Source organism: Eumetopias jubatus, unplaced genomic scaffold, assembly GCF_037043125.1.
Source record: "Eumetopias jubatus isolate StellerSeaLion01/CBP00866 unplaced genomic scaffold, mEumJub1_p1.0 scaffold_12, whole genome shotgun sequence".
Classification (NCBI taxonomy): Eukaryota; Metazoa; Chordata; class Mammalia; order Carnivora; family Otariidae; genus Eumetopias; species Eumetopias jubatus.
In genome coordinates, this window is record NW_028274818.1 from 84,747,920 (window position 1) to 85,036,277 (window position 288,358).

The 288,358-nt window shown below is 43.2% G+C and overlaps 3 protein-coding genes, 1 non-coding gene and 2 pseudogenes across 4 annotated transcripts; 5 read left to right on the forward strand and 1 right to left on the reverse strand.

The window, feature by feature from the left end:
- Positions 1 to 6,900: 6,900 nt before the first annotated feature.
- Positions 6,901 to 60,515, forward strand: ACSM5 (acyl-CoA synthetase medium chain family member 5). Its single transcript, XM_088017017.1, has 13 exons — positions 6,901 to 7,104; positions 15,728 to 15,938; positions 18,540 to 18,747; positions 23,868 to 24,011; positions 26,370 to 26,523; positions 34,249 to 34,328; positions 47,577 to 47,700; positions 48,289 to 48,369; positions 48,513 to 48,614; positions 57,743 to 57,870; positions 57,966 to 58,065; positions 59,865 to 59,984; positions 60,405 to 60,515. Exons 1-13 carry the CDS (start codon positions 6,901 to 6,903, stop codon positions 60,513 to 60,515), a joined length of 1,767 nt encoding a protein of 588 aa, XP_087873143.1.
- On the forward strand, positions 11,357 to 11,463 carry LOC114199704 (U6 spliceosomal RNA). Its single transcript, XR_003607340.1, has one exon. It is a non-coding gene; the product is annotated as a U6 spliceosomal RNA (small nuclear RNA).
- A 13,729-nt stretch (positions 60,516 to 74,244) lies between the features above and the next one.
- On the forward strand, positions 74,245 to 99,612 carry LOC114199696 (acyl-coenzyme A synthetase ACSM2A, mitochondrial-like). Its single transcript, XM_088017064.1, is given in 10 exon segments — positions 74,245 to 74,421; positions 78,779 to 78,989; positions 81,646 to 81,853; positions 83,106 to 83,249; positions 92,843 to 92,971; positions 92,973 to 92,995; positions 94,868 to 95,081; positions 95,203 to 95,302; positions 96,416 to 96,535; positions 99,508 to 99,612. Coding segments are annotated over 10 exon segments (1,431 nt in total).
- On the reverse strand, positions 86,956 to 87,968 carry LOC114199700 (ADP/ATP translocase 2 pseudogene; annotated as a pseudogene).
- LOC114199699 (small ribosomal subunit protein uS2 pseudogene) lies at positions 88,076 to 89,067 on the forward strand (annotated as a pseudogene).
- Positions 99,613 to 112,531: 12,919 nt separating the features above from the next.
- Positions 112,532 to 159,245, forward strand: ACSM1 (acyl-CoA synthetase medium chain family member 1). The gene is made up of 13 exons (XM_028091697.1): positions 112,532 to 112,714; positions 131,320 to 131,530; positions 133,706 to 133,913; positions 135,452 to 135,592; positions 138,174 to 138,333; positions 142,006 to 142,085; positions 145,112 to 145,235; positions 147,843 to 147,923; positions 148,465 to 148,566; positions 155,357 to 155,484; positions 156,563 to 156,662; positions 157,550 to 157,669; positions 159,159 to 159,245. Exons 1-13 carry the CDS (start codon positions 112,532 to 112,534, stop codon positions 159,243 to 159,245), a joined length of 1,725 nt encoding a protein of 574 aa, XP_027947498.1.
- The last annotated feature ends 129,113 nt before the right edge of the window (positions 159,246 to 288,358 follow it).

A 288,358-nucleotide genomic window follows, 5' to 3' on the forward strand; every position in this document is an offset into this window, starting at 1 on the left:
CAGACCCCTGCCCCTGCCCAGGAACCCAGCCTCTCCCTGCACCCACCCCTCTGGCCTGACAACCCAGTGGCTCCTTCGTGTCCCTCTGAGGAACGCTCAGCCCCAGCCACACACATTCCAAGCCTAGTTCCAGCACCTCTACCCCCCACCCCCACAGACGGAGGAGGGCCATGATAGGAAACTTTTGTGAGTAAGAATAAATAAGAATAAGAGTAGCTAAGGCAGAAGGGCTTGCTACCACCTGCCACTGCTCTGAGCACTAAATGTCCCTGGTCTCCACCACCAACAGCCCTCTGTCCCAGCCACCGTTGTGTCTGGTCCAGTCAGAACAGTGGCCTCCTCTCTGCTTATTCTTTTTGCCTTCCCCCAACCCATTCCTCACACAGAATTTAGAGGTTTCCTTCTGAAACACAGCTTAGATCACATCCCTCTCTTATGGAAGCGTCCAGGGGCCTGCCATCATATACAGTCTGCTGCAGCTCTGCACCCCATCACCCTCACCCTTGACCTTAGCTCTCTGCTCTCCCTCCCACTCACAGCATGTCAGCCATGCTGGTTCTTTCCCTTTCCTCAGGCACACCCTGCCTGGGACCTTTGCTTCTGCCTGGAACACCCTTACCCTGATCTGTAGCCTTTTTTGGTCATTTAGGTCCCAGCAAAAACACCAGCTCCTCCGAGGAAGGGTCTTCCCAGGCCGCTCTGTCCCCCCACTGCCACCTCTGCCTCCAGCACTCTCGGCCACATCACCCCTGTTTGCTTCAAATCCCGTATTATTCTTTCTGAGTATCCAGTGTGTATGTTTCTAAACTTCTTCACGTGAGTGTCTTTGTTCACAGCTGTTTCCCCACCTCCTAGAACAGTGCCTGGTCCAGATCTGGAGTTTAGTGAATGTTTTTGAATTTATGAATGAACAAAATGACCTAATTTAATTCTCACACAAACCCCACATTCCATTTCAGTGATTCTCAACCATGACTGCACATTAGGATCTCTTGGGGAACCTCAAAAAAAAATACTGATGCTCAAGCCCAAACATTCTAGGTTCTGATTTCATTGGTCTATATGGGGTGAGTCTGGGCACCTTTCTTTTTTAAAGCCCCTTAGGTAATACTAATGTATAGCCATCTACACAGTAAACTACACTTAAATTTGTAACCACCTTGGCAGAAGGAAGGCGGCCTGGGCAGGGCCCGGCGGTCAGAATTGCCATTTTCACTCAAGCGCATACCTGTAGGAAGCCTAGTTACACTCAGGCCTGCCGGGGCCCAGCTGGGCAGCAAACTCCAGGGCACTTGAGGAGGGAAGTCAGGTCGTGACCTGAAGAGCAGCCTCCTGGCTTCCCTTTGCGACAGAGAAGGAGCCACAGGCCGCTGGGTGTTCTAAAGAAATCCAGAGGCAGAAATGAAGTCCCTCCTTCCTGGACACACTGGGGCTGCAACAGCCTGAGCAGCGGTGTTCCAAGTTCTGGGGTTCTGGAGGACCAGGGTGGCCCTGGGGAAGAATGGCCATTGTTGGGTAAGAAGGCCCTGCCCAGCCTTTGCTGAGAGGAGCATGCCCAAGGACAGGGGTGGGGCTGGGGGTCACAGGGGGCATCAGGAACAAAACATACCCTGGGGTGCCGGGAGTGGCACAGGAGGAGGGGCTGAGAACTTGGTGCCTAAACATTAGAATTGGAATCCCAGCTCTGTCCCTAATCAGCTATGTGGCCTTGGACATGTCACTGACCCTTTCTGAGTCATTTTCTCACGTGTAAAATGGTTGAACTCACAGGGCTGTCGGAAGGGTTAGCTGAGCTGACATGAGCCAAGTGAGCCGCAGGGTCCCCGAAGGGCAGAAAGCCGGCCCTCGTCCCACCTCCTAGCCTCTGTCCCACTCCCTGCTCCAGCCACACTGGCCTTCTTGTCGTTCTTCCAGTATGACAGTCACACCCACCTCAGGGGCACTTGTGGTTTCCTCTGCGGACAGCTGTTCACCCAGGTGTATTCAGGTTTACTCTCTCAATCTCCTGCAAGTCTTTGCTCAAATATCATTTTCTCAGGCTGGGTCTTTCCGATCACTTTGCTTAAAACCATTAACTTCCCCAACCCACTCTCGGGTACTTTCTGTCTCTTTCTCGGCTTTATTTTTCTTCACAGGACTAATCACCTTCTAAATTCCTTATAATTTACTTTGCCTAGCAGGTAACAGATGCTCCAAAATCTTTGTTGAATGACTAAACGGAAGGCAGTTATGTTATTGTTAGCGTCATCATCATTTTTGTCAATCTGCAGCCCCCAGTTCTGTGCTGCCTGATTCTTACCAAATACTGATGGGTAGCAGTGATGTTGAGACCAGGCTGCCTGAAGAGCAGGTCATCTGTCCATCCACCTCCCTGAGAGTAGAGATTGTATCTTTAGATCTGGCTGCAGATTTGCAGATGAGAATGGTTGCCTGGGACCCAGTAGAGAGGTCTGGGCACTGAGGGGAAATGGAATTTGAAGGCCAAAGAGATGATTCTCTGTGGCCACGCTTGATGGGGAGGGAGAGGAGCTGCTGCCTCCATGGAAATGGGCCACCCTGGCCTGGCCAGGAAATGAGCCAGAGCCACAGGGGAACAAAATACAGTGGAGGACCAACACCCAGTGTGATGCTAACTACTGCAGAGCGAGGCGGTTGATACGTAAGCATCCTCTCCATGAGGTACCCATAGCCTCTCTTCCATCGGAAGGACTCTGAGCCACTTCTAAGGATAGGTAAGGAAGGTGCTCTGAAGAGTAAGTGGGCCTGGAGTTCCCACAGATCCTGGAGACTGAGAGCTTACACCAGCCTGGATGTGATTCTGGGGGAAAAAAGAAACAAACAAACTTTGTACCTAGAATGCTGGAGGTCAGTTTTTACCTCCTACACATAGCAATGTCTGGCAGATAAAAACTGTTCACTAACTTTTAGTTCTCATTTACTCTTCACTGGCTCAGTAAATATTTACTGAACTCTCACTATGTGACAGGGCACTGTCCTGAGGATATAGCTGTACTGAGAATCTAAGATCTCCATCCTTGTGGAGTTTATATTCTAGCCTACGTGTGTGGCAGGGGACAGATGGCACAGTGAGTTAATAGAAAATATTGAACAACAAGTATAAGAGATGATGATTGTATTAATTAGCTTAACTGCATGATGTACATGTCGTATACCTTAAATATATGGAATTTTATCTGTCAATCATACCACAATAAAACTGGAAACAATAATTTTTTTTTTATTTTTATAAAATACATTGAATGTTAGAAAGTGATAAACACTAAGGAGGAAAATCAAGGAGAGAAGGGAGGGTGGGAAGTGTCAGATGGGAGAAGGTTCTAGTTGGGGTTGGGGTGGTGGCCCAAGGCACACTGAATAGGGCCTGTGTGTGAGTGGTGAGGCAGTGAACCATGTAGAAGGAACATCTTGGCAGAGAAGCCAACAAGGATAAAGGCTTGAAGCAGCACCAGCTGGAGCCAGCTCACAGGGGCGTACCAGAGACCATCAGTAATGAGGAATTTTGCAAGTCACTTGTTAAAACTTTGGTTGTTTGAAATTGGCTGGGCCACCATGGGACTATTTAACCGCAGATATAGGCAAACACTGTGAGACAGGATCATTTTTGCTGTTCTCAGAGATTCACTTTACCAGCAGCAGGGAGAACAAAGGGCAGGCAGACCAGTGCAGTGTGGCTGGAGCAGAGCTAGGAGGTGGGAAGGAGTGGAGAGCCAGGAAATCATGTGGGGCCTTGCAGACTGCTCTTGGAACATTGGCTTGGACTGTGAGCCAGATAGTGGGCCATAGAAGGCTTACAAAAAAAAAAAAAAAAATTAGGTTTAATTTTACATACCATAAATTCATTCAGATATGCCATCATCATCATCGTTATTATTATTATTAGTAGTAGTAATACATTTACAGATTTGTGCAGCCATGACCACAGTCCAAATTTAAAACATTTCTATCACCTCAAAGAGAGCCTTTGTGTCCATTTGCAGTCATTCCCTGTTCACATATCCAGCCCCAGGCAACTACTCATCTACTTTCTGTCTCTCTGCATTGGAGGATTTGGAGGAGAGAAGGAACATGGTTAGCTTCTGTTATTGTTACTATTGTATCCTTTCCGATAAAACATAATGAAATTCCTGTTCTCTCTTCAGATGAGGTGGTGACCTGAATTTTCAGGTAAGACGTGCACCAGAGCCACTGTGAGAGCTGTGACAGTAGCTTGGCAGGGCCGCCCTCGCTGGCTCCAAGCGTGCTGGCCAGTTGAAGCCACCGTGTCCTCTGCTGGCTTCGGGCTCTGCTCTCTCTTGGCTGCATTTGGGGCCAAAGTTCCAGGTGGGAGGCCAAGTCAGCAAATTGCCTTTTCCAGTGTCCTGGAGGAACTTGAATATTTAAGGCCTGCATTCAGCTGAAACAGAACATTGAAGCCCTTTTGCATTTTCTGGGTTCAAAAGCAAGGTAATGTACAGAGAAATCTTTTCAAGGACAGGTATCAGCTGCCTCTGAGGCCTTTGCTGCTTCAACCAAGAAGGGGCGTGCCTGAAATGGCCTTGGGTTAGCAGGGAAGCCAGGGGATTCTAATTATCAGCTATCAAGGGGCAGAGGAATCGTGGGGAGGGAGGCAGAGGAAAAGGCTTGGGGCAGAGTTGAGGGGAGGGGGGGAGTGGTGGAGGGTCAGAGAAGGGGAGTCAGAGGCCCCAGAGCTGGTAGCTACAACAGAGGCCGGGGCCTAGGCATTTCTGGGAAGTGAGACCTGCAAGTCGCCTTGTCCTCTTAAAACCTGACTTTCTTTATCTGTAAAACAGAGAAAATAGCATTTAAATCATAGAATTGTTGTAAGGATTTAAGGAAATAACATCTACAAAGCTTGGTACACGTTAAGCCTTCTGTAGATGGCGATTATTTTTGTTTTTCTCGTTATTGCAACACATTATTATTGTTTTTTACTGTCTTAGTCTGTTTGGGCAGCTGCGGTTTAAACATTTATTTCTCACAGTTCTAGGGACCGGGAATTCCAAGATCAAATTGCGGCAGGCAGATTCGTGTCTGCTGAGAGCCCGCTTCTGGTTCATAGACGCCATCTTTTTGCTCTGTCCTCGCCATGCAAAAGGAGCGAGCCAGCTCTCTGAGGTCTCAGAACCTAATCACCTCCCAAAGGCCCCCACCTCCTGCTGCGATCACACTGGGGGTTAGGATTTAATAAACAAATCTGGGGGAAGCTCAAACTTTTAATCTCTGGCAGTTACAGTACCATATCCTGTTATTATTATGACCAAGAGGAATTTGGTGGAAAGAACCTGCATCTGCTTCTCAGTGCTCTTTAAACAAAGCGCACACAACTCCCTCGGGCTCCTGTTCAGTGCAGAGTCTAATTCCACGTGTCTAGGGTGGGGTCTGGGGTTCTGCAGGTGTCACAAGCTCCCAGGTGATGCTGATGCTGCCGTCCCATAGACCAGACTTTGAATAGCAGGACACTGAGACTGCCCTGACCAATACGGTAGCCACTAGCCGCCTATGGCTGTTGAGCCCTTAGTATGTGGCTACTCCAAACTGAGGTGGGCGCGTAAGTGTGAAATAAATATTGGATTGTAAGACTTAGTACAAAAAAAAAAAAGTAAAATCTCTCTTTAGTAATTTCTTTTTACATTGATTACATGTTGAAATTATAGGATATAGCCGGTGCTGACCAAGAAAAGAGGTAAAGCTAAAATAAAAAGAAAACTTTTATTTGGGGTCTCAAAATTGCCATTCAGAGAACACAGATTTGGGCAGCAACCCAAATAGTGCCACCCACCCCCACCCCCTACTCCAGGGAACAAAAGGCAAGGTTTGTTTTTGTTTTTGTTTTTAAGAGAGAGGGGAAGTGGTCAGGAGAAGGAGAAAGAGAATCTTTTTTTTTTTAAATAATTTATTGTTACGTTAATCACCATACATCATTAGTTTTTGATGGAGAAAGAGAATCTTAAGCAGACTTTACACCCAGCATGGAGCCACTGTGGGGTAGGGGGGGTGGGCCACAAAGGCAGGGCTTGATCTCATGACCCTGAGATCATGACCCCAAGATCATGACCTGAGCTGGAATCAAGAGTCGGACGCTTAACTGATGGAGCCTCACAGTTGCCCCCAAAAGCATGGGTTTTTAAAGACAAAAAGGAATGTTTGTATATGTTGCTTACAAAGAATTTTGATTGATGTTGGTGGCAGAAAACTAGTCTTGACTGAATATAATTGATTGCTAAGGCTATCACTAAACAGTCTCCTACTGTAGCAAGTTGCAGGTATTCTGGTTGAGTCCTTGGAGTATCTGTGGTTTGGCACAGTTCAAAAGTTCGTGGTTCTACTGGTGAGGAGGCCCACCTCCTTCATGGCTCATTTTAAAACCCCTTGACATATATGACCCCATTTTATTTCATCTTTCATACTGGCTAAGTAAAATATTTTAATTCATTTCACCTGTTTCTTTTAAAAGTTTTTTTTTTAATGAAGCTACTAGAAAATTGTACATTACAGGTGTGGCTCACATTACATTTCCATTGGATAGTGTTGCCCTAGAGCTTTCTTTGGCTTTGTCAGGCCAGTTCAGGATTTACCTTGGGAAAGTGGGCTTGGGAAGCCTTGAGAAGAGGGCTCTGAGTTATTGACCTCAGGCCCACAGAGATCCATAGGCAGTGAGAAGTGGAAGGGATGGCTCTCAGGCTCAGAGAGAAGAAATGATCAAAATCACACGGTGGATTTAAGACTAAGGCCCAAGACTATGTTTACAAGTCAGTGTGTACTGTAGTCACCATTGGGGCTGACTACAGGTTTCTCCTCCAGCTCAATCTCTCCAACAGAGCCCAGAATTCAGGATTGTGTTCTCTCTCTTCTCTTTGGTGACAGGCTGCACACAATAACATGATGCCATGGCTAAGAAGTTGGGTCCTCAAGGCACTGAGAAATGCCCGGGGATTCTGTGGGCCTCACAGGCAGCAACCACCTCTCCCTGACCCTCAGAAAATTGTGGCCACCTGGGAAGCCATCAGCCTGGGGAGGCAGCCAGTGCCTGAGTACTTCAACTTTGCCCATGATGTGCTGGACATGTGGAGTCAGCTGGAAAAGGTGAAGCCCACTGTGTCCTAGTGTCCCTCTTGGGCCTTAGAGGCTGCCCTCAATTACTGCAGCATGACTAAAGGCTACAACACAGGTGGACATTTTCACCTGGGAATTTTGCAAGTCCTAAAACTTAAATGGTTAGCATTTAAGCCTTAGGGAGATTATGACCAGGTTTCGTGAGCCTTAGACACTTAGCCCCATCCCTGATGTGTCTCATATTCCTGAACACAAATCACATAGTTGAGACAGTTATGCCCCCTTTGATTCCCTTCCCATCGTTCTGATCAAGCAAAAGAGAAAATTCTGTTTTGATTCTACTCTTCATTAATATTTCTCCCACTGTTGTGTACTTACCTTTTTTTCTGAGAGAGAGAGCACAGAGGTGAGGGGCAGAGAGAGAGGGGGAGAGAGAGAATCTTTTTTTTTTTTTAAGGATTTTATTTATTTATTTGAGAGAGAGGATGAGATAGAGAGCATGAGAGGGGGCAGGGTGAGAGGGAGAAGCAGACTCCCCACTGAGCAGGGAGCCTGACGTGGGACTCGATCCCAGGGCTCCAGGATCATGACCTGAGCCGAAGGCAGTCGCCCAACCAACTGAGCCACCCAGGCGCCCGAGAGAGAGAATCTTAAGTAGGCTCCACACCCCATGCGGAGCCCACATGGGGCTCGATCTCACGACCCTGAGATCATGACCTGAGCCAAAATCAAGAGTCGGACACCTAACCAACTGAGCCACCCAGGTGTCCCTGGACTTCCCTTTTAAATAAGGAGAGAGCATGGCTGAGGCTCAAAGCTTTTTACAGATCACAGCAGATATGTAGAATTGAATTAAAATTATCTTGATTTCTTTGTGTGTCTCTGAGCATATACTTCCTTCTTTTTTTTTCTCTTCTTTAGGTGTCTGCTTGTGTCTCTCTGTGTATATTATAGTCACTTTTTATTTATGTTAAAGATGCTAACCTTTTATTTTATAGTAGGAGACTATAAACTTTATCTCAACACAATTTACTTATGTGAATTTTAAGAAGAGCTTGTGTAAAGAAAAACAATGAGGAAAATAATATTGTTAGTAGATTCAGTAAAAGTATACTGTTAGTGGATATAGTAAAGTGTGAAAGTGGCTTTGTAGTCAGATAGACATGGTTCCTTGTACAAATGCCCTAAGCTCTTTGGATCTCAGTTTTCTCATCTATAAAATGGAAGTCATACTATCTGCCACCTGGAGTTGTTGTGAGAATAAAATGAGAAGCGTATGTAAGAGATGGAGCTGGGGTGCCCCATTCCTGTCTACAAAATCTGAGCTCTTTTTCCACACTGGGATCGTCCTTGGAGGACTTCTACTAAAGATAAATACAAATAGGGTTATATCAGCAAAAATGGTGGAATAAGGACTTTCTAAAATTTCATCTTCTCTAAAAACAACAACAATAAAAAACCTTGGGAAAATTGCCAGAATCTACTTCTTAGAACTCTGGAAACTAACCAAAGGCTGGAATAGCTCAGGGACTATTTATTAAAGAAGCACTCATTAAAGATTTGGGTGAATCTCAGAATGCTCCTGAGATATTACCTTGTTATGCAAAAGTAACGTATCCCTTAGTGACAATTTTGGGAAAAGTCTAAAACACATCTGAGGAAGTTCGACTCTCAGGAAACAGGAACCACCAGAAAATATTAGCTTCTCCATTATGTATGCATTTAGCAGCTTACTGAAGTCTACCCTTGACAAAGTTGAAATGTACATTTTTTAGACTTGATTGCCATTGAAGCAGAAATTATAAAGTTGCAAAAAAATGATTACATATCCCAAATTGATCTAGATACTCAAAGTAATCTTTATTAAAATCCCAGTAGACTTCTTTGCAGAAATAGATAATCTTGTCCAAAGTTTCACATGGAAAGGCAAAGGACCCATAATAACCACAGCAGTCTTGATAAAGAAACACAACAGGACTCACACTTCCCTATTTCAAAACCTACTACTAAGTGACAGTAATAAAGACTGTATGAGAAAAAAAAGGCACTGTGACACTGGTAAAAACACAGATATGGATGAATGGGATAGAATTGAGAGTCCAGAAATAAACCCATAAATCTATGGTCAGTTGGTTTTCAACAAAGGTGTCAGTAAATTCAAGGGGGAAAGAATCATCTTTCCAGGGCACCTGGGTGGCTCAGTTGGTTAAGCAACTGCCTTTGGCTCAGGTCATGATCCCGGAGTCCTGGGATCGAGTCCCACATCGGGCTCCCGGCTCAGTGGGGAGCCTGCTTCTCCCTCTGACCCTCTTCCCTCTCAAGCTGTTTCTCTCTCGCTCACTCTCTAATAAATAAATAAACAAATAAATAAAATCTTTAAAAAAACCTCATCTTTCCAGCTAGTGGTGCTGGCACATATTATATGATTCCATTCATATGAAATATCCAGAATAGGTAAATCCATAGAGACAAAAAGTAGATTAGTGGTTGCCAAGGGCTAGGGAGAGGGGGGAATAGGGAGTGCCTGCTAATCTGTATGGTATTTCTTTTTAGGATAATGAAAATGTTCTGGAATTAGGTTGTGGCAATGATTATACCACTTTGTGAATATACTAAAAACCATTGAATTGACCTTAAGGGTTCCCCATTGAGAATGATATTCACTGTGGGCTTTTCATAGATGGCTTTTATGATATTGAGGTGTGTTCCTTCTATCCCTACACTCTGAAGAGTTTTAATCAAGAAAGGATGCTGTATTTTGTCAAATGCTTTTTCTGCATCGATTGAGAGGACCATATGGTTCTTGTCTTGTCTTTTATTAATGTGATCTATCACATTGATTGATTTGTGAATATTGAACCATCCTTGCATCCCATGAATAAATCCCACCTGGTCGTGATGGATAATCCTTTTAATGGACTGTTGGATCCTATTGGCTAGGATCTTGTTGAGTATTTTGGCATCCATGTTCATCAGGGATATTGGTCTGTAATTTTCCTTTTTGATGGGGTCTTTGCCTGGTTTTGGGATCATGGTAATGCTGGCTTCATAGAACAAGTTTGGAAGTTTTCCTTCATTTCTATTTTTTGAAATAGCTTCAGTAGAGTAGGTATTACTTCTTCTTTAAATGTTTGGTAGAATTCCCCAGGGAATCCATCAGGCCCCGGACTCTTGTTTTTTGGGAGGTTTTTGATTACTGCTTCAATTTCGTTACTGGTTATTTGTCTATTCAGATTGTCTATTTCTTCCTGTTTCAGTCTTGGTAGTTTATAAGTTTCCAGGAAGGCATCCATTTCTTCCAGGTTGCTTAATTTGTTCGCATATAGTTGCTGGTAATAATTTCTAATAACTGTTTCTATTTCCTTGGTGTTAGTCGTGATCTCTCCCCTTTCATTCATGATTTTATTGATCTGGGTCCTTTCCCTTTTCTTTTGAATAAGTCTGGCTAGAGATTTATCGATCTTATTGATTCTTTCAAAGAACCAACTTCTAGTTTTGTTGATTTGTTCTGTTTTTCTGGTTTTTATTTCATTGATATCCGCTCTAATCTTTATTATTTCTCTTCTCCTGCTCAGTTTAGGCTTTATTTGCTGTTCTTTCTCCAGCTATTTTAGGTGTAAGGTTAGCTTGTGCATTTGGGATTTTTCTACGTTTTTGAGAGAGGCTTGGATGGCTATGTATTTCCCCCCTAGGACAGCCTTTGCAGTATCCCATAGATTTTGGACCGATGTGTTTTCATTCTCATTAGTTTCCATGAATTGTTTAAGTTCTTTAATTTCCTGGTTGTCCCAGTCATTCTTTAGCAGGATGCTCTTTAACTTCCAAGTGTTTGAATTCCTTCCAAATTTTTCTTGTGATTGAGTTCCAGTTTCAAAGCATTGTGGTCTGATAACATGGAGGGAATAATCTCAATCTTTTGATATCTGCTGAGACCTGATTTGTAATTCAGTATGTGGTCTATTCTGGAGAAAGTTCCATGTGCACTCAAGAAGAATGAGTATTCTCTTCTTTTAGGATGGAATGTTCTCTATATATCTACAAAGTCCATCTGGTCCAATGTGTCATTCAAAGCTCTTTTCTTTGTTGATCTTTTGCTTAGATGATCTGTCCATTGCTGAGAGTGGAGTGTTGAGGTCTCCTACTATTAATGTATTATTATCAATGTTTCTTTATTTTGGTTATTAATTGGTTTATATAATTGGCTGCTCCCATGTTGGGGGCATAGATATTTATAATTGTTAGATCTTGTATCATTGAACACTACATCAAAAACTAATGATGTGTGCTCGCTTCGGCAGCACATATACTAAAATTGGAACGATACAGAGAAGATTAGCATGGCCCCTGTGCAAGGATGACACGCAAATTCGTGAAGCGTTCCATATTTTTACCAAAAGATTGGGATCATTCCCTGCATATTTTCAGACCACAATGCTTTGAAACTAGAACTCAACCACAAGAGAAAGTCGGAAAGAACTCAAATACATGGAGGCTAAAGAGCATCCTACTAAAGAATGAATGGGTCAACCAAGAAATTAAAGAAGAATTAAAAAAATTCATGGAAACCAATGAAAATGAAAACACAACTGTTCAAAATCTTTGGGATACAGCAAAGGCAGTCCTGAGAGGAAAGTATATAGCAATACAAGCCTTTCTCAAGAAACAAGAAAGGTCTCAAATACACAACCTAACCCTACACCTAAAGGAGCTGGAGAAAGAACAGCAAATAAAGCCTAAACCCAGCAGGAGAAGAGAAATCATAAAGATCAGAGCAGAAATCAATGAACTAGAAACCAAAAGAACAGTAGAACAGATCAACAAAACTAGGAGCTGGTTCTTTGAAAGAATTAACAAGATTGATAATCCCCTGGCCAGACTGATCAAAAAGAAAAGAGAAATGACCCAAATCAACAAAATCATGAATGAAAGAGGAGAGATCACAAGCAACACCAAAGAAATACAAACAATTATAAGAACATATTATGAGCAACTCTATGCCAGCAAATTAGATAACCTGGAAGAAATGGGTGCATTCCTGGAGATGTATCAACTACCAAAATTGAACCAGGAAGAAATAGAAAACCTGAACAGACCTATAACCACTAAGGAAATTGAAACAGTCATCAAAAATCTCCCAAGAAACAAAGCCCAGGGCCAGATGGCTTCCCAGGGGAATTCTATCAGACATTTCAAGAAGAATTAATACCTATTCTCCTGAAACTGTTCCAAAAAATAGAAATGGAAGGGAAACTTCCAAACTCATTTTATGTGGCCAGCATTACCTTGATCCCAAAACCAGACAAAGACCCCATCAAAAAAGAGAATTACAGACCAATATCCTTGATGAACATGGATGCAAAAATTCTCACCAAAATACTAGCCAAAGGATCCAACAGTACATTAAAAGGATTATTCACCATGACCAAGTGGGATTTATCCCTGGGCTGCAAGGCTGGTTCAACATCCGCAAATCAATCAACGTGATACAATACATTAACAAAAGAAAGAACAAGAATCATATGATCCTCTCAATAGATGCAGAAAAAGCACTTGACAAAGTACAATATCCTTTCTTGATCAAAACTCTTCAGAGTATAGGGATAGAGGGTACATACCTCAATATCATAAAAGCCATCTATGAAAAACCTACAGCGAATATCATTCTCAATGGGGAAAGGCTGAGAGCTTTTCCCCTAAGGTCAGGAACGCGGCAGGGATGTGCACTCTCACCACTGCTATTCAACATAGTATTAGAAGTCCTAGCCACAGCAATCAGACAACAAAAAGAAATCAAAGGCATCCAAATTGGCAAAGAGGAAGTCAAACTCTCACTCTTTGCAGATGATATGATACTGTATGTGGAAAACCCAAAAGACTCCACCCCAAAACTGCTAGAACTCATACAGGAATTCAGTCAAGTAGCAGGCTATAAAATCAATGCACAGAAATCAGTGGCATTCCTATACACCAACAACAAGACAGAAGAGAGACAAATCAAGGAGTCTATCCCATTTACAATTGCACCCAAAACCATTAGATACCTAGGAATAAATCTAACCAAAGAGGCAAAGGATCTGTACTCAGAAAACTATAAAATACTCAGGAAAGAAATTGAAGAAGACACAAAGAAATGGAAAAACATTCCATGCTCATGGATTGGGAGAATCAACATTGTGAAGATGTCAATGCTACCTAGAGCAATCTACACATTCAATGCAATCCCCATCAAAATACCATCCACTTTTTTCAAAGAAATGGAACAAAGAATCCTAAAATTTGTATGGAACCAGAAGAGACCCAGAATAGCCAGAGGAATACTGAAAAAGAAAAGCAAAGCTGGCGGCATCACAATTCCAGACTTCCAGCTCTATTACAAAGCTGTCATCATCAAGACAGTATGGTACTGGCACAAAAACAGACACATAGATCAATGGAACAGAATCGAGAGCCCAGAAATGGACCCTCAACTCTATGGTCAACTTATTTTTGACAAAGCAGGAAAGAATGTCCAATGGCAAAAAGACAGTCTCTTCAACAAATGGTGTTGGGAAAATTGGACCGCCACATGCAGAAGAATGAAACTGGACCATTTCCTTACACCACACACAAAAATAGACTCCAAATGGTTGAAAGACCTAAACGTGAGACAGGAGTCCATCCAAATCCTAAAGGAGAACACAGGTAGCAACCTTTTCGACCTCAGCCACAGCAACTTCTTCCTAGAAACATCGCCAAAGGCACGGGAAGCCAGGGCAAAAATGAACTATTGGGATTTCATCAAGATAAAAAGCTTCTGCACAGCAAAAGAAACAGTCCACAAAACCAAAAGACAACCGACAGAATGGGAGAAAATATTTGCAAATGACATATCAGATAAAGGGCTAGTATCCAAAATCTATAAAGAACTTATCAAACTCAACACCCAAAGAACAAATAATCCAATCAAGAAATGGGCAGAAGACATGAACAGACATTTCTCCAAAGAAGACATCCAAATGGCCAACAGGCACATGAAAAAGTGCTCAACATCGCTTGGCATCAGGGAAATCCAAATCAAAACCTCAATGAGATACCACCTCACACCCGTCAGAATGGCTAAAATTAACGAGTCAGGGAACGACAGATGTTGGCGGGGATGTGGAGAAAGGGGAACCCTCCTACACTGTTGGTGGGAATGCAAGCTGGTGCAACCCCTCTGGAAAACAGTATGGAGGTTCCTCAAACAGTTGAAATTAGAGCTACCGTTCGATCCAGCAATTGCACTACTGGGTATTTACCACAAAGATACAAATGTAGGGACCCGAAGGGGTACGTGTACCCCAATGTTTATAGCAGCAATGTCCACCATAGCCAAACTGTGGAAAAAGCCAAGATGCCCATCGACAGATGAATGGATAAAGAAGAGGTGGTATATATACACAATGGAATATTATGCAGCCATCAAAAGGAATGAGATCTTGCCATTTGCAACGACGTGGATGGAACTGGAGGGTGTTATGCTGAGTGAAATAAGTCAATCAGAGAAAGACATGTATCACATGACCTCGCTGATATGAGGAATTCTTAATCTCAGGAAAGAAACTGAGTGTTACTGGAGTGGTTGGGGGTGGGAGGGATGAGGTGGCTGGGTGATAGACATTGGGGAGGGTATGTGCTACGGTGAGCGCTGTGAATTGTGCAAGACTGTTGAATCACAGATCTGTACTTCTGAAACAAATAACGCAACATATTTTAAGAAAAAAGAAAAAGAAGAAGATAACAGGAGAGGAAGAAAAGGGGAGTATGTCAGAGGGGGAGACGAACCATGAGAGATGATGGACTCTGAAAAACAAACTGAGGGTTCTGGAGGGGAGGGGGGTGGGGGGATGGGTTAGCCTGGTGATGGGTATTGAGGAGGGCACGTTCTGCATGGAGCACTGGGTGTTATGAACAAACAATGAATCATGGAACACTGCACCAAAAACTAATGATGTAATATATGGTGATTAACATAACAATAAAAAAATAAAAAAAAAACTAATGATGTACTATATGTTGGCTAACAGAACATAATAAAAAATTAAAAAAATAAAGCAAAAAAACCCATTGTAAGTTGAAAATATCGTAATTGGAAAATGCATTTAATACACCTAACCTACTGAGCATCATAGCATAGCCTCTCCTACCTTCAGCATGCTCAGAACACTTACGTTAGTTAGATGGCAAAACTATCTAACACAAAGGCTACTTTATAATAAAGTGTTAAATATCTCAAAAAAAAAACCCCATTAAATTGTGCACTTAAGAATAGTGAATTTTATGGCATGAGAATTATATCTCAAGAAGAGAGGATACAGAACAGTATGAATCATATGCTACCTTTTGCATTAAAAAGATGGTACAGAAAACAGAATATACTTACTGTTTGCCTAAAGAAACACTGAATGGATATGCAAGAAACTGGTTATACATTGAGGCAGGTGAAGTGGAGAACAGGATAGATGGGTGCAAGGATGGGAGTAAGCCTTCTCAATGCATCTTTTTGTTGTTTTGAGTTGGAACCCCGTGACTGTAATAACTACAGAAAAATAAAATTAAATTAAAAAAAACAACAAGCAAACAAAAATCCTCAACAAATGTTTTCTATTTCTTTTCTGCCTACACTGCTATCTAGGCTGGGCACCGGCCCCAGATCCCCGCATTCTGGTGGGTCAATGGCAAGGGAACAGAGGTCAAGTGGAACTTTGAGGAGCTGGGGGAGCAGTCCAGGAAGGTGGCTAATGTGCTCCAGGACATGTGTGGCCTTCAGCCTGGGGACAGGATGATGCTGGTGCTCCCGCGGCTCCCAGAGTGGTGGCTGGTCAGCGTGGCATGCATACGGACAGGTCAGTGAGCGGGGCTGAGACTACCAGTTGGGGTGGACACACCTGCCAGAGTTTTGCATAGTCCACATGGTTTGGGAGATGGAACAAAGAGAACCGTGTGGAGTTTGTTTACCTCCCCTTTGCCCCACAATCACAAATTTGAGCACAAGGGTCAGATGGTAATGTAACTGATGAAAGTAGGTCAGTGTGAGGCAGTAGGGAACAGTGGGAACTGCAGTAAACTGGAGCTCACATGCCTCATCACACAGGGACAAGTGCTTCCCGACCCAGCCAGATGTTTCCGGGTGTGAAGGAGGGACAGTATTGCCAGCACTTCTGACTTTGTGATAGAAACCTGGATTTTTATGAAAAAAACAAACAAACAAACAAAAAAAGCAACTTCTAATCTTATAGTGTTGAGAACTAAATAAACTTTTAAAAAATTCTGAGTAGACAAACCAAACATATTTTTTTTTGCTGGTTTTGGTTTAGGAGCCACTAGTGTGTGGAGGAGAGTAATGCAATTATGGATAAGATCTTCATAATCAATCTACATTAGTTTCACTCTTAGACTTTATGGCTCTCACCACCAAAGCATCTACCAGCTCCCAAGGGAAAGAAGAGAAGGACAAAATAATCAAAGCAATAAGATTAGCCCTTGAGGGTTCCTCCTCCTGATGTTATGAATGGCCAAGGCAGTGGGCCATTGATCTTCCTGGGATGATTCTTCTAGCAGAGGAGGCAAAAGGACACAGTCCATAGAACTCAGAGAGCCTCTGCTGACCCTGTCTGATGCTCTTATTGGAAGGGCTTGGCGTTTTTTTGCTGATTTTACAAAAGCAAGACAACTACTTTTGGTGGAGAGCTGGTTTCTCCATCCACTGGGAACTTTCCACCACTTGAAATGTCCACCCCCTCCCAATCATGTCCCTAGAACAATCTACCTGAAATACAGATGTTTTCACAAATAATGTTTGCAAAACAGAGGGATACAAACTCACAGCAGAGAATTAGCTTTTTTATATGAACAAGTTTAGCCAACTATTTTGTGACTGGATTGTCAAAAAAAAAGCAGGAACTTTCATTTCATTTTTATATATTTTTGCACAATATATAAAAGTGAACACCATTCTAGTATATCCAGCTAGAGGAAAAGAAAGAGGCACACAGGTTTGGGGAGTTCTCCATATTCTTCCATGACATATAAGGTTTATTTAAATGAGGGCCAAGGTAAGGGAGCCCTCATACTTTTCTTGAGGCCTACTATACGCTAGGCACTGTGTTGGGCACTTTGCATGATCAAAACTTCCTTTTGGGGTATTATTTTCATTCTTTTCCCTATTACCTAAATGTCTCCAGTTCCCCCAGTTAGGCAGCTTCACCCATTTCTTTGATGTCCAAATAAAATAACTCAAGACAACAACACATATGACTATGTCAAGCCCAACATCCTCTCCAACATCTTAGAGGATACCCAAGCTGGATGTCCTCACATTCTCACATTCTCACATTCTCACCTTCTCCTGATGTGCACTGATCACCTCTCTTCCAGTCTAAGGTATTGGACTCATTTCTCTTGCTGACAGCCCCAGCTGTCCACCCTCTGACTGGGCTCCCAAAGCACCACACACAACTCTGGTGGGACAGACTTGTTCTGGAAATAGCTAAAGCACAGAGAGATGAACTGAAGAAACACCGTTTAGCTCCAAAAGTGTTCATGCTGGGGTTTAAATCCTGTAAAAGTTTAGGAAATAAAGGGAAGGGTAATGAGAACTCTGGCTTGGCTCCTACACCATTTGGGATTGGCCTCTTCCTTTGTTTACTGGCCTCTCTCACTGGCTGTGGCAGGATGACTGATTCCTTTAGGATCTCTTTCTTATCTGTGAAATGAGAGTGCTGGGTTCCATGGGGGTGTTTACATCCTCCGTTCTGAGATACTCAGGTGGTTTTTCAGGTATCTGATTAAAATTTGTTCCTGCTTTCCACTTCCTTATCCTTTCCCCTTGGGAAAAGATGGATTCAGCTACCTTCAGCATGGGTTTGGTTGAAGTTATATGAGTCCTGGAGCGCCCACCTATGTTTTCTGCCCTCCTGCCTCCCCCCCTAAGAGATCCACTCTCAACACTAGGATTTGTTGTAGGCTTTTGTGTGCAGGCAGGGAAAACCATTGAGCTAGGTCATCTCTAAGGCAATATAATATAACATTTGAGATCATGGACCGCTAGGCTTACTACCTCCTGGATTCACTATCCCAGCTCTACAACATGTTATCTATGTGAACTTGGGCAAGTTATCCCATTTAATTAAGGCATAAGGGTCTGTCTTAATTATTGCTGTTGTTGTTGTTTTAATCTGCAAAATGGGTGTAATAATAGCATCTACTCTCCAGGGTTGCAAGAATTAAATAAAATAATGCATGCATAGTTCTTAGCACGTGTAAGTGCTCCATAAACATATTCTGGATTTCATTATTATCATTATTGTTACCTTTGCCTGTTCAGGCATTCCATCTCTTTCTAGTCCCTTCCTGTTCCTATCTCTGATGGGGAAATCTGGTCTGGACCTCTTCACAGGGGTCTTCCCCTGCCGTCCAGTCAACATCCCTTCTCTCTGTGATGCCAGGGGCTGTCGTGATTCCAGGTGTCTCTCAGCTGACGGAGAAGGACCTCAAATATCGGCTGCAGGCGTCCAGGGCCAAGTCCATTATCACCAGTGACTCCCTGGCTCCGCGGGTGGACGCCATTAGCGCCGACTGTCCCTCCCTCCAGTCCAAGCTACTGGTGTCAGATGGCAGTCGGCCAGGCTGGATGAGCTTCAGGGAACTCCTCCGGTAAGTTGGGGCTCTCCAGAGAACACATAAAGAACAGGCCAAGGCTTTTCCCCTTTAAGTAATGGGAGATGGAATGCAGCACTGATTGTTCAGGAAGAGAGTAAACCAGAAAGGAGCGCTCACTGTGGGGCCAGATGGACCTGAGACCTAATCCTGGTGACCACTTTAAGATCCTTCAAAATCACCTGCTGAGGCAGTACTAGAATCATCATTAGCTTTTCCGGGCGTCATTTACTTCAATAATGGTGCTGGTGATTGCAGAGCTATTAGCCAGAGTAAACAAGATAACCCATAGGATGCATTTAGGACAGAGTAGGTGATCAATTAGTAATATAAAATAGCTACCATGCATTGTGTGCTTAGTGTATGCCAGGCATAAGTGCTAGGTAAGCATTTACTTACATTCATTCATGAACCAAGGTGTAATGAACATCTATTTTGTTACAAGCATTGTGTTTTTTTTAAATTTTTTATTGTTATGTTAATCACCATACATTACATCATTAGTTTTGGATGTAGTGTTCCATGATTCATTGTTTGTGCATAACACCCAGTGCTCCGCGCAGAACATGCCCTCTTTAATACCCATCACCAGGCTAACCTATCCCCCCACCCCCCTTCCCTCTAGAACCCTCAGTTTGTTTTTCAGAGTCCAAGGTTTCTCATGGTCTCCCCCTCCGATTTCCCCCCTTCATTCTTCCCCTCCTGCTATCTTCTTCTTCTTTTTTTCTTTTTTAACATATATTGCATTATTTGTTTCAGAGGTACAGATCTGTGTTTCAACAGTGTTTCACAATTCACAGCACTCGCCATAGCACATACCCTCCCCAATGTCTATCACCCAGCCACCCCATCCCTCCCACCCCCCCACTACTCCAGCAGCCCTCAGTTTGTTTCCTGAGATTAAGAATTCCTCATATCAGTGAGGTCATATGATACATGTCTTTCTCTGATTGACTTATTTCACTCAGCATAACACCCTCCAGTTCCATCCACGTCGTTGCAAATGGCAAGATCGCATTCCTTTTGATGGCTGCATAATATTCCATTGTGTATATATACCACCTCTTCTTTATCCATTCATCTGTCGATGGACATCTTGGCTCTTTCCACAGTTTGGCTATTATGGACATTGCTGCTATAAACATTGGGATGCACGAACCCCTTCGGGTCCCTACATTTGTATCTTTGTGGTAAATACCCAGTAGTGCAATTGCTGGATCGAATGGTAGCGCTAATTTCAACTGTTTGAGGAACCTCCATACTGTTTTCCAGAGGGGTTGCACCAGCTTGCATTCCCACCAACAGTGTAGGAGGGTTCCCCTTTCTCCGCATCCCCGCCAACATCTGTCGTTTCCTGACTCGTTAATTTTAGCCATTCTGACGGGTGTGAGGTGGTATCTCATGGAGGTTTTGATTTGTATTTCCCTGATGCCGAGCGATGGTGAACACTTTTTCATGTGTCTGTTGGCCATTTGGATGTCTTCTTTGGAAAAATGTCTGTTCATGTCTTCTGCCCATTTCTTGATTGGATTATTTGTTCTTTGGGTGTTGAGTTTGATAAGTTCTTTATAGATTTTGGATACTAGCCCTTTATCTGATATGTCATTTGCAAGTATTTTCTCCCATTGTGTCGGTTGTCTTTTGGTTTTGTGGACTGTTTCTTTTGCTGTGCAAAAGCTTTTTATCTTGATGAAATCCCAATAGTTTATTTTTGCCCTTGCTTCCCTTGCCTTTGGCGATGTTTCTAGGAAGAAGTTGATGTGGCCGAGGTCGAAGAGGTTGCTTCTGATGGACTCCTGTCTCACGTTTAGGTCTTTCAACCATTTGGAGTCTATTTTTGTGTGTGGTGTAAGGAAATGGTCCAGTTTCATTCTTCTGCATGTGGCTGTCCAATTTTCCCAACACCATTTGTTGAAGAGACTGTCTTTTTTCCAGTGGACCTTCTTTCCTGCTTTGTCAAAGATGAGTTGACCATAGAGTTGAGGGTCCATTTCTGGGCTCTCTATTCTGTTCCATCGATCTATGTGTCTGTTTTTGTGCCAGTACCATACTGTCTTGATGATGACAGCTTTGTAATAGAGCTGGAAGTCTGGAATTGTGATGCCGCCAGCTTTGCTTTTCTTGTTCAACATTCCTCTGGCTATTCGGGGTCTCTTTTGGTTGCATACAAATTTTAGGATTATTTGTTCCATTTCTTTGAAGAAAATGGATGGTATTTTGATGGGGATTGCATTGAATGTGTAGATTGCTCTAGGTAGCATTGGTATCTTCACAATGTTTGTTCTTCCAATCCATGAGCATGGAACGTTTTTCCATTTCTTTGTGTCTTTCTCAATTTCTTTCATGAGTATTTTATAGTTTTCTGAGTACAGATCCTTTGCCTCTTTGGTTAGATTTATTCCTAGTTATCTTATGGTTTTGGGTGCAATTGTAAATGGAATTGACTCCTTAATTTGTCTCTCTTCTGTCTTGTTGTTGGTGTATAGGAATGCCACTGATTTCTGTGTGTTGATTTTATATCCTGCCACTTTACTGAATTCGTGTATGAGTTCTAGCAATTTTTTGGTGGAGTCTTTTGGGTTTTCCACATACAGTATCATATCATCTGCAAAGAGTGAGAGTTTGACTTCCTCTTTGCCGATTTGGATGCCTTTGATTTCTTTTTGTTGTCTGATTGCTGTGGCTAGGACTTCTAATACTATGTTGAATAGCAGTGGTGAGAGTGGACGTCCCTGCCACATTCCTGACCTTAGGGGGAAAGCTCTCAGTTTTTCCCCATTGAGAATGATATTGGCTGTGGGTTTTTCATAGATGGCTTTTATGATATTGAGGTATGTACCCTCTATCCCTATACTCTGAAGAGTTTTGATCAAGAAAGGATGCTGTACTTTGTCAAATGCTTTCTCTGCATCTATTAAGAGAATCATATGATTCTTGTTCTTTCTTTTGTTAATATATTGTATCACGTTGATTGATTTGTGGCTGTTGAACCATCCTTGCAGCCCAGGGATAAATCCCACTTGGTCATGGTGAATAATCCTTTTAATGTACTGTTGGATCCTATTGGCTAGTATTTTGGTGAGAATTTTTGCATCCATGTTCATCAAGGATATTGGTCTGTAATTCTCCTTTTTGATGGGGTCTTTGTCTGGTTTTGGGATCAAGGTAATGGTGGCCTCATAAAACGAGTTTGGAAGTTTTCCTTCCATTTCTACACTTTGGAACAGTTTCAGGAGAATCGGTATTAATTCTACTTTAAATGTTTGGTAGAATTCCCCTGGGAAGCCATCTTGCCCTGGGCTTTTGTTTTTTGCGAGATTTTTGATGACTGCTTCAATTTCCTTAGTACAAGCATTGTGTTTGGTACTGAGAGCCCAATAATGAATCAGACATCGTCTATCTAATTCTTGGAAAAAAACCTATGAAATGCACTTTAACCCAATTTTACAGGTGAAGAACTGATAAGTAAAGTGACTTGTGCAATATGCTAACAAGTAGTTACATCAGATTGGGACAGAACCAAAAGCCCTTTGCCTTTGAGCAATGCCTTGGTGGAAGCTTACCTGGGAATTTGAGATTTTGTCTTGAACAGAAGCAGAAGCAAAAAGGGGCCCTGTCAGGGGCCTGCACCATTAAGTCACAAATGCCCATCCCACAGACCAGCTGCCTCACATTCACCTGAGTGTCGTTCTACTTTGTTTTATTTATTTATTTTTTAGTAATATCAACATTTGTTTCTTATCAGTAGCTTCATTTGGAAAAGAACTATGTGCCACATTCTCTTAAATGTGTCACAATTTTTAGGATAAGGCCCACAAGCATGCATTATAAATAATGTATCCTGTATTTTCCAAAATATTGTATTTCCAACATATGGCTTTTTAAAAATCATATATTATTATATTTCAGTGTAATGATTAGCAGCAGAAACTGAAACAGAAGATACTTAACATGTGTAGGTAATAAAGTTAAGTACAAAAAGATATATTTCTGAGTTTGCGGACATGGTAAATACTCTTCAGATTGTTCTTGCCTACCCTAGAATGCAAACTTTCTACAATAAGATTATGGAAAATTCTCTTTTTAAAATTTTATTTAGCTATTTATCTTCGGGTGCTGTTTTAAATTCAGGTTCTAAGGCCCCCCATCTGACTTATGTAACCAGACGTATCTGAGCTAAGGCCCTGGGACTCTGTGTTGTAAGAGATCTGCCCAGATGATTTCTATGAGCTGTCAGGTTGGCCTAGACAAGTGATTTTCAATTTCGACTGTCATCAGAGTTACCCGAGGAGCTTTAAAAAAAAAAAAAACACACAGTAAAACCAAAGGGGCACCTGGGTGGCTCAGTCAGTTAAGCATCCGACTCTTGATTTCAGCTCAGGTCATAATCTCAGGGGTCATGGGACAGAGCCCTGTGTTGTGTTCTGCGCTGGGCATGGAGCCTGCTTAAGGTTCTCTCTCTCCCTCTCCCCCTACCACCTCCCCCTGCCACCACCCTTCAAGTGCGCACGTGCACTCTCTCAAAAACAAAAAGAAAAAAACAAAACCACAAAAAAAACCCCAATGCCTAGGCCCACCATTGAAGATTCTGGTTTTTCTCCAGGGTGGGGCCTAAGCAATGGTATTTCTTTTAAAAACTCACCTGGTGCTCCTATGGTGTAGCCAGGATTGAGAACCAGTCGGTGAGAAGATTCTCCAGATCACAGAACTTTAGGAATTACACAGATCTCAAATCTCTGAATTTAGGGAACCCTTCAGCCCTAAACTATTGGGAATTGAGGTGGGCGTGAGGCTGTGCCCCAGTGTGCAGAAGCGTAGGCACGGAAACATGCATGTTCTACCAGAAAGTCTTCCTGCCCTGGTGGAGGAGCACAGGCTATTTTGAGTGAGTCACTGCACCATTTTTGAGCCTCCATTTCCTTATTTACAAAGGGTTCTAATGATAGTAGTACCTATGCCAGGAGGTCATCGTAGGGCCCAGAGATGCAAGCTGGAGCTTCTAGCACAGTGCCTCACATGTAGTATATATTAAAATGGTGGCCAATATTGTTATAAATATTATTATTATGACTATTTTTACTACTTGTAATGCTACCGAGGATTTTTATATTTTACAGCGAGGCATCCACAGAGCACAACTGTGTGAGGACCAAGAGTCAAGACCCTCTGGCCATCTACTTCACAAGTGGCACCACTGGGGCCCCCAAGATGGTTGAGCACTCCCAGGCCAGCTACGGACTGGGTTTTGTGGCCATTGGAAGGTACCAGGGGACAGTTCATCTGCTAGGTCCAAGGAACAGAAAGTAGGGAGTGAGCTGAAGGAATGTGAGTAAGGTGCATAGTGGCAAGAGTGAGGTCAGAGAGCTAACAAAGTGGCAAATCCAGTAGAATCTGAAGGCTTTGGGCTTTACTTTGAGAGAGGTGAGAAGCCACTGGAGGTGTTTTTGTTTCTAGTTTTGTTTTTAATTGTGGTAGAAGATACTTCACATAAAATTAACCATTTTTAAGTGTAGACTTCAGTGTCATTAAGGACATTCACATTGTTGTGCAGTCATCCCCACCGTCCATCTCGGGAACATTTCCATTTTGCAAATCTGAATCCACATTACACAATCCACATTACACAATAATTCCCCATTCCCTCCCTGTTCCCCCCTGACAACCGCCATTCTACTTTCTGTCTCTATGAACTTGACTACTCTGGGAACTGCCTGTAGGTGGAATTATACAGTATTTTTCTTTTGATGTCTGACTCATTTCACTTAGCATAATGTCCTCAAGTTTCATCCATGTTGTAGCAGGTGAATTTCCTTCCTTGTTAAGGCTCAACAATATTACCATGTGTGTGACGTACCAGTGTTGTTTACCCAGTCACCCATGGATGGACACTTGGGGTGCTCCCCAACTTTTCAGCTGTGGTGACTAGTCCTGCTCTTTTTTTTTTTTTTAAGATTTTATTTATTTATTTATTTACTTATTTATTTGAAAGAGAGAGACACAGCAAGAGAGGGAACATGAGCAGGGGGAGTGGGAGAGGGAGAAGTAGGCTTCCCGCCGAGCAGGGAGCCCAGTGCGGGGCTCGATCCCACCGTGACCTGAGCTGAAGGTAGACGCTTAACGACTGAGCCACCCAGGTGCCCCGTGACTAGTCCTGCTCTTAACATGGGTATATAAGCATCTCTTTCCAAAACTCTGCCTTTAATTCTTTCGGGCATATACCCAGAAGTGGCATTGCTGGATTGTACGGTGATTCTATGTTTAATTTTCTGAGGAACACTGGAGTATTTTGAGCAAAGGAGTGACGTGATCTGATTTTTTTTTAAGGATCTCGCAGGAGTTTGGGTTGAGAATAAACTGTAGGGGGCAAGAGATGAAGCAGAGGCCCGCTTCAGAGGCCAGTCGCATTAAGAGGCAAAGGTGGAGGCTTCCCCAGGGGTAGTGAGAGGAGATAAGATTCTGAATGTATTGTGAACGTAGGCCTGATAAGGTCTCCTGACACATTTGATGTGAAGCAAGAGAGAAAGTGAAGAGTCAGGGATGACACCAGGTTTTATGGCCTGAACATCCAGAAGCATTAACTGATAGCAGGAAGACTGGGATGAGCTGTCTGGTGGGAGGAATGTGAGGAGTCTGTATTCGGCGTTCTGAGTTTGAGATGCTTAGTAGACATCTCCATACCCTGAGTTAAGAATGGAGATACTGGGGAGGCAGTTGGAGAGATTCATGTGTAGAGTTAGTGGGAAAGATTCATGCTGGAATTATCAGCAAGGTGGTACTTAATGCCATGAGATTGGATGAGATCGGTGAAAAAGTAACGGACACCTAGAAGAGAAGAGGCCTCAGCACTGAATGCCTGAGGCCTTTCCACAATGAAGGGAGAAGCAAGGAAAACTCAGAGGAGAAGACCAAGAAGGAACAGCCATTTAGTAGGTTGAGGACCAGGAGACCATGTATCCCAGAATCCAAGTGCAGAACATGATCACTTTTCTATGCTCACAAGCACTGCTTCCCCTTCCTGGGATGTCCTTCCTTCTCTAACTCCCCTGGGTAGCTCTTATGCATCATTACATCTCACTCAGACCTCACCTCCTCTGGGGAAGCATTTCTCAGACCCCATCTCCATCCTTTCTCTGGGTTAGGTGCCCGTTCTCTGTAATTGCATAAAGCTCTGTGTTTAACTCTATGAAAGCTTGCTCTCCACGGGCCTCCTGGATGTTGATACTTACTAACCTATAAGCCCCCCAAAGCAACACTAATCATTCTTTCCTACACTCTGATGCCAAGTCCAGAATAAGTGTTGAATAAAGAAAGTGCCCTCATCACATTGTATGGAGATGATGTGTTCCCTTATAGATCACTCCCACTAGACTATGAATTCTTAAAAGCATGGGAGCTGTCTTTTTAATTCTATATCCTTCACCTAGGGCATAAATACCTAGAATATGTTCAATAAATGCTTGTCGAGACAAAGATTGACTTTATGGTTCTTGTACAGATTTGATAACTATAAGTGAGTACCCACTGTGGGCAAGGTTCCAAATACAGTAACATGGATAATGTAATCCTTTTTAAAGGTAGAAGCATTCGTGAGGGTTCTGACTTTCTTTAATTTTTGGCAGGCGGTGGATGGACTTGACCAAATCGGACATCTTCTGGAACACGTCTGACACTGGCTGGGTAAAGTCAGCTTGGACCCTCTTCTCTGCCTGGTCTAATGGATCTTGCATTTTTGTGCATGAGCTGCCCCGAGCCGATGCCAAGATTATTCTGAATGTAAGAAACAAAAACATGGCTTATGTGTTGGATGTAAATGAGATGAGTAGAATATAGGTTTTGAATTTGCAGGAGAAAAGGCGTGGATAAGTGACCATAAGGCTTCTTTAGTGTGGATATTAAAAAAATGGCTCTCAGGACATTCAGTAATCGGATTCCTGCCCACCTACCTTCAATTATTGCCTATCCTCTAACTAGATCCCTAGACATAAGACCATTTCATATCTCTAAACATCTGCATATTCTATTTTTTCTTCATTGGGTGCCTCTCCTTCCACCACTTTCTTCCCTATGCTCCTGTTAAAACCCTAGTTATTTTTCAAAACTTTGGGGAAAATCATAATCAGGTGGGTTCTTAACACATATTGATTATTATTGCCACTATCAAGCTCACCATCATCATTATTCAACTGAGGGCTTGATCAGCCAGTGTGTGCCTTGTCCCTCTACTGGCCCCCCACCCTTACATGGTGTATTAGTTATCTATGGTAGTCAATTACCCCAAAACCTAACAGCTTAAAACAAACATTTATTATCTTAGTGTCTGGTGATCAGGAGTCTGGGAGCAGCCTAATAGCTGGTTCTGAATCAGGGCCTCTCATGAGGTTGTAGTCAAGATGTCAGCTAGGTATATGCATGTTCAGAGCAGCATTATTCCTAATAGCCCAAGGTGGAAGCAACCCAAGTCCCATCAGCAGATAAATGAATAAACAAGATGTGGTACATACATACAGTAGAATATTATTCAGCCTTTATTTTTTAAATTTTATTTTATTATGTTAATCACCATACATCATTAGTTTTTTTTTTAAAGATTTTATTTAATTATTTGAGAGAGAGAGAATGAGAGATAGAGAGCATGAGAGGGAGGAGGGTCAGAGGGAGAAGCAGACTCCCTGCCAAGCAGGGAGCCCGATGTGGGACTCGATCCTCGGACTCCAGGATCATGACCTGAGCTGAAGGCAGTCGCCTAACCAACTGAGCCACCCAGGTGCCCACATCATTAGTTTTTGATGTAGTGTTCCACGCTTCATTGTTTTCATATAACACCCAGTGCTCCATGCAGTACGTGCCCTCCTTAATACCCATCACTGGGCTAACCCATCCCCCCCTCCCAACACCCTCAGTTTGTTTCTCAGAGTCCATAGTCTCTCATGGTTCATCTCTCCCTCTGATTTCCCCCCCTTCCTTTTTCCCTTCCTTCTCCTAATGTCCTCCCGGCTATTCCTTATGTTCCACAAATAAGTGAAACCATATGATAATTGACTTTCTCTGCTTGACTTATTTCACTTAGCATAATCTCCTCTAGTCTCATCCATGTTGATGTAAAAGTTGGGTATTCATCCTTTCTGGTGGCTGAGTGATATTCCATTGCATATATGGACCACATCTTCTTTATCCATTCATCTGTTGAAGGGCATCTCGGCTCTTTCCACAGTTTGGCTGTTGCAGACATTGCTGCTATGAACATTGGGGTGCATATGGCCCTTCTTTTCACTACATCTATGTCTTTGGGGTAAATACCCAGTAGTGCAATTGCTGGGTCATAGGGTAGCTCTATTTTTAATATTTTGAGGAACCTCCACACTGTTTTCCAAAGTGGCTATACCAACTTGCATTCCCACCAACAGTGTAAGAGGGTTCCCCTTTCTCCACAACCTCTCCAACATTTGTTGTTTCTTGCCTTGTCAATTTTTGCCTTTCTAAGGTGGTATCTCAATGTGGTTTTGATTTGAATTTCCCTGATGGCTAATGATGATGAATATTTTTTCATGTGTCTGTTAGCCATTTGTATGTCTTCTTTGGAGAAGTGTCTGTTCATGTCTTCTGCCCATTTTTTGACTTGATTATTTGTTTTTTGGGTGTTGAGTTTGAGAAGTTCTTTATAGATCTTGGATACCAGCCCTTTATCTGTAATGTCATTTGCGAATATCTTCTCCCATTCTGTGGGTTGCCTCTTTGTTTTGTTGACTGTTTCCTTTGCTGTGCAGAAGCTTTTTTATCTTGATGAAGTCCCAGAAGTTCACTTTTGCTTTTGTTTCTCTAGCCTTTGGAGATGTATCTTGAAAGAAGTTGTTGTGGCCGATGTCAGAGAGGTTACTGCCTGTGTTCTACTCTAGGATTTTGATGGATTCCTGTCTCACATTGAGGTCTTTCATCCATTTTGAGTTTATCTTTGTGTATGGTGTTAGAGAATGGTCGAGTTTCATTCTTCTGTACTGTCCAATTTTCCCAGCACCATTTATCAAAGAGACTGTCTTTTTCCCATTGCGTATTTTTTCTGGCTTTGTCAAAAGTTATTTGACCATAGAGTTGAGGGTTCATATCTGGGTTCTCTGTTCTGTTCCATTGGTCTATATGTCTGTTTTTGTGCCAGTACCATGCTGTCTTTGTGATCACTGCTTTGTAATATAGCTTGAAATCGGGCAATGTGATGCCCCCAGCTTTGTTTTCCGTTTTCAACATTTCCTTGGCGATTCGGGGTCTTTTCTGATTCCATACAAATTTTAGGATTGTTTGTTCCAGCACTTTGAAAAATGTCATTGGAATTTTGATCGGGAGAGCTTTGAAGGTATAGATTGCTCTGGGTAGCATAGACATTTTAACAATGTTTATTCTTCTGATCCATGAGCATGGAATGTTTTTCCACCTTTTTGTGTCTTCTTCAATTTCTTTCATACGTGTTTTGTGGTTCCTAGAGTATAAATCCTTTACTTCTTTGGTTAGGTTTGTTCCAAGGTATCTTATGGTTTTTGGTGCTATTGTAAGTGGAATTGTTTCTCTAATTTCTCTTTCTACAGTTGCGTTGTTAGTGTATAAGAAAGCAACTGATTTCTGTGCATTGATTTTGTGTCCTGCCACATTACTGAATTGCTGTATGAGTTCTATTAATTTGGCGGTGGAGTGTTTTGGATTTTCCACATAAGGTATCATGTCGTCTGCGAAGAGAGAGAGTTTGACTCCTTCTTCGCCAAGTTGAATTCCTTTTATTTCTTTTTGTTGTCTCATTGCTGTTGCTAGGACTTCTAGTACTATATTCAACAATAGTGGCGAGAATGGGCATCCTTGTCATGTTTCTGATCTTAAGGGAAAGGCTCTTAGCTTTTCCCCATTGAGGATGATATTCGCTGTGGGTTTTTCATAGATGGATTTTATGAACTTGAGGAATGTTCTCTCTATCCCTATACTCTGAAGAGTTTTAATCAGGAAAGGATGTTGTATTTTGTCAAATGCTTTTTCTGCCTCAATTGGGAGGACCATATGGTTCTTCTCCCTCCTCTTATTAATGTGTTCTATCACATTGATTGATTTGTGAATGTTGAACCATCCTTGCATCCCGGGGATAAATCTCACTTGGTCGTGGTGGATGATCTTTTTAATGTATTGTTGGATCCTATTAGCTAGGGTTTTGTTGAGGATTTTGGAATCCATATTCATCAGGGATATCAGTCTGAAATTCTCCTTTTTGTTGGGGTCTTTGCCTGGTTTGGGGATCAAGGTAATGCTGGCCTCATAGAATGAGTCTGGAAGCCTTCCTTCTGTTTCTATTTTTTTTGAAACAGCTTCAGGGGAATAGGTATTATTTCTTTTTTGAATGTTTGGTAGAATTCCCCAGGGAATCCATCAGGCCCTGGACTCTTGTTTTTTGGGAGGTTTTTGATCACTGCTTCAATTTCGTTATTGGTTATTGGCCTATTCAGGTTGTCAGTTTCTTCCTGTTTCAGTCTTGGGAGTTTATAGGTTTCCAGGAAGGCGTCCATGTCATCCAGGTTGCTCAATTTATTGGCATATAGTTGTTGATAATAATTTCTAATAATTGTTTCTATTTCCTTGGTGTTAGTCATGATCTCTCCCCTTTCATTCATAATTTTATTAATTTGGGTCCTTTCTCTTTTCTTTTGGATAAGTCTGGCCAGTGGTTTATTGATCTTATTAATTCTTTCAAAGAACCAACTTCTAGTTTCATTGATCTGATCTACTGTGTTTCTGGTTTCTAATTCATTGATCTCTGCTCTAATCTTAATTATTTCTCTTCTAATGTGTGGCTTAGGCATCGTTTGTTGCTTTTTCGCTAGTTGTCTAAGGTGTAGAGTTAGTCGGTGAATTCGGGATTTTTCTGTTTTTTTGAGTGAGGCTTGGATGGCTATGTATTTCCCCCTTAGGACTGCCTTTGCAGTATCCCATAGGTTTTGGACCGATGTGTTTTTGTTCTCATTGGTGTCTATGAATTGTTTAAGTTCTTCCTTGATTTCCTGGTTGACCCAAACATTCTTGAGCAGAGTGGTCTTTAGCTTCCAAGTGTTTGAATTTCTTCCAGATTTTTTCTTGTGATTGAGTTCTGGTTTTAAAGCATTATGGTCTGAGAATATGCAGGGAATCATCTCAGTCTTTTGGTATTGGTTGAGACCTGATTTGTGACCCAGTATGTGGTCTATTCTGGAGAAAGTTCCATGTGTGCTCGAGAAGAATGAGTATTCTGTAGTTTTAGGGTGGAATGTTCTGTATATAACTATGAGGTCCATCTGGTCCAGTGTGTCATTCAAAGCTCTTTTTCTTTGTTGATTTTCTGCTTAGATGATCTGTCCGTTGCTGAGAGTGGAGTATTGAGGTCTCCTACAATTAATGTATTGTTATCAATATGACTCTTTATTTTGGTTAACTGTTGGCTTATGTAGATGGTTGCTCCCATGTTGGGGGTGTAGATATTTACAATTGTTAGATCTTCTTGTTGGATAGACCCTTTAAGAACGATATAGTGTCCTTCTGTGTCTCTAACTACAGTCTTTAGTTTAAAATCTAATTTGTCTGATACAAGAATTGCTATCCCAGCTTTCTTTTGAGGTCCATTGGCATGGAAGATGGATCTCCATCCCTTCACTTTCAGTTTGGATGTATCTTTAGGTTCAAAATGAGTCTCTTGTAGACAGCATATGGATGGGTCTTGTCTTTTATTCAATCTGTAACCTTGTGCCATTTTATGGGAGCATTTAGGCCATTCACGTTGAGAGTGATTATTGCAAGATACGAATTTATTGTCATCATGTTGCCTGTGAAGACCTTGTTTTTATAGATTGTCTCTGTAAATTTCTGTTCTATATCACTCTTGGGGTCTTTCTCCTTTTATAGAACCCCCCTTAATATTTCTTGCAGGACCGGCTTAGTGGTCCCATATTCTTTCAGTTTCTGCCGGTCTTAGAAGCTCTGCATCTCTCCATCCATTCTAAATGACAGCCTTGCTGGAGAAAGTATTCTTGGCTGCATGTTCTTCTCATTTAGTACCCTGAATATGTCTTGCCAGCCCTTTCTGGCTTGCCAGGTCTCTGTAGATAGGTCTGATGTTCCTCTCTCTGTACATAAGGAATCTCTTCCCCCTAACTGCCCTTAAGATGGTTTCCTTGGTTCTAAAGATTTGCAAGTTTTACTATTACATGCCAGGGTGTTGGCCTCTTTTCCTTGATCTTGGGAGGGGTCCTCTCTGCCTCTAGGACATGAATGTTTGTATCATTCCCCAGATTAGGGAAGTTCTCAGCTATGATTTGCTCAAATATATCTTCTAGTCTTCTCTCTCTCTCTCCACCCCCCTCAGGGATCCCAGTAATTCTGACATTGGAACATTTCATGGTGTCACTTATTTCTCTGATTCTATTTTCATGGATTCTGAGTTGTTTTCCCCTGGCCTCTTCTTTTCCTGTTTTGTCTATTAATTGGTCTTCTAAATCACTAATTCATTCTTCTGCCTTGCTTACCCTAGCTGTTAGATTATCTAGATTAGATTGGATCTCATTGATAGCATTTTTAAATTCTGCCAGTTCAGCTTTCATTTCTGCCCTTAGAGACTCTGTGTTGCCATTAATTGATTTCTCCATTCTAGCTATCATCTTCACAATTGCTACCCTGAATTCCAGCTCTGACATCTTGGTTATATCTGAATCCATTTGTAAATCTGTGGCATAAATCATAGTCTCTGAGTCTTTCCTATTTTGGGGGTTCCTCCTCCTTGTCATTCTGTTGAGTGGTGGTTGAGGGAATGTACAGAGTCCAAATTATTGACCACAACCCAAGCAAGATGCACCTGTTTTCTAGGGACCTTAGGGTTGCTGGCCTCTTGTTTTCCCAGCCTGTCTTCTGGGGGAGGGGCCTGCCGCGCTGTTACTCAGGCAGCCCTGTTTGGGCAGAGTTGCCCTGCCCCCTGAGGCGGGGGATGGGCTCAGTGGAAACTGTTTTTTGGGGGCTTTTGTTCCCTGGTGGCTTTCCCTGGCGGCTTTCCATATCTCTTCCGAGAGTCAGAGCAGAAGAGATCATTTCCTCTGCCTCAGAGCAGCGAGATCTTCACAGCCTGTTCTTAGCTCTCCAGGCCACACCTTCTCCGTTTCTGTCTGTGCTGCTATAAACTGCAGTCCTGGGTTGTGCGCCCCTCAGCAGCATTCCCAGTCCTCACCTCCAAGTCTGGGCACGTCTCTGCCCTTTGTGCTTCTAAAACTGCCAGCCACCCCAGTTCGTGTGCCCGGCCCTGCCGCTTTGGGTTTCCATCCGGGAGGCTGCCCTAAAGTCCTTTCCCCACCGCTTCCGGTCTGCAAGTCTGTGCCCAGTCCCCAGCTTGGGAGGCTATGGCTCACTGGTGGTGTAGGATCCCGATGGCTGGGCTCCCTCCCCCTTCCTTTTATCCTTTATGTGCCTGCGGAATCACAGTTCCCTCCTTCATAGCTTGAAAACAAATGCCTGCAATATTCTGTTTGTAGAGATCCAGATCTATCATTTTACATCTCAGGCTGATTTCATGGGTGTTCAGAGTGGTCTAGTAGATATCCAGGTCAATTCCGGGGACTTGTTGGAATAGGGTCCCCTACTCCTCTGTCATCTTTTCCCTCCTCCTTATTAAGCCTTTAAAAAGAAGGAATGACACATGCTATATCATGGATGAATCTTGATGACATTATGTTGAGTGAGCTAATAAGCCAGCCACAAAAGGATGGATACAGTATGGTTTACTTATATGATGTATCTAGAGTAGTTAAAATCATAGAGACAGAAAGTAGAATGGTCAGGAACTGGGGGAAAGAAGAAACGGGGAGGTATCATGTAATGGGTACAGAGTTTCCATTTGGGAAGATTTTTTAAAGTTCTGGAGATGGATAGTGGTGATGGTTGCACAACAATGTAAATGTATTTATTGCCATTAGAGTGTACATTTTATGTAATGGTTAAAATGGTAAATTTTATGTGGTGTGTATTTTACCATAATATAAAAGAAAGATGTCTGCCAGGACTGCAATTATCTTAAGGTTTGACTGGGAATAGAGAATCTATTTAAAAACCCACTCATATGGTTTTTAGAAGTCTTAAGTTTCTCACTGGCTGTTGGCCAAAGGTTTCAGTTTCTTACTGTATACACTCAAGTATACTCACAACATGGTGGCCTGTTTTCCCCAGAGCAAGTAACTCAAGATAGGTAGTCCTTGTATAATCTCAAAAGCGGCATCTGTCACTTCTGTGGTATGCTATTGGTCACACAGACCAACTTGGTTCAATGTGGGAAGGGACCCCACAAGAGTGCAAATATTAGGAAGTGACATCACTCAGGGCCATCTTGGATTGGATGCCACACAGTTTTCACCTTCTCTCCTCTGGTCGTGAGAGTATGAAGATCCAGTTCACCTGCTCCATCTCCACGAAGTCCCACCCCAGTACCTCTAAGAAGATCTTCTACCCTTTGTTTTTATTTAGACTCTCTCCAGATTCCCCATCACCACCCTCTGCTGTGTCCCCACCATCTTCCGGCTGCTGGTACAGGAGGATCTCACCAGGTACAGCCAGCACATCTGTTTGGTGCTTTGGGGACCTAAGTCTGTGGGTATACAGCAGTATATGTACACATGCACACCCATCCTCTTGACCAACTCTGTCTCATCTCTCCCTCTCCCTCTCTCTCTTTATATATATATACACACACACATCTGTGATTCTTTCTCTCTATACAGAATATATATGTAGAATATTATATATATCTGTGTTTCTCTATCTCACACACACACACTCTCAAGCATACACATCTATATCCTTTGCAGATGCCCCCCCAAAATGAACTTCTGCACCACCACCTCCTGCCCAGGAATTTGCATCCAGATGGAACTGGATAGATTTAAGATAGTCTGAAATTTTAGCACTTGAGGTGGGCTGTCTCTCCACAAGGGCATCTCTCAGCAGTATGTCTGCTAATTCTGGGAAGTTGGAGAAATTGTTGGATGATTGTTAGCCACCCGTGGAGTGGGATTTGTGGCCGGGGCCTTGGGTTTGGGGGACCAGCAACCCTGCCGTAGTAGATGTTCCATCCCTCAGCCCCAGACTAACTCCATTTAGCTACTCTCTGAGTGAATGCCATTGGATATCCCATAGAAGGCAACAAGACACTGTGTATATGTGGCTCCCATCCTGGGTGAATCCAAAGGAACATCTGCTAGCAGGACAAGTCTCGTTGCTGAGGTGTATGGACAGAGACCTATGACCCTTCAGTTACTTACTGACTCTGATCTATGTCTGCCTCTTCTATTCTCTCCCCTCATCCCATGTATCTGTCCATGAAGCACCTAAGGGGGAGTTCTTACATGATTTCCCTGGTGAATTCTTCTCTAATGTAAGAATTTCTCCCATTCATTGATCTGTCATGTATACCTCAAAATCAAGATTTTAACTGCAAGCAGACTCTGAATAACTTGTTGAAGAACAGTTTGGTTGAAAGGTACTAGGTAATACTAATTAATATTCAAACCAAGTTTATCCAAAGGAAAAAAAGTGGTTGAAATGTATTTGCAACCACTAATTTTTTACATTTTGGATAATTTGTTGAATGAAGGGGTAGTTTTACGACATATGTAGGAATTTTTGGCTCATTTGTCAGAATGGTCAGATTCCTAGGGGGCTACTTTCTACCTTTTAAATTTTTTTAAAAAATTTTTTATTGTTATGTTAATCACCATATATTACATCATTAGTTCTTGATGTAGTGTTCCATGATTCATTGTTTGTGCATAACACCCAGTGCTCCATGCAGAACGTGCCCTCCTTAATACCCATCACCAGGCTAGCCCATCCCCCCACCCCCCTCCCCTCTAGAACCCTCAGTTTGTTTTTCAGAGTCCATCGTCTCTCATGGTTCATCTTCCCCTCCGACTTACTCCCCTTCATTCTTCCCCTCCTGCTATCTTCTTTTCTTTTTTCTTAATATATATTGCATAATTTGTTTCAGAAGTACAGATCTGTGATTCAACAGTCTTGCACAATTCACAGCACTCACCATAGCACATACCCTCCCCAATGTCTATCACCCAGCCACCCCATCCCTCCCACCCCCCACCAATCAGCAACACTCAGTTTGTTTCCTGAGATTAAGAATTTCTCATATCAGTGAGGTCATATGATACATGTCTTTCTCTGATTGACTTATTTCACTCAGCATAACACCATCCAGTTCCATCCACGTCGTTGCAAATGGCAAGATCGCATTCCTTTTGATGGCTGCATAATATTCCATTGTGTATATATACCACCTCTTCTTTATCCATTCATCTGTCGATCGACGTCTTGGCTCTTTCCACAGTTTGGCTATTGTAGACATTGCTGCTATAAACATTGGGGTGCACGTACCCCTTCGGATCCCTACATTTGTATCTTTGGGGTAAATACCCAGTAGTGCAATTGCTGGATCGAATGGTAGCTCTATTTTCAACTGTTTGAGGAACCTCCATTCTGTTTTCCAGGGGGTTGCACCAGCTTGCATTCCCACCAACAGTGTAGGAGGGTTCCCCTTTCTCCACATCCCCGCCAGCATCTGTCATTTCCTGACTTGTTAATTTTAGCTATTCTGACTGGTGTGAGGTGGTATCTCATGGAGGTTTTGATTTGGATTTCCCTGATGCCGAGCGATGGTGAGCACTTTTTCATGTGTCTGTTGGCCACTTGGATGTCTTCTTTGGAAAAATGTCTGTTCATGTCTTCTGCCCATTTCTTGATTGGATTATTTGTTCTTTGGGTGTTGAGTTTGATAAGTTCTTTATAGATTTTGGATACTAGCCCTTTATCTGATATGTCATTTGCAAATATTTTCTCCCATTCTGTCGGTTGTCTTTTGGTTTTGTGGACTGTTTCTTTTGCTGTGCAGAAGCTTTTTATCTTGATGAAATCCCAATAGTTCATTTTTGCCCTGGCTTCCCGTGCCTTTGGCGATGTTTCTAGGAAGAAGTTGCTGCGGCTAAGGTCGAAAAGGTTGCTACCTGTGTTCTCCTTTAGGATTTGGATGGACTCCTGTCTCACGTTTAGGTCTTTCAACCATTTGGAGTCTATTTTTGTGTGTGGTGTAAGGAAATGGTCCAGTTTCATTCTTCTGCATGTGGCGGTCCAATTTTCCCAACACCATTTGTTGAAGAGACTGTCTTTTTGCCATTGGACATTCTTTCCTGCTTTGTCAAAAATAAGTTGACCATAGAGTTGAGGGTCCATTTCTGGGCTCTCGATTCTGTTCCATTGATCTATGTGTCTGTTTTTGTGCCAGTACCATACTGTCTTGATGATGACAGCTTTGTAATAGAGCTGGAAGTCCGGAATTGTGATGCCGCCAGCTTTGCTTTTCTTTTTCAGTATTCCTCTGGCTATTCTGGGTCTCTTCTGGTTCCATACAAATTTTAGGATTATTTGTTCCATTTCTTTGAAAAAGGTGGATGGTATTTTGATGGGGATTGCATTGAATGTGTAGATTGCTCTAGGTAGCATTGACATCTTCACAATGTTGATTCTCCCAATCCATGAGCATGGAACGTTTTTCCATTTCTTTGTGTCTTCTTCAATTTCTTTCCTGAGTATTTTATAGTTTTCTGAGTACAGATCCTTTGCCTCTTTGGTTAGATTTATTCCTAGGTATCTAATGGTTTTGAGTGCAATTGTAAATGGGATCGACTCCTTGATTTGTCTCTCTTCTGTCTTGTTGTTGATGTATAGGAATGCCACTGATTTCTGTGCATTGATTTTATATCCTGCTACTTTACTGAATTCCTGTATGAGTTCTAGCAGTTTTGGGGTGGAGTCTTTTGGGTTTTCCACATACAGTATCGTATCATCTGCAAAGAGTGAGAGTTTGACTTCCTCTTTGCCGATTTGGATGCCTTTGATTTCTTTTTGTTGTCTGATTGCTGTGGCTAGGACTTCTAATACTATGTTGAATAGCAGTGGTGAGAGTGCACATCCCTGCCACGTTCCTGACCTTAGGGGAAAAGCTCTCAGCCTTTCCCCATTGAGAATGATATTCGCTGTAGGTTTTTCATAGATGGCTTTTATGATATTGAGGTATGTACCCTCTATCCCTATACTCTGAAGAGTTTTGATCAAGAAAGGATGTTGTACTTTGTCAAGTGCTTTTTCTGCATCTATTGAGAGGATCATATGATTCTTGTTCTTTCTTTTGTTAATGTATTGTATCACGTTGATTGATTTGCGGATGTTGAACCAGCCTTGCAGCCCAGGGATAAATCCCACTTGGTCATGGTGAATAATCCTTTTAATGTACTGCTGGATCCTTTGGCTAGTATTTTGGTGAGAATTTTTGCATCCATGTTCATCAAGGATATTGGTCTGTAATTCTCTTTTTTGATGGGGTCTTTGTCTGGTTTTGGGATCAAGGTAATGCTGGCCACATAAAATGAGTTTGGAAGTTTCCCTTCCATTTCTATTTTTTGGAACAGTTTCAGGAGAATAGGTATTAATTCTTCTTGAAATGTCTGATAGAATTCCCCTGGGAAGCCATCTGGCCCTGGGCTTTTGTTTCTTGGGAGATTTTTGATGACTGTTTCAATTTCCTTAGTGGTTATAGGTCTGTTCAGGTTTTCTATTTCTTCCTGGTTCAATTTTGGTAGTTGATACATCTCTAGGAATGCACCCATTTCTTCCAGGTTATCTAATTTGCTGGCATAGAGTTGCTCATAATATGTTCTTATAATTGTTTGTATTTCTTTGGTGTTGCTTGTGATCTCTCCTCTTTCATTCATGATTTTGTTGATTTGGGTCATTTCTCTTTTCTTTTTGATCAGTCTGGCCAGGGGTTTATCAATCTTGTTAATTCTTTCAAAGAACCATCTCCTAGTTTTGTTGATCTGTTCTACTGTTCTTTTGGTTTCTAGTTCATTGATTTCTGCTCTGATCTTTATGATTTCTCTTCTCCTGCTGGGTTTAGGCTTTATTTGCTGTTCTTTCTCCAGCTCCTTTAGGTGTAGGGTTAGGTTGTGTATTTGAGACCTTTCTTGTTTCTTGAGAAAGGCTTGTATTGCTATATACTTTCCTCTCAGGACTGCCTTTGCTGTATCCCAAAGATTCTGGACAGTTGTGTTTTCATTTTCATTGGTTTCCATGAATTTTTTTAATTCTTCTTTAATTTCTTGGTTGACCCATTCATTCTTTAGTAGGATGCTCTTTAGCCTCCATGTATTTGAGTTCTTTCCGACTTTCCTCTTGTGATTGAGTTCTAGTTTCAAAGCATTGTGGTCTGAAACTATGCAGGGAATGATCCCAATCTTTTGGTACCGACTGAGACCTGATTTGTGACCTAGGATGTGATCAATTCTGGAGAATGTTCCATGGGCACTAGAGAAGAATGTGTATTCCTTTGCTTTGGGATGGAATGTTCTGAATATGTCTGTGAAGTCCATTTGGTCCAGTGTGTCATTTAAAGTCTTTATTTCCTTGTTGATCTTTTGCTGAGATGATCTGTCCATTTCAGTCAGAGGGGTGTTAAAGTCCCCCACTATTTTTGTATTTTGTCAATGTGTTTCTTTGCTTTTGTTATTAATTGCCTTATATAATTGGCTGCTCCCATTTTCGGGGCATAGATATTTACAATTGTAAGATCTTCTTGTTGGATAGACCCTTTAAGTAGGATATAGTGTCCTTCCTCATCTCTTATTACAGTCTTTGTTTTAAAATCTAGTTTGTCTGATATAAGGCTTGCCACCCCAGCTTTGTTTTGGTGTCCATTAGCATGGTAAATGGTTTTCCACCCCCTCACTTTCAATCTGGGGGTGTCTTTGGGTGTAAAATGAGTCTCTTGCAGACAGCATATTGATGGGTCTTGTTTTTTAATCCAATCTGATAGCCTGTGTCTTTTGATTGGGGCATTTAGCCCATTTACATTCAGGGTAACTATTGAAAGGTATGAATTTAGTGCCATTGTATTACCTGTGAGGTGACTGTTAACTGTCTGTTGTCTGTGTTCGTTTCTGCTCTTTGCTGCTTTTAGGTTCTCTCTTTGCTTAGAGGACCCCTCTCAATATTTCTTGGAGGGCTGGTTTCGTGTTTGCAAATTCCTTTAGTTTTTGTTTGTTCTGGAAGCTTTTTATCTCTCCTTCTATTTTCAATGATAGCCTAGCTGGATATAGTATTCTTGGCTGCATATTTTTCTCGTTTAGTGCTCTGAAGATATCTTGCCAGTCCTTTCTGGCCTGCCAGGTCTCTGTGGATAGGTCTGTTGCCAATCTAATGTTTCTACCATTGTAGGTTACATATCTCTTCTCCCGAGCTGCTTTCAGGATTTTCTCTTTGTCTCTGAGACTCGTAAGTTTTACTATTAGATGTCGGGGTGTTGACCTATTTTTATTGATTTTGAGAGGCGTTCTCTGTGCCTCCTGGATTTTAATGCCTGTTTCCTTCCTCACATTTGGGAAGTTCTCTGCTATAATTTGCTCCAATATACCTTCTGCCCCTCTCTCTCTCTCTTCTTCTTCTGGGATCCCAATTATTCTAATGTTGTTTCATCTTATCGTATCACTTATCTCTCGAATTCTGCCCTCGTGATCCTGTAGTTGTTTCTGTATCTTTTCCTCAGCCTTTTTATTTTCCATCATTTGGTCTTCTATATCGCTGATTCTGTCTTCTGCCTCATTTATCCTAGCATTTAGTGCCCCCATTTTTTATTGCACCTCATCAATAGCCTTTTTGATTTCGATTTGGTTAGATTTTAGTTCTTTTATTTCTCGAGAAAGGGTTTCTCTAATAACTTCCACGCTTTTTTCAAGCCCAGCTAGTATCTTTAAAGTCATGATTCTGAACTCTAGGTCCGACATCGTACTAATGTCCGTATTGAGTAGGTCCCTGGCTGACGGTACTACCCCTTGTTCTTTTTGCTGAGGTGATTTCTTTCGTCTTGTCATTTTGTCCAGAGGAGAATAGATGAATGAGAGAACAAAAGGCTAACAGGTTTACAACGTCCCCAGCAAATATACTGTATAGAAATCAGAAAAGACCTGAAACCAGGGGAAAAGAAAGGGAAAGAAAGAAAAAAGAAAGAGAAAAAGAAAAAAAGAAGAAAAAAAGATAAAAACAAAAACAAAACAATTCAAAAAAGGCAGAATATGATTAAATATGATCAGGCTAGTGCATAGATCAGTGCCACACACTAGATTTTGGGCGTATTTTGGTCTGTTAGAAAAAAGTGCCTCCTAAAATTTTAAAGGAAGAAAGACATGTATGTACAAAATAAGGGTTGATACAATGAAGGGATGGAAGATGACTGTAAAGATGAAAATTATAAAAGATTTTATAAAAGGACTTGGTAAGATCAGTTGTTTGAAAAAAGAAAGAAGATTTAAGGAAAAAAAAAAAGGAAAAAGGGAGAGAATGTGATCAGGCAGGAGACTAGGACAAAGCCATACACTACTGATTTAGGGTATATTTTGATCTGTTAGAAGAAACTGTACCTCAAAATTTTAAAGAGAGAACAACTTATATATGTATATGCCAAAAACAAGGGTAACTACTATGAAGGGATAAAATATGACTCTAAAAATGAAAAAAAAATAAAAAATGTTTTTTTTTTAAAAAGGGATTTATAAGATATTGGTTGAAAAAGGGAAAAAGAAAAATAAAAAAAGTCAACAAAAATTAACTTTGATGAAATAATGAATCATGGTAAAAAAAAAAAAAAAAGCCATGAATCTATGTGCAGTATTCCCCTAGCGCTGGAGTTCTCCTATTCTCCTTGATCGATCAACTTGGTCTTGGCTTGCTGGCTGTTTGTGCTGATCTTCTGGGGGAGGGGCCTGTTGCTGTGGTTTCCAAATGTCTTTGCCGGAGGCGGAATTGCCCCGCCCTTGTCGGTCCGGGCTAAGGAAGCTGCTCCGGTTTGCTCTCAGGAGCTTTTGTTCCCTGCAAGCTCTCGGTACAGCTTTGGAGGACCAGGGCAGAAATGGTGGCCTCCCAATCTCCACTCGGACGAGCTGAGAACTCAGGGCCCCGCTCCTCAGTGCGCCCCCAGAGAAAAGCAGTCACTTCCGTGTCCCCGGTCTCCGGCCACACTCCGTGCTCACCCGGCCTGTGACCGAGCGTTTCTATCTCTGGCACCCGACCCCGCTCGGAGTCTCCAAACCCAGCAGATCCCTGCACTGCGTTCCCGCACCGCTCCTCCCCGGGAAGGAAGGGGAGTCTCCCCAGATCTGCTGCTTGTTGGGTCCCTGCTGGGGGAGCCGTGCCCCGACTGGGCCGCAGATCACAGTTTATGGCAACCCAGAGCTGAGAGCCCGCGACTCTGCTCCGTCTCTGCAGCCGGCTTCCCTGCTCTGATACCTGGGAGCTCTGGCGCACTCAGGCACCCCCGGTCTCTCTGTGACCCCAAGGGTCCTGAGACCACACTGTCCCAGGAGGATTCCACCCCCCGCTTAGCCACTGCAGCGACGTCCCTCCGCCGAGCCAACTTCTAAAAGGTCCGATTTTGTGCTCCGCGGCTCTAGCACTTGCCAGAAGCGGCTGGCGGAGGCCCCTCCCCCGCCGTCTATCCTCCCGAATATCGCCTCGGATTCACTTCTCCGCACGCCCTACCTTCCAGTAAGTGGTCGCTTCTCTGTTCAGAGAGTTGTTGCTACTCTCCTGTTCGATCTCCTCTTGAGTTCGTAGGTGTTCAGAATGGTTTGATCCCTATTCAGCTGAATTCCTGAGACCAGACAAAATCTAGGTCTCCTACTCCTCCGCCATCTTGCTCCGCCCCGGTGAATAATCCTTTTAATGTACTGTTGGACCCTATTGGCTAGTATTTTGGTGAGAATTTTTGCATCCATGTTCATCAAGGATATTGGTCTGTAGTTCTCCTTTTTGATGGGGTCTTTGGTTTTGGGATTAAGGTAATGGTGGCCTCATAAAATGAGTTTGGAAGTTTTCCTTCTATTTTTATTTTTTGGAACAGTTTCAGGAGAATAGGTATTAATTCTTCTTTAAATGTCTGATTGAATTCCCCTGGGAAGCCATCTGGCCCTGGGCTTTTGTTTGTTGGGAGATTTTTGATGACTGCTTCAATTTCCTTAGTGGTTATAGGTCTGTTCAGGTTTTCTATTTCTTCCTGGTTCAGTTTTGGTACTTGATACATCTCTAGGAATGCACCCATTTCTTCCAGGTTATCTAATTTGCTGGCATAGAGTTGCTCATAATATGTCCTTATAATTGTTTGTATTTCTTTGGTGTTGGTTGCGATCTCCCCTCTTTCATTCATGATTTTGTTGATTTGGGTCATTTCTCTTCTTTTTGATACATCTGGCCAGGGGTTTATCAGTCTTGTTAATTCTTTCAAAGAACCAGCTCCTAGTTTCGTTGATCTGTTCTACTGTTCTTTTGGTTTCTAGTTCATTGATTTCTGCTCTGATCTTTATGATTTCTCTTCTCCTGCTGGGTTTAGGCTTTATTTGCTGTTCTTTCTCCAGCTCCTTTAGGTGTAGGGTTAGGTTGTGTATTTGAGACCTTTCTTGTTTCTTGAGAAAGGCTTGTATTGCTATATACTTTCCTCTCAGGACTGCCTTTGCTGTATCCCAAGGATTTTGAACAGTTGTGTTTTCATTTTCATTGGTTTCCATGAATTTTTTTAAATTCTTCTTTAATTTCCTGGTTGGCCCATTCATTCTTTAGTAGGATGCTCTTTAGCCTCCATGTATTTGAATTCTTTCCAACTTTCGTCTTGTGATTGAGTTCTAGTTTCAAAGCATTGTGGTCTGAAAATACGCAGGGAATAATCCCAATCTTTTGGTATCAGTTGAGACCTGATTTGTGACCTAGGATGGGATCAATTCTGGAGAATGTTCCATGGGCACTAGAGAAGAATGTGTATTCTGTTGCTTTGGGATGGAGTGTTCTGAATATGTCTGTGCAGTCCATTTGGTCCAGTGTGTCATTTAAAGTCTTTATTTCCTTGTTGATCTTTTGCTTAAATGATCTGTCCATTTCAGTCAAGGGGGTGTTAAAGTCCCCCACTATTATTGTATTGCTGTCAATGTGTTTCTTCGCTTGTGTTATTAATTGCCTTATATAATTGGCGGCTCCCATGCTCGGGGCATAGATATTTACAATTGTTAGATCTTCTTGTTGGATAGACCCTTTAAGTAGGATATAGTGTCCTTCTTCATCTCTTATTACAGTCTTTGGTTTAAAATATAATTTGTCTGATATAAGCCTTGCCACTCCAGCTTTCTTTTGGTGTCCATTAGCATGGTAAATGGTTTTCCACCCCCTCACTTTCAATCTGGGGGTGTCTTTGGGTCTAAAATGAGTCTCTTGCAGACAGCATATGGATGGGTCTTGTTTTTTAATCCAATCTGATAGCCTGTGTCTTTTGATTGGGGCATTTAGCCCATTTCCATTCAGGGTAACTATTGAAAGGTATGAATTTAGTGCCATTGTATTGCCTGTAAGGTGACTGTTACTGTATATTGTCTCTGTTCCTTTCTGATCTGTGCTGCTTTTAGGTTCTCTCTTTGCTTAGAAGACCCCTTTCAATATTTCTTTTAGGGCTGGTTCTGTGTTTGCAAATTCCTTTAGTTTTTTTTGTCCTGGAAGCTTTTTTTCTCTCCTTCTATTTTCAATGATAGCCTAGCTGGATATAGTATTCTTGGCTGCATATTTTTCTTGTTTAGTGCTCTGAAGATATCATGCCAGTCCTTTCTGGCCTGCCAGGTCTCTGTGGATAGGTCTGTTACCAATCTAATATTTCTACCATTGTAGGTTACATATCCCTTCTCCTGAGCTGCTTTCAGGATTTTCTCTTTGTCTCTGAGACTCGTAAGTTTTACTATTAGATGTCGGGGTGTTGACCTATTTTTATTGATTTTGAGAGGCGTTCTCTGTGCCTCCTGGATTTTGATGTCTGTTTCCTTCCTTACATTAGGGAAGTTCTCTGCTATTATTTGCTCCAATATACCTTCTGCCCCTCTCTCTCTGTCTTCTTCTTCTGGGATCCCAATTATTCTAATGTTGTTTCATCTTATTGTATCGCTTTTCTCTCAGATTCTGCCCTCGTGATCCTGTAGTTCTTTCTCTTTTTCTCAGCCTCATTATTTTCCATCATTTGGTCTTCTATATCACTGATTCTCTCTTCTGCCTCATTTATCCTAGCATTTAGTGCCCCCATTTTTGATTGCACCTCATCAATAGCCTTTTTGATTTCGACTTGGTGAGATTTTAGTTCTTTTATTTCTCCAGAAAGGGTTTCACTAATAACTTCCACGCTTTTTTCAAGCCAAGCTAGTATCTTTAAAGTCATGATTCTGAACTCTAGGTCCGACATCGTACTAATGTCTGTATTGAGTAGGTCCCTGGGTGACGGTACCATCTCTTGTTCTTTTTGCTGAGGTGATTTTTTTCATCTTGTCATTTTGTCCAGAGAATAGATGAATGAGAGAACAAAATGCTAACAGGTTAACAACGTCCCTAGCAAATATACTCTATACAAATCAGAAAAGACCTGAAACCTGGGGAAAAGAAAGGGAAAGAAAGAAAAAAGAAAGAGAAAAGAAAGAAAGAGAAAAAAAAAAAACCAAAAAGAGAAAGATTAAAAAAAAAAACAGAACAATACAAAAAAACCCGAATATGATCAAGTATGATCAGGCTAGTGCATAGATCAGTGCCACACACTAGATTTTGGGCGTATTTTGGTCTGTTAGAAAAAAGTGCCTCCTAAAATTTTAAAGGAGTAAAGACTTATCTATGTACAAAATAAGGGTTGATACAATGAAGGGATGGAAGATGACTGTAAAGATAAAAATTATAAAAGATTTTATAAAAGGAATTGATACGATAGGAAGTTGTTTGAAAAAAGAAAGAAGAAGATTTAAAAAAAAAAGGGAGAGAATGTGATCAGGCAGGAGACTAGAACAAAGCCATACACTAGCGATTTAGGGTATATTTTGATCTGTTAGAAGAAACTGTATCTCAAAATTTTAAAGAGAGAACAACTTATATATATATGCCAAAAATAAGGGTAACTACTATGAAGGGATAAAATATGACTCTAAAAATGAAAAATAAAAAATGTTTTTTTAAAAAAAGGGATTGATAAGATGGTTGAAAAAGGGGAAAAGGGAAAGTTAAAAAAAAGTTAAAAAAATTAACTTTGAAAAACTAATGAATCATGGTAAAAAAAAGCCATGAATTCTATGTGCAGTATTCCCCTAGCGCTGGAGGTCTCCCATTCTCCTTGATCGGTAAACTTGGTCTTGGCTTGCTGGCTGTTTGTGCTGATCTTCTGGGGGAGGGGCCTGTTTCCGTGGTTCCCAAGTGTCTTTGCCGGAGGCGGAATTGCCCCGCCCTTTTCGGTCTGGGCTAAGCAAGCTGCTCAGGTTTGCTCTCAGGAGCTTTTGTTCCCTGCAAGCTTTCCCTACAGCTTTGGAGGATGACAGTGAAAATGGCGGCCTCCCAATCTCTGCCCCAGAGGAGGCAAGAACTCGGGGCTCCGCTCCTCAGTGCGCCCACAGAGAAAAGCCAGTCAGTTACTCCCGTCTCCCTGGTCTCCGGCCGCACTCCATGCTCACCCGGCCTGTGACCGATCGTTTCTATCTCTGGCACCCGACCCCGTGTGGAGTCTCCAAACCCAGCAGATCCCTGCGGTGCGTTCCTGCACCGCTCCTCCCTGGGGAGGAAGGGGAGTCTCCCTGGATCTGCTGCTTGTTGGGTCCCTGCTGGAGGAGCAGTTCCCCGAGCGGGCCGCGGATCATGGTCTATGCCAACCCCGAGGTGAGAGCCCGCGTCTCGGCTCCGTCTCTCTAGCCGGCTTCCCCGCTCCGATACCTGGGAGCTCTGCTGCACTCAGGCACCCCCGGTCTTTCTGTGACCCCAAGGGTCCTGAGTCCACACTGTCCCGTGAGGGTTCCACCCCCCGCTTAGCCACTAGAGCGACGTCCCTCAGTGGAGCCAACTTCTAAAAGTTCCGATTTTGTGCTCCGCGGCTCTAGCACTTGCTAGAAGCGGCCAACGGAGGCCCCCTCCCCCGCAGTCTATCCTCCCGAATATCGCCTCAGATTCACTTCTCCGCACGTCCTACCTTCCAGAAAGTGGTCGCTTTTCTGTTCAGAGAGTTGTTTCTACTCTCCTCTTCGATCTCCTGTTGAGTTTCTAGGTGTTCAGAATGGTTTGATCCCTATTCAGCTGAATTCCTGAGACCAGACGAAATCCAGGTCTACTACTCCACCATCTTGCTCTGCCTCTACCTTTTAAATTTGTAATCAATTTATCTTTTCTTAAAAAGATTTTATTTATTTATTTGAGAGAGAGAGAACACAAGCCGGGAGGGGAGGGGCAGAGAGAGAGGGATAAGCACGTTCCCCCTGAGCGGGGAGCCAGGTGCAATGCAGGGCTCAATCCCATGACCTTGAGATCATGATCCGAGCCGAAGACAGACACTTAACTGAGTCACCCAGGTGCCTCATGTAATTGGTTTATCTTTTTTAACCAGGTGGTTGTCCTAACCAATTTATTATCAGTTTGTTTTCAACTAAGTTATTTTGGCCAGTTCACCTGGAGGTCACTATGTTCTGCCAAAACCTACTTATTATGAGGTTCCGATTTTATTCCAAAATCAGATAGGATTGATTTTTTAAAAAATTATCCCCCATGAGGAATATGCCTGCAAAGCCAGAGGATGGGGCACTTGGAACAGATGATAAAGCCTGGACTTTACCCTCTAGATGTCTAGACCTGAGCAGCATTTTTGGGTCCCATCGGGGTGGAGGGATCCTAACACAGGTGGTCTTGTTTTCCAACTGAGAAAGGTACCAGTTTCAGAGCCTGAGGCACTGTTTGACTGGAGGAGAGGCACTGAATCCTGACGTGAGAGAGAAGTGGAAGAGCCAGGTGGGCCTGGAGCTGCATGAAGGCTATGGCCAGTCTGAAACAGTGAGTGCTACTGGGGCCCGCGTCCCTGCCGCAGGTCACCTCCACCTGCACCCTCAGCCACTTGGTGGAGATGACCAGCCCACAGAGGCTCCTGCCTTCCTGGCTGTGACACCCATCAGGGACTGCCCTGCCCCCTGGGAGAAGCTGGTAACAAAATTCCATCAGCTTTTCTTCCCTTTTGGTTTAAACATAAAGTGATTGCACAATGACACCATAGCCAGCAAACCTACTCTCATGACTGCAGGTACCATTTGTCTCCACCAGGACAGCCTCCATCTGTCTCTGGTCAGAGCCCAGGATCTTACCCAGTATTCCCCACAGCCATCCGGGCAGCAGAGAGTTGGAGGTCAACTGAGTCTTTTGGCTTAGCGACACATTTGGTTCTTTATGTGTCAGTGTCCAGTAGGGCATTCAATAAATGTTTGTTGACTATGGAAAGAAGAGAAGGAAGGGAGAGAAATGAAGACCAGGTCAGAGAGGGGAGAGGGAAGGAGAGGTAGAAGGCAGAGTGAGAGAAAAGGCGGACACCAGGAAGGGAAGAAGCTACAGGGATACGTCTCCACCTTTCTGGACCTGCTTTCTCTCCAGGTTTTAATCTGTGCCAATTCAAAAGGCATGAAAATCAAGTCTGGATCCATGGGGAAAGCATCGCCACCTTATGATGTGCAGGTAGGCAGCCTCCCTCAACTGTTGTTGAGGCTTGGCTCAAAGGGGAGAGCAAAATGCATGTGCTGGTTAGCATCAGCAGGCTCAGCTGGTGGGGTGGTCTGGCTGTGCCGTATCCAGATACGGCCCTGTGGTCTCTCTGCCAGATCGTGGATAATGAGGGCAACATCCTGTCTCCAGGAGAAGAGGGGAATATTGCTGTTCGAGTTAGGCCCACCCGGCCCTTCTGTTTCTTCAGTTGCTATTTGGTAAGTGGCAGGGAATGGCCATTTGCACAGTGATTTCTGTGTGTCCAGTGTTGGTTCTAAGATTTATAAACACTTACTTGTTTAACCCTCGTAATAACTGTATGAGGTAGGTTGGCACTATTATTGATAAGGTGCTATTATTGATAAGGAAATGAGAAAGATTGACTTACCCAATGTCAGGCAACTAATATGTCCAGGATGTGGATTTAAGCATGGGTATGTCTGAGAGTGCAAATTTATAACACGGGACACCCCATCATTTTAATGATGAGAATTTTTTTGTAAAGATTTTATTTATTTATTTGAGAGAGGGAGAGCGAGCATGAGAGAGCACAAGCAGGGGGGAGTGGCAGGCAGAGGGAGAAGCAGACTCCCCACCGAGCAAGGAGCCCAATGTGGGGCTGGATCTCAGGATCCCGAGATCATGACTTGAGCTGAAGGCAGCCATTTAACCACCTCAGCCACCCAGGTGCCCCTAATGATGAGAAATTGCAGCTCAGAGAAGAGAAGGGACTTCACAAAAGTCAAACTGCAATTTGTGTCAGAGCCTAGTTTCAGGATTCTTTTTGTCTTAAGTCTTGTGTGGCTCAGAGGGGGTCTGCTGGCAGGGCTTGTGTCCTAGGATTCTAGTCTAAGTTTCTATGATAATCCAGGAATGACCTCTCCCTTGTGCCTGCTTTGGTGGGTGTTTATGATGCGCTTTCTTTTTGTTAGACCCTTCTCTATAAAGCTCTACCGACATGGTTTTCAACTTTGGTGGCACATTAGAAAACTGTGGAAACTTCAAAACATGACTGCTACTCAAGCCCCACTTGATGAGATTAAACTTTCTGATGATGTGGATCAGTTCCCCTGGTGATTCAAAAGTGCAGCCAAGGTTGAGAACCATGGTTTTGTAAGGAATACCATCTGGCATGTATATGATGCCATCCATCAGCTACAACACTAGAAGGAAGAAATAAAGATAAGTCCATTTGTTTTTAGAATGGTGGGTATGTATTTTAGTGGCTTTTTTGTGACTACAAGAGAGATATTCTTTCATGGTATTTCATTTAAAGTCACAGAAACTTACCTACCAGAATAAACAAACAAACAACCCCCCCAGAAAAACCCCAAACAACAACACAGTAATACAGCACGCAGAGATAATTTTAAAATTTTAGCGTATTTCCGTCTAATCATTTTTGTAAGCAATAGCAAATCCTTGACTTTTCTGAATAATTCATTATTTATTGAGTGGCTACTTCATGCCACTAAGTCTATAGCAATGACAGAAAGACAAGACCCTGGTCCTTACAGGGCTCACATACAGGACCTTCCTGGGTCTGTGATCATTCCATTGAGAGAGTCAAGTAATTTGTAGAGTTATTTGCTGGACAGGAATCTTTACTTTTTTCAACTGTTTCTTTTCAGCACCAGCTGTTTTCTTCTTGGGTCATTTTTAACTAAGGAAATAAAAAAACCATTAAATCTCAGTATTATGCTAAGCAAAGTAAGTCAGTCAGAGAAAAACAAATACCATATGATTTCACTCCTATGTGGAATTTAAGAAACAAAACAGATGAACATAGGGGGAAAAAAGAGGCAAACCATAAAACAGACTCTTAACTATAGAGAACAAATGGGGTTGATGGAGGGGAGGTGGATGGGGAATGGAGATGGGTATTAAGGAGGGCACTTGTGATAAGCACTGGGTGTTGTAGATAAGTGATGAATCACTAAATTCTATTCCTGAAACTAATATTATACTGTATGTTAACTTGAATTTAAATAAAAACTAAAAACTAATAAAAATAAAAAGATAAAAAAATCTCAGTGAGAAAAAAGTGATCTGTCTTGTCAACTTGGTCAGAAATAAAAGTTTGATATATTCATATATAGCTAGGTTTTGGCAGTTTCTTCTATTTAGTTCGTCATTTGTTTTATCCCTGTACTGATACCATAGAGCCTCATCCAGGGAAACATTCTCATAACTCTTAATATCTACTAGAGCAAGCCTCTCCTTCTTCCTCAACTTCTTTAGAAATATTTTACCTACTCTCGGCTCTCTACTGTCTCATGTACATTTTAGAATCAAATTGTCAAATTCCATGGAAAATGGTTGATGAGTGTCACTAAGTCTGTAGATCAATTTGGGAGAATTAACATATCTATGATATTAAGTCTTTGTATCCTTCCATTTATATCTTCTTTACTGTTTTGTAGAGTTTTTTTTTAAAGATTTTATTTATTTGACAGAGAAAGAGAGAGCACAAGTAGGCAGAGTGGCAGGCAGAGGGAGAGGGAGAAGCAGGCTCCCAGCAGAGCCGGGAGCCCTATGTGGGGCTCGATGCTAGGACCCTGGGATCATGACCTGAGCCAAAGGCAGATGCTTAACCGACTGAGCCACCCAGGCGCCCTGTTTTGTAGAGTTTTAAGTTTTCTTTTTATACTTCTTTCAGATTTTGTGTGAGATTTATTTTAAGGTATTGACAGCTTAGCTTTTTGCTTTTTTCTCTGAATGCAGTTTTAAAATTGAGGCATAATTTACATACAGTAAGTGTACCTATGTTACATGTATATAGGTCAATGACTTTTGACCCATGTATACACTTGTGTGACCACCACCACAATCAAGATATAGAACATTCTTATCACCCCAGAGAGTTCTGTTGTGCCCCCCAGCAGTCACTCCCCAAGCCATTGGCAACTGATAAATTATTTGGTCTTGCTAATAGAATACTTTTGCCTTTTTTGGTAAAAAAGAACTTTATGTAAATGGAATCATAAAGCATTCATATTTGTATATCTGGTTTCTTTTTTTTTTTAAAGATATTTATTTATTTATTTGACAGAGAGAGAAAGCATACAAGCAGGGGGAGAGGCAGAGGGAGAGGGAGAAGCAGGCTCCCTACTAAGTAGGGAGCCGGCATGGGGCTCGATTCCAGGACCCTGGGATCATGTCCTGAGCCAAAGGCAGACACTTAACCAACTAAGCCACCCAGGTGCCCCTGGTTTCTTTTTCTTTTTTTTCTTTTTTAAAGATTCATTTATTTATTTGAGAGAGAGAGAGAGAGAACACAAGCAGGGGGAGCGGCAGGCAGAGGGAGAGGGAGAGGGAGAAGCAGGCTCCCCGCTAAGCAGAAGACCTGACATGGGGCTCGATCCCATGATCCTGGAATCCTGACCTAAGCCAAAGTCAGAGGCTTAACTGACTGAGCCACCCAGGTGCCCCCTGGTTTCTTTTTTGTTTTAAATTCATTTATTTTATTTTTTAACTTAAATTTTACTTAGTTAACATACAGTGCAATACTGGTTTCTGGAGCAGAATTCAGTGATTCATCACTTACATACAACACCCAGTGCTCATCACACGTGCCCTCCTCAGTACCCATCGCCCATCTAGCCCATCCCCGATCCACCTCCCTCCATCAACCCTCAGTTTATTCCCTATCATTTAGAGTCACTTAATGGTTCATTTCCCTCTCTCCTTTTTTTCTTTTCCCCCTTCCCTTATGTTCATCTCTTTTCTGTCTTAAATTCCACATATGAGTGAGATCTATGGTATTTGTCTTTCTCTGACTTATTTCACTTAGCATAATATACTCTAGCTCCATCCATGTCATTCACATGGCAAGATTTCATTTTTTGATGGCTGAGTAATATACCATTATATATACATACCATATATACACACCAAATATACACGTATACATAGATATGATACACACACACACCACATCTTCTTTATCCATTCATCAGTCAGTGGACACTTGGGCTCTTTCCATAGTTTGGCTATTGTTGATAATGTTACTATAAACATTGGGATGCATGTAACCCTTTGAATTTGTATTTTTGTATCCTTTGGGTAAATCCTAGTAGCACAATTCCTGGATCATAGGGTAGTTCTGTTTTTAACTTTTTGAGGCACCTCTATACTATTCTCCAGAGTGGCCATACCAATTTGCATTCCCACCAACAGTGTAAGAGGGTTCCCCTTTCTCCACATCCTTGCCAACACCTGATGTGTCCTCTGTTGTTATTTTTAGCCATTCTGATAAATGTGTGATATCTCATTGTGGTTTTGATTTGTATTTCCCTGACGAGTGATGTTGAGCATCTTTACATGTGTCTGTTAGCCATCTGGATGTCTTCTTTGGAAAAGTGTCTATTCATGTCTTCTGCCCATTTCTTAACTGGATTGTTTGTTTTTTGGGTGTTGAGTTTGGTAAGTTCTTTATACATTTTGGATACTAACCCTTCATCACATATGTCATTTGCCAATATCTTCTCCCATTCCGTAAGCTGCCTTTTAGTTTTGTTGATAGTTTCCTTCATTGTGCAGAAGCTTTTTATCTTGATGAAGTCCCAATAGTTCATTTTTCCTTTTATTTTCCTTTCTGGCATTGTGTCTAGTAAGAAACTGCTACGGCCGAGTCAAAGAGGTTTCTGCCTGTGTTTTCCTCTAGGATTTAGATGGTTTCCTATCTCACATTGAGGTCTTTCATCCATTTTGAATTTATTTTTGTGTATGGTGTAAGAAAGTTTCACTCTTCTGCATATTGCTGTCCAGTTTTCCCAACACCATTTGTTGAAGAGACTGTCTTTTCTCCATTGGAAATTCTTTCCTGCTTTATCAAAGATTAGTTGACCATATAGTTTTGGGTCCATTTCTGGGTTCTCTATTCTGTTCCATTGATTTATTTGTCTGTTTTTGTGCCCGTACCATACTGTCTTGATGACTACAGCTTTTTAACATAGCTTGAAATCTGGAATCGTGATGCCTTCTTTTGTTTTTCTTTTTCAGGATTACTTTGGCTATTTAGGGTGTTTGTGGTTCCATACACATTTTAGTATTGTTTGTTCTAGGTCTGTGAAAAATGCTGGTGGTATTTTGATAGGGATACATTAACTGTGTAGTTTGTTTTGGGTAGTATAGACATTTTAACAATGTTCTTCTAATCCATGAGTATGGAATATTTTTCCATTTCTTTGTGTCCTCTTCAATTTCTTTCATAAGTGTTCTATAGTTTTCAGAGTACAGATCTTTTTCCTCTTTAGTTAGGTTTATTCCTAGGTATCTTATTATTTTTGGTACAATTGCTAATGGGATCGATTCTTTGATTTATTTTTCTGCTGCTTCGTTATTGATATATAGAAATGCAACAGGTTTCTGGACAATGATTTTATATCTTGCAACTTTGTGGAATTCATGTATGAGTTCTAGCAATTTTTTGGTGGAGTCTTTCAGGTTTTCTACATAGAGTATTATGTCATCTGCAAGAGAAAGTTTCACTTCTTCCTTGCCAGTTTTGATACCTTTCATTTCTATTTGTTGTCTGATTGCTGAGGCTAAGATGTCCAGTACTATGTTAAATAGTAATGGTGACAGTGGACATCCTTGTCTCATTCCTGACCATGTGGGAAAGGTTGTCAGTTTTTCCCCATTGAGGATATTTGCTGTGGATTTTCTGTATATGGCCTTTATGATGTTGAGGTATGTTCCACCTATCCCTACTTTTTAAGTGTTTTTATCAGGAAAGGATTCTGTATTTGATCAAATGCTTTTTGTGCATCTACTGAGGATCATATGGTTCTTATTCTTTCTTTTATTAATGTGGTGTGTCATGTTGATTGATTTGCAAATATTGAACCATCCCTGCAGCCCAGCAATAAATCCCACTTGATTGTGGTGAATAATTATTTTAATGTACTGTTGAATTTGATTTGCTAGTATTTTATTGAGACTTTTTGCATCCATGTTCATCAGGGATATTGGCCTGTAATTCTTCTTTTTCGTGGGGTCTTTGTCTTGGTTTTGGAGTTAAGGTAATGCTGGCTTTGTAGAATGAGTTCAGAAGTTTTCCTTCCATTTCTATTTTTTTTTAAAACAGTTTGAGGAGGATAGTTATTAACTCTTCTTCAAATGTCTGGTAGAATTCCCCTGGGAAACTATCTGGCCTTGGACTTTTGTTTGTTGGGAGATTTTTGATTACTGATTCAATTTATTTGCTGATTATGGGTCTGTTCAAATTTTCTGTTTCTTCCTGTTTCAGTTTTGGTAGTTTGTAGGTTTCTAAGAATTTGTCCATTTCTTCCAGATTGCCCAGTTTGTTGGCATATAATTTTTCATAGTATTCTCTTATAATGGTTTGTATTTCTGTGGTATTGGTTATGATCTCTTCTCTTTTATTTGTGATTTTTCTCTATTTGACTCCTTTCTCTTTTCTTTTTGATAAGTCTGGCTGGGGCTTATCAATTTTATTAATTCATTTGAAGAACCAGCTCTTAGTTTTGTTAATCCGTTCCACTGGGGTTTTTTGTTTGTTTCTATATCATTTATTTCTGCTCTAATCTTTATTATTTCCCTTCTTCTGATGGCATTAGACTTTATTTGCTATTCTTTTTCTAGCTTCTTTAGGTGTAAGATTAGGTTGTGTATTTGAGACTTTTTTTGCTTCTTGAGGTGAGCCTGTATTGCAGTATACTTCCCTCAAGGACTGCCTTTGCTGCATCCCAAAGGTTTTGGACTATTGTGTTTTCATTTTCATTCATTTCCATTTATTTTTTAATGTCTTCCTTAATTTCCTGGTTAACCCATTCATTCTTTAGTAGGATGTTCTTTAACCTCCATGTATTTGTGGTCTTTCCAAATTTTTTCTTGTGGTTGACTTCTTAGTTTCTTAGCATTGTGATCAGAAAATAGGTATGGTATGATCTCAATCTTTTTGTACTTGTTGAGAGCTGATTTGTGACTAGTATGTGATCTATTCTGGCGAATGTCCCATGTGCACTTGAAAAGAATGTGTATTCTGCTGCTTTAGGATGAAATGTTCTGAATATATCTGTTAAGTCCATCTGGTGCAGTGTGTCATTCAAAGCCATGTTTCCTTGAATATTACTATGTTTTCTAATAAGTTGCTGAGTTCCCTAAATCTACCTTCATGGTCCATCACCTTTCTTTCAACTTCTTTTCAACTTCATTATTTTCCATAATTTTATCTTCTGATTCACCGATTCACTGTTCTGTTTCATCCATCTTTGTTTTTATGCCCTCCATTTGGAATTGCATCTCAGTTATACCATTTTAAATTTTGGTCTAACTAGATTTTAGTTCTTTTATCTCTGCAGTAAGGGATTCTCTAGTGTCTTGTATGCTTTTTTTCAAGCCCAGCTAGTATCCTGTTAATTGTTGTTTTAAATTCTAGTTCAGACATCTTACTTATATCATATTGATTAAATCCCTGGCCATGAGTTCTACCTCCTCTTCTTTCTTTTGGGGTGAATTTCTCCATCTCCTCATTTTGTCCAGAAAAGAAAAGAAGAAAGAAAAAGAAAAAATAAAACAACAACAATAAAACAAAAAAAAACTAGATCCTGGGTTTGTCTTGGTCTGCTTGTTGAAAGAATCTAGATCCCAAAATAAGAAAGGAAAAAAATAAAATATATAATGAAAGTAAACAAAAAAATAGTATATATATGATATATATAAAACAAAAATTTTAAAAATTAATAAAAAAGTTTTTAAAGAATTGAAAAAATAAGAAAATAAATGAAAAAAAATAAAGAATAAAAGTACAAAGGAGGCTGGATACTATTTTCCCCTAGAGCTGAAGCTTTGCAGCCCTCTATAACCAGAAGACTTTGTGTGAGTGAGTTGTTTGTGCTGGTCTTTTGGGGGAGGGGCCTGTTGCACTGATTCTCAGGTGGACTTACTTAGTGGAAATGGGTCTCCAGTTTGCAGGGAGGCAGGGCTTCGTGTAGGCGGCTCCGGACTCCACTAGGTGGTGCTGTTTTGCTCCCTGAAGGCTTTCAGTGATGATGGGCAAGTTTAATATGGCAGCCCCCCCACCCCCTTCCAGTCCCACAGTTGAAAGTTCAAGCCCCCAACTCTTCAGTGAGCCCTCACAGAAGAGCAGTCAATCACTCTTGTGTCCCTGGTTTCCATCAGAACCCTGCATTCACCCTGCCTGTGTCTGAGCTTTTTGTCTCAGGCATGCAACTGAATTTCAAAACTCCAAATTTTAGGGACTCCTGCAGGTCGGACTGTACTGTTCCTCCCCCATGCTTCTGCTGTTTGCCAGGCCTGTCCCAGGAAAGAGGTCACGGGACCTCGGAGTGATTCGCAGTTTATGGCAAAACAGAGGAGAAAGCCTGCACCTAGACTGGCTGTTCTCAGCCGGCTTCTACACTACTATGTCTGGGAACAGTGCAGCATTTAGGTGCCATCTGTTCTTGTGACCCAGGGGATCCTGAGACCACAGTGTCACATGTGAATTCTGCCCTGCTTCGCCACCTGAGCACCTTTAAGCCAGGCACATACCCATAGTAGCAGACTTCTAACTAAAAGTTCTGGTTTTGTGCTCCACTGCTTATAATACTTTGTGGTGGGCTCCCTCCCTGCTGCCATATCCACAGCTATATCTCCCCAAATTCAAGCCTCTGCACCTCCTACCTACCAAAAGGTGGCCCCTTTTCTACTTGTGGACTTGCAGTTTTTGTTTTCTCAGACCTCTGATTGATTTCTTAGGTGTTCCAAATGATTTATAGCTATCTAGCTGTATTTGAGGGATGAGACAAGCTTAGGGTGCCCCTAATCCTCTGCCATCTTAACTCCCTGTCTGGTTTCATTTATTCAGCATAATTGTGTGTTTTGAGACATACCCGGATAGTTGCACACAGGAGTAATTTGTTTTTTTCTTGTTGAGTAGTAGCTTCTTGAAAGCTTTGAGAATCAGAGTTTGATTAGTTTTTCCTCTTTCCTCTCCTCTTATCTTTTGGACAACTGCTCACTTTCTACCTTCAGTGATTCCTGAGCACAAAGAGTATCAGTGTGCTCTTTTATCCTAAAAAAACAGATCCAATGGCCCTGTGTCCACCCTCCTGCATTCGGCTATGCTTCCTTGGACCCTTCCAAGGGATGGTAGCAAGTGGCTGTCCTTAATCATTTCCTGGCATCTCCTTCCATTTTTAAAAGAGAGAAAAATGCACAAATTCACAGCTCCTCGTCCAGTGGGAAATTCTGGCTGGCATGGTCTCTTGGAACTGCTTTTAGGGGTCCCCAGCCTCCTGCATGGGCCTTCGAGGGCTGTAGCTGGCTTGAGTGGCTGTGCCAAGATGGCCCTTCACAGACTTACTTTGTCTTCCAGAACAATCCTGAGAAGACAGAGGCATCAGAACGAGGGGACTTTTACATCACGGGGGACCGAGCCCACAAGGACAAGGATGGCTACTTTTGGTTCGTGGGAAGAAATGATGATGTGATCAATTCCTCAAGGTCAAGCTGTCTGCTCTGTCCTTCTCCCTTTGAAGCTTCGTGGGGGGGGGGAGGTGGGAAGTGGTCACTTGGAAGAGTTTGTTTTTCTCTTCCAGCTACCGGATTGGGCCCGTTGAAGTGGAAAATGCCCTTGCCGAGCACCCTGCTGTTCTGGAGGCTGCTGTGGTCAGCAGCCCAGACCCCATCAGAGGGGAGGTAACTAGTCCAGCCAAGAACATTGCCTCCTGGTTCTATACCTGTTTGTACCCAGAAGAGTAGGCTCCACCGAGGTACTACAAAGTATGAAATGCCACCATCAGGCACACATTCCTTTTGGTTAAGCATTACCCTCATGTCTGTAGAGACATACTTTTGAGAGGGACACGATGAGGAGATACCAACACTCTCATGTCAATTGGACCCAGAACTGGATCCAAAAGAGGTGGACTGTTGGAAAGAGATCTTGGCAGTGGGTGCAGGCTCTGTCATCCATCCTGGCCAATAAAGAGTCCTTTCCCATTTGCAGATGAGGATATAGCAAGCACACCAGACATGGCTGCTGATGGTTCTAACCTGGGAGGAATATCCACCTTAAGGGATGACAAAATAAATATCCAAGTGACCCTGATGTATCAGAAGGATGGGACAAATTTAATAAGCTGACCTTTCTCAGGAGAAATGCAAATTCCTTCCCATGGGTCCCAGAAGAATAGATAGAATGGGAGAAATGAAGCTCATAGGCAGGCCTGTGTGCTTTTCACTGGCTGTAAATCCAACATAATCCTACAGTATAGTGTAGTTACCTTATGAAAGTTAGTACAACATCAGGCTGTGTTCTCAGAAGCACCAGGGCCAGAGGAGTGGGTCTCTTAAGTCAGGGCGCTAGACTACTCATAGCTGCATCATCTGGGATTCTTATTTAAAATACAGATTTCTAGACCTCAAGTCAGTCTTGCTGAATTAGAGTGATTGAGGATGCAGCCCAAGGCTTCTTCATTTTGACCAGAAGCCCCTATCCAGGTGATTCTGTTGCCAGTTAAACTTTGAGGCCAATGATTTAGAAGAAGGAAGGTGGGAGCCCCATGTATATTCTGGAGAAATCACATCTGGAAAAGTATACCTAGCTTTGTATACCCCAAATTAGCTGGGGTTGTGACAAATGGCTGTGTGTGGTTAATTTACATATAGTACTCAGAACAGAGCCTGGCACATAGAAAATACTCAATAAATGTTTGGTAGTTTTAACAATCAGAGAGAGCCTTTCCTAATAACCAGATCTATCTGAAAGTGAAATGTAGTGAGATGCCCACCTTTGGGAAGTATGCAAAGACAGTGAGCCCCCACCTAACAGGATGTTGTTGACAGAGCTATATGCTGGGGTGGCTAGCAAGCTACTGGCCTTTGAATTCTTCCACTTCTGTCAGAAACCATGTTCTGTTGTACTCCTCATCCTTGGTGGGAAGCAGCCTGCAAAGAAAGGCTCAGGCAGAAACAACCAAGGTACAGAATGTCCCTCAGGACATAGGGCACTGAAGCTGTGCAGCAAAATGTTTGCTGATTGCAAACACTTGTACATGCAGGCTCAGAAATACACACCTCCCCTTGGAAGTGGTGTGCATTATTCCCAATCCTGCCTATCCAAGCCTCTGCCATCTAATTTTCCAGTCAGAAAGACTTGGAAGTAATGGACCCTGAGGAGTTTGTGAACCTCCTTTCTCCACAAAGTATTTGCATCAGAAAAGAAGCTCGTTGGCTACTCATGGTGTTATTTCAGGAGAGGGGAGCAGTTTGGGGAATAGGTAGGATCCTGGAATCATTCCACAAAAGCCAGTGTTTCCAATAGTTGGTCCTGGAATGGAGGCAACAGGGAAAGAAAAATGGTGTCCATTTTGCTGGCTGAGCCAGAGGAGCTGGTAGGACTTTCATGCTTAGCTGGCAAAAGGAGGAAAAAAGTTGTTATAAAGGGCCTGATTCTTTCTGGTTTTGGAGGGTTTGTTTTTGTTTCCTTCTGGCAGGTGGTGAAGGCATTTATTGTCCTTTCTCCAGCTTACTCCTCTCAAGATCCTAAGAAACTAACTCAGGAGCTCCAGGAGCATGTGAAAAGGGTGACTGCTCCATACAAGTACCCCAGGAAGGTAAACATCAGGGGTTCTAGGACTTGATGAGTTGAAAAATCCCCTGAGCACACACTACGTTGGCTCTCATTCAGGGCCAAGCACGGGGTTTGCGGGGGTGGTGATGAAGGTACAAATAACCGAGCTTCTCCTTCAGCCTTTTCACTCTGTTTCCTCACTGGGCCCTCCCCAAACCACATTTCGTTCCTACTCTAAGAAGTGACAGACACCGGATTTGGGGGGGGGTGGGAAGGTGGGGGGGGGATGGTGCTGAATCTCTGCGGGCAAGGTCATGTGCCCCAGACTAGCCATTTTGGTCATTGCCATTTAGAGAAAACTATGAATCATGGAGGCTTTCCAACAAAGTGGCAGAGGGTAATGAAGTCAGAAGTCTTTCTAGGAAATGATGATTTAAAACTGTTTTTGTTTTATGGTCACTAGGTGGCCTTTGTTTCAGAATTGCCCAAGACGGTTTCTGGAAAGATCCAAAGGAATACATTGAGAAGCCAAGAGTGGGGGGAGATGAGAGGCAACCCCCGAAAGGCCCCATAGGCCTCTGAAGCTTCTAAGAGGAACTGGTGGGATCACTGGTTAGTCCTTGTTTGGAGCATCATCCCTTAAACCCTGTGGACATCAAAAGCTTTCAGTTTCAAATGGGCATTTCCAAAATAGTTGGGAGGACCCTGGAAGAGAGTGGAAGAATGTCACTAACCCAGAGTGCACAGCCCCTGCCAGTCTAGCATATGTTTGATGCCTTGACTTCCCCCTCCTCTCTCCGAAGGCAACCTCAGCAGCTGATGCTCTGAAGGACAGGTCACCATAAAGTCAGGGCTCCTGTGATCTCATTCATTGCCGGTCATTCAGGGCCGGAACTGTTACCATCCCTCTCTTGACAATGTATTCCATTATCCTTTTGATAAAGCCATATATCCAGGGCCATGAAAAATTGGTCCTACTCTTTAGCTCAGAAATTCCATCTTTGGTAATTACTGCAAAAAAAAGGATTCAAGGATATTTACTCGAACATTGTTTAAAACTGTTAAAAAAAGATACCTGTATGTGGAAAACCCAAAAGACTCCACCCCAAAACTGCTAGAACTCATACAGGAATTCAGTAAAGTAGCAGACTATAAAATCAGTGCACAGAAATCAGTGGCATTCCTATACACCAACAACAAGACAGAAGAGAGACAAATTAAGGAGTTGATCCCATTTACGATTGCACCCAAAACCATAAGATACCTAGGAATAAATTTAACCAAGGAGGCAAAGGATCTGTACTCAGAAAACTATAAAATACTCATGAAAGAAATTGAAGAAGACACAAAGAAATGGAAAAACGTTCCATGCTCATGGATTGGAAGAACAAACATTGTGAAGATGTCAATACTACCTAGAGCAATCTACACATTCAATGCAATCCCCATCAAACTACCATCCACTTTTTTCAAAGAAATGGAACAAATAATCTTAAAATTTGTATGGAACCAGAAGAGACCCTGAATAGCCAGAGGAATATTGAAAAAGAAAAGCAAAGCCGGTGGCATCACAATTCCGGACTTCCAGCTCTATTACAAAGCTGTCATCATCAAGACAGTATAGTCTGGCACAAAAACAGACACAGAGATCAATGGAACAGAACAGAGAGCCCAGAAATGGACCCTCAACTCTATGGTCAACTCATCTTTGACAAAGCAGGAAAGAATGTCCAATGGCAAAAAGACAGTCTCTTCAACAAATGGTGTTGGGAAAATTGGACCGCCACATGCAGAAGAATGAAACTGGACCATTTCCTTACACCACACACAAAAATAGACTCCAAATGGTTGAAAGACCTAAACATGAGACAGGAGTCCATCCAAATCCTAAAGGAGAACACAGGTAGCAGCCTCTTCGACCTCGGCCGCAGCAACTTCTTCCTAGAAACATCGCCAAAGGCAAGGGAAGCAAGGGCAAAAATGAACTACTGGGATTTCATCAAGATAAAAAGCTTTTGCACAGCAAAAGAAACAGTCCACAAAACCAAAAGACAACTGACACAATGGGAGAAAATACTTGCAAGTGACATATCAGATAAGGGGCTAGTATCCAAAATCTATAAAGAACTTCTCAAACTCAACACCCAAAGAACAAATAATCCAATCAAGAAATGGGCAGAAGACATGAACAGACATTTTTCCAAAGAAGACATCCAAATGGCCAACAGACACATGAAAAAGTGCTCACCATCGCTCGGCATCAGGGAAATCCAAATCAAAACCTCCATGAGATACCACCTCACACCCGTCAGAATGGCTAAAATTAACAAGTCAGGAAATGACAGATGTTGGCGGGGATGCGGAGAAAGGGGAACCCTCCTACACTGTTGGTGGGAATGCAAGCTGGTGCAGCCACTCTGGAAAACAGTATGGAGGCTCCTGAAACAGTTGAAAATAGAGCTACCATACGATCCAGCAATTGCACTACTGGGTATTTACCACAAAGATACAAATAAATGTAGGGATCCGAAGGGGTACGTGCATCCCAATGTTTATAGCAGCAATGTCCACAATAGCCAAACTGTGGAAAGAGTCAAGATGTCCATCGACAGATGAATGGATAAAGAAGAGGTGGTATATATACACAATGGAATATTATGCAGCCATCAAAAGGAATGAGATCTTGCCATTTGCAACGATGTGGATGGAACTGGAGGGTGTTATGCTGAGTGAAATAAGTCAATCAGAGAAAGACATGTATCATATGACCTCACTGATATGAGGAATTCTTAATCTCAGGAAACAAACTGAGGGTTGCTGGAGTGGTGGGTGGCGGGAGGGAGGGGGTGGCTGGGTGATAGGCATTGGGGAGGGTATGTGCTATGGTGAGCGCTGTGAATTGTGCAAGACTGTTGAATCACAGATCTGTACCTCTGAAACAAATAATGCAATATATGTTAAGAAAAAAAAAGAAGAAGAAGATAGCAGGAGGGGAAGAATGAAGGGGAGTAAGTCGGAGGGGGAGATGAACCATGAGAGATGATGAACTCTGAAAAACAAACTGAGGGTTCTAGAGGGGAGGGGGGTGGGGGGATGGGTTAGCCTGGTGATGGGTATTAAAAAGGGCATATTCTGTGTGGAGCACCGGGTGTTATGCACAAACAATGAATCATGGAACACTACATCAAAAGCTAATGATGTATGGTGATTAACATAACAATAAAAAATAAAAAAAAGGAAAAAAATCAATGTCCAACCAATAGGGCAATGATTAAGTTATAGTAGATTAACTCAGTAGCATATTATGTGACCTTTAAAAATATGCCTTGGGGCAAACTTGAACTAAATTAATTTTAAGTCAGAATAAAAATAATATATGTGTAGTAGAGAACCGTAACTTTGAAAAGTAAAGGAAAAACTGGAAAAAAAGCCTGAAAGGAAATACTTAGGTTAAAAGTATTGAAAACAGTGGATGATCGTTTTCTCCTTTCCTCTGCGTTTCTCTATTTTCCAAGCTTTCTCAGTGAGCATGTATAACTATTGTAATGAAAAAAATTATCTTAAAGAAACAATTCCCCCAAACCACACTCTGCCTCCAACACATCATCCCTCAAAGACTAGTGTATTATGTTGTGACCACAAAATACACAAGGACCCAAAACCACATCTCAGTCCCAGAAACAGAAAGAGGCGGCTCTGGGCCTCTGAGACCAGCCATGCGGAGACGAAGCGGATGGAAACTCAACGTGGTCTTCAGTGCTGCTTAGCCAACCCCCAGGATCTCCATTCACCCACCAATCAATATTTACTGAGCACCTACTCAGTGCGGGGCTCTGGGAATGCAACAATAAGCAAAAGCCAACCCAGTCAGCACCTGTATTAATCTGTTTGGACTGACAAAGTACCACAGACTGGGAGGCTGGCTTTCTTTCTTTCTCTCTCTCTCCCTTCCTTCCTTCCTTCCTTCCTTCCTTCCTTCCTTCCTTCCTTCCTTCCTTCCTTCCTTCCTTTCCTTCCTTTCCTTCCTTTCCTTCCTTTCCTTCCTTTCCTTCCTTTCCTTCTTTCCTTGGTTCTGGACATTGGAAGTCCAAGATCAAGGAGTCAGCAGGGTTAGTTTAATTCTGAGGCTTCTCTCCTTCGTTTCTAGACGGCTGTCTTCTCCTGTGTTCTCACATGATCTTCCCTCTGTATTTGTCTGTCTCCTGATCTCCTCCTCTTATAAGAACACCAGTCAGATTGGATGAGGGCCTGATGACCTCATTGTAACTTAATCACCTCTTTGAAGGCCCCATCTCCAAATGGGGGATTAGGTACTGGAGATTAGAACTTCAGCATATGAATTTGGGGGGACACGATTCAGTGTCACAATCAGGGACACGATCCATGACACTACCCTTGTGAAGTTTACAGTTGAGTGGGGAGGCTGATGTTATTCATCAAAGAGTAAGGCAAATGCACCACTGTGATAAATGCCATGAAGGAAAGAATTTAGTTAAAGTTGGACTGACCAAGATTGGGGGGACTCAAAGTAACAGGACAGCCTTTCATAAGGAAGTCCCTAGTGAACTGGGATTGAAAGAAAAGTGGAAGTAAATTAAGTAAAGAGATTGGGGCTCAGCATTCTGAACAAAGGATACAGCGTGTGCAAAGGCCCTGAGTGGGGGGAGAGACAGGTTTGTGTTTCTAAGAACAGCACACTCAGCACCAGCTACAGTCAGGCACAGTTCTAAATATTTTAACTCTCAACTATCTTGTTGAACAGGTACTGATGACATTCTCATTTTACAGGTAGAACAAAGAGGTTAAACAATTTGTAGTTCAGAATGACTGGGTTTAGGAATTTTGTCTTCAGTGAGTGCTCGGGAGCCACTGAAGGTTTATGGCAGAGAAATGATCCTTAAAGTTTCAATAGCCCTTAAAAAGAAAAAGGAAAAAAAAAACTTCTCAAAATGATTTACTTGTTCTTTAAGTCTTTTGTCTTTGTGGCCTTCCTGGGCTGGGTAAATTTTCTTTATGTTAAAAGTGGAAATTCAGAGGGCTTTGGTATTTACCCCAGACCCAATAGGTCTGACTCTGAAACCTCTTTAGTGCTCTTGGACTGGGGTTTGGAGTTGTGCATCAGACGCTGCTGGAATTCCTAATGAGCCCCCCAAAATGTCAGTTCCTTGAAAGCCAGGGGCTTGGATGGAAATACCCCCCAGGAGACGTGGCCCCCTGCCATCACCATGTCATTGTGGTTACATTGCTCCCTTCTCTTAGACTCAGTCTTAGATGCAGGGCAGATGATCCCTTGCCTCTCCCCCTCTTAGCCCCTGGGCTGAACCTGTCTGTTCTTCTCCAGCTGTAATCAGAGCTCCCTACCTTGGCCTTTGTCCAGACTTCAGTCAGCATAAGCCAAGGGTGATGAAGGGTGGGAGTGGAGTTGGGGAGGCCCACCCACCCTCAGCCTTCCCTGTCCACCCTCCCTCAATTTTCCCTCAAGCCCTCTCCCCACTCCACTGATGCACTTGGCCAACCTCCCCACCCCAAGCCAGCTCTCCACAGTTGCCTCAGCCCAGCCCAGCTCAGCTCCAAAAGGAAAAAGGCCGAACTCCCGGCTGCAGCCGAACAGTTGGGAGCCAGGTACCACCAATCCACGCTTCCCCACCAGCAACCCCAGCCCTGGAAGTGCTGAAAAGAACTGTTACCATCCCTCTCTTGACAATGTATTCCATGCCTGGCATTGTGCTACATGCTCTGCTGAGGTCCTCTCACTCTGTGATTCCCCACCTTCACTCACTCCCATGCTGCCTTTGGGATTGTGACTCTCGCCACATACCATCTGTGCTATAAATCAACTCACTTTTAAAAGAAAGCATCTTTGGGCACCTGGGTGGCTCAGTTGGTGAAGGGACTGCCTTCGGCTCAGGTCATGATCCTGGAGTCCCGGGATCGAGTCCTGCATCGGGCTCCCTGCTCAGCAGGGAGTCTGCTTCTCCCTCTGACCCTCCCCCCTCTCATGTGCTCTCTCTCTCATTCTTTCTCTCAAATAAATAAATAAAATCTTTAAAAAAAATAAAAAAAGAAAGCATCTTTGCCCTATGAGTTTGGAGTTCTGTTCAATTTTTTTCCCCAATGCACACCAAAAGAACCGTGAACGTGAATGCTGCTCAACCAAAATCACCTTGCAAAACCCACATTGGGGAAAACAGATCCAACCAATTTCTCACTCAAATTCTGAGAGGAAAGTAGAATCTCCACTTAGCAGATGGAAAGACTGAAGCTGGGGATGTCTTGCATAGCAGCCCCTCCCTGGGTCTCCATCCTTCTCCAGTCTCTGCCAAGACCCCTGCCCACCTTCTCTAGGTTCCCATCTCTTTCTCCTTCTCAAACTCTTCACCCCATTCCTTTTCCTTTTTTGTAAGTTTTTATTTAATTCCAGGTAGTTAACGTGCAGTGTTGTATTCCTTTCAAGTGTACAATATAGTAATTCAACACCTGTATACAGTACCTGGTGCTCATCACTGCAAGTGTCCTTCTTAATCCCCATCACCTGTTTAACATCCCCCCACCAACCTTCCCTCTGGTAACCATCAGTGTGTTCTCTGTAGTTAAGAATGTGTTTCTTGGTTTATTTCTCTCTCTCTTTTTTCCTTTGCTTCTTTGTTTTGTTTCTTAAATTCCACATGTGAGTGTAGTCATGTGGTGTTTTCTCTGACTGACTTATTTCACTTAGCAGGATACTTTCTAGCTCTAGCTGTGTCCTTGCAAATGGCAAGATTTCATTCATTTTTATGGAATAACATTCTATTGTATATCTGTACCACATCTTCTTTATCCATTCATCTAGCCATGGACACTTGGGGTGGTTCCATATCTTGGCTATTGTAAACAATGCTGCTATCATACCCCTTTGAATTAGCATTGTTGTATTCTTTGGGTAAATACCCAGTAGTGTGATTGCTGGTTCCTAAGGTAATTCTATTTTTAATTTTTTGAGGAAACTCCATACTGTTTTCCACAGTGCCTGCACCAGTTTGAATTCCCACCAACAGTGTAGGTTCCTTTTCCTTTTTCTCCACATCCTCACCAATGCCTGTTGTTTCTTATGTTGCTGATTTTAGCTGTTCTGACTGGTGTGAGGTGGTATCTCATTGCAGTTTTGATTTGCATTTCCCTGATGATAAGTGATGATGAGCATCTTTGCATGTGTCTGTTGGCCATCTGTGTGTTTCCTTTGGAGAAATATCTGTTTATGTCTTATGCCCATTTTTCATTGGATTATTTGTTTTTTGGATTTGATTTAAGTTATTTACTTATTTTTTATAATAACTCTTTTTTTCATATGTCATTTGCAAATATCTTCTCCCATTCAGTAGGTTCTCTTTTAATTTTGTTGATTGTTTCCTTTGCTGTGCAGAAGCTTTTTATTTTGATGTAATCCCAATAGTTACTTTTGCTTTTGCTGGGAGACATACCTAGAAAAAAGTTGCAACAGCTGATGTCAAAGAGGTTACTACCTGTGTTCCCTTCTAGGATTTTTATGGTTTCAGGTTTCACATTTAGGTCTTTAATCCATTTTGAATTTATTTTTGTGTATGGTGTAAGGAAGTGGTCCCTTTGTTCACCCACTTTGCCTCTTCCGGGCCTGAGGGCTCAACGGTACTAAGGTTCAGCTTTTAAGTCATTTCTCTCACAAAGCTTTCATTGCTGCCCATCATAGGGATCTTTTTGAGGGATCCCAGGATACCCTGCCTAACCATATGGTGGCAGAAATAATGGAGATGCTGAGTAGGCTGGGCCTGATGGCCTCCAGTCAGACAATAGCTTTGTATTTTTTTTCTCCTGCCACTGATATTCAGACCCACTATGTCCACTCTCTCTTCCTCACCCAAAGGGCTGCATGCCCTTGGACATATTCCTTATCATTTTATTCCTTCTCATACCTCATTTTCAGGCATTAAAATGTTTAGTCCAATCTAAATCTAAACTGAAATTCAGCTTAGAGCTGGCTCCTCTTCCCCAGCCCGGCCTCACCCAGGGTGTGTGTGGTGTTTTTTCATACTCCTGCAATCTGTGTTTGTCTTTGTAGCCCTTATTCATTCACTGTAATGTTTACTGAGTACTTACTGTATGCTAGATACAGTTCTAAGTTCTCCAGCTAAATCATCTCCAAAACAGGCAGAGATCTCCTTCCTCATGCATTTTAGATTCTAATGGAAGAATATGGGGGCAAAAAAATAATGAATAAGTAAATTCTATAATATGTTAGAAAGTGATGAGTTTTCAAGAAAAAGTAATACTGCATAGGGGTCGGGGAGGGAAGGGAGAACCACTTCAGAGGTGGATTGCTCTTTGAAGTAGGTGGTGAAGGTAAGCTTCACTGAGAAGGTGAGAAAAATCTTTGGCAAAGATTTGAAGGAGGAGAGGGGGTTTATCCATAGACCTGGGGGAGAGTGGTCTGAGAAGAAACAGTAGGTGCAGTGATCCTGAGGCAGGGTGTGCCATTGGGCCTGGATGTGGGAGGGTGTGGTAAATGGACAGGACATCAAGCCAAAGGGGACAGGAACGTGTGTGAAGACCATGCAGGAACTTGGATAATGTGGTAAACACTTGGGCATTTCTTTTGCATGAACCGGGATTCACTGGTAGGTACTGAGCAGAGGTGTGACATGATTTGACCTCTGACCTAACTTTAACAGCATCTAAAATGAAATCATCATTTTCCATGTCATTAGCTATCTCACCTCCAAACTGGGAGAGATCTGTATCAGTCACTTTTGTGACCATCTGAGAACAGCAGTCAGTAAATATCTGTTGACTAATTGGCAAAACCAGATATTTCCAGGGAATATGGTATTCTGTGGCTTATCTAGGGGAATTTGGCTCCAGAACTTCCAAACCAAACAGGTCTATTGGTCCTTTTGCCCCTATTTCTGGGAGGATGAATTACTTTTTCTTGAGCTTCCTTCAATTTGTGGACCCTAATTACAATTGCAAAACCACAACCCTCATTTCCCAAATCTGGGGCAACCAGGTGATCAATAGGAGTGGTCAGTCACTCCCAGACCCTCTGTCCATGCAGGTGTGTGGAGTCCAAAGACTGTTCTCCAAGTCTCCCATTCTAGCCTTGCTATAATTTGCTCAGTGTTTTACTATATGAGAATGCATTTTTTAAGAAAAACTTTTACTTAATTTTTTGAAAAAAATCAATGTAGCTAGGGCAAAGGTGTGCAAGGGCACCTGGCTCTGGGGGTCCCAAACAGACCAGGTCAGCCACTCACTGCTGACAAAATCCAAAGGCAGAGAGACGAGTGGTGGTGAATGGGAAAGGAATTTATTTCAGTGAGGCCAACACCGGGAAGACAGCAGACTAGCATCTCAAAGTCTCCAAAGTGTTGAAAATATTTCCAGGCTTATATAAGGAAAATGTGGGACAAAGTTCAGTGAGTACAGGCAGGGGGCAGTAAAGGTCAGGTGGATCATTGCCTTGAAGTCAGTCATGCAGGGTCTTTGTACATCAGGGCAGTCATTATTGCTTGAGGGGATAGTTTCCGTTCAGTCAGGGATGCTTTGCCCACAGGGTCTTTTGCCTGAGTTAAAAGGTAAGCTGGAAAGAAGAATTTAATCAATTAGAAAGTACAGACTGAGGTCAAAGTGCAGGTGGTTGAAGTCCTCTTTCATAAGGAAAAACTTAATTTGAAGGAGTTAATAATAAAACCCACTTTGGTCTGTTTAGGTCAAACTGGCTCCTCTCTCCAGAAGCAACTGAGGTGACCGGTTTCTAGCGCTCCCTACCAGAGGTATCCTAAACAGCTTTATGTGCTGATTGTTTGATGTGCACTATCAAGTTCAATCCTCACACGTCTAAATGGTCTCCTAGGACTATCCCCGTTTTCAAGTAAGAAGATTGAAATTCAGGGCAGGAGTAACAGCTTCTTCAAGAGCACACAGCTCTGTAGCAGGGGAAGCCAAATTCAAATCCAGACAGACTTCAGGTTCTCAGTCGTTAACCATGAACTCCTATAGCTTCTATATAGCTGTACTGTATAGTCATGGATAAAGAGGTTGCTAACCACTGGAGTTGAAGAACCAGAGGGTAGTTTTACAGGGAAGACGGGGTCACTGGTGCAGGAGAAAGCACAAACAGACTTCAGAAGAGAGCTGTGTAAGTCAGGGAGAGTAGCAATGAGCAGGAATGGATGGGATGGGGTAAAGTTGGTACCCCTGCCCTAAACCAGGGAAGTAAATGAAGCAGAGGTGAACAGCTTTGATGTCTCTAATAGGCGCTCAAGAAAGGATGCAACAGGAAGAATAGCTGGTCATTTGGGACTCCTCATAGACCAGGAGAGAGCCTGAGATTCCTAGGAACCAACCAGGAGGTAAATCCTTACTTCTTGCCACCAGATCCCTTCAAAAAATGTCATCTCCCTTTCCCAAGCAGATAGAACTATTTCTTCTTCTTCTTCTTCTTCTTCTTCTTCTTCTTCTTCTTCTTCTTCTTCTTCTTCTCCTTCTCCTTCTCTTTCTTCTTCTTCCTTCTTCTTCTTCCTCTTCTTCTTTTTCTTTTCATTTTTGGCTGTTTTATTTTTAGCCCTTGGCAACTTGTTTCAAGAAAAAGACACTGTCATCAACATGAGACACTGGTTCACCGTTAGGAAATTATTAACATTGCAGTTTTCGAATGAGATCTCAGGTAGTCCCAGTAAGCAGGTAAGCCTCTGGTAAGTATTTCCTACTGTGATCTGCAGCACATTATCATACAAACTATTTAGTCCTTTAACAGAGCCTTAGAGAGGGCCAGCAACTCAGGTCCCTAGTTCTGCAGGATTTAGGTCTCTTTGTGCTGGGGTCCTGTTTTCCTCCCCTCTGTGGCAAAGTGATCAAGATAAAAGAAGTGACTGGACAGAAGGGAAAGGGTTGTCCAGCTGATTTCCTGTTCCTGGTGCTCTGAAGCCCCATTGTAGGTAGGTGGTGAGAGGGCACAGAACAGCAACAGCAAGAGGTGTTTAGGCAGACACTGGAGAGAACTTCCTGGAAGAAAATTAAGAGACTCATGACAGTGTGATTCTGAGATATTTAGGAATAGCTATTGCAGGGATATTTAAGAAGGGACAGATACTTTCAGGGCCAGAGGGGCTAGGTGGTAGAATCCTGTGAATTTTCCCGGGGTAGATGAGGAATTCTTCCCAGGACATGATGGCTGCTCAACATCAGCAGATTTTTTGAGCCATATCATTTCTAGGTTGCCCAGAGAAAAGCATAAAAAGGGACCAAATTGCTTCTAGTATCCTCTGTAGGTGTATCTCCCCAGACTCTCACCTTGGATCCTGGCTTCTAGTGTCTTTAAGCCCTCTGGCTTCCTCAAATGTCTCCTGATGTAGGTTTCTGTTACTTTGTGCCCTCAATGATTAGTCATTGCCAGGTAACTGGCACCCTAATCTTGTCCATTTCCAAGGCTCATGTCTCCAACAGAGACCTCTGCATTTAGGGAGCCCTAGTACCTGCTGGTCATGGGGACCCTTTTAGCGTATGAACCACTGAAGGCCAGCACCTCAAAGGACTAATTCTTTTAAGAGTGGATCCTTGGGGTGCATAATGGCCAGAGTGAGAGCAGACAGGCAAGCTCTGTGGCACTGGGGCTCTCTCTCCATCTGGGAGGATACAAGATCTGAGGTGACCTGTAATGTCAGAAGTCTCTTATCAGCTGCAATATTTTTTCTCTTAGGTGAGTGTTTCTGGAAAACAGCTTGTCTCAGAGGATAAGAGCCCTCTGCTTTCCAGCTCTTGTCTCAGGGTCTGAGGATCCACTGCCAGTCAGCAGCTTCGGCAGGTGAGAGCCATTCTTTGGGATTAGGGTTCTAGGCCTGGGTCTGGGATTGATTTGCTGTGTGACCTTAAGGAAGTATTGTTCCACTCTGGGCTTTCATCTTAACCCCTCGATGACCTGGGAAAGTCTTTGTTTTTCTGACCTTATGACCCAAACAGAACTGCAGAAGAGCTAATATTCATTGAGTTGGACAAGACAATATAGGTGGGATGGGATAATTTGCAGAGACAGAGAATATTTGGTGCTCAGCTTTGGGCAAAGTATGTTTGAAAAATATAATGGACCTCCAAGGGGAGAAGTCAAGCAGATTGGGATGCAGCAGAGAGATCCAGGCTGGAGACACATGTGAGGGTAATCTGCAAGGCAGTTGGGGTCCAAGCTACCATACTGGGTGAGATCTTGTATGGAGTGAGTGTGCATAAAGGAGATGAGGCAAATCATCAAAAGAGAAGGTGAAGAAAGGGTTAAAGAAGGTGAAAGAAAGTACATCAAGCCCATGGGAGCTCTGTTTCTCTCTCCCTAGTTGGAGCTAGAACTTGCTGTCAGTCCTGGACATAAATCTCCTCTTTGCCCCCTGGATTAAAAGAACTGTCCCTGATGCCTGACAAGGCTCTGGGGCTGTGCATTCCATAAACACAGCAGGGAGGACTGCCATCACCCCAGGTAAGGCCCTGGAGTCGTCCACAGTTAATGATTAGCTCTGCTCTCCATGAAGGCCACAGGGATTCTGGAGTTATCTTCTTGATTAGCTGCCTTCTTCCCAAAGGTGATAGGGATTCAGGACCTGTCTGCTTAGGGGGAGGGTGGACAAAGAGATCCTCACAGAAACTTCCCAAAGGACTTGGCAGGTGAGCACTATTGTCAGGAATGGTGGACTGAGGGGTCACTAACTGATCTCTAGAAGTCAGGGCTATGGAGGAGAGGGAAAATCTCCAGGGAAAAGCAATCTGCAATCCCTAGGAAACTTGAAAGGGCCGGTCTTAGTGAGGAGGCAGCACTGGGCAACGGAAAAGTGTCTTTAGCATAGCAAAGGGAGGGACTGAGGTGGCTGGGAGAAGGGCAGTCAAAGGGGGTGGGAGTTGGATGGCAGTCAGGAAAGGAGCCCTGTCTGAGGAGGTGAGGCCAGAAGGATGATCAAGAGCCAGCCAAGGAAAGAGAGAGGGACCAGAATGTACAAAAGCAATAACTATTCTTGCCTAGGAGCTGGTAATGGTATCTTCACTTGTTTGTGTAGAAAATAGGAGAGGAGACAAAAGTGTTGAGAGACCTTGAGTATTCTGGCTGCTGCCACCTAGAAAATGGGGGATGGGAATTCAGCCATTGGCAGGACTCCTACCCAGATTCCTTGAATCAAAGGTCCTAGAGGTAAATTCTGCAACCCCCATCAAGGTGAACATGCTGGAACTCAGACACCAGCCTACACAGCCTTGGAACTACTTTCCCTGGAGCCAAACCATAGATGAAAACAATAATTATAATAGTTATAATTTCTAAAGTGATTCTAGGTATAGGCCCCATGTGCTAGGTGCATAGTATTCAAGATACCTCAGTTAATTAAAAAGTTTGAATGTCGCTGGTTTAGATAGCCACCTGAGAGACTAATGGATAATAGAGACTTGCTTATTTATGATTGTTAGTAAGTAGGGTAAATAACAGATCCTTTATGTTATTAGTAAAGTGTTTTATTGCTTTGAGGTATACCTGTAATGAATATTTCACTCCCCAAATTAAATTTTTCTTTGCCTGGAAAAAGAGATATCTCAGTCAAGATTCAGTTGAAGGAAATAGATGCTGTTTGTATTAGTCAGCACATACTATGGTAACAAATATCCCAAATACCTCAGAAGATTATACCCATACATATTTTTTCTCATGGGTCTGTGTGTTGGCCATGGCTGTTAGGGCTTAGCTCAGCTCTACATGTGCTATCATCCAGGGATCCAGGCTGAAGGTACAGCACCTATCTGGGATATGTTACTCTCATAATAGAAAGCAGAAATGCAAGAGTTCCTGACCAACTACACAGTCTCATCCATTCACATCTCATCGACCAAAGCATATCCCACAAACCAAGCTAAAGTCAATGAGAAGTGGATACATCCTCTTCCCCAGAATGCACTGGGCAAGTCACGTGAAAATGAATGGGGTCACATAATCCCACTATAGGGAGGAGGCAGTTGTTGGAAAAAGCAATTTAATCTACCACACCACAGCATTTTAAACATAAAGGTATTTATTGCATGAAATTGGGTGTTTATAGGACTGTCAGAAGGGCTGGAGAGATAGGATTTAGACTGGGTGTTGTGCTTTTGGAGAATGGCACACCGGAGGGAAACAGAACTGAATGCTGAGTGCCAATTCACTCATAACCACCACAGATTCCTTTCTGGAAGAACCCTGGAAGGTTGCGATGAGTCTCCTTAAGCAGCTGACCTAGAGTAGTCTATACCAGAAAGACTCACCACTGTGACCTCTTTGCTTCACAGGTCTGACCATGCACTGGCTGTGGAAACTCCAGCAGGTTTGCATCCAATGGGGGACCCAGATGTCTGGTCGCACTGTCCACCTTCATACCAAGCAACTGGCATCCCTGCAGTGGGGTCACCAGGAGGTCCCTGCCAAATTTAACTTTGCTAGTGATGTGATAGATCACTGGGCTGGCATGGAGAAGGTAATGGGGTGGAAAAGGGGCACAAAGTTGAACAAAGTTCATTAATTCATCCATTCATTCCATAAATATTCATTGAGCACTTATGTGTCAAGTACTATGATGAGCTATGAAGATGTCCATCTTCCATGAAGGCAGCAGGGGTAGGAGCAAGAGAGCATGGGCTTGGCAGAAAGGAGCCCTTGGGGGCTGGTGCTGGGTGGGGTGATCTGGAACACTTCCCCACCCCAGCCCTGGCAGCTGACACACAGTTTGCCTATACATACATGCTCTCTTGTGACCTCCCAGGGTAAAATAAGGAAAAGGGAGCTGTGGTCATAGAGAAAGTAGATTGGAGTTTAGTAAGAGAAAGTCAGCACTGACCAAAGACTGAGTCAGTCTTCTCAGAAAATTATGTGTCCTTGTCATTAGGGGTGTATAAATAGGGTGGCCACTAGGCAGGGATTGTTCAAAAGGGCTCCATTATGAGATATTAGAGAAAGAAAGCAATGTGGAAATTTCCCTCCCTGGACTTCTGGAATTCCACCCCATTCATTGCCAATTCTGCCATTGCCTTCCCCTAAAGTTCTGCGCACCATTCTAGAGCATGGAAGATGAATGAAGAGGTGGAGCATGGTGCTCAAAAGGAGTCATACCATGATGTTGGCCTGAGGTCCCAACACCATGACACAACCTTGATGTGCAGATCACAAATGCTGGGCCTCTAGGTGAAGATGGCCCATGGTGCAGCCACTCTTAAAAAATAATAATAGTAAGGGTACCTGGGTGGCTCAGTTAGTTAAGTGTTTGCCTTTGGCTCAGGTCATGATCCCAGGGTCCTGGGATCGAGCCCTGTATCAGACTCCCTGCTCAGTGGGGAGCCTGCTTCTCCTCCTGCCCCTCCTACCGCTTGGGGGTGGGCACTTGCACAAGCTCTCTCTTTTGCTCTCTCTCTCAAATAAATAAAATATTGAAAAATAATAATAATAAGTCAACATTTTAAAATTGAAATTTTTCAGATAAAAATTTAGATTTCTGGCTTTTCTTTGAAAGTTATACCTCCTTAGAATAATGAAGAAGGTCTTTACTACCATGACTCAGAATCCTGAATCCATAAAAGAAATTATTTAATAAATTAGTTATATAAACATCAAAAAATCACCACATTGACAATGCCATAAACAAAATAAACTAGTGACAACTGAGGGAAGATATTCAATTCCTATGACAGCATAAGAGTTAATAGTGCCAACATGAAAAGAGCTCCTTGAAATCAAGAATAAAGAGACACAACCAAATATACAAGTGGGCAAGTTATATGAATGGACAGTTTACAGAAAACTGAACTCAGGGGCTCCTGACTGGTTCAGCCGGTAGAGCATGTGACTCTTGATCTTGGGGTTATGAGTTCAAGACCCATATTCAGCATAGAGATTACTTTAAAAATAAAATCTTAAAAAAAAAGTAAAGTGAACTCCAACGTTTCTTAAATGCTCAACCCCACTCATAGTAACAGTAATGTAAGTTAAAACTTCACTGAAATAATATTTTTACCTACCAGTTTAGTTAAATACAGGAGTTTGACAACATACTGTGTTGACAGGACTATGAGGAAAATGACACTTTTACACATTACTGGTCAAAGTACAAAAGGATACAACTCTGAGGAATTTTTAACTATCTAACACAATTACTATTAAATTTTCTCTGACTTTGTAGTACTGCTTTTAGACTATGATATGGAACCCTGAGGATACCTGAGACTCAGGGTAATCTGTGAAAACAAAACTATCTCAAAACAAAACTAAGACAAATTGGAATCCTTGTGCATCACCAGTGGGTATGTAAAATGGTACAGCTTCTGTGAAAAACAGTGTGGCAGCCCCTCAAAAAAATTTCAGGTAGAATTACTATATAATCTAATAATTCCACTCTTAGATATATATCCCAAAGAATCAAAAGCAGGGTCTTGCTTAGGGAATTCAGTGACTCCATCAAACATAATAACTTTTTTATTATAGGAGTCCCAGAAGAAGAGAGAGAAAAGGGGGCAGAAAATTTATTCGAGAAAATAATAGCTGAAAACTTCCCTAATCTGGGGAAGGAGGCAGATGGCCAAATCCAAGAGGCACAGAGAACTCCTATCAAAATCAACAATAGCAGGCCAACACTAAGACATATTATAATTGACAATACTAGTAGGGAAGTTTAACACCCCACTTACAGCAATGGACAGATCTTCTAAGCAGAAAATCAACAAGGAAACAATGGCTTTGAATGTCACACTGGACCAGATGGACTTAACAGATATATTCAGGACATTTCATTCTAACGCAGCAGAATAGACATTCTTTTCGAGTGCACATGGGACATTCTCCAGAATAGATCACATACTAGTCACAAATCAGCCCTCAACAAGTACAAAAAGATTGAGATCATACCATGCCTATTTTCTGACCACAATGCTATGAATGGGTCAATCAGGAAATCAAAGAAGAAGTTAAAAAATATGGGGTGCCTGGGTGGCTCTGTCAGTTAAGCATCTGCCTTTGGTTCAGGTCATGATCTTGGGGTCCTGGGATCAAGCCCTGCATCGAGCTCCCTGCTCAGCAGGGAGTCTGCTTCTCCCTCTCTCTGCTCATGCTCTTTCTCTCTGTCTCTCTCAAATAAATAAATAAAATCTTTAAAAAAATTAAAAAATACATGGAAATGAATGAAAATGAAGAGCATGGTCTTGAAGAGATACTTGTACACCCATGTTCATAGCAGGATTATTCACAATAGCCAAAAGGTAGATTCAGTGGATGAATGGATAAACAGAATGGGGCACATCCATAAAATGGAATATGGTTCAGCCTTTAAAAAAAATGAAATTTGTGTCGTATGCTACACCAAGGATGAACCTTGAAGATACTCTAAGTGAAATAAGCCAGTCACAGAAGGACAAATGTTGTGTGTTTCCATTTATATGAGGTTCCTAGAGCAGTCAAATTCATAGAGACAGAAAGTAGAATGCTGGTTGCTAGGTGCTGGGACGGTGGTGAACTGGGGAGATCTTGTATAATGAGGACAGAGTTTCCATCTAGAAAGATGAGAAAGTTGTGGCGATGGATGGTGGTGATGATTGCACAGTAAGGCAAATGCACTTAATACCACTGAACTGTATGCTTAAAAATGGTTAAAATGATGGACATCTAGGCTCTTTCCATAGTTTGGCTATTGTGGACATTGCTGCTATAAACATTGGGGTGCATGTGCCATTTCAGATCACTACATTTGTATCTTTGGGGTAAATACCCAGTAGTGCAATTGCTGGGTCGTAGGGTAGCTCTATTTTCAAATTTTTGAGGAACTGCCATGAATGGATAAAGAAGATGTGGTATATATATACAATGGAGTATTATTGCAGCTATCAAAAAAATGAAATCTTGCCATTTGCAATGATGTGGATGGAACTAGAGGGTATTCCCCAAGCAAAATAAGTCAATCAGAGAAAGACAAGTATCATATGATCTCACTGATATGAGGAATTTTAGAAACAAGACAGAGGATCATAGGGGAGGGGAGGGAAAAACGAAACAAGACAAAACCAGAGAGGGAGACAAACCATAAGAGACTCTTAATCTCAGGAAACAAACTGAGGGTTGCTGGAGTGGAGTGGGGTGGGAAGGATGGGATGGCTGGGTGATGGACATTGGGGAGGGTATGTGCTATGGTGAGCACTGTGAATTGTGTAAGACTGATGAATCACAGACCTGTACCCCTGAAACAAATAATACGTTATATGTTAATAAAAAATGGTTAAAATGGTAAATTTTATGGTATGTATATTTGACCATAATAAAAAAGAAAAACAAAAAATAAATACCTAGAGAGGGGAAAACAAATAAATAAATCTAAGATAAATTTGCCTTTTTTGCTGTCATGCTCTGACAAGTATATAGTGGTATTTTCCAGAGACTACATGGCAGGTAACACTGCAACATAATGGTAGAAACAAATAAAAGAATCCAACTGTCTTCTATTAAGGAAGATGTGAAAGAGATTTGCAAAAATGTAAAACAAAGCTACTCTTTTCCGTTTTTTGTTTTAGAAAGTATACTTACCTCTTTATTAAAACATATCATATTTGTGGTAATGTATAATGGTTTGCATCTGTTATTTGTAAAAGCACACATTTGTAAAATTTCTCTATTTTAATTTCTAACGTAGTAAATAGAGATAGATAGAACCCATATAAATAAAAGTTCTTTGGAGTGTAGAGGGGATCCTGAGATCAACAAGTCTACTAAGCATTGATGTGACAATTCCAAGACATGATTTATTCTACATGCATGTGTGTGCCAGCCCACCCTGATCAGCAGATCTTCTCTTTCTTCAGGCTGGCAGGCGACCTCCAGGCCCAGCCCTGTGGTGGGTGAGTGGTGATGGGGATGAAATAGTGTGGAACTTCAGCCAACTGAGGGAATTCAGCCATCAGGCAGCCAGTGTCCTTTCGGGGGCATGCAGCCTGCAGCCTGGGGACCGTGTGGTGGTGGTGCTGCCCCGAGTACCTGAGTGGTGGCTGGTGACCCTGGGCTGCATGCGAGCAGGTTGGTAATTGATTGCTTGGCCTGGTCACTATCTCCCTTGTGAAGCTGTTGGCAGAGAAATTCCACCATCCTTCCCAAAAGATGTCCCCTCTACATAGCATGCTGTCTCTCCTCATATGGAAATACCACCCTTCATTCAATTATTTAAGTAAACTATGCACCAAGCACTGTGCTAGAGTCTACAGAGTAGACAAAACATGGTCTATACATTCATGGGGCTTAAAGATCTTTCGAGAGAGATAGTCTTTAAACTATTAATTGCACACATAATTATTGAATCACAATTTTGATAAGTGGCATGAGAATTTTATAAGAACCTATTGAAAGAAAAAAGTTGGCAAACGATGACCTATAGACCAAATCTGGTCTGCTGCTTGTTTTTGTAAATAAAGTTTTATTAGAACACAGTCATACCCTGTTTACATATTGTCTGTAGCTGCTTTTGCACTATGATGGCAGACTTGAGTAGTTGGGACAGAGAGCATCTGGCCCACAAGGCCTAAAATATCTACTGTTTGGCCCTTTGCAGAAAAATTTTGCCAACCCCTGTGATAAAAGGAGACCTTAATTGACTAATCTGAGGGGTCACTGAAGTCTCAGTGGAGTGATATTTGGGCTGGGATCTGAAGGATAAGCGGGGTTCAGCCAGGAGAAGATGCAGAGAGGAATGCCCCAAGCAGAGGGAACAGCACAGAGAGGAAGGAAGCTTGCACATTATGAGAAAACCTGGAAGGATATCTATGTGTTTAGAGGGAGCAAGGAGAACGTAGTGGCAAGTGAGCCTGGAAAGATGGGCAGGACCCTGGGGTCCATGGTGAGGGTTCTTCATCCTTATCCAGTGAGGAATGGAAAAGCATAGATGGATTGAGTGACATCATCATACTTTGTTTGTAAAAGGTCACCCTGGATGGTGCATAGAGATGGGATGATGGAGGGCTAGAGTAGGTTGGGAAACCCAGAGAGGAAACAAGGAATGATGCTGGCATCAACCTTGGATGGGGTGGTGGAGATGGAGGTAAGTGGGTGGATTTAAGAGGCAATTAGGAAGAAACTGAGAATACCATTTTTTTGATGAATGACATATGATAGAGAAAAAAAGCCAGGGAGATGGAGAAGTCATAGAAACTCTGGCAACTGGATGGATGCTTTGGGCTTTCACTAAAGTGAGGACCACAGGGAGAAGAAGATATGGGGCTGTCAGGGTAAGATGGCAGGTTCAGTTTGGGAACTGTTGAGTTAGAGGTACCCATGTGATGTTCAAGAAGGGATGAGAAGTTCCAGTTACAATATACATATGTCCTGGGGATGTAATGTACAGCATGGGAACTATAGTTAACAATACTGTATTGTGTATTTGAAAGCCACTAAGAGAGTAGATCTTAAAAGTTGTTATCACCAGAAAAGAAAATTTGTAGTTATGTGTGGTGATGGATGTTAACTAAGCGTGGTAATCATTTGATAATATATCCATATATCAAATTATTATGTGGTACACCTAAACCTAGTACAGTGTTATAAGTCTATTATATATCAATTAAAGTACGTATGGGAAAAAGAAAAGAAGGGATGGAAAGTGAGATGTTGCATTGAAGGGCACAATGTCTGAGATGGAGACAGAAATTCAAGAATCATCAACCTTTAGATTCGAGAGATGAGAAGTGGAGAGGTGTAAGAGAGAGTCACAGAAACGCCTGCACAACCTACCCTCATTCCCACCCGACCCCTCCTGGCTTCTCTCACATGTAACAGGTATTCTCATCAAAAAGGAGGAAGATGTAAGTACGGTCAAGATGTAGGAGTAATCAGAGGAAGTAGAAAGTAGGAACTTGAGGCCCCATGGAGAGAGTGAACAGGCCACACAAGGAAGATGACACCCTGAGAGATTACCGTCTGAAGGGAAGGAGAACTTAGTGGGGGACATGTGTCTGTTTTTCTGAGGGCCTGACTCAACATGGCCATTGTGTTGGAGACACACTGGAGGTGGTTAACTGGTCTGCAGTGTGGATCCTGAAATGTTAAGAGTGGGAAGAAAGTGAGCCAGGGGTAAAGCTGTGCATGAGGAGGAACATGTGAAATAAACTTTGTAAGTGGTGAAACATAAGTCGTTATTCTCCAGAAGAATAAACAAAATCACATGGGTCTTATCAAGATAGAAGACAAAAACAAAGCTAAGAGCACTCTTGCCCAAGAAAATTCCGTGTTCCAGGTTTGGGAGAAGTAACCAGGCCCTAGAGCAGGACCTGTGTTGCAGGATGGAGAAATTCTAAGAGCCTTTCCATAGTTTAATTACTCTATGAAAGTCTTTGGATATGGGAAACTTCCGTAGGGCATTGTGTGTGTGTGTGTGTGTGTGTGTGTGTGTGTGTGTGTGTGTGTGTTGTGTGTGTGGGAGGCGGTTAGACTGTCCATGGCATGCCATCAGGCAACTCAGTTTCTCTCCTTAGTCCTGGTCGACCCTTTACAGTTCTAACACACCCAGGAAATTGGTGTTCAAATCACTCTCTGATCTTTGGTGCCTTGCTACTGATATTCCCCATTGGTCATCCCTTCCTCAACCCCTCTTCCCCCATTTGCTCCCCACTGGTTGATTACATCAAGCTTCTCTAGGGAAGAAGATAACCATCCCTCCCAGTTCTAAGACATTTGGTTTCTCTAGGCCTCGTCTTCATGCCCGGGACTATCCAAATGAAAGCCAAGGACATTCTCTATAGGCTGCAGGTGTCTAAAGCCAGGGCCATCGTGGCTGGGGATGAAGTGGCCCAGGTAGTGGACACTGTGGCCTCTGACTGCCCTTCTCTGAAAATAAAGCTACTGGTATCTGAGAAAAGCCGGGATGGGTGGCTGGACTTTAAGACACTACTATGGTGAGTTTCTACATGTCTCAGCCTGTGTTTTCACCAAAAGTGGAAACTGAACAAAGCACTTATGTGTACGTGCTTTATTTGGGAGCTCCAGCAAGCAGAGTGTGGGACTGGGGAGTGTGAAGCAGGGATGAAGGAAAAGCTAATTTAAGAGTTTATTATTGAGTCACTGCATGCTATAAGTGGGCTTGATCTGCAGGGACCTCACAGAATGCCTCTCAGGATTATCCACTGAAGGACTGACAATCTTGGAGCCATCAGCCTCTGAGCCCCATTGGTGGACGGTTGTATGGGGGGTGGGTATCATCTACCCCATACTTCCAGGCTGCATATACATGCATGCAGAGCAGGCTCAGAGTCCCATGCCATCATGGCAACAGATAAATCCTGGGGCACAAAGTGAATCAGCCATAGTCCACACCAGAAGCACCACCAAGTGAATTGAAATGCCCGGAGCTGTTTACAGCAAACCTGGCAGGAATCAGAGGTGAGGCCAAGAGCATCTGAGGTAAAACGCAGAGGATGATATACTGAATATCCTCCTCTCACCCTCTGTATCTCTAAGCTAGGCTTCTAAAGCAGAGGACTCTATGAGTCCTTCCAGCAGTGTATGGCAGGCTTGGTTGTAAGAACGCATTTCCCTGTCACATGTCTGGACTCCCTCCATTAGAGACACAGACCTAGGGAGAACAAAAGCTTTTTCTAATGTCATCGTCTTTAAGATAACTGTTAGAGAAGTTGACAACATGCAACCAGCTTTGAAAGACTTGAAATTGGGACACTAGAGGAGATATTCAAGAGAGGGAAGTCAAGGGATTAGAGGAGGTTGTATTGTGAAAACTGATACTAAATGAGCACCTACTATTAACTGGTATCCTGTGAGGGCTCCCAACAACAATCAGGTTAACATTTATGGAGTTTTTGCCGAGCAAGTTGCTCATTTTCTTTGGGTTATGGTTAATTTTCTCAGTAACTCTATGAGATGGATATTATTGATGATGTTTCACAGATACAGAAAGTGAAACTCAAAGAAGTTAAATAAATAGTCTGAAGTCACATAAAGTGCCAAATCTGAGTGGGTTTTGAGCCCAAGTGTGACTGACTCAGAATCCCTTGATCTTAATCCTTCATAAGCACCCCTTCTGAAGTGGGTTGGCTGACTTGCCAGCATGGGGGAAGGTGGGAAGAGATGAGTCGCTGGGACATCTAATGTCCCAGGGAGATCTGAGAATGTGACAGTCTGTGTCTTTGTCAGAGAAGCATCTACCACTCATTGCTGTGTAGAAACTGGAAGCCAAGAAGCAGCTGCCATCTACTTCACCAGTGGGACTAGTGGCCTTCCCAAGATGGTGGAACACTCCCACTCAAGCCTGGGCATCAAGGCCAAGATGGATGCTGGGTAAGAGAAACCCTTTCGCTCTACAGAAAACTACATGACCAAGGCTTGAGACTTTTCTGAGCTCAAATCCAGTTCTCTTTGCATGGGCTACCCTCTGCTGCTTCTGAGAAAGACAGTTGGGAAGCTGGGCAAGAGGGAGCATGGCTTAGCAAGCTGGGTATCTAGTGACCTTTGGTGGGACATTTTTGTTCCAGATAACTTGGGATCTCTAAACCTCTTCAGTGCTTTGAGCCATGTGTGTAATAGGATTAGCACAAGGTCTATGGGCATTTCCCCTTCCAGTCCATCTATATCTTGTCCTTTGGAATGCTGGTAATTTGCTTTGATGCTGCCCACATTGCAAGAGGGCATTTTGGCTGTCAGCATCAAATTACTTCTCGCTTTTTCGCAATGGGTTTGCCGCCAGAACACAGGTGTCGTGAAAACCACCGCTCAACCTAAACCAAAATGGGAAAGGAAAAGTCTCACATCAACATCGTCGTCATTGGACATGTAGATTCGGGCAAGTCTACCACTATTGGTCATCTGATCTACAAATGTGGTGGGATCGACAAAAGAACTATTGAAAAATTTGAGAAGGAGGCTGCTGAGATGGGAAAGGGCTCCTTCAAGTATGCCTGGGTCTTGGATAAACTGAAAGCTGAACGTGAACGTGGTATCACCATTGATATCTCCCTGTGGAAATTCGAGACCAGCAAGTATTACGTGACCATCATTGATGCCCCAGGACACAGAGACTTTATCAAAAACATGATTACAGGCACATCTCAGGCTGACTGTGCTGTCCTGATTGTTGCTGCTGGTGTTGGTGAATTTGAAGCCAGTATCTCCAAGAATGGGCAGACCTGTGAGCATGCCCTTCTGGCTTACACACTGGGTGTAAAACAACTAATTGTTGGTGTTAACAAGATGGATTCCACTGAGCCACCCTACAGCCAGAAGAGATACGAGGAAATCGTTAAGGAAGTCAGCACCTACATTAAGAAAATTGGCTACAACCCCGACACAGTAGCATTTGTGCCAATTTCTGGTTGGAACGGTGACAACATGCTGGAGCCAAGTGCTAACATGCCTTGGTTCAAGGGATGGAAAGTAACCTGTAAAGATGGGAATGCCAGTGGAACCACACTGCTTGAAGCTCTGGATTGCATCCTGCCACCAACTCGTCCAACTGACAAGCCCTTGCATCTGCCTCTTCAGGACGTCTACAAAATTGGTGGTATTGGTACTGTCCCTGTGGGCCGAGTCCAGACTGGTGTTCTTAAACCTGGGATGGTGGTCACCTTTGCTCCAGTCAATGTTACAACTGAAGTAAAGTCTGTTGAAATGCACCATGAAGCTTTGAGTGAGGCTCTTCCTGGGGACAATGTGGGCTTCAGTGTCAAGAATGTATCTGTCAAAGATGTTCGTCGTGGCAATGTGGCTGGTGACAGCAAAAATGACCCACCAATGGAAGCAGCTGGCTTCACGGCTCAGGTGATTATCCTGAACCATCCAGGCCAAATCAGTGCTGGATATGCACCTGTGCTGGATTGTCACACGGCTCACATTGCTTGCAAGTTTGCTGAGCTGAAGGAGAAAATAGATCGTCGATCTGGAAAAAAGCTGGAAGATGGTCCCAAGTTCTTGAAATCTGGTGATGCTGCCATTGTTGATATGGTTCCTGGCAAGCCTATGTGTGTTGAGAGCTTCTCTGACTATCCTCCTCTGGGCCGTTTTGCTGTTCGTGACATGAGACAGACGGTTGCTGTGGGTGTCATCAAAGCAGTGGACAAGAAGGCAGCTGGAGCTGGCAAGGTCACCAAGTCTGCCCAGAAAGCTCAGAAGGCTAAATGAATATTATCCCCAATACCTGCCACCCCAGTCTTAATCCGTGGTGGAAGAACGGTCTCAGAACTGTTTGTGTCAATTGGCCATTTAAGTTTAATAGTAAAAGACTGGTTAATGATAACAATGCATCGTAAAACCTTCAGAAGGAAAGGAGAATGTTTTGTGGACCATGTTTTTTTTGTGTGTGTGTGGCAGTTTTAAGTTATTAGTTTTTAAAATCAGTACTTTTTAATGGAAACAACTTGACCAAAAATCTGTCACAGAATTTTGAGACCCATTAAAACAAAAGTTTAATGAGAAAAAAAAAATTACTTCTCAAATCTGTTGAGGTGGAAGCTATAATTGGATTATAGTTTACCCTTGAACAATACAAGGGTTAGGGGCACTGGCCCCTGTGCTGCTGAAATCCAGGTATAACTTTTGACTACCCCAAAACTTAACTACTAATAACCTACTGTTGACCAGAAGCCTTACTGATAACCTAAACAATCAATTAACACCTATGTTGTATGTTATATGCATTATATACTGTATTCTACAATAAAGTATGCACGAGAAAAGAGCATTTTATTAAGAAAATCATAAGGTAGAGAAAATACATTTACAGTACTATACTGTATTGAAAAAAATCTGCATGTAAATGGACCCATGCAGTTCAAACCCATGTTGTTCAAGGGTCAACGGTAATGAAATGAACTGAGATCTCAGAATTTCTGAATCTCAGATCCCATAATTCAGAATTTTCTTTTACAATATATCAACCTCATCAATGGAATCAAAATACTGTGCCAAGGTTGTCATGCAATAATAATAAGAGATACTCAGGGTCTTTTCTTTTTTCAGGATATCCTGCTTATCATGTTAAGTCTATTATTAGAACTGGAAAAATATTTTAATGCAAAAAATGTAAAAAACTTAAATGCCCCATCTATGAGTCTGTAGTACCAGAAAATTTAATTATTTCATAGAAATTATTTAATAGAAGAGCTATAGTAAAATGCAGTTTCTAAAAGATGGGATGATAAGTCACTTAAATGTAAGTAAGATATTAAATTTCCACCCCTCACCCCAAAATTTGGTCCCAATATGCCAAAAAGACCCAATTTCCCTACAGAGCTGAAATTATTAATTGTCCTCGGTAAGAGACACATACTATGATGATTCCCAGCCACAGAGAAGTTCTTTGTGTCTAGCCTAAATCATTTTTGCTTTAAGACAGGGCTAATAACTTTTATTCTGGCCTGAAGAGAGGAAGGATACACATTTCACCCTGTATAGGACCTTCAACTGTGTGTAGGCAGTTGAGCTCTATCCAACCAAACTTGAACTTAACAAGGCCACTTTTTAGAATATTCACTTAGATGTCTTTTGTTAGTAAACATTTTCTGGGTGGTTACCTCATGCCAAAAACTGTATTAAGTTCTGGGGATAAAATGAGAATAAGACCCGAGCTGGTCTGCCCGAGACCCCCTGAGCGCCAACCCTATTCCCCCGCGCAGTCCCATTTCCACTCCAACAAGATGAAAGAAACTATCACGAACCAGGAGAAACTCGCCAAACTGCAAGCACAAGTGTGCATTGGTGGGAAAGGAACTGCCCGTCGAAAGAAGAAGGTGGTTCATAGAACGGCTACAGCAGATGATAAAAAACTTCAGTTCTCCTTGAAGAAGTTAGGGGTAAACAATATCTCTGGTATTGAAGAAGTGAATATGTTCACTTTTTTTTTTTTATATTTCAGGTATTTTTTATTTCTTCAAATTTATCAGGAGTGACTGAAATAAAAAATATAATTGAGTCCTGTCATGATGGAAATGGCTTTAAGAGAAAACTGGTCAGATGAGTGAGTATTATTGCTTCCCATTTTCAACCAGTGGAATAGTTGCCATTGATAAATAGGCAGCCAACAGTCTGTCAAGAATGCTCAAGATATGTTATATAATACAACATGCCTGTTCACAGTGGGGGAAAGACTAGGAAGTAACTCATGTGAACTTCTTGATTTCATCATACAAGACCAGCACAAATCACCACCCATGCCTCTGAGAACATTGGACCACACCCCCTTGAAAAACGTTTTGGCTCCTTCATCACGAGCGATCTTCCTCCAGCAGTCTACTGTACCTGTGTACATGATGTCAGTTCCTTTGCGCCCTGACTGCATCATCATTCGGTGGCGAACAGTGTCAAATGGGTAGGAAGTCAACCCGGCAACCGCTGTGACGGATTGTGCGATCATCCAGCTGATGAAGATGTGAGTGTTCTTGGGATCTGGAAGCATTCCCTTTGCGGTGTCATAGATACCGAAGTAGGCAGCTCGGTAGATGATGATGCCCTGCACAGACACATTAAAGCCTTGGTATAGGCCCTTCATGCCATCAGATTTGTAGATCTTCACCAGGCAGTCACCGAGGCCTCGGAATTCCCTTTCAGCTCCAGCTTTGCCCACATCGGCTGCGAGCCGGGTACGGGCAAAATTAAGAGGGTACACAAAACACAAGGATGTGGCCCCAGCGGCACCGCCTCATGCCAGATTCCCGGCAAAGTAGCGCCAAAACTGGGTACTCTTGTCCACACCACCCAGGAAGATCTGCTTGTATTTATCTTTGAAGGCGAAGTTGAGAGCCTGGGTGGGGAAGTATCTGATGACATTGGCCAGGTTACCGCGCCAGAAGGACAGGACTCCCTGCTCCTGGGGGATGCGAACCACACAGTCCATAATGCTCTTGTATTGCTTATCTGCTGTGATTTGCTTGCTGGCATGCTGCACCTGCAGCCGCAGCTTGACCCGCTCGATGGGCGCTACCGCCGTCTTGGAGATGGCCGCGGCCACTCCACCCGCCAGGAAGTCCTTGGTGAAGGACACAGCGGCATCTGTCATGTTGAAAGGACTGAGACGGGCGACTGCGGGACTACGGGAGGAACCGGCTGGAACCGCCCGCCTGTCCTTTCCGAGCTACCCGGGGAAGGGTCTATACGGCGTTGTTTTGCATGTAACTTAAAGGGAAACTTTCACAATGTCCGGAGCCCTTGATGTCCTGCAAATGAAGGAGGAGGATGTCCTCAAATTCCTTGCGGCAGGAACCCATTTAGGTGGCACCAACCTTGACTTTCAAATGGAACAGTGCATCTACAAAAGGAAAAGTGATGGTATCTACATCATAAATCTGAAGAGAACCTGGGAAAAGCTTCATTGGCATTGGCAATGAATCATGGAACACATCAGCTCGTGCCATTGTTGCCATTGAAAACCCAGCTGATGTCAGTGTCATATCGTCCAGGAATACTGGCCAGCGAGCTGTGCTGAAATTTGCTGCTGCTACCGGAGCCACTCCTATTGCCGGTGGCTTCACTCCTGGAACCTTCACTAACCAGATCCAGGCAGCCTTCCGGGAGCCGAGACTTCTGGTGGTTACTGATCCCAGGGCTGACCACCAGCCTTTTATAGAGGCGTCCTATGTTAACCTGCCTACCATTGCTCTGTGTAACACAGACTCTCCTCTGCGCTATGTGGACATTGCCATCCCTTGCAACAACAAGGGAGCTCACTCAGTGGGTCTGATGTGGTGGATGCTGGCCAGGGAAGTTCCGCGCATGCGTGGCACCATTTCCCGAGAACACCCATGGGAGGTCATGCCTGATCTCTACTTCTGCAGAGGTCCTGAAGAGATTGAAAAGGAAGAGCAGGCCGCTGCTGAAAAGGCTGTGACCAAGGAGGAATTTCAGGGTGAATGGACAGCTCCAGCTCCTGAGTGCACTGCTACTCAGCGTGAAGTCGCAGACTGGTCTGAAGGTATGTAGGTGCCCTTGGTGCCTATTCAGCAGTTCCCTACTGAAGACTGGAGCGCCCAGCCGGCCACTGAAGACTGGTCTGCAGCTCCCACTGCTCAGGCCATTGAATGGGTAGGAACAACCACTGAGTGGTCTTAAGCTGGTCTTCCACAAAGGCACACAAAATGGAAATAGAAATGGAAAAGGTTGACGGAAAATAAACAGTTAAAAAAAAATAGCTCACGCCTTGGGAGGGGGTCTGACAATCTGCATCTGCATCTGTGTATGCAATGGCTCCTGGGAGCATTGCCTCCAGTGATATCTCAACCTCCTCAACGTCCTCAACCTCCTTGCCCTCCACAGTGGGGTCGTCCAGGGTGTCTGAGTCTGAACAGCGAGGCCCGAGCCGCAGCACCACCCGAGGGCCGTGCTGCCACCCTCCCGTGCTGCGCATGGTCCTGGAGGGACCCGCTGCAGGCGGGGGAGCGTCGCCGGGGCACCTCAGTGGCGGCCATCAAGGTTTACATCCTGCAGAAGTACCCTACGGTGGATGTACTCCGGCTCAAGTACCTGCTGAAGCAGGCCCTGGCCACAGGCATGCACCGCAGCCTGCTTGTCCGGCTCACCAACTCCAAGGCCAGGGGGGCCACTGGCAGCTTCAAATTGGTTCCCAAGCATAAGAGGAAAGTCCAACCCAAGAAGACACCCATCATGACAGCCCCCAGGAAACCCAGTGAGGCCAAGGAGAAGGTCCCCAAGAAACCAAGGGAGGCAAAGAAGGACCTTCCCAACCCAGGCGAGGTGAAAAGGGGACCCAGGAAGCTGCGAGAGGTGAGGATGGCTCCTCCCAAACCAGGTGCAGCCAAGGAGAAGGCTCCCAAGAAAGGTGGCCCGACCAAAGACCAAGAAGCAAGAGCGAATGAGGCCAGAAAGGCCTCCCAACAGCCAGACAAGGCCACACGGGCCCCTCCCAGTGCCACCGGGCCCAGTGGGAAGTCAAAGGTCAAAGGCAGAAGGAAGAGCCAGGGTGGTGAGGCCCACAGGAAAACAAAAGCCAGTAGGAAGGCGGAGGCTGAAAGCTAGAGCTGGGGTGGAGACACGGAGATCCTGCCCGAGTTTTTTTTTTTTTTTTAAATAATTTTTTGTTGTTATGTTAATCACCATACATTACATCATTAGTTTTTGATGTGTTCCATGATTCATTGTTTGTGCATAACACCCAGTGCTCCACGCAGAATGTGCCCTCTTTAATACCCATCACCAGGCTAACCCATCCCCCAACCCCCCTCCCCTCTAGAACCCTGTTTGTTTTTCAGAGTCCATCATCTCTAATGGTTCGTCTCCCCCTCCGACTTACTCCCCTTCATTCTTTCCCTATCTTCTTCTTCTTTTTTTTTTCTTAACATATATTGCATTATTTGTTTCAGAAGTACAGATCCGTGATTCATCAGTCTTGTACAATTCACAGCCCTCACCATAGCACATACCCTCCCCAATGTCTATCACCCAGCCACCCAATCCCTCCCACCCCCCACCACTCCAGCAACCCTCAGTTTGTTTCCTGAGATTAAGAATTCCTCATATCAGTGAGGTCATAGGATACATGTCTTTCTCTGATTGACTTATTTCACTCAGCATAACACCCTCCAGTTCCATCCACGTTGTTGCAAATGGCAAGATCTCATTCCTTTTGATGGCTGTATAATATTCCATTGTGTATATATACCACCTCTTCTTTATCCATTCATCTGTCGATGGACATCTTGGCTCTTTCCACAGTTTGGCTATTGTGGGCATTGCTGCTATAAACATTGGGGTGCACGTACCCCTTCGGATCTCTACATTTGTATCTTTGTGGTAAATACCCAGTAGTGCAATTGCTGGATCGTATGGTAGCTCTATTCTCAACTGTTTGAGGAACCTCCATACTGTTTTCCAGAGGAGTTGCACCAGCTTGCATTCCCACCAACAGTGTAGGAGGGTTCCCCTTTCTCCACATCCCCGCCAACATCTGTCGTTTCCTGACTCGTTAATTTTAGCCATTCTGATGGGTGTGAGGTGGTATCTCGTTGAGGTTTTGATTTGGATTTCCCTGATGCCGAGCGATGTTGAGCACTTTTTCATGTGTCTGTTCCTGCCTGAGTTTTTATTCCCCAACATACCGTCACTCTATTTATTTCATTGTAATCTATTTATCAATAAAGGCTTTTTTCCCCTCAAAAAAAAAAAGTGAACAGCTTTTTTTTCAGCTCAAGATTTTTTCTGAATATTGGAGCTGTGGGGGATCACCTTTTCATTGAACAATGCCTGTTAATTCTCCTAAATCTTTAATGGGTTGTCCCAAATGGGATGCCTCTTCTTTTTTCCAGGGAAAGTTAGGAAACCACGGCTTCACAGCTCTGTTGTGATCTCAGTTAATTTGCTTCTTAGCCTGTCTCTGAATTACTGAAGGAGTTCAACACAGGGCCAATCGGAAAATAGTCTTGTCATGGACATGGAGCGTACCACTTAACGTTTTTCAGCAAAGCCACCAAAGGAGGCAGCATGCCTCAAGCTATTAGCCGCTGGATGTGCTGGTGAGGCCCTGCAGCCACGTTGCTCAAGGCCCAAGCTGGCTCCTTCTGGATGGAGGACTTGGGGTGCATCAGGAGCTGGGGCAGCACATTCAGCATGCCTGCGTCGATGGCCACCTGGGTCTGGTGATCCGTTCCCGTGACGTTGTTCCCCATGGTGCGGAGGGAGGGGGTCAAGACATTGAGCTCTGAGCTGCTCATGAGCTGGACCAGCCTGGGCAGGACCCCCATGTTGAACACTTGGCTGATGCGCTCGTTGGAGCCATCAGTGAGGTAGGACAGGGCCCAGCAGGTGTCTGGGAGAACCTCGCTGTCTTGGTGCTGCAGGAGGTGGGACAGGACGGGCAATATCTGCTTCACGGCTTTCACAGAAGGGTAAGGGTTCTTGTTTCGGCACAAGTTGGACAAGGTCTACGTGATGTTCCGCATAAATGTGATTGGTATGGTTGATGAAACGAGGGCCAGCAGATGTGGAATGGCATTGCTCGAGATAATGAGGTCTCTGAATTCTGGGCCATCACCTGCTATATTACCAAGAGCCCACACTGCCTGTTCACACACACTTCCCTCTAGCCACCCCAAAGTTCAGACATCGCTGGCTACCTGAGAGGATGATGATGAAGTTCCAGATCTTGTGGAGAATTTTGATGAAGTTTCCAAGAATGAAGCAAACTGAATTGAGTCAACTTCTTTTTTTTTTTAAAGATTTTGTTAATTTATTTGAGAGAGAGAATGAGATAGAGAGAGAGAGCATGAGAGCGGGGAGGGTCAGAGGGAGAAGCAGGCTCCCCGCTGAGCAGGGAGCCCAATGCGGGACTCGATCCCAGGACTCCAGGATCATGACCTGAGCCAAAGGCAGTGGCTTAACCAACTGAGCCACCCAGGCACCCCTTGAGTCAACTTCTGAAGAAGATAAAACCTGAAGAACTTACTGGGAGCTGCTATTTTATATTATGACTGCTTTTTAAAATTTTGTTCATGGATCTAATAAAATCTAGATCTCTAATATTTTTAAGCCCAAGCCCCTTGGACATTGCAGCTCTTTTCAGTTTTTGCTTATACACAATTCATTCTTTGCAGCTAATTAAGCTGAAGAAGCCTGGGAATAAAGTTTGAAACAAGGTTAATAAAGTTCTTTGCCTAGGGAAAAAAAAAATGAGAATGAGACCCAATTATCTGTTAGGTCATGTCAGCTGGGGTCACACCTTCTGAATACTTGCTCCTTCTTGAAATAGGACATGTGGTTAGAACAACTCTCCTCCCCTCCGCCTGCTTATACTTATGTATAAGTGCTACAAACACACACACACACACACACACTTATGCACACCCACCCCTACCCCCCCATACATACTCATGCTCCGCCCACCCCTTCATGCACTCATGTATTTGTGTGTACATGTATTTCTTCTATATTCTCAGCATATGGACAGACCTGCAAGCCTCTGACATAATATGGACCATATCAGACACAGCTTGGATAGTGAACATCTTGACTTCATTTCTGGAACCTTGGACAGCAGGAGCATGCACATTTATCCATCTCTTGCCAGTTTGACCCAGTAGTCATTCTAAAGGTAAGACAGGATCCAGTTTGCACCAGAAGGTCAGAGGTAGCCCAAGGTTTGCACACTCCAGTTTATTTCAGTTTCTTTTCAATTCAGCAAATATTTACTAACTCTTGCCACATGGATGGACAGTATTAAGTAAGATGGAAATGGTCCCTGCCCTCCTTGAGCTCCTGGTCCAGGGAAGGAGAGAGACCCATATACAGATAAAAGTAATATATTTAGGAGGCAGTTATCATTGGCCATTCATTCACTCAAAACATTTAATGGGCTCTTGCTTTGGTGTTGAGTATCAGACTTTTTCCTGTGGAACTTAATGGGACAGCCATTAAATAAAATCTACATGTTACATGATCCTGGAGGAACAAAGCAATGGAAATGGGTTTATTTTGCTTGCAAATGCACACCCTGTGTTGGATTCTACAACATGGATGGGGAGTTGGGCCATTGATGTCCTGGGGCCTCCAGGTCTCTGAAGCAGTTGATGGCCCACTCAGACTTCTGTTTGGCTGGCAACAGAGACCCTGGGAGCAGACTGAGGCATGGATGGCATACTTAAAAGTCAAAAGGTCAGTCATGGTCTGGATTCTCTCAAGAGATTCTCTTCAGATGGTTCCGTCATTCTCTGTTTTAAACAAATTTAAACAGAGTAAGTGCCTTCTTCTGAAAAGGATTTGAAGTGGCTTTTATTGTCACAAGTGGAAAACAACAACATGAAAACAGATGTAAAATTGTAAAGCATATTAGGAAAATATAGGATGGAGATGTCAGTGGGTTGAGGGGGTGGGATGAAGGGGAGTAAGGAGAAGTATAGCAAATAAGTAGCCGATTGTTTGTTGAGCTTCCTGTAAGGCAAAGCGATAAGGGAAATGAGAAAATTTTCATCACTTATACCAGTTCATCATGAACACTCAGAGGAGGGACACCTGGGTGGCTCAGTCCATTAAGTGTCTGCCTTTGGCTCAGGTCATGATCCCCAGGGTCCTGGGATAGAGTCCCGCATCGGGCTCCTTGCTCAGTGGGGAGCCTGCTTCTCCCTCTGCCCCTCCCCCCGCTTGTCCTCATGCTTGCGCGCTCTCTCTCTCTCTCTGACAAATAAATTTTTTTTTAAAAGGACACTCAGAGGAAATAATTGCGTGATGTGCTAATGTTAATCCTTTTTTTCTAGACATTTTTGCCTGAATCACTCTTTGTAATAAATTATGCACAAAGCAAAACATGGGATGGAGGTGGTGTTGCATCACAGTTAAAAGTATGGGCCAGGGTGCCTGGGTGGCTCAGTTGGTTAAGCGACTGCCTTCGGCTCAGGTCATGATCCTGGAGTCCCGGGATCGAGTCCCGCATTGGGCTCCCTGCTGAGCAGGGAGTCTGCTTCTCCCTCTGACCCTACCCCCTCTCATGTACTCTCTCTATCTCATTCTGTCTCTCAAATAAATAAATAAATAAAATATTTAAAAAAAAAAGTATGGGCCAAAAATGCTGATTCCACTCCCTCCTGGTTGTATGACCTTGGGCAAATTATTTTTTTTTTCTGAGCAGCTCAGTTTTTTATTGTTATGTTAATCACCATACATTACATCATTAGTTTTTGATGTAGTGTTCCATGATTCATTGTTTGTGCATAACACCCAGTGCTCTACACAGAATGTGCCCTCTTTAATACCCATCACCAGGCTAACCCAACCCCCCACCCCCTTCCCCTCTAGAACCCTCAGTTTGTTTTTCAGAGTCCATCATCTCTCATGGTTCGTCTCCCCCTTCGACTTACTCCCCTTCATTCTTCCCCTCCTGCTATCTTCTTCTTTTTTTCTTAACATATATTGCATTATTTGTTTCAGAAGTACAGATCTGTGATTCAACAGTCTTGCACAATTCACAGCACTCACCATAGCACATACCCTCGACCTTGGGGCAGAGGAGTTCAGCTTTGCAGTTACAGTGACTATGACTTACTGTGGTCACTAGGACAATCTTGAGAAGACAGCAGCCAACATTCGAGGAGATTTTTGGATCCTTGGAGATCGGGCAATCAAGGATCAAGATGGCTATTTCCAGTACCTAGGGCGGGCAGATGACATCATTAACTCCAGCGGGTGAGCTTGGTTTCTGGGCTGGGAAGGGTAACCCGGATCTTTATTCTTGCTGGCTCTGAACTTCTGGGCTGGCCTAGAGGTTGCGTGTCCAGTGTTCTCTGAAAGACAGGCTCTTCTGCAGGTACCGGATTGGGCCTTCAGAGGTGGAGAATGCACTGATGGAACATCCTGCTGTGGTTGAGACAGCTGTAATCAGCAGCCCGGACCCTGTCCGAGGAGAGGTGACATGGGAGCAGCAGCCTGGAGTTGCAAGGGTGGGAGGTGGGATGTGCAGATTTTGGACACAAGGGCACATTGCATGGTGGTTAAGATCATGGAATCTGGGGGTTGGAAAGCCCTGCCACTGACCAGCGATGTGACCTTGGACAAGTTACTCAACCTCTTTGAGCCTCAGTTTCCCATCTGTAAGATGAAGTGTTATTGTGAGAATTGAATGTGTTAATATTCATAAAGTTCTTGCAACAAGGACTGGCACATAGCAAGCACCATATGTGGTCTATTATTATGAGGCCACAGGGATTCCTTCCATTCTGCTGGTTGGCATTTGAATCAGAATTTGATTCCTGACCAGAATAGAGGAGGGATTTGAGGCAAGAGATAGAGCTCCTTAGCCATGGGCTTTACAATGAGAATATAAGGAAGAAGAAAGACCTCTTTAATGCTAGGGTTATGGAAACAGGCCCAGATGGAGTCCAACAGAACTTGGTATATGTGTAGAGAAAGGTAAGGTACAGAGGTGTGGGTTAATGTCCAAGTACATTTTGACAGGGTACAAGTTGAATAACATCCTATCTCTGGCAGGTATGGGCCATATCAGCATGGAAATCACAGGAGCCACTAGGCAAGGGAGGCCCAAAGGGATCCCCTATTGAAAATCCCTCTGTGCCAAGCGCTGAGCTAAGGCTTGCTATATATGATTTCATTTTATTTCCCATGAATTAAGTATGACAATTGGATCACCCTTCTATAGATGTACAAACTGTAGTTTGGATTGGTTAAACAAATCATTTAGATTTATGACCCCAGTCTTTATTTTTTGCTCTTCTCTTATAAGGAGTTTCTCCCTATCACTCTCTATTATCCCTGGATATGAGGTGGGAATGCTTTCAATTTACAGTCCTACCTGCCCATCCAATAAGCCACTTGAGAGAGAGCTGGGACCTTAGCCATTGTTATCGCTACTGTCTCCCTTTCTCTTACCTAGGTATATGGAGGCAAAGTTAAGGAGATATAAAGGGGGTAGCTGTGTTGGAAGCCTTAACCCTGCTTCTGCATTATTCCAGGAGATGACAACACACAGCTCCCTTCTCTCTTGGCCCTCATCTTTGCTGCAGGTGGTGAAGGCATTTGTGGTCCTGGCCCCCCAGTTTCTGTCCAATGACCCAGACCAGCTTACCAAGGAGCTGCAGCAGCATGTGAAGTCAGTAACAGCCCCATACAAGTACCCAAGGAAGGTGAGGCCTCTGAGCTCCCTTGTTTCCCCAACTTGAGGAAGGAGAGATATTTCTCTTCTTCAGGCTCTGGATAAGGCCTATAATTCCAAAGTTCTGCCTGATTATGACCATCCAGGAGCTGTCTGGAGGCTTCAAATTTTGCCTCCGCCTTTAGTTTGCTTTGAATTGAAAGTTGGGTTCTCCCATGGGAATAAGTTCTGGTCAATACCTCGCCAAATTCCTACTCTCTGCACTGGGGTCTCACTATTTTTATTCAGGATTCTTTCAGTTGTCAGCAACAGAAATCCAACACGAACTTTATTGCTTGCACAGTTGTCCAGGGGTGAGGGCAGCTTTAGTTGTGGCTGGTACCAGGCATTCAAATGATGTAGTCAGGGATGCTTCTTTCACCCCTTGAACTTCTTTCTGTATTGTCTTCATTTCTTAAAATGTTCCCCCTTTGTAATGGCCACCAGCAGTTCCAAACACAGGTTTTTAGCAATTTAGTAAATCACAGTAATAAAAGAGCATCTTTTCCCCCAAAGTCACCAGCAGAAGATTGATTCTCATTGGACCAGTTTAGGTCATGGGCCCATCATTAAATAATCCCTAGAACCAGGGTGATGGAACATTCTGATTGGCCAGTTCTGGGTCATGTGCAGGAAAGACAGAGAGAAGACTGCCCTATACCTATGATATGGACTGAAGGGGAGAAGGGTGGCTTCCCACAGGAAAATGGAAGTGCTCTTACCAGAAAAGGCAAAAAGCATAGAATCTGCTCTACCTGTTTTTGCTCTGGGGCAGGGAACTAAGGCATGGAAGTTGACACTGAAGGGGGACCCAGTTTTTGGAAGTGGGTACAAGATAGGAGCTTGCCCCAGGGGAAAGGGAAAAAATATATATTTCTGAGTCTCAGGTAGAGATGAGAGCAACTATGTTAAGCCTAAAGCTACTGAGATGTGTACAGAACCCAGAAGTTCATTGATGCTTTGTTAGCACAGGTTAATTGTCATAGATGGATTTTCTGAGAAACAGACTCTAGGAGGGAGATTAACATACAAGAGGTTTATTAGGGAGTGCTTTGGGATCAACAACTGGGGAAAGAAAGAGAAGGGAAGGGAAGAGAAGGGGGCAGGATTGGGCAGAAGGTGAAGGTGCACTGTGATATAGTCTCACTAGGGGACTTCGGCCAACCCCATGGGGAGTTCTGCAGTTCGGACAAACTTTCAGAGTTTCCTGAGCTACAGGCAAGGTTGGGAGGGTGCTTTGTAGCCCCATGTCGATCAGGCTTGGATGCAGGCCGTGCTGGGATGGGGATGCGGCCCCGGGAAGGGCAGCTCTCCTTGGCTGCAGCAATCTGGCAGTGGGGGGGGGGCAGGTGGTAGGGTGGGGGGGGAGGGTTAAATCATTCTTGCAGGGGGCTCTGCGCAGCACATCAGAGAGTCCACCACACGGACTTTCAGCCTCAAACTCATAGTAAGGCAGTCAGTATAGCACAGTCTCTGGAATTAGACAGTTGCATTCCAAATTCATCCTCATCACTTACTTAACAATCTCTCTGTGCCTCAGTTTCCTTATCTGTGAAATAGGGAAAATGGTGTTACCCCTTTCCAGGTTGTTACTAAGAAGAGTTAATAATATTTTTAAGACATAAGGCACTCAGAAGACTAGCATATAATAAGCATTTAATAAGTACTTTAAAGGGAAACTAGAACTCTAATCACCCAAAATATTATGAATTTTGAGTTGTAACTGAATATTTTGGAGGACCCAGTGGATCCACAGTATAACATTATATTACTCAATAGATGTGTCTCTTTTTAAAAGTCTCTCCCCTAGAATGCTTTGGGCAGCATTTTTTCTATCTCTTCCCTCCTTCCTGAGACCAAACACTTCCTAGATCTCCTCTGTGGCTTCTCTTTACCCTCTATCTACACCCTTTACCCTCTATCTACTCAGTTCGACCTTGTGGTGCTGAAGCATCCGGAGACCATTGGGAATGAATGAATGTAGCTGTGTTGAAATAAAACTTCCTTTACAAACATAGGAGGAGGGCTGGATTTTGCCCCCAGGTTACAGTTTGCCAATCCCTGCTCCATTCCACTGTGATTTTTAACAAACCTGTTCCTCATCAAAGTCCAGTCTTGCCTGTGGAAGACCCCCACATCAGCTTTTAAGAAGATAACTTTTTCTATATTGGTATCCCTATTATTATCATTTTTATCAAACCCATGACCTTCTGACTCCTAGACCAATGCCCTGGCAAGCCGAGCCTTCTAACAGGAAGTCTCAGTGAACTGTCTTCATCGTCCATATCTTAGGATTCAGGAATATTAGAGATGGAGGGGTCCTCAACGTCAAACATTTTTTCCCCACAGATATGAAAAATGAAATTGGAGAGATTTTATAGTTCTGCCAACAGGAAATGACTGAGCTGGAATTCAAAGTCAGGTTTTCTAACTCTTAAACATTTACTGTCTGTAGTCCAGGTTAATAACCACAGCGAATATTTTTGAGTGTTTACCCATCAAGAATTTAGCCTGCATAATTTCATTTTATCCTCAAATAACCCAACAAAGTTGTTGCTGCCCTCCAGTTAACTCAGTGGGGAAACTGTCTCAGAAAACCCAAGTGACCTGTTCAAAGCCAGGCAGGTGGTAGAGGAGAGACTGCAGCCCAAGGAGTCTGATGTCAAAGCTCAGGTGTCTGAGGACTGCGTCAAGTCATGTTTACTGTGCTGCTTCTCCCCTGTCCTAGGGTATGTCAAACACCATTGATTAGACCTTTAGCCATTCTCTTCTTGCCTTGGTCCCAGAGCACTTTCCAAAGCTTCTTACTGCCTAGGGGTTGCCCTGGGAGTATTCCAGGCTCAGTGCTCACTTACCCAGAGCCTCTGCCTCAAGAGCTTTTTCTCACCCTATAGCAGTGCTTCTGAAAAATCCAACCCCACTGAGGTTAGAGATGGCCCACCCTGGACTAACTTTTCCCAACAGGTGCAGTTTGTCTCAGAACTGCCCAAGACTGTCACGGGGAAAATCCAGCGGAAGAAGCTTCGAGACAAGGAGTGGAAGACATCTAGGCAAGGTGTGGCCCAGTGACACCTGCATGGGCATCCCTTTGGGTGCTGTACTTCTACTTACTTCCATTTCCCTTTGGGCCTTCTGCCTTCCTCTGGGGATATGAGGTTCCTTATGACAAGACAACTGATTTCTGTCTTTCCCTGGTTATTAGCACAAAATCTTGCCATATTAGATGTTGAAAGAAGAAAGGGAGGGAATGAAAGAGAGGAAAGGAGAGGGGAAGAGAGAAAAAAGAAAGAAAAATTAGAGAAAGAATGAAACAGCAAAAGAAAGCCATTAGGAAAGAAAAGGAGGGAGGGCAGGAAGGCGGGATGGAGGGATGGAAGAAAGAAAATTGGAGGAAGGGAGAGAAAGAGAAGAAGGAAGGGAGGGAGGGAGGAAATAAAAATCAGTAAAAATAGTAAGAGAGACTGATAAAGAAAAATGATGGAAAACAGGAGAAGGGGGAGCAACTAATGATTAATTCTACAGATAGATAAACAGACAGTGGCAGAGTCCAGCAGAATCCTGGATCTTAGGAAGGAAATGAAAGGTCAAGACACTCCATCTCACCCCTGGACAGGCCTCCATACAGACAGACTTGCACACGCGGTTAGGACATTGGAGGCCTCCCCAAGTCACCCCAAATCTCGGGATAGTCATGACCAGAGGAGGGGAAATAAATACTATCATGTTTCACCTCTGTGTGGCATCTATAAACCTCAGAATATAGGTGTGAGAACAGTATAGGGACCTCAAATAAAGTGTCCCTTCCCCATGGATCATGTTTATGGTAGTATCTACTCTTCCTATAATCAAGTAATAAAATCATTTTTAAATCAAGACCATGGGGATTATCTTTGGAGAAAGTAAAGAAGGGGAGGGTGGCATTGAATGATGAGCCACAAACTTTGTTCCTGGGGCCTCTGGGGGCTTCATTTCCAACCCAGGGATGGAGGATGAATCTTCCTAGCAGGTTCAAGTGAGCTGGAGAAAGCAAAGGATCTCTGAGGGTCTAGGCCCTTCTCCATCAGAATACTTAGTAATAATAGCAACAACAGTAATAAGAATATCAATCATTTATCAAGCTCTTGCCAAGTATCAGGCACTATGCCAAACAAATATATATATTGATTAATGTTCACAGTCACCCCTTGATTCAGTTACTCTTATTTTTCCCATTTTCCAGAGGAGAAAACAAAGACTTGGAGAGATTAAGTGATATTCCCCAAAGCCACGTAGCTAGTAAATGACAGCTACAGGTTCAAACCTAGACCCATTTGCCTACAACACCTATGCATCCTTTCCTTTCACTTGCCTTCTCTTCCAGCCCCTGACAAATACCCACTAGGCACGTGATCTGATGAGCACTGGGTGTTAGACTCAACTAATGAATCATTGAACAGTACATCAAAACCTAATGATGTGCTATATGTTGGCTAATTGAACTTAATTTTAAAAAAATGAAAAAAAAATACCCACTAGAATGTGTACATCCTGTGATATACTCCTCCTGGAATCCATTGGACGACACCAGAGTTTTATGTTCGGCCTAGTAGAGAAACACAGTCTGCTAATCAAATAGCAAAACTTTGTCTTTCTCAGTCTGGATTTATCTCTGTTTAAGGGAGCATCATTTAACTGACAGCTTCCAAAAATTTAAAATCGTGCGGATAGTTCATTTTGACACTTTATCATTTTTTATCATGTCCCCTTCCTCCATGCCCAGCTCATAGGCTCAGAAATGATTCATGATGGGAACCTGTATCTTTAGGGGAAATGTATGACCTACCCAAAGTATACCATCTGACTCTCCTCCCTCCACTCCATCCCCTTCTCCAGACAGCTTGTATAAAGTAATCATAATATTTAGACAGTCCTTTTCACAAAGATTGGCTTCCTGTGACTATAAGGAAATCATCGAATATTGTCTTTTTCAGGACGAGATAAAGATAGACCACCTTATCCTTCCTATGTTATCTAGCAAAAGCCTGTAAGATACCCCAGTAACCCTGAGAACCAAGAAGTAAGGGTTACCAAGTTCCAGTGGTCCAGTATGGGATGTGTACAACTTCCCTGGGCAATCATTAGCTCTAGGGAGATCCCTAGACTAACCAATTTGTGTGTGTGTTGATGGCATAAGGTGCCCTAGGCTTGCTGCCATTATTTGTATATGGAAGGAGGAACTTAGCCTGGGAAGGGACACTCACTATTATTTCAACATCAGGTTCAAATTCTGAAGTGATAAAAGGAGGATTATTATAACACATGCATAAATGGTTTGGACTTCATCTGAAGAGTAACAGTGCATTTCTAAATGATTACTTTAGTAGCTGAAAGGTGAATACATTAGAAGAGAATTTGAGAAATTCTTTTTCCTTTTAATATTTATTTATTTATGTAATCTTTATACCCAACGTGGGACTTGAACTCATTCCGCTGAGATCAAGAGTCACATGCTCTTCTGACTGAGCCAGGCAAGTGCCCCAAATTTGAGAAATTCCTAGAAGAGGAAATTCTACTTCTTAGAACTTTGTGACTTAGTGACTAAATAAGGCAGGTGGGGTTAAGGGAGAAGAGGCACTTAAGGATGATGTCTAGGTTTTTGATCAATTACACTGGGTAGGTGATTATAACACTTTCCAAGAGAAACAGGTTTGAGGTGGGAATATTGAATTCAGTTGTGGTCATGTTAATATAGGTCATAACAAGGCTGGCATATATTGAGAGAGAAGACTCAGAAAAGACAAGGTATGGGGCACCTGGGTGGCTCAGTCGTTAAGCATCTGCCTTCAGCTCAGGTCATGATCCTGGAGTCCCAAGATCGAGTCCCGCATCGGGCTCCCTGCTCGACGGGGAGTCTGCTTCTCCCTCTGACCACCCCCCTCATGCTCCCTCTCTCTATGTCATTCTCTCTCTCAAGTAAATAAATAAAATCTTAAAAAAATTAAAAAAAAAGAAAAGACAAGGTGTGATAACAGAAAGAAGAGAGCAATTAAAGAGTTCATTAACATTGCCCAGAATGGCCAAGGGTCAGAACTGGAAGCAAGAACATTAGAAAACTTACTTCCAGAAAGAAACCCCAAACAAAACAACAGTTTCAATGAGTAAATAAGGGGAGAAAAAGTAGCTATGGGTTATGACATATAGAAAAGATGGTAACAGGGCGCCTGGGTGACTCAGTCGTCAAGCATCTGCCTTTGGCTCAGGTCATGATCCGAGGGTCCTGGGATTGAGTCCCATATCAGGCTCCCTGCTCAGCAGGAGACCAGCTTCTCCCTCTCCCACTCTCCCTGCTTGTGTTCCTGCTCTCGCTGTGTCTCTCTCTGTCAAATAAATAAATAAAATCTTAAAAAAAAAGAAGGCAACAGCTAATGTAGTCTACTCTGTCCAATAACCATTAACTGGGAGAGGAAGGGACAGAAGAAAATACATAATCAAGGAGGCAACTTTTGGAGGAGGGAGGCACTTGAACAAGTGTGGTGAACATTGCTTTTCTCCTGTTGTTATGGCCTGAATTGTATCCCCCCAATTTCATATGTTGAAAGCCTAACCCCCGGTACCTCAGAATGCGACTGTATTTGGAGGTAAGGTGTTCAAAGAGGCAATTAAGTTAAAATGAGGTTATTAGAGTGGGCCTCATCCAAACTGACCGGCATGCTTAAAAGAAGAGCAGATGAGGACCCACAGAAAGACACCAGGGGTGCATTGCACAGATGGATGATGTGAAGAAGTAGCAAGAGGATGGTTATCTGCAAGCCAAGAGGAAACCAACCCTGCCAGCATCATGATCTTGGACTTCCAGCCTCCAGAATTGTGAGAAAATAAATGTCTGTTGTGTAAACCACCCAGTGTGTGGTGTTTTGTTACAGTGGCCCTAGCGGACTAATACACCCACTCAGTGGCCTTCTCCACAGTCACCTCTACACCACCCTTGTTCCTTGCTAAAGGAATTCTGATTTTGTCCAGAACCAGAGTGAGCTCACCCTTCCCATTTCCCTTCCATTGAGTCAATTAGAAATTCTCAGTTTGTGACTTCTAGGTCCTCTGCTCCTCTGTGGTAGAGTAGATTTGTTTTCTAGCAAATATTTGCTCTCTACTTGCCCCCTCCCCCATACACACCCTCCTACAGGGAGAAATATGGTTCTCTGCTCCTTGCTGTTGAGCTTCGTCTGTGGCTTGTTTTGGCCAATAGAATGTTTTTTGTGTGCTTTTTTTTTTTTAAGACTTTATTTATTTATTTGACAGATAGCACAAGTAGGCAGAGTGGCAGGCAGAGGGAGAGGGAGAAGCAGGCTCTCCGCTGCGCAGGGAGCCTGATGCAGGGCTTGATCCCAGGACCCTGGGATCATGACCTGAGCTGAAGGCAGATGCTTAACCGACTGAGCCACCCAGGTGCCCCTGGCCAATAGAATCTTAACAGAGATGATGCAAACAGAAGTTTTAAATGTACTTACAGGGTTTGGCTTGATTTTGGGTGCCTCTGCTGACCACTATGGAAAGAGCCACTAGTCTGAGATTCGTGACAGAGAAATGTGTGTTAAATAAATGTGTGCCACTGTTTGTTATGCAATACTATCATAGCAATGAACAACTGATCAAACCTTAATTTCCCTTTTTTAACAAAAAGAGAACAAGACTGGTCTCAAGTATTTGGCAGGGAACTCTATTGTAAATGGGGTTTAATAACAGCAACAATTTTTGCTTTCTCTGTATTCATTTTTAGTTTCTTCCTCGTGGCAAGTAAAATAATTGCTTAATTAGGGACGCCTGGGTGGCTCAATCGGTTAAGCCACTACCTTTGGCTCAGGTCACTATCCCAGGGTCCTGGGATCAAGCCCCACATCGGGCTCCCTGTTCAGCAGGAGGCCTGCTTCTCCCCCTGCTTTCCGTTCCCCCTGCTTGCTCAGCCTCTCTTTCTCTCACTGTGACAAATAAATGAAAATCTTTAAAAAAATAATGATTGCTTAATTACAGTAGTTGTACAGAGCTTCATTTGGACTGCCATGGGTTTTTGTTGTTTTATTTAGCATTTTAAGGAAATTGATGTAAAGGAGAATATTGAATAAATAAGAGTAGAGGTAATTGTGCATGGTTATAGCAAAAAAGAAGGAAGGAAGGGAGGGAGGGAGGGAGGAAAAGAAGAAGGAAAGAAACAAGTAAAGAAGGAAAGAAAGAAGAAATGAAGGTGAGATATGGCTAAGCCTGAGAAACAATAAGAATGGGGCAAGATTACAAGAGAAGAAGGAAGGAATGGGACCAGAATGAAAACCTGAAAAAAAAGTCAAATAGTGTCATCTTCACCTAAAAGGAAGTAGCTAGCCAAGGATCCATGGCGAAAGGAGCCAAATTTTATTTTTTTATTTTTTATTTATATTTAAGGAATATACTTTTTTAAAAATTTTTTATTGTTATGTTAATCACCATATATTACATAATTTGTTTTGGTGTACTGTTCCATGATTCATTGTTTGTTCATAACACCCAGTGCTCCATGCAGAATGTGCCCTCCTCAATACCCATCACCAGGCTAACCCATCCCCCCACCCACCTCCCCTCTAGAACCCTCAGTTTGTTTTTCAGAGTCCATCATCTCTCCTGGTTCGCCTCCCCCTCTGACTTACTCCCCTTCATTCTTCCTCTCCTGCTATCTTCTTCTTTTTCTTTTTTCTTAAAATATGCTGCGTTATTTGTTTCAGAAGTACAGATCTGTGATTCAACAGTCTTACACAATTCACAGCGCTCACCGTAGCACATATCTAAGGAATATACTTTTTAAAGTTTTAATTTAAATTCCAGTTAGTTAATGGGGCGCCTGGCTGGCTTTAAGCGGCCCACGCGATTTCAGCTCAGGTCATGATCTCAGGGTTGTGGAAATCGAGCCCTGCAAAAGGCTCCGGGCTCAGCGGGGAGTCGGCTTGGGAATCTCTCTTTCTCCTTCTGAACCTACACCCCGCTCTAAAAAATAAAATAAAATAAAATAAAATAAATTCCAGTTGGTTAACATACACTGTGATAGTAGCTGCAGATGTATAATTCAGTGATTCAGCATTTACACACAACACCTGGTGCTCATCACAAGTGCGCTCCTTATTCCCCATCACCTATTTCACCCATCCCCCCACCCTCCGCCCCAGCCCCCAAGAAACAGACTCTTAACTATAGTGCACAAACTGATGGTTAGCAGAAAGGGGCCAACTTTGAGAGTGGAAGGCACCCGAGTGAGTCCTAGTTCCGTTGTTGCCGGGACCCGCCCACCGGGAACCGGTCATGCTCCAACATCACCACACGGGTGCAGTAGAGATCCCCGGGCGATGAGGCCCACGGAGGCACCTCGCTGGGTTCACACCAAGCTCTAGGAAGAGATTCATGCTTGAGAGGTGCAGTGTGAGGGGCGGAGTGGGGGCCAAGAGAATCAGCTGTAGTCAAAGGTGCAGTCAGCCTGGGCACAGCAAATCAGCTGTGAGAACTCCGCTATTAACTTTACTTTTTTAATTTAATTTAATTTAATTATTTTATGTTAGTTACCTTTAACCAAACCTTCAGTAGGCCAATAGAGCCGGTCTGTCACCGAAGGAGGGATAAAGGGGAGGAGTGAGCAGGAAGGGGGCATGTGCTCAGAAGAGCAGGGCTATTTACAAAACTAAGATCAAGCTTTTTGATGCAGGCTTTTTTTTTTTTTTTTTTGGTCATTCTTTTCTATCTGCTGGTGGTTATCATTCCATCTCCCATCTCCTTCCATGGTCTGGGTACTCTGAAAAGAAGTGGATCGTGGGGTGCCTGGGTGGCTCAGTTGGTTAAGTGTCTGCCTTTGGTTCAGGTCATGATCTCAGGTCCTGGAATCAAGTCCTGCATTGGGCTCCTTGCTCAGGGGAGAGCCTGCTTCTCTCTCTCCCTCTGCCCCTCCCCGCCTTGTGCTCGAGTGTGCTCTTTCTCTCTCAAATAAATAAATAAAATCTTAAAAAAAAAAGAATAAGACAAACTTACATCAAATTGGGTACTTAAAATATCCAACCTCATTAGCTGGGGAAGCCCGGTGGAGACAGGCTGGAGTCCCGATTGAGAGGCCTGGGTGGAGCGTCCTCCCCTCAGCTGAGACTTCCAGCTGACCATCTCCATAAGGGCCATATTTATAGGGCAAATGGCGGGTTCTGAAGTGAAACGTTTGTCTGCCTATGTGCAGTTTGGAGTGAGCTGAATTCCTATGTTATCATGTCTTTACATATTCAAGGAGCCTGGGCTAGGTGTGTTTACCTCCCCTCCCCTCTAGATTCCATTCTGGGGAGGGGGCAGCCCAGCCTGGAGCCAGAAGAGATGCAAGGCAAAATATAGCTCTTACAGTCCAGAACAGAAGGGCCAATTCTGACCTGGAAGCCCTCTAATAACTAACTAGGCTCCCAAGGTCACTTATGCAGCACGGGAGTCTCACAAAACAATATTCTTTAGCCCTCATGGGTACATGAAGTTGCAGGTGGTCAGTCAGGACAAATCACAGAAACCTCCATCCATACAATACAACAGAGAATGAGGCTGATAGTGTCTTTGCCATATTTTGATGTTACTATCTCCATACAGAGTTTCCAGGACTACTGAGTCAGGGGAAGAGAGTATAGAGAACTCATAACTGCTCTTAAATGCCCTAGACCAGATGTGACTCGTGTCTGCCTAGTGTTCATTATCCAGACCTGGAATTCAGTGGTCTCATTCTGACTACAAGAGAGGCTTTGAAATGAAAAGAGAAGTGTGAATGGATTCTTCAGAGAATTCCACTATCTCTACCATAGACCCATTGTTACAGATGAGCAAACCAAGGCACAAGGGGCTAAGAAACCTGCTCAATGTCACAGAGCTGGTAACTGGTGAAAGCTAGACTGAACCAGCCTGCCTGGCCCAGAGCCGGTCTTCTATGCCCACAACACCAGAGTTACAGTTCCACATGGGAGATCCACTGAGATCTAGAGTGTCTCATAGACTTTCCTTTCTGTCCCCATTTTCTTCCTAAAAGTGACTGCCTCTTCTGCTTGAGTATCGGGGTCTTTGATACTTTGTCTGTTTAATCTTTACTTACTGTGGCCAGTCAACTTACCACTGCTTTCTCACCCCTCTCCTTAAAAAGTCTGTCTTGAGCTGAAAATTGATTATGGATGAATTGGCCTGGAGAAGGACAACCCACCTCTCAGAAGACAGGCTTGCTCTCAAATCCAGCAGGGATGTTCTAGGTGTCTCCAGCAATCTTTTTTTTTTTATTATGTTATGTTAGTCACCATTATGTTATGTTAGTCATAATTAGTTTCTGATGTAGTGTTCCAGGGTTCATTGTTTGCATATAACACCCAGTGCTCCATGCAATATGTGCCCTCCTTAATACATTGTGGTACTTTTGTCCCTGCTTCATTAGAGGGTGGGAGGGAAAAGTTCCTGTGATAGTTGGGCCAGGGTCCTGGAGATCCCCATCCCCCAGCAACACCCCCAAAATGGCTCTAGTAGACTACAATATAAGCCACTTCATGCAGCAATCCAGGCTTATCAATGCAACATCAACATCAACCCAAGCGTCTACATGTCTGAGCCAAACGCTGTGCAGACTTGACCTGGTGCTGTTCTTTCAAGGATCCAAAGGAACAAATCTTATTAACAACCACACTCCTCTGTTTTGTTAGAAGAGGCCAACGGCTTGTCCATCGGCCATCTTGTAAATGGTTGAGCCAGGATTTAAGCCCAAGACCTTGGGATTCCAAAGACCTTGCATTTTGTTAGTACACTGAACTGTTTCTCTCCAAATCCCCAGTTAATAAAAACAGTCAATATTGATTAGGCCAAGCACTGTGCTATGTGCTCGTCATGAATTATTCCATCTAATCCTAGCAATGCAATAACAACAAGACAACCATAAGAGACAACCAGAAGTTGTCACTATTATCTTTCCCATTTTACATATAAGGAAACGAGGGTAGAGAAAGGAGGTCAATGAAAGTCAAAGAGATGGTAGGTGGCAGACTGGAGACTTAAACTCAGACCTTTCTGCTTCCAGAGCACAGACGTTAACTACTAGACAACATTGCCACTTGGCTGTCATTTAAATGTGAGCCCTGGAGGTATGGGGCTGGGAAAGAAAGCAGGTTAGCTCCAGAGTTAGTGAGAATTCGCCATTTGACTTTGTTCCTTCACACCACAAGCCGTCCCACAAGAACTGTAATGACTTCATATAGTTTATTTTTCCAACCCATTATCTCTCCAGTGGAGGGCTGGGATTGTTTTCCGTACTGTTCTGAGCATCTCCTCCCACTTCAGAATCTTCAGATTCCTGCCAAGTTCTCCGCCCCAGAGATGGGCAGTCCTTTTTGTGTGTGTACTCCTGGGAACTTTACTGATCAGAGAGAAGTGTATATGTAAAGTCCCCATTTCTATACCAGTCCAAGACAAAGCCCAGCTGTTTTCTAGACACTGCCAGGTAAGGCAGGTAAATGAAAGCTTCTTTGTGAGGTGTGTGTGTGTGTGTGTGTGTGTGTGTGTCTATCACAGGGCAGTAAAATATTTACAGAGCCCTGAATTTAAAATTCAAAGGCCTAATTTCAGGTTCTGACAATGTCGCTTATCGGTTGGTTGACTTTGGGCAAGGCTCTTAACTTCTTTGACACTTTGTTTCCTTAATGCAAAATGAGGATGGTGATACTGAATGAGAAGGATAAATGAGAATATATGTGTGATATGCCTAGCACAGTGGCTGGCATATAGAGGGTGATCTGTTTAATGTTAGGCGGCTCTGAGTATGGTGGACTATGCAAGAGGGTACAGAGGAGAGTAGGAAGACCCAGAAAATGAACACTTGAAAGAAAATTCCACTCTGCAGAAGTTGGTTCATATTATATAAGTGAATGCCTTTCATTTAAAAAAAAATTTTTTTTTTTTTAAGTAACTAACTTGGGGGGTTTGGCTTCAGAATTTGCCGGGAGTTAGGGAGCATTTCAATATTTATTGAGTCCTTATTGTATATTAGACACAATAGCTGGCAGTGTAATTTATACAGATTATCTCACTAATCCTGTGGGAAGTCAGGTGGTAGATATTACTAGTGTGTCTTCAGGTTCAGAGACATAAACAGTGGCCAAGATCACTCAGACTGTAGGCAGCAGAACCAAACTTGGCTATGTAACTCCAGGATCCCCTATACCACACTAAGTATGTTGCCTCATAAAATACTTAGCTTTTTCAGTCCAAAGACTTGTGAAATTAGAGCTCTGTTGCAGGAACTCTTCAAGGCACTGTGTACCTGGGCAAAAAATGCTGAGCCTAGCCAACTCTCAAAGCCACAATGCCAAACTGACCTCAGAATGCACTTTAAAGCACTCTAGGGGTGCCTGGGTGGCTCACTCAGGGTTGGGTGTCCGACTCTTGATTTCAGCTCAGATCATAATCTCAGGGTCCTGGGATGAAGCATGCTTATCGGGGAGTCTGCTTGAGGATTTCTCTCCTTCTCCCCCTGCCCCTCCCCCCACTCACATTCTCTCTCTCTCTCTCTCTCAAATAAATAAATAATCTTTTAAAAAATAAAGCAATTCAAAAGATTGTTCTTTAATTTATTCCTGTTTCTTCTCTTTACACTTGAATTCCAAAGATTAAGCAAGCGAGAGTTTCCCCAGAGGGAGCGGTAACTAATAATAGCTCCCATTTCTGGAGCACTCATCTGTACTGCATCTGCGCCTAAATGCTTTATGAGGGATGTCATTCATTCATCACCACAACTTTAGGAAATAGGGGCTGCCAGTATTTCCATATTTTAGACAGAGGTTAAGAAAATTGTCCATTTACATATGTGGTGGGGGAAGGGGCTGGAATTTGAAGCTATGATGTTTGACTCTTAAGGGCACACTCTCGGCTACCACAGTCCTCAGCTGGGCACTGTATTTGGTCCTATTATGTGATGAAGATGAAGTTAGAATTGCAAACACATTTATAAGATGATACCAAAGTTGTTTTTATTTGGTTAAAAGAGGTGTTATTAGTTTGCTAGGGCTGCCATAACAAAGTAGCACAGACTGGGGTGGGGGCTCAAACAACAGAAATTTATTTTCTCATAGTCCTGAAGGTGAGAAGCCTGAGATCAAGCTATCTGCAGGGTTGGTTTCTCCTGAGACTTCACTCCTTGGCTTGTGGATAGCTATTTTCATGTTCACATGTCATTTCCCCCCTACGTGTGTCTGTGCCCTAATCTCTTCTTCTCATAAGGACACGGGTCATATTGGATTAGGGTCCATCTAATGACCTCATTTTAACTTAATCACCTCTGCAAAGATTCTATCTCCAAATACAGTCACATTCTGAAGTACTGGGGGTTAGGACTTCAAGAGATGAATTTTGAGGGGATGCAAATTAACCCATAATAAAGGACTAATTAATTTCTTCAGTATTTCTCTCCCTTTGGTTTTTGTCTTTAGCCACTTATTCAGGGGTTGTTTGCACTGACCTTGGGTCTTTTAAAGAAGATCCCGAGGTCATTTATTTACCTGTGCCTTAAAATAGCAAGTGAGTCTTGTATTCCTGCTCTGAATCAGTTCATGCTTGTGGAGGGAGGCATGTGTTAGACAAAAGAACAGGGAAGGCAGACTTTTAGAACCAGCTCTATGACTAAACTTGCCTTGAAATCTTGGAGAAATCCCTTTCGGGATGTTGGTCTAAATCAAATATTTTAAGCTCAAATATCCAGAGGCTTGACAGGTACAGTAAGTGGAGAAACTAGTAGGCGTGACAAAATAAGGAGTGGTGGGTAACCATGTGAAATTGGAGAACATTCCTTTTCAATGAAGCATACAATTCTCAGCTCCAGCCATTTTGTCCAGTTTGAAATAAAGGCCAAGTATTGCCAGACTTTCTATGTTTGCAGGAGAGACCATCAAGACTTTTAAATGAAATTTCCCAAGGTTTAAATGTTGACAATTTCAATTTTTCCTCCAAAGACCGAGAGCCAACAGGAATATGTCTGAGGGCCAGATCTGGGCCAGCTGAGATCTTAGTGTCTCTTTCTTGCTCAAAAATGCCCTGATGAAATACAAGATGGTACAGTTGATTGATAGGCACTAAAAAGGAGACCTTACTTTAAGTCATGTGGTCCAAGATTCCGTGCTGACAAGCAAACTCTAAGGGATGAACTTTTCATATATCCATCCTCTTTTCTGCAAACATTAACTCAATTGCATATTTAGCAATCCCTCCCCCTGCTAGGAATGTGAAGTAGGGTTCTGGGGGCAGCATCAAAATTGGGGTTAGGTTATTATTGGTCTAAACTGGCTGAAAGTAAACTGAGTCAGGTTTTATTGATCTATTCTGTGGTCTGTTGTCAAACAGTATTATGTGATTGCTGAAACCAAGAGGGAGGAGGCTTTATTGGTTTTGGTGGTAAAGTGATTGGATCTCAAAGCCATTTGTGGAGTGGTTTTCTTCAGTCAATATTCTCATGGAAAGATCGTTCTAGCTTAAGCCAATTTTCACAATCAGACTTCAATAATAATAAGTGAAGTTTCTTCTCCCATGTAAAAGGGGTCTTTGTTGGGATCTGGAGTGGCAAACAAGTTTCATTTCATGGGTCAGCTCTTATGGGTGGGAAATAGCTGCCTGGAATGTTGTCCTGGGAAAGACCCCCTAGAGAAGGTGTTGTGATATTAGTCTGGTCTGTCCTGAGTATGGTGATATATTTGTCAGTATCCTGATAGTCTCAAGTGACAGAAACCCAATTTCAGGCGGGAAAAATTGTTAGCTCACAGAACCCAGGACAGGATATTAACAAGAGAGAGGGTAGAGATGCAGATGGGCCTTGTGCCTTTCAAATTCCGGTGAGCTGAAACAAAGCTATTACTCTAACAAAGCTATTGGCTTCCTTTTATGGAGGAAATTATCGTTCCATGACCAGTCATCTCTTCCCAAGACAGAAAATTCTGTGCCGGCTTCCTGAGGACTGCCCACCATGCAGTGGCTGATGAGTTTCCGGGTCCTCTGGGGCATCCGCAAGCCCTTTCACCTTGCCCCTGGGTACTTTCGCTGCCAGCCTTTATCAGGGGTTGGAGCCCCGAGATGGAATGACTACAGTGTACCTGAGGAATTTAACTTTGCAAGTGATGTCCTAGACTACTGGACTCAAATGGAGAAGGTAAGGAGCCACCCATGATGGGAGGTGAGGACAGGAATGGCCTTACTGGCCTCATCATGCTCCTAGTAGGCTGAGGGGCACAGAACCAGGAAAGTCTTCTGTATCAGCTTACCATTGTGGTGGGAAAAGCTCGTTTTTGGGGGTTGAATTCTCAGCCTGGCTACTTTCTCACTTCTCTGAGCCTCAGTGGTTTTATCTGTGAAATGGGGATCATCTCATTTAAGAAACAAACAAGATGGTGGGTGAAAATATCACATAATTGTGACCAAGTGCAAAGTTTGTGTTCACAAGGTCAGCAAGTTGATGTTAGTCTGAATTCTTACCTTCATCTAATGAGACTATGAGCCTAACTGGCATTTGTCTCATCAAACTTTGGCTTAACTTGAGGCTACACTCATAGGGAAAGGACAGATCACCTGATTGTATGAGCATCTGACATCTATAGCAAGTCAGGTCATCTGTCGTTCTGTGAGGATGTCAAGTGCAACTGGATTCCTCCCTATCAACTGCCTACTTGAGCATGGCTTTAGGGTCTGTCCAGAGAAGAAAGTCTAGAGGTTACACATCTCTGCAGAAAAACCCAAGTGCTCGGTTTGTCTTTCCCCAAGAGACAGATCAGAGAGTTAATATAAGATGGAGTCAGAAAGTTAATATGTTAATTAATTGAATTGAAATAAAATAAAATAAATTTTTTTAAAAAAGAGAAGGGTAGAGAAATGTTTAACCTACACTTGTAACATATGGCTGGAGGTCATAAATAGTAAAATGATATATTTTTACCAAAAAAGAGGAAGTTCATATAATTTTAAATTTCCCATGAACCTGCATTTATATGTTAGTATTCAACTACCATGGGGGCTTCCTCCCCACCTCCTTCTTTTTCTTTTCTCTGAATTTCCATAGTAACATCAAGTAAAATAGAGGGCTCAATAGGGAAAGCATTTTTTATATGCTATGTCAGGCACTTTGCATTTAATACTATGATTAGATGGGCACTCTCATCATCCCCATTTTCCAGACAGGAAAACCAAGTTTCCAAGGGTTTAAATAACACTCAGAAACCACCACATACCCAATAAATGAACAGAATTTGGGTCCAGGCTAAGTCTATAATACTTTATTTAACCTGGTCTTACAATCTGATGATGCCAGACATCTCTGTCTTCAGACTCTAAAATGACTTTTGTCACTGCACTGACCAGTAATCTCGTTAAGAACTTTTGAACCATGAGACATGCTGGAGAGGGAGGAGGTAGAGAGGAAGAAGTGATACCATCACTTTTCCCCTGATTTATCTTTATATAGTCCTTATAGTTAGTTAGTGCATCAACCCATGGAGATAACCACGAAGTAAATAGACCCCAGGGATGTTTCATCTTTGTTGGGTTTTATATCTTCATTGTCAATCCTTGCCAATTTCTCCATGTCTCTAAATTCTCCACCCCCGCCCCAGGATCCTCATCCCAATATTTATTCTCACAACACTTCTCATCTCTCTGTTTCCACTTTTCCAATTGCCTTGATCATGATCAGTGTCTCTCTAGTGATGCATGGCGCCTGTCACCTAGCTCTAGCTGTCCTTCAATAAACTGGTGGAATAAAAATTTTGAAACCTGCCTAACAAGCCCCATAGGTCTTGATGTTGTTTCTATGAAGGACCCTTCAGAGGGCCCACTGCAGTCCACTCTGGCTTCCTGGACCTCCCTTACAACTTAACAGGTATCACCCAAGAACTGATCCATGGCCCAAACAACAACACAACCAAAACCATAATAGAGTGATAGAATTTATTTTAACTCACATTTCAACGTATTTTACTTATAAAATATATTAGAAATCCAACGTTTTTTTGTGAAATCTTCTGAGTGTGTGCATGTGTGTGTTGGCAAAGAATTTATTATAAGACAAAAGAGAGTACCTGGTAAGCCAGACAACATATGTCCAAGCATGGAATACGGACCACCAATTTATAACCCCTGACTATTCTTGGAAATTAAATCCTTTATTACTCTAGGCTCCAAAGATAGTACACACAACTTTAATTGATTCCTGGAGCAGCCTCCCACATCTGTTCACAAGAGGTCACATTCTGTCCAAATTCATTCATTCATTCATTTATTCAGCTAAGACTTAGTGAGCCCCTACCATGTGCCAATTACTATTCTAGATAATGGGGATAGGAAAGTTAACAAAATGTACAACTCTTCATTTTATCTCTTTAGACAGTGATTCCCCACTTCATGTCTTAGGAGAGGTGAATACAGTGTTAGTGGAGTTACATTTTGTTTGTTTTGACAAAAATCATAACAGAAGCAAATTCTTCCTACCACCCTTGATGCACCTTAATATTAAACATTGCTCAATAAATAAAGTCAAATAGATATTAACCACAAAGCTGAAAAAACATCCACAAACAGGGGGCGGAGTAAGATGGCGGAGGAGTAGGAGACCTGGATTTCATCTGGTCTCAGGAATTCAGCTGGATAGGGATCAAACCATTCTGAACACCTACGAACTCAACAGGAGATCGAAGAAAAGAATAACAACAACTCTCTGAACAGAAAAGCGACCACTTTCTGGAAGGTAGGACGTGCAGAGAAGTGAATCCGAGGCGATATTCGGGAGGATAGATGGCGGGAGAGGGGGCCTCCATCGGCCACTTCTGGCAAGTGATAGAGCCGCGGAGCACAAAATCGGAAATTTTAGAAGTCGGGTCCACTGAGGGACGTCGCTCCAGTGGCTAAGCTGGGGGTGGAACCCTCGTGGGACAGTGTGGTCTCAGGACCCTCGGGGTCACAGAAAGACCAGGGGTGCCTGAGTGCGGCAGAGCTCCCGGGGATCGGAGCGGGGAGGCTGGCTGCAGAGATGGAGCCGAGGCATGGGCTCTCACCTTGGGGTTGCCATAAACTGTGGTCGGCGACACAGTTGGGCCACTGCTCCTCCAGCAGGGACCCAACAAGCGGCAGATCAGGGAGACTCGTCTTCCTCCCCTGGGAGGAGCGGCGCGGGAGTGCACCGCAGGGATCTGCTGGGTTTGGAGACTCCACACGGGGTCGGGTGCCAGAGACAGAAATGCTCCGTCACAGGCTGGGTGAGCACGGAGTGCGGCCAGAGACCAGGGAGACGGGAGTGACTAACTGCTTTTCTCTGGGGAGCACTGAGGAGTGGGGCCCCAAGTTCTTGGCTCCTCCGGGGCGGAGAATCGGAGGCCGCCATTTTCACTGTCGTCCTCCCTCACTGTATGGAAAGCTTGCAGGGAACAAAAGCTCCCCAGAGCAAACCCGAGGAGATTGCTTAGCCCAGACCAGGAAAGGGTGGGGCAATTCCGCCTCCGGCAAAGACACTTGGGAACCACGGCAACAGGCCCCTCCCCCAGAAGATCAGCATGAACAGCCAGCCAAGACCAAGTTTACCGATCAATGAGAACAGGAGAACTCCAGCGCTAGGGGACTACTGCAAATAGAATTCATGGCTTTTTTACCATGATTCATTAGTCTTTCAAAGTTAATTTTTTTAACTTTTTTTTTGAATTTTTCTTTTTCCCTTTTTCAACCAAAATCTTATCAATCCTTTTTTTTTAAAAAAATTATTTTTCATTTTTGGAGTCATATTCTATCCCTTCATAGTAGTTACCCTTACTTTTGGCATATATATATAAGTTGTTCTCTCTTTAAAATTTTGAGATACAGTTTCTTCTAATGTATCAAAATATAACCTAAATCTCTACTGTAGGGCTTTGTTCTAGTCTCCTGCCTGATCACATTCTCTGCCCCCCTTTTTTTCTTTCTTTCTTTCCTTTTTTAAATCCTCTTCTTTCTTTTTTCAAACATCTTCTTATCAATTCCTTTTTTATAATTTTTTATAATTTTAATCTTTACAGTCATATTCCATCCCTTCATCGTAACAACCCTTATTTTGTACATATTTAACTCTTTCTTTCTTGAAAATTTTAGGAGGCACTTTCTTCTAACAGACCAAAATACACCCAAAATCTAGTGTGTGGCACTGATCTATGCACCAGCCTGATCCTATTTGATCATATTCTGGTTTTTTTTGTTTTGTTTTGTTCTGTTTTTGTTTGTTTTTATCTTTCTCTTTTTTTTCTCTTTCTTTTTTCTTTCTTTCCCTTTCTTTTGCCCTGGTTTCAGGTCCTTTCTGATTTGATTACAATTTATTTTCTGGGGACGTTGTTAATCTGTTAGCATTTTGTTCTCTCATTCATCTATTCTCCTCTGGACAAAAATGACAAGATGAAAAAAATCACCTCAACAAAAAGAACAAGAGGTAGTACTGTCTGCCAGGGACTTACTCAATATGGACATTAGTGCGATGTTGGACCTAGAGTTCAGAATCATGACTTTAAAGATATTAGCTGGGCTTGAAAAAAGCATGGAAGTTATTAGAGAAACCCTCTCTGGAGAAATAAAAGAACTAAAATCTAACCGAGTCGAAATCAAAAAGGCTATTAATGAGGTGCAATCAAAAATGGGGGCTCTAACTGCTAGGATAAATGAAGCAGAAGAGAGAATCAGCAATATAGAAGATGAAATGATGGAAAATAAAGCTGAGAAAAAGAGAGAGAAACAACTACAGGATCACGAGGGCAGAATTCGAGAGATAAGCGATACGATAAGGCAAAACAACATTAGAATAATTGGGATCCCAGAAGAAGAAGAGAGAGAGAGAGGGGCAGAAGGTATATTGGAGCAAATTATAGCAGAGAACTTCCCTAATGTGGGGAAGGAAACAGGCATCAAAATCCAAGAGGCACAGAGAACCCCTCTCAAAATCAATAATAATAGGTCAATGCCCTGATATCTAATAGTAAAACTTACGAGTCTCAGAGAAAAAGAAAAAATCCTGAAAGCAGCTTGGGAGAAGAGATATGTAACCTATAATGGTAGAAACATTAGACTGGCAACAGACCTATCCACAGAGACCTGGCAGGCCAGAAAGGACTGGCATGATATAGTCAGAGCACTAAATGAGAAAAATATGTAGCCAAGAATACTATATCCAGCTAGGCTGTCATTGAAAATAGAAAGAGAGATAAAAAGCTTCCAGAACAAACAAAAACTAAAGGAATTTGCAAACACGAAACCAGCCCTCCAAGAAATATTGAAAGGGGTCTTCTAAGCAAAGAGAGAGCCTAAAAGCAGCATAGACCAGAAAGGAATACAGACAATATACAGTAACAGTCACCTTACAGGCAATACGATGGCACTAAATTCCTATCTTTCAATAGTTAACCTGAATGTAAATGGGCTAAATGCCCCAATCAAAAGACACAGGCTATCAGATTGGATTAAAAAACAAGACCCATCCATATACTGTCTGCAAGAGACTCATTTTAGACCCAAAACATCCCCAGATTGAAAGTGAGGGGGTGGAAAACCATTTACCATGCTAATGGACACCAAAAGAAAGCTGGGGTGGCAATCCTTATATCAGACAAACTAGATTTTAAAACAAAGACTGTAATAAGAGATGAGGAAGGACACTATATCCTACTTAAAGGGTCTATCCAACAAGAAGATCTAACAAGTAGAAATATCTATGCCCCTAACATGGGAGCAGCCAATTATATAAGGCAATTAATAAGAAAAGCAAGGAAACACATTGACAACAATACAATAATAGTGGGGGACTTTAACACCCCCCTGACTGAAATGGACAGATCATCTAAGCAAAAGATCAACAAGGAAATAAAGACTTTAAATGACACACCGTACCTAATGGACTTCACAGACATATTCAGAACATTGCATCCCAAAGCAACGGAATACACATTCTTCTCTAGTGCCCAGGGAACATTCTCCAGAATAGATCCCATCCTAGGTCACAAATCAGGTCTCAACGGGTACCAAAAGACTGGGATTATTCCCTGCATATTTTCAGACCACAATGCTTTGAAACTAGAACTCAATCACAAGAGGAAAACCGGAAAGAACTCAAATACATGGAGGCTAAAGAGCATCCTACTAAAGAATGAATGGGTCAACCAGGAAATTAAAGAAGAATTAAACAAATTCATGGAAACCAATGAAAATGAAAATACAACTGTTCAAAATCTTTGGGATGCAGCAAAGGCAGTCCTGAGGAAAGTATATAACCATACAAGCCTTTCTCAAGAAACAAGATATGTCTCAAATACACAACCTAACCCTACACCTAAAGGAGCTGGTGAAAGAACAGCAAATAAAGCCTAAACCCAGCAGGAGAAGAGAAATAATAAAGATCAGAGCAGAAATCAATGAAATAGAAACCAAAAGAACAGTAGAACAGATCAACGAAACTAGGAGCTGGTTCTTTGAAAGAACTAACAAGATTGATAAACCCCTGGCTAGACTTATCAAAAAGAAAAGGGAAATGACCCAAATCAACAAAATCATGAATGAAAGAGGGGAGATCACAACCAACACCAAAGAAATACAAACAATGATAAGAACATATTATGAGCAACTCTATGTCAGCAAGTTAGATAACCTGGAAGAAATGGATGCATTCCTAGAGATGTATCCACTACCAAAATTGAACCAGGAAGAAATAGAAAACCTGAACAGACCTATAACAGCTAAGGATATTGAAGCAGTCATCAAAAATCTCCCAAAAACAAAAGCCCAGGGCCAGATCGCTTCCGAGGGGAATTCTACCAAACATTTAAAGAAGAATTAATACCTATTCTCCTGAAACTGTTCCAAAAAGTAGAAATGGAAGGAAAACTTCCAAACTCGTTTTATGAGGCCACCATTACCTTGATCCCAAAACCAGACAAAGACCCCATCAAAAAGGAGAATTACAGACCAATGTCCTTGATGAACATGGATGCAAAAGTTCTCACCAAAATACTAGCCAATAGGATCCAACCGTACATTAAAAGGATTATTCACCATGACCAAGTGGGATTTCTTCCTGGGCTGCAAAGTTGGTTCAACATCCTCAAATCAGTCAACATGATACAATATATTAACAAAAGAAAGAACAAGAATCATATGATCCTCTCAATAGATGCAGAAAAAGCATTTCACAAAGTACAGCATCCTTTCTTGATCAAAACTCTTCAGAGTATAGGGATAGAGGGTACCTACCTCAATATAAAAAAGTCATCTATGAAAAACCTACAGCGAATATCATTCTCAATGGGGAATAGCTGAGAGCTTTCCCCCTAAGGTCAGGAATGCGGCAGGGATGTCCACTCTCACCACTGCTATTCAACATAGTATTAGAAGTCCTAGCCACAGCAATCAGACAACAAAAAGAATTCAAAGGCATCCAAATCGGCAAAGAAGAAGTCAAACTCTCACTCTTTGCAGATGATATGATACTGTATGTGGAAAACCCAAAAGACTCCACCCCAAAACTGCTAGAACTCATACAGGAGTTCAGTAAAGTGGCAGACTATAAAATCAATGCACAGAAATCAGTGGCATTCCTATACACCAACAACAAGACAGAAGAGAGACAAATGAAGGAATCAATCCCATTTAAAATTGCACCCGAAACCATAAGATACCTAGGAAGAAATATAACCAAAGAGGCAAAGGATCTGTACTCAAAAACTATAAAATGCTAATGAAAGAAATTGAGAAAGACATAAAGAAATGGAAAAACGTTCCATGCTCATGGATTGGAAGAAAAAACTTTGTGAAAATGTCAATGCTACCTAGAGCAATCTACACATTCAATGCAATCCCCATCAAACTACCATCCACTTTTTTCAAAGAAATGGAACAAAGAATCCTAAAATTTGAATGGGACCAGAAAAGACCCCGAATAGCCAGAGGAATGTTGAAAAAGAAAAGCAAAGCTGGCGGTATCACAATTCCAGACTTCCAGCTCTATTACAAAGCTGTCATCATCAAGACAGTATGGCACAAAAACAGACACATAGATCAATGGAACAGAATTGAGAGCCCAGAAATGGACCCTCAACTCTATGGTCAACTCATCTTTGAAAAAGCAGGAAAGAATGTCCAATGGCAAAAAGACAGTCTCTTCAACAAATGGTGTTGGGAAAATTGGACAACCACATGCAGAAGTTCGAGACTGGACCATTTTCTTACACTACACACAAAAACAGACTCCAAATGGTTGAAAGACCTAGATGTGAGACAGGAGTCCATCAGAAGCCTAAAGGAGAACACAGGCATCAACCTCTTCGACCTCGGCCGCAGCAACTTCTTCCTAGAAACATCACCAAAGGCAAGGGAAACAGGGGCAAAAATGAACTATTGGGATTTCATCAAGATAAAAATCTTTTGCACAGCAAAAGAAACCGTCCACAAAACCAAAAGACAACCGACAGAATGGGAAAAAATATTTACAAATGACATATCAGATAAAGGGATAGTATCCAAAATCTATAACTTATCAAACTCAATACCCAAAGAACAAATAATCCAATCAAGAAATGGGCAGAAGACATAAACAGACATTTTTCCAAAGAAGACATCCAAATGGCCAACAGACACATGAAAAAGTGCTCACCATCACTCGGCATCAGGGAAATCCAAATCAAAACCTCAATGAGATGCCACCTCACACCAGTCAGAATGGCTAAAATTAACAAGTCAGGAAATGACAGATGTTGGCGGGGATGTGGAGAAAGGGGAACCCTCCTACACTGTTGGTGGGAATGCAAGCTGGTGCAACCCCTCTGGAAAACAGTATGGAAGGTCCTCAAACAGTTGAAAATAGAGCTACCATACGATCCAGCAATTGCACTACTGGGTATTTACCCCAAAGATACAAATGTAGGGATCCGAAGGGGTACGTGCACCCCAATGTTTATAGCAGCAATGTCCACAATAGCCAAACTGTGGAAAGAGTCAAGATGTCCATCAACAGATGAATGGGTAAAGAAGAGGTGTTATATATATACACAATGGATTATTATGCAGCCATCAAAAGGAATGAGATCTTGCTATTTGTAACTAAGTGGATGGAACTGGAGGGTGTTATGCTGAGCGAAATAAGTCAATCAGAGAAAGACATGTATCATATGTCCTCACTGATATGAGGAATTTTTTTTTAAATTTTTTATTGTTATGTTAATCACCATATATTATATCATTTGTTTTGGTGTAGTGTTCCATGATTCATTGTTTGTTCATAACACCCAGTGCTCCATGCAGAATGTGCCCTCTTTAATACCCATCACCAGGCTAACCCATCCCCCTACCCTCCTCCCCTCTAGAAACCTCAGTGTTTTTCAGAGTCCAACATCTCTCATGGTTCGTCTCCCCCTCTGACTTACTCCCCTTCATTCTTCCTCTCCTGCTATCTTCTTCTTTTTCTTTTTTCTTAAAATATGTTGCGTTATTTGTTTCAGAAGTACAGATCTGTGATTCAACAGTCTTACACAATTCACAGCCCTCACCATAGCACATACCCTCCCCAATGTCTATCACCCAGCCACCCCATCCCTCCCACCCCCGACCACTCCAGCAACGATATGAGGAATTCTTAATCTCAGGAAACAAACTGAGGTTTGCTGGAGTGGTGGGGGTGGGAGGGATGGGGTGGCTGGGTGATAGACATTGGGGAAGGTATGTGCTCTGGTGAGCGCTGTGAATTCTGCAAGACTGTTGAATCACAGATCTGTACTTCTGAAACAAATAATGCAACATATGTTAAGAAAGAAGAAAAGGAAGATAGCAGGAGGGGAAGAATGAAGGGGAGTAAGTCGGAGGAGGAGATGAACCATGAGAGACGATGGACTCTGAAAAACAAACTGAGGGTTCTAGAGGGGAGTGGGGTGGGGGGATGGGTTAGCCTGGTGATGGGTATTAAAGAGGGGACGTTCTGCGTGGAGCACTGGGTGTTATGCACAAACAATGAATCATGGAACACTACATCAAAAACTAATGATGTAATGTATGGTGATTAACATAACAATAAAAAATTAAAATAAAAAAAGAAGATGTGGTATATATACAGAATGGAATATTATAAAATTACCTGTGTTCGAGTTCACTGATTCTTTTTTCTGTCTGACTGAGTCTGTTGTTGAATCCATCTGGTAAAATTTTCAATTCAGTTACTGTATTTTTCAAATCCCGAATTTCTGTTTGGTTCTTATTTTGTTCATATATTGTTTTTCTGATTTGCTTTAGTTCTTTGTCATTTTCCTTTAGCTCTTTCAGCATGTTTAAGACAATCATTTTAAAGTCTCTGTCTAATAACTGAAACTTGTGTCTCTTTAGGGTTAGTTTCTGGAGATTTGTTTTATTCCTTCAAATGGGCAACATGGCCTTGTGATCTGTTGTTGAAAATTGGATATTTGAAAAAAGCAGCCAGTCTCTGTCTTTGCAGCTGGCTCTTTGCAGAGAAAGGCCTTCAGTAATCTAACCATATGAAAACTTAAGGTCTCGGGCATGTGTCTTTCCTAGGCCTATGTATGTGCTTTTTTCTCAATTTTACCAAATACATTGTTACTTTTTCATGTTTTAATTTCCTTAAAAGTCTCATACGTGCTTCTTCTTGGGGCCCTAGATGTTATATTGCCTTCCTCTGTCTGTAGTCTGCCCTGTCCCCCCCCTTCTCCGAGGTGGCCACGGTCTACAATTTCCACTCATTGTGGCATCTGCCACTGCTTTCAGACACCTCCAACTGATATTCAAACAAGGTCACCATTCCTATCTGAGCTCCTAAGTCAGATGAGGCAGAAACCATTCCTGACAAGCCAGAACGTTGAAACAAATTCCAGTCTTTTCTTCTGTCCCACGGGAGGGGCTGGGAATCAGGATGCTTCTCCTGATCATACTTCACAACACCAGAGAGGGGATGGGGCAAAGCTAAACAAAAACAACATAAAATTTCTTACCAGTTTGAATATGAATTTTTATCATTTGGACATTTGTTGGTTGCCATAGATCCTTGACTATTTCTAGAGTTCCTACAAAGCTATTTTAGTCTGTTGATTACTTGATGTTTCTGTGAGGGAACAAGGGTTACCTGGGAGCTTCCAGGTCTGTCTCTTGCTTACTTCACCTCTAGAGGTAACTTAATTTTAAAAATAAACTCCCCCAAATATTCAGGAATTAGATTAGTCTCTTGTTCTGTTGTCATAATAATGATAGTAATTTTATTGAGCACCTACTATGTGCCAGGCACTGTCATATACACTTTACCTCTTTAAATAACTATTTTAAACTTTACTACCTTCTAGGTAGTGTTGTACCCATTTCATAGATGAGAAAACTGAGGCACAAAGGAGAACCTACTGTCCATATGGACTTAAGACAGAGACATGGGGGAATGAAATTTTAAGGCTTTAATAGGTGACATGAAAGCTATTCATGGTTTTTTTTTTAATTTTTTTATTGTTATGTTAATCACCATATATTACATCATTAGTTTTTCGTGCAGTGTTCCATGATTCATTGTTTGTTCATAACACCCAGTGCTCCATGCAGAACGTGCCCTCCTCAATACCCCTCACCAGGCTAACCCATCCCCCTCCCCCCCTCCCCTCTAGAACCCTCAGTTTGTTTTTCAGAGTCCATCATCTCTCATGGTTCGTCTCCCCCTCTGACATACTCCTCTTTTCTTCCTCTCCTGTTATCTTCTTCTTTTTCTTTTTTCTTAAAATATGTTGCGTTATTTGTTTCAGAAGTACAGAACTGTGATTCAACAGTCTTGCACAATTCACAGCGCTCACCATAGCACATACCCTCCCCAATGTCTATCACCCAGCCACCCCATCCTCCCACCCCCAACCACTCCAGTAACACTCAGTTTCTTTCCTGAGATTAAGAATTCCTCATATTAGTGAGGTCATGTGATACATGTCTTTCTCTGATTGACTTATTTCACTCAGCATAACACCCTCCAGTTCCATCCACGTCGTTGCAAATGGCAAGATCTCATTCCTTTTGATGGCTGCATAATATTCCATTGTGTATATATACCACCTCTTCTTTATCCATTCATCTGTCGATGGGCATCTTGGCTCTTTCCACAGTTTGGCTATGGTGGACATTGCTGCTATAAACATTGGGGTACACGTACCCCTTCGGGTCCCTACATTTGTATCTTTGTGGTAAATACCCAGTAGTGCAATTGCTGGATCAAACGGTAGCTCTACTTTCAACTGTTTGAGGAACGTCCATACTGTTTTCCAGAGGGGTTGCACCAGCTTGCATTCCCACCAACAGTGTAGGAGGGTTCCCCTTTCTCCACATCCCCGCCAACATCTGTCGTTCCCTGACTTGTTAATTTTAGCCATTCTGACGGGTGTGAGGTGGTATCTCATTGAGGTTTTGATTTGGATTTCCCTGATGCCGAGCGATGCTGAGCACTTTTTCATGTGCCTGTTGGCCATTTGGATGTCTTCTTTGGAGAAATGTCTGTTCATGTCTTCTGCCCATTTCTTGATTGGATTATTTGTTCTTTGGGTGTTGAGTTTGATAAGTTCTTTATAGATTTTGGATACTAGCCCTTTATCTGATATGTCATTTGCAAATATTTTCTCCCATTCTGTTGGTTGTCTTTTGGTTTTGTGGACTGTTTCTTTTGCTGTGCAAAAGCTTTTTATCTTGATGAAATCCCAATAGTTCATTTTTGCCCTGGCTTCCCGTGCCTTTGGCGATGTTTCTAGGAAGAAGTTGCTGCGGCTAAGGTCGAAAAGGTTGCTACCTGTGTTCTCCTTTAGGATTTGGATGGACTCCTGTCTCACGTTTAGGTCTTTCAACCATTTGGAGTCTATTTTTGTGTGTGGTGTAAGGAAATGGTCCAGTTTCATTCTTCTGCATGTGGCTGTCCAATTTTCCCAACACCATTTGTTGAAGAGACTGTCTCTTTTCCATTGGACATTCTTTCCTGCTTTGTCAAAGATAAGTTGACCATAGAGTTGAGGGTCCATTTCTGGGCTCTCGATTCTGTTCCATTGATCTATGTGTCTGTTTTTGTGCCAGTACCATACTGTCTTGATGATGACAGCTTTGTAATAGAGCTGGAAGTCCGGAATTGTGATGCCGCCAGCTTTGCTTTTCTTTTTCAGTATTCCTCTGGCTATTCTGGGTCTCTTCTGGTTCCATACAAATTTTAGGATTCTTTGTTCCATTTCTTTGAAAAAAGTGGATGGTATTTTGATGGGGATTGCATTGAATGTGTAGATTGCTCTAGGTAGCATTGACATCTTCACAATGTTGATTCTCCCAATCCATGAGCATGGAACGTTTTTCCATTTCTTTGTGTCTTCTTCAATTTCTTTCCTGAGTATTTTATAGTTTTCTGAGTACAGATCCTTTGCCTCTTTGGTTAGATTTATTCCTAGGTATCTAATGGTTTTGGGTGCAATTGTAAATGGGATCGACTCCTTGATTTGTCTCTCTTCTGCCTTGTTGTTGGTGTGTAGGAATGCCACTGATTTCTGTGCATTGATTTTATATCCTGCTACTTTACTGAATTCCTGTATGAGTTCTAGCAGTTTTGGGGTGGAGTCTTTTGGGTTTTCCACATACAGTATCATATCATCTGCAAAGAGTGAGAGTTTGACTTCCTCTTTGCCGATTTGGATGCCTTTGATTTCTTTTTGTTGTCTAATTGCTGTGGCTAGGAATTCTAATACTATGTTGAATAGCAGTGGTGAGAGTGGACATCCCTGCCGCGTTCCTGACCTTAGGGGAAAAGCTCTCAGCCTTTCCCCATTGAGAATGATATTCGCTGTAGGTTTTTCATAGATGGCTTTTATGATATTGAGGTATGTACCCTCTATCCCTATACTCTGAAGAGTTTTGATCAAGAAAGGATGCTGTACTTTGTCAAATGCTTTTTCTGCATCTATTGAGAGGATCATATGATTCTTGTTCTTTCTTTTGTTAATGTATTGTATCACGTTGATTGATTTGCGGATGTTGAACCAGCCTTGCAGCCCAGGGATAAATCCCACTTGGTCATGGTGAATAATCCTTTTAATATACTGTTGGATCCTATTGGTTAGTATTTTGGTGAGAATTTTTGCATCCATGTTCATCAAGGATATTGGTCTGTAATTCTCTTTTTTGATGGGGTCTTTGTCTGGTTTTGGGATCAAGGTAATGCTGGCCTCATAAAATGAGTTTGGAAGTTTCCCTTCCATTTCTATTTTTTGGAACAGTTTCAGGACAATAGGTATTAATTCTTCTTGAAATGTCTGATAGAATTCCCCTGGGAAGCCATCTGGCCCTGGGCTTTTGTTTGTTGGGAGATTTTTGATGACTGCTTCAATTTCCTTTGTGGTTATAAGTCTGTTCAGGTTTTCTATTTCTTCCTGGTTCAATTTTGGTAGTGGATACATCTCTAGGAATGCACCCATTTCTTCCAGGTTATCTAATTTGCTGGCATAGAGTTGCTCATAATATGTTCTTATCATTGTTTGTATTTCTTTGGTGTTGGTTGTGATCTCTCCTCTTTCATTCATGATTTTGTTGATTTGGGTCATTTCTCTTTTCTTTTTGATCAGTCTGGCCAGGGGTTTATCAATCTTGTTAATTCTTTCAAAGAACCAGCTCCTAGTTTCGTTGATCTGTTTTACTGTTCTTTTGGTTTCTAGTTCATTGATTTCTGCTCTGATCTTTATAATTTCTCTTCTCCTGCTGGGTTTAGGCTTTATTTGCTGTTCTTTCTCCAGCTCCTTTAGGTGTAGGGTTAGGTTGTGTATTTGAGACCTTTCTTGTTTCTTGAGAAAGGCTTGTATTGCTATATACTTTCCTCTCAGGACTGCCTTTGCTGTATCCCAAAGATTTTGAACAGTTGTGTTTTCATTTTCATTGGTTTCCATGAATTTTTTTAATTCTTCTTTAATTTCTTGGTTGACGCATTCATTCTTTAGTAGGATGTTCTTTAGCCTCCATGTATTTGAGTTCTTTCCGACTTTCCTCTTGTGGTTGAGTTCTAGTTTCAAAGCATTGTGGTCTGAAAATATGCAGGGAATGATCCCAATCTTTTGGTACCGATTGAGACCTGATTTGTGACCTAGGATGTGATCAATTCTGGAGAATGTTCCATGGGCACTAGAGAAGAATGTGTATTCCTTTGCTTTGGGAGGGAATGTTCTGAATATGTCTGTGAAGTCCATTTGGTCCAGTGTGTCATTTAAAGTCTTTATTTCCTTGTTGATCTTTTGCTTAGATGATCTGTCCATTTCAGTCAGAGGGGTGTTAAAGTCCCCCACTATTATTGTATTGTTGTCAATGTGTTTCTTTGCTTTTGTTATTAATTGCCTTATATAATTGGCTGCTCCCATGTTCGGGGCATAGATATTTACAATTGTTAGATCTTCTTGTTGGATAGACCCTTTAAGTAGGATATAGTGTCCTTCCTCATCTCTTATTACAGTCTTTGTTTTAAAATCTAGTTTGTCTGATATAAGGCTTGCCACCCCAGCTTTCTTTTGGTGTCCATTAGCATGGTAAATGGTTTTCCACCCCCTCACTTTCAATCTGGGGGTGTCTTTGGGTGTAAAATGAGTCTCTTGCAGACAGCATATGGATGGGTCTTCTTTTTTAATCCAATCTGATAGCCTGTGTCTTTTGTTTGGGGCATTTAGCCCATTTACATTCAGGGTAACTATTGAAAGGTATGAATTTAGTGCCATTGTATTACCTGTAAGGTGACTGTTAACTGTCTGTTGTCTGTGTTCGTTTCTGCTCTTTGCTGCTTTTAGGTTCTCTCTTTGCTTAGAGGACCCCTCTCAATATTTCTTGGAGGGCTGGTTTCGTGTTTGCAAATTCCTTTAGTTTTTGTTTGTTCTGGAAGCTTTTTATCTCTCCTTCTATTTTCAATGATAGCCTCGCTGGATATAGTATTCTTGGCTGCATATTTTTCTCGTTTAGTGCTCTGAAGATATCTTGCCAGTCCTTTCTGGCCTGCCAGGTCTCTGTGGATAGGTCTGTTGCCAATCTAATGTTTCTACCATTGTAGGTTACATATCTCTTCTCCCGAGCTGCTTTCAGGATTTTCTCTTTGTCTCTGAGACTCGTAAGTTTTACTCTTAGATGTCGGGGTGTTGACCTATTATTATTGATTTTGAGAGGGGTTCTCTGTGCCTCCTGGATTTTAATGCCTGTTTCCTTCCTCACATTAGGGAAGTTCTCTGCTATAATTTGCTCCAATATACCTTCTACCCCTCTCTCTCTCTCTTCTTCTTCTGGGATCCCAATTATTCTAATGTTTCATCTTATCATATCACTTATCTCTCGAATTCTGCCCTCGTGATCCTGTAGTTGTTTCTCTCTCTTTTTCTCAGCCTCTTTATTTTCCATCATCTGGTCTTCTATTTCGCTGATTCTCTCTTCTGCCTCATTTATCCTAGCATTTAGTGCCCCCATTTTTGATTGCACCTCATCAATAGCCTTTTTGATTTCGATTTGGTTAGATTTTAGTTCTTTTATTTCTCCAGAAAGTGTTTCTCTAATAACTTCCACACTTTTTTCAAGCCCAGCTAGTATCTTTAAAGTCATGATTCTGAACTCTAGGTCCGACATCGTACTAATGTCCGTATTGAGTAGGTCCCTGGCTGACGGTACTACCTCTTGTTCTTTTTGCTGAGGTGATTTCTTTCGTCTTGTCATTTTGTCCAGAGGAGAATAGATGAATGAGAGAACAAAATGCTAACACGTTTACAACGTCCCCAGCAAATATACTGTATACAAATCAGAAAAGACCTGAAACAAGGGAAAAAGAAAGGGAAAGAAAGAAAAAAGAAAGAGAAAAAGAAAAAAAAAGATAAAAACAAAAACAAAACAATACAAAAAAGGCAGAATATGATCAAATATGATCAGGCTAGTGCATAGATCAGTGCCACACACTAGATTTTGGGCGTATTTTGGTCTGTTAGAAAAAAGTGCCTCCCAAAATTTTAAAGGAAGAAAGACATATATGTACAAAATAAGGGTTGATACAATGAAGGGATAGAAGATGATTGTAAAGATGAAAATTATAAAAGATTTTATAAAAGGACTTGGTAAGATAAGTTGTTTGAAAAAAGAAAGAAGATTTAAGAAAAAAAAAAAAGGAAAAAGGGAGAGAATGTGATCAGGTAGGAGACTAGAACCAAGCCATACACTAGTGATTTAGGGTATATTTTGATCTGTTAGAAGAAACTGTACCTCAAAATTTTAAAGAGAGAACAACTTATATATATATGCCAAAAATAAGGGTAACTACTATGAAGGGATAAAATATGACTCTAAAAATGAAAAATAAAAAATGTTTTTTTTTTTTTAAAAAGGGATTTATAAGATGTTGGTTGAAAAAGGGAAAAAGAAAAATAAAAAAAAAGTCAAGAAAAATTAACTTTGATGAAATAATGAATCATGGTAAAAAAAAAAAAAAAAAAGCCATGAATCTAGTTGCAGTATTTCCCTAGCGCTGGAGTTCTCCTATTCTCCTTGATCGATCAACTTGGTCTTGGCTTGCTGGCTGTTTGTGCTGATCTTCTGGGGGAGGGGCCTGTTGCTGTGGTTTCCAAATGTCTTTGCCGGGGGCGGAATTGCCCTGCCCTTGTCAGCCCAGGCTAAGGAAGCTGCTCCGGTTTGCTCTCAGGAGCTTTTGTTCCCTGCAAGCTCTCGGTACAGCTTTGGAGGACCAGGGCAGAAATGGTGGCCTCCCAATCTCCACTCGGAGGAGCTGAGAACTCGGGGCCCCGCTCCTCAGTGTGCCCCCAGAGAAAAGCAGTCACTTCCGTGTCCCCGGTCTCCGGCCGCACTCCGTGCTCACCTGGCCTGTGATCGAGCGTTGCTATCTATGGCACCCGACCCCGCGCGGAGTCTCCAAACCCAGCAGATCCCTGCAGTGCGTTCCCGCACCGCTCCTCCCCGGGAAGTAAGGGGAGTCTCCCCGGATCTGCTGCTGGTTGGGTCCCTGCTGGGGGAGCCGTGCCCCGACTGGGCCTTAGATCACAGTTTATGACAACCCCGAGCTGAGAGCCCGCGACTCTGTTCCGTCTCTGCAGCCGGCTTCCCTGCTCTGATACCTGGGAGCTCTGGCGCACTCAGGCACCCCCGGTCTCTCTGTGACCCCAAGGGTCCTGAGACCACACTGTCCCAGGAGGATTCCACCCCCCGCTTAGCCACTGCAGCGACGTCCCTCCGCCGAGCCAACTTCTAAAGGGTCCGATTTTGTGCTCTGCGGCTCTATCACTTGCCAGAAGCGGCCGGCGGAGGCCCCTCCCCCGCCGTCTATCCTCCCGAATATCGCCTCGGATTCACTTCTCCGCACGCCCTACCTTCCAGTAAGTGGTCGCTTCTCTGTTCAGAGAGTTGTTGCTACTCTCCTGTTCGATCTCCTGTTGAGTTCGTAGGTGTTCAGAATGGTTTGATCCCTATTCAGCTGAATCCCTGAGACCAGACGAAATCTAGGTCTCCTACTCCTCCGCCATCTTGCTCCGCCTCCGCTATTCATGGTTTTATGTGACTCAAGAGGAGGTGGTGACAGTAGACCAGAAGTTGGCTGGATCACAACCTATCCCCAACTTTTCTTGGTTCTATAAATGCTTTAAAATGGGATCTCAGTCCTTGAGCTACATTTTCACTGGAATGTGTCTTTGGTAGTAGATTGGCCAAATAAGTGACCTTTTCCTTTAAAGTAGGAAGTAACACATGGTGTATGATCTTGAACAGGAGGGCAAGAGAGGTCCAAACCCAGCCCTGTGGTGGGTGAATGACCAAGGGGATGAACTGAAGTGGAGTTTCAGAGAGTTGACAGACCTATCCCGCCGTGCAGCCAATGTCTTCACCCAGATCTGTGGCCTGCAGCAGGGAGACCGTCTAGCCTTGATTCTGCCTCGAGTGCCTGAGTGGTGGCTGGTGACCATAGGCTGCATCCGAGCAGGTCAGTGACTGAAAGAGACCCCAACAGACTTTAGGTCTGGCCCAGAGCCAATTGGTCCTGAAATATTAATATTCCCCTATCTTTTTTCATATTCTGCACAGTCTTTGTCTTTCTTAGACTCCCTCAAATATTCTTTTACTCCTTCTCACTCACTCTCTCTTTCATACTTACACACCCTCAAACACAGTGTCATAACTAAATCATCCACACACACACTTTCTCCTGCATAGTCTTATTCTTTTTTTCAAAGATCCATCAGGTAATGAGCACTGGGTGTTATATAAGACTGATGAATCACTGAACTCTTCCTCTGAAACTAATAATACACTATATGTTAATTAATTGAATTTAAATTTAAAAAAATAAAGAAAAAAAAAGATCCATCCATTGTTAACATTTTGCACTCCTCCCACACTGAGTCATTTAAGTATCAGTTGCAGACATTGTGACATCCATAAACACCAGATAAACACCCATAAACACTGGAGTATGCATCTGCTATGATCCAAGATATTCTCCTCATCTAACCACAACAGAGTTGTCACACAAGACATCTAACACTGATACATCCATTGACAAAATTCTTTAATTTTTTTTGTTTGAATCCAAAATCCAATAGAGGATCATGCATTGCATTAAATTTCACATCTCCTCAATCTCCTTCAATCTGGACTTTTCTGTATGACCACATTTTGGAAATGTCTAAGCCAGTTGTTTTGCAGAAGATCCCACAAAATTTGTGTTTCTGACTCTTTCCTCGGGATTACATTCAGTTAAACATTTTTAGTAGGAGTACTAAAAGGACAGTTTGCCTATCTCAGTGCTTTACATCGGGGGATACATCAGGTTGGTTTGTCCTATCATCAGTGATATTTACAAACACCTTTGCAAGGTACCTTTCCCTTTAGAGTTAGTAAGTAATACTTATGCGACTGTGTGAGTATCCTGTTCTCTGATTGTCTTTCACCCTATGACTTGAGAATCCATTAATGATTCTTGATTGAATTGAATGATATTATGGTCGTTTTATATGATAATTTTCTACATATTATTCTTTCTACATTTATTAGTTAGCATTCTGTGGCTATTTCCCTTTCCTGTTTAATTGCCTATCTTTTTATATAATATAGAATTGGTGTGGGACTCATGGATTCTCTTTTGATTCGCTTTATAATGCATGTTCATATAATCTCTCACCAATTAAATACTAGATTAATCCATCAAGTTCATGTGGAATGAAGAATTAACAGCAATGGCAGAGAGAGTATAGAGAAGCCATGTCATCTGTAGAGCTAAGAGATGGCCCATGGGAAATACAGACATGAGCTTAGCCCTCTGGTATAGGCAGATTTAAAGAGGGATAGAAGCAAAGGAAGAGAATTTAAAGAATGGGCAGAAGGCAGGAGTCAGGAGAAGCCTGTGTGAAGAACAGCCATATTGAAATAGTGAATAGATTTGCAGGAGAGAAAGGTGGAGGGTGGGGAGTGCCTTCAGTGTTGGGGAGAGTATGGTGTTTTCCTGGAGAGAGGGTACAGGTGCTGGTGAAGAGAAGAAAAGCAGAGTAGGAAAAGTCGGTGTTCTATGGAACCTGAACAGGTAATAATATGGAAGTTGGGTAGTAGGAAGACTCAGGACAAGGCACCTGGTGGAGAGATTAGAACCCAACAGGGGCACATGAAGACTTGAACTAATTGTTGGTGATAGAAGATGGAAGGGAAAGCAGGGACGTTCAAAGGATAATGTAGTTAAATTTAGATATGCAGAGTGAGGGAGAGGAGATTCAAGATGACACAAGGGACTGACAGAGGAGGAAATGAGACAAGAAAAATGGAGGTAGGGATGCAGCTAATCCTGATGTCAGGGACACTGTCCTACTTACATGCTTAGTCCCAGATCCTGTGTAAAGTAAGATCCACCAGTCTACTGGCCAGGTCCATCTAGAGTAGTAGAGGTCAGGCAGGATTTTCAAATTTCAATGTGTGTAGGAATCTCTTGGAGACCTTGTTAAAGTGCAGATTCTGATTTGGTAGGTTTGTGATGGGGCATGAGATTTTGTGTCTTAGGTGGTGCTGATGGTGCTGGTCCATGGACCATACTTTACACAGCAAGAGGCTAAGTGGATTTCTATGCAAATAAGCCAAGCCTGAAATCCAAAATTTCCTTTTTCATTCCCAGGAATAATCTTCATGCCAGGAACCATCCAGTTGAAGGCCAAGGACATTCTCTACCGATTACAAGTGTCCAAAGCCAAGGGCATCGTGACCACAGATACCCTTGCCTCAGAGGTGGATTCTTTAGCTTCTGAGTGTCCTACTCTGAAAACAAAGCTCCTGGTGTCTGACCAGAGCCATCAAGGGTGGCTGGACTTACGATCATTGATTAAGTGAGTTTCTGTTCTGATGAATGTGCTTTCTAAGGAAGGGCAGGAGAAGGCCATTCACTCCTAAGTGCTGGTAGACAAACAACCAGTGGGAGGAGACTCACCAGGTCTGATGGCAGAAACCTTCTCTTCCCAGTTATGCCACTGATTTGCTGTGTGACCCTGGGCTGGTCCCTCCCCCTTTCTTGGATGCAATTGTTTTATCTGTAAAATAAGGGTATTGAACTTCCATGCCTCTGTCACTAAAGTATTATCAACCCTGTGCAAAGGAGATGTATAAAGTCAGAGGGTTGTTGTGTTGTGTCTTCCTTGTAGGTAGGGATTCTGAAATATTATGTTTATATAAAAAATAAATATATGAAGAGGTTGAATGAAAGATTAAGGGGTGAATTTTTAAGGGAAAGCTTGAGACTGTAAGAAAAAATTGGGGCTATGGCTGTCAGGCAGCTTGAGGAGCAAACACTTTCCATCTCTTAGAGGTTGCATAACTTTAGGGACACCTTGCAGGAAAGGTTAGGGAAGTGTTGGAGGTAAGTAAGACCACTTCTACCTCCAAAACTCTGATTCTGTAGATCTTCAGGCATTTTTCATATCACCCACAAACCATGCTGGGTTTGTTTTCTTGAAGTAACCCCTCAGTTTTTAAAGTCCTTTAGTTCAGCCTCAAAAGGCAAATATCACACTGAAGTCACACCTTACACTGGATTTTAAAGTCAGACAATTAAAAGAAAATGGTGTAAATAAAGAATATTCTCTAAAACTCCCTTAAATTGCCACAATTATATCACAGCAAGAGTCAGTGTATCCTGCAGCCTTGGGATTATTTGCAATATTTCTCCAATCAAACACCATAGGGAACTTGCATTTATAAGCCCAAGAGACTCCCAGTCTAGGAGAAGTCCCCAAGAATCAAGGTACACTGGGGTACCCTACAGATTCTACCTTCCATCTGAAGCTTACACCAGGGCAAATGTGCATCCTCATTTTCTCTTCCCCACCCCTCATTGCCAAGATTATGGGTTGAAATTCCTATTAAGTTGGTTCATGTAAAAAACAAGCTTAGCAGTGTGATTAAGAGCATAGTCTTTGGATCAAACTGAGTGAATTTGAATCCTGGCTGGACCACTTGCTGGCTACATGTCTTCAGGTAAGTTATGAAAACCTTTCTGAGCCTCAGTTTTCTCATCCACAGAGTGGGAACAGTAAGAGCAGTACTTGCCTTTTAGGGTTGGTCTGAAGATTGAATGAGTTCTTATTTGTAAGTCACTTAGAGCACTGCCTGGAAGTGCTATTTCAGTGTTTGTTATGTGCAAAACAATCCACTGTATTTACCCCCTTTTTAAATGAAGAAATGTCAGCCTACTTATCTAACTCATTCTCAAACTCCATTTGATTCCTAACACTGGGAGAACTGGTTTCCCCTCCAGTGCTAGAAACCTCCATCTTTCTGACGCCAAGCCTCATATTGTTCCTTTTGCTTCTGTGGGGATGGAAAAGCAGGAAATATGACTTCTCCCCTTTTGTACTGAATCCCTTTGCAGATCAGCCTCCCCAGATCATACCTGTATTAAGTCAAAGACTCTGGACCCAATGGCCATCTTCTTTACAAGTGGGACCACAGGCTTCCCCAAGATGGCAAAACACAGTCATGGATTTGCCTTGCGATCCTCTTTCCCTTCAAGGTAGGAAGGAAGGCATTGAGTTATGGGCTGGGCCACACATCTGGGGTGGTGTGTGCATGTGTGTGAGTGAATGTGTCGGTTGGGAAAAGAGCTCTAAGCAAAATTGACTCCATCCTGCTTCTCCCTTCTGTGCTCTTTGGTTCAGACTGATGAAAATCTGAGAGGTAAATGCTGGGAATCCTAACCATTTGCTGACAGAGGCCTCTGATGACAAAGGAGGTATATTTAGGTCTTGCCTGAGCACCTTGACAGGAGGTGTCCCTGTCAGTTGTCTCAGGGTTTGGTGGGGAAGGACAGAATGTGCTAACAATGTAACTTGAAACAACAGGTCCTTTCCTCTCCCCAGTTATGGACAAATGAAATTTGGAGTTACCCAATTATGAGCTGTTAGGGAAAATAATACCTGGAACCAAGGCACACCATGCCACTGTCCCTAATCTAGAACAAACAATCATGGAGGCTGAAGCTGTAGCCTTGGGTTAATCATTTAATCAATTTTAAACTAAGCCTCTTCTCCCCTCTGCCCCTCCCCCAGAATAATATTCAGGCCAAAACAAGTTCTATGTATTTCTTAACTTATTAACCAGACCAGAGGGCGCCAGGAGGTTTCTGGTGGATCTCAGCTATCTGTGCTGATGCAAAGTTATACAGTGATAACAACTGAATAGCAAAACCCTGGCAGAATGGTTGTGGGAAGAAGGGGAGGGCTTTCTGTGCAGTCTGAATAACAAGAGCAAAGGCACAAAGATATAAAAAGTAGCATTTATAGAACTACTGAGATTTGAGGGTAGCTGGTGCTCAGAGTGTGGGGTAAGGGATAGATGGGAGGAGTTGGGAAAGTAAGCAGGGCCCCAGATCATGTAGGATCTTGTGGGCTTTAGTGTAGCATTTAGAGGGTTGTTTGTTTTGAGAGAAGGGGGGGAGGTATTAGAGCAATGTGACATATTTTAGCAAGGGAAAGACCTGATCAGATTTGTGTTTTGAAAAGATCACTGTGGCAGTGCCTGGGTGGCTCAGTCAGTGAAGCATCTGGCTCTTGATTTCCGCTCAGGTCATGATCCAGGGTCCTGAGATCGAGCCCCACATTGGGCTCTGTGCTGAACGTAGAGCCTGCCTGAGATTCTCTCTCTCTCCCCTCCCCACATGCTTCCCAGTTGTGCACATGCACGCTCTCTCTCTCAAGAGAAAAGAAAGAAAGAAGGAAAGAAAGAAAGAAAGAAAGAAAGAAAGAAAGAAAGAAAGAAAGAAAGAAAGAAAGAAAGAAAGAAAGTATGAAAAAGGAAAAAAAGATAAAGATAAAGATAAAAGATAAAGATAAAAAAGATATTGTAGCTGCAATATGGAGAATGGGTTGGGAAAAATCAGAATGGAGTTAGACCAGTTGGAAGGTCTTAGAATAATCCAAGGTGGTGGTGGCTTGGCGAAGGTGTCAGAGACATGAAGGAAGTTAACATATTTGAGATTTTAGGAGGTAAAATGGACGAGATCTACTGGCTGGATGTGGGAGATAAGAGAGGGTCCAGTCAAGGTTGACTCTCAGATTTTGGGCTTGGGCAGTTTCATGGGCAGTAATGACATTCACTAAAATACAGAGAACATTGGAGGAGAAAGAATTAATCCAATTGAGTCAGGAGAGATTAAGATCTGGTGAGTTTGAGGTCCCTGAGAGACACCCCAGAAGAGATGTTCAGTGGGTAGTGGGTCTAAAGCTGAGAAGACAGATCCTCCTAGCTGGTAACGTCTTACGGGTGAGCCACAATCCTAAGAGAGCTGGGATAAGGGAGGGTGGATTGCCCTTTCCTATTAATAGTGAAGTTCCTCAAAGCCATCACCTGCTAATGGGAAGATTGTGTTTTCTCAAGGAGTTACGCACACAGAGGTCACTCAGAAGCAGTAAGGTAGGGTAGAGAAATGAGAAACCTTCTCCACTCCACCTTCCAATTATTGCCTATTGTCTAATTGTTTCCAGTCCTTTGCCAAGATGGGATATTAAAAATTAAGTCTCTCTCTCACTCTCTCTCCCTCTTCCTGTCTCCCTCTCTCTCTCCCTTTCTCTTTCTTCATCACAAATGACAGAAAGCCCAATCTAAACCTCTTTAAGCCAAAAAATGAGTACAGGAATTTATTGGATCATGAGGCAGGGCACTCCAGGGTTTGTCTTCAGACATAGCTAGGGAGTCTCTGGGTTAGGTTTTCATCTCTCCATCTGTCAGCACTGTTTCTGCTGTGTTTTGATGCTCTTCTTGGAAAGGCTTATTATCTCTTGCTATCCCCAAATGGCGAACATTATCTAGGACTATATCAGTAACAGAGTCAAATCCAAGAAAAGAGCTACAGATTTTGTCCCCATATTCCCAGCCTTAAGGATGATTATAACTAAACCAGTTGAAGGCACACATGCCAGAAAATAGGACTTGGCATACTCTAGGGACCTGGTTTGGGAGTGTGTCTGGAGCCGCACTCAAACCACATGCACTGAGAATGAGGGGTGGGTCAACACCTGAAAACCAAAGTCCCCAGCCCTTGATCACATTCTCTCATGATCAATCACATAGCTGAGGCCACTGTATTTTGGAGTTAGCAGGAAATTGCTGCAACTGAAGACATCTGATATCTTCTGGTGCCTTTCGGACACAGGCTGGATTCTGGCTGTCCTTGGGTGCCTGTTGGAACCATGGACAGCAGGGGCTACACTCTTTATCCATCATCTGCCCCAGTTTGACCCCAAGGTTGTAGAGCAGGTAAGAAGATTAACCTTCTGGTATCGACAAACTCTTAGAAGAAACTCATGTTTCAAACTCAAAAGCTGGATCCTGCTGAAAAATATTTTATTTAGCAGAGGGTCCCATAAGCACAATATAACCCTGGTTCTGGGTTTCTCAAAGTGTGGATCACTGAGTCCCTCACTGTATCTAAATCACATTGGATGAAACCTTGAAGAAAATGCAGATTCCAAGCCCTTCCCCCAGGCCTATGGATCAGATTTTGTGGACTTGGGACCCTGAAAACACATTTTAAGAAATTAAAGCAACCAGAGTAAGCTCAGGTATCCTGGATCCTGGATCTGCTAGAGCCAGGTAGCTGGTGTGTGTGTGTGTGTGTTTGTGTGTGTGTCTGTGTGAATGTGTGTGTTTGTTGTTGTTGCTCAGTTTATTGAAGTGTTTAAAAACAGTGTCCTTGGAAAATGACAAATCTAGTTTCTTATCCCACGTTCAACATTTATTTGTGGTTTACTTGCTACCCCAAGCCTCAGTTTTTTATCGGTAAAATGGGAGTTTTAATAATTACTACATCACAAAATTGTTGGAATATAAATTAGATGGTACAGGTGAAGTGTGTGAAGTGCTTAGTCCTGAGCTGGCACACAGGCCCCTCCACCTCTCAAAGTCCAGTCCCCTCCCCACAACCTCTGTGGAGCCTGCTCTTTTCTCTGTCCTTCTCTTAGGAGCCCTTCTCATTAATCTCCCATCCATTAAATCTTTTCTCCTGTATTTTTAATCTCTCACTTTGCCCCTCTTCATTAATCTTTCATTTATTAAATCTTTTCTCCCACAGTTTCAACCTCTTGCTCTTCATTAACTCTGTACCCTTAGTCCATAAACATATTCATGGTTCCCCATCCTAAAAAATACCTTCCCTTCACCCTGCTCCACACTGGACCAACCCTGTCTTTCCTCCCTTAGTACCAAACTACTCTATAGAACTTTCTCCACTTGCTGCAGCCACATCCTCTTCACCCAGCTTACTCCTGAATACCGCAGTCCTCCAAGGGTCTGCTCTCACCCTTCCTCTTCCTTCTAAACAATCTCCTCTACTTCCATTTCACCAGCATGCACATCCATTCAGGGGGTTCTTGAAACCATGCCTTAGGTCTAGTCTTCTCCCTCCATGCAAATTCCCCCTTGTTTATCTTCCCCAAGTCCACCTGATGATCCCTCCAGCACATCAGACTGCATTTTCCATTTCTCATTCCCTGCCACATGTCAATATTTGCCTCTCTATCATTGTTTACTGCACACCTCCTGCCAGTCCTTGAGGCTTAAAGCCGCACACACACACACACACACACACACACACACACACAAAACCCACCGAATCCACCTTCCCCCCCGCCACCTCCACCACATGAGTGTCCCAAAGTCTCAGTGTGCTTTAAGCTTGAATTATTTCAGAGTATTCTACAAATTTATATACACGCACACACACCAGCATTTGAAAATTTAATTATTTTGATTTATTTTTCATTTGTTACTTTTGTGATTTTAATGATAACATTTTTAGCTTCAGTTCTTCTTATTGAAGATGAGAGATACTGATTGAAAGAAGGAATGTTAGGTTAAAAATGTACTATCCATTTTTTAAAATTTTTAAAGATTTTATTTATTTATTTGACAGAGAGAGAGACAGCAAGAGAGGGAACACAAGCAGGGGGAGTGTGAGAGGGAGAAGCAGGCCTCCTGCTGAGTAGGGAGCCGGATATGGGACTTGATCCCAGGATTCCAGGATCATGACCTGAGCCGAAGGCAGACACTTAATGACTGAGCAAACCAGGTGCCCCCTGAAAATGTACTATCCATTTAACTCAACACAAAAACCCCCCAAATAATCCAATTGAAAATGAGCAGAAGACATGAGCAGACATTTCTCTAAAGAAGATGCTTAGATGGCCCAGAGACACATGAAAAGATGCTCTACATCATTTGTCATCAGGGAAATGCACATCAAAACCACAATAAGATATCATCTCACACCTGTCAGAATGGCTAAACTCAACAACACAAGAAACAACAGGTGTTGGCAAGGATGTAGATAAAAAGGAACCTTCATGCACTGTCTGGTGGGAATCCAAGCTGGTGCAGGCGCTATGGAAAACAGTATGGAGGTTCCTCAAAAACTTAAAAATAGATTTACCATATGTTTCAGTAATTGCACTACTGGGTATTTACCCAAATAATATGAAAACACTATTTCAAAAGGATACAAGCACTCCTATATTTATTGCAGCATTATTTACAATAGCCAATTATTAAAGCAGTCCAGGTATCCATTCATAGATGAATGGATAAAGAAGATGTGAGATAGATAGATAGATATGATGGAATATTACTCAGCCATAAAAAAGAATGAACTCTTGCCATTTGCAACAACTTGGATGGATCTAGAAGGTATAATGCTAAGCGAAATAAATCAGAGAAAGACAAATACCATATGATTTCACTCATGTGGAATCTAAGAAACAAAACAAACAAATACAGAAAAAAAAGAGACAAATAAAAAAATAGACTCATAACTCTACAGAACAAACTGATGGTTACCAGAGGGGAGGTGAGTGGGAGGATGGGTGAAATTGGTGAAGAAGATTAAGAGTCCACTTACCTTGATGAGCACTGAGTCATATATAGAATTGTTGAATCACTATATTATACAACTGAAACTATATAACACGGTATGTTAATTATACTGGAAAAAGGATGGAAGGAAGGAGGGAAGGAAGGAAGGAAGGAATGAAGGAAGTAAGGAAGGAAGGAGGGAAGGGAGGGAGGGAGAGAGGGAGGGAGAGTTGATTGGACTCAGAGAAGGACCGAAAGTGGAGGCAGATTTCCCCCATGTACTCATTACACCTCCCTGTGGTTCTGCGTGGAAGATACAGATATTCTCATTTTACAGATGAGAAAACAGAGTTGCAGAGGAATTAATAACAGGATTGAAGTCGAGCAGGCTGACCCCAAACCCACATTCTCTCCTCTTTAGTGTTCCTTGTTCTCCCAGTGTATCTCCACCCTGATCTGAAACTGAAAGACTCCCACCTCTAGTAAAACAACAGTGAATACCAGATATTTTAGACTCTATATAATCTGGCTCCAACTAACCCCAATCTTCCTAAATTTACTTCTTGTTCCTCTCCTGTCTAAATAAACTGTATTATTTGACTTTGCTTAAAGTTTCTTCAACTCTGGAAACTTTACTCCTGTTACTTCTTCTATCTGCAAGAACCACTGCCCCCTTCCTCTGCCTGTAGACACTATTCCATTTGTTAAATACCCCAACTAAATGCCCCCTGTTCCTTGAGGTCCCTGGATCACCCATTCAAAAGGAATATTTCCCTCTGCTATGTTCTCCTTCTTCCAATCTCTCTTATGACATCTACCAATTTCCTTCTTACCATATGAGTCCTGTTTTATCTTCTCTATTACTACCTATTCTCAGTTGGGATGTTATCTTACTCTTGCTTTCTCCCAATAGTGCCTGATGCATGCCATGTACAAAATTCATGCTCAATATAGGTATATTGAAAGAACTAAATAAATAATGGGCTCTCCTTAGAGGGGAGATCAGAATTAAAATACTAATAATTAACTGATATTTTAAATCTTTATTATAAAAATAAAATTCCTTCTTTTCTCATTTTCTAGATGTTGTTCAAATACCCCATCACCCAGTGCCTTGCTGTGCCATTCGTATATCGAATGATTCTACAGCACAGTTCTACCAGGTATAGTAGAAGTGGTGGTAGCTGGTCATACAATCTTTGGGTAGGAATTTAAGGAATCCAATGTGCCATGGTCTATTTTTAACTGTGGTTCTTTGAGGGGTGTGTGCGTGGGGGATAAGTGTTGGTGGTGATAATTAGTTCATCCAAGATCCAAATGAAACACTCAGTAAGCCTTGCATCATTGTGGGTTTATTCTTTTTTAAACTTTTTCTTATGAAAGGACAAACATACAGAAAAATACATAAGACATAAATGTATAGATTAATGAATTGTTGAAAAACACCTGTGTCACCACTCACTGAGTCAGAAAAATAGAATATTGCCCACACCCCAGAGATCTCTTCATGGCTCTCTTTCTCCCCTAAAGGAATTTACTATCTTGACTTTTATGGTGTTCATTTCCTTGTTTTCCCTTATAGTTTACCTCCTAAGGAAATACCCCTAAACAAATTATCATATCTTACTTGCCTTTGATCTTTACGTGTGTAATCATGTATTACTCTGTAATATTTGGTTACTTTTTTCAGCATTATGTTTTTAAGATGTGTCTATGTTGCTGCAGGTTGCTGTAGTTAATTTTCATTGCTGTATAATATCCCATTGTATAAAAATATCATGTGTTTTTTATCTGTTCTACCATTAATGGATACTGGGTAGTTTTCATTTTGGGGCTATTAGTGATTAATGCTGCATTGAATTCTTGTACATGTACGCTGGTGCATATAAGCATGCATTTCTGTAGCATTTTTCTGGAAGATGAATTGCTAGTTCACACTGACACGACATTTTACCATGTGATTTTCTTTTTTTTAAATTTTTTAATTGTTATGTTAATCACCATACATTACATCATTAGTTTTTGATGTGGTGTTCCATGATTCATTGTTTGTGCATAACACCCAGTGCTCCATGCAGAACGTGCCCTCTTTAATACCCATCACCAGGCTAACCCATCCTCCCACCCCTCTTCCCTCTAGAAACCTCAGTTTGTTTTTCAGAGTCCATCGTCTCTCATGGTTCATCTCCCCCTCTGACTTACTCCCCTTCATTCTTCCCCTCCTGCTATCTTCTTCTTCTTCTTTTTTTTTTCTTAACATATATTGCATTATTTGTTTCAGAAGTACAGATCTGTGATTCAACAGTCTTGCACAATTCACAGCGCTTACCATAGCACATACCCTCCCCAATGTCTATCACCCAGCCACCCCATCCCTCCCACCCCCACCACTCCAGCAACCCTCAGTTTATTTCCTGAGGTTAAAAATTCCTCATATCAGCGAGGTCATATGATACATGTCTTTCTCTGATTGACTTATTTCACTCAGCATAACACCCTCCAGTTCCATCCATGTCGTTGCAAATGGCAAGATCTCATTCCTTTTGATGGCTGCATAATATTCCATTGTATATATATACCACCTCTTCTTTATCCATTCATCTGTCGATGGACATCTTGGCCCTTTCCACAGTTTGGCTGTTGTGGGCATTGCTGCCATAAACATTGGGGTGCACGTACCCCTTCAGATCCCTACATTTGTATCTTTGGGGTAAATACCCAGTGCAATTGCTGGATCGTATGGTAACCATGGGATTTTCCATATTGAAATGCTCCCATTAGCAGGAGAGGAGAATTCCCATTGTTCCATAACATTGGCAATATTTGTTTTTGTCAGAGTTTTTAATGTTTGTCAATCTGATGGATACATAGTGTTATCTTACTGTAGAGTTTTATTTTTGCATTTCCCCATGTTTGCAGATTAATTTCAGCTAAACTGAAATCTGCTCTTTGAAACTTATGGGCATTTATGTATCTTTTAAAGAGTCTGAGATTAAAATGGCTACTTCAAAAATCAGAGTAACATGTCTTAAATATAGAATTAAAATATTAAGGTGTTCTATGGCTACCCTTATGAAGCTAACTCTGAAACATAGTTTTGATTTTGTTCATGAAGCCTCAAGCTGTTTGGATCCTGTTTCCATCTGTATTTCAAAGCTCATATTAAGCTACTTTTTGAACATCCCTCAGTCGATGATCTTTGTCCAAACCCAGTAAATATACAACCAAACCATAGTAATGACTGCATCAGAGAATCTGCCCATTTTACCTACTTTGGATAAAGCTGCAGAAGAATGAAGAAAACACCCTCAGTGAACTCAGCCCTCCTGTCCCTGACTCTGACTCTGATGTACCAGGACAGGGTGGTGAGGATGAAAAGGTGAACCAGATGTCTGCTACTCCTCTCATCCCCAAGATCTGACCGGGCTCAGCCCCAGGCCACCTGGTACTCAGACCTCAATCACTTCTCCCCACGTCCTTCAGGGAATCCATCATTATTTTGTGGTTGTTTTTTTATTAGCAGAAAATTTTATGGGGAAAAATGAAGAAGAGGATTTACATCATGCAATGTACCTACTACAGATGTTCACAGTCAAATTTTCGGCTCTCTGAAATTCTTTCTCTCAGGGCTGCTACCATAACCCTTCTCTCTTTTCCTACATGCATCCCAGTCTTCCTTGATGTCCTGGGCAATTCATTTCTACCCTCTAACTTGCATTCTCTGCTCAGAAATACAAAAGCCCTTCAATTCACATGACCCTAGTCTTCAGAGAAGGCAAAGCAGTTCTGTTAGCATCCTAACATGGGATGCTATTGGATCTTGGGATCTTATCCCCCACCACATTATAGTTTATAAAATACCCCTCATAGCCACAGAGAATGTGAAGACAAGGTCTGATAAATACATCTTTGCCATCTTTTAATGTCAACTTCCAAAGTTGATCCAAATCCATTAGCCTCACCACCACCCACCCCTTGGCCAGAAGAGTTAACATGAACTGACAAGAAGTGAGTGACTTCCAGTTGGCTTTGACCACCAGCAAATTGCCCAAAAGGCAAGTAAGAACATGAGGAAGCAGAAGCATGAATGTTCCAGATGACGAGGCTCTGAGCTCTTAACACTCTGGGCCTGGGGCAGAACATCCAAGGCCTGACTGCAAGTTCTCTTGTCCCTTTGCCTTCCCCTAAGTCTCAGGTTCCCTACCCTGGAGCACTGCAGTGCCGGTGGGGAGGCTCTGCTGCCGGAGGATCAAGAGCAGTGGAGAAGACAGACAGGCCTTCTGCTCTACGAGATCTACGGACAGTCAGAAACAGTAGGTAGAAACAGTAGCTAGATGGTACTTTCTTGGTCAGTCAGGATGTGCTGAGCCACTGAGCCCAGCAGACGAGCTGAACCGTGTATGTGCAGAGGCCTCACTCTGCTCACAGCATTTCCTGAAGCCAATGGGAGGCTTCAGAGTTCTAGGCTAATTTGCCCCAAATCAATTTGCACAAAGGCAATTCACAGCTCATCAGTTTGTCAAGAGGCCAATGTACAGAAAACTATTGGACAAAACTTTGAAAAGGGGTGTAAGGACATGGTGCCACCATCCCTGTGATCATTAGCTCTAGGGAGCCGAGGAGGGGTGGTGGGATGGGAGGTTCTCTCCAGTAACATGGAGCCCACCATCTGCAAGTCCTGCCTACTTCATCCCTTCCTAGGGTGGCAACCACAGGCAGCCAGGAGCTGGCCCCAGAAATTCATTTCTGGGTGTTCATGTCGACAGCACACAGATTTGATTTTGGGAGGGAGCAGAGACTTTCTGTATATACCAACACACACACACACACACACACACACACACAAACACACAAACAGTGACTCCCAACGGCATCACTGAATAGCCAGGTGACAGGGCATTCAGAGTATCAGGCATGTCTTGAACCACAAAAACGTTATTGATGATAGTAGGGGCAGGGGCAGGTATCTTTCTTCCAACACAATTCTCAAGTCATTTCTGTTGCTGGGCAGAGCCACTTTCCTCAGCCTCCTTGTTCTCCCTGTAACTGACAGACAGATGACTACCATCTCAGGAGCTGGAGCAAAATAACTATTTTTAGCCTCAATTCACATACTTGTCTGACTTTTTTGCAAAAACATATGCTTTTAAATCATCAGTTAATTGGTCTTCTTCCAGGCCTAAGAAATATTAAGACTCTAGGTTTGTCTTCATAGTTTATATTTGGACAAGGAGGAAGGTGGGATGAGAACTACACTATACCCATGACCCAGGTTCCTTTGTATCAACTATTTGCAACAACAGAATACTGCCTTATGCTCAGGTGGTGCTGTATTTCACAAAGTATTTTCATAGCCACTGACTCATCTATGGAACATTTTCCACATGCTTGTACTGTGAGCAGCAACATAGCAAAGGCTAAAGAGCTTTCCCTCTCAGGAACTCAGACCCTGGTTCAAATCTCAGCTTGCCAGTTACAGGCTTCAAGACCATTGGCATAGCACTGAACCTTCCAGAGTCTCTGCTTCTCTGTTTCCAGAATGGAAATATAACCCAATCTCGGTGGGTTGTGATAAGGGAAACGAAAGGAAGTATATAAAGCTCTGGCTACAATGTCCAACCCCTTGTACATGCTCACCTTACCATTACTCTTGTTTTTAAGTAAGTGTTGCCCTAGATGCTAGGATAGTAGAGATGAATGGGGCAATCTCTATTCTCAGGATGCTTGTTATCCAGTGAAGGCAACAGACAAGCAAAAATAAGTATAATTGGGAGCTCCTGGTTGGCTCAGTGGGTTGAGCTTCCGACTCTTGGTTTCAGCTTAGGTGGTGATCTCATGGGGCGTGGGATTGAGCCCCCACATAGGGCTCCATGTTCAGCGGGGAGTCTGCTTAAGACTCTCTCTCCCTCTGCCCCCCAAACCCCATTCAAGCACTCTTGCGCTCTTTCTCTCTCTCTAAAATAAATGGATAAATATTTTTAAAAAAAGAAGTATAATGCTCTGTTGGCTACAATGGAAGTGTGGGAAAAAATACTACAGAAGGAGAATCTCCCAACTGACTTTTCTTGGGGCCAGAATAAAAGCTAGTTGTAACTGTTTATGGAACTAACTTGGTGTGTCAGGCACTGTGTGAAGAGTTTTCCACACGCTCACAGGTACTATGAGAGCTAAGTGTTATAATTACCTCCCTTTACAGAGAAGAAGATGAAAGGGGATTAATTGGCACATAGCTGGAGTCAAGATTCAAATCCTTGGGTGGCTCAGTCGGTTAAGCATTTGCCTTTGGCTTGGGTAGTGGTCCCGGGGTCCTGGGATCGAGCCCCGCATTGGGCTCCCTGCTCAGCTGGGGAGTCTGCTTCTCCTGCTCCCTCTGCCCCTCCCCCTCCACCCCTGCCCTGTCTCTCGTTTTTCTCTCTCTCAAATAAACACACAAAATCTTAAAAAGAAAAAAAAAAGATTCAAATCCTGGTCTGGCTTAGCTTTAGAAAGCTATTTTAGAGTACCATAAAGGAGGAATAAAGTTCATCAGGAAGATAAATGGGGGTGGGGGAGTTGCCTAGCAGAGGGGACAACACAATCTGAATATTCTCAGCACAGCTCTGAGTCATTGAGACAGGGTTCCTATCACTGTTTAACAGCCTGAGTCAATGTTAAATGATATCATGGCCTTCCTCTAGCAAACAGACACATGTCTGACGTACAGTGCGTACTCCACACCTCACATTACATTCCCACAGCCCCGGGCTCACCTTTTTGCTTCTTTTTTGGCCCCTCCCAATGGACCCGGTAGCCCCAGGAGCTAGAGTTCTTTGCATAGCATCCAATGACATGGATGAGTGAGGGTGCTGTGTGTGGTTCTTAATGCTTTGTAATCAGCCTGGACTCTTTGACCAACCCTATTTTCTTTCTTTTATGAATAGGGAGTAAGTTGTGGCACTCTCCGTGGAATGAAGATCAAGCCGGGTTCCATGGGGAAAGGCATTCCCCCCTTCGATGTCCAGGTGTGGTCCTAAAGGCATTTGCTGGGTGCAGTTAGGGCTCAGCTGGGATTGGACGATTGTGGGACACCAGGTGACAGAACCAGCTGTGCCCACCCCACCCTACCCCCACCCCAGTTGTCCTTCTCTCTCTCCTCCTGTTTTCCCTCCATTTCCTGGGGAGGCTTCGGTTGAGAACTTCAGTATCCTGGGCATGAATGCTGCTCAGCCTGGCAGCCTGAAGCCTCACACACAACAGATGGGACCAGAGCACATGGAGGGAGCCCTGGCAGCTCTCTCCATCAGCTGGTGCTTCTAGTTTTCCCTGATCTGTGTTTAAGACACATTTGCTACGTCTGCATATCCATGAGACCAATAGACCCATAACTTGGGTTTCACCATTTCCTGACTTCAAAGTCTTCTGACAGCTGTAATCTATTTTCTGACAGGGTTCCTCCCCCCATTTATTCTCACCAGTGTCACACGAATAGTCAGGTACTGTGTGGGTGGGGCAGGCGTGTTGGGGTGGCCCTGCAGGGTGGGATTCACAGGCCTGTTGCTCCAGATCATTGACGACAAAGGCAACAGCCTGCCGTTCAACACTGAAGGCAACATTGGCATCAGGATGAAGCCCACCAAGCCCATTGGCCTCTTCATGGGCTATGAAGTAAGTGGTGATCCTCACCTGCCCACTTCCAGACCCTCAAAATCCCTTCAGGGAGCTGTGTGGGTGCTAAGGGGGTGGATTCAACTCTGCACAACGAACCTTCTTCACACCTCCCTTCAGTCACTCCAACTCAATGAAGCCTCTTCTAATTAATCTCTAAGTTCCTAGTGTGTTCTCACATCCTTTCCTGTCCGAAACCATCTGACACTTAAGTGCTGACAGGGTAGAAAGAAGCACCCCAGACTTGGGTTCCAGTGATCTCTTTTTTGTTTTTTTTTAAAGATTTTATTTATTTATTTGACAGAGACACAGTGAGAGAGGGAACACAAGCAGGGGGAGTGGGAGAGGGAGAAGCAGGCCTCCTACTGAGCAGGGAGCCGGATGTGGGACTCAATCCCCAGACCCTGGGATCATGACCCGAGCCAAAGGCAGACGCCTAACAGCTGAGCCACCCAGGCACCCCTCCAATGATCTCTTGAGGTTGAGTATGCAAGAAGCTTTGACTGAGTTCAAATCTTACAGTCCCACTTACCAACAGGCTGTGCACAAATCTGTTAATCTTCCTGAGCCTCCAGAGAGGACAGTGGTGCCCCCACTTCACAGAGGAAGAAACTGCAGATTGGAAGCTTTGTATGTTTTCCCCATATCAAATAAATGGCAGGTCTAGGATTCAAACCCACATCTTTTTGGTTCCCAAACCCTACATAAGAAATCCAGGAATTACATAAAACTGTGACAGGCTCTAAGGAAACCAGAAACTCTTGACCAGGCAAATTCTCAGCTTCCAAGATTGGTCAGGGGAGAGTGGACAGACCTTGAAGCTGATCTCAGACCCGTCTCCTTTCTCCACAGGAACAACCAATGGTGTCACTGTTGGCCTCACTCTGTGGCCTTGGGGGTGGGTGGTGCTGCTCCTTTTGTGATGTTATTGACCAAAAGCAAATATGCAGGCCCTAGCCTTAATTCACAGTAGCACAATTTTAGGCTCGGATAAAAGAGAAAATAGAGTAACAGATACATAGATCAGTGGTTCTCAATCTTGCCTGTATGTTAGAATCAGTTGAGGAGATTTAAAAAAATAACTCTTGGACCCAACCATAGAGATTATGGTTAAATTAAACTGGGATGGTCCAGAGCAACATCATTTTTTTTTAAATTGGAAATAACATATTTTATTTTACAAAGATGTCCTCTGCTATGCCCACACCTATGTAGATATATACCTCACATGCCCTCTTGACTATATGTTGTCACTCCTCCACTGAGATTTATTTGCTTTTTTCCTTTCTTTTCTTTTACTGAGGTAAAATATATAAAATTTACCCTTTTCACCATTTTTAAGCATACAATTCAGCAGCACTGAGTAAATCACAACATTGTACAATGACCACCATGCATCTGCAGAAATTTTTTCCATCCCAAATGGAGACTCTGTTCCCATTAAACAATAATTCCCCCCCTCTTCCTCATATCCCCAGCATTTGGTCACCTTTAATATACTTTTTGGGTTTAAGAATTTGCCTATTTTAGGTACCTCTATTAAGTGGAATTGTACAATATTTGCCCTTTTGTGTCTGGCTTATCTCCCCTAGCACATGTTTTCAAGGTTCATCCGTGTTGTAGCATGTGACCAAATGTCATTTTTTTTCAGGCTGAATGGTATTGTATGGGTGTACCATATTTTGTATATCCATCAATTTCTTAATAGACATTTAGATTATTTCCATCTTTTGTCTACTGTGAATAATGCTGCAATGAACACTGGTGTGCAAGTATCTGTTTGAGTTCCTGCTTTCACTTCTTTTGGATATATACCTGAAAGTGGAATTGCTGCATCCTATGGTAATTCTATATTTAACTATTTTTTTTAAAGATTTTATTTATTTATTTGACAGAGACAGTGAGACAGTGAAAGAGGGAACATAAGCAGGGGGGAGTGGGAGAGGGAGAAGCAGGCTCCCTGCTGAGCAGAGAGCCCGATGTGGGGCTTGATGCCAGGACCCTGGGATCATGACCTGAGCCGAAGGCAGACGCCCAATGACTGAGCCACCCTGGCACCCCTATATTTAACTTTTTGAGGAACGGCCAAAATGTTTTCCACAGTGGCTGCACCATTTTATATTTCTATCAGCAATGCACAAGTGTTCCGGTTTCTCCATATCCTTGCTAATCCTTGTTATTTTCAGGTTCGTTTGTTTGTTTTGTGTGTATAATAGTCATTCTACCGCGTGTGAAGTGGTATGTCATTGTGGTTTTGATTTCCAACTCCCTAATGACTGGTGATGTTGAGCATCTTTTCATGTGCTTATTGACCATTTGTGCACCTTCTCTGGAGAATTGTCTGTTCAAGTCCTTTGCCTATTTTTAAAATTGGGTTGTTTTGTTTTGATTTGTAAGAGCTCTTTATATATTCTGGATATGAACCCCTTATAAGATATATGCTTTGCAAATATTTTCTTCCATTTAGTGCATTGTCTTTTCACTCTTTTGACAGTGTCCTTTCAAGTAAAATTTTTTAAAAATTTGATGAACATTTTATCTATTTTTTTCTTTTGTTTCCTGTGCTTTTGGTGTCATAGTTAATTAATAATTGTCAAATCCAAAATCATGAAGACTTCCCCCATGTTTTCTTCTAAGGGTTTCAGAATTTTAGCTCTTATGTTTAGGTTTTTAATCCATTTTGAGTTAATTTGTGTATATGGTGTATAAGGTAACTGCATTCATTTGCATCTGAACATCCAGGTTTCTCAGTGCCATTTGTTGAAAAGATTGACTTTTCCTATTGAATGGCCTTGGCATTCTTGCCTAAAATGCATTGAAAATATATGTGAGGATTTCTTTCTGGGTTCTCTATTTTATTCCAATCATCTATGTGTCTTTTTTTTTTATGCCAGTATCACAGTGTTTTGATTACTATAGTTTTGCAGTAAGTTTAAAAATCAGGAGTGTAAGCTCTTGTCCCTGGAAAGAAGAACTTTCTTCTCCCTTTAAAAGATTGTCTTGGCTATTTGGGATCCATCAAGATTTCATATGAATTTTAGGATGAGTATTTCTATACCACTGAGATTTTTTTTTTTAAGATTTTATTTATTTATTTGAGAGAGAGAATGAGAGAGAGAGAGCACATGAGAGGGGATAGGGTCAGAGGGAGAAGCAGACTCCCCTCTGAGCAGGGAGCCTGATGCGGGACTTGATCCCGGGACTCCAGGATCATGACCTGAGCCAAAGGCAGTCGCTCAACCAACTGAGCCACCCAGGTGCCCCCACTGAGATTTTGATAGGGAGTGCATTGAACCTGAAGATGGCTTTGGGTAGTATTATCATCTTAATATTAAGTCTCCAATTAATACAGTATGTCTTTCCATTTATTGATACCTTCTTTCATTTCTTTTGGCAACGATTTTTATTTTTCAGTGTACAAGTCTTTCACTTTCTTGACTAAATGTATTTTTAGTATTATTTCATTTTGTTGCTATTCTAAATAGAAAATGATTTTTGAATTTCTTTTGTCCATATATAATTTTTTCTGTTTTTTAGTTCTTTGTTCATTTTTTCTCTTAGTTTTTGATCACATTTAACATGTTGACTTATTGTTATTATTTCTTCCAAGTTTTTATTTAAATTCCACTTAGTCAACATACAGTTCAATATTAGTTTCATGTATAGAATTTAGTGATTCATCACTTACATACATCAGCCAGTGCTCATCGTAATGAGTGCATCCTTAATCCCCATCACCTATTTCACCCATCCCCCCGCCCCTCCCCGCTGGTTACCATAACTTTGTTCTCTACAGTTAAGAGTCAGTTTCTTAGCTTTCCCCTCTTTTTTCCCCAATGTTCATTTGTTTTGTTTCTTAAATTCCACATATGAGTGAACTCTTGAAATCAGATTCTCCCACTTCCCTGGGGGTTGAGGTTGCTGGGGTTTCATTGTTTTGTTTTTGATTTTGGACTGTTGAAGGCTATAGTAGTCCTTTGTTGTGGTACTTTTGCAAATTCTTTAAAGAGTATAGTTTGTCATGTGTGATTACTGAGGTTTCTGATCCTTTCGCTCATGTTCAGTTAATGTTTTGACAGAGATTTCCTTGAGTGGCAGGAGCTCAGATGAACAAAGAAAAACATCACCAACCAAAAAGAAGAGAGAACAGCCACTGTGCAGATTGGCTCTGTGCTAGGATACTCCTTTACCACTTAGCTGGACTTGCTCTGAGCCTAGGGATCAGCCTGAGATGAAAGCTTAAGGTCTTCTCAGGACTTTGCTGAGCATGCATTTTGCCCAGGCATGTTCCTGGCTGTCTTAATTACCCCATGCACATAGCTGTTTTGAACATCTTAATTTAAAAAAAAAAAAACTAAAAAACAAAACTCACTCCAGCATCTCCCCCAGACCTTGATGGTCTATTGTATATCTCCACCTATAATTTCTTACCTCAGGCAACTTCACTTTTGTAGTTTGCCTGGTAGCTTCTATGAGCAGTGCCTGCTGCTTTTTTCTGAGTTATATAAAGTGAGTACCTTGCACCTGTCCTTCAGGCAGCTACCCAGATAGGTCAGAACAGATGCACACAATAATCATTATTTTATTTTAAAACATCTGTTTTTTGGGGCACCTGAGTGGGTCAGTCATTAAACATCTGCCTTCAGCTCAGGTCATGATCCCAGGGCCCTGGGATCGAGCCCCTCATCAGGCTCCCTGCTCAGCCAGAAGCCTGCTTCTCCCTCTCCCACTCCCCCTGCTTGTGTTCCCTCTCTCGCTGTGTCTCTCTCTGTCAAATAAATAAATAAAATCTTTTAAAAAAATAAACCATCTGTTTTTTAAAAAGTTAATTGGTATCACAAGTGGAAAACAGTATGATTTGCCAAAAACAGAAGGCAATTATAACTATAACTATAACGCAAACAAAACAATTTTTCTTGAATTCTAGCTAAACCCTGTTCCCACTAAAAGCTCCAGTCCTGAAACTTACTCTTGGTAGTTCCAGAGCTTTTAAAAACATGTCAGAGAGTCTCCTTAATACAATGAGAACAATTGGAAGGGAACCTAAAATGGGATGTCATTCAATGTTTTTTTTTTTTTTCCCTGGACCCTTTTCAAATCATTTTATGTTTCATGAGAGGGATGATCTCAACACATTGCTTAATGGTTGAGTACAAAGGCTGTGGAGCAAGAATTAAATTCAAATACCAACCCTACCACTGACCAGCTGAGTGACTTTGAGTGAGTTATTGTGCTTCTCTGAGCATTCATTTCTTCTGTTATGGCCTATAAAAATCTAGCCTCACATAAAACCTGCACGTGAATGTTGAGAGCAGCTTTATTCACAATAGTCCCAAACTGGAAACAACCCAGATGCCCTTCAATGGGTTGACACCAAAACTGTGGTTCATCCATAACATGAAATACCATTTAGCAGTAAATAGAACAAAGTATTGATGAACATAAGAAGCTGGATGAATTTCCAGAAAATTATACTGAGTGAAAAAAATAAAAACAGTGCTAGTCCCAAAAGGTTACATACTGGGGCGCCTGGGTGGCTCAGTTGGTTAAGTGACTGCCTTTGGCTCAGGTCATGATCCTGGAGTCCCTGGATCCAGTCCCACATCAGGCTCCCTGCCCAGCAGGGAGTCTGCTTTTCCCTCTGACCCTCCGCCCTCTCATGTGCTTTTCTCTCTCATTCTGTCTCTCTCTCTCAAATAAATAAATAAAATCTTTAAAAAAAAGGTTACATACTATAGGATTCCATTTATGTAACATTTTTAAAGTGACAAAATTATAAAACTAAGGAATAGATCAGTCCCTGCCAAGGGCTTAGGGATTTGGAGGGAGGGAAAAGATGAGGGAGATGGGTGTAGATATAAAAGAGCAACACAGGAGATCCTCAGGATGACGGGAGTCTTCTGTACCTTGACTCTGGTGGTGGATGCACATTTGATAAAATACACGTAGACACACACAAAAAAGTAAAAGTAAACTCCTGGGAGATCTAAGTGAGATTGGTGGACTGTAGCAATGTCAATATCCTGGTTGTGATATTGAACTGTAGTTTTGCAAGATGCTACCATTGGAGAAAACTGAGTAAATGGCACACAGGATCTCTCTGTGTTATTTCTTATAACTGCATGCAAATATATAATTATCTTTTTTAAAAAGATTTATTTATTTGAGAGAGAGAGAGAACATATATGCATGCATGTGTGCATCAGTTAGGGAAGGGGCAGAGGGAGACAGAGAATCTCAAGTAGGCTCCACGCTGAATGCAGAGCCCTATGCAGGGCTCGATCTCACGACCCTGAGATTATGACCTGAGCAGAAATCAAGAGTTATCCGCCCAACCGAATGAGCCACCCAGGTACCCTGCAAATATACAATGATCTTAAAATAAACAATTTAATTAGAAAAACAAAAGCCTTGTAGGTTTTCTGGAAGGATCAGATGAGGTAGTATTTTGGGAAGGAAATTCATTTAACAGAAGTTTATTGACACGTCTCATTTGTCCAGGCAGGGTCCATGTTCTAGTGGAAATTTTATTCTACTAGAGTGCCACACAAAAGTGAGTTGTTACTTTAAAAAATTATCCTTAAAATTGGCTCAATATTGTCCACTAATTGACAAGTAGTGTTCATTGAGTACTTGGATATAATGAAAATAGACTCAGAGAGATTATAAAACTTGCCCAGGTGCCAAGTAGAGCCAGGAGCGGGATCCAGACCCAGATCTGAGCACCAGGTTGTGGCTCATCATCTCTAAACTCATTGCCTTCAACAAAGGGGTGTTGTTGTCTTTGCAGGACAACCCAGTAAAGACAGCTGAAGTGGAATGTGGGGACTTTTACAACTCTGGAGATAGAGCAACTATGGATGAAGAGGGCTACATCTGGTTCCTGGGGAGGAACGATGACATCATCAATACCTCTGGGTAGGTATAGCTGACCTGAGCTGGGAGGCACCACCCGCACATGCCTCATGGGATTTAGCTTGTTCTGACATTCATCCAAGCTTGGTGATGGTTAGCTCAGGCTAACTCTGAACAGAGCTCTGTTTATGGGGCCCTTTTCTGGGGATACCTGTGCACCTCCCCCAAGTCCTGCATCCAGAAAAGTCTATCAAAATGTAGTTCAAGAAGGTCTGCAAGGCGAACCATAATAAGACATTATGCAGTTTAAGGGATTTGGAAGGAAGACGTTACTTAGGCCTTTATTGGTTGAGGAAGTTCCTCTATGTTTGGCTCCTCTAATGGGACACAACAATAACTGAAAAATTTAATGATAGATAACAACAACATAAACCTTTATGGGGCACTTACTATGGGGACACACACTCTGCAGTACTTTATATAACCTGGCTCTCAATGCTAGAAGGTAGATGCAATTATGCCCATTTTACAGATGAAGGAACTGGGTTACTGACTAGTGAATAAAATTCCCTAAAGTTTCAAAGAGTGCTGGGTACAACCAAGATTTACCAAAGCTGTCTGGCTCCAAGTCAGTTGTCCCTAAACTTTACGTGATTTGGAAAGAAAAGAAAATGACCTATTATACCAGAGTAACAATTTCTCTTGAATATTTCAGGGAAGTTGAGTGTGTTTACTTTTTAAATTTCTAAAACATGCTAATGTAATGGGAAAGAGTATGCAGAATTTGCATGAATGTTTAAGATAAAGGCTGAGGCTTCTACTAGGTTTCATGCCAAGGGAAGCTCCTTGAGCCCAGCTCCAGAGCTCGGGGAGGACTAAACATTCACCCTCCTCCTTGAGCAGAGGCAGTGAGGTGAGAAACTCTGGGAAGCATGTGAGTGTTGTATTTCTCAGCACGGAGTGCCCATTCTTCATGTTTGGGGCCCATGACAGAGCCAGGGCACAGGTATGTGGCTTCCTGCGACAGTTATCCTACGTGGCAAGGGACGAGGTGACCCTCTAAAACATGAGACTTGAGGGCCTGGGTCACCCTGCCCTGGGCAGCCACTCAGAAACCAAGAAGGAGCCATTGATCCTGCAGGTACCGCATCGGGCCTGCAGAGGTGGAGAATGCCCTGGCCGAACACCCGGCTGTGGCTGAATCAGCTGTGGTGAGCAGCCTGGACCCGATTCGAAGGGAGGTAAGGAGGAGGGCACAGAGGTCATCGTGTCTGTGTGTGGGCACTAAGGCAGGTGCTGGGAAACCTTCCTCCTGGTCCTGTCTCTCCAACCTTGGACCTAGGGTGGAGGGAGGGCCCGTGGGTGTGCATGTGCATTTACACTGTGTGGCCACCAGAGAGCAATGTGGCCTCAACGGTGTGTGACAGAAAATGATGCTTGTGAATGTGGCTTGCTGCTAGGACTACTGCTGCCCATCTCCTAGTTTCTGAGCCCTTCCTACCTGCTGGTTCATTTCCCCCTCACAGCAACCTCATTAATTAAGGACTCTGAGACCCCTTTTTTACAGGGAAAGAAACAAGCATAAGGACATTAAATAAGTTGCCTGATCACAAAGCTGTTAAGTGGTGGAGCCAGAATGAGAATCTGAGCAGTCTGGCTCCAGAGCAAGCATTCATTGATTCACTGTGTGCTGAGCACCTACTATGGACAAGGCCCTGTGCCCTGTAGAAGCAACATGAATAATAGGAACATAGTTAATGGCCAGCATTGATTTAATGCCCACAGAACCCTACCTACAATAGTGAAAAGGGTGATGATAATGCTAGGAATAAAAATCAGTTTAAACGAGCTTTGTGGTTTATATGAATCATCTCGATGAATTTTGGCATCCATGCCCTGAGGAATGAAGTGTGCTGTCCCCATATCAGAGAAGGACATGGAGGCTGAGAGAGGTGAAGTAATTTTCCAAGGCAGAGAGTAGAAATTGGAAGTATGGACACTGGTCCTGTTCTTTTCCAGAGGCTCAACTGTCAACTTGTTTTTCCATTTACTTAACACACATTTACTTTTTAGACTATGCACTTGGTTGCCACTCCCCCTGAGCCTCCACTCTGGTTCTGCGCTGCAGGTGGTGAAGGCATTTATTGTCCTGACCCCGGAATTCGTCTCCCATGACCGGGACCAGCTCACCAAGGAGCTGCAGCAGCATGTGAAGTCAGTGACAGCCCCGTATAAGTACCCCAGGAAGGTGAGAGAGGGCAGAGGGATGGCATTTGGTCCCCTCCAGTGGGCCGTGGGCTCTGCTGCCCCAAATCTCATAGGGTGGCTGGGGTGGAGCTTATGTAGCCCATGGAGTGAGCATTTTTCTCTACCGAAGAAGCATTCAACTTAGGGGTTTAGGGGAGATCCATCTTAATCATGGAAACCTCTATCCTGTGTCAGAAAACAAAAAGGCTGACAAAAAAGCTACAGAAAACAATCAGCCAAGAGCCTAGAAATATCCAAGAAGGTTATTTGAAATCTTTCACAATTTGAAAAAGACATTCAAGTCAACAACTGCCACACTTTTAAAAAACATTATTTGTAGTAAGAAATATATTCTAAATTGAAGCCCAGTACATATATAGATACATAACAAACAAAAGCTAACAAAATAATATTTATTGTAGCATAAAATACATTCTGAGAGGTTTTTTTCTACCTCATTTGTTTTCAGTGCCATGTGTGAACTATGAAAATGTCCAACAATAGAGAAATGATTAAATTATTCGTGGTAATTAATGCTGTCCTATAATTTAAAAAGATGATGCAGATCTCTTATTTGTAACATAAAAACATCACAAAAATATATTATTAAGAGAAAAAAGCAGGCTGTGAATAAATATACATGTTATCTGACTTGTTGAAAAACAACATTTGCAAGGATACATGGGTCAAAAATTTAACGTGTCTTTCTTTTGTAATAATACATTGCTGTGCTTTCTGAGTGTTTACCTTTGAGACATAAAGGTAGAGAGCTAATATTTATTGAACATTTACTATGTGTGCCTGGCGCTGGACTCAAAGCTTTCCATGAATTATGATTTCATTTAATCCCCCTCCCCCAAACCTGAGATGTTATAACCATCCATTTGAAAGAATGGAAACAGGGGAGGCTCAGAGACTCACAGTAACTTGCCTGAGGTTGGAGTGAAGAAAAGGGCAGAGCTGAACTCAAACCCACGTGTGTCTGACGACAGAGTCCATGCTTCGCATGTAAGGCTCTGCTGCCTGCTAGAGAGTAGACTGGAGGATGCATGCCAGTTAGGATGGGCTGATGTTACTGTGAGTAACTAGACGCCCCTCGTCTTAGTGGCTCCTACTAGGGAAGTATCTTTCTTGCTCCTCATATCTGCACGGTCTTCCTGGGAGCAGGATAAAAGAGCACCCACCATAGGTAACTGCCAGGTGCTAGAGGAGATGGACAGAGGGGGTGCCAGATCCATTTGTCCCAAGTGATCTGTTCGAGGTGGCACACCTCACTCCCACTCACATCTCACTGGTCAGAGCACGTCACAGGGCTGCATCCAACTTCCCAGGTCAGGGGACACCTTGACATGCTTGGTGGAGCCTATTGGGGCCACCACATTGTTCCAGTCCATCTGGGGGACTGTGCAGGGGCAGAGGAGGATACTGGGGCATTGGTAAGAAATGACAACAGGACTAAGTTGGGATGGGTTTGCTTTATCCTTGACCAGGTGGAATTTGTCTCAGAGCTGCCCAAAACTGTCACTGGCAAGATTAAAAGAAGTGACCTTCGGAAAAAGGAGCTTGGTCAGATGTAATCAGCAAAACCCTCAGAAACCACTGTGTCTTCTTCGCCAAATCCCTGGCTATCCCAGTTTCCTCACTATGGGGAGGGTGAGGAGAGGAGTGCTGGACATTGATTTTAAGAGCATCAGGAGTGCCCACATTCCAGCATTTTTGTTCTTTTAAATTACTATCAGTTACTCTCCTGCTTCCAAGTCCCCAAGTGAGCGCTCAGTATGTGGCTGGGATAATAAACTGACATCAGCATCCAAGGGGACTTGTGTTCTGCTTTTATTCTGTGAGTGAACTGGTGCTAAATGCTGTTCCTCCATGATTCTCCCCAAGCCCCATTGGAGAGGACTCTGGGGCCAGATTCTCCCTCCTGGTTCCAGGAGCCCTGGGTGGCTCCTTTTGTCTGTTCAACAACCAGAACACAGAGGTCTGGGGAGGGACCCTTCCTTGGCTCCAGGTGTCCACCTCTGCCTAGCTTGCCCATGTCCTGCTGGAGGGTGAGGTCAGGGCCAGAGTTAGTGAGGTGACTGGGGAAGGGGGAAGGGGTCGAGGCAGCCCAGCCTGGTGATTCCACTTGCCTGCCAGACCATTCCTCACCACTCCATCCAGCATCCCATGGATCTGCTGCCTCTGTATGCTGCTGCTTCCAGGTCCCAGCCTGCCCCAGCTTAGGTGTGGGAGGGATCTGCCCTGTGGGGACCCAGAATCCTGCAAGACTCCTCCAGCCCTTTCCAGGGGTGTCCAATCCCCCATTCCTTCCATGGAGCCCAGGAGCTCTGTTCCCCAGCCCTCCGTAGGGTCCCCCAGTCACTCACCCTTCCCCAGGACCCAGGAATCCCTCAGCCTCCCCAGGGGCCTGGAGCTCTCCCCACACTTTATGAGGTCCTCCTGCCATCTGGAGCCCAAGAGATGATGTGTGCAAAGGGCAGGGCTTAGGACAGGCCTGAAACAGGAGGGACCTGTGGTTGTTACCAGTGTTGCCTTTAACAGCTGTGAGACGTGAGGCACTGGATCTGGGAAGACACTTGCCCCATGGAGACGATGATGCTAATGTCCATAGGTGCTCGGCATGTGGCTTCCTCTTGTCCTCAGCACAATTATGGACACAGGCTTGGATGCCCCCAGCTCACTGAAGGAAACCAGCCCACGGTCACACAGCTGGTAAGCAGCACAGCTGGATCTCAAACTCTAGGCTCCCGGCCCTGTTTCCAGGGGCCATGAAGGGCTTCGAAGACGGGAGGCTGACATGGGCTTTGGGGACACTTCCTCACCTCCATGAGTGATCTCACCTGTTTGAGGCCCCAAAATTCTGTTCACTGCTTCCTCTTTCCCTACCCCCTGTTTCAGTTATAATCAGGGTTACCCTGGCCATCCTTCCTGGAATTCCCTAGTCCCCCTTATAGGCTGGGCCTCTCTCCCGTTCACTTTTGGGCTAGTCTGATCCACCCCTTCTGTGGCTGGTCTCTCCTTCTATAACCAGGACCACCCAACTCTGGGGCTCTTGAGGCGGACAGCAGCATCTAAACAGAATTTAATACAAATGTTTTGTTATCCTTGTTTTGTTTTTGTTTGCATGTTTTTTATGATTTCTTTATATTTATGTTAAAGATATTGCTTTCCTATTTTAGCAGTGCTAGAATGGTTCCTGTTTACAAGAAATTTACACAATAAGTGGTGGTTTGTAGAGCATTGATTTTCAGCTGCCTTGGGCCTGAATGAGTTGGGGAAACATTGTGTTAGTCCTAGAGAGAAACAGTTTAGGAAGTTCAGCTCAGGACAGGGCCCAAGAGAGATGATCACAGGGGGTTTGTCTAGTCACCTGGGTCCCTGGCTCTGCCCACCTGCTTGGCTCTCCCTGCCCAGCACGCCTGGAGCTGCAAGCTCTCTGGGTGTTGTCCTGGATCCCTCAGGAGAGAAGTTAGTGAATGTTTTCTCTTAAAATGCTCTCATTCCTGGAGGTCCTCGGAGATCCTGTGAGTCAGCTTGGATTGTTTCCCTGTGAGGCTCATAACGTAAAGCCCAAGCTAGTGTGTAGGAGGGTCACATATAAGTGACTGATCTAAAGCTGTTTGAGGTGTTAAAATGTCTCCATCAATTAGGGATGGTTTTGAGGCCATACAATCTTCTCACACTAATATCCCAGGATATTCCAGCCCAGAAGACATAATTTGATTACAATTTTATCAGCTCATTTCATTCAGTTCAATGTAGCTCTTTTTCTTTTGGATTTCTTTACTCCTATTTCATTTAGAGAGGTACTTCTCAATTTCTAAATGTATGGGGATTTCTGGTTAGCTTTTTATCAGTGATTTCTAGCACATTATATTACCAAAACATACTCTGTGTGACTTCATTTCTTGGAAACATATTGAAATTTCCCTTCCCAAAATAAATCAGGTGAATTTTGTAACTGTATCCTATGTGCCTAAAGTTAATGTGTCCTCCACAATGGTATATGGATGTGGATGATATATGGAGACAGCTGTGGGATTCAGATGGTTTGCTATCAAGGTCTACATCTTATGGATGTTCTGTCTGCTTTGAATCGCTGAGAGAGGGTTCTGTCTGCTTGTGTATTTGCTTGTTGTTGCAGTTCTGTCCTCCTTTGCTTTATATGTTGTTTAGCCAACAGCTGTAGGACAGGAGTTTGGAAAGGAAGGAGAGAGCACCCAGAAGAGGGAACAGGGACCTGGGCTGGAGGGAGCAGAAACAAGAAGGACGGCCAAAGTTCCAGAGAGACCTGTCATTGGGATGGCGCATGGTGGGGCATCAGCAGGGAAGGGGTTTTTGAAAACGAGGTCACCTGTGGCATCCATGTTGATCTACTAGGGGCAAAGGCAGCTGATTTGTGGAGAGATTATAAAGGTTCTGGGTTGCTAAGGAAACGTTCAACCAGGGGAAGGCTTGGAGGAAGATGGATGCTCCTCCACTCCAACTGCTCCTGAGAGTCCACTTTACCTGCTAATATGTCCTACTCACCTAGTGATTTACTAACCTGCTGACCTACTACCCTTTCTGAACCTCCCCTTGAGTACTTAATCTGTCCCTGACACTGTCCTTAACCCCTTCTTCTCCTGACAGACGCCTTCCCTAATCCCACCCTCTATTTCTACCCTGCTCCCATCCCTCCTTAAAACCCTGTCCCCTTCCCACCCCTCCCTACCCACCCACCCCTCCCTCCACTCCACCCCCCATCTCCACCTCCTCCCCGGCACCCCAGCGCCCCTTGAAAGGACCAAGACATGAAGGTGCAGAGGTTGTTGTTCTGGCTGCTCTTGCTCCGGTGTCCCAGTTCCCCAAACCCAAATGTGAGTAAACATGGCACTTCACCGGTGTCTTCCATTGAAAGAGAGAGGGCACAAGTGTGGGGGGAAGGGCAGAGGGGGAGGGAGAAAGAGAAAACCCCAAGCCAGCTGTGCAGTGAGTCCAGAGCCTGAAGAGGGTCTCAGCCTCAGGACCATGGATCATGACTTGATCGAAACCAAGACGTCGTCACTTAACTGACTGAGCCACCCGGTGACTCAAAGCTGCTGGTGATGTTTTCCTTCCTACTGGGTTCTTTCACATGGTGGTTAAATAACAGCTTTTTCATGGGGTTCTTGGTGGGAACTTCAGAGAACTGCAGCTCTTCCTGAAGACCGAGCACCACAGGGGAGGTTTCTCAGTCAGCCTGAAGGGGTTGTGGCCACCCGCCGTCCACATCAAGTTCTGGGTCCTGTCTGTGCTGCTTGGTCCAAAAAAAGCAGCTCTGGCAGGATGGAAACCTGAAAATACTAGGCTTATGGTGTCAAGAAGGAAGGATTTGAGAAGATACGAAAAGCCATTGAGCTCTTTGTCTTCAATAAGGGGCTTGTATGACATGTACATTATATCTCGTTAAAATTACTTTAAAAATATCAGGAACTTGAATTTAATAGGAGCTGGCTCCTGGAAGCCTTGAAGTTTAGGGTCCATCTTCTATGCAGTTTGTTTTCCTATCAGCACATTGTTCACATTTGTGAAGTTTGGCAGCCCTGGGAACAGTGGTATCTTAAGCATTGGTGTTGGGACCATAGTATCAAAAAGTGAAATGTCCTTTGTGCTCTGTGCTTCCTGGTTGGTTGACTTTGAACAACTTCTGAGTCAGCTCTTTCCTTCTGGCCTTGGAGGCTGTCCCCGTGGACTCTGTGTCCCACCAGGTCCACGGGAACCCCGAGAAGCCCAGCGGACACTAAGTGACCACATCCTGCTGGGACATTTGTCACAGGAGAATCTGATGGAGTGATGTGATCAGGAAGTGAATGAGTTGTTATCCTTTCTTTAGCCCAGTATGTACAGAGTACTGATTTCCCCAAAGTAAAAAGCTCCTGAATGTCCTTAGGATTGTCCAAAGATAAAGAAATACCTGGTTCTTAGTGTGAATATTTCGCTCCTTAAAAAATAAAACCCTTACCCCCAGGAGAGAGAGACAGACAGGCAACACCCTAGAAATAAGCGGACTTCTTTAGACCAGCCTACACCATATTCTTAGAGAGGGATCTGCAAAGTGGGAGTAGTCAGGAAGGACCCTTGTGTTGAGGCCGACTCATCCCACATGAATATCTCCAGTCAAAATAGACTTGATTCTGTTTCTTTTGAGTCTTCAAGGGAGGGAATTTCGTGGTAGTCTTTATTGGAAATATTCCCGTCTTCCTAGGCTGCATCTCATAGATCAGTTCAGCTTTCTCACCCTCCCTCATCTCTGAGCTCTTGCATTTCCCTCCTCCACCTGCTCATGGCCATTGTCTGTGAGAACCTAGTGTTATTGGCCCCATTGGATGTCATCTAGTTAAGAGTCAGCTACTGGTCAGCATCCAGACAGCTGCCAGATGTACCAAGTGGCCATGACTGGGGTGTTTTCCATTTGTGGCAAGATGGCCTCTGTCTTTTGTGCATTTGATCCCCATGATCAACCATTGTGCAGATAGCTAATGTTCTCTTTCAGACAGTGGCTGTTCAAAGACCATGTATGTTTTCCACCAGCACACATGTTTGTGACCTCAGGTGTGAGGGCTGAAGATGAAAATGCTACAGATTTCAGGGGTACTTTCTAGAGAGTTGTGTTTGCACAACATTCAAGCTTGGTGTAAATTAGTATAAATTGCATTGTGAGCATCTTGTCTCCTAAAATAGTTGGAACTCAGTTTTTATAAAATGAGATGTGTTCTTTGTTTTGGTGTCCATACCCAGGAATTTTGTATTCTTTTAGAAATGAAATTTCATAGCTGCTACTAATTGATTTAGGTACAATAGTAAGAAATAGGAACATGAATTCCTTTCATTAGCTTTTTGGAGATTGGTGTTCAAGTAATTAAAATCTCACAGATGTTGTCAAGATATTCAAGATCACCTGATTATGTAAATCTTTATGTACCTTAGAAATCTGACATTTTGGGGGGGGGCGGAGCAAGATGGCAGAGGAGTAGGAGACCTGGATTTCATCTGGTCTCAGGAATTCAGCTGGATAGGGATCAAACCATTCTGAACACCTATGAACCCAACAGATTGAAGAAAAGAATAGCAACAACTCTCTGAACAGAAAAGCGACCACTTACTGGAAGGTAGGACATGCGGAGAAGTGAATCCGAGGCGATATTTGGGAGGATAGATGGTGGGGGAGGGGGCCTCCGTCAGCCGTTTCTGGCAAGTGATAGAGCCGCGGAGCACAAAATCGGAACTTTTAGAAGTCAGCTCCATGGAGGGACGTCACTTCAGTGTCTAAGCGGGGGGGTGGAACCCTCGCGGGACAGTGTGGTCTCAGAACCCTCGGGGTCACAGAAAGACTGGGGGTGCCTGAGTGTGCCAGGTATCAGAGCGGGGAAGCCAGGTGCAGAGACGGAGCTGAGGCACGGGCTCTCAGCTCGGGGTTGCCATAAACTGTGACCGGTGACAGTTGGGCCACTGCTCCTCCAGCAGGGACCCAACAAGCAGCAGATCCAGGGAGACTCCCCTCCCTCCCCCGGGAGGAGTGGTGCGGGAGAGCACCTCAGGGATCTGCTAGGTTTGGAGACTCCACACAGTGTCGGGTGCCAGAGATAGAAACACTTGGTCACAGGCCAGGTGAGCGTGGAGTGCGGCCGGAGACCGGGGAGACGGGAGTGACTGACTGCTTATCTCTGGGGCCCACTGAGGAGCAGGGCCCCAAGTTCTCAGCTCCTCCAGGGTTGAGATTGGGAGGCCACCATTTTTACTCTCAGCTTCCAGCGCTGTACGGAAAGCTTGCAGGGAACAAAAGCTCCCCAGAGCAAACCCGAGCAACTTGCTTAGGGCGGGGCAATTCCGCCTCTGGCAAAGACATCTGGGAACCACGGAAACAGGCCCCTTCCCCAGAAGATCAGCACGAACAGTCCCCAAGACAAGACCAAGTTTACCGATCAAGGAGAACGGGAGAACACCAGCACTAGGGGAATACTGCACATAGAATTCATGGCTTTTTTTTTATCATGATTCATTAGTTTTTCAAAGTTAATTTTTTAACTGTTTTTTTTTTCTTTTTCCCTTTTTCAACCAACATCTTATCAATACCTTTTTAAAAAAAACATTTTTTATTTTTCATTTTTAGGGTCATATTTTATCCCTTCATAGTAGTTACCCTTATTTTTGGCATATATATATAAGTTGTTCTCTCTTTAAAATTTTGAGATACGGTTTCCCCTATCAGATCAAAATATATCCTAAATCCCTAGTGTATGGCTTTGTTCTAGTCTCCTGCCTGATCACATTCTCTCCCTTTTTCCATTTTTTAAAAAATCTTCTTTCTTTTTTCAAACAACTTCTCATCTTATCAATTCCTTTTATAAAATCTTTTATAATTTTCATCTTTACAATTATCTTCCATCCCTTCATTGTATCAACCCTTATTTTGTACATATGTAAGTCTTTCTTCCTTTAAAATTATAGGAGACACTTTTTTCTAACAGACCAAAGTACGCCCAAAATCTAGTGTGTGGCACTGATCTATGCACTAACTTGATCATATTTGATCATGTTCTGTTTTTTTTTTGTTTTGTTCTGTTTTTGTTTTTATCTTTTTGTTTTTTTTTTTCCTCTTTCCTTTTTCTTTCTTTCTCTTTCTTTTCCCCTGGTTTCAGGTCTTTTCTGATTTGTACAGAGTATAATTACTGGGGATGTTGTTAACCTGTTAACATTTTGTTCTTTCATTCATCTATTCTCCTCTGGACAAAATGACAAGATGAAAACAATCACCTCAGCAAAAAGAACAAGAGGTAGTACCGTCTGCCAGGGACCTACTCAATATGGACATTAGTATGATGTCGGACCTAGAGTTCAGAATCATGACTTTAAAGATACTAGATGGGCTTGAAAAAAGCGTGGAAGTTATTAGAGAAACTCTTTCTGGAGAAATAAAAGAACCAAAATCTAACAAAGTCGAAATCGAAAAGGCTATTAATGAGGTGCAATAAGAAATGGGGGCACTAACTGCTAGGATAAATGAGGCAGAAGAGAGAATCAGCGATATAGAAGACCAAATGATGGAAAATAAAGAGGCTGAGAAAAAGAGAGATAAACAACTACAGGATCACGAGGGCAGAATTTGAGAGATAAGCGATACAATAAGACGAAACAACATTAGAATTGGGAACCCAGAAGAAGAAGAAAGAGAGAGTGGGGCAGAAGGTATAATGGAGCAAATAATAGCAGAGAACGTCCCTAATGTGAGGAAGGAAACAGGCATCAAAATCCAGGAGGCACAGAGAACCCCTCTCAAAATCCATAAAAATAGGTCAACACCCCGACATCTAATAGTAAAACTTATGAGTCTCAGAGACAAAGAGAAAATCCTGAAAGGAGCTCGGGAGAAGAGATATGTAACCTACAATGGTAGAAATATTTGATTGGCAATAGACCTATCCACAGAGACCTGGCAGGCCAGAAAGGACTGGCAAGATATCTTCAGAGCACTAAACGAGAAAAATATGCAGCCAAGAATACTATATCCAGCTAGGCTGTCATTGAAAATAGAAGGAGAGATAAAAAGCTTCCAGGACAAACAAAAACTAAAGGAATTTGCAAATACGAAACCAGCCCTCCAAGAAATATTGAAAGGGGTCCTCTAAGCAAAGAGAGAGCCTAAAAGCAGCATAGACCAGAAAGGAACACAGACAATATACAGACACAGTCACCGTCACCTTAGAGGCAATACAATGGCACTAAATTCAAATCTTTCAATAGTTACCCTGAATGTAAATGGACTAAATGCCCCAATGCCCCAATCAAAAGACACAGGCTATCAGATTGGATTAAAAAACAAGACCCATCCATATGCTGTCTGCAAGAGACTCATTTTAGACCCAAAGACACCCCCAGATTGAAAGTGAGGGGGTGGAAAACCATTTACCATGCTAATGGACACCAAAAGAAAGCTGGGGTGGCAAGCCTTATATCAGACAAATTAGATTTTAAAACAAAGACTGTAATGAGAGATGAAGAAGGACACTATATCCTACTTAAAGGGTCTATCCAACAAGAAGATCTAACAATTGTAAATATCTATGCCCCGAACATGGGAGCAGCCAATTATATAAGGCAATTAATAACAAAAGCAAAGAAACACATTGACAACAATACAATACTAGTGGGGGAATTTAACACCCCCCTCACTGAAATGGACAGATCATCTCAGCAAAAGATCAACAAGGAAATAAAGACTTTAAATGACACACTAGTCCAAATGGACTGCACAGACATATTCAGAACATTCCATCCCAAAGCAACGGAATACACATTCTTCTCAAGTGCCCATGGAACATTCTCCAGAACTGATCCCATCCTAGGTCACAAATCAGGTCTCAACAGGTACCAAAAGATTGGGATCATTCCCTGCATGTTTTCAGACGACAATGCTTTGAAACTAGAACTCAATCACAAGAGGAAAGTCAGAAAGAACTCAAATACATGGAGGCTAAAGAGCATCCTACTAAAGAATGAATGAGTCAACCAGGAAATTAAAGAAGAATTTAACAAATTCATGGAAACCAATGAAAATGAAAACACAACTGTTCAAAATTTCCTGAGAGGAAAGTATATAGCAATACAAACCGTTCTCAAGAAACAAGACATGTCTCAAATACACAACCTAACCCTACACCTAAAGGTGCTGGAGAAAGAACAGCAAATAAAGCCTAAATCCAGCAGGAGAAAAGAAATAATAAAGATCAGAGCACAAATCAATGAACTAGAAAGCAAAAGAACAGTAGAACAGAATAACGAAACTAGGAGCTGGTTCTTTGAAAGAATTAACAAAATTGATAAACCCCTGGCCAGACTTATCAAAAAGAAAAGAGAATTGACCAAAATCAACAAAATCATGAATGAAAGAGGAGAGATCACAACCAACACCAAAGAAATACAAACAATTGTAAGAACATATTATGAGCAACCCTATGCCAGCAAATTAGATAACCTGGATGAAATGGGTGCATTCCTAGAGATGTATCAACTACTGAAATGGAACCAGGAAGAAATAGAAAACCTGAACAGACCTATAACCACTAAGGAAATTGAAGCAGTCATCAACAATCTCCCAACAAACGAAAGCCCAGGGCCAGATGGCTTCCCAGGCGAATTCTATCAGACATTTAAAGAAGAATTAATACCTATTCTCCTGAAACTGTTCCAAAAAATAGAAATGGAAGGAAAACTTCCAAACTCATTTTATGAGGCCACCATTACCTTGATCCCAAAACCAGACAAAGATCCCATCAAAAAGGAGAATTACAGACCAATATCCTTGATGAACATGGATGCAAACATTCTCACCAAAATACTAGCTAACAGGATCCAACAGTACATTAAAAGGATTATTCACCATGACCAAGTGATGTATCCCTGGGCTGCAAGATTGGTTCAACATCCACAAATCAATCAACGTGATACAATACATTAACAAAAGAAAGAACAAGAATCATATGATCCTCTCAATAGATGCAGAAAAAGCATTTGACGAAGTACAGCATCCTTTCTTGATCAAAACTCTTCAGAGTATAGGGATACCTATATCACGAAGATACAAATGTAGGGATCCGAAGTGGTACATACATCCCAATGTTCATAGCAGCAATGTCCACAATAGCCAAACTGTGGAAAGAGCCAGGATGTCCATCGACAGATGAATGGATAAAGAAGCGGTGGTATATATACACAATGGAATATCATACAGCCATCCAAAGGAATGAGATCTTGCCATTTGCAACGACGTGGATGGAACTGGAGGGTGTTATGCTGAGTGAAATAAGTCAATCAGAGAAAGACATGTATCATATGACCTCACTGATATGAGGAATTCTTAATCTCAGGAAACAAACTGAATGTTGCTGGAGTGGTGGGGGGTGGGAGGGATGGGGTGGCTGGGTGATAGACATTGGGGAGGGTATGTGCTATGGTGAGCGCTGTGAATTGTGCAAGACTATTGAATCACGGGTCTGTACCTCTGAAACAAATAATGCAACATATGTTAAGAAAAAAGAAAAAGAAGATAGCAGGAGGGGAAGAATGAAGGGGAATAAGTCGGAGGGGGAGACGAACCATGAGAGACGATGGACTCTGAAAAACAAACTGGGGATTCTGGAGGGGAGGGGGGTCGGGGGTTGGGTTAACCTGGTGATGGGTATTAAAGAGGGCACATTCTACGTGGGGCACTGGGTTTTATGCACAAACAATGAATCATGGAACACTACATCAAAAACTAATGATGTAATGTACGGTGATTAACATAACAATAAAAGAGACAATAAAAAACAAGACCCATCAATATGCTGTTGCAGACACTCATTTCAGACCCGAAGACACCCCCACATTGAAAGTGAAGAGGTGGAAAACCATTTAGCATGCTAATGGACACCAAAATAAAGCTGGGGTGGAAATCCTTATATCAGAAAAATCAGATTTAAAAAAAAAATTTTATTGCTATGTTAATCACCATACATTACATCATTAGTTTTTTAATTTTTTATTATTATGTAAATCACCATACATTACATCATTAGTTCTTGATGTAGTGTTCCATGATTCATTGTGCATAACACCCAGTGCTCCACGCAGAATGTGCCCTCTTTAATACCCATCAAAAGGCTAACCCATCCCTCCACCTCCCTCCCCTCTAGAACCCTCAGTTTGTTTTTCAGAGTCCATCGTCTCTCATGGTTCGTCTCCCCCTCCGACTTACTCCCCTTCATTCTTCCCCTCCTGCTATCTTCTTCTTTTTCTTTTTTCTTAACATATGTTGCATTATTTGTTTCAGAAGTACAGATCTGTGATTCAACAGTCTTGCACAATTCACAGAGCTCACCATAGCACATACCCTCCCCAATGCCTATCACCCAGCCACCCCATCCCTCCCACCCCCCACCACTCCAGCAACATTCAGTTTGTTTCCTGAGATTAAGAATTCCTCATATCAGAGAGGTCATATGATAGATGTCTTTCTCTGATTGACTTATTTCACTCAGCATAACACCCTCCAGTTCCATCCACGTCGTTGCAAATGGCAAGATCTCATTCCTTTGGATGGCTGCATAATATTCCATTGTGTATATATATACCACCTCTTCTTTATCCATTCATCTGTCGATGGACATCTTGGCTCTTTTCACAGTTTGGCTATTTTGGACATTGCTGCTATAAACATCGGGGTGCACGTACCCCTTCGGATCCCTACATTTGTATCTTTGTGTTAAATACCCAGTAGTGCAATTGCTGGATCGTATGGTAGCTCTATTTTCAACTGTTTGAGGAACCTCCATACTGTTTTCCAGAGTCGTTGCACCAGCTTGCATTCCCACCAACAGTGTAGGAGGCTTCCCCTTTCTCCGCATCCCCGCCAACATCTGTCGTTTCCTTACTTGTTAATTTTAGCCATTCTGATGGATGTGAGGTGGTATCTCATGGAGGTTTTGATTTGTATTTCCCTGTTGCCGAGCGATGGTGAGCACTTTTTCATGTGTCTTTTGGCCATTTGGATGTCTTCTTTGGAAAAATGTCTGTTCATGTCTTCTGTCCATTTCTTGATTGGATTATTTGTTCTTTGGGTATTGAGTTTGATAAGTTCTTTATAGATTTTGGATACTAGCCCTTTATCTGATATGTCATTTGCAAATATTTTCTCCCATTCTGTCGGTTGTCTTTTGGTTTTGTGGATGGTTTCTTTTGCTGTGCAAAAGCTTTTTATCTTGATGCAATCCCAGTAGTTCATTTTTGCCCTTGCTTCCCGTGCCTTTGGCGATGTTTCTAGGAAGACGTTGCTGTGGCCGAGGTCGAAGAGGTTGCTACCTGTGTTCTCCTTTAGGATTTGGATGGACTCCTGTCTCACGTTTAGGTCTTTCAAATATTTGGAGTCTATTTTTGTGTGTGGTGTAAGGAAATGGTCCAGTTTCATTCTTCTGCATGTTGGTTGTCCAATTTTCCCAACACCATTTGTTGAAGAGACTGTCTTTTTTCCATTGGACATTCTTTCCTGCTTTGTCAAAGATGAGTTGACCATAGAATTGAGGGTCCATTTCTGGGCTCTCGATTCTGTTCCATTGATCTATGTGTCTGTTTTTGTGCCAGTACCATACTGTCTTGATGATGACAGCTTTGTAATAGAGCTGGAAGTCCGGAATTGTGATGCCGCCCGCTTTGGTTTTCTTTTTCAATATTCCTCTGGCTATTTGGGGTCTCTTCTGGTTCTATACAAATTTTAGGATTATTTGTTCCATTTCTTTGAAAAAAGTGGATGGTAGTTTGATGGGGATTGCATTGAATGTGTAGATTGCTCTAGGTAGCATTAACATCTTCACAATGTTTGTTCTTCCAATCCATGAGCATGGAACGTTTTTCCATTTCTTTGTGTCTTCTTCAATTCCTTTCATGAGTATTTTATAGTTTTCTGAGTACAGAGGCTTTGCCTCTTTGGTTAGATATATTTCTCGGTATCTTATGGTTTTGGGTGCAAGTGTAAATGGGACCGACTCCTTGATTTGTCGCTCTTCTGTCTTGTTGGTGTAAAGGAATGCCACTGATTTCTGTGCATTGATTTTATAGCCTGCTACTTGACTGAATTCCTGTATGAGTTCTAGCAGTTTTGGAGTGGAGTCTTTTGGGTTTTCCACATACAGTATTATATCATCTGCAAAGAGTGAGAGTTTGACTTCCTCTTTGCCGATTTGGAGCCTTTGATTTCTTTTTGTTGTCTGATTGCTGTGGCTAGGACTTCTAATACTATGTTGAATAGCATTGGTGATAGTGGACATCCCTGCCGTGTTCCTGTCCTCAGGGGGAATGCTCTCAGTTTTCCCCCATTGAGAATGATATTTGCTGTATGTTTTTCATAGATGGCTTTTATGATATTGAGGTATGTACCCTCTATCCCTATTCTCTGAAGAGTTTTGATCAAGAAAGGATGCTGTAGTTTGTCAAATGCTTTTTCTGCATCTATTGAGAGGATCATAAGATTCTTGTTGTTTCTTTTGTTAGTGTATTGTATCACATTGATTGATTTACGGATGTTGAACCAACCTTGCAGCCCAGGGATAAATCCCACTTGGTCGTGGTGAATAATCCTCCAGTTCTGTTGGATCCTATTGGCTAGTATTTTGGTGAGAATTTTTGCATCCTAGTTCTTCAAGGATATTGGTCTGTACTTGTCCTTTTTGATGGGGTCTTTGGTTTTGGGATCAAGGTAATGGTGGCCTCATACAATGAGTTTGGAAGTTTTCCTTCCATTTCTATTTTTTGGAACAGTTTCAGGAGAATACATATTAATTCTTTTTTAAATGTTTGGTAGAATTACCCTGGGAAGCCATCTGGCCTTGGGCGTTTGTTTTTTGGGAGACTTTTGATGACTGCTTCAATTTCCTTAGCGGTTATAGGTCTGTTCAGGTTTTCTATTTCTTTCTGGTTCCATTTTGGTAGTTGATACATCTCTACGAATGCATCCAGTTCTTCCAGGTTATCTAATTGGCTGGCATAGAGTTGTTCATAATATATTCTTATAATTGTTTGTATTTCTTTGGTGTTGGTTGTGATCTCTCCTCTTTCATTCATGATTATGTTGATTTGGGTCATTTCCCTTTTCTTTTTGATCAGTCTGGCCAGGGGTTTATCCATCTTCTTAATTCTTTCAAAGAACCAGCTCCTACTTTCATTGATCTGTTCTACTGTTCTTTTGGTTTCTAGTTCATTGATTTCTGCTCTGATCTTTATTATTTCTCCTCTCCTGCTGGGTTTAGGCTTTATTTGCTGTTTTTTGTCTAGCTCCTTTAGGTGTAGGGTTAGATTGTGTATTTGAGACCTTTCTTGTTTCTTGAGAAAGGCTTGTATTGCTATATACTTTCCTCTTAGGACTGCCTTTGCTGCATCCCAAAGATTTTGAACAGCTGTGTTTTCATTTTCATTGGTTTCCATGAATTTGTTTAATTCTTCTTTAATTTCCTGGTTGACCCATTCATTCTTTAGTAGGATGCTCTTTAGCCTCCATGTTTTGAGTTCTTTCCGAATTTACTCTTGTGATTGAGTTCTAGTTTCAAAGCACTGTGGTCTGAAAATATGCAGGGAATGATCCCAAACTTTTGGTACCATTTGAGACCTTATTTGTGACCTAGGATGTGATCAATTCTGGAGAATGTTCCATGGGCACTAGAGAAGAATGTGTATTCCGTTGCTTTGGGATGGAATGTTCTGAATATGTCTGTGAAGTCCATTTGGTGCAGTGTGTCATTTAAAGTCTTTATTTCCTTGTTGATCTTTTGCTGAGATGATCTGTCCATTTCAGTGAGGGGGGTGTTAAATTCCCCCACTATTATTGTATTGTTGTCAATGTGTTTCTTTGCTTTTGTTATTAATTGCCTTATATAATTGGCTGCTCCCATGTTACGGGCATGGATATTTACAATTGTTAGATCTTCTTGTTGGATAGACACTTTCAATAGCTATAGTGTCCTTCCTCATCTCTTATTACAGTCTTTGTTTTAACATCTAGTTTGTCTGATATAAGGATTGCCACCCCAGCTTTCTTTTGGTGTTCATTAGCATGGTTAATGGTTTTCCACCCCCTCACTTTCAATCTGGGGGTGTCTTTGGGTCTAAAATTAGTCTCTTGCAGACAGCATATGGATGGGTCTTGTTTTTTAATCCAATATGATAGCCTGTGTCTTTTGATTGGGGCATTGAGCCCATTTACATTCAGGGTAACTATTGAAAGGTATGAATTTAGTGCCATTGTATTGCCTGTAAGGTGACTGTTACTGTATGTTGTCTGTGTTCCTTTCTGATCTTTGCTGCTTTTAGGCTCTCTCTTTGCTTAGAGGACCCCTTTCAATATTTCTTGGAGGGCTGGTTTTGTATTTGCAAATTCCTTTAGTTTTTGTTTGTCCTGGAAGCTTTTTATCTCTCCTTCTATTTTCAATGACAGTCTAGCTGTATATAGTATTCTTGGCTGCATATTTTTCTCGTTTAGTGCTCTGAAGATATCTTGCCAGTCCTTTCTGGCCTGCCAGGTCTCTGTGGATAGGTCTGTTGCCTATCTAATATTTTTACCATTGTAGGTTACATATCTCTTCTCCCGAGCTGCTTTCAGGATTTTCTCTTTGTCTCTGAGACTCGTAAGTTTTACTCTTAGATGTTGGGGTGTTGACCTATTTTTATTGATTTTGAGAGGGGTTCTCTGTGCCTCCTGGATTTTGATGCCTGTTTCCTTCCTCACATTAGGGACGTTCTCTGCTATTATTTGCTCCAATATACCTTCTGCCCCTCTCTCTCTTTCTTCTTCTTCTGGGATCCCAATTATTCTAATGTTGTTTCGTCTTATCGAATGACTTATCTCTCGAATTCTGCCCTCCTGATCCTGTAGTTGTTTCTCCCTCTTTTTCTCAGCCTCTTTACTTTCCATCATTTTGTCTTCTATATCACTGATTCTCTCTTCTGCCTCATTTATTCTAGCACTTAGTGCCCCCAGTTTTGATTGCACCTCATCAATAGCCTTTTTGATTTCTACTTGGTTAGATTTTAGTTCTTTTATTTCTCCAGAAAGGGTTTCTCTAATAACTTCCACTCTTTTTTTCAAGCCCAGCTAGTATCTTTAAAGTCATGATTCTGAACTCTAGGTCTGACATCGTATTAATGTCCGTATTGAGTAGGTCCCTGGCTGACAGTACTACCTCTTGTTCTTTTTGCTGAGGTGATTTTTTTCGTCTTGTCATTTTGTCCAGAGGAGAATAGGTGAATGAGAGAACAAAATGCTAACAGGTTTACAACGTCCCCAGCAAATATACTGTATAGAAATCTGAAAAGACTGGAAACCAGGGGCAAAGAAAGGGAAAGAAAGAAGAAAGAAAGAGAAAAAAAAAGAAAAGAAAAAAAAAGGTAAAAACAAAAACAGAACAATACAAAAAAAGCAGAATGTGATCAAATATGATCAGGCTAGTGCATAGATCAGTGCCACACACTAGATTTGGGGCGTATTTTGGTCTGTTAGAAAAAAGTGCCTCCTAAAATTTTAAAGGAAGAAAGACATATATGTACAAAATAAGGGTTGATACAATGAAGGGATAGAAGATGACTGTAAAATGAAAATTATAATAGATTTTATAAAAGGACTTGATAAGATAAGAAGTTGTTTGAAAAAAGAAAGAAGATTTAAAAGAAAAAGAAAGAAAAAAGGGAGAGAATGTGATCAGGCAGGAGACTAGAACAGAGCCATACACTAGTGATTTAGGGTATATTTTTATCTGTTAGAAGAAACTGTATCTCAAAATTTTAAAGAGAGAACAACTTATATATATATGCCAAAAATAAGGCTAACTACTATGAAGGGATAAAATATGGCTCTAAAAATGAAAAATAAAAAATGTTTTTTTTTTTAAAAGAGATTGATAAGATGTTGGTTCAAAAAGGGAAAAAGAAAAAGAAAAAAAAACAGTTAACAAAAATTAACTTTGATGAACTAATGAATCATGGTAAAAAAAAGCCATGAAGTCTATGTGCAGTATTCCCCTAGCGCTGGAGTTCTCCCGTTCTCCTTGATTGGTAGACTTGGTCTTGGCTTGCTGGTTGTTCGTGCTGATCTTCTGGGCGAGGGGCCTGTTGCTGTGGTTTCCAAATGTCTTTGCCGGAGGCTGAATTGCCCTGCCCTTGTCGGTCCGGGCTAAGCAAGCTGCTCGGGTTTGATCTCAGGAGCTTTTGTTCCCTGCAAGCTCTCCGTACAGCCTTGGAGGACCAGGGCAAAAATGGTGGCCTCCCAATCTCCGCCCGGAGGAGCTGAGAACTCGGGGCCCCGCTCCTCAGTGCGCCCCCAGAGAAAAGCAGTCACTCCCTTGTCCTTGGTCTCCGGCCGCACTCCGTGCTCACCCGACCTGTGACCGAGCATTTGTATCTGTGGCACCCGACCCTGTGTGGAGTCCCCAAACCCAGCAGATCCCTGCGGTGCGTTCCCGCACCGCTCATCCCCGGGAAGGAAGGGGAGTGTCCCCGGATCTGCCGCCTGTTGGGTCCCTGCTGCAGGAGCAGTGGCCCGACTGGGCCGCTGATCACAGTTTATGGCAACCCCAAGCTGAGAGCCCGCGCCTCAGCTCCATCTCTGCAGCTGGCTTCCCCGCTCCGATACCTGGGAGCTCTGGCACACTCAGGCTCCCCCGGTCTTTCTGTGATCCCAAGGGTCCTGAGACCCCACTGTCCCGCGAGGGTTCCACCCCCGCTTAGCCACTGGAGCGATGTCCCTCAGCGGAGCCGACTTCTAAAAGGTCCGATTTTGTGCTCCGTGGCTCTATCACTTGCCAGAAGCGGCCGGCGGAGGCCCCTCCCCTGCCGTCTATCCTCCCGAATATCGGTTCGGATTCACTTCTCCGCACGTCCTACCTTCCAGAAAGTGGTCGCTTCTCTGTTCAGAGTGTTGTTGCTACTCTCCTCTTTGATCTCCTGTTGAGTTCGTAGGTGTTCAGAATGGTTTGATCCCTATTCAGCTGAATTCCTGAGACCAGACGAAATCTAGGTCTCCTACTCCTCCGCCATCTTGCTCCCCTTTTCAATATTTCTTGTAGGCCTGGTTTTGTGTTTGCAAATTCCTTTAGTTTTTGTTTGTCCTGGAAGCCTTTTTATCTCTCCTTCTATTTTCAATGACAGCTTAGCTGGATATAGTATTCTTGGCTGCATATTTTTCTCGTTTAGTGCTGTGAATATATCATGCCAGTTCTTTCTGGCCTGCCAGGTCTCTGTGGATAGGTCTGTTGCCAGTCTATTATTTCTACCATTATAGTTTATCTATCTCTTTTCCTGAGCTGCTTTCAAGATTTTCTCTTTGTCTCTGAGACTCGTAAGTTTTACTATTAGATGTCAGGGTGTTGACCTGTTTTTATTGATTTTGAGAGGGGTTCTCTGTGCCTCCTGGATTTTGATGCCTGTTTCCTTCCCCACATTAGGGAAGTCCTCTGGTATAATTTGCTCCAATATACCTTCTGCCCCTCTCTCTTTCTTCTTCTTCTGGGATCCCAATTATTCTAATGTCGTTTTGTCTTATCGTATCGTTTATCTCTTGAATTCTGCCCTCGTGATATAGTAGTTGTTTATCTTTTTCTCAGCTTCTGTATTTTCCATCATTTGGTATTCTATATCGCTGATTCTCTCTTCTTCTTCATTTATCCTAGTAGTTAGTGCCTCATTTTTTTGCACCTCATCAATAGCCTTTTTGACTTCGACTTGGTTAGATTTTAGTTCTTTTATTTCTCCAGAACGTTTCTCTAATAACTTCCATGCTTTTTTCAAGCCCAGCTAGTATCTTTAAAATCATGATTCTGAACTCTAGGTCTGACATAGTACTAACATCCGTATTGAGTAGGTCCCTGGCAGATGGTAGTACCTCTTGTTCCTATTGTTAGGGGATTTTTTTTCATCTTGTCATTTTGTCCAGAGGATTATAGATGAATGAGAGAACAAAATGCTACCAGGTTAACAACATCCCCAGAAAATATACTCTAAACAAATCAGAAAACCAGGGGAAAAGAAAGAAAAAATAAAGACAAAAAAAAGAAAAAGAAAAAGATAAAAACAAACAAAACAGAAGAAAACAACAAAAACAGAATATGATCAAATATGATCAGGCTGGTGCATAGATCAGTGCCATACAGTAGATTTTGGGTGTATTTTGGTCTGCTAGAAGAAAGTGCCTCCTACAATTTTAAAAAAGAAAGACTTAAATATGTACAAAATAAGGGTTGATACGATGAATGGATCGAATATGACTGTAAAGATGCAAATTATAAAACATTTTTAAAAAGGAATTAATAAGAAGGTGTTTGAAAAAGGAAAGAGGATTAAAAGAAAAGAAAGAAAAAAAAGGGGAGATAATGTGATCAGGCAGGAGACTAGAACAAAGCCATACACTAGAGATTTAGGGTATATTTTGATATGTTAGAAGAAACTGTATCTCAAAATTTTAAAGAGAGTGCAACTTATATATATGTGTATATATGCCAAAAATAAGGGTAATCTATGAAGGGATAGAATATGACTCTAAAAATGAGAAATGATTTTTTTTTAAGAAAGGGATTGATAAGATGTTGGTTGAAAAGGGGAAAAAGAAAAATTCAAAAAAATAAACAGTTAAAAAAATTAACTTTGAAAGACTAATGAATCATGGTGAAAAAGCCATGAATTCTATGTGCAGTATTTCCTTAGGGCTGGAGTTCTCCTGTTCTCATTGATCAGTAAACTTGGTCTTGGCTGGCTGTTTATGCTGATCTTCTGGGGGAGGGGCCTGTTGCCGTGGTTCCCAAATCTCTTGGCGGGAGGCAGAATTGCCCCACCATTGTCAGGCCGGGCTAAGCAATCTGCTCGGGTTTGCTCTGGGGAGCTTTTGTTCCCTACAAGCTTTTCGTACAGCTTTGGAGGTCGAGAGTGAAAATGGTGGCCTCCCAATCTCCACCCCAGAGGAGCCGAGACCTCGGGGCCCGCTCCTCAGTGCGCCCCCAGACGAAAGTAGTCAATCACTCCCGTCTCCCCGGTCTCCGGCCGCAATCCGTGCTCACCCGGCCTGTGACTGAGCGTTTGTATCTCTGGCACCCGACCCCGTGTGGAGTCTCCAAACCCAGGAGATCCCTGCGGTGCGCTATCGCGCCGCTCCTCCCAGAGGAGGAAGGGGAGTCTCCCCAGATCTGCTGCTTGTTGGGTCCCTGCTGGAGGAGCAGTGGCCCGAATGTCACCGATCACAGTTTATGGCAACCCCGAGGTGAGAGCCCATGCCTCGGCTCCGTCTCTGCAGCCGGCTTCCCCGCTCTGATCCCTGGGAACTCTGCTGCACTCAGGCACCCCTGGTCTTTCTGTGACCCCAAGGGTCCTGAGACCACACTGTCCCGCGAGGGTTCCACCCGCAGCTTAGCCACTGGAGCGACGTCCCTCAGCGGAACCGACTTCTAAAAGTTCTGATTTAGTGCTCCACGGCTCTATCACTTGCCAGAAGCGGCTGACAGAGCCCCCTCCCCCGCCGTCTATCCTCCAGAATATCGCCTCGGATTCACTTCTCCGCACGTCCTACCTTCCAGAAAGTGGTCACTTTTCTGTTCAGAGTTGTTGCTATTCTTTTCTTTGATCTCCTGTTGAGTTCATAGGTGTTCAGAAGGGTTTGATACCTATCCAGGTTAATTCCAGAGACCAGACGAAATCCAGGTCTCTACTCCTCCGCCATCTTGCTCCCTTCCATTCACTTAGATTTTTTAATCTATGAAGAAAAAGTGATTATTTTGGATGTGCATTGAGCACCCCAATTTCAGTTTTAAATTCCAGCCAGTTGTACCCCAATCTGTCCACTGTTGATTGATTACTTATGGAAACACTGGAACCAGGGTCCTGGAGGGTCTCCCGCAAGAGTCAGGTGACTGGTATCTCTCTTAGCAAAGAAGTCGCTTGAGTCATGTGGGGAAACCCTCTCTTCAAATCAGGGACCCGAGTGTGAGAGAGTGTGAGATGGAGGAGGAAGGCACGGAGGATATGCAAACCACAATAAACCTCCATCCTTTGTCCCATCCAGAATCTAGACCGGTTCCCAGGATGAACAGCAGCACCAGCCCGAAAAAGGACCCAGAGATGGCTACGGTAAATGCTACGGGCGTTTTCAGTTGTGCCTGTTTCTGGAAGTTACTCCTGTAGGGACAGCACCCTGTCCTGGCCTTGTGGCTGTTGGGTGTGTTCTGTGATCTATCTGAGGCATCCTTCCCCTTTCAGAATGCAAGCTGTTTACCCAGGAGCCTCCAGGCTTCCCCATTAGACTTCCTCCGCTTCCGTGCTTCCTCCCGAAGTTGTAGATGCTTAGAGGCAAATGATGGTAGGATGCTCACCTCAAATGTGTGTGTGTGTGTGTGTGTGTGTGTAAACCCTTGGAGGAGGGCAACATCTCACTCCACACTGATGTCGGCCAGTCCCGCTGACTCCTTGCAATTTGCTTTCCTGCGGGAGTGGCAGTGGTGTTGGTTTTCGGGTCAGGAGACTAACCTGGGAGAATGTCTGCAGTAATCCTCACAGCTGGAAACGTGAAAAGCCATGCCCTGCCTCACATTCTGTACCACGTGCTCTGGGCAGCTGTGAGTGTTGGTGGAGAAGGTGAGCTGCGACCTCATGTGCATTCCATCTGTGTTGGTAAAGACGCGACCCAGAATCCCTCCAGTTGCACCCTGGGTGAGATGAAGGTGAACTCTGCCAGGTGCCAGTTGTGTGGTGGAAAACGCCCCCCGGAGCACAGCTGTCAAGAGGGAATCCCGGTGAGTCCCTGCAGGGCCCACACCTCATACATATTTCAGCTGTGCTCCTCTGAGCAGGTTCTGATGCGGTTTGGTGGCTGTGCCACCTGATAGCGTCTCTCCTGATCCATCCTGGGAGGGTCACACCTGCTCTCCAGACACATTGGTTTGCATCCGGGGATGCAGAATCGGCCCCTCCATGGTTCTTGGCACCAAGGACGATGCATTTGCTCTGTGCCTGAGCTAAGGAGCATTGGAATGTCGGTGATGCAGATCCACAGAGCTGGGTCTCACTAATTCATAGGGATCGTGCACCTCTCAGCACTTTTCCAGGCCCGCTGCTGGACTCCAGAAATTCCTGTCTCCTGAGCGGTGTCTGTGGCCATGGACAGCACTTCGGAGAGGAGAATGCCCCTTTGTCAGGGAGAGAGTCAGAGCAGCTTCAGGCGGGGGCTGTTGGGCAGCAGTTGGACCCACGAGGGGCTGTTCTTCCATCTTGGACACTGGGCTTCCCATTGCCCCTCATTCTGTCTGTGCTCAGTATAGAGAAGGAGATGCTGTAGTTTTCATGGCGGGTGAAGGGTGGTCCTGGACGTGCCAGCCCATCTGTAATAGACCCTTTTATTAGTTTGGTATTAACTCTGCCAAGACTTTGGGGCAGATTCCGTGCCTCTGTAGAGTTGCAGACATATATTAACATGTGGTGACAGTTGTTTATCCCCATGGCATCTGTTCACCCCAGGCCATTGGTGGGATGCAGGACACAGGTAACCTCTGGCAGTGATGCTTCTGTCTTGGAACGTGGTGGTGGAGAAGGTTTCAGGTGCTAAGACCTGTTTCTTTGGGTTTCAGCTTTTGTTGGTGTTGTTACTTTTCTGTCTCATCTCAGCCTATAGTTTATTTTGTGTGTGTACATCTGTATGGATGCACAGGGGCTTCGTCATTTCCTGGGACCAGCCTGCGGGCCTTACCCCAGGGGTCCTACCTCATCACCGTTCCTGTACTATGGGCCACGTTCACAGCCTGCACCCTGCTGGCCTCATGAACCTCACCGACCACCTCCACCTCCTGCATTTGGTAAAGTGATCTGAACAGTAGGTCTTGACTTGCAAAGCATATCCATCTTTCTCCACGAGGAGACTTTGGAGAAGATGTAGAAGTGCTGCCCTAGGGCTTTGTATTGCAGGGGTTCCCCTGGCTAAAGACATTCCAAGATTCATCAGTTTCTACCCTATTACTACATTGTGCGGCTGTGTCGTTTTTCCATTTTGATCTGGGTAACAGTTGTCTCTTGTAGAGAGAGAAAGACATTTTACAGAATGTGAGACATAACATTTTTCAGCCAGGCTATTTCCCACATTTTGGGCTGTTGAGGGATGAAGCACACTGCTCAGTTCATCTTTTTTAAAAGATTTTGTTTATTTATTTGACAGAGAAACAGAGAGAGAGCACAAGTAGGCAGAGTGGCAGGCAGAGGGAGAGGGAGAAGCAGGCTCTCTGAGGAGCAGGGTGCCTGACGCAGGGCTCAATCCCAGGATCCCGGGATCATGACCTGAGTCAAAGGCAGACACTTAACGGACTGAGCCAACCAGTGCCCCAGCTCAGTTCATTTTTAGCTGCTTGAGCCCGGACTGTTTTTTCCTTAGCTATGAAAACACCTGAAGGAAGGTGGGGGGCTGTGGTCCCTTCTTTGAGGGGGAAGGACAGGTCTTCCCCTTGATTTCAGGCATCAGCAGAAACATGTGGGAAATGCTCTATGTCTGAGAAGGGACCCGAGAGTGGGAGTGAAGGAAATGTGATGGCAGCAGGTTTGGAGCGTTTGTTTGAATTCTGCACAGTCAATGCCGGTCTGAATCCACCTCCATCGGTTCTAGGGCTTTGGTCTGATGCTGAAGCTGCTGGGGCTCCCATGAGGAACAGGGACAACGAGCCTCATAGAGGTCCAGGGATGGGCAAGGTAACTACTTTGGCCTCTACCAGGTGTTCTGGAAACTTCCCTTACTGAACCACATCCAGTCCTGGCCTTGTGTCTGTTGGGTGGGTCCTGTAGTTTGTCTGTGGTGTCGTTTACCTTTCAAAATGCAAGCAATTCACCCAGGAGCTGAAAGGCTTGTTCATTACAAATCACCTTCGGTGGCACCTTCCAAAGCCACAGGTGCTTAAAGGTGAAGGATGGCGGGGCGCTCACTTTGTGTGTGTGTGTATGTGTGTGTGTGTGTGTGTGTGTGTGTGTGCGCATCCACCCCTGCCAGCCCACAATGCCCGTGGGGGGGAATTAACTTGAGAAGGATGACACCTCACTCCAAGGTGAAGTCTCTGGCCGGCCTGACTCCCAGTCAGTAGGTGCAATTGGTGTAGTGTTCGTGTTGGGGTTAGATGATTAACCTGTGAGAAGGTCTGTGGTAATCCTCACAACTGGAAACTAGGGGAACCTCTTCTCCATTTTATAGTGTTTGTTTGGCAGTTTGGAATGTTCTTAGATAGGGCAAGTTTCATAAGTCATCCATGTTTTACTTCTGCTGGTAAAAATGCTGTACAGAATCACTCTACATGTTACCCTTTCTATAACTGTTTTGAATTTTCAAAGCTGTTGGGTGGACTGGCACACACGTTCTGAAGGGGGGATGTCAGTGATTAGCTGCGTGACCCGTGCCTCATAAGCCCTTCCGTTGCGCTTCCAGGAGCAGGTCGTTTTGGTCCTATGTCACTGTGAGAGCTGGTTTCTTCTCTCATCACATGCTCTGGAGTTGTCCATCAGAAAGCATATACATTTTTGTGAATTCTCTTATTTAGCCTTCCCATCTTAATTTCCCACTGGACAAAATTGCTCTGGAACTCAGTTTGCGGAAATTTCCGAAGAGTGTGTTTTAAGATAAACACAGCTGCTGCACATAAATAAGGGCTATTGGTATCATGTTCCTCTCAGAAAACCCTTTTCTAGGCCCACTGTCAGACCACAGGCCCCTCATTCCTCCAGGGTCTTTGTGGCCTTTGGCAGAAACTGCAGAGAGTAGAAGACCGCTTTGTCGGGAAGTGAGGCAGGTGGGGACAGTCTGGGGCTTGGCAGGCAAAGGATTCAGCTCGAGTGGCTCGGATTACTCATGGAGAAAGGGCATTCAGTTTCATCACATTCTGTCTCTTCTTAACAAACCCAAATATACAGTGGTTGAAGAGGAAAGATGAAGTGTTGCCCAAGATGTCAATGCCTCCGTGTCTGGAGTATGCTGCTTTACTCGTATCCAATGATCCCTTTTCACCTTTTAAGACACTACTTGGTATTGAGCGTTGGCAGACAGGGGTAGTGATGTTTGGTGACAGTAGGTTATTCCTGTAACATCTATTCCTCTGCTCCGTGCCTTATTATAGTTGGTACCACCTGAGAGGGATAAAGTTTTCTAGCATGATGCGGCTCTTCTGGAACGTGGTATTGGAGAAGAAGCCAGATGCTGAGAGCTTGCTCTTTGGGTTTCATCTCTTGGTGTTGCAACTTTTGGCTGTCTTAGCCGAATATTTTGTCCTCTGTCCTGCAGGTCAGTACGGATGTGAGAGGGTTTCCTCGTGCTCCAAGCCCCCCCCCATATGCCCTACCGCACGGGGCGGTGTTTACCAGGCTTCACTGGCTATGGGCTACCTCAGCCTCCTCCACATGGGTGGACAGGGGGGCCTCACCCACAGCTCGTTCCTCCACCACATGGTAAGATGATCTGAATTGGATGACATGAGTTGCAAAGTATATTCCTTGTTTAAGTACTTCTGTCAGTGGAGAAGATGTAGTGGAGGTACCACAAGGCTTTGCGATGCAAGGATAGACCTGAGTGAGGACATAATAACATTCTTCAGCTTTCTGTGGACGTCCATTTCATGGACTGTCTTGTTTCACCCTACAGAACCGGGAAGCAGGTGTCTGCCATGGAGACGAAAAGTGACATGTTGCAAAAGACAAACATGAAAGCATTGCCCAGGTGCATAACACAGACACAATGTTTTGGGCTCTGGGATGGATGGAGTGCAACCTTCCCATCACTCTTACTTGTGGAGGCCCCAGTTGTCCAATGTTATTGATTAGTTATGAAAACATCTGTCCCTAGGTGGAGTGGTCACATCCTCAGGGGTGAGGGACTGGTCTCTCCTTTGGCCACATGGGTGAGAGGAGACCTGTGAGAAACTCTCTGCATCTGGATGAGACGTGGGAGTGGGAGAGAGTGGAAGAGGGTGGGGCAGGTGTAGAGGGTTGGCTTACATCCTGCATGGTCAAGGCCAGTCTGAATCCACCTCCATCTCTTCTAGGGCTTCAGTCATATTCAGAAACCTGTGGCGCTCAAGGGGACAACAGTGGCACCCCGCCCAAGAAGGTCCCACAGAAGGACCAGGTAAATACTGTGGCTGTTTTTAGTTGTAATCATTTCTGGAATCCTGTTCCTGTCTGGGCAGCACCCTGTCCTGACCTTGTATCTATTGGGTTTGTCCTGGTATCTGTGTGTGGTGTCATTTACAAAGGTAAATGTAAGTCTTCATTCAGAGCCTACAGGCTTCTCTGTTTCCAGATCATCACCTTAGGGTTGTGTCGGTGGAAGAAACACAGAGTTTTGTTGAAGCCTTGACATTGCAAGGGGAATCCTGGCTGGGCATGTTTTAACATCCTGAAGTTTCACAGGACATACATGTGTTGTGCTTGGCGATTTCCATGCACTCAGCAGTGGGGAAGGTGCTGTTGTTGCGAAGGAAGTGTCTTTATTGCACAATGGCAGACATATATTTCTTACCATCGTGCACATCCAGACTCCACATTTGTTGTTCTGGGAGGGATGATACACACCTCACATTTCGTTTGCAGCATATTGAGTTTGAGGTGTCATTTCATTAGTTATATTAAACACCTGAAGCAAGGCTATTGTCCCTTGATTAATCATTAGGGTAGGGGTCTGTCCCTTGTCCTCGGGAGTCAGTGGATACTTCTGGGAAACCCTCTTGTCCAGTAAGGGAGGTGAGAATGGAAACAGTGGCAGATGCTGGAGGCAGGTGTAGATGGTTGCTGGAAATTTCCTCAGGCACTTCCAATGGGCTGGTCTTCTGTCTTTTCTCTGACATGGGTCAGATACAGACGCTGGGGCATCCTTCATAAGGAATAGCAGTCCTGCATGCAGGCGTCCCATGTTATGGGAGAGTGAATATTGCTAAGGACATGATAACTTTCTTCAGGTTGCTCAGGAGATACATTTGATGCACTTTCTTTCACTCATACTGAGGTGGTTGGCAGGTCCCTTTGTGGTGAAGGAGAGCCGCTCTTCTCCAAAAGCTGGGCACAGCAGGTATGCGCACGCACACTCTAGAGATATGATATTCCGTGCTCTGGGAGGGATGACGCCTACTCTTTTTTTATTGTTATGTTAATCACCATACATTACATCATTAGTTTTGGATGTAGTGTTCCATGGTTCATTGTTTGTGCATAATACCCAGTGCTCCTCGCAGAACGTGCCCTCTTTAATACCCATGACCAGGCTAACCCATCCCCCCATCCCCCCCTCCCCTCTAGAATTCTCAGTTTGTTTTTCAGAGTCCATCGGGGATGACGCCTACTCTTAACGTTAGGAATTTAATGTGTCTGAGAGCAGGGAGGGACACATTCGTTAAACGACATAGATGTTGTGTTCCGTAAAAGGGAAGCACCAGTGATGGATCTGAAGGACAAGAGAGGGAGCCATGAGTCACTAGAAACAGGAGGTTGTGGATGAGAAGGATGGAGGTGCTCAGGGGAGTGGATGGGCCTCTCTCGGGTAGAGCAGGGGCCGTTCCTGGCAGGCCAGCAGCTTGAGCAGTGAGTGTGAGGACACTGTGACACCCACACCGAGTTGCTGCCTGTGTCCTTCACACGGTGTGGATAATGCAGTTATTTGTACCAGAACGTCACTGTTGCCATAAAGCTGTTCCTTCATATTCTATAAAGATTGTTGTTTCCGCTGGGTTTCTGAAGTTTCTGAACTGGGTGACAGAATGTGGTGGAGATTTGGGAAATTTAACTTGGTTCCTTTGGGGATTCTCGTCTGCCTGAGTTTGTGGGCCCCAGTGAGAAAAAGTGAAGACGGGACCGAGATCAGCAGAGTGGCTGCCTTGGCCTTCAGCCTGAGCCAGACTCTTCGTGGGGAATTCAGGATTGACCAGGATTCACCCTAGCTGGATCCCTGTCTCTACGCCTCTGCCTCTGAGTCACCACTCTGCCTGCACTTTGCATCTCCCTGAACTTCGTCACAGGATCCTGTGGATTTACCTGTGTTCCTGATTTCTCAGCCCGAATGCCAGCTCTCAGTGGGGCCTACTTAGGGCCTCAGCTTTGTTATCTGTGCAAGGGGAGCATATTGGTTTCTGAGGTGATTAGAAGAATAGGAGTTGAAGTACATAAAGAATCTACAGGGGCCCCTGGATGGCTCAGTGGGTTAAGCATCGGACTCTTGATGTCTGCTCAGGTCATGATCTCAAGGTTCTGAGATCGAGCTCCACGTCAGGCTCGGCATTGAGTGTGGAGCCTACCTAGGAGTTTCTCTCTCCCCCCGCCCTCCCTGTTTGCGCACAACATTGTCCTTTCTCTGTCTCTGTCTCTCTGTCGGAGAAAAAGAAAAAGAATATGTAAAATATCTGGCCTGTTGGCCACTCCCCCTTCTCACTGTTTAAATGAAATAGCTCCATGCAGATGAGTATGAAAAGATGTTCATTTCAGTCCACACCATTACCCTGAGAGTATAACACCTCAGCCCAGAGTTTGCCAATTCTTATTTCAAAAATAAGGCAAAGACCCCTTTTTATTTTCTAAAAAGTTTTAGGTCCTAGCTATGAATGAAGTGAAAGATCATTACAAGAACCTGTATATTCAGAGATCTATACCTGGGATGTGAAGACAATTGTTTTCTATTACATATAGACTCATGGAGGCAGCCACACTCTCAGGTGTCCATTCAAGGCCTCAGATAGAGTATAGGAAGCAAATGCATTTAGGCAAACAGAAGGTCACAGTGTACTAACCCAAATCTATTTGCCTTACAGGACAGGACATTTGAAATTTGAAGACCTCCCTGAGCAATTACAACCAGGCGGTGTGTGTATATATTTAGAAAACTGTCAGATGAGCCTAATGTCCTGAATGTTGTCCCTGCCCATGCTGTCCCCTGTGCTCTGTCTCTCCTGGTATCCCCCAAATAAACCTTTCACAGTTCTGTCTCTGTGTCAGCGTCTGCCTTCAGGAGGCCCTACAGTCACTCGCCTTTGAGTGCACAGTGTGAATCCCGTACACAGAACAAACTGGCAGCAATGGTGGTGATGGAGGATAGAGCAGGATTCCCCGTTGTGGTATCTTTCCTGCAGGGGGCGTAAGAAATCCTTCTGGGGAGGCGGACACATCTTGTATTTAGGTTTGTTGGTGGTTGTAGTAACCCAGGTGATAGATACTCTTGAGCACATGGCGCCTGCTAGTTTAGGGGATGTGTGTCGATCAGCAGGACAGGGGTCTGTCCCCAGGCAGCGGTGTGTTGTGATGGTGAGGAATGAATGAAGCATCCCTAGTGGCCCTGGGAGACCGGTGAGGAGGCCCTGCATTAATCCAGGTTTTGTGCACTGGTTTCACTTATGAGCTGTCTCCCAACCGCAGGAGGGCTCTGAGGGGGGGCTGATGGTGGCAGTTTTCTTGGTAAGACCGATGATGCCCATAATCCTCCCACAGTGTCCTTGTTGAGGGATGGGCAGGGCAGAGGCCAATGACAGGAGACCCATTCCTCCCTCACCACACAGGAGGAGTTGGGTGTATGCCTCTGTCAATTTTTAGGTTGTTTACTCCAATCCATTCTGCACCAGAGCTCCTGGATCTTGCAAAGCCCTCCTTCTTCCCAGGTTGTGGAAGCAGCCATCCTCCAGTAGCTTTGGGGTCATGGCTGGGCCACTAAGGTGTCTAGGTTTTTCTGTCCAGGAGTGGCTGGTAACTGCACTGCTGCAGTTAAGGTCAGGCTGAGCAGCCTTTGTAAATGAGGTTGTCATGCCCTGTGAGCAGGGTCTGGGGCAAATGATGGAAGCAGAGAGGGGCAGACAGGAGAGGTGGTTCCCTGTGGTCGTGGACAGGGCTGCACAGAGCAGAAGGCCTGAGGGCCTGGGGAGAGATAGGGAAAGAGACTGTCAGGGAGAGAGACACTGAATGAGTGGTGGGGGGACTGGACAAGTCCTAGAAAGTGAGAGGAACAAAGACAGAGATGGGGTAGAGAGAAGCAGAGACCAAGAGGAATTTCAAGGATGAAAAGAGGTTGCTGGTCTAGGTGTTGGAGGTGGACCATGGACCAGGGTGGAGGAGGTCGATGTAGGTGATCCGAATGTTGGGACCAGAGAAGGTGGGAAAGCAGGTGATCAGATTTCCCTGAGACCAAAGCTCCAGCCTCCCTAGGGCTGAGCTTTGTAGAGGCCATTTCACTTGGGAAGATGGGCACACCTCCTTTTGCATGGGGTGATGGCGCCAAGCCTTAGGATCTGTCATGGAGAGAAAGGGCTTGGCTGGACCTGAGCATGCTCTGTCCCTCCAGCTGAGGGCCCATGGCTTTGAGCGTTGTAGGGATTCCCAGGGCGGCCAGCAGAGGGCACCTGCGCACCTCCAACCAGGAGGGCGTGGTGTCTGCCTGTGCTGACCCAGCCTATCTCAGAGCAGGAAGGACTTCTGTAGCAGCCCAAGGATCCAGCCCCACTGTGACTGCCCCAGGATAGAGAGCCAGAGCTGTGGTTCCAGTAGGTTCTGCTGCTGCCCTGTGGGAGACCCTGGGGGCTTTGCAGCAACTTGGTTCCTCCTGAGGTGCGACTGAGCAAAGCTGCTTTGTTGGGTGAGTGCTGAGGAGGGGCCTCTGGGCGGATTCCCCAGGACGTGCTGGTAGGTGAGCAGCACAGTCGCTTGCATTTGGGGGGCTGTTCCCCTGGTTCATTCCTCCTTTTCCCTGAGGGTATTTGAACAAGACGTGTTTTACTCAGGGATCCGTGGATTGAGGGGTCCTGCGACGTCACATCGGAGATGCTGTGGTTGGTTTGTTATAGATGCAGGCTTGTTTCTGGGGAGAAATCCTGACTCCAATTCAGAGAAATGGGAGCTGCATTCAGTTGGGACACGAATACAAGAACTGCTGTCAGAACCTTCTAGAAGGAGGAGCTGAGATCTCACTTTCTGAGCTCTGCTGGAGCCAGAGCCCCAGGTAAAAGTACAGAGTGTCCTCCACTTAAACATGCTTTTATTAATTTTCAATCGTTATTTTTTTCCAACAATGTTACAGTAGTTGGAAATGACTGAAAACTTGACCGGTACTTGATGTCCTAAAACTTCCATTAGTTTACTGTTAAATTTACACCTGAAACATGATTTGTTATAATTACCCTTTCCTGTCTTCATTGGAAGGAAACGCATCCATAATATCTTTCAAATGTACTGTTTATCTCATCTCCTTTTCTTTTTCTTTCTTCTTCTTCTTCTTCCTTTTTTTTTTTTAAGATTTTATGCCAGCACCACGGGGGTGGGGCGGGGACTGCAGAGGGAGAAGGTGACTCAACACTGAGCAGGGCGCCCGGCATGGGACTCGATCTCGTGACCCTCAGATCAAGACCTGAGACAGACGCTTAAGTGACTGAGTCACCCAGGCGCCCCAGCTTATCTCTTTTCAACTGAGATTTGCCATGTTTTCTAATTTCTCATGAACCCTAACAATCTTCAATAGTTTTAATTGGTTGCAGTATACTAAAGCTCATTCACGGGATCCCACTGTGACTTCTTCTGTTCAAAGTGTCAAGACCACGTCTAAATATATGGAAGATCATACTAACTAAGCAAAATTTGTGAATCACTGTTTGAAGAAAAAGCATGATGGTATTTTTTTTTAAGATATTAAAATAGTTGCTTACATCCACTGGTTCATGCACTTCCAACTTTTTTCTTTTATTTTCCTTTGTTGCTTATTTCTATTTCAGATATTATAATCCTGTATCTTCCTGAGTTTTACATCCCTCACATGTACTTTCAAGGATCCTTTCCGTCTTTTCTCAGAAAGAAGACAGACCTTTTGATGAGCATGCAGCTTTGTATAATTTCAAGATTTGTTGTTTAGGTTTTTAGAAACTTTTCCCGCCCATTTGAAAATATCATCCCACCTTGACAAGTTACATAAAAAGTGTAATCTCCTTGTATCAGTATGATTTCATTTCATTATACTGTGTTTCTTCATTTGATATTTTATATTTAAGTCTAAAACATGAGAATATCTCATAAGTTCACTGAATGTGGAAAAAGTATGAAATTTTGAAAGTTTGCATATTTCAACACATAAATGCAGAGATTTGCCTGTTAAATTAAGGCTATTTGCTGAGCAAGATGCAAGTGACATAATCATTTTGGGGGAAGAAATAAAGTCTTCTGTTCTTTTACAAACATGCTACAGTCGTTTCATTATCATATATCTGGATATGAGCAATTATTTTTTCTTTTGAATTTTTTATTTAAATTCTACTTAGTTAACATTCAGGGTATGGATATGAGCAATCTTATGACAGTATCTTTTTATAATTTATTAATTTAAGAAACTAAACATATCATTTTTTTCTCCATAAGAAAAATCTATAGAAGTATCATCATTTCTTAAGACAAAATTGTTTAAGATTCTATTTAATAATTTGTGAGAGGAAGGGAGATCATGAATGGAAGGGGCGAGGCACAGTGTGAAGATGAGTCCCTGCTGAGCAGGGAGCCCGATGCCGGGCTTGATCCCAGGGCCCTGAGAAATGACCTGAGCTGAAGGCAGCTGCTTAACCCACTGAGACACCCGGGTGCCCCTTTATGACGTTGTTCTTAATATGACATCTCTTATAATTGAAGCTTTTCCTCATTGATGGGCTACATCTGTTTTACCATCAATAACCAAGAAGAAGCATTTTCTCTAAATATTCTTTTTTTTAATTATTTTTAATTTATTTTATTTTAATTCAATTAGCCAAAGGAATAGCTATCAATTAAACTAAGTATTAGCCATCATTAGTTTCAGAGGTAGAGTTCAGTGATTCTTCAGTTGCATATAACACCCAGTGCTCATCCCATCATGTGCCCTCCTTAATACCCATCACCCAGTTACCCCCTGCCCCTCACCCACCTCCCCTCCAGCAACCTTCAGTTTGTTTCCTATGGTTAAGAGTCTCTTACGGTTTGTCTCCCTCTTTGTTTTCATCATTTTTAAAAATTTTGTATTGTTATGTTAATCACCATACATTACATCATTAGTTTTACGTGTAGTGTTCCATGATTCATTGTTTGTGCATAACACCCAGTACTCCACGCAGAATGTGCCCTCTTTAATACCCATCACCAGTCTAACCCATCCCCCCAACCCCTCCCCTCTAGAACCCTCAGTTTTTTTTTCAGAGTCCATCGTCTCTCATGGTTCGTCTCCCCCTCTGACTTACTCCCCTTTATTCTTCCCCTCCTGCTATCTTATTCTTTTTCTTTTCTCTTAACATATGTTGCATTATTTGTTTCAGAAGTACAGATCTGTGATTCAACAGTCTTGCACAATTCACAGTGCTCACCATAGCACATACCATCCCCAATGCCTATCACCCAGCCACCCCTTCCCTCCCACCCCCCACCACTCCAGCAACACTCAGTTTCTTTCCTGAGATTAAGAATTCCTCATATCAGTGAGGTCATATGCTATGTCTTTCTCTGATTGACTTATGTCACTCAGCATAACACCCCCTGTTGCATCCACGTCGTTGGAAATGGCAAAATCTCATTCCTTTGGATGGCTGCATAATATTCCATTGTGTATATATACCACCTCTTCTTTTTTTAAAAATTTTTTTATTGTTATGTTAATCACCATATATTACATCATTAGTTTTTGATGCAGTGTTCCATGATTAATTGTTTGTTCATAACACCCAGTGCTCCATGCAGAACGTGCCCTCCTCAATACCCATCACCAGGCTAACCCATCCCCCTACCCCCCTCCCCTCTAGAACCCTCAGTTTGTTTTTCAGAGTCCATCATCTCTCATGGTTCGTCTCCCCCTCTGACATACAGTCTTGCACAATTCACAGCACTCACCGTAGCACATACCCTCCCCTATGTCTATCACCCAACCACCCCATCCCTCCCACCCCCAACCATTCTAGTAACACTCAGTTTTTTTCCTGAGATTAAGAATTCCTCATATCAGTGAGGTCATGTGATACATGTCTTTCTCTGATTGACTTATTTCACTCAGCATAACACCCTCCAGTTCCATCCACGTCATTGCAAATGGCACGATCTCATTCCTTTTGATGGCTGCATAATATTCCATTGTGTATATATACCACCTCTTCTTTATCCATTCATCTGTCGATGGGCCTCTTGGCTCTTTCCACAGTTTGGCTATTGTGGACATTGCTGCTATAAACATTGGGGTACACGTACCCCTTCGGGTCCCTACATTTGTATCTTTGTGGTAAATACCCAGTAGTGCAATTGCTGGATCGAACGATAGCTCTAATTTCAACTGTTTGAGGAACCTCCATACTGTTTTCCAGAGAGGTTGCACCAGCTTGCATTCCCACCAACAGTGTAGGAGGGTTCCCCTTTCTCCACATCCCCGCCAACATCTGTCGTTCCCTGACTTGTTAATTTTAGCCATTCTGACGGGTGTGAGGTGGTATCTCATTGAGGTTTTGATTTGGATTTCCCTGATGCCGAGCGATGTTGAGCACTTTTTCATGTGCCTGTTGGCCATTTGGATGTCTTCTTTGGAGAAATGTCTGTTCATGTCTTCTGCCCATTTCTTGATTGGATTATTTGTCCTTTGGGTGTTGAGTTTGATAAGTTCTTTAGAGATTTTGGATACTAGCCCTTTATCTGATATGTCATTTGCAAGTATTTTCTCCCATTCTGTCGGTTGTCTTTTGGTTTTGTGGACTGTTTCTTTTGCTGTGCAAAAGTTTTTATCTTGATGAAATCCCAATAGTTCATTTTTGCCCTGGCTTCCCGTGCCTTTGGCGATGTTTCTAGGAAGAAGTTGCTGCGGCTAAGGTCGAAAAGGTTGCTACCTGTGTTCTCCTTTAGGATTTGGATGGACTCCTGTCTCACGTTTAGGTCTTTCAACCATTTGGAGTCTATTTTTGTGTGTGGTGTAAGGAAATGGTCCAGTTTCATTCTTCTGCATGTGGCTGTCCAATTTTCCCAACACCATTTGTTGAAGAGACTGTCTTTTTGCCATTGGACATTCTTTCCTGCTTTGTCAAAAATAAGTTGACCATAGAGTTGAGAGTCCATTTCTGGGCTCTCGATTCTGTTCCATTGATCTATGTGTCTGTTTTTGTGCCAGTACCATACAGTCTTTATGATGACAGCTTTGTAATAGAGCTGGAAGTCTGGAATTGTGATGCCGCCAGCTTTGCTTTTCTTTTTCAGTATTCCTCTGGCTATTCCCGGGTCTCTTCTGGTTCCATACAAATTTTAGGATTATTTGTTCCATTTCTTTGAAAAAAGTGGATGGTATTTTGATGGGGATTGCATTGAATGTGTAGATTGCTCTAGGTAGCAGTGAAATCTTCACAATGTTGATTCTCCCAATCCATGAGCATGGAACGTTTTTCCATTTCTTTGTGTCTTCTTCAATTTCTTTCCTGAGTATTTTATAGTTTTCTGAGTACAGATCCTTTGCCTCTTTGGTTAGATTTATTCCTAGGTATCTAATGGTTTTGGGTGCAATTGTAAATGGGATCGACTCCTTGATTTGTCTCTCTTCTGTCTTGTTGTTGGTGTATAGGAATGCCACTGATTTCTGTGCATTGATTTTATATCCTGCTACTTTACTGAATTCCTGTATGAGTTCTAGCAGTTTTGGGGTGGAGTCTTTTGGGTTTTCCACATACAGTATCATATCATCTGCAAAGAGTGAGAGTTTGACTTCCTCTTTGCCGATTTGGATGCCTTTGATTTCTTTTTGTTGTCTGATTGCTGTGGCTAGCACTTCTAATACTATGTTGAATAGCAGTGGTGAGAGTGGACATCCCTGCCGCGTTCCTGACCTTAGGGGAAAGGCTGTCAGCCTTTCCCCATTGAGAATGATATTCGCTGTAGGTTTTTCGTAGATGGCTTTTATGATATTGAGGTATGTACCCTCTATCCCTATACTCTGAAGAGTTTTGATCAAGAAAGGATGTACTTTGTCAAATGCTTTTTCTGCATCTATTGAGAGGATCATATGATTCTTGTTCTTTCTTTTGTTAATGTATTGTATCACGTTGATTGATTTGCGGATGTTGAACCAGCCTTGCAGCCCAGGAATAAATCCCACTTGGTCATGGTGAATAATCCTTTTAATGTACTGTTGGATCCTATTGGCTAGTATTTTGGTGAGAATTTTTGCATCCATGTTCATCAAGGATATTGGTCTGTAATTCTCTTTTTTGATGGGGTCTTTGTCTGGTTTTGGGATCAAGGTAATGCTGGCCTCATAAAATGAGTTTGGAAGTTTCCCTTCCATTTCTATTTTTTGGAACAGTTTCAGGAGAATAGGTATTAATTCTTCTTGAAATGTCTGATAGAATTCCCCTGGGAAGCCATCTGGCCCTGCGCTTTTGTTTCTTGGGAGATTTTTGATGACTGTTTCAATTTCCTTAGTGGTTATAGGTCTGTTCAGGTTTTCTATTTCTTCCTGGTTCAGTTTTGGTAGTTGATACATCTCTAAGAATGCACCCATTTCTTCCAGGTTATCTAATTTGCTGGCATAGAGTTGCTCATAATATGTTCTTATAATTGTTTGTATTTCTTTGGTGTTGGTTGTGATCTCTCCTCTTTCATTCATGATTATGTTGATTTGGGTCATTTCTCTTTTCTTTTTGATCAGTCTGGCCAGGGGTTTATCAATCTTGTTAATTCTTTCAAAGAACCAGCTCCTAGTTTCGTTGATCTCTTCTACTGTTCTTTTGGTTTTTAGTTCATTGACTTCTGCTCTGATCTTTATGATTTCTCTTCTCCTGCTGGGTTTAGGCTTTATTTGCTGTTCTTTCTCCAGCTCCTTTAGGTGTAGGGTTAGGTTGTGTATTTGAGACCTTTCTTGTTTCTTGAGAAAGGCTTGTATTGCTATATACTTTCCTCTCAGGACTGCCTTAGCTGTATCCCAAAGATTTTGAACAGTTGTGTTTTCATTTTCATTGGTTTCCATGAATTTTTTTAATTCTTCTTTAACTTCTTGGTTGACCCATTCATTCTTTAGTAGGATGCTCTTTAGCCTCCATGTATTTCAGTTCTTTCCGACTTTCCTCTTGTGGTTGAGTTCTAGTTTCAAAGCATTGTGGTGTGAAAATATGCAGGGAATGATCCCAATCTTTTGGTACCGATTGAGACCTGATTTGTGACCTAGGATGTGATCAGTTCTGGAGAATGTTCCATGGGCACTAGAGAAGAATGTGTATTCCGTTGCTTTGGGATGGAATGTTCTGAATATGTCTGTGAAGTTCATTTGGACCAGTGTGTCATTTAAAGTCTTTATTTCCTTGTTGATCTTTTGCTGAGATGATCTGTCCGTTTCAGTCAGGGGGGTGTTAAATTCCCCCACTATTATTGTATTGTTGTCAATGTGTTTCTTTGCTTTTGTTGTTAATTGCCTTATATAATTGGCTGCTCCCATGTTCAGGGCATAGATATTTACAATTGTTAGATCTTCTTGTTGGATAGACCCTGTAAGTAGGATATAGTGTCTTTCCTCATCTCTTATTACAGTCTTTGTTTTAAAATCTAGTTTGTCTGATATAAGGATTGCCACCCCAGCTTTCTTTTGGTGTCCATTAGCATGGTAAATGGTTTTCCACCCCCTCACTTTCAATCTGGGGGTGTCTTTGCGTCTAAAATGAGTCTCTTGCAGACAGCATATGGATGGGTCTTGTTTTTTAATCCAATCTGATAGCCTGTGTCTTTTGATTGGGGCATTTAGCCCATTTACATTCAGGGTAACTATTGAAAGGTATGAATTTAGTGCCATTGTATTACCTGTAAGGTGACTGTTAATTGTCTGTTGTCTGTGTTTGTTTCTGCTCTTTGCTGCTTTTAGGTTCTCTCTTTGCTTAGAGGACCCCTCTCAATATTTCTTGGAGGGCTGGTTTCGTGTTTGCAAATTCCTTTAGTTTTTGTTTGTTCTGGAAGCTTTTTATCTCTCCTTCTATTTTCAATGATAGCCTCGCTGGATATAGTATTCTTGGCTGCATATTTTTCTCGTTTAGTGCTCTGAAGATATCTTGCCAGTCCTTTCTGGCCTGCCAGGTCTCTGTGGATAGGTCCGTTGCCAATCTAATGTTTCTACCATTGTAGGTTACATATCTCTTCTCCCGAGCTGCTTTCAGGATTTTCTCTTTGTCTCTGAGACTCGTAAGTTTTACTATTAGATGTCGGGGTGTTGACCTATTATTATTGATTTTGAGAGGGGTTCTCTGTGCCTCCTGGATTTTAATGCCTGTTTCCTTCCTCACATTAGGGAAGTTCTCTGCTATAATTTGCTCCAATATACCTTCTGCCCCTCTCTCTCTCTCTTCTTCGTCTGGGATCCCAATTATTCTAATATTGTTTCATCTTATCGTATCACTTATCTCTCGAATTCTGCCCTCGTGATCCTGTAGTTGTTTCTCTCTCTTTTTCTCAGCCTCTTTATTTTCCATCATTTGGTCTTCTATATCGCTGATTCTCTCTTCTGCCTCATTTATCCTAGCATTTAGTGCCCCCATTTTTGATTGCACCTCATCAATAGCCTTTTTGATTTTGATTTGATTAGATTTTAGTTCTTTTATTTCTCCAGAAAGGGTTTCTCTAATAACTTCCACGCTTTTTTCAAGCCCAGCTAGTATCTTTAAAGTCATGATTCTGAACTCTAGGTCCGACATCGTACTAATGTCCGTATTGAGTAGGTCCCTGGCAGACGGTACTACCTCTTGTTCTTTTTGCTGAGGTGATTTCTTTCGTCTTGTCATTTTGTCCAGAGGAGAATAGATGAATGAGAGAACAAAATGCTAACAGTTTTACAACGTCCCCAGCAAATATACTGTATATAAATCAGAAAAGACCTGAAACCAGGGGAAAAGAAAGGGAAAGAAAGAAAAAAGAAAGAGAAAAAAAAAGAAAAAAAAGATAAAAACGAAAACAAAACAATAAAAAAAAGCAGATTATGATCAAATATGATCAGGCTAGTGCATAGATCAGTGCCACACACTAGATTTTGGGCGTATTTTGGTCTGTTAGAAAAAAGTGCCTCCTAAAATTTTAAAGAAGCAAGACATATATGTACAAAATAAGGGTTGATACAATGAAGGGATGGAAGATGAGTGTAAAGATGAAAACTATAAAAGATTTTATAAAAGGACTTGGTAAGATAAGTTGTTTGAAAAAAGAAAGAAGATTTAAGAAAAAAAAAAGGAAAAAGGGAGAGAATGTGATCAGGCAGGAGACTAGAACAAAGCCATACACTAGTGATTTAGGGTATCTTTTGATGTGTTAGAAGAAACTGTACCTCAAAATTTTAAAGAGAGAACAACTTATATATATATGCCAAAAATAAGGGTAACTACTATGAAGGGATAAAATATGGCTCTAAAAATGAAAAATAAAAAATGTTTTGTTTTTTTTTTAAAGGGATTGATAAGATGTTGGTTGAAAAAGGGAAAAAGAAAAATAAAAAAAAAAAACAGTCAACAAAAATTAACTTTGATGAGGTAATGAATCATGGTAAAAAAAAAAAAAAGCCATGAATCTATGTGCAGTATTCCCCTAGCGCTGGAGTTCTCCCATTCTCCTTGATCGATCAACTTGGTCTTGGCTTGCTGGCTGTTTGTGCTGATCTTCTGGGGGAGGGGCCTGTTGCTGTGGTTTCCAAATGTCTTTGCCGGAGGCGGAATTGCCCCGCCCTTGTCGGTCCGGGCTAAGGAAGCTGCTCTGGTTTGCTCTCAGGAGCTTTTGTTCCCTTCAAGCTCTCGGTACAGCCTTGGAGGACCAGGGCAGAAATTGTGGCCTCCCAATCTCCACTCGGAGGAGCTGAGAACTCGGGGCCCTGCTCCTCAGTGTGCCCCCAGAGAAAAGCAGTCACTCCCTTGTCCTTGGTCTCCGGCCGCACTCCGTGCTCACCCGGCCTGTGATCAAGCATTGCTATCTCTGGCACCCGACCCCGCGCGGAGTCTCCAAACCCAGCAGATCCCTGCAGTGCGTTCCCGCACCGCTCCTTCCCGGTAAGGAAGGGGAGTCTCCCCGGATCTGCCGCCTGCTGGGTCCCTGCTGGAGGAGCCGTGCCCTTACTGGGCCATGGATCACAGTTTATGGCAACCCCGAGCTGAGAGCCCACGACTGTGCTCTGTCTCTGCAGCCGGCTTCCCCGCTCCGATACCTGGGAGCTCTGGCGCACTCAGGCACCCCCGGTGTTTCTGTGACCCTGAGGGTCCTGAGATCACACTGTCCCGGGAGGATTCCACCCCCCTCTTAGCAACTGCAGCGACGTCCCTCCGCCGAGCCAACTTCTAAAAGGTCCGATTTTGTGCTCCGTGCCTCTATCACTTGCCAGAAGCGGCCGGCCGAGGCCCCTCCCCCGCCGTCTATCCTCCCGAATATCGCCTCGGATTCACTTCTCCGACGCCCTACCTTCCAGTAAGTGGTTGCTTCTCTGTTCAGAGAGTTGTTGCTACTCTCCTGTTCGATCTCCTGTTGAGTTCGTAGGTGTTCAGAATGGTTTGATCCCTATTCAGCTGAATCCCTGAGACCAGACGAAATCTAGGTCTCCTACTCCTCCGCCATCTTGCTCCGCCCTCCTATACCATCTCTTCTTTATCCATTCATCTGTCGATGGACATCTTGGCTCTTTCCACAGTTTGGCTATTGTGGACATTGCTGCTATAAACATCGGGGTGTACGTACACCTTCGGTTCCCTACATTTGTATCTTCGTGATAAATACCCAGTAGTGCAATTGCTGGATTATCTGGTAGCTCTATTTTCAACTGTTTGAGGAACCTCCATACTGTTTTCCAGAGGGGTTGCACCAGCTTGCAATCCCACCAACAGTGTAGGAGGGTTCCCCTTTCTCCACATCCCCGCCAACATCTGTCGTTTCCTGACTTGTTAATTTTAGCCATTCTGACTGGTGTGAGGTGGTATCTCATTGAGGTTTTGAGTTGGATTTCCCTGATGCCGAGCGATGTTGAGCCCTTTCTTACGTGTTTGTTGGCCATTTGGATGTCCTCTTTGGAAAAAAATGTGTGTTCATGTCTTCTGCCCATTTCTTGATTGGATTATTTGTTCTTTGGTTGTTGAGTTTGATAAGTTTTTATAGATTTTGGATACTAGCCCTTTATCTGATATGTCATTTGCAAATACTTTCTCCCATTCTGTTGGTTGTCTTTTGGTTTTGTGTATTGTTTATTTTACTGTGCAAAAGCTTTTTATCTTGATGAAATCCCAATAGTTCATTTTTGTCCTTGCTTCCCTTGCCTTTGGCGATGTTTCCAGGAAGAAGTTGCTGCGGCCGAGGTCAAAGAGGTTTCTACCTGTGTTTTCCTTTAGGATTTTGATGGATTCCTGTCTCATGTTTAGGTCTTTCAACCATTTGGAGTCTATTTTTGTGTGTCCTGTAAGGAAATGGTCCAGTTTCATTCTTCTTCATGTGGCTGTCCAATATTCCCAACACAGTTGTTGAAGTGACTGTCTTTTTTCCATTGGACATTCTTTCCTGCTTTATCAAAGTTGAGTTGACCATAGAGTTGAGGGTCCATTTCTGGGCTCTCGATTCTGTTCCATTGATCTATGTGTCTGTTTTTGTGCCAGTACGATATTGTCTTGATGATGACAGCTTTGTAATAGAGCTGGAAGTCCGGAATTGTGATGCCGCCCGCTTTGCTTTTCTTTTTCAATATTCCTCTGGCTATTCGGTGTCTCTTCTGGTTCCATACAAATTTTAGGATTGTTTGTTCCATTTCTTTGAAAAAAGTGGATGGTATTTTGATGGGGATTGCATTGAATGTGTAGATGGCTCTAGGTAGCATTGACATCTTCCCAATGTTGGTTCTTCCAATCCATGAGCATGGAACGTTTTTCCATTTCTTTGTGTCTTCTTCAATTTCTTTCCTGAGTATTTTATAGTTTTCTGAGTACAGATCCTTTGCCTCTTTGGTTAAATTTATTCCTAGGTATCTTATGGTTTTGGGTGCAATTGTGAATGGGATCGACTCTTTGATTTGTCTCTCTTCTGTCTTGTTGTTGGTGTATAGGAATGCCACTGATTTCTGTGCATTGATTTTATAACCTGCTACTTTACTGAATTCCTGTATGAGTTCTAGCAGTTTTGGGGTGGAGACTTTTGGGTTTTCCACATAGAGTATCATATCATCTGCAAAGATTGAGAGTTTGACTTCCTCTTTGCCGATTTGGATGCCTTTGACTTCTTTTTGTTGTCGATTGCTGTGGCTAGGACTTCTAATACTATGTTGAATAGCAGTGGTGAGAGTGGACCTCCCTGCCGCGTTTCTGACCTTAGGGGAAAAGCTCTCAACTTTTCCCCATTGAGAATGATATTCGCTGTAGGTTTTTCGTAGATGGCTTTTATGATATTGAGGTATGTACCCTCTATCCCTATACTCTGAAGAGTTTTGATCAAGAAAGGATGCTGTACTTTGTCAAATGCTTTTTCTGCATCTATTGAGAGGATCCTATGATTCTTGTTCTTTCTTTTGTTAATATATTGTATCACGTTGATTGATTTGAGGATGTTGAACCAGCCTTGCAGCCCAGGGATAAATCCCACTTGGTCGTGGTGAATAATCCTTTTAATGTACTTTTGGATCCTATTGGCTAGTATTTTGGTGAGAATTTTTGCATCCATGTTCATCAAGGATATTGGTCTGTAATTCTCCTTTTTGATGGGATCTTTGTCTGGTTTTGGGATCAAGGTAATGGTGGCCTCATAAAATGAATTTGGAAGTTTTCCTTCCATTTCTATTTTTTGGAACACTTTCAGGAGAATAGGTATTAATTCTTCTTTAAATGTCTGATAGAATTCACCTGGGAAGCCATCTGGCCCTGCGCTTTTGTTTCTTGGGAGATTTTTGATGACTGCTTCAATTTCCTTAGTGGTTATAGGTCTGTTCAGGTTTTCTATTTCTTCTTGGTTCAGTTTTGGTAGTTGATACATCTCTAGGAATGCACCCATTTCTTCCAGGTTATCTAATTTGCTGGCATAGAGTTGCTCGTAATATGTTCTTATAATTGTTTGTATTTCTTTGGTGTTGGTTGTGATCTCTCCTCTTTCATTCATGATTTTGTTGATTTGGGTCATTTCTCTTTTCTTTTTCAACAGTCTGGCCAGGGGCTTCTCAATCTTGTTAATTCTTTCAAAGAACCAGCTCCTACTTTCATTGATCTGTTCTACTGTTCTTTTGGTTTCTAGTTCATTGATTTCTGCTCTGATCTTTATTATTTCTCCTCTCCTGCTGGGTTTAGGCTTTATTTGCTGTTCTTTCTCCAGCTCCTTTAGGTGTAGGGTTAGGTTGTGTATTTGAGACGTTTCTTGTTTCTTGAGAAAGGCTTGTATTGCTCTATACTTTCCTCTCAGGCCTGCCTTTGCTGTATCCCAAAGATTTTGGACAGTTGTGTTTTCATTTTCATTGGTTTCCATGAATTTGTTGAATTCTTCTTTAATTTCCTGGTTGACCCATTCATTCTTTAGTAGGATGCTCTTTAGCCTCCATGCATTTGAGTTCTTTCCGATTTTCCTCTTGTTATTGAGTTCTAGTTTCAAAGCATTGTGGTGTGAAAATATGCAGGGAATGATCCCAATCTTTTGGTACCGGTTGAGACCTGATTTGTGACCTAGGATGTGATCAATTCTGGAGAATGTTCCATGGGCACTAGAGAAGAATGTGTATTCCGTTGCTTTGGGATGGAATGTTCTGAATATGTCTGTGAAGTCCATTTGGTCCAGTGTGTCATTTAAAGTCTTTATTTCCTTGTTGATCTTTTCCTGAGATGGTCTGTCCATTTCAGTCAGGGGGGTGTTAATGTCCCCCACTATTATTGTATTGTTGTCAATGTGTTTCTTTGCTTTTGTTATTAATTGCCTTATGTAATTGGCTGCTCCCATTTTAGGGGCATAGATATTTACAGTCGTTAGATCTTCTTGTTGGACAGACCCTTTAAGTAGGATATAGTGTCGTTCTTCATCTCTTATTACAGTCTTTGCTTTAAAATCTAATTTGTCTGATATAAGGCTTGCCTTCCCAGCTTTCTTTTGGTGTCTACTAGCATGGTAAACGGTTTTCCACTCCCTTACTTTCAATGTGGGGGTGTCTTTGGGTCTAAAATGAGTCTCTTGCAGACAACATATCGATGGGTCTTGTTTTTTATTCCAATCTGATAGCCTGTGTCTTTTGATTGGGGCATTTAGCCCATTTACATTCAGGGTAACTATTGAAAGATAGGAATTTAGTGCCATTGTATTGCCTGTAAGGTGACTGTGACTGTATATTGTCTGTGTTCCTTTCTGATCTATGTTGCTTTTAGGCTCTCTCTTTGCTTAGAGGACCCCTTTCAATATTTCCTGTAGGGCTGGTATTGTGTTCGCAAATTCCTTTAGTTTTTGTTTGTCCTGGAAGGTTTTATCTCTCCTTCTATTTTCCATGACAGCCTAGCTGGATATAATATTCTTGGCTGCATATTTTTCTCGTTTAGTGCTCTGAAGATATCATGCCAGTCCTTTCTGGCCTGCCAGGTCTCTGTGAATAGGTCTGTTGCCAATCTAATATTTCTAGCATTCTAGGTTACATATCTCTTCTCTAGAGCTGCTTTCAGGATTTTCTCTTTGTCTCTGAGAATCCTAAGTTTGACTATTAGGTTTCAGGGTGTTGACCTAGTTTTATGGATTTTGAGAGGCATTCTCTGTGCCTCCTGGATTTTGATGCCTGTTTCTTCCTCTCATTAGGGAAGTTCTCTGCTATTATTTGCTCCAATATACCTTCTGCCCCACTCTCTCTCTCTTCTTCTGGGGTGCCAATTATTCTAATGTTGTTTCGTCTTATCATATCGCTTATCTGTCGAATTCTGCCCTCGTGATCCTGTAGTTGTTTCTCTCCCTTTTTCTCAGCCTGTTTATTTTCCATCATTTGATCTTCTATATCACTGATTCTCTCTTCTGCCTCATTTATCCTAGCAGTTAGTGCCCCCATTTTTGATTGCACCTCATCAATATCCTTTTTCATTTCGACTTGGTTAGATTTTAGTTCTTTTATTTCTCCAGAAAGTGTTTCTCTAATAACTTCCACGCTTTTTTCAAGCCCAGCTAGTATCTTTAAAGTCATGATTCTGAACTCTAGGTCCGACATCGTACTAATGTCCGTATTGAGTAGGGCCCTGGCTGATGGAACTACCTCTTTGTCTTTTTGCTGAGGTGATTTTTTTCGTCTTGTCATTTTGTCCAGAGTAGAATAGATGAGTAAAAGAACAAAATGCTACCAGGTTAACCACGTCCCCAGGAAATATACTCTGTACAAATCAGAAAAGACCTGAAACCAGGGGAAAAGAAAGGGAAAGAAAGAAAAAAGAGAGAGAGAAAAGAAACAAAACAAAAAGATAAAAACAAAAACAGAAAAATACAAAAAATGCAGAATATGATCAAATATGATCAGGCTAGTGCATAGATCAGTGCCACACACTAGATTTTGGGCGTATTTTGGTCTGTTAGAAGAAAGTGCCTCCTAAAATTTTGAAGGAAGAAAGACATATATGTACAAAATAAGGGTTGATACAATGAAGGGATGGAAGGTGACTGTAAAGATGAAAATTATAAAAGATTTTATAAAAGGAAGTGATAAGATAAGAAGTTGTTTGAAAAAAGAAAGAAGAAGATTTAAATAAAGAGAGAGAAGAAAAGGGGGGAGAATGTGATCAGGTAGGAGAGTAGAACAAAGCCATACACTAGTGATTTAGGGTATATTTTGATCTGTTAGAAGAAACTGTATATCAAAATTTTAATGAGAGAACAACTTATATATGCCAAAAATAAGGGTAACTACTATGAGGGGATAAAATATGACTCTAAAAATGAAAAATAAATTTTTTAAAAAAGGATTTGGAAGATGTTGGTTGAAAAAGGGAAAAAGAAAATTTAAAAAAAAACAGTTAAAAAATTAACTTTGAAAAACTAATGAATCTTCGTAAAAAAAGCCATGAATTCTATGTGCACTATTCCTCTAGCGCTGGAGTTGTCCCGTTCTCCTTGATTGGTAAACTTGGTCTTGGCTTGCTGAGTGTTCGTGCTGATATTCTGGGGGAGGGGCCTGTTGCTGTGGTTCCTAAATGTCTTTGCCGGAGGCGGAATTGCCCCGCCATTGTCGGTCCAGCCTAAGAAAGCTGCTCGGGTTTGCTCTCAGGAGTTTTTGTTCCCTGCAACCTCTCGGGACAGCTTTGGAGGACCTGGGTGAAAATGGTGGCCTCCCAATCTCCACCTGGAGGAGCTGAGATCTCGGGGCCCCGCTCCTCAGTGCGCCCCCAGAGAAAAGCAGTCACTCCTGTCCCCCCGGTCTCCTGCCGCTCTCCATGCTCACCCGGCCTATGACCAAGCGTTTCTACCTCTGGCACCCGACCCCGTGTGGAGTCTCCAAACCCAGCAGATCCCTGCGGTGCGTTCCCGTGCCACTCCTCCCCGGGGAGGAAGGGGAGTCTCCCCAGCTCTGCCGCTTGTTGAGTCCCTGCTGGAGGAGCAGTGGCCTGACTGTCCCGTAGGTCACAGTTTATGGCAACCCTGAGCTGAGAGCCCGCGCCCCGACTCCGTCTCTGCAGCCAGCTTCCCCACTCCAATACCTGGGAGGTCTGCTGCACTCAGGCACCCCCGGTTTTTCTGTGACCCTGAGTGTCCTGAGTCCACACTGTCCCATGAAGTTTCCACCCCCCGCTTAGCCACTGGAGCGACGGTCCCTCAGCAGCGCCGACTTCTAAAAGTTCCGATTTTGTGCACGCAGCTCTATCACTTGCCAGAAGCGGCGGAGGCCCCTTCACCTGCCGTCTATCCTCCCGAATATCGCCTCAGATTCACTTCTCTGCATGTCCTACCTTCCAGTATGTGGTCCCTTCTCTGTTCAGAGAGTTGTTGCTACTCTCTTTGATCTCCTGGTGAGTTCGTAGGTGTTCAGAATGGTTTGATCCCTATTCAGCTGAATTCCTGAGACCAGATGAAATCCACGTCTCCTACTCCTCTGCCATCTTGCTCCGCTCCCCCTCTCTGAATATTCTTAATAATGTTTAGGTCTAACATAATTTTGTAGAGGCATTACAAATTCTTTTTGAATTGTATTACACAAATAAGACCAGATCTTATCTATCAATACCTTTATAGTTAGGCATATAGAAATTATAATAATCTACAATACTCAAAATTCAGAATCTTTCTTTTTTTTTTCTTAAGATTTTATGTATTTGCCAGATAGATAACACAAGCAGGGGCAGCGGCAGGCAGAGGGAGAAGCAGGCTCCCTGCTGAGCAACAGCCTCGTGTGGACTTGATCCCAGGCCCCTGGGATCATGACCTGAACTGAAGGCAGACTCTTAACTGACAGAGCCACCCAGGCGTCCCTAAATTCAGAATCTTTCTAGTGTTTGGGCTTTCAGTATTTTCTAGTGATCCCCTAAGATGTAAATTGTTTATTGCACAAAACGTGACATCGAAATCACTCCCAAAATATTCTTTCACTTTTAAATATTTTTTCACTTGCTGCAGAGCACGACAGAATAAATTATTAGTTTGCATAATTTTTGAACCCTTTGTTTAAAAAAACCCATCACGATGAAACATGATATGTTCATTGTAACTGATTCTTTTTCCCTTCTGTAATATCAGTTTGCCAGAGGTGGCTCACTGTTTATTGGCAGGCTGGTACCCATTAGCTCAAACACCTGCTGCTGGTGCCAAACTCAGAATTGGTTTTTACACATTAGTCTTTTAAAAACATAACCCAGAAGAGCAGATTTTTAGGCACTGACTGCCTGCGTGATTTCCATATCCCATGAAACTGTGTCCAACGGTTCCTAATCATAAATAAGATCAGTGAGTCAATCAATCAAGATCAACCCTTCAGCTCTAAAAGGCCCTGAACTGCTGTTGGCCTTTTAAGTCTCTGATCCAGAACCGCCCCCCCCCCCAAGCCAGGCTGCAGAAAGACATCACTTAGGCACATAAGCACCTTCTTCAATGTCCCCAGTATTGGAAGGGTTAATATTGTGATGGATCTCCCCTCTTGCAAACTTATCAGTCCCCCAAGAAAGGTTGTTTCATGTTACTGCCACCTGATGGTCACATCTTTTTCCTTCAGCCTGAAACTCATTGAAATCACTCTACATTCTTTCAGTCTTTGAATGTCTGTTTAAATTTGAAATACCTGATTGTTCTACTACTGATGAGGAGGATGAAGGGGAAGAAGATAAAAATGAGGATTCCTGAGAACAATTGAGCCAGCCACAATGAATCACTTGGCCATTTGTATATTTTTTGAACAGGTTCAGCCATGGTGTGAAATATCATATCCTCTAAAATTCAAATATTGCCCGTGATCTAGGATGACCTGCTTTATGCTCAACTAATCAATGACACTCCTTCAAGACCACAAAACTACTTATTTACATACTATAAAATGGCATGTTATAGATATGTTATTATCTTAATATAAAATATGAGGTACAGATCTCTGTGAATTTATATTTTGCTGTAGTCAGTTTTCTTTGACATGCGTGTTGTTATTTAAATAAAACAATTAGAAGAATAATAAGAATAATGGTCTGTTATTAGTAGTCCTACCAGAACTAATTATGCAATCACATGTGTTAGAAAAAATAAAACAGTTATCACTAATAAACTGTTCATTGAAAATAGGCTTAGACTTACCAAAGAAAGGAGTCCAGAAATGAAGGAATATTTTCTATGCATAAAATACTTGCATTATGTAGATACCTAGGCCTTCACGAGGTGATACATAACTTGCCATTCTTTGAGATGTGCCTATAGTAACTTCACCAGAGGAAATATACCTTATGGACAGAGATGAAACGTGGCCAACACACCCCCAGCAAGGTGATCAAAGATAAACATCAACAGTGATAAGCCATCTTGAGAGGAAACTTTCTTGATGCGAAGTGATAAGGATATTTTGTCTCTGTGATCTCCCACCCCCAAACACATAACTCCCGTCTAGTCCTTTGAGAAAAACTTTAGACATAAACCAACTGACGATCATTCTACAAAGTACATGAACTGTGCTCCTCGAAACTTTCCAGATGATGAAAAATATGGAAAGTCTGAGAACGGTCATGGCCAAGGGGAGTGACTGAGAGTGATGTGCCAGCTGGGATGAGCCTGGAACAGAAAGGGTTAAAACCTAACCAAATCTGAGTAAAACTATAGACTTTAGTTAATAATTATCTATTTTGAATAGTAGTGTGAAGATATACCCACTGAGGCGATAAATTTGGCAGACTGCTCATTTGTTTGTTAAATTCAGGTGAGTGAAATCATCTGGTGTTTGTCTTTCTCTGACTTCTTTTGTTTAGCATTCTATTCTCTAGGTCTGTCCACGTTCTTGCAAATGGCAAGATTTCCTTCCTTTTTCTGGTTGAGTAATATTCCATTGTATTTGTATGCCACATCCTTTTTATCCATTCATCTGTGAGTGGACACTTGGATGGATTCCATCATGTGGCTGTTAAAGTGAAAAAATAGAGAGAGACAAACCAAGAAACAGGCTCTCTTTTTTCTTTCTTTTTTAAAATATAAATTCAACTAACCAACTTATAGGTACATCATTAGTTTCAGATATAGTGTTCAAAAATGATCAATTGTGTGTAAGACCCAGTGCTCATCACATCATGTGCCCTCCTTAATTCTCATCATCCAATTAACTCATCCCCCCAACCCTTCTCCCCTCCAACAACCCTCAGTTTGTTTCCTTTTTATTTTCTTTTTCTATTGTTATGTTAATCACCATACATTCCCTCAGTTTGTTTCCAATGCTTAAGAGTCTGATAGATTTTCTCCCTCTCTGATGACTTTCCATTCTGTTTTCACTCCCTTCCCCTATGGTCCTGTGCCCTGTTTCTTATATTCCACATATGCGTGAAACCATATGATAATTGTCTTTCTCTGATTGACCTATTTCTCTTAGCATAATACCCTCCAGTAACATTCATGTCCATGTAAATGGTAAGTATTCATCCTTTCTGAGGGCTGACTAATATTCCACTGTATATGTATAGCACATCTTCTTTATCCATTCATCTGTTTTATGGATATCTGGGCTCTTTCCACGGTTTGGCTATTGTGGACATTGCTTCTATGAACATTGGGGTGCAGGTGCCTGTTCAGATCACTACATTTGCATCTTTGGGTCAATACCTAGTAGTGTAATTGCTGGGTCATAGGGTAGCTGAAGTTTTCATTTTTTGAGGAACATACCATTTTCCAGAGTGCCTGCACTGGTTTACATTCCCACCAGCAGTGTAGGAAGGTTCCCCTTTCTCCACATTGTCGCCAATATCTGCTGTTTCCTGCCTTGTTTATTGTAGCCATTCTGACTGGTGTGAAGTGGTATCTCATTGTGGTTTTAATTTATAAGTCCCTGATGCGAAGTGATATGGAGAATTTTTTCATGTGTCTGTTGAACATATGGATGTCTTCTTTGGAGGAATGTCTGTTCATATCTTCTGCCCATTTCTTGACTGGATTCTCTGTTTTTGGGTGTTGAGTTTGATAATTTCTTTATACATCTTGGATACTAACCCTTTCTTTTAAAGATTCTATTCATTTATTTGACAGAGACAGCGAGAGAGGGAACACAAACAGGGGGAGTGGGAGAGGGAGAAGCAGGCCTACCCCTGAGCAGGATCATGATCTGAGCTGAAGACAGACACTGAACAACTGAGCCACCCAGGCGTCCAAAAACTGGCCCTTTTAAAAAAAAAAATTATTATGTTCAGTTAGCCAACATAGAGTATATCATTAGTTTTTGGTGTAGTGTTCAACGATTCATTAGTTGCATACAACAACCAAATGCTCATCACAACACGTACCCTCCTTAATACCCATCACCCGGCTAACCCATTCCTCCAAACCCCTCATTTCTGTAGCCCTCAGTTTGGTTCCCGGAGTCCTGAGTCTCTCATGGTTTGTCTCCTTCTCTAATTTCTTCCCCTTCGGTTTTCCCTCCCTTCCCTGTAGTCCTCCGTGTTATTCCTTATGTCCCACATATGAGTGAAACCAAGTGATAATTGTCTTTCTCTGCTTGACTTATTTCATTTACCATACTAGTCCTTTATCTGATATGTCATTTGCAAATACCTTTTCCCATTCTGTAGGTTGCCTTTTAGTTTTGTTGACTGTTTGCTTTGTTGTACAGAAGCCTTTGGTCTTGATGAAGTCCCAGTAGTTCATTTTTGCTTTTCTTTCCCTTGCCTTTGGAGATGTGTCTGGGAAGGAGTTGCTGTGGCTGAGTTGAAGAGGTTGCTGCCTCTGTTCTCCTCTAGAATTTTGATAGATTCCTGTCTCCATTGGAGGTCTTTCATCCAGACTCTTAACTCTAGAGAACAAAGTGATGGTTACCAGAAGGGAGATGGTTGGGAGCATGGGTGAGATAGGTGATGGGGATTAAGGAGTGCACTTGTCCTGATGAGCCCTGGATAATGCATGGAAGTGTTGAATCGCTCTACTGTATACCAGAAACTAATAGAACACTGTATGTTGACTGTAGTGGAATTAAAATAAAAGAAAAATAGTTGGCCAACTGTGTTATGCATATGGAAATCTCAATACTGTCTTTCCTATATGATTTTGTTGATAAATCTAAACCTGTTATAAAGTGAAGAGTTTATTAGTCATCATTATGTTTTGTTTGTTAACACCTAATGTTGCATAATTAGTTCTACCATTACTTACTAGTAATTGGCACGTATCCTGTTCTATTGTTTCATTTAAATAATATCATTTATGTTACAAAAATTGAGTAATACACAACAATGTAGAAATCACAGAATGATCTATTTTACATAGTTTATGTTAACATAAATCATATATTATAGCAAAGAAGTAATTGAATTCAACACAAATACAATGAAATCTAGGCTTTTGCCAGGCACTGGAAAGAGTACCAGCATATTTTGGGGAGGGTGGAGGTTGGGAGACACAGTCAGTGCTTATGCCTTGCCCTGAAAGATGGTCCAGATATAAAGCCAGTAGCTAAAAAATGCAAGGAAAGGAAAGGTAAGTAATAGGATGTCATGCTTATTGAGTGCTTTATGTCAGGTGTACTTCAAAGATCTTTACTAATCATTCTTCTCTCAGGTGACAATGCCCCACAGTACAAAAATCTCACTGTCATCCCCGTTTTGGAGATGAGCATGTTGAGGCTCAGAGAAAGGCAGACAGCTTGTGAGTGAAGGAGCTGAGATTCCAACCAATGGAAATCCTTCCTTCTACTCCAAACTCTATGAGCTTTTATAGAGCCACATGCCACTTGATTCTTTCTGGTGAAGGGAGCAAAGGGGTATTTAAATCCTCATAGACCTCAAAATATTCTGTGTGGAGAAGAGAAAACAGAAAAAAAGGCCTACCCAGGAAAGAATAGATTCAGAGGGCCTGTCTTGGGGGAAGACTCAGCATTGACCTCAGGCCAGTGGCTTCTTACTCCACCTCTGATGAGGTTATTTATCAACCAGAACCTTTATCAGACCCGTCAGGTTGTTCCCCAAACTTACTGGACTCTGATGTAGACTGAGAGATTTTTGTATCAAGCAGACGTGAATCCTTTCTCAGGCTCCGGGTTTCCGTGCTTGACCTTCGGAGGACCGAGAATGAGGACCTCTTCATGTGAAAAGGATGCAGGAACCAGCTTGAAAGGGTCACCACTGTCCAAATCAAGACAACCCGCACATCAAAATGAATCATGGCAGGAATAGTTTCCCAATACTGAATGATACCCCGTGAGTCTAGAGAACTACTTAAGAAAAGCTTTGAAAATCGAGATTGACAGAAGGGAAAGATCTTTACGAAAGATTGCTCAGAATTAAAGATAGGAGTAGACAATGGAAAGAAGAAATCACCTTTAATAAAAACATCATAACAGTTCAGCCACCAGTTATCAGTAGATGGTCTTTGGGTGAAATGATGTTAGGGCACAAGCTATGGACTGGGAACCACGGTGAACTTAACACCACTTACCTACAGTGAAACTGGACTGTTTCCATGTGGCTCATGAGGCCGGTTCAAAGTGAAGGGCATAATATCAGATAGTAACAGATTTTAAAAAGAGAAGAAAAAATAGGAAGGTCTGGACAAATAGAACGCACATCATGAGATGGTAAATATCAAGTCAAAGAGAAAGAGTCCCATTGAATGCAATGGACAAAAAGATCCAGATAAAAATCCACAACTTTCTAAACCAACGAACCGACCAACAAGGGTAAACTTTTGCGGTGCCTTGGTGGCTCAGTCAGTTAAGTGTCTGCCTTCAGCTCAGGTCATGATCCCAGGGACCTGGGATTGAGCCCCACATCCAGCTCCCTGCTCAGCGGGAGTCTGCTTCTCCCTCTCCCTCTGTCCCTCCCCCAACTCATGCTTTTTCTGTCTCTCTGCTCTCACTTTCAAATAAATAAATAAAATCTTAAAAAGAAAAACTGCAGGAGAAATAAAATCCTCGAGTGCAAATTTTCACAGCCCTCTCTCAGCAGCCCCCAAATTAGTAAGGATGCAGAAGATTTGGACAGTTAAAACATCTGAATATAGAAGTAGATACATAATCATATAAAGTACATATGATATGGAGATACAAAATAAAGACATAAAATATAGGTATAATGTACATTTAGATATTAGATAAAATATAAGTTAAAAATGAAACAATATTCTATACATTCTTTTAAAATGAATATATACAGATACAGAACTATGTATATATATTAATACATACATTTATACACAGAAATCTATAGGTTATTTTACTAAACAGATAAAAGAGAGTCATTATTTTTAAGGACATATCATATGTTTATAAAATTTAACCATGAATTGGACAGAAAGCAAGTGTCAATATATTTCAGAAGAGTGAAACCCACAAATGATATTCTTTGATCACAATTGCAAATGTGCTGGATCATTGTAGAAATGATAACTAGAATTTCCACATATTTTTGGTAATTGAATAGCCTATTGAACAAAACCACAGAAGGAAATCTCAAAGGAAAAATCAGTGTGAACTGAATGAACATGATACTGAATATATGGCAGTAAAATAGACCTCTTTCTGTCCTGGGAATTTGCCTTTGGATAGAAAGATATATGGTGTTCAAATCATCCCATACTAACGGAGAAGTTGTTACACGTTAAACATTCCTAGAAATGCCACTTAACTCTGTCACCTCATTAGGTGTCAGTGTTGGGTTTAAATTATGCACATAAATGGAAAAATGCCAAGCTGAATCTCGTGCTTGTTCTGTGTGGGATCTCCATGACAATTTTCATTCATAAAATTCATAAGCTTCTCTCTCAAGGGACTCCTGGACAACACCCAGGGAGTGTGGCACCACCAGGAACCTGAGAGAGGGTGAGGAAGAATCAGAGGGAGATAGGAGTGGAGAGAGAAGGGACAAAGAGGAATTGCAAGGAGGAAAGGGGGAGGCGGTCCAGGTGTGTGGAGGGGGAACCATGGGCCAGGGAGGCCCTCCTGTACCAGCGGGACCTTGCTCAAGTTCCAAAACCAGGCCCCAGGTCCTGCAGCCTGGAACTGGCACAGATGCATTGCTGATCTCGACCCAGAGTATTCGAGAATAAGGTCCGTATTCTCCCTCTGGAGCTAGCAATGTGCAGCAGGATGGGGGGCTGCTATCCTCATGTCCACTGTGGATCCTGATGCAGGATGGTAGGTGGACGGTTTCAAATCCCAAGCATCCGGGGCGCCTGGGTGGCTCAGTCGTTAAGCATCTGCCTTTGGCTCAGGTTGTGATCCCAGTGTCCTGGGATCGAATCCCGCATCGGGCTCCCTGCTCAGCAGGAAGCCTTCTTCTCCCTCTCCCACTCTCCCTGCCTGTGTTCCCCCTCTCACTCTCTCTCTGTGTCAAAAGAAATCTTAAAAACAAACCAACAAAACCCAAACAAACCCCAAGCATTCTCTTACGTCATACTTCATCAAGCTTCTAGTTGTGAAACGTCATACTTCATCAAGCTTCGAGTTGTTACCAGGTGGCAATTAGTATTTGAAGGTAAAATTGGTTCCTTACCAGACTCATGGAAACTATTTCATCCATCTGCCATGTCTAAAAAGCACTTTTCATTGAAAATATTATGACATGAGACATGCAGTAATTCATAATGCATGTGTAGCTACCTATAGGTTTGCATTTTGACCCTGTCACCAATGTGTCCTCAAACACTTGAATGGCAAAGTCAAAACTACGCTGTCCCAATTGAGATCGTGGTGCTAGTTGATGTCTTGTATAAATGGAATTTCAATATCCTGACCTGACCAGAAATTATTCTTTTCTTAAGAGGAAGAAGAATGAAAGCAAAATTAAAATAGTGTATTGGGCGTCAGTGTTTTATGTACTAGGAACCTTTTGGTGGGTAAACCCAATCATGTGAGTTTGCATTCTGTCCATTTGCAGTCTGTGTTTTGGAGGGGAACCATAGCCCCAGGTAAAAACACAAACTGCCGTCCAGTTTGTAACCTAGCCGTTTCCTAATGACATTGACAAAATCGGTTTCATTCTTCAGTGACACAGAAAGGAGAAGGAAAAGATGTCTTCGTGCCCGAGGCACTGTCACAAAGACCTGTCCCGGTCTAGAGAACAGGCTTGGCGGGACCCAAGCACCCTCAGTGCCTGCACCTGAGCAGCCTGGGTCTTAAGCATTGTAGGGATTCCCAGGGCAGCCGGCAGAGGGCGCGCGCGCACCTCACCCGGGAGGGGCGGTTTCCCCGCGTGCGCAGGAACCGCCGGCTGTCAGAGGACGCCAGGGCGTTACCTGACCCAGGGTGCCTCAGGGCAGGAGGGGTTTCTGCCGCCCTCTTGGGACCGAGCGCCCCTCCGAGAGCCAGAGCTGCGTTTTCAAGAAGTTCTGCAGCCGACCCCGGGGAACCTGGGCCCTTTGCAGCATCTTGGTGCCTCCTGAGGAGCGACGGATAAGCTGCCTTGTTCGCTGAGTGCTGAGGAGGGGACTCTGGGCGGCTTCCCCGGGACATACTGGTAGGTGAGAAGCACAGTCGCTTGCATTTTGGGGGCTGATCCCCTGGTTTGGTCCTTATTTTCCCTGAGGGTATTTGAACAAGAGGTATTTTACTCAGGGATCCGTGGATTGAGGGGTCCTGCAAACGCCACCTCAGAGATGCTGTGGTTGGTTTGTTAGAGGCAGGCTTCCTTCTGGGGAGAAATCCTGACTCAAATTAGGGGAAGCGGAGCAGCATTTAGTTAGGAGGTGAATACACTAACTGCTGACTCTCAGGACCTTCTAGAAGAATGAGCTGGGATCCCACTTTCTGATTTCTGCTGGAACCAGAGCCCCAGGTAAAAACACAAACTGCCGTCCAGTTTGTAACCTTAAAGGTAGAAACTCTCAGGGAATTATCAGCCAATGTCGGCTTTCTTTGGAAGGATGGAGACTTGAATGTAGGACAGAGAAGCTGTGATTAAGCCTTAGGCACATTGGGGAATATAAGAGAGGCTCACTGTTTTCAGGAGAAAAGGGGGCAATTTGGAAGGCTGTTAAGAACCAAAGGTCCAGGGGCACCTGGGTGGCTCCGTCATTGAGCGTGTGACTTCGGCTCAGGTCATGATCTTGGGGTCCTGGGATCGAGCCCCACATCGGGCTCCCTGCTCGGCAGGCGGCCTGCTTCTCCCTCTCCCACTCCCCCTGCTTGTGTTGCCTCTCTCGCTTTCTCTCTCTGTCAAATAAATAAAATCTTAACAACAACAACAACAAAATGAACCAAAGGTCCTTTGGCGGCATCTGGTAGTTCAAAGTGTTGTAGCTCCTCATGGATGAGTCCTGTTGGAGGAGGTGCGGGGGGTATAGAGATGAGAATAGAGTTCTGCTAGCTGGAATAGTGGAGTATCCATGTGCGAGGTCAAGTCCATGTCTTCCTGTTGGGTCCCCAATTTATTTGGAGTGGTAGTGTGTGAGAGCTCCCCCTGCCCAAACCACCTGCCTCTGTTTTGTGACATTTCCTGTTATGAGTTTTCAAATTTACCCTTTTTTAAAATTTTATTTTTTTATGTTAGTCACCGTACAGTCCATTAGTTTTTGATGTAGTGCTCCATGATTCATTGTTTTTGTGTAACACCCTTACTCCTTCTCATCAAGATTTGCTTTGATGAGCAAAATAAAGCAGTCAGAGAAAGACAAATACTATATGATTTTACTCATCTGTGGAGTTTATAAAGAAAAAAGAAAAACCAAATGAGCAAAGAGAAGAAAAATGAGTTAAACCGAGAAACACTCTCAAGTATAGAGAACAACCTGTTGTTCCCAGAGGAGAGGTGTTTGGGGGAATGGGTTGAATAGGTGATAGGGATTAGGTCACGCACTTGTGATGAGCACCAGGTGTTGCCTGGAAGTGTTGAATCGCTAGATTGCACACCTGAAATGAATATAATAGTGTATGTGGACTAATTGTAAATAAAAATTTTAAAAATGTTTCCTTGGAAGAATTTCTTTTTCTTTTTAGGATTTTACTTATTTGTATGTATGTGTGTGTGTGTGTGTGAGAGAGAGAGAGAGAGAGAGGCAGAGGGAGCAACAGGCCCCTGCTGAGCAAGGAGCCCAATGTGGGCTCAGTCCCAGGACCTTGGGACCATGACCTGAGCCACAGGCAGATGCTTAGTCGACTGAGCCGCCCAGGTATCCCTGGAAGGCTTTCTGATCAACAGTCAAGGTCTTTATATTTCGTGGTTTTGTGTTTCAGTGCCAGCAAAGCTTTTTCAGATTGGCATGTCTCATGTTGGAGGGAATGTGCATCGCAGTTGTAAACTACTCGAGTGACTCTTGAGGAACAGGGAGGATTAGAAGGGAGAAACTCACATGAACTTCCCACTGAAGTCTGTATTTGCTCAAGATTGAGACCAGTGAGCCAGCATCACCTCACTGGGACAGTGTTTCTACAAAGGACTGAGAGACAGCAAATACAGAATCAAAAACAAGATGACAATTCCAAACCATATGTTGGTTTTAATCCAGGACCCTGGGTCTGAAAGGAGCCAACTGAAAATATTTATTGGCATTTGTTTGGACTGAAGGCAAACCAGGAGTCCTGTATGCCTCCTGGAAGTGTCCTCCTCCAGTGGCTAGGAGCAAAACAGTCAAATACTGCGGGAATGCACTGCATGAAATCATTGAGCACATTTGGGAACATAGAGTACACTGAAGAACATGAAGTAAGAGAGAACTTGTTGTAAGAATAGGAATACTGACAGCATGTTTCAAAACAGTATTGTTACTTCAAAAGAATTGTTTAGAACTATATGGGTTATCAGTAATGGTCTGTTGTGTTGTAAATTCAGAAGCCATGCATTTGGATTAGAATCAGGATTCAGTTAGTAGTTTCGGTAAAAGACAGACTTTTGAGGTGCTGCCTCCGTGTCTTCAAAAGGAGTTGCCGTAGCTGACCTGGCATGATATTTATCCTTGTCCTCCTTTAAATAAGAACCATCAGGAAAGCATGAAAAGTCTGCCTCGGTTAGCAGTTTGCTGAAAATCGTCACAGGGAGTCAACAGTTGATCTGTCAGTGTGAAGCAGCTGTGATGGATTTCATATGTGAAGGAGGGGAGAAGAGTGCCAGGGTTGAGGCTATTGGAACCAGAAAGAGTTATGTGAGGAGTGGTAAGCAGGAGGATTTCATAGGAGGTGAGGTCACTGGAAAATGTTGAGTGTGAGGAGAATTCAGAAGGGCTTCTACTACATGGGGCACAGGGATGGTTAAAGGGGAGGCTGTGATGAATTCTTCAGTGGCCTTATCCCAGAGGGCCGTGGCGGGAATGGCTCTGAGGTAGGGGGTACATCCCCCAGCCACAGCATCTCCCTGTTGACTCTAATAATCTATGGGGTGATGGTGGTTCCCGAGTTTGGTGTTGAGCACTCCAAGGGCATTCCCTTCCCTGTCACATAGAGGAAAAAGGGAGGTTGATAATTAGGAAGTTGGAGGTCAGGGTCTGTTGTTAGACTCTTGTTTAAGGTTTCAAAATCTATGTCATCCCCCTTTTTCTGAATAATTGTGTTAGGTTTGTCATTTTTTAGTAAACTGTATAGCAGCTGAGCCTTAAGAGATAAGTTTGAAATGCTTTGTTAACAGTAGCCAGACAGTCCAAGAAAGCCTGGTCATAGGTGCTTAAGGTTGTGGGAAATTGAGGATGCCTTGGTTCTACCTGTTTCCAGCTGTCGTCCTTTTTCTGAGATCAGGTGTCCTAAATACCTAACCTGAGTTTGAGCAACTGGAGTTTTTCTTTGGAGACTGGATGTCCCTTTGAAGGCCAAAAGTTTTCACAGGGGAATGCTGTCTTCCTGTGCAGAGGTGTGAGGAGGGGAGCAGAGATGCCAATCACCTACATATTGTAACAAAGGAGAGCCACAGCACACATTTTATCATCCAAGTCAGCCATTAAGGTTTGTTGGAAATAGGAAGCATTCCGTGAAACCGTGGGCCATTACAGTCCAGGTGTATTTCCATTCTCTAAGGTCAATGCAAATGATTGTGGCAGTCCTTATCAACTGGAATACTAAATACAGCACATTGGTCAATTACGGTGAGGACTTTGGTGTCAGTTGGAATGGATGTCAGGGTGGGAGGCTTGGGAAAAAGGGGATGGCGACCGTCTACAGTGTTATTTATTGCTTAGAGGTCTGGACAAAGTCCCGTCCTCAGTGGTTGGGTTTTCTGACAGGTATAATAGAGGTGTTACATGGATGGGTGCAGGGGATCATGAGGCCCTGATGCTTGTAACCCTCTATTAGGGGGTTGATGCTTTGAAGTCTTCTTAAGTTATAGAATTTACTCTGCTGAACTACACCATTATTATACCATTAGATTATCATTTTGACTGTATTGTCATAAAGTATAATTTTGTTAAAAAATATTTTTTCTTCATCAACTGCAATTTTGTTTCTCCCTCTTCTAGGTAAAGACTCAAGCATTTGAAGGTAAGATTTCAGTGTTCTGTTTTCCTGGTAGTCTTTTCCTTTTTTTTTAATTAAATTTTATTATGTTGTTAGTCACCGTACAATACAGCATGAGTTTTTCATGTAGTGTTCCATAATTCATTGTTTTCGTATAACACCCAGTGCTCCATGCAATCCATGACCTCATTAATTCCCATCACTGGGCCAACCCATCCCCCCACCCCTGTCCCCTCTGAAACCCTCAATTTGTTTCCCAGAGTCCATAGTCTCTCACGGTTTGTCCCCTTTCTGATTTCCCCCCTTCATTTTTCCTTTCCTTCTCCTAATGTCCTCCATGGTACTTCTTATGTTCCACAACTAAGTGAAACCATATGATAATTGACTTTCTCTGCTTGACTTATTTCACTTAGCATCATCTCCTCCAGTCCCATCCATGTTGATGGAAAAGTTGGGTATTCATCCTTTCTGATGGCTGAGTCATATTCCATTGTGTTTATGGACCACATCTTCTTTATCCATTCTTCTGTTGAAGGGCATCTCGGCTCTTTCCACAGTTTGGCTACTGCGGACATTGCTGCTATGAACATTGGGGTGCATATGGCCCTTCTTTTCACTACATCTGTGTCTCTGGGGTAAATACCCAGTGGTGAAATTGCTGGGTCATAGAGTAGCTCTATTTTTAATATTTTGAGGCACCTCCACACTGTTTTTCAGAGTGGTTGTGCCAACTTGCATTCCCACCAACAGTGTAAGAGGGTTCCCCTTGCTCCACAACCTCTCCAACATTTGTTGTTTATGGCCTTGTCACTGTTTGCCAGTCTAACTCATGTAAGGTGGTATCTCAATGTGGTTTTGATTTGAATTTCCCTGATGGCTAATGACGATGAACATTTTTTCATGTGTCTGTTAGCCATTTGTATGTCTTCTTTGGAGAAGTGTCTGTTCATGGTCCTCTGCCCATTTATTGACTTGATTATTTGTTGTTTGGATTTGAGTTTGGGAAGGTCTTTATAGATCTCGGATATCAGCCCTTTATCTGTAGTGTCATTTGCAAATATCTTCTCCCATTCTGTGGTTTGCCTGATAATCTTTTTTTTTATGTAAAGATTTTATTTATTTGATAGACAGCATGAGCAGGGAGAAGGGGCAGAGGGAGAGGGAGAAGGGGCAGAGGGAGAAGGAGAAGGGGCAGAGGGAGAGGGAGAAGCAGATTCCCTGCTGAGGAGGGAGCTCAACATGGGTTTCTTTCTTTCTTTCTTTCTTTTTTAATATTTTATTTATTTATTTGACAGAGACACAGCAAGAGATAAAGCACAAGCAGGGGGAGTAGGAAAGGGAGAAGCAGGCTTCCTGCTGAGCAGGCAGCCCGATGCAAGGCTGGATCCCTGGACCCTGGGATCATGACCTGAGCCAAACGCAGATGCTTAAAGACTGAGCCACCCAGGCACCCCGCCTGGTAATCTTTTCTTAATGCAACTGTTTGATGTGGTTTCTAATCCGGCTAGAAGTAAATACATTGACGTATCTGATCAGGTTAGCCCCTTAACTCTTCACAGTTGCTTTTCCTGGTTTGAGGCCCAGGTGACAGCACAGGTTGGGTTGCCACCAATTGAGAGAGGTGACCATGTGGAGGAACAGACTACACAATTAGGGAGAAGCAGATGTGTTTACCTCTGGTTAGAAATGTTTAAGAAGCCAGTGACTATGTGAGTGTGAAATCTGGCAGGTGTACGTTGACATGACTTGGCTATTGGGGGAAATGTACAGATTAAGGGACTCTGAGCCTGTCAGGAAGCTCAAGGCTTAGAGAAGAACCAAATATTGCCAGACAAAGTGTGTGTCACAAGAGAAGTTTAAAAAGCGTGTGTTATGAGTCTTGAGGGGAGGGAGACTAAGGCCAGTGGAGAGAGAGGGGAAGTGGACAGGATGCAAAATGGGGATAATGAATTGTGTATGGGCTTCAGGGACTGTGATGATTAAGTGACCTGGCACATAGTAGGCCCTCAAATGCTGGCATTTGTATGATGAGTACAGTATTGATGGTATAGAAGAGGTGACCTCTGGGCCACAGAGCTCTCCCACTGTACAGAAAGAAGATCAGTTTGCAGTTTGGGGTACAGCAGTAGAATTAAATCCATGTGAGAAGATTCTGGAGTCTTGGGCCCGGTTCTGGGTGCTTTACATGTGCTATCCACTTGTAAGGTGTGCGTTTCCTGGGTGTTGTTTACCAGTAATGCAGGTGGTGACGTTTGCATTTTGGCCCTTCAAAATCTTGTGATTTAGGAAGATGAGGAATTAGCCGGCGCCTCTAGCCACTAGGTGGTAAAGCAGATATTGAACCCAAGGGTGTTTGATTCCAAGACCATGTCCATCTGCACGTCCCACTCTGGTTCTCATGGAGGGGACTCTGCTGGGCAGCAGAAAGACATTGGAGGTCTCTGAGTACCAAACAAGTGACATTTAGAATAATTACTCTCTATTTTTCAAGGCATGGGGGTGAAAGTAGGGGAAAACCTGGAAGAACTTAGGTGGGTTATTTTTAATAGGGATTTTGATTTTTAACCTCTGTTTTTAAATTAATTGCACTGATTTATTTATTTGAGAATGGAGGAACAGAATATAAGGAAATAGGGTACTTGATTTTTGTCCATTTCTCTGCCGGTGATGACAGCAATTTGAACTGTTCATATATTCTAAGATGAGTGATGCTTAATGATGGAATATTAGTCTAAGAGCTTTTACTGTGTTTACCCTAAAGATTAACCTCATTGAAATGAGGTTCTTATTTTCATATTTGTTTCCAACATTTAATGCTACTAACTAAAACGTGGTTTCTTCACAGACCACAGTAATGCTCAAATGTTACATGCGCCCATAGTGCAGGATCACACACCTTTTGTGTTGATGCAGTGGGTAATTTGATTTTATTGGTTTTGGTACTCATCTTAGAGATCACCTTTTTATCTTTTTGGTTAATTTAGATCAAATTTCTGAGAAGATTAAGAATTGCATGAAGGAAAATGTAGAACTTGCAGAAACAATATGCATTTTTGAACAGAAGGTACAATCACCCCCCCATTTTTTTTTCATTTTTATGGTTTCACGTGGAATGATGTCCACTTGCAGGTCACTGATTTTGCCATCTCCTCTTTCATCCTAGTGCCCATTTCATTCCATTCTATACCAGGCCGCATTTAAAGCAAGCATCACATATATAAAGTGTTGCTTCCTTTATTTCCATAATGACTTACTCACGGGAGATCAGTTTTGCTGTCACCATAATTAATTTTTTGAATTCTGAATCCTCTATTATATATTTGTGTAGATCAATGAAGCAAAGAAATGTACTCAAGAAACCATGTGGCCAAAGAAGCTTCCCTCTTATGGAGCACATATACTTAAGGTAAAAAAAAAAAAAAATCCTTTCTTTGTCCTGGATTACACTCTCAAAACAGAGGTAAAAGTAATGAGTATGTATTCCTGATGTCTGTATGTTCTGTTGAAGAATGACCTGGACACACTTGAGAGCGCTAATGCAATCCTTAGTGACCTCACTCAAAGTGTGCATGCTCAGTTGTAATGTGAGAGAGATCAGAATGTCATAGTCTCCTGACTGCCATATGTCTATCATTGTTAAACTCTAGATATTGGGTAGGAAATATCTGGAGAAAAACTGAGGTGCACCCTGATGGTATCTTGCTGCAGACAAGATGGGAGTTAATGGCTGGCAGGTGACTGGGGGGTGCCAGCAGTCGCAAATCCTGTGAACTCAGTTTTCCTTCCTTTCCTTCTTTTCTTTTCTCTTCTCTTCCCCTCCCCCTCCCTTCCCTTTCCCTTTCCTTCCTTCCTCCCCACCTCCCAGCTAAAATCCTTTTCCAGGAGACAATATCCTGACAGTGGAGCAATTCAGATCATTGTTTTTGTTGTTCAGCATGGTTTGCATTCTTCTCAACTAGTGTCTTTGAGGTAGGTGGCACGAGTTCCCTCGGGAACTGTACGAAATGTCCAGTAGTTAATAGCACAGTGTTAATGACACCATGTCCCGGAGAGGTGTCTCTATGACAGTGTCATGGCCCCAGGCTTGAACTGAAAATTCAGGGCTCTCAAGAGAACCTAGACAAGTCAGGAAGCCCTGCTTCATCCTTATGCGTTTAGTAGTGATGAGTTGGTCAGGCCTGGTTTCCTACATTGTAATGAAATACGCTTATGCCATCCCAATCACCAGGGCCTGGGCGGACACATAGTGCATCTCATATGTGCTTTTTATATTTATTTGATGTATTGATGAGTAGCAATAGGGAGGTGTGAAGTGCAGCTCAGAGCTACTGAAGACTTGCCAGCAGGCAGAAGTTTGAGTGGTTTTAGGCCCTTATTGGGGGGCGGGGGCATCAATTCATCCCTGCGATTGGGTTTGTGGATGTTGCGTTTATGGGGACGGTATGTGGGGACATTCGAGTCCTGCCTTCAGATTCCTGGGAAGGAAGAATGGCAGAATTCCACATGGGCTACCAGGTATAGATGTTTCCTTTCCCTCTTAGGAAGCTGGGACTGAAAGAATGTGAGCAGGGGGCAGGGGAGAAACTGAAATTTGTTGCAGAAAACATAGGGAACCACAGGGAGTTCAGCTCCTAACCCCAGCGGTGAACGCTGGTGGATGATTCTGAAACTGGGTATGGTGTTTAGACCAAGCTCACACACAAATAACCACCACTGTTCAGAAGACACTTAGAGATTTTATATGTGAAAAAACATTTTGCAGATGTTCAGTTGAAAATATTCAACAGTTAAGTTACCAAAGGTTTCCTGATCCCCAATGCTGGCCAGACTATGTGGAACTGTGGTTCCCAGACATGCTTCTGGAGGTGGTATAAATGATTATAAACCTTAAGAAGCAGTTTGGTGTAGGACAAATCACATCAACAAAAAGGACTGTGCCATTTTAGAGACCCACTTGTTGTAGCCCGGAGAAACACGATAAGGATATGAGGAAAAGGAGAATCAAACTTTATGATGAAAGATACTCATTGCAGGATAAACTAGGGAGCTGTCATGACTGGTAAGGAGACCTTATCAGCTCAGATCCCCACAAGCATTAAATAGTGAATACAAAATGACTTAGCAACCGCTTCGAGCCTACCGTATTTTGATAATTATATGAAATATGTCTTATATGATTGCAAAATGTATATGAGAGTTCAGTTCTCATAACAGGAACCTGGGCAGACTAAAAAGCCCTACTCCACATTGTGCTCCACCTGATGAAAGCATTTGTCACTCGCAGGAACACAAAAGAAGAGATGTAAGAACAGCTGCAGCAGCAAGAGCTCCCCCTTTCAGACACCAGGGAGCCCGCAAGTTCTGCCCAGTGTTTTCTGAATCCTTTGACACCTAATGCAGAGGATCAAAGGCCCACTGAATCTCTGCGCGTGGGTTTTTGACTGATGTGCTGACTCTTTCAGATCACTTTTCAGGAGAAGGTGGCTCGGGACAACTGGGTAAGAATGTTTTTCTCTCCTCCTCTTGTGCGCGCTCTGCCCCAGCTGAACGTGGGTGTGTTTCTCTCCCACATCTCGGGGCTCCTGATCTGCATGGGGTGATGGTGGGGTGGAGCAGAGTAGGGAGGTTGCCCACTTGAAACACCAGTACAGGAGTTTGACATACTTCGGTTAAGGGCGTTTTGAGGTTTCTAGGGAGAAGCTGTTTCTTGTCCAGGGGAGGCCTGGGTGTGGTAATTCTTAGTGAAATTGATTCATCTCCATCTTCCAAGACCGGAAGAAATCCAAAGACAGAGGCCACCAGAGGAATCGAGGAGGCAGAAACCAGTGCCAGGAGAATGTGACAAGGACATTCCTCCGTGGACAGGTAAGGAGCACGATGTGAAATGCAGCAGTTTAATTTCTGCTGCAACATCCCCTCGATTGGCTTCTTGTTCCAGTGGGCAATCGCTGTGTCTCCTGGAAATAATCACAAGAGGTTACTAGAGGAAACCTGTTGTCTCACAGAGGTGACAGGACTCTGTTTCCTCAGAAGTCCCCAGGCAGCAGGGCTCTTTGGGTCTGTCCCGTGAGTGGTGGAGCTCACGCCCCGCTGCTGACTGTCCCCCTCCCCCCGCAAGGAACCTCTCTGTTACACTTAACTTTAGAGTGGGTGTGAGAACAGACATGGGTCAGGGCCCCTTCCACCTTGACACAATGTTGAAGTCTGTGTTTTTCTTTGATTTGAGAAAAATAACATGAATAGAATTAGAGATGAGAGGCTGTATGTCCTGGTAAGCTTTCTTGATTTGTCTTTGCGGATAAATATTCCATAGACAATCTGCTTTAAGAAAGCAGACATTTCTTTCCTCTTTATGGAGATCCTTTTCCTTTTCAAAAAAATTTTTGTATTGTCAACTACAGTTCCCCAATAGGGAAATGAATCCTTGTGTAATTTCAGTCCTCTACTGTTATTTTATTAGGTAGTGTCGTGCTAAAACTTTACAAGAAATTCCACGTAGAGACTAATACTATAGTAATGAGGAAAGATGAATTCTTTGAGGTAATTTCTGGTCATGAATACTTACATCTTCCCCTGTCAGATACATAGAGCAGATAATATACAGTAAAACACCTGAATAACCCACCCACAGCTTGTAGAAAGGACAGGTGCTGTTTGTGCTGATGGCTTACTGCCTGAGGCATGGGTAATTTTTAATCTGATAAATTTTCATTTCCTGTGTTGTGTATCAGGAAACCTTTGTTTCATTGTTGATTTCCAACTAGTTGATCTCTGACCTCTCCACAGTTGATTATCAAATATCCAACCAAGGCCTTCTAGAGCCTTCCTTAAGACTGCGGGAACAGGTCTCCCCGTAGTCCAAAGGGGTCACCTGAGGCATGTGGGAAACCCTCTGTCTCTCGCAAGGGAACTGAGTGTAGGAAGCAGTGTTAAGATGGTGAAAGCCATGGAGGGTTTTTGTCTTTTTCCACCCAGTCTATGCAAATCAGAATAAACCTCCATCCCTTCTCTGGCTGCTAGCAAATGCAGGACCTGGTGCAGCTTCCACGGGAAACAATACCTCGGTCCTTAGTATGGACACAGAGAGGGTCAAGGTAAATGCTGTGACAATTTTACGTTGTAACTATTTCAGGAAACTTTAATCTCTTTATATAGTGCTCTCTCCTGGCCTCGTCTCTAGTTTGTGTGTTCTAGGATGTATCTACTGTATTACTTAGAGTAATTAATTACTTACAGGGACATCTTGATGGGCTAATGATTAATCAGCTGATGATCACACATAACTGTGCTGTCATACATTTAGTATCTCTTAATTTTTAGGGCGGAAAGGTGGTATCACTCAGCTAGGACCATAAGGTCTCACACAGTCAAATAACTTGTAGCTGGTCTTGAGTTGAACGTTACTTAGCAACATCACGTAAACATAAGCTGTAATAAGTGGTCACAAGATAGAATTTTAGAGTAGCATGCATACGTACTTGTAACCGTATAGAACAGATAAAAAAGTAGCTTAACCAGCCCCCTCCCCCATAACCTTAAAAGGTACACAAAATTTACTGTTGTCCTGCAAAATCCCAAAAACACAAGTAAGTATATGCAACAGATATAAGGTTAAACATCTCAAATTTTACATGATTGACTACATAATCCCAATCACTCATAACACCAGCATACTATTTTAGTTGAGAATCTATCTATAGACAGACAACCTTTAACTCTAAATCCCCCCTGTTGCATAATCTTACCATGATAGGCCTCAACGACCAATGCTTAAATTTCCCAACATAATACTACAAGCCATGACAGATCTTCACAAGGGACACCTGTTACTGTAGCTTAATACAGAAAGCAAGGCACTGAAAATGCTTATGTGAGTCATTAGACTCCATAAGCACAAAGGTATGGTCCTGGCCTTGCCATGAATTCTTCATAAGATCACACATGCCAGCCTCTGCCTTCCAGTGAAAATGCCCTCCAAATCACAAATGATTAAAAGGAGCAGGGATCAATAACACTATACAAGTAGCTCGCAACGCCTTGCTCAAGCACACCCCCACGGGATACAGCAGTCATAAAATAGGCCATGAATGAAAGTTCAACTAAGCTCTGTTAAAATAGGTTTGGTAAATTTTGTGCCAGCCACCGCAGTCATTTGATTAACCCAAATTAATAGGCCTGTGGTGTAAAACGTGTTAAAGATATTTCCATACAAAAGTTAAGACTTAACTAAGCCGTAAGAAGCTACAATGACCACAAAAAGAAGCTACGGGAGGGACTTCAATCCTTCTGACTACACAATAACTAAAACCCAAACTGGGATTAGATACCCCACTATGCTTAGCCCTACACATTAATAATTCGCTCAACAAAATGATTCGCCAGAGAACTACTAGCAACAGCTGACAACTCAATGGAATTGGTGGTGCTTTATACCCCTTTAGAGGAGCCTGTTCTATAATTGATACACCCCGATAAACCTCACCACCCCTTGCTAATTCAGTCTATATACTGCCATCTTCAGCAAACCGTTAAAAGGGAAAAGAACTAAGCACAAACATTACACAGGAAGAAGTTAGGTCAAGGTGTAACCCATGGGGTGGGAAGAAATGGGCTACATTTTCTACTTAAGAACACAACACCCAGGAAAGTTTTTATGAAACTAAAAACCAAAGGAGGATTTAGTAGTAAATTAAGAATAGAGAGCTTAATTGAATTGGGCCAGGAAGCATGCACACACAGCCCATCACCCTTCTCAAGTCATTGAATCTAAATATCCCATATTAAAAGCACTAAAACACAAGAGGAGACAAGCGTAACAAGACTTAGCATACTGGAAAGTGTGCTTGGGTAGACCCAAGTGAAGCTTAAATACAGCATCTGGCTTATACCCAGAAGAGTTCATAATAAAGACGACCACTTTGAACCAGAGGTAGCCCAAACAACTATAAATTACCACAAGACAAACAGTTATAAAAATATAGGAGAAATTTTAATTGGACCTATAGAGAAAGGACCATAAGGGAATGATGAAAGAAAAATTAAAAGTACTAAATAGCAAAGATTAACACTTTTACCTTTTGCATAATCAATTAGCTAGACTAACTTAAAGAGAATTTAAGCTAAGCCCCTACCCCCCACCAAACCAGAGGAGCTACCTATGAATAATCCACCGGGATGAACTCATCTATGTTGCAAAATAATGAGAATATAGAGGTGAAAAACCTAACGAGCCTGGTGATAGCTGGTTATCCAGAATAGAATATCAGTTCAACTTTAAACTTTACGTAAAAAACCTAAAAACTGTACTGTAAGTTTAAAATATAGTCTAAAAAGGGGCACCTGGGTGTCTCAGTCGTTAAGCGTCTGCCTTTGGCTCAGGTCATGATCCCAGGGCCCTGGGATCGAGCCCCGCATCAGGTTCCCCGCTCAGTGGGAAGCCTGCTTCTCCCTCTCCCACTCCTCCTGCTTGTGTTCCCTCTCTCACTGTGTCTCTCTCAAATAAATAAAATCTTAAAAAAATAAAATAGAATCTTAAAAGGTACAGCTTTTTAGAAAAAGGATACAACCCTGTTTAGAGTGAATAAATACACCCATATAGGCTTAAAAGCAGTCATTAAGAAAGGGTTCAAGGTCAATAAAGTTAATACCAAAAATATTTAACTCCTTATCTAACACTCAGTCAATCTATTAATGTGGCAGCAATAATGTTAACAGTAGTAACAAGAATTCTTTCTCCTTGCATAAGCTTATATCAGAGCACATAACCACTGAGAGTTCACAAAATAAAACGTATCTAACAAATCACTTAATCAAACTTAATGCAACACAGGCATGCAATTAAGGAAAGATTAAAAGAAGAAAAAGGAACTTGGCAAACACAAACCCTGCCTGTTTACCAAAAACATCACCTCCAGCATTTCTAGTATTGGAGGCACTGCTGCTCATGACATTCATTAAATGGCCACGGGATCCTGACCCTGCAAAGGAGAGCGTAATCATTTGTTCTCTAAATCAGGCCTTGTATGATCGGCCACCGGAGGGGTTAACTATCTCTTCCTTCCATTCAGTGAAATTGACCTTCCTGTGAAGAGGCAGGGATTAAAAAAAAAATAGACCAGAAGACCCTTTGCAGCTTGAATTAACTAGCCCAAAGAAATCCCTCAATCTAAATGACCAGCAATAATAAACTTCTATATGGGTTCGCAGTTTAGGTTGGGGTGACCTCAGAGAACAAAATAAACTCCAAGTGATAGAAACCTAGACTCGCCAGTCAAAATATTATTTTTTGATCCAAAAAATTTTGATCAATGGAACAAGTTACCCTGGGGACAACAGCACAATCCTATTTGAGAGTTCATATTGATATTGGATCAGGACATCCTAATGCTGCAGCAGATATTAAGAGTTCGTTTATTCAACAGTTAAAGTCCTATGGCATCTGAGTTCAGACTGGAGTCATCCAGGTCAGTTTCTATCTATTAAATAATTTCTCCCAGTTCGAAAGGACAAAAGAAATAAGGACTAATTATTGAAGCGTCTTCGACTACTAGATGATACTATCTTAATCTAACCAGTTGACTGTATACTCTGGTTTCTCTTCAGATCGTATAGATCTTTTGCCTTTAACCAGTTGACTTTAAATCACACCCAAGTCGCCTGGGTGGCTCAGTCGTTAAGCATCTGCCTTTGGCTCAGGTCCTGACCCCAGGATCCCAGGGTCCTGGGATCGAGCCCCTCATCGGGCTCCCTGCTCCGCGGGAAGCCTGCTTCTCGCCCTCCCATTCCCCCTGCTTGTGTTCCTTCTCTCGCTTTGTCTCTCTCTGTCAAATAAATGAATAAAATCTTAAAAAAAAATAAAAAGTCACACCCAAGAGAAGGGCTTGTAAGGGTGACAGAGCCTGGTAATTACATAAAACTTAAGCCTTTATTCCCAGAGTTTCAATTGATCTCCCTAACATAATGTGTGTGTAATCAGCATTCTCTCGCTAATCATTCCTAGCCTTCTCACTGTGACCTTCTGAACCCTAGTGGAACGAAAAGTACGAGGGTATATACAACTAAAAAGTACGAGGTATATACAATACAAGACCAAGTACTGGAGGCCCGTGTGGCCTTCTACAACCCATTGCCGATGCCGTAAAAGTTGTCACTTGAGAACCGCTACAACCATTCCTCTATATCCATATTTATTACGGCACCCATTTTAGCCCTAACACTTGCTTTAACTCTATGAATTCCCCTACCCACACCATACCCACTGAATATAAACTGAGGTGTGCTATTCATATTAGCTGTATCAAGCCCCCGTGGTATACTCCATCCTGTGATCGGGATGAGCCTCAAACTCAAAATAGAACTCAACTGGAGCTCTTCGAGCCACAGCTCAGACAATCTCATGTGAAGGAACACTAGCAATTATCCTTTTATCAGCCCTACTAACAAATGGATCTCTCACACTATCAACACTAATCATTGGCCAAGTACACCTATGATTCATCTTCCCCGCATGACCATTGGCCATAATAGGATTCATCTCAACCTTAGCAGAAACAAACCAAGCCCCATGTGACCTAACAGAAGGAGAATCCAAACTAGGATCTGGGTTCAACCCTGAATATGGAGCATGCCCATTTGCCCTATTCTTCCTAGCTGAATATGCCAACATGATCATCATAAATATTCTCAGAACAATTATATTCTTTGCAACATTCCACAGCCCGTATATACCAGAACCGTTATATACCGTTAATTTCACCATCAAAACTCTGCTCCTAACAATCCCCTTCCTGTAAATTCAAGTATCCTACCCATGATTCCGATTATGATCAACGAATACACCTACTATGAAAACATTTTCTACCCCTCACACTAGCCTTATGCATGTGACATGTATCCCTACCCATCACTACAGCAATAAGAAATATATCTGACAGAAGATTTACTTGGATAGCATAAATAAGAGAGGTTTAAATCCTCTTATTTCTAGAATGATAGGAATCAAACTTCATCTTAAGGAGAAAAAATGTCAAAAATCTGTGCTACCCATTTACACGATATTCTACAGTAAATTCAGCTAAATAAGCTATTGGGCCCATACCTTGAAAAGGCTGGTGCCTATCCTTCCTAGGATAATAAAACCTAATAAAACTTATTCTCATTACCATTATAGCAACCGTTATCTCAGGAACTGTCCTTCTAATATTAAGTTCTCAATGACTCATAATCTGAATCGGTTTTGAAATAAAGATATTAGGTATTATCCCTATTCTTATAAAAGAATTTACAAGCCACTGAAGCATCTACAAAATATTTAACACAAGCCACCGCATCTATGCTCCTAATAGCAATTATTATTAACCTATTTTTCTCCGGACAATGAACATTCTCAAAAATTCCTAACCCTGTTATTCAACCACAATAACTATTGCCCTAACAGTAAAACTCGGATTGTCCCCATTCCACTTGAGTTCCAGAAGTAACACAAGGAATTTTATCATCTTCAGGCCTAATCTTGGTAACGTGACAAAAACATCACACCACTAGCCATTCTATGTGAATCTCACCATCCATCAACTCCAACCTATTAATAGCAATAGCCATTACATCTATACTCCTAGGAGGTTGACGAGGACTTCACCAAACTCAATTATGAAAAATCTTAGTCTACTCATCAATTGCCCATAGGATGAATAGCAGCCATTAGAGTGTATAACCCTATGGTGACCCTTAACTTGACAGTTGACATCATAAAAACACTCACTACATTCATATTATTTATATAAAATGCATCCACAACAACACTACCATTATCCCACACATGAAGTAAACTACCACGTATTACCTCACTAACCTTCATATTAATACTATCACTGGGAGGCCTCCCCCACTTTCAGGTTTCATCCCCAAATGAATAATCATTCAAGAAATAAAAAATGATAGAATTATTATCCCAGCACTAAGAGCTATTACAGCATCACTAAAACTGTTTCTACATTCAACTATCCTACACTACAGCACTAACTATATTCCCTTTAATGAGCAATATAAAACGACAATTTGAAAATAGAAAAAAGATAACCTTCTTACCGCCACTGATTGTAATCTCAACCATATTGCTCCCACTAACCCTACTAGTATCAATTCTGGACTAGAGGTTTAGGCTAAGAAGACCAAGGGCCTTCAAAGCGCTAAGTATTATCAAACTCCCGAACTCAAATTTAAGGCCTGCAAGAATCTATCTTACATCAGTGGAATGCAGATTAAACACTTTAATTGAGCTAAGCCCTTACTAGATCGGTGGGCTTGCATCCCGTGAAATCTTAGTTAACAGGTAAATACCCTAATCAGCTGGCTTCAATCTACTTCTCCCATCGTAGGGGAAAAATGACAGAAGAAGCCCCAGTGGAATTGAAGCTGCTGCTTTGATTCACTGTGATATTACACCACAGAGCTTGGCAGGAAGAGGGCTAAACTTCTGTTCTTAGATTTGCAGTCTAATGCTTTTCTATCCATTTTATCGATGTTCATATATCGTTGATTACTTTCCACAAACCATAACCCTGGCACTGTTTAAGTCTTATCTGTTGTGTGGGCTGGCATGGTAGGTGCCACTCTTGGTCTCCTGATCCGTGCTGAATTAGGTCAGCCCCATGCTCTACTAGGAGACGACCAAGTTTATCATGGAATCTAACTGCCCATGCACACGAAATAATTTTCTTTGTAGTTCTACTGATTGGTGGTTTTGGAAATAGACTAGGCCCTCGAATAACTGGCGCTCCAGATGTAGCATTCATCAAATAAGATAACCTTCTGTTTACTCCCACCATCTTTTCTGCTATTACTTGCCTCTTCTATGGTGGAAGCAGGTGCCAGAAGCGGATGAACTGTCTACCCTCCTCTGGCCGGCCGTCTAGCTCACACAGGATCACCCGTGGATCTAACAATTTTCTCACTACATCTAACAGGTGTGTCCTCAATTCTAGGCACTCTTAATTTTATTACTACTATTATTAATATAACACTCCCCCCCTGCAATCCCAATACCTAACCCCCTTATTCACAGGATTCATCCCAATGACAGCAGTTTTGCTGCTCCTATCACTACCATATTGGCACCTGGAATTGCTATACTATTAACAGATTGAAACTTTAATACTACACGCTTTGTTGCAGCCAGAGGAGGGGACCCCAGTGTTTATCAGCATCTATTCTGATTCTTTGGACACCACGAAGTAGGTGTCCTCATTTAACAAGGTTTCAGGATAATCTCACCTACTATTCATGCAAAAAAGAGCCCTTCAGGTATGTGGGAATAGTCTGAGCAATAATATCTATTGGTTTCTTTGGCTTTATCATATTGCCCACTGTATGTTTACTGTAGGGATAGACGGTGAAACACAAGCATACTTTACATCAGCTACTATAATTATTACTATTCCAACAGGAGTCAATGTATTCAGCTGACTTGCCACCCTTCATGGAGGAAATACCAAGTTATCTCTTGCTATCCTAGGAGCCCTAGGCTTTATTTTCCGATTTACTATAGGAGCCCTAACAGCCATTGCATGAGCTAACTCATCCCTAGACATTGTCCTCCACGACACATATTATTGTAGTAGCACATTTTCAATATGTTCTACCAATAGGACTGCTATTTGCTATCATGGGCAGGTTCGTTCACAGATTCCCTTTATTCTCAGACTATACTCTTAATAGCACCTGAGCAAAAATTCACTTCATGATCATGTTTGTTGGCATCAACAGAACATTCTTTCCTCAACATTTTCTTGGCCATTCCGGAAAGCCTTAATGCTATTCTGATTACCCAGATGCATACACAACATTAAATATGGTCTCCCCTGTGGGCTCATTTAGTTCCTTAACGTTGGTAATAGTAATGATCTTTATAGTTTGAGATGTCTTCACATCCAAACGAGAAATAGCAAGAGTAGAACTTACTACAACAAATATTGAAAGACTACATGGAAGTCCTCCTTTGAAGAGGCCAATCTTAGTGCCAGCAATATGTCCTGAAGTGTAAAATGCTGTGAACTGTCAAATACTCACAGTGTTATCTCCATGCAACAGATTTAAGATGGAAAACTATCAACTGCATGGAGTCAACCGACTTTAACAAGACTGAGTTCACTGAAATGATAGTAGCAAAGGAGGATGCTTAGAAGGGCTGGTTTGCTGTGTTGCCCTCAGACTCTTTTGTTCATGGTGTTGGTTTAAGCACTTGCAACAGGACACCGGATTTACTCAAGAACACATGCAAAAAGACTCTTAGAAACTGAGTCAAAAGCTCTAGACAGAGAAAGATACATGCATTTGCTTCTGGTCTCTCAGGCAATCCTTCAGCAAATGCCTTCTGGAGCGGCTGTGATGGAGTGCCTCAGGTGGAAGGTGTAGAAGACAGAAAGGTGGTTAGGACACTGTACCCACCCCCAGAAGAACTTACCAATGAACAGAACCAAGATGCCAATGACACAGAGCAGCCCCCACCCCCGGTGTGGGATGGAATAACACAAAGCTGAGTCTCCAGGGAAGACAGGGACAGTTTTACTTTTCTACGTGAATGAGGGACTCTAAGGTCCTGATCTCCTCCTGAGAAAATAAAGGAAACACTGGACAAAAGAGCCAACTCGTATGAGTGAATGCACCCAATTTCTAAGGAGCACATGAAGAACCATGAGAACCACATGGAGAAGAAGGAAGCTTAGGAGAAAGGCAGCCTGGCAGTGGGAGCCAATCTCCCCAGGACACATCAATACATTCTGGAAGACGCAAGTGAACTATAAAGAAGCTGAACAACTTTATGGGCTTAGAAGGAAACAAGTGAAGTTCAGGGTCAGCCAGCAAATGTGTGCCCTAGTGAAACCACAGGCTTTGCTGGGACCCAAGAGAGTCACACCTAAAAAGTCAGGTGGAGGGGAAATACCCTGGCCTTCTTAGGGACTGGGCTACAGTGAGGGATGTCAGTTGTACACTGGATGAAGGGATCCGGGACTGCTGGAGCCCCAACCCACTTTCCACAAAGAAACCCCCAGTGTTTCTGCAGCAAGACAATTCCATTTTTCTATCCACATTATTGACCCAGGACCCGTACTGAACCAAAATTGACTGAATTCAGGGCTGATGAGAACATATGATGACACTGAACCCTAAAGGACAATGCAGACAGACCAGAGGGGATCCAGGTATCAAAGTTTGTAATGATGGTACCTTCCCTCTTCTACTCCAAGGAGTCACACAACAAGCGCGTCAAGCAGTTAGGGAAATGCAGGTTACACACATCAAGGCAGGACGGCCAGGCACAATTCTACAGAATGCATTTGGCAAAAATACTCGAGATCTAATTCTAAAAGAAATACAAGTATCTAGACAGGCCATCACATAACTTCATACAACAGTATTTGTGACAATTCACACAGGAATAGCTTACTCTTCTGCAGCCACCTGTCTTTGTTTAGAGAAATCCACCACAATATCCACTTTCCTCCTCAGCATTTTCAATTCGGCTTCTTGAGTTGTTTTCAAAGTACTCAGGGCATTGTAGTGGTCGTTCATTAATTCTTCACATTCTGGAAAGGGATGTGTATGTATGTGCACATGACCTGAGAACTTGGGTTTGATGGGGAAAGGAGAAGGGCAAGACCTTGAAGGCAGGAAGGCATTCTTTCCCTTCCCAATGCAAACTCATTGCCACCGTATGGGGATTTCTTCCCCCAAAATAACAGACCCTGCAGTGCTCGTTTTTTGGCCCTCAAGGCTCTGTGCTCTCCATCCTCCAATTCTTCTTGGCCCTTTAGGACAGATATGAGAAAAGACATTCAAGAAATCATGATCACAGAACAATGTGAGGGTGCCTAACAGGACAGGGTCATGCAGTGCAACAAAGAAAGCCCTTAAGGCCTAAGAGAATCAGGAGAAAGTAAGCAACGTGGAAAATAGTTCAAGTCAAAGAACTCATAAATGGCTTTCTTAGTGACTTTCCTTCATATATATATCCACGTACATACATATATACACATCTTCCCCCCTTCACATTGAAAATGCTCTGTTTGGCCTTAAGAGGAAGGCACTGTACAATTGGGCCAGCCATCGCCCTTCATCACCCAAGTATCTTGTTGGGATTTTCTATAGATCTTGGAGGACAGGGCTGAATGATGGGTTCATTACCTTGCCGTGAAATCATCCATACTTCCTAGTCCTTGAAAGAGCAATCCTCATCATGGTGGTTCTAAGTGAATCCCAGCTCATTGTTCCATAGGATTTTCAGTGCCCAGATGCCAACTCTCTACTGTGGTAAACAGCAAGTGAAGATGCTGCACTCACGTCTCTCAGTGAACCAAAATGCTCCTGGAGCCACATTAAGGTAAAAGTCAACAGCCAACTCCTACCACATCCTGATCCTTGACCTTCTTCTCTCTCTCAGCTTGCAAGTGAGCCAGTGCCCAACGAAGGGGTTCATTTATATTTTCATTAACTGCCTCAACCTTTTTGATGTTCTCCTTCAACAAAACCTTTTGAGTGAGTAATAATAATGCATTCCTTGGGGCACATGGGTGGCATCTGGGTGGCACCATCGGTGGAGTGTCTGACTGCTTTCGTTTTGGCTCAAGGCCTAATCTCACGGTTATGGGATTGAACGCTGCATCAGGCAACAAACTCAGCATGGAGTCTGCTTGGGATTCTCTCTCTCCCTCTGCCCCCCACCACTCACTCTTTCTCTCTCTCTCAAATCAATCAATCAATTAATCTTTAAGATGTTGATGATGATGATGATGATAACTCACTAATTTTATTTCTGTTGTTAGGACACAGTTCAGGCAAAGAAGGGATTCTTACCTTCAATTTCAGAACGTCCTCAGTGAGAAACTCATGTTTATTCAGAGTTTCTGCAAGATGTTTCTTGCGTTCCCTGATCTATAAAACATATGAAATAAGGAATCAGAATTCAAAAATAGCATCGTGTAAGACAAACCTATCTACTAATGTGTGACTCCTTTCAAAACAGAGAGGGAGTGCTCTGCATTTTTGAAGCTTCTCTCGATTCAGGACTGTTTGTGGACCACATGAAATAGGTCAGTAGGATGAACTACAAGAGGTGGAAGTAACCAAAATGAAATCACAAAAAGTATTTGAAAGGGTCCTGATACCTTCAGCTTCCAAAGGGGTATTTCTTTAGCAAGCTCCCTGTTTCCTTGTCTAAGTCGATGGATCTTCTCATTTATTTGTTGTAAGGTAACTAAAAGGAGAAAAAAGAAAACCAGTGACATTGAATATCCCAGGATATGAGCTCAGGAGACACATTCTCTGACACTTGGGTGAAACTAACTTGTTAGCATTCTCATTGTACCTGAAGGAAGCAAGCTTTACCAGCATTTGAAACCTAAGACAACCTATTTCGGGGAGATTCCTACTTAAAATTGTTTTCAAAAATAGAGAAAAGCAATCAAATGTCTTCTAAGTTTTCTCCCATCTGTAAGCACTATTCTTGGAAAATGCAACCACTGCAAATGCTGATGTCATCCCCAGATATGTAACAGAAAAAACAAGCATGCTGTCAACTAACATTTCTCTCCTCCAATGATTAAGGTGTAAAAATAGGTCCCTGCAAACCACCCAAAATGAACGAAACCATCCTTTGCTCCTGCTCAGCGCCACGTCCATTTCCAGGTCCTCCTTGGAATTCCACACAAGGAAAGCTCAAAATGGCAATTGAGTGACAACTCCATGGCCTTCAGTGACTTCCTGCTGTTCACAGATTGCCTGTCATGAAACCTAGGTGGGGGCTCTGGAAGACAAGATCTTTGGAATCAAACACATTTGGGGACAAACTCTACATTGCACCATCTTGGGAGGGCCTGGATAACTCACACTCCCTGGAACACAAGCTTTTCCCACCCAACATGAGAAGGTTACCCTCCACCCTGACAGGAAAACAACACTCATGAAGCACCCCATCACGGATGGATAACACATCAGAGGTCGAGAACATAGACTCCTCTAACTGGCCCTTAATTCTCTCATCCTGGGGCACCTGCGTGGCTCAGTCAGTTAAGTGTCTGCCTTCAGCTCAGGTCATGATCCCACATCGGATCATGATCCTACCTCGGGGCCTGGGATCCCACATCTGGTTCTTGGCTCAGGGGGTACACAGTTCTCCCTCTCCCTCTGCCAGCCACTCGGTCTGCTTGGCCTCTCTCTCTCTGTCAAATGACTAAACAGAATCTTTTAAAAAATCATACTTCTCTCATCTTACCTCAAAGTGCAAACTTCTCTTCTATTGGCCCAACGTGAGCACTCCTGTGCCCTGAGATCTCTCTTCTCACCACCCCCACTGCTGCACTCCCAGGGGCGAACACCAGCATTTGAGGGTTTGCTAAGTGCCAGGCAGCCACCGTGGCCATCAACAGACAGCACCGCGGAATCACCACAACCTCTGAGGCACGGACACAACACGTCACCCCCACTGGCACACGTTCCTTTCTACTCATTCTTCCCTGGCAGGAAAGGCTCCCTCCACCTCAGACTCAAAACCATGGTTTCAACCTCTCTTGTGACACACGCTCTGCCTGGCAATATGTGGCTTCTTCTCTAAGTGTGGCCTGCTTGCTAGACTCAAAGAGTGTTTTCTCATCTCGACATTTCACCAAGAGCCAGGTCATGGCAAAGTACTCACTCCAGACCTCAGGTTCCTATCATCACTTGCCTCCTAAACATCTCTCTGAAAAATTACTCTTTCTATTCTCCCCCTTCCCATGAGGTGTTCCTCCCCCTGGTCTCAGAAGTTATGGCAACACCCTCCACATTGTCATTTAGACTCCACATGGGGAAGAGAATGATTTTTAGGAGTGAACAAGTCAATTAGACATCAGAAGTCACCATATTTACCCCTCATCTAATTATACCCACGTCAAACACCGGTACTGAGAATTTAGGACAAAGAAAACCAAAGCCAAAACACTTACCATCATATTGTCGAGGCTGTATCTAAGAGACGAAGAAACAAAATTAAGTTTGATGTCAAAACGTATTACTAGTAAAAATCTCTAGTTCAGGTCAATACCAGAAAAGTCTTCCAATAAAATTACAATAATCATTTTGTTTAGAAGAACGACTTCACAGGAGTAAAAAAGAAGACAAAATGGGAATTTCCTGATTAACTCATCATAGTTCACAATCCATTTCTGATAAAGAGCACAAAGGTATATAACTTATTTTTGACCCCAAATCTATTCACATTCTAGGAAATGAACATTCAGCCTGTTCAATTTTGACAGTGTATCATGCAGACATTTAAAAAATATTCATTAATTCATCATTTCCAGAACTTTACTGCAACCCAATATCCACACTGAAGTTCAGAACCTGGGATTATTATAAAATCCCGAAAGAAAGGAAATGGAATGAAGGGAGGAAGAAATGTAGGAAGGAAGGCTGGCAGGTGACTAAAACTCTGACAAAATTATGCCTTTTTCCTTGTCCAGAAAGCTTCTCTGAACTCTCACTAAGGGTTGGCTGTTTGCTGAATTCACACACAGTTACAGCACATCAGGTGCTATGATTGCCGGCCCATCTGTAATAGACCCTTTCATTAGTTTGGTATTAACTCTGCCAAGGCTTTGGGGCAGATTCCGTGCCTCTGTAGAGTTGCAGACATATATTAACATGTGGTGTCAGTAGTTTATCCCCATTGCATCTGTTCACCCCAGGCCATAGGTGGGACGCAGGACACAGGTAACCTCTGGCAGTGATGCTCTTGTCTTGGAAAGTGGTGGTGGAGGTTTCACGTGCTGAGACCTGTTTCTTTGGGTTTCAGCTTTTGTTGGTGGTGTTACTTTTCTGTCTCATCTCAGCCTATAGTTTATTTTGTGTGTGTACGTCTGTATGGATGCACAGGAGCTTCGTCATTTCCCGAGACCACCCTGCGGGCCTTACCCCAGGGGTCCTACCTCATCACCGTTCCTGTACTATGGGCCACGTTCACAGCCTGCAACCTGCTGGCTTCATGAACCTCACCGACCACCTCCACCTCCTGCATTTGGCAATGTGATCTGAACAGTAGGTCTTGACTTGCAAAGCATATCCATCTTTCTCCACGAGGAGACTTTGGAGAAGATGTAGAAGTGGTACCCTAGGGCTTTCTATTGCAGGGGTTCCCCTGGCTAAAGACATTCCAAGATTCAACAGTTTCTACGCTATTACTACATTGTGGGGCTGTGTCATTTTTCCATTTTGATCTGAGTAACAGTTGTCTCTTGTAGAGAGAGAAAGACATTTTACAGAATGTCAGACATAACATTTTTCAGCCAGGGAATTTCCCACATTTTGGGCTGTTGAGGGATGAAGCACACTGCTCAGTTCATTTCTTTAAATAGATTTTATTTATTTATTTGACAGAGAAATAGAGAGAGAGCACAGGTAGGCAGAGCGGCAGGCAGAGGGAGAGGGAGAAGCAGGCTCTCCGCGGAGCAGGGCACCCGATGCACAGCTCAATATCAGGATCCCAGGATCATGACCTGAGTCAAAGACAGACACTTAACGGACTGAGGCACCCAGGCACCCCAGCTCAGTTCATTTTTAGCTGCTTGAGCCCGGACTGTTTTTTCCTTAGCTATGGAAACACCTGAAGGAAGGTGGCGGGCTGTGGTCCCTTCTTTGAGGGGGAAGGACAGGTCTTCCCCTTGTATTCAGGTGTCTGCAGAAACATGTGGGAAATGTTCTATGTCTGAGAAGGGACCCGAGATTGGGAGCGAAGGAAATGTGATGGCAGCAGGTTTGGAGCGTTTGTTTGAATTCTGCACAGTCAATGCCGGCCTGAATCCACCTCCATCGGTTCTAGGGCTTTGGTCTGATGCTGAAACTGCTGTGGCTCCCATGAGGAACAGGGGCACCGAGGCTCATAGAGGTCCAGAGATGGGCAAGGTAACTACTTTGGCCTCTACCAGGTGTTCCAGAAACTTCCCTTAGTGAACCATATCCAGTCCTGGCCTTGTGTCTGTTGTGTGGGTCCTGTAGTTTGTCTGTGGCATCGTTTACCTTTCAATATGCGAGCGATTCACCCAGGGGCTGACAGGATTCTTCATTACAAATGATCACCTTTGGTGGCACCTTCCAAAGCCACAGGTGCTAGGAGATGAAGGATGGTGGGATGCTCACTGTGTGTGCATGTGTGTGTGTGCATGTGCGTGGGTCCATCCACCTCTGCCCGCCCACAATGCCTGTGGGGGGAATTAACTTCAGAAGGATGACACCTCACTTCAAGGTGAAGTCTCTGGCCAATCTGACTCCCAGTCAGTAGATGCGATTGTTGTAGTGTTCATGTTGGTGTTAGATGATTAAACTGTGACAAGGTCTGTGGTAATCCTCACAACTGGAAACTAGGGGAACCTCTTCTCCATTTTATAGTGTTTGTTTTGCAGTTTGGAATGTCCTTAGATAGGGCAAGATTCATAAGTCATCCATGTTTTACTTCTGCTGGTAAAAATGCTGTACAGAATCCCTCTACTTGTTACCCTTTCTACAACTGTTTTGAATTTTCAAAGCTGTTGGGTGGACTGGCACACAGGTTCTGAAGGGGGGATGTCAGTGATTAGCTTGTGACCAGTGCCTCACAAGCCCTTCCGTTGGGCTTCTAGGAGCAGGTTGTTTTTGTCCTATGTCACTGTGAGAGCTGGTTTCTTGTCTCATCACACGCTCTGCAGTTGTCCATCAGAAAGCATATACATTTTTGTGAATTCTCTTATTTAGCCTTCCCATCTTAATTTGCCCCTGGACAAAATTGTCCTGGATCTCAGTGTGCGGAAATTTCAGAAGAGTGTGTTTTAAGATAAACCCAGCTGCTGCACATAAATAAGGGCTATTGGTATCATGTTCCTCTCAGAAAACCCTTTTCCAGGCCCCCTGTCAGAACACAGGCCCCTCATTCCTCCAGTGTCTTTGTAGCCTTGGACAGAAACTGCAGAGTGTAGAAGACGGCTTTGTCAGGAAGTGAGGCAGGTGGGGACAGTCACGGGCTTGGCAGGCAAAGGATTCAGCTCGAGTGGCTCGGATTCCTTGTGGAGAAAGGGCATTCAGTTTCATCACATTCTGTCTCTTCTTAACAAACCCAAAACTATGGTGGTTGGAGAGGAATGATGAAGTGTTACCCAGGAATTCGATGCCTCTGTGTCTGGAGTATGCTGCTTTACTCGTATCCAGTGATCCCTTTTCACCTTTTAAGACACTACTTCTTGGTAGTGAACGTTGGTAGACAGGGGTAGTGATGTTTGGTGACAGTAGGTTATTCCTGTAACATCTATTCCTCTGCTCCCTACCTTATTATAGTTGGTACCAAATGAGAGGGATAAAGTTTTCTAGCACGATGCGGCCCTTCTGGAACGTGGTATTGGAGAAGGAGCCAGATGCTGAGAGCTTGCTCTTTGGGTTTCATCCTTTGGTGTTGCAACTTTTGGCTGTCTTAGCCAAATATTTTGTCCTCTGTTCTGCAGGTCGGTACGGATGTGAGAGGGTTTCCTTGTACTCCAAGGCCCCCTGATATGCCCTACCACACGGGGTGGTGTTTACCAGGCTTCACTGGCTATGGGCTACCTCAGCCTCCTCCACGTGGGTGGACAGGGGTGCGTCACCCACAGCTCGTTCCTCCACCACATGGTAAGATGATCTGAATTGGATGACATGAGTTGTAATGTATATTCCTAGTTTAAGTACTTCTGTCATTGGAGAAGATATAGAGGAGGTTCCACAAGGCTTTGCGAAGCAAGGATAGACCTGAGTGAGGACATAGTAACATTCCTCAGCTCTCTGTGGACGTCCATTTCATGGACTGTCTTGTTTCATCCTACAGAACTGGGCACCAGGTGTCTGCCATGGAGACGAAAAGTGACATTTTGCAAAAGACATACATGAAAGCATTGCCCAGGTGCATAGCACAGACACAATGTTTTGGGCTCTGGGATGCATGGAGTGCAACCTTCCCCTCACTCTTACTTGTGGAGGCCCCAGTTGTCCAGTGTTATTGATTAGTTATGAAAACACCTGTCCCTGGGTGGAGTGGTCACATCCTCAGGGGTGAGGGCCTGGGCTCTCCTTTGTCCACAGGGGTGAGAGGAGACCTGTGAGAAACTCTCTGCATCTGGATGAGACGTGGCAGTGGGAGAGAGAGGAATAGGATGGGGCAGGTGTAGAGCCTTGGCTTACATCCTGCATGGTCAAGGCCAGTCTGAATCTACCTCCATCCCTTCTAGGGCTTCATTCATATTCAGAAACCTGTGGCGCACAAGGGGACAACAGCGGCACCCCGCCCAAGAATGTCCCGCAGAAGGACCAGGTAAATACTGTGGCTGTTTTTACTTGTAATCGTTTCTGGAATCCTGTTCCTGTCTGGGCAGCACCCTGTCCTGACCTTGTAAGTATTGGGTTTGTCCTGGAATCTGTGTGTGCTGTCATTTACCTTTCAAAATGCTAAGTCTTCATTCAGAGCCTACAGGCTTCTCTGTTTCCAGATCATCACCTTAGGGTTGTGTCGGTGGAAGAAACACAGAGTTTTGCTGAAGCCTTGACATTAGAAGGGGAATCCTGGCTGGGCACATTTTAATATACTGACAATTCTCAGGACATACATGTGTTGTGCTTGGCTATTTCCACGCACTGAGCAGTGGGGGAGGTGCTGTTGTTGGGAAGGAAGTGTCTTTCTTACACAATGGAGACATATATTTCTTACCATCGTGCACGTCCAGAGTCCACATTTGTTGTCTGGGAGGGATGATACACATCTCTCACTTTGTTTGCAGCGTGTTGAGTTTGAGCTGTCATTTCATTAGTTATATAAACACCCGAAGCAAGGCTATTGTCCCTTGATTAATCATTAGGGTAGGGGTCTGTCCCTTGTCCTCGGCAGTCAGTGGACACTTGTGGGAAACCCTCTTGTCCGGTAAGGGTGATGAGAATGAGAAACAGTGGCAGATGCTCTAGGCAAGTGTAGACGGTTTGTTGGAATGTTGCTGAGTCAATTCCAATGGGATGTTCTTCTGTCTTTTCTCTGACCTGTGTCAGATACAGACACTGGGGCATCCTCCATGAAGAATAGCAGTCCTGCATGCAGGCCTCCCATGTTATGGGAGAGTGAATGTTGCTAAGGACATGATAACTTTCTTCAGGTTGCTCAGGAGATACATTTGATGCACTTTGTCTTTCACTCATACTGAGGTGGTTGGCAGGTCCCTTTGTGGTGAAGGAGGGCCACTCTTCTCCGAAAGCTGGGCACAGCGGGTATGCGCCCTCACACTCTACAGAGACGGTATTCCGTGCTCTGGAAGGGATGACGCCTACTCCTTTCTTTTTATTTTTTATTGTTATATTAATCACCATACATGACATCATTAGTTTTGGATGTAGTGTTCCATGGTTCATTGTTTGTGCATCATACCCAGTGCTCCACGCAGAACGTGCCCTCTTTAATACCCATCACCAGGCTAACCAATCCCTCCACCCTCCTCCCCTCTAGAACCCTCAGTTTGTATTTCAGAGTCCATCGGGGATGACGCCTAGTCTGAACGTTAGAAATTTAACGTGTCTGAGAGCAGGGAGGGACACAGTCGTTAAACGACATAGATGTTGTGTTCTGTAAAAGGGAAGCACCAGCGATGGGTCTGAAGGACAAGAGAGGGAGCCATGAGTCACTAGAAACAGGAGGTTGTGGATGAGAAGAATGGAGGTGCTCAGGGGAGTGGATGGGCCTCTGTAGGGTAGAGCGGGGCCGTTCCTGGTAGTCCAACTGCTTGAGCAGTGAGTGTGAGGACACCGTGTGATCCACACAGATTTGCTGCTGTGTCCATCACACAGTGTGGATAATGCTGTTATTTGTACCAGAACGTCACTGTTGCCATAAAGCTGTTCCGTCATACTCTATAAAGATTGTTGTTTCTGCTGGATTTCTGAAGGTTCTGAACTGGGTGACAGAATGTGGTGGAGATTTGGGAAATTTAACTTGGTTCCTTTGGGGATTCTCGTCTGCCTGAGTTTGTGGGCCCGGTAAGAAAAAGTGAAGACCGGACAGAGATCAGCAGAGTGGCTGCCTTGGCCTTCAGCCTGAGCCAGACTCTTCATGGGGAATTCAGGATTGACCAGGATCCACCCTAGCTGGATCCCTGTCACTACGCCTCTGCCTCTGATTCACCACTCTGCCTGCACTTTGCATCTCCCTGAACGTCGTCACAGGATCCTGCGGATTTACCTGTGTTCCTGATTTCTCAGCCCGAATGCCAGCTCTCAGTGGGGCCTACTTAGAGCCTCAGCTTTGTTATCTGTTAAAGGGGAGCATATTGGTTTCTGAGGTGATTAGAAGAATAGCAGTTGAAGTACAGAAAGAATCTGCAGGGGCCCCTGGATGGCTCAGTGGGTTAAGCATTGGACTCTTGATTTCTGCTCAGGTCATGATCTCAAGGTTCTGAGATCGAGCCCCAAGTCATACTCGGCATTGAGTGTGGAGCCTACGTAGGAGTTTCTCTCTCCTGCCACCCTCCCTGTTCGCGCACAAATTTGCCCTTTCTCTGTCTCTGTCTCCCTGTCGGAAAAAAAGAAAAAGAATATGTAAAACATCTGGGCTGTTGGCCACTCCCCCTTCTCACTGTTTAAATGAAAATAGCTCCATGCAGATGAGTATGAAAACATGTTCATTTCAGTCCACACCATTACACTGAGAGTATAACACCTCAGCCCAGAGTTTGCCAATCCTCATTTCAAAAATAAGGCAAGGGCCCCTTTTTATTTTCTATTAAATTTTAGGTCCTAGGTAAGAATGAAGTAAAAGATCATTACAAGAACCTGTACATTCAGAGATCTATACCTGGGATGTGAAGACAATTGTTTTCCATTACATATAGACTCGTGGAGGCAGCCACACACTCAGGTGTCCATTCAAGGCCTCAGATAGTGTATAGGAAGCAAAGGCATTTAGGCAAACCGAAGGTCACAGTGTACTAACACAAATCCATTTGCCGTACAGGACACTGCCTTTGAAATTTGAGACCTCCCTGAGCAATTACAACCAGGCGGTGTGTGCATATATTTAGAAAACTGTCAGATGAGCCTAATGTCCTGAATGCTGTCCCTGCCCATCCTGTCCCCTGTGCTCTGTCTCTCCTGGTATCCCCCAAATAAACCTTTCACAGTTCTGTCTCTGCATCAGCGTCTGCCTTCAGGAGGCCCTACAGTCACTCGCCTTCGAGTGCACAGTGTGAATCCCTTACACAGAACACACTGGCAGCAATGGTGGTGATGGAGGACAGTAGCAGGATTCCCCGTTGTGGTATCTTTCCTGCACGGGGCGTAAGAAATCCTTCTGGGGAGGCGGACACATCTTGTATTTAGGTCTGTTGGTGGTTGTATTAACTCAGGTGATAGATACTCTTGAGCACATGGTGCCTGCTAGTTTACGGGGTGTGTGTCGAGCAGCAGGACAGGGGTCTGTCCCCAGGCAGCGGTCTCTTGTGACGGTGAGGAATGAATGAAGCATCCCTAGTGGCCCTGAGAGACTGGTGAGGAGGCTCTGCATTAATCCAGATTTTGTGCACTGGTTTCACCTTACCAGGTGCCCCCCACAGCAGGTGGGCTCTGAGGGGGGGCTGATGGTGGCAGTTTTCTTGGTAAGACCCATGATGCCCCTAATCCTCCCCAGTGTCCTTGTTGGGAGATGGGCAGAGCAGAAGCTAATGACCGGAGACCCATTCCTCCCTCACCACACAGGAGGAGTTGCGTGTATGCCTCTGTCACTTTTTAGGTCGTTTACTCCAATCCATTCTGCACCAGAGCTCCTAGATCTTGCAAAGCCCTCCTTCTTCCCAGTTTGTGGAAGCAGCCATCCTACAGTAGCTTTGGGGTCATGGCGGGGCCACTAAGGTGTCCAGGTTTTTCTGTCCAGGAGTGGCTGGTAACTGCACTGCTGCAGTCAAGGCCCTGTGAGCAGGGCCTGGGCCAAATGATGGCAGCAGAGAGGGGCAGACAGGAGAGGTGGTTCCCTGTGGTCTTGGACAGGGCTGCACAGAGCAGAAGGCCTGAGGGCCTGGGGAGCGATAGGGAAAGAGACTGTCAGGGAGACACTGAATGAGTGGTGAGGGGATTGGGCAAGTCCTAGAAACTGAGAGGAACAAAGAGAGAGATGCGGTAGAGAAGCAGAAACCAAGAAGAATTTCAAGGATGAAAAGAGGTTGCTGGTCTAGGTGTTGGAGTTGGACCATGGACCAGGGTGGAGGAGGTCGATGTAGGTGATCCGAATGTTGGGACCAGAGAAGGTGGGAAAGCAGGTGATCAGATTTCCCTGAGACCAAAGCTCCAACCTCCCTAGGGCTGAGCTTTGTAGAGGCCATTTCACTTGGGATGATGGGCACACCTCCTTTTGCATGGGGTTTTGGGGCCAAGCCTCAGGATGTTATGGAGAGAGAGGGCTTGGCTGGACCTGAGCATGCTCTGTCCCTCCAGCTGAGGGCCATGGCTTTGAGCGTTGTAGGGATTCCCAGGGCGGCCAGCAGAGGGCACCTGCGTACCTCCAACCCGGAGCGGGAGGTGTCTTTGCCTGTGCTGACCCAAGGTATCTCAGAGCAGGAAGTACTTCTGTGGCAGCCGAAGGATCCAGTCCCACTGTGGCTGCCCCAGAATAGAGAGCCAGAGCTGCGGTTCCAGTAGGTTCTGCTGCCGCCCTGTGGGAGACCCTGGGGGCTTTGCAGCCACTTGGTGTCTCCTGAGGTGTGACTGAGAAAAGCTGCTTTGTTGCGAGAGTGCTGAGGAGGGGGCTCTGGGCGGATTCCCCAGGACGTGCTGGTAGGTGAGCAGCACAGTTGCTTGCATTTGGGGAGCTGCTCCCCTGTTTCATTCCTCCTTTTCCCTGAGGGTATTTGAACAAGACCCGTTTTATTCAGGGATCCGTGGATTGAGGGGTCCTGCGACGTCACATCGGAGATGCTGTGGTTGGTTTGTTATAGATGCAGGCTTGTTTCTGGGGAGAAATCCTGACTCCGATTCAGAGAAATGGGAGCTGCATTCAGTTGGGACACGAATACAAGAACTGCTGTCAGAACCTTCTAGAAGGAGGAGCTGAGATCCCACTTTCTGAGTTCTGCTGGAGCCAGAGCCCCAGGTAAAAGCACAGAGTGTCCTCCACTTAAACACGCTTTTATTAATTTTCAATCGTATATTTTCCTGACAATGTTACAGTAGTTGGAAATGACTGAAAACTTGACCGGTACTTGATGTCCTAAAACTTCCATTGTTAAATTTACACCTGAAACATGATTTGTTATAATTATCCTTTCCTGTCTTCCTTGGAAGGAAACTCATCCATAATACCTTTCAAATGTACTCATTATCTCATCTCCTTTTCTTTCTTTCTTCTTCTTCTTCTTTTCCTTTTTTTTTTTTAAGATTTTATGCCAGGACCACGGGGGTGGGGTTGGGGACTGCAGAGGGAGAAGGTGACTCAACACTGAGCAGGGAGCCCTGATGGGACTCGATCTCTGGGACCCTGAGATCAAGACCTGAGACAGACGCTTAAGTGACTGAATCATCCAGGCGCCCCAGCATATCTCTTTTCACCTGAGATTGTGAATCACTGTTTGAAGAAAAAGCATGATGGTATTTTTTTTTTAAGATATTAAAATAGATGCTTACATCCACTGGTTCATGCACTTCCAAATTTTTTCTTTTATTTTCCTTTGATGCTTATTTCTATTTCAGATATTATATTCCTGTATCTTCCTTAGTTTTACATTCCTCACATGTACTTTCAAGGATCCTTTCCGTCATTTGTCAGAAAGAAGACAGACCTTTTGATGAGCATGCCCCTTTGTACAATTTCAAGATTTGTTGTTTAGGTTTTTAGAAACTTTTCCCGCCCATTTGAAAATATCATCCCACCTTGACAAGTTACATGAAAAGTGTAATCCCCTTGTATCAGTATGATTTCATTTCATTTTACTGTGTTTCTTCATTTGATATTTTATATTTATGTCTAAACCATGAGAATATCTCATAAGTTCACTGAATGTGGAAAACATATGAAATTTTGAAGGTTTGCATATTTGAACTCATAAATGCAGAGTTGCCTGTTAAATTAAGGCTATTTGCTGAGCAAGATGCAAGTGAAATAATCATTTTGGGGGAAGAAATATTGTCTTCTATTCTTTTACAAACATGCTACAGTTGTTTCATTATCATATATCTGGATATGAACAATTATTTTTTCTTTTCAATTTTTTATTTAAATTCTACTTAGTTAACATTCAGGATATGGATATGAGCAATCTTATGACAGTATCTTCTTATAATTTATTAATTTAAGAAACTAAACTTATCATTTTTTTCTCCATGATAAGAAAAATCTACAGAAGTATCATTTCTTATGACACAATTCCTTGTTTTTTAAAATTCTATTTAATAATTTGTGAGAGGAAGAGAGATCATGAATAGAAGGGGCGAGGCCGAGTGTGAAGATGAGTCCCTCCTGAGATGGAGCCCGATGCCTGGCTCGATCCCAGGACCCTGAGAAATGACCTGAGCCGAAGGCAGCTGCTTAACCCACTGAGACACCCGGGTGCCCCTTTATGACGTTATTTTTAATATGACATCTCTTATAATTGAAGATTTCCTCATTGATGGGCTACATCTGTTTTACCATCAATAACCAAGAAGAAGCATTTTCTCTGAATATTCTTTTTTTAAATTATTTTAAATTATTTTTTTATTTTAATTCAATTAGCCAAAGGAATAGCCATCAGTTAAACTAAGGATTAGCCATCATTAGTTTCAGAGGTAGAGTTCAGTGATTCTTCAGTTGCGTATAACACCCAGTGCTCATCCCATCATGTGCCCTCCTTAATACCCATCACCCAGTTACACCCTGCGCCTCACCCACCTCCCCTCCAGCAACCTTCAGTTTGTTTCCTATGGTTAAGAGTCTCTTAGGGTTTGTCTCCCTCTTTGTTTTCATCTTTTTATTTAAATTTTGTATTGTTATGTTAATCACCATACATTACATCATTAGTTTTATGTGTAGTGTTCCATGATTCATTGCTTGTGCATAACACCTAGTGCTCCACGCAGAATGTGACCTCTTTAATACCCATCACCAGGCTAACCCATCCCCCCACCCCCTCCCCTCTAGGACCCTCAGTTTGTTTTTCAGAGTCCATGGTCTCTCATGGTTTGTCTCCCCCTCCGACTTACCCCCCTTTATTCTTCCCCTCCTGCTATCTTCTTCTTTTTTTTTTTTAATTTTTTATTGTTATGTTAATGACCATATATTACATAATTTGTTTTGGTGTACTGTTCCATGATTCATTGTTTGTTCATAACACCCAGTGCTCCATGCAGAACGTGCCCTCCTCAATACCCATCACCAGGCTAACCCATCCCCCCACCCTCCTCCCCTCCAGAAACCTCAGTTTGTTTTTCAGAGTCCATCATCTCTCCTGGTTCGTCTCCCCCTCTGACTTACTCCCCTTCATTCTTCCTCTCCTGCTATCTTCTTCTTTTTCTTTTTTCTTAACATATGTTGCGTTATTTGTTTCAGAAGTACAGATCTGTGATTCAACAGTCTTGCACAATTCACAGATCTCACCATAGCACATACCCTCCCCAATGTCTATCACCCAGCCACCCCATCCCTCCCACCCCCCACCACTCCAGCAACACTCAGTTTCTTTCCTGAGATTACAAATTCCTCATATCAGTGAGGTCATATGCTATGTCTTTCTCTGATTGACATATGTCACTCAGCATAACACCCCCTGTTGCATCCACGTCGTTGCAAATCGCAAGATCTCATTCCTTTGGATGGCTGCATAATATTCCATTGTGTATAATACCACCTCTTCTTTATCCATTCATCTGTCGATGGACATCTTGGCTCTTTCCACAGTTTGGCTATTGTGGACATTGCTGCTATAAACATCGGGGTACATGTATCCCTTCGGATCCCTACATCTGTATCTTTGTGGTAAATACCCAGTAGTGCAATTGCTGGATCGTATGGTAGCTCTATTTTCAACTGTTTGAGGAACCTCCATACTGTTTTCCAGAGGGTTTGCACCAGCTTCCATTCCCACCAACAGTGTAGGAGGGTTCCCCTCTCTCCGCAATCCCACCAACATCTGTTGTTTCCTGACTAGATAATTTTAGCCACTCTGACTGGTGTGAGGTGGTATCTCATCGAGGGTTTGATTTGGATTTCCCTGATGCCAAGCGATGTTGAGCACTTTCTCATGTGTCTGTTGGCCATTTGGATGTCTTCTTTGGACAAATGTCTGTTCATGATTTACACTACACATTTGATTGCCACTGCCCCTGAGCCTCCAGTCTTGTTCTGCGCTGCAGGTGTTGAAGGCATTCATTGTCCTGACAGTGGAATTCGTGTCCCATGTCCCTGACATGGGAGGAGCTGCAGCAGCATGTGAAGTCAGTGACAGCCCCGCATAAGTACCCCAGGAAGGTGAGAGAGGGCAGAGGGATGGCATTTGGTCCCCTCCAGTGGGCCGTGGGCTCTGCTGCCCCAAATCTCATAGGGTGGCTGGGGTGGAGCTTATGGAGCCCATGGAGTGAGCATTTTTCTCTACTGAAGAAGCATTCAACTTAGGGATTTGGGGGGCTCCAATTCAATCAGCGGGAACCTCTATCCTTTGTCAGAAAATGAAAGGGATCCGTGGCTCACAAGTCAACCTACAGAAAAAAAATCAGATAAGTGTCTAGAAATATCCAGAAAGTCTATTTGTAAACTTTCTTTCCTTTTTTAAAAGATACATTTATTTATTTTTGAGAGGGAGAGAGTGAGAGGAGAAGGATAAAGTGGGAGGGAGAGAGCGAATCTCAGGTAAGACTCTCTATGGAGCATGGACCCTAACGCAGGGCTTGATCTCATGACCCTGAGATCAACTTGAACCAAAATCAAGAGTCGGACGCTTAAGTCAGCCAGGCGCCCCTGAAGGCTATTTGTCATCTTTCAAAATTTGAAAAAGAAAAGCCATCAGGGAAATTCAAATCAAAACCCCATTAAGATACCACCTTACATTTAGAAGGGCATAAATTAAGAAGGCAGGAAACAACAGATGTTGGAGAAGTTGTGGAGAAACGGGAACCCTCTTACACTGGTGGTGGGAATGAAATTGGTGCAGCCACTTTGGAAAACAGTATGCAGGTTCCTCAAAAAGTTACAATTAGAGCTACCCTATGACCCAGCAATCACACTACTGGGTATTTACCCCAAAGACACAGATGTAGTGAAAAGAAGGGGCACATGCACCCCAATGTTCACAGCAGCAATGTCCACACTAGCCAAACGGTGGAAGGAGCCGAGATGCTCTTCAACAGACAAAGGGATAAAGAAGATGTGGTCCATAAATACAGTGGAATATTACTCAGCCATCAGAAAGGATGAATGCATTTGTATCGACGTGGATAGAACTGGAGGGGATTATGCTAAGTGAAACAAGTCAAGCAGAGAAAGACAGTTATCGTATGGGTTCACTTATTTGTGGAACATAAGGAATAGCATGGAGGACATTAGGAGAAGGAAGGAAAAAATGAAAGGGGGGAATGAGAGTGGAAGATGAACCACGAGAGGCAATGGGCAAAGAAAGAAAACAAAACAAAAAAACAAATCAACAACTGCCACACATTTTTCAAACCATTAGTCATAGTAAGGAATACATTTTCTTTTTTTTTTTTCTTTTTTAGGTTTGTATTAATGTAAATTCAGTTATTCAACATATAATGTAGTATTGGTTTCAGAGGTAGAGGTCAGTGATATCAGTCTTATAGAACACACAGTGCTCCATACATCATGTGCCCTCCTTAACGCCCGGCACCCAGACACCCCATCCTCCACCCTCCTCCCCTTCAGCAGCCCTCAGTCTCCTTTCTATGATTAAGGAGTCCTTATGATTGTCTACCTCTCTCATTTCGCCTTGGTTTATTTTTCCCTCTTTTTCCCTATGATCCTGTTTTGTTTCTTAAATTCCGTATAGTAGTGAGATCATATAATCATTGTCTTTTTCTTTTTTTTTAAGATTTTATTTATTTTATTTGAGGGAGAGAATGAGAGAGAGAGAGAGAGAGCATGAGAGGGGAGAGGATCAGAGGGAGAAGCAGACTCCCCGCTGAGCAGGGAGCCCGATGCGGGACTCGATCCCGGGACTCCAGGATCGTAACCAGAGCCGAAGGCAGTCGCTTAAACAACTGAGCCACCCGGGCGCCCTATCTTTTTCTGATTAACTTATTTTGCTTAGCATTATACCCTCTACACATCCACATTATTGCAAGTGACAGGATTTCATTTCTTTGATGGCTGTGGAATATTCCATTGTGTATATATACCACATCTTATCCATTCATATCTCCATGGGTCTCTGGGCTCTTTCCATAGTTTGGCTATTGTGGACATTGCTGCTATGAACATTGGGGTGCAGGGGCCCCTTCAGATCACTACATTTTCAACTTTTGGGAAATACCCAGTAGTGCAATTTCTGGGTAGTAGGGTAGCTCTCTTTGCAACTTCATGGGGAACCTCGATACTGTTTTCCAGTGTGGCTGCAGCAGTTTGCATTCCCACCAACAGTGTAAGCGGTTCCCCTTTCTTCACATCCTCGCCAACATCTGTCACATCCTGACTTAGTAATTTTAGCCATTCTGACTGGTATGAGGTGGTATCTCATTGCGCTTTTGATTTGTATTTCCCTGATACCAAGTGATGTAGAGCATCTTTAAATGTGTCTGTTTGGCCATTTGGATGTCTTCTTTGGAGAGATGTCTATTCATATCTTCTGCCTATTGCTTGACTGGATTATTGGTTCTTTGGGTGTTGAGTTTGATAAGATCTTTACAGATCTTGGATACTAGCCCTTTATTTGTAATGTCATTTACCATATCTTCACCCATTCTCTCAGTTGTCTTTTAGTTTTGTCGACTGTTTCCTTTGTTGTGCAAGGGCTTCTTGTCTTGATGAAGTCCCAATAGTTCATTTTTGCCTTTGGGGATGTATCTAGCAAGAAGTTGCTCTGGCCGTGGTCATAGATGTCATGGCCTTTGTCCTCCTCTAGGATATTGTTGGTTTCCTCTCTTACATTTTGGGATAGGGATTGCATTGAAGGTAGAATTTGCTCTAGGTAGCATAGATATTTTACTACTATTTGTTCTTCCAGTCTATGATCATGGAACGTTTTTCCATTTCTTTGTGTCTTTCTCAATTTCTTTCATGAGTATTCTGTAGTTTTCAGAGGACCGGTCCTATGTTTCTTTGGTTAGTTTTATTCCTTGGTGTCTTCTGATTGTAAGTTCAGTTGTATACGGGATCAACTCCTTAATTCCTCTTTCTTCGTTGGCATTGTTTGTGTATAGAAATGCAATTGATTTCTGTGCATTGATTTTATAGCCTGCCACATTGCTGAATTCCTGTATGTGTCTAGCAGTTTTGGGCTGTGGTCTTTTGGGTTTTCCATATAGAGTTTCGTGTCATCTGCAGAGAGTGAAAGTTTGGTTTCTTCTTTGCTGATTCAGATGCCTTTTATTTCTTTTTGTTATCTGACTGCTGAGGCTAGGACTATGTTGAACAGCTGTGGTGATAGTGGACATCCCTGTCATGTTCCTGTCCTTAGGGGAAAAGCTGTCAGTGTTTCCCGATTGAGAATGAATGGGCTTTTCATAGATGGCTTTTATGATATTGAGGCATGTGCCATCTATCCCTACACTGTGAAGAGTTTTAATCAAGAAAGGATGCTGTACTTGTCCTGTGCTTTTTCTGCATCTATTGACAGGATCCTATGTTTATTGTCCTTTCTTTTATTAATGTTGTGTATCCCACTGATTGATTTGCACAGGTTGAACCATCCTTGCAGTCCAGGAATAAGGTCCACTTTGTCGTGGTGAATAATCCTTTTAATGGACTGTTGGATCCTATTGGCTAGTATTTGGTGAGAATTTTTGCATCAGGTTCATCAGGTGTATTGGTCTATAATTCTCCTTTTTGGTGGGGGATCTTTGTCTGGTTTTGGGATTGAGGTAATGCTGTCCTCATAGAAAGAGTTTGGAAGTGTTCCTTCCATTTCTGTGTTTTGACACCACTTTAGAAGAATGGGTATTAATTCTGCTTTAAATGTTTGGTAGCATTCCCCTGGGAAGGCGTCTGGCCCTGGGCTCTTGTTTGTTGGGAGATCTTTGATTACTGACTGCTTCAGTTTCCTTGCTGGTTATGGGTCTCTTCAGGTTCTTTATGTCTTCCTAGTTCAGTTTTTGTAGTTTAGACTTCTCTAGGAATGCATCCATTTCTTCCAGATTGCCTAATTTGTTGGCATTTAGTTTCTCTTAATATGTTCTTATAATTGTTTGTATCTTTTGGTGTTAGTTTTGATCTCTCCTCTTTCATTCAGGATTTTACTTATTTAGGTCCTTTCTCTTTTCTTTTTGACAAGTCTGGGCAGGGTTTTCTCCATCTTATTAATTCTTCCAAAGAACCAGCTCCTAGTTTTGTTGATCTGTTCTACTGTTCCTTTGGTTTCTTTTTCTTTTTTTTTTTTATTGTTATGTTAATCACCATATATTACATCATTAGTTTTTGGTGCAGTGTTCCATGATTCATTGTTTGTTCATAACACCCAGTGCTCCATGCAGAACGTGCCCTCCTCAATACCCATCACCAGGCTAACCCATCCCCCTACCCCCCTCCCGTCTAGAACCCTCAGTTTGTTTTTCAGAGTCCATCATCTCTCATGGTTCGTCTCCCCCTCTGACATACTCCCCTTTTCTTCCTCTCCTGTTATCTTCTTCTTTTTCTTTTTTCTTAAAATATGTTGCGTTATTTGTTTCAGAAGTACAGAACTGTGATTCAACAGTCTTGCACAATTCACAGCGCTCACCGTAGCACATACCCTCCCCAATGTCTATCACCCAGCCACCCCATCCCTCCCACCCCCAACCACTCCAGTAACACTCAGTTTCTTTCCTGAGATTAAGAATTCCTCATATCAGTGAGGTCATGTGATACATGTCTTTCTCTGATTGACTTATTTCACTCAGCATAACACCCTCCAGTTCCATCCACGTCGTTGCAAATGGCAAGATCTCATTCCTTTGGATGGCTGCATAATATTCCATTGTGTATATGTAGCACATCTTCTTTATCCATTCATCTGTCGATGGGCATCTTGGCTCTTTCCACAGTTTGGCTATGGTGGACATTGCTGCTATAAACATTGGGGTACACGTACCCCTTCGGGTCCCTACATTTGTATCTTTGTGGTAAATACCCAGTAGTGCAATTGCTGGATCAAATGGTAGCTCTAATTTCAATTGTTTGAGGAACCTCCATACTGTTTTCCAGAGGGGTTGCACCAGCTTGCATTCCCACCAACAGTGTAGGAGGGTTCCCCTTTCTCCGCATCCCCGCCAACATCTGTCGTTCCCTGACTTGTTAATTTTAGCCATTCTGACGGGTGTGAGGTGGTATCTCATTGAGGTTTTGATTTGGATTTCCCTGATGCCGAGCGATGTTGAGCACTTTTTCATGTGCCTGTTGGCCATTTGGATGTCTTCTTTGGAGAAATGTCTGTTCATGTCTTCTGCCCATTTCTTGATTGGATTATTTGTTCTTTGGGTGTTGAGTTTGATAAGTTCTTTATAGATTTTGGATACTAGCCCTTTATCTGATATGTCATTTGCAAATAATTTCTCCCATTCTGTCGGTTGTCTTTTGGTTTTGTGGACTGTTTCTTTTGCTGTGCAAAAGCTTTTTATCTTGATGAAATCCCAATAGTTCATTTTTGCCCTGGCTTCCCGTGCCTTTGGCGATGTTTCTAGGAAGAAGTTGCTGCGGCTAAGGTCGAAAAGGTTGCTACCTGTGTTCTCCTTTAGGATTTGGATGGACTCCTGTCTCACGTTTAGGTCTTTCAACCATTTGGAGTCTATTTTTGTGTGTGGTGTAAGGAAATGGTCCAGTTTCATTCTTCTGCATGTGGCTGTCCAATTTTCCCAACACCATTTTTTGAAGAGACTGTCTCTTTTCCATTGGACATTCTTTCCTGCTTTGTCAAAGATAAGTTGACCGTAGAGTTGAGGGTCCATTTCTGGGCTCTCGATTCTGTTCCAGTGATCGATGTGTCTGTTTTTGTGCCAGTACCATACTGTCTTGATGATGAGAGCTTTGTAATAGAGCTGGAAGTCCGGAATTGTGATGCCGCCAGCTTTGCTTTTCTTTTTCAGTATTCCTCTGGCTATTCGGTGTCTCTTCTGGTTCCATACAAATTTTAGGATTATTTGTTCCATTTCTTTGAAAAAAGTGCATGGTATTTTGATGGGGATTGCATTGAATGTGTAGATGGCTCTAGGTAGCATTGACATCTTCACAATGTTGATTCTCCCAATCCATGAGCATGGAACGTTTTTCCATTTCTTTGTGTCTTCTTCAATTTCTTTCCTGAGTATTTTATAGTTTTCTGAGTACAGATCCTTTGCCTCTTTGGTTAGATTTATTCCTAGGTATCTAATGGTTTTGGGTGCAATTGTAAATGGGATCGACTCCTTGATTTGTCTCTCTTCTGTCTTGTTGTTGGTGTATAGGAATGCCACTGATTTCTGTGCATTGATTTTATATCCTGCTACTTTACTGAATTCCTGTATGAGTTCTAGCAGTTTTGGGGTGGAGTCTTTTGGGTTTTCCACATACAGTATCATATCATCTGCAAAGAGTGAGAGTTTGACTTCCTCTTTGCCGATTTGGATGCCTTTGATTTCTTTTTGTTGTCTGATTGCTGTGGCTAGGACTTCGAATACTATGTTGAATAGCAGTGGTGAGAGTGGACATCCCTGCCGCGTTCCTGACCTTAGGGGAAAAGCTCTCAGCCTTTCCCCATTGAGAATGATATTCGCTGTAGGTTTTTCATAGATGGCTTTTATGATATTGAGGTATGTACCCTCTATCCCTATACTCTGAAGAGTTTTGATCAAGAAAGGATGCTGTACTTTGTCAAATGCTTTTTCTGCATCTATTGAGAGGATCATATGATTCTTGTTCTTTCTTTTGTTAATGTATTGTATCACGTCGATTGATTTGCGGATGTTGAACCAGCCTTGCAGCCCAGGGATAAATCCTACTTGGTCGTGGTGAATAATCCTTTTAATGTACTGTTGGATCCTATTGGCTAGTATTTTCGTGAGAATTTTTGCATCCATGTTCATCAAGGATATTGGTCTGTAATTCTCTTTTTTGATGGGGTCTTTGTCTGGTTTTGGGATCAAGGTAATGGTGGCCTCATAAAATGAGTTTGGAAGTTTCCCTTCCATTTCTATTTTTTGGAACAGTTTCAGGAGAATAGGTATTATTTCTTCTTGAAATGTCTGATAGAATTCCCCTGGGAAGCCATCTTGCCCTGGGCTTTTGTTTCTTGGGAGATTTTTGATAACTGTTTCAATTTCCTTAGTGGTTATAGGTCTGTTCAGGTTTTCTATTTCTTCCTGGTTCAACTTTGGTAGTTGATACATCTCTAGGAATGCACCCATTTCTTCCAGGTTATCTAATTTGCTGGCATAGAGTTGCTCATAATATGTTCTTATAATTGTTTGTATTTCTTTGGTGTTGCTTGTGATCTCTCCTCTTTCATTCATGATTTTGTTGATTTGGGTCATTTCTCTTTTCTTTTTGATCAGTCTGTCCAGGGGTTTATCAATCTTGTTAATTCTTTCAAAGAACCAGCTCCTAGTTTCGTGGATCTGTTCTACTGTTCTTTTGGTTTCTATTTCATTGATTTCTGCTCTGATCTTTATGATTTCTCTTCTCCTGCTGGGTTTAGGCTTTATTTGCTGTTCTTTCTCCAGCTCCTTTAGGTGTAGGGTTAGGTTGTGTATTTGAGACCTTTCTTGTTTCTTGAGAAAGGCTTGTATTGTTATATACTTTCCTCTCAGGACTGCCTTTGCTGTATCCCAAAGATTTTGAACAGTTGTGTTTTCATTTTCATTGGTTTCCATGAATTTTTTTAATTCTTCTTTAATTTCTTGGTTGACCCATTCATTCTTTAGTAGGATGCTCTTTAGCCTCCATGTATTTGAGTTCTTTCCGACTTTCCTCTTGTGGTTGAGTTCTAGTTTCAAAGCATTGTGGTCTGAAAATATGCAGGGAATGATCCCAATCTTTTGGTACCGATTGAGACCTGATTTGTGACCTAGGATGTGATCAATTCTGGAGAATGTTCCATGGGCACTAGAGAAGAATGTGTATTGCTTTGCTTTGGGATGGAATGTTCTGAATATGTCTGTGAAGTCCATTTGGTCCAGTGTGTCATTTAAAGTCTTTATTTCCTTGTTGATCTTTTGCTTAGATGATATGTCCATTTCAGTCAGAGGGGTGTTAAAGTCCCCCACTATTATTGTATTGTTGTCAATGTGTTTCTTTGCTTTTGTTATTAATTGCCTTATGTAATTGGCTGCTCCCATGTTCGGGGCATAGATATTTACAATTGTTAGATCTTCTTGTTGGATAGACCCTTTAAGTAGGATATAGTGTCCTTCCTCATCTCTTATTACAGTCTTTGTTTTAAAATCTAGTTTGTCTGATATAAGGATTGCCACCCCAGCTTTCTTTTGGTGTCCATTAGCATGGTAAATGGTTTTCCACCCCCTCACTTTCAATCTGGGGGTGTCTTTGGGTCTAAAATGAATCTCTTGCAGACAGCATATGGATGGGTCTTGTTTTTTAATCCAATCTGATAGCCTGTGTCTTTTGATTGGGGCATTGAGCCCATTTACATTCAGGGTAACTATTGAAAGGTATGAATTTAGTGCCGTTGTATTGCCTGTAAGGTGACTGTTAACTGTCTGTTGTCTGTGTTCCTTTCTGCTCTTTGCTGCTTTTAGGTTCTCTCTTTGCTTAGAGGACCCCTCTCAATATTTCTTGGAGGGCTGGTTTCGTGTTTGCTAATTCCTTTAGTTTTTGTTTGTTCTGGAAGCTTTTTATCTCTCCTTCTATTTTCAGTGATAGCCTAGCTGGATAGAGTATTCTTGGCTGCATATTTTTCTCGTTTAGTGCTCTGAAGATATCTTGCCAGTCCTTTCTGGCCTGCCAGGTCTCTGTGGATAGGTCTGTTGCGAATCTAATGTTTCTACCATTGAGGTTACATATCTCTTCTCCCGAGCTGCTTTCAGGATTTTCTCTTTGTCTCTGAGACTCGTAAGTTTTACTCTTAGATGTCGGGGTGTTGACCTATTATTATTGATTTTGAGAGGGGTTCTCTGTGCCTCCTGGATTTTAATGCCTGTTTCCTTCCTCACATTAGGGAAGTTCTCTGCTATAATTTGCTCCAATATACTTTCTGCCCCTCTCTCTCTCTCTTCTTCTTCTGGGATCCCAATTATTCTAATGTTGTTTCGTCTTATCATATCACTTATCTCTCGAATTCTGCCCTCGTGATCCTGTAGTTGTTTCTCTCTCTTTTTCTCAGCCTCTTTATTTTCCATCATTTGGTCTTCTATATCGCTGATTCTCTCTTCTGCCTCATTTATCCTAGCATTTAGTGCCCCCATTTTTGATTGCACCTCATCAATAGCCTTTTTGATTTCGATTTGGTTAGATTTTAGTTCTTTTATTTCTCCAGAAAGGGTTTCTCTAATAACTTCCACGCTTTTTTCAAGCCCAGCTAGTATCTTTAAAGTCATGATTCTGAACTCTACGTCCGACATCGTACTAATGTCCATATTGAGTAGGTCCCTGGCTGACGGTACTACCTCTTGTTCTTTTTGCTGAGGTGATTTCTTTCGTCTTGTCATTTTGTGCAGAGGAGAATAGATGAATGAGAGAACAAAATGCTAACAGGTTTACAACGTCCCCAGCAAATATACTGTATACAAATCAGAGAAGACCTGAAACCAGGGGAAAAGAAAGGGAAAGAAAGAAAAAAGAAAGAGAAAAAGAAAAAGAAAAGATAAAAACAAAAACAAAACAATACAAAAAGTCAGAATATGATCAAATATGATCAGGCTAGTGCATAGATCAGTGCCACACACTAGATTTTGGGCGTATTTTGGTCTGTTAGAAAAAAGTGCCTCCTAAAATTTTAAAGGAAGAAAGACATATATGTACAAAAGAAGGGTTGATATAATGAAGGGATGGAAGATGACTGTAAAGATGAAAATTATAAAAGATTTTATAAAAGGATTTGGTAAGATAAGTTGTTTGAAAAAAGAAAGAAGATTTAAGAAAAAAAAAAAAGGAAAAAGGGAGAGAATGTGATCAGGCAGGAGATTAGAAAAAAGCCATACACTAGTGATTTAGGGTATATTTTGATCTGTTAGAAGAAACTGTACCTCAAAATTTTAAAGAGAGAACAACTTATATATATATGCCAAAAATAAGGGTAACTGCTATGAAGGGATAAAATATGACTCTAAAAATGAAAAATAAAAAATGTTTTTTTTTTTTTAAAAGGATTTATAAGATGTTGGTTGAAAAAGGGAAAAAGAAAAATAAAAAAAAAAACAGTCAACAAAAATTAACTTTGATGAAATAATGAATCATGGTAAAAAAAAAAAAAAAAAAAAAAGAAAGCCATGAATCTATGTGCAGTATTCCCCTAGCACTGGAGTTCTCCTATTCTCCTTGATCGATCAACTTAGTCTTGGCTTGCTGGCTGTTTGTGTTGATCTTCTGGGGGAGGGGCCTTTTGCTGTGGTTTCCAAATGTCTTTGCCAGAGGCAGAATTGCCCCGCCCTTGTCGGTCCGGGCTAAGGAAGCTGCTCCAGTTTGCTCTCAGGAGCTTTTGTTCCCTGCAAGCTCTCGGTACAGCTTTGGAGGACCAGGGCAGAAATGGTGGCCTCCCAATCTCCACTCGGAGGAGCTGAGAACTCGGGGCCCCGCTCCTCAGTGTGCCCCCAGAGAAAAGCAGTCACTTCCGTGTCCCCGGTCTCCGGCCGCACTCCGTGCTCACCCGGCCTGTGATCGAGCGTTGCTATCTATGGCACTGGACCCCGCGCGGAGTCTCCAAACCCAGCAGATCCCTGCAGTGCGTTCCCGCACCGCTCCTCCCCGGGAAGGAAGGGGAGTCTCCCCGGATCTGCTGCTTGTCGGGTCCCTGCTGGGGGAGCCGTGCCCCGACTGGGCCGCAGATCACAGTTTATGGCAACCCCGAGCTGAGAGCCCGCGACTCTGCTCCGTATCTGCAGCCGGCTTCCCTGCTCTGATACCTGGGAGCTCTGGCGCACTCAGGCACCCCCGGTCTCTCTGTGACCCCAAGGGTCCTGAGACCACACTGTCCCAGGAGGATTCCACCCCCCGCTTAGCCACTACAGCGACGTCCCTCCGCCGAGCCAACTTCTAAAAGGTCCGATTTTGTGCTCCGCGTCTCTATCACTTGCCAGAAGCGGCCGACGGAGGCCCCTCCCCCGCCGTCTATCCTCCCGAATATCGCCTCGGATTCACTCCTCCGCACGCCCTACCTTCCAGTAAGTGGTCGCTTCTTTGTTCAGAGAGTTGTTGCTACTCTCCTGTTCGATCTCCTGTTGAGTTCGTAGGTGTTCAGAATGGTTTGATCCCTATTCAGCTGAATTCCTGAGACCAGACGAAATCTAGGTCTCCTACTCCTCCGCCATCTTGCTCCGCCTCCTGTTCCTTTGGTTTCTATTTCCTTGATTTCTGCCCTAATCTTATGTCTCTTCTCCTGCTTGTTTCAGGCTTTAATTGAGGTTCTTTCTCCAGCTTCGTTAGGCGTAATGTTAGGTTTGTGTTTTGACACCTTCCTTGTTCATTGAGAAAGGCTTGTAGTGGTATCTTTTTCCCTGTTAGGACTGCCTTTGCTGCATCCCAAAGGTCTTCAGTAGTTGTGTTTTCATTTTCATTTGTTTCCATGAGTTTTTAAGTTCTTCCTTAATTTCCTGGTTGTCCCATTCATTCTTTAGCAAGATGCTGTTTAGTCTCCATGTATTTGAGTTCTTTCCAAATTCCCTCTGCTGATTGAATTCCTATTTCAAAGGAATGTGGTCCAAAAATACGCAGGGACTGATCCCCTCTTTTGTTACCGATTTGTGAGCCAATATGTGATCAATTCTGGAGAATGTTCCATGTGCACTTGCGAAGAAGGTGTATTCTGTTGCTTTAGGGTGGAATGTTTTGAATATAACTGGGAAGTCCATCTGGTCCAGTGTGTCATTCAAAACCCTTGTTTCCTTGTTGATTTTCTGCTTAGATTACCTGTCCATTGCATTGAATGGAGTGTTAACGTCCCCTACTATCCGTATTATTACCAATGTGATTCTTTAATTTTGTTACTAACTGGCTGCCCCCATGTTCAGGGCATACATATTTACAATTGTTAGAACTTCTTGTCGGATGGGCCCTTTAATGATGATGCAGTGTCCTTCCTCATCTCTTCTTACAGTCTTTGATTTTAAATCTAATATAGGGATTGCCACCCCAGCTTTCTTTGGATGTCCATTAGCATGATAAATGGTTTTCCACCCCCTCACTTTCAATCTGGAAGTGTCTTTGTGTCTGAAATGAGTCTCTTTCAGACGGCATATGGATGGGTGTTGTTTTTTCGTTCAATCTGATCCTCTCGGTCTTTTGATTGGGGCATTTAGCCCATTTACATTCAGAGTAACTATTGGAAGATACGAATTTAGTGCCATTGGATTACCTGTAAAGTCACTGTTTCTGTATACTGTCTCTGTTCCTTTCTGGTCTGTGTTACTTTGGGGCTCTCTCTTTGCTTCATGGATCCCTTTTAGTATTTATTGTAGGGCTGTTTGTTAATCAGAAGTTCTTTTTATTTCTGTTTGTCCTGGAAGCTGTTTATCTCTCCTTGTATTTTGATGGACACCCTAGCTATCTAAACTAATCATGGCTGCCAGTCTTAGGTGTCTCCCATTGTAGGTTAAGGACCTCTTGGCCTGAGCTTCTCTCAAGTGTTTTTCTTTGTCTCTGAGATTTGCAAGTTTCACTATTATCCGTTAGGGTGTTGACCTATTTTCATTGATTTTCAGGGGGATTATCTATGCCTCTTGGAATTGGATGCCTGTTTTGTCTTCCAGATTAGGGAAATTTTCTGCTACAATTTGCTCCAACCTGCCTTCTGCCCCTGTCTCTCTCCTCTTCTTCTGGGATCCCAATTATTCTATTATTGTCTCACTTTAAGGGTATCAGTTATCTCCCGAATTCTCCCCACATGATCCAGTAGTTGTTTATCTCTCTTTTCCTCAGCTTCTTTATTCTCCATCATTTTGTCTTCTTTATCCCTAATTCTCTGTTCTGCTTCATTTATCCTGGGGCTTAGAGCCTCCATTTTTAATTGCATCTCATTAATAGCCTTTTTGATTTTGACTTGATTAGATTTTAGTTCTTTTGTTTCTCTAGGAAGGGATTCTCTAGTGTCACCTATGCTCTTTTCAAGCCCAGCTAGTTATCTCTCTAATCATTATTCTGAACTCAAGTTCCAACATCTTACTTCTGTCCATACCGATGAGGTCCCTGACAATCAGTACTGTGTCTTGTTCTCTTTTTTTGAGGTGAGTTTTTCAATGTTATTCTGTCCGGCAAAGGATTTATGAATGAGAGAACAAAATACTAAAATGCCAACAATGACCCGAGAGAAATATATAGTAAACAGTGTACTGGATCCTGTGTGGATTTTGGTCTGTTTCTTAGAAAACGAGATCCCAAAGTTGTAAAGAAAAAAAAAAAACTTATACATGTACAACAATTAAGATGAAGACCATGTAAAAACTAAAATTGAACGTAAGTAGAAAAACGAAAATTAAGTGACAAAAATCAAGGAGAATAAAAGAATATACACACAGGTGAATAGAACAGAGTCATAAACTCTATCCTGAGTGTAATTTGTTTAGTTTGTTAGAGGAAACTACATCTCAAAATTGTAAAGAAAGAAAAACTTATATATACAGAAAGAAATTTTTTTATTATGTTCCGTTAGCCACTGTATAGTACATAATTAGTCCTTGATGCAGTGTTAAGTGATTCATTAGTTAAGTATAACACCCCGTGCTCATCACACCACATGCCCTCCTCAATACCCATCACCCTGTTACCCCTCCTCCCAACGTCCTCCCGTCTCAAACCTCCGGATTCTTGGGGTCCATAGTTTCTTATGGTTCATCTCCCTCTCTGATTTTGCTCCCTTTGGATTTCCTTCCTTTCCCCTATGTTGTCTGTGCTACCGCTTATGTTCCACCTATGAGAGAAACCGTATGAGAATTGTCTTTCTCTGTTTGACTTACTTCACTTAACATAATCCCCTCCAGTTCCATCCATATCGATGCAAATGGTGGGTATTCATCTTTTCTGATGGCTGAATAATAAATTAAATACATTGAAAAGATTGAATGTATCTGTAAAGATTAAAATATTCCAATTCAAGAAAACAAAACAAACCCCCCCCCCAAAGAAACAAACCAAAAGAAGAGGGGGCAATAAAAGAGAATATGATCAGACAATGAAGAGAACGTTAGCCATACGTTAGGCTCTGGGTATATTTGGTCTGTTAGAGGAAACTGCATCCCAACACTGTAAGGAAAGAAATATGCAAATATTTCCAAAAACAAAATTAAATGCAGTGGAAGGCTAGAAGGTAACCGTACACATGAAAATTTAAAAAGATTTTAAGAAAAGAGTGGATATGGGGCACCTGGGTGGCTCAGTTGGTTAAGCGACTGCCTTCAGCTCAGGTCATGATCCCAGGGTCCTGGGATCTAGCCCTGCATCGGGCTCCCTGCTCGACAGGAAGCCTGCTTCTCCCTCTCCCACTCCCCCTGCTTGTGTTCCCTCTCTGACTGTTGCTTTCTCTCTCTGTCAATTAAATAAATAAATAAAATCTTAAAAAAAAAAAAAAGAAAAGAGTTGATAAAATAAGAAGTTGGTGGAAAAATGAAAGAGCAAAGGAATTAAAATAGAAAGACTCAAGAATCCTGGGGAAAAAAACATGAATCCGACATGTTCCCTAGCACTGGAGTCTTGCAGTTCTCAATGATTGGTATAATTGTTCTTGGATGGATGTTCTTGCTGATCTTGGGGAGGGGCTTGTTGCATTGATTTTCAAGTGTCTTTGCCAGCGCGGAATTGTACCGCCCTTGCCAGAGGGCCGGGCTAAGTAACCTGGTCTGGTTTGCTCTGTGTGGCTTTTGTTCCCTGAAGGCTTTCCCCGCTGCTTTAGAGGATGAGAATGAAAATGGCAGCCTCCCAAACTCCAGCCCCGGAGCCAAGAGCTCAAGGCCCCACTCCTGAGTGCTCCCTCAGGTAAAAGCAGTCAGTCACTTTTGTCTCCCTGGTCTCCGTCCGCTGTCTCTGTTCACCCAGCCTGTGACTGAGCATTTGTATCTCAGGCCGGGAACTCGTTTGAGTCTCCAAACCCTGCAGACTCCTGTGGTGAACACCTTGAGCCTTTGCTCCCCAGAGGAGGACTGGGGGGGGCCCTCCCTGGTTCTGCTCCTTGCTGGGCCCCTGCTTGGAGAGCAGTCACCTGAGCATGCTGTTGTTCGTGGTATATGGAATCCCTGAGGCGAGAGCCCACTCCTGGGCTCACTGATTCCAGCCGGCTCTCCTGCTTCCACACATGGGAGCTCTGCCCCACTAAGGCACCCCTGTTATGTCTGTGATCCTGGGGATTCTGAGGCCATGCGGTCCCATCTAGGATTCTGCCCTCTTTTGCCACCTGGGTACTTTTCAGGCAGGGACATCCCTCACTGGAGCTGACTTCTCAAAAGTCTGACTTGGCATTCTGCTACTATGTCACTTTCTGGTAGCCAGTTTACAGAGGTTCCCTCCCCCTGCAGTCTATCTGCCCACATATGGCCTCGCATTCACTTTTTCGCACCTCCTCCTTATAGAAAGTAGTCACTTTTGTATTTGTAGAGTTGCAACTTCTCCTCCATTCCATTCTGGTTGAGTTCACAGGTATTCACAATGGTTTGATAGGCATCTAGCTGAATTCCTGGGAGCAGACGAAATGAAGGTCTCCTAAACCTCCACCACCTTAGACTCTCTCCAGGAACGCATTTTAAATTGCAACCCAATACCTATAGAGATACATCACAAAGAAAGGTTATCAAAATAATATTTACTCAGGCCTGTAATACATTATGATAGACTTTATTCTATTTCATTTGTGTTTGATTCTGTGCAACCTATGAATGTGTCCAACATTAGAGAAATGATTGATTTATTCATGGTATTTAGTATTATATATCTTAAAACATGATGCAGATATTTATTTGTAACCTAAAAATTGTACAGTATCTTGTTGAGAGGAAAAAGGCTGTGAATGAATGTAAATATCATGCTGTTTGTTAAAAAACAAAGTTTGAGGGGCTACACAGGCCCCAAGGTTAACGTGTCTTTGTTTTGTACTATTACATTGCTGTGCTTTCTGTGTGTTTTCCTTTGAGACATAAAGGTAGAGAGCTAATATTTATTGACCATTTACTATGTGTGCCTGGTGCGGGACTCAAAGCTTTCCATGAATTATGATTTCATTTAATCCCTCCCCAAACCTGAGATGGTATAACCATCCATATGACAGAATGGAAACAGGGGAGGCTCAGAGACTCACAGCAACTTGCCTGAGGTTGGAGTGAAGAAAAGGGCAGAGCTGAACTCAAACCCACGTGTATCTGACGACAGAGTCCATGCTTCGCACGTAAGGCTCTGCTGCCTGCTAGAGAGTAGACTGGAGGATGCATGCCAGTTAGGAGGGGCTGATGTTACTGTGAGTAACTAGACGCCCCTCATCTTAGGGGCTCCTACTAGGGAAGTATCTGATTTTGCTCCTGCCACATGTCCGTATGGTCTTTCTGGGAGCAGGATAAAAGAGCACCCACGATTGGTAACAGCCAGGTGCTAGAGGAGATGGACAGAGGGGGTGCCAGACCCAGTTGTCCCAAGTGTTCTGTTCAAGGTGGCACACCTCACTCCCACTCACACCTCACTGGTCAGAGCACGTCAGAGGGCTGTATCAAACTTCCCGTTTCAGGGGACACTCTGACATGCCTTCGTGGAGACTACTGGGGCCACCACATGGTGCCAGCCCATCTGGGGGACTGTGCAGGGGCAGAGGAGGAGTCTGGGGCATGGGTAAGAAATGACAGCAGGACTAAGTCAGGATGGGTTTGCTTTATCCTCAACCAGGTAAGATTTTTACATCTCGGTCTATTAGGTTTGATTTTCAGACCATGCAGTCTTCTCACACCAAGATTCCAGGATATTCCCAGCCAAAGACATTTTTGATTACAATTTTATCATGCTCATATCATTCAGTTCCAATATAGCGCATTTTCTTTTGGATTTCTTTACTCCTATTTCATTTTAGAGGTACTTCAAAAATAAATTGTTTTTAAGATATATTTATTTGACAGAGAGAAACACAGCGAGAGCGGGAACACAAGCAGGGGGAGTGGGAGAGGAAAAAGCAGGCTTTCTGCAGAGCGGGGAGCCCGATGTGGGGCTCGATCCCACCACCCTGGGATCATGACCCGAGCCAAAGGCAGACCCTTAAGGACTGAACCACCCAGGTGCCCCGAGGTACTTCTCAATTTCTAAACATATGGGAAATTCTAGTTAGCTTTTAATCCATGATTTCTAGCACATTATAATACCACAACATGCTCTGTGTTATTTCATGCCTCTCAAACATGCTGAAATTTCCCTTTTGGCCAAAATAGATCGGGTGCATTTTTGTAAGTGTATCCTATATGCCTAAACTTAATGTGTCCTCCACCATGGCATATGGTTGTGGACAGACATACGGAGAAAGCTGTGGGATTCAGATGATTTGCTATCAAGGTCTACATGTTATGGATATTTCGTCTGCTTTGAGTCACTGAGAGAGGGTTGAAACCTCCCACTCTGCTTGTGTATTTGCTCCTTGTTGCAGTTCTGTCCTGCTTTGCTTTCTATGTTGTTCAGCCAATGGCTCTAGGACAGGAGTTCTGGAAGCAAGGAGAGCGTGCCCAGAAGAGGGGAACAGGCACTTGGGTTGGGAGGGAGCAGAAACAAGAAGGACGGCCACAGTTCCAGAGAGGACCTGTTATTGGGATGGCGCGGTGGTGGGGCACCAGGTGGGAAGAGGCTATTTAAATATGAGGTCACGTGGGGTGTCCATTATGATCTACCAGGGGCAAAGGCAGCTGATTGGTTGAGAGAGTATAAAGCCTCTGGGTTGCTAAGGAATGGTTCAACCAGGGGAAGGCTTGGAGATCGGTGGATCCTCCTCCAATCCCTTAACCTGCTACTGTTTCGTGCTGACCTAGTGATTTCCTGACCTAGTGATTTACTCACCTGCTGACCTACTCCCCTACCTGAACCTCCCCTCGAGTACTTAATCTGACCCTGACACTGTCCTTGACCCCTTCTTCTCCTGACAAACGCCTTCCCCAATCCCACCCTCTATTTCTACCCTGCTCCCATCCCTCCTTAAAACCCTGCCCCCTTCCCACCCCTCCCTACCCACCCACCCCTCCCTCCACTCCACCCCCATCTCCACCTCCTCCCCGTCACCCCAGCGCCCCTTGAAAGGACCAAGACATGAAGGTTCAGAGGCTGTTGTTCTGGCTGCTCTTGCTCCGGTGTCCCAGTTCCCCAAACCCAAATGTGAGTAAACGTGGCACTTCACTGGTGTCTCCCATTGAAAGAGAGAGGGCAGAGGTGTGGGGGGAAGGGAAGAGGGGGAGGGAGAGAGAGAAAACGCCAAGGCAGCTGTGCAGTGAGTCTTGAGCCTGAAGAGGGGCTCATCCTCAGGACCATGGATCATGACTTGATCCAAACCAAGACGTCGTTACTTAACTGACTGAGCATCCCGGTGACTCAAAGCTGCTGGTGATGTCTTCCTTCCTACTGGGTTCTTTCACATGCTGGTTAAATAATAGATTTTTCAGGGGTTTCTTGGTGGGCACTCCAGAAGGACTGCAATTCTTCCTGAAGAGCGAGCACCACAGGGCAGGTTTCTCGGTCAGCCTGAAGGGTTTGTGGCCACAGCCGTCCACATCAAGTTCTGGGTCCTGTCTGTGCTGCTTGGTGCAAAAAGAGCAGCTTTGGCAGGATGGAAACCTGAGCATACTAGGTTTATGGTGTCAAGAAGGAAGAATTTGAGAAGATACAAAAAGCCATTGAGTATTTTGTCTTCAATAAGGCGCTTGCGTGATAGGTCTTTAAAAATGTCAGGAACTCCATAGGGCCTGTGGGTATTAGACTGGCAACTGGAAGCCCAGTGAAGATCCTGCCTCAAGCCTTGCAGGTTTAGGGTCCATCTTCCATGTAGTTTGTTTTCCTATCAGCACATTGTTCATATTTATGAAGTTTGGCAGCCCTGGGAACAGTGGCATCTTACACCTTGGTGTTGGGACTCGAGTGTTAACAAGTGAAATGTCCTTTGTGCTCTGTAATTCCTGGTTGTTTGACTTTGAACAACTTCTGAGTCAGCTCTTTCCTTCTGGCCTTGGAGGCTGTCCCTGGGGACTCTGTGTCCCACCAGGTCCGTGGGAGCCTCAAGAAGCCCAGCGGACACTAAGTGACCGCATCTTGCTGGGACTTTTGTCACAGGAGAATCTGATGGAGTGATGTGATCAGGAAGTGAATGAGTTGTTATCCTTTCTTTAGTCCAGTATGTACAGAGTATTGATTTCCCCAAAGTAAAAAGCTCCTGAATGTCGTTAGGAATGTCCAAAGATAAAAGAAATACCCGGTTCCTAGTGTGACTATTTCACTCCTTAAAAAGTAAAACCCTTACCCCCAGGAGAGAGAGACAGACAGGCAACACCCTAGAAATAAGCAGACTTCTTTAGATCAGCCTACACCAGATTCTTAGAGAGGGATCTGCAAAGTGGGAGTAGTCAGGAAGGACCCTTGTGTTGAGGCCGACTCATCCCACATGAATACCTCCAGCCAAAATAGACTCGATTCTGTTTCTTTTGAGTCTTCAAAGGAGGGAATTTCTTGGTAGTCTTTATTGGAAATATTCCCGTCTTCCTAGGCTGCATCTCATAGATCAGTTCAGCTTTCTCACCCTCCCTCATTTCTGAGCTCTTGCATAAACTAACTGGTCTTGCATTTCCCTCCTCCCCCTGCTCATGGCCATTGTCTGTGAGAACCTAGTGTTATTGGCCCCATTGGATGTCATCTAGTTAAGAGTCAGCTACTGGTCAGCATCCAGACAGCTGCCAGATGTACCAAGTGGCCACGATTGGGGGCATTTTTCATTTGTGACAAGATGGCTTCTGTCTTTTGGGCATTTGATCCCCATGATCAACCATTGTGCAGATAGGGAATGTCCTCTTTCAGACAGCGGCTGATCAAGGACCGTGTATGTTTCCCACCAGCACACGTGTTTTTGACCTCAGCTGTGAGGGCTGAAGTTGAAAATGTTATCGATTTCAGGGTTACTTTCTAGAGAGTTGTGTTTGCACAACATTCAAGATTCATGTGAATTAGTATGAATTGCATTGTGAGCGTCTTGTCTCCTACAATACTTGGAACTCCAGTTTTTGTAAAATGAGATGCGTTCTTTGTTTTGGTGTCCATATGCAGGGATTTTGTATTCTTTTAGAAATGAAATTTCATGGTCACCTGGGTGGCTCAGTCAGTTGAGCTTCTGCCTTAGCCTTGGGTCATGATCCCAGAGTCCTGGGATTGAGCCCTGCTTGGGCTCCGTGCTCAGCCGGCAGTCTTCTCTGTCTCCCTCTACCCCTTCCCCTGCGTCGTGTTTCACATAAATAAATAAAATCTTTTAAGAAATTAAATTTTAGAGTTGCTATTGACTGATTTAGTTACAATACTAAGAAATAGGAGCATGAATGCCTTTCACTGGCTGTTTGGAAATAGGTGTTCAAGGAACGGAAAATGTCACAGGTATCATCCAAATAAGCAAGATCACCAGATTATGAAAATCTTTATGGACTCCTGAAATCTGACAGTTTGGGCTGTGATTCTGAAGCAAAGTGGGCATTGAAAGAAAACATCACTGTTTTCAGAAACTAAACAATAATTCTATTTGATTTTTGTTGGAATAATAATCCCATATTATTCTAATAGAAGCCTCCTGTCTCTCTCTCACTCATGTCCTTATCTATAAACATCTGCGTCCATAGAACATTCTCATTTATATGTCTAGGACATTTTTTATTCTTCCTTTCTCTCATCCTTCCATAAACTTGGGGCATGTTTTTGGAAACGTTCCAGAGCAGTTTATCCAGGTCCTTCATGGATGTACAATAGAAGTCAGTGACTTCTTACCTACTGTACGTTTACATTTACTTAGCTTGTCTATTTTATGTTGGCTTATAAATTCTTCAGTTCTGTTAGCTATAGAAGATGTATTTGCCACGTGTTTGTAGTCAAAATAAAACCTCTTAAGATGTGCCTATTATATTTTTCCTACAGCTTTGGTGTGATATATTGTATATACGATCACAACATCTTTTTCAAGAATACAGTTTGTTGGGGGGCGCCTGGGTGGCTCAGTTGGTTAAGCGACTGCCTTAGGCTCAGGTCATGATCCCGGAGTCCTGGGATCGAGTCCCACATCGGGCTCCCAGATCGGCAGGGAGCCTGCTTCTCCCTCTGACCCTCTCCCTTCTCATGCTGTTTTTCTCTCTCTCTCTCAAATAAATAAAAAAAATCTTAGAAAAAAAAGAATACAGTTTGTGTGTATGTGACATAGGTAAACACAGTGAAACCATCAGCACGGTAAGGTAGTAAACACACTCATCACTCCAGAAAGTTTGCCCTTGCTCCTTTGTAATCCCTCTGTGCTCCTTCTCCTTCATGGGGAGGCAGTTAAGAGATGTGCTTACCTGGGGGATGCTGGTTGAGGGTTTGTAAAGTTGATTGTTTGGGACAGAGACATTTTAAATCTTTGAGATTCCTCATCGTCTCACGTGTTATTTCAGCTTGTCCGTGTTGTGCCTGACTATTTCCCTCTTGGTCCTGATGGGGTTGGAGTTCTATGGAAACTTCCCGTTATCACTGCCTCCTTGGGAATTTGTCTGTTTCTCCTTTATATCTGGAGAACCATCCTCGCTGTGAGTATACTAAAGTAGCTTGTATATACTGTTCTTCATAAATGAGCAGAAAATTGTATAGTCACTGGACCTTTTCTATCCATTCAGTAATATAAATTTCCCTCTAATACATCAATTTTGATGATCACCTAGATTGAAATACATTTAAATTTGTGTTGCAGTGCCTTCTGTGATCCATATGTTCTTTTTTTTTAAAGTTCAAACATAATTGGCAAACAGTGTAATATGAGTTTCAGGTGTACAACATGATTCAGAAACTCTATACATTTCTCAGTGCTCATCACAGTAAGTGTACTCTTAATCCCCTTCACCTCTTTCATCCATCCATCCACCCGCAACCCATGTGTTTTTTAGAAGTGTGTTGTGTACTCTCCATTTTTTGGTCATTCTCCAGCTATCTTTCAGTATTTGATGTTTAGTTTTGTCATTTGTGGTCTGAGAACATAATTCCTGTTGATTTCTTAAAGATTAACTGATTGATTGATTTGAGAGAGAGAGAGAGAGAGTGAGTGATGGGGTCAGAGGGAGAGAGAGAATCCCAAGTGGACTCCATGCTGAGTTTGTAGCCTGATGCAGGGGTCAATCTCATAACGCTGAGATCAGGCCTTGAGCCAAAACAAAAGCAGTCAGACACTCCACCGACGGTGCTACCCAGATGCCACCCATGTGCCCCAAGGAATGCATTATTATTACTCACTCAAAATATTTTGTTGAAGGAGAACATCAAAAAGGTTGAGGCATTTTATGAAAAGTTAATGACACCCTTTGCTGGGCACTGGCTCCCTTGCAAGCTGAGAGAGAGGAGAAGGTCAAGGATCAGGACGTGGTAGGAGTTGGTTGTTGAGTTTTACCTTTATGTGGCTCCGGGAGCCTTTTGGTTCATTGGGTGAGGTGAGTGCAGCATCCTCACCTGCTGTTTAACACAGTAGAGAGTGGGGATCTGGGCACTGAAAATTCTACAGAGCAGTGAGCTGGGATTTCACTTAGAACCACCATGATGAGGTTTGCACTTTCAAGGACTAGGAAGTATGGTTGACTTCACGGCGAGGTAATGAACCCCTCATTCAGCCCTGCCCTCCAAGATCTGTAGAAAATCCCCACAAGATAATTGGGTGATGAAGGGCGATGGCTGGCCCAATTGTATAGTGCCTTCCTCTTAAGGCCAAACAGAGCATTTTCAATGTGAGGAGGGGAAGATGTGTATATATGTATGTGGATATATACATGAATGAAAGCCACTAAGAAAGGCATTTGTGAGTTCTTTGACTTGAACTATTTTCCACGTTGCTTACTTTCTCCTTATTCTCTTATGCCTTAAGGGCTTTCTTTGTTGTACTGCATGACCCTGTCCTGTTAGGCACCCTCACATTGTTCTGTGATCATGATGTCTTGAATGTCTTTACTCATATCTGTCTTAAAGGGCCAAGATGAATTGGAGGATGGAGAGCAGAGAGCCTTGAGGGCCAAAAAACGAGCACTGCAGGGTATGTTATTTTGGGGGAAGAAATCCCCATACAGTGGCAATGAGTTTGCATTGGAAAGGGAAAGAATGCCTTCCTGCCTTCAAGGTCTTGCCCTTCTCCTTTCCCCGTCAAACCCAAGTTCTCAGGTCATGTGCACATACATACACATTCCTTTCCAGAATGTGAGGAGCTATTGGAAGACCACTACAATGCCCTGAGTTCTTTGAAAACAACTCAAGAAGCCGAATTGAACATGCTGAGGAGGAAAGTGGATATTGTGGTGGATTTCTCTAAACAAAGACAAGTGGCTGCAGAAGGGTAAGCTCTTCCTGTGTGAATTGTCACAAATACTGTTGTATGAATTTATGTGACGGCCTGTCTAGATACTTGTCTTTCTTTTAGAATTAGATCTCGGGTATTTTCGCCAAATGCATTCTGTAGAATTGTGCCTGCCTGTCCTGCCTTTATGTGTGTAACCTGCATTTCCCTTTCTTTGCTAACTGCTTGTCGCGCTTGTTGTGTGACTCTTTGGAGTAGAAGAGGGAAGGTACCATCATTACAAACTTTGATACCTGGATCCCCTCTGGGTCTGTCTGCATTGTCCTTTGGTTTCAATGTCATCCCATGTTCTTATCAGCCCTATATTCAGTCACTTTTGGTTCAGTATGAGACTTGGGTCAATAATGTGGATAGAAAAATGGAATTGTCTTGCTGCAGTAGCACTGGAAGTTTCTTTTTGGAAAGTGGGTTGGGGCCCCAGCAGTCCCGGATCCCTTCATCCAGTGTACAACTGACATTCCTCACTGTAGCCCAGTCCCTAAGAAGGCCAGGGTATTTCCCATCCACCTGATTTTTTTAGGTGTAAGTCTCTTGGGTCCCAGCCAAAGCCCATGGTTTCACTAGGGCTCACCTTTGCTGACTGACCCTTAAGATCACTCGTTTCCTTCTAAGCCCATGCCCATAAAGTTGTTCATCTTCTTTATAGTTCACTTGCCTCTTCCAGAATGTATTGATGTGTCCTGGGGAGATTGGCTCCCACTGCCAGGCTGCCTTTCTCCTAAGCTTCCTTCTTCTCCATGTGGTTCTCATGTTTCTTCATGTGCTCTTTAGAAATTGGGTGCATTCACTCATATGAGTTGGCTCTTTTGTCCATGTTTCCTTTATTTTCTCAGGAGGAGATCAGGACCTTAGAGTCCCTCATTCACGTGGAAAAGCAAAACTGTTCCTGGTCTTCCCTAGAGACTGAGCTTTGTGTTATTCCATCCCACACCGGGGGTGGGGGCTGCTCTGTGTCATTGGCATCTTAGTTCTGTTCATTGGTAAGTTCTTTTGGGCATAGGTACAGTGTCCTGACTATCTTTCGGGCTTCTACACCTTCCACGTGAGCCACTCCATTACAGCCGCTCCAGAAGGCATTTGCTGAAGAATTGCCTGAGAGACCAGAAGCAAATGCATGTGTCTTTCTCTGTCTAGAGCTTTTGACTCAGTTTCTAAGAGTCTTTTTGCATGTGTTCTTGAGTAAATCCGGTGTCCTGTTGAAAGTGGTTAAACCAACACCATGAACAAAAGAGTCTGAGGGCAGCACAGCAAACCAGCCTTTCTAAGCATCCTCCTTTGCTGCTTTCACTATCAGTGAACTCAGTCTTGTTAAAGTCGGTTGACTCCATGCAGTTGATAGTTTTCCGTCTGAAATCTGTTGCGTGGAGATAACACCCTGACTATGTGACAGTTCACAGAGTTTTATACTTCTGGACATATTCTCGGCACTATGATTGGCCTTTTCCTCCTCCAGGATCTTCGAAGGAGGTGGCGGGCTTGTACTTCTAGATCCTAGAAATGTCTGGGAGTGAGTCGCCATGCCAATGAAGCCATATTCTGGAAGCCTTCTTTTCAGGTTGATTGTCTGTGTCAGGCACAGCCTTGGTCTGAGGATCAGGGTTCCCCATGGAGGTGTAAGACTAAGGATCGTCCCCTGCTTCATCCTAATGGGTATAGTTGGTGAAGCATGGTTTTTCACTTTGATCTGAAAGGAGCCCTCACCGTCTCACACAAAAGACCAACTCTGAGATGGCACGAAGTGCAATGTTATTTGGGGGCTTGATGATGAATGAATTGAAGTAGAGAAGTATAAAGACAACTCTGATTGCTGGAGCCTTGGCAGCTTCCAGAGTTTCATTTTTCTTTAACACTAAATGGGACCTTCAGGTTGTTTCCCTCATTGTGTTGTCAGTCTGTGCATTTATGGGGGTCATTTGAACCCAGGCCATCAGGTGTGTTGGGAGGAAAAACGGCAGCAATTCAGGACCTTGGCTACTGGATTGTGTATATACCTTTCCCTTCTTAGGAAGCTGGAAAATACACACTGTGAACTCCAGGCACAGAAGAGTCAACTGGCAGCTGCTGAGGAAAATTTGAAACTGGTTACCGAGGAGATAGACAAGTATAAGTGAGTTCAGACTCTAAATATTAGCGGCTCCTGAAATCCCTGTTCACTTCCTATTTTTAATCTTTGTACATGGTTTAGACTCAGTTAACAAGTAATATAAACAAAAATTTAGAGGCCATATCCAGAGAGAATTAACAGACACAAAAAGGCAAGTTTTAGAAAGAACAAAACAATTCTGTTACTAAACATGTCCGGATCCCCAGCACTGGCCTGACTCTGTGGAAACTTCCGCCATGCCATTCCACCCCCCAGGGGTGGTTTCAGTGGTCCTAATCCTGAGGAAAGCAGTTTGTCGTAGGATGAATCCTGCCCATGAACCTGGTAGTGCCATCTGATGGCGCGGTCTTTGCACCCCTGGGAACCATGGCGAGCATAGAAGTTAAAGGACAAGAGAGCTTCATGGTAAAAGCTCCTTGTCATGTGATAAATCAGGGAAAGATTGATATCAGGTAAGGAAATTATGTCAACTCTGAACCCTACAGGTGTGGAGAAACGAGTAAGGAGAGGATGTAACGATAGCTTTGATCCTACTGTACATTTATTATCATGGGAAAGTGTTTCCTGTGTCAGGATAAATCGTATGAGGGGACAGATCAGAGGAGGATGGCCACATGGGCAGGTGATTTAAAATCACACCCAAGGGGCGCCTGGGTGGCTGTCGTTAAGCGTCTGCCTTCGGCTCAGGTCATGGTCCCAGGGTCCTGGGATCAAGCCCCGCATCGGGCTCCTGCTCTGCGGGAAGCCTGCTTCTCCCTCTCCCACTCCCTCTGCTTGCGATCCTTCTCTCACTGTGTCTCTCTTTGTGAAATAAATAAATAAAATCTTTAAAAAAACCTAAAATCACAGCCAATATTGGGCTTTATCTGACAAAAGCAATTATAACTGACAGACAAGAAATTGGAGAAATGCAAGATCGGCTACAGAAGGCAGAGCTCAACTTCAAACTCAAGGTAACTTGGTTCTGTCCCTACATACTGGTCCCTTCGTGCCTCCTGCAGGTGATGGAAGTGGCCCTTAGATCCCTGAACATGGGCTCTTGGTGAATTGATTTTTCAGGTCGCAGCTCATGAGAGAAGTGCTCTAGATAATTGGGTAAGTGTTTTCTTTTTCCTCCTCTTCGTTTGGGGCACAGTCCGGCACAACTGAGGGTGCATGTGTTTTCCTCCCCCAGGTTAAGGCTCGGTTTTGGGAGAGGAAGATAGTGCAGCAGTGCAGGGAGAACACCTACATGAAACACAGGTGTGCGAGTTTGACGTGCCTTTTTAAGGGTGTCTTGAGGGGTCAAGGCTAAGCTGTTTAGTGTCTGGTAGAAGACATGGTGTTGTAATTCTTATAGATGTCCATTCTTTTTCTGTATTCAAGACTGCACATGATGAGGAGAGACACGCCTCCTGAGGGATCCATGAGGCAGGAACCGATGCCGGGAAGATCTGAGATATGGAACTGTGTGCAGAGAGGTAGGGAGCAAGCCGTGAATTGCAGCAGCCTGATTTCTGCTGGGAAAGCACTTGATGTCCTCCCTCTTCTTGTGGGTGATCGTTGTGTGTCCTAGAGGGAATCACAGGCACTACCTAAGTACAGCAGGTTGTCTGAAAGCGTGACGGGATGGTGCTTTCCTCAGGTGCCTACTGGAGCTCACACACCTCCCCTGACTGCAGACCCCCACCCCCACCCCCTCCACCATCCCCCTACTGAAGAGCTGAGCCTGGAGGAGTTGTGAGCCTGAGCTCCCTTCCCACCTTGACGCAATGGTGAAGCCATTTGAAAAAAAAAATAAGACTGTTTGAGAAAAATGATATTTACCCCTTATGGAGATTCTTTTATTTTTGTTTTATTTGTAATCTACAGTACTATATTCATCAATGAAATTCGTGCATTTTACTCCTCTAATGTTATCGGTATAATGCCACAGCTTTACTTCTCAATCCGCCTGTTTTTTTCTTTGCTCCTGACTGTATGATTAGTCTACTCCAATTCTTCTCTTCAATATTTACGTAATGGCCAGTCACACATGCTAGGCCTCATCTAGAGACTGAAAGATTGCACCTTTAACTGGCGGCCTGAGGAAAGAATGCATGCCGTTCGTGTTGCGGGTTTGTGGATATCACCCACTCAAGGCTATTCTCACTTAGATTTTTAATCTATGAAGAAAAAGTGATTTTTTTGGATTTGTATTCAGCACCCCAATTTCAGTATTAATTTCCAGCCAGTTGTACCCCAATCTGTCCACTGTTGATTGATTACTTATGGAAACACCGGAACCAGGGTCCTGGAGTGTCTCCCGCAAGAGTCAGGTGACTGGTATCTCTCTTAGCAAAGAAGTCGCTTGAGTCATGTGGAGAAACCCTCTCTTCAGATCAGGGACCCGAGTGTGGGAAAGAGTGTGAGATGGAGGAGGAAGGCACGGAGGGTATGCAAACCACAATAAACCTCCATCCTTTGTCCCATCCAGAATCTAGACCGGTTCCCAGGATGAACAGCAGCACCAGCCCGAAAAAGGACCCGGAGATGGCTACGGTAAATGCTACGGGCGTTTTCAGTTGTGCCTGTTTCTGGAAGTTACTCCTGTAGGGACAGCACCCTGTCTTGGCCTTGTGGCTGTTGGGTGTGTTCTGTGATCTATCTGAGGCATCCTTCCCCTTTCAGAATGCAAGCTGTTTACCCAGGAGCCTCCAGGCTTCCTCATTAGAGATCCTCAGCTTACGTGCTTCCTCCCGAAGTTGTAGATGCTTAGAGGCAAATGATGGCAGGATGCTCACCCCAAATTTGTGTGTGTGTGTGTGTGTGTGTGTGTGTGTGTGTGTGTAAATCCCTGGAGGAGGGCAACATCTCACTCCACACTGATGTCGGCCAGTCCCGCTGACTCCTTTCAGTTTGCTTTCCTGCGGGAGCAGTAGTGGTGTTGGTTTTTGGGTCAGGAGACTGACCTGGGAGAATGTCTGTGGTAATCCTCACAGCTGGCAGCGGGAAAAGCCATGCCCTGCCTCACACTCTGTACCATGTGCTTTGGGCAGCTGTGAGTGTTGTTGGAGAAGGTGAGCTGCGACCTCATGTGCGTTCCATTTGTGTGGGTAAAGACATGACCCAGAATCCCTCCAGTTGCACCCTGGGTGAGATGAAGGTGAATTCTGCCAGGTGCCAGGTGCCAGGTGTGTGGTGGAAAACGCCCCCCGAGCACAGCTGTCAAGAGGGAATCCCAGTAACTCCTTGCAGGGCCCACACCTCACACATGTTTCAGCTGTGCTCCTGTGAGCGGGTTCTGATGCGGTTTGGTGGCTGTGCCAACTGATAGCGTCTCTCCTGATCCATCCTGGAAGGGTCACACCTGCTATCCAGACACATTGGTTTGCATCCGGGGATGCAGAATCGGCCCTTCAGTGGTTCTTGGCACCAAGGGCGATGCATTTGCTCTCTGCCTGAGCTGAGGAGCATCGGAATGTCAGTGATGCAGATCCACAGAGCTGGGTCTCACTAATTCATAGGGATCGTGCACCTTTCAGCCCTTTTCCAGGTCCACTGCTGAACTGCAGAAATTCCTGTCTCCTGAGCAGTGTCTGTGGCCATGGACACACTTGGGATAGTAGAAGTCTCCTTTGTCATGAGGGAATCGGAGCGGGATCAGGCGGCGGCTGGTGGGCAGCAGTTGGACCCATGATGCGGTGATCTTCCATCTTGGACACTGGGCTTCCCATTGCCCCTCATTCTGTCTGTGCTCAGTATACAGAAGGAGATTCTTTAGTTGTCACGGCGCGTAAAGTGTGGTCCTGGACGTTGATGCCAGCCCATCTCTAATGGACCCTTTTATTTGTTTGGTATTAACTCTGCCAAGGCTTTGGGGCAGATTCCGTGCCTCTGTAGAGTTGCAGACATATATTAACATGTGGTGACAATAGTTTATCCGCATGGCATCTGTTCACCCCAGGCCATAGGTGGGACGCAGGAGATAGGTAACCTCTGGCACAGATGTTCCTGTCCTGGAATGTGGTGATGGGGAAGGTTTCAGGTGCTGAGACCTGTTTCTTTGGGTTTCAGCTTTTGTTGGTGGTGTTACTTTTGTGTCTCATCTCAGCCTATAGTTTATTTTGTGTGTGTATGTCTGTATGGATGCACAGGTGCTTTGTCATTTCCTAGGACCACCCTGCAGGTCTTGCCCCGGGGATCCTACCTCATCACCGTTCCTGTACTATGGGCCACGTTCACAGCCTGCACCCTGCTGGCCTCATGAACCTCACCGACCACCTCCACCTCCTGCATTTGGTAAAGTGATCTGAACAGCAGGTCTTGACTTGCAAAGCATATCCATCTTTCTCCACGAGGAAACTTTGGAGAAGATGTAGAATTGGTGCCCTAGGCGTTTGTATTGCAGGGGTTTCCCTGGCTAAAGACATTCCAAGATGCATCAGTTTCTACACTATTATTACATTGTGGGGGTTTGTAATTTTTCCATTTTGATCTGGGTAGCAGGTGTCTCTTGTAGAGAGAGAAAGACATTTTACAGAATGTCATACATAACGTTTTTCAGCCAGGCTATTTCCAGGGACCACATTTTGGGCTGTTGAAGGATGAAGCATACTGCTCAGTTCATTTTTTTTTAAACATTGTGTTTATTTCTTTGACAGAGAAATAGAGAGAGAGCACAGGTAGGCAGAGCAGCAGGCAGAGGGAGAGGGAGAAGCAGGCTCTCTGAGGAGCAGGGTGCCCGACGCAGGGCTCAATCCCAGGATCCCGGGATCATGACCTGAGTCAAAGGCAGACACTTAACGGACTGAGCCAACCAGTGCCCCAGCCCAGTTCATTTTTAGCTGGTTGAGCCCAGACTGTTTTTTCCTTAGCTATCAAAACACCCGAAGCAATATGGAGGGCTGTGGTCCCTTCTTTGAGGGGGAAGGACAGGGCTTCCCCTTGTATGCAGGCACCAGCAGAAACACGTAGGAAATGCTCTATGTCTGAGAAGGGACGCGAGATTGGGAGAGAACGGAATGTGAACGCAGCAGGTTTGGAGCATTGGTTTGATTCTGCACAGTCAATGCTGGTCTGCATCCACCTCCATCGGTTCTAGGCCTTGGTCTGACACTGAAGCTGCTGGGACTCCCATGAGGAACAGGGGCACTGAGCCTCACAGAGGTCCAGGGGTGGGCAAAGTACCTCTTTTGGCCTTTTCCAGGTGTTCCGCAAACTTCCCTTACTGAACTGCACCCAGTCCTGGCCTTGTGTCTGTTGGGTGGTGCCTGCAGTTGGTCTGTGGTGTCGTTTACCTTTCAAAATGCAAGCAGTTCACTCAGGGGCTGACAGGCTTCTCCATTACAGATCATCACCTTCAGTGGCACCCTCCAAAGCCACAGGTGCTTAGAGGTGCAGGATGGCAGGGTGCTCATTGTGGGTGCGGGTGTGTGTGTCTGTTTCCATCCGCCCTGCCCGCCCACAATGCCAATGGGGGGAGTTAACTCGAGGAGGATGACACCTCACTCCAAGGTGAAGTCTCTGGCCGGCCTGACTCCGAGTCAGTAGGTTACGATCAGGTGCGATTGGGGTAGTGTTCATGTTGGGGTTAGATGATTAACCTGTGACAAGGTCTCTGGTAATCCTCACAACTGGAAACTAGGGGAAACGCTTCTCCATTTTATAATGTCTGTTTGGCAGGTTGGAATGTTCTTAGATAGGGGAAGTTTCATAAGTCATCCATGTTTTACTTCTGCTTGTAAAAATCCTGTACAGAATCCCTCTACTTGTTACCCTTTCTACAACTGTTTTTGAATTTTCAAAGCTGTTGGGTGGACTGGCACACACGTTCTGAAGGGGGGATGTCAGTGATTAGCTGCGTGACCAGTGCCTCACAAGCCGTTCCGTTGGGCTTCTAGGAGCAGGTCGTTTTGGTCCTATGTCACTGTGAGAGCTGGTTTCTTGTCTCATCACACGCTCTGGAGTTGTCCCTCAGAAGACATATACACTTTTGTGAATTCTCTTGTTTAGCCTTCCCATCTTAATTTGCCATTGGACAAAATTGCTCTGGAACTCAGTGTGCGGAAATTTCTGAAGAGTTTGTTTTAAGATAAACACAGCTGCTGCACGTAAATAAGGGGTATTGTTATCATGTTCCTCTCGGAAAACCCTTTTCCAGGCCCCCTATCAGACCACAGCCCCCTCATTCCTCCAGGGTCTTTGTGGCCTTGGACAGAAACTGCAGAGAGTAGAAGACCGCTTTGTCGGGAAGTGAGGCAGGTGGGGACAGTCAGGGTCTTGGCAGGCAAAGGATTCAGCTGGAGTGGCTCGGATTCCTTGTGTAGAAAGGGCATTCAGTTTCATCACATTCTGTAACTTCTTAACAAACCCAAATCTATGGTGGCTGAAGAGGAACTATCAAGTGTTGCCCAGGATGTCGATGCCTCCGTGTCTGGAGTATGCTGCTTTACTCGTATCCAAAGATCCCTTTTCACCTTTTAAGACACTCTTCTTGGTAGTGAACATTGGCAGACAGGGGTAGTGATGTTTGGTGACAGTAGGTTATTCCTGTAACATGTATTCCTCTGCTCCCTGCCTTATTATACTTGGTACCAACTGAGAGGGATAAAGTTTTCTAGCACGATGCGGCTCTTCTGGAACGTGGTATTGGAGAAGGAGCCAGATGCTGAGAGCTTGCTCTTTAAGTTTCATCTCTTGGTGTTGCAACTTTTGGCTGTCTTAGCCGAATATTTTGTCCTCTGTTCTGCAGGTCGGTACGGATGTGAGAGGGTTTCCTCGTGCTCCAAGGCCCCCCCATATGTCCTACCACATGGGGCGGTGTTTACCAGGCTTCACTGGCTATGGGCTACCTCAGCCTCCTCCACATGGGCGGAGTGGGGGGCCTCACCCACAGCTCATTCCTCCAACACGTGGTAAGATGATCTCTATTGGCTGACATGAGTCACAAAGTATATTCCTAGTTTAAGTACTTCTGTCAGTGGAGAAGATGTAGAGGAGGTACCACAAGGCTTTGAGATGCAAGGGTAGACCTGAGTGAGGACATAGTAACATTCCTCAGCTTTCTGTGGACGTCCATTTCATGGACTGTCTTGTTTCATCCTACAGAACTGGGCACCAGGTGTCTGCCATGGAGACAAAAAGTGACATTTTGCAAAAGACAAACTTGAAAGCATTGCCCAGGTGCATAGCACAGACACAATGGTTTGGGCTCTGGGATGGATGGAGTGCAACCTTCCCTTCACTCTTTTTGTAGAGGCCTCAGTTGTCCAGTGTTATTGAATAGTTATGAAACCATCTGTCCCTGGGTGGAGTGGTCAAATCCTCAGGGGTGAGGGATTGGTCTTCTCCTTTGTCCACAGGAGTAAGAGGAGACCTGTGAGAAACTCTCTGCATCTGGATGAGACGTGGGAGTGGGAGACAGTGGAATAGGGTGGGGTAGGTGTAGACCGTTGGCTTACATCCTGCATGGTCAAGGCCAGTCTGAATCCACCTCCATCCCTTCTAGGGCTTCAGTCATATTCAGAAACCTGTGGCGCTCAAAGGGACAACAGCGGCACCCCGCCCAGAAAGGTCCCGCAGAAGGACCAGGTAAATACTGTGGCTGTTTTTAGTTGTAATCATTTCTGGAATCCTGTTCCTGTCTGGGCAGCACCCTGTCCTGACCATGTATCTGTTGGGTTTGTCCTGGGATCTGTGTGTGGTGTCATTTACCTTTCAAAATGCTAAGTCTTCATTCAGAGCCTACAGGCTTCTCTGTTCCCAGATCATCACCTTAGGGTTGTGTCGGTGGAAGAAACACAGAGTTTTGCTGAAGCCTTGACATTACAAGGGGAATCCTGGCTGGGCACGTTTTAACATCCCGAAGATTCTCAGGTCATACATGTGTTGTGGTGGCTATTTCCTTGCACTGAGCAGTGGGGGAGGTGCTGTTGTTGCAAAGGAAGTGTCTTTCTTACCCAATGGAGACATATATTTCTTACCATCGTGCACGTCCAGTGTCCACATTTGTTGTCTGAGAGGGATGATACACACCTCTCACTTTGTTTGCAGTGTGTTGAGTTGAGCTCTCATTTCATTAGTTATATAAACACCCGAAGCAAGGCTATTGTCCCTTGATTAATCGTTAGGGTAGGGGTCTGTCCCTTTTCCTCGCCAGTCAGTGGATACTTGTGGGAAACCCTCTTGTCCGGAAAGGGTGATGAGAATGACAAACAGTGGCAGATGCTCTAGGCAGGTGTAGACGGTGTGTTGGAATGTTGCTGAGTCACTTCCAATGGGATGGTCTTCTGTCTTTTCTCTGACACGGGTCAGATACAGACGCTGGGGCATCCTCCATAAGGAATAGCAGTCCTGCATGCAGGCCTCTCATGTTATGGGAGAGTGAACATGATAACATTCTTCAGGTTGCTCAGGAGATACATTTGATGCACTTTTTCTTTTACTCATAGTGAGGTGGTTGGCAGGTCCCTTTGTGGTGAAGGAGAGCCACTCTTCTCTGAAAGCTGGGCACAGCGGGTATGTGCACGCACACTCTACAGAGACATTCCATGCTCCGGGAAGGATGACGCCTACTCTTTTTTTTCTTAATTTTTTATTGTTATGTTAATCACCATACATGACATCAGTAGTTTTGGATATAGTGTTCCATTGTTCATTGTTTGTGCATAATACCCAGTGCTCCACACAGGACGTGCCCTGCTTAATACCCATCGCCAGGCTAACGCATCCCTCCACCACCGTCCCCTCTAGAACCCTCAGTTTGTTTCTCAGAGTCCATCGGGGATGACTCTTACTCTGAAGGTTATAAATTTAACGTGTCTGAGAACAGGGATGGACACATTCGTTAAAAAACATAGATGTTGTGTTCCGTAAAAGGGAAGCATCAGCGATGGATCTGAAGGACAAGAGAGGGAGCCATGAGTCACTAGAAACAGGAGGTTGTGGTTGAGAAGGATGGAGGTGCTCAGGGGAGTGGATTGGACTCTCTCGGGTAGAGCGTGGGCTGTTCCTGGCAGGCTAGGAGCCTGAGCAGTGAGTGTGAGGACACTGTGAGATCCACACCGAGTTGCTTCCTGTGTCCATCACACAGTGTGGATAATGCAGTTATTTGTACTAGAACGTCACTGTTGCCATAAAGCTGTTCCTTCATATTCTATAAAGATTGTTGTTTCCGCTGATTTTCTGAAGGTTCTGAACTGGGTGACAGAATGTGGTGGAGATTTGGGAAATTTAACTTGGTTCCTTTGGGGATTCTTGTCTGCCTGAGTTTGTGGGCCCCAGTGAGAAAAAGTGAAGATGGGACCGAGATCAGCAGAGTGGCTGCCTTGGCCTTCAGCCTGAGCCAGACTCTTCGTGGGGAATTCAGGATTGACCAGGATCCACACTAGCTGGATTCCTGTCACTATGCCTCTGCCTCTGAGTCACCACTCTGGCTGCACTTTGCATCTCCCTGAACGTCCTCACAGCATCCTGCAGATTTACCCATGTGCCTGATTTCTCAGCCCAGATGCCAGCTCCCAGTGGGGTCTACTTAGAGCCTCAGCTTTGTTATCTGTGAAAGGGGAGTATATTGGTTTCTGAGGTGATTAGAAGAATAGGAGTTGAAGTACATGAAGAATCTGCAGGGGGCCTGGATGGCTCAGTGGGTTAAGGATCAGACTCTTGATTTCTGCTGAGGTCATGATCTCAAGGTTCTGAGATCGAGCCCCAAGTCATGCTCGGCGTTGAGTGTGGAGCCTACCTAGGAGTTTCTCTCTCCCGGCACCCTCCCCGTTCGTGCACAACTTTGCCCTTTCTCTGTCTCTGTCTCTCTGTCGGAAAAAAAGAAAAAGAATATGTAAAAGATCTGGGCTGTTGGCCACTCCCACTTCTCACTGTTTAAATGAAAATAGCTCCATGCAGATGAGTATGAAAAGATGTTCACTTCAGTCCACACCATTACACTGAGAGTATAACACCTCAGCCCAGAGTTTGTCAATCCTGATTTCAAAAATAAGGCAAAGACCCCTTTTTATTTTCTAAAAAGTTTTAGGTCCTAGCTAAGAATGAAGTAAAAGATCATTACAAGAACCTGTACATTCAGAGATCTATACCTGGGATGTGAAGACAATTGTTTTCTATTACATATAGACTCGTGGAGGCAGCCACACACTCAGGTATCCATTCAAGGCCTCAGATAGAGTATAGGAAGCAAATGCATTTAGGAAAACAGAAGGTCACAGTGTACTAACCCAAATCTATTTGCCTTACAGGACACTACATTTGAAATTTGAAGACCTCCGTGAGCAATTACAACCAGGCTGTGTGTGTATAAATTTAGAAAATTGTCAGATCAGCCTAATGTCCTGAATGCTGTCCCTGCCCATCCTGTCCCCTGTGCTCTGTCTCTCCTGGTATCCCCCAAATAAACCTTTCACAGTTCTGTCTCTGCATCAGCGTCTGCCTTCAGGAGGCCCTACAGTCACTCGCCTTCGAGTGCACAGTGTGAATCCCGTACCCAGAACAAACTGGCAGCAATGGTGGTGATGGAGGACAGTAGCACGATTCCCCGTTGTCGTATCTTTCCTGCACGGGGCGTAAGAAATCCTCTGGGGAGGCGGACACATCTTGTATTTAGGTCTGTTGGTGCTTGTATTAACTCAGGTGATAGATACTCTTGAGCACATGGCACCTGCTAGTTTAGGGTGTGTGTGTCGATCGGCAGGACAGGGGTCTGTCCCCAGGCAGCGGTCTGTTGTGATGGTGAGGAATGAATGAATCATCCCTAGTGGCCCTGAGAGACTGGTGAGGAGGCTCTGCATTAATCCATATTTTGTGCACTGGTTTCACGTTACCAGCTGCCCCCCAACCGCAGGTGGGCTCTGAGTGGGGGCTGAATGTGGCAGTTTTCTTGGTAAGACCCATGATGCACCTAATCCTCCCCAGTGTCCTTGTTCGGGGATGGGCAGGGCAGAGGCCAATTACAGGAGACCCATTCCTCCCTCACCACACAGGAGGAGTTGGGTGTATGCCTCTGTCACTTTTTAGGTTGTTTACTCCAATCCATTCTGCACCAGAGCTCCTGGATCTTGCAAAGCCCTCCTTTTTCCCAGGTTGTGGAAGCAGCCATTCTCCAGTAGCTTTGGGGTCATGGCTGGGCCACTAAGGTGTCCAGGGCTTCTGTCCAGAAGTGGCTGGTTACTGCACTGCTGCAGTCAAGTTCAGCCTGAGGAGGCTTGGTAAATCAGATTGTCATACCCTGTGAGCAGGGCCTGGGCCAAATGATGGCAGCAGAGAGGGGCAGACAGGAGAGGTGGTTCCCTG

Excerpts from the sequence above, each read along its gene's own strand:
- ACSM5 (XM_088017017.1), top strand. The coding sequence starts at position 6,901 with ATGATGCCATGGCTAAGAAGTTGGGTCCTCAAGGCACTGAGAAATGCC. Across the intron at positions 15,939-18,539 it reads CGTGGCATGCATACGGACAG|GGGCTGTCGTGATTCCAGGT; the intron begins GTCAGTGAGCGG and ends CTGTGATGCCAG. Across the intron at positions 34,329-47,576 it reads GTACAGGAGGATCTCACCAG|GTACCAGTTTCAGAGCCTGA; the intron begins GTACAGCCAGCA and ends CAACTGAGAAAG.
- ACSM1 (XM_028091697.1), top strand. The coding sequence starts at position 112,532 with ATGCAGTGGCTGATGAGTTTCCGGGTCCTCTGGGGCATCCGCAAGCCC. Across the intron at positions 133,914-135,451 it reads GACTTACGATCATTGATTAA|ATCAGCCTCCCCAGATCATA; the intron begins GTGAGTTTCTGT and ends ATCCCTTTGCAG. Across the intron at positions 147,924-148,464 it reads TTCCCCCCTTCGATGTCCAG|ATCATTGACGACAAAGGCAA; the intron begins GTGTGGTCCTAA and ends CTGTTGCTCCAG.